The sequence below is a fragment of the Strix aluco genome, chromosome 4 (genome assembly GCF_031877795.1).
Source record: "Strix aluco isolate bStrAlu1 chromosome 4, bStrAlu1.hap1, whole genome shotgun sequence".
In the NCBI taxonomy this organism is placed as follows: domain Eukaryota; kingdom Metazoa; phylum Chordata; class Aves; order Strigiformes; family Strigidae; genus Strix; species Strix aluco.
This window is the reverse complement of record NC_133934.1, coordinates 25,622,461-25,910,818: the sequence shown is the minus strand read 5'-3', so window position 1 is coordinate 25,910,818 and position 288,358 is coordinate 25,622,461. Positions and strand designations below refer to the sequence as shown.

Genomic DNA, 288,358 nt, shown 5'->3' with positions numbered 1-288,358 from the left:
ATTCAGGAATTTCATGGAAATTCCTAGAAAATTTGGCCACTTCATATGAAAGTGTTTTTCCACATCAAGTTATGATAACCAAAATTTTGTTTTGCTTCACTTCACCTAATAAAGGCTATTTCTATTCTTGGGCAGATTTTTAAATAATTCATTAGAATTAAAAAAAAAAACCCAAACTACTCATATAACTGTGTGAAAGTATGAAACTTCGACTGGAAGTGCAGTAATGTATAAATTATTGATGCCCCAGAGCCACAGAATATGAACAGAATTAGAATATCTCCTGGAGAAATGAGCCTGCTACTGAGAAAGTTTCAATTTCGTAGAAATGGCAAATTTGTACATCCTCGTGGATGAGGGTTCAGGCATTCAGAGAAAGATACAGGGGTTAGTTAATACATTTAACTCTGATGGTTGAGTCCTGCTAGTTGTGATGTACAGTTAATTCTTCTTACATGAGAAAAAAAGGAAAGAATGTAAGAGAAGCCTTTTGAGCCTTGGAGGAGGGCTGAAGGAAAAAAAAAAAGCCTACCAACTGCAGTTCCTGAAGTCTGCTGAGGTTAAAGAAGATCCCAGGGAAGTGAATCAAGATTGTCACAGAAAAACAAGAGAATATCTGCAAAAGCAGCTGGTAAGACAGATCTGAAACTGAATCATCAGGAGAATGGCTTTAGCTTGATGCTGTCGAGATGAATAAGCCCCCGAGGCAATTAACTTTGTGAGTTCAGAGGTGTGAATGAGTCAAGTTTTATAGGGAGAGGTAGTGTCTTCTGCTCAAACAGCCCATGATATTGCAAACTGGGGATGGAACCACAAAGGCAAGAGGGAAACGTAGGAGGAATGAGAGCAGAGGAAAGGGGGATGTGATGTCCACTGCAAGAGTAGGGTAACCAGGGCTGGGAAACAACAGCAAGCAGCAAGCACGATCTTTCCTGAGAACCACAGGGAGCTGAGGGATGAGGATGCAGTGGGCTGGCAGTGAACCAACAGCTGAGGAAATGGTGGAAGAAGGAAGGGTTGAATTCGTGGAAAATTAGTTTTTCTCTGGGAAAGAGGTTGTTTTGTTTTTGACAGTCTCATTTGAACAGAAAGAGGAATTTGCCATCTGTGGAGACACCACTTCCAGAAAATCTTAACCTTTTCCTGACCAACTGTGGAGCAGCAGCTGCCTCATACACTAACTGTGTGGTAGCCCCAAACAGTCTCATTTTTCACTGCCATCAGTTTGAAACAGCAAGGTTCTTTATAACTTGGTAATACAGAGTTCTTCAGTTCCTCTAACATGACCTTTAGTGAGTGGCATTATACCACTAGAAGTACAAACCTCCTTTCTTGGCCATAACTCACCTCCATAAATGTTACATGCTTATACCCAGGAACACAGTGCACAGTGTCACAGCTTTTAAAGCAGCGAGGACTGATTGCTAGGATCACTGAGAAGTTCATCTTATTACCTCTCCTCTGCACTTTGAAGTAAGAAATTACATTATTTATGTTCTTTCTGGTTGTCAATATTTGCAGTACTCAAGTAGCCTAAGTGATGAGGAACATGAAGTACCTGGAGAGAGAGGGAAATAGGTATTATTTGTGCCATACCATCAGGTGTGCAGTGCAGCAAACCAGTAGTTAAATTTGAATTACAGTAAATCATGTTAGAGCTGCACAGGAAAATAAAAACCAGCAAGAAGGGCTAATTCTAAAAATAAAGCAGAAGTAGTTTGTTAGGGTGGTCCGGAAAGAAACAGGGCAGTAAAATTTGTAATGTCTTTTTGTAAAACACTACAGGAATGTGTAACAAACGTGAAGAATTCACTGCTTTATTGTGAGGAAAAGAAAATCCTGGCTCAGGAATGAAGTTGTATCAGTGAAGAAAGCCCATACCCCTCAGAGGTACTGGCTCTTGGAAGAATAGCTGAAGAGAACTGATAGAAAGTTTTGAAATGGAAATTTCCCTTTGGAAAATGCTGCTCCACTGGGTGCAAAATGCACTTCATGAAGCAGAATATTGAAAACAACTGGCTTTTTGAATGGGTAAGTTTCAAAGAAATTAAAAATTGACACGTGAGATCCCATTTGGATATTCTCTTCCTGGTTTTTTTTTTTTTTTTTTGATTCTCCTGCATCACTTTTCCTGAATTTTCAGTATTGGTATTATTGTTCCATTTCATTATTTTTTTTAAATTTATGTGCATGTATGTATGTACATGTGTGTATTATGTGATAATCTTTTAACAGTATTGACATTTTTTACTAATTGAAATATTTTGGATTTTTCCTGTAAAATATGTCATCTGTATTTTTCATCTCAAATCTGGTTGAAAACAGACTCTGGCATGCTGGAAATTCCCCTGGTCTAAATGAACTCCATTTCCTGAGAAGCTGTGCTGCCAGCTGATAATTTGGTTGGGGAGCACCTCTCCAACCTCTAAATTTCTGTTTTCTTTTTCTGTAGATAATAGTTATTTTCTCATCCCTGAATTTTCTTTAATTCTTTATTGCTACTTCCCCTCGATAGTTATAGTGATGTGAAAATCCTCAGAACCTGTTAACTAACCCTCCCTCAACTGAAATAGAGTAAGTGGCCACAAGCTCACAGCATCACAGAATAACTGAGGTTGGACCTCTGGTGATCACCTAGTCCACACCCCCACCCCACTCAGAGCAGGTCAGCTGGAGCAGGTTGCTCAGGCCATGTTTGAGTATCTCCAAGGATGGAGACTCCACAGCCTCTCTGGGCAACCTGTGCTAGTACTTGGTGCCCCTCATAGTAGAAATATTTTTCTTGTATCTAATTGGAATTTCCCACATTCCAGTTTGTGTTTCTCATCCTGCCCATGTGCATCTCCAGGGGGAGCCTGGCTCTGTCCTCTCTGAGCCCTCCCATGACACAGCTGCAGTGAGCACTCACCAAATTATTTAGGTGCATCTGTTTTTACTGGGCATCTCAACCAGATAGCAGCACCCAGACTGTACCTTACTGCCTTGGAGCCTGCACAATAGCTACAGTTCAGGGATGTGCTGACAGGTGGGGAGTGGCAGCTTATGAAATACAGTAATACGATTGCAAACACTTGTTGGATCATATCATCAGCTCTGCTGTTATCTCTTACAAGATAATCAAACATAAACCTTTATCCGTGGTCTAAATCCATTGATTTTTACCCAGTATGGATGAAGAATTTCAGGTGGTGCTGTGTGTTTCGCAAACACAATGTATCTGTCCCTACCCAGATAGTACAGTGGTTTACTATCTGGAGTCATTTGGCTTCTGCAAAAACCTACAAACTTAAGCAAAAAATACTTTAAAACAGTCAATTGGTGAAAAGGAGCATGCGTTATCACAGCTGGATAATCTTCTGATTTGTTAGTTTATGAAATACTGGGATTAAAAAAGGAGCACGACAGTTTTGTGCTGACTGGCGAAAGGCTTTGCTAGGCTCTCGGAGGCTGGTGTGGAGCCCTGAAGAAGAGAGATGGTGCGATGGCAGCACAGGTAGGTGCGGGCTGAACAGCAGGAGGGGTGGCTGCAGGAAGCGCTGTCCCCAGAGTGCTAACTCAGCACCCAGGAGCTAATTGTGCAAGAGGAATGGCACTTTTAAGGTGTTTACATTCTCTTATCAGACCAGTCAGTGTAAATAATGCCTTTGTCAGCAGTATGGTGGTGACCAAAAAGCTTTGCAAATGCAGTCTAAGGGTTGCCTGGACCTCCTATAGCAAGGTAAATCATGTTGTTTGAGCCCTTGGAAGTCCTCTGGAAAGGGACAGGAGAGTTACAATTCTGCCGTGGTCAGAAAGTTGCTTCATCCTATTTCAACTAATTTCAACCAGCACATCTCCATTAGCTTCAGAGAACCTCTGTTGATTTAGGTCTGGTTCAAAATACCTGAATGCTCTGTGATAGTAAGTGCTGTAGCTATGCAAAATGCCCTTGTATATAGGCTATATATATTATAACCAGTTTCATAAAGTGAAAAGCTTTCCTTACTGTGTGACCATTAAAATTATATCTATATATCTATATAACACCAATAGGTTTTGTCTTTAGCTTCTAGGAGCAAATGGAGAAATACCAATAGGAAAAAAGAGGTGAGGAGTTGATTTGTGATTTGTAGAGTTTTAACTTGTAAAGTGAGGAGTTTTCATTCCCACCCCATTCTCACATAGCAATCTGGAGATGAAAACAAAAAGATAACATTTGTTTTTCAACCAAAGATGAGTTATCAAACAGAAAGGCACCTATGTCTTTGCTTACAGCCTCAAAAATACTTGGAATTATATGCCACAGTAAAACAATTAGATTCCCCAAATTGGTGATTAGACTTGAGAAACTTAAGCTTGAATGAACATCAAGTCTCAGAATCAGTGGGAGGTCACGAAGTTACAAACGGATTTACATTTACTTTTTTTGTCATCATTTTGCATCTTTTCAAAACGTAATTTAATTAGTAGCTGAAGATACTAAATTGCTCATAGCATGCCCACTGTATAAATCCATGATACAACCCCACTCTGAATACTGTGTGCTGTTCTCAAAAAGGGTACACTAACATTATACAAGGTATAGAGAAGGTCAACAAATATCACTGAAGATATAGAATAGCTTTCATATCAGGAATACTTAAATAGACAAAGATCCCTGAGCCCAAGGAGAGATAACTGAGGGAGGATAAACTAGCAATCAATAAACAGAGCAGAAGGGAGAAGCTGTGTGGGGCATGAACTGCTTACTGTTTCTTGTGGTACAAGAATTAGGGGGCATCAAATGAAATCATCAGGTGGGAAGTTCAAATAAATAAAAGGAGATGATACTTCACGCAACATGTTAGAATTCATTGGCATCGGGTATTGTGGATACTAAGGGCTTCTATGGTTTCAAAGTAATTAAATTTAAGTAGGAAGTTAAGCTTCAAGCACAGAGAGCTCTGAAAGGATGCAGTAAGCCAAAGCAATATTTAAGCTCTTAAATTTATTCAGTAGGGAATATTTTAACATCATTGTCAATAGCATGTTTATTCTGTTTTATCTTTTTTATCATTAACTGTATCACCTCATGTTTTTAAATTTATATTCTGTAGAAATTATATATTATGTATATATATGTATATTTTAAATTTATATTCTGTAAAGTGACGAGTATTTTTGTGGTGCTTTCTAAATGATAAGCAATACTGATTGGTCTCCCCACTAGTGCCTGGTTGGTGTGTACCTGGCTGCTTTTCGGAAGGAAAATACTTAAAGTAAAAATACCTTAAGCAGAGTCAACAGCAGATCCGAAGGAACAGTTGTGTCACTGCTATGCTTGTCATCTCTGTGTGTCCTGCTGACATCTCAGTGTGCAGGGAGACAATTTAAAGTAAGAGATATTACTGTGGCTTGTACAAAGAGATGAACCATTATGCCAAATGCAAATAAGTACCTTTGCAAATTTTGCTCTAATGAAAGCAAGAGGGTGGAGCTACAAACCTTGTCACGCAAATGTAACTTTCAACAGAAAAGTATCAGTTTTGCACAAATTAAACTTCCACCCATGACACAGAACCTTTCTCAAGGCTAGGTGCAGATTATTTCTGCTGAGGTGTCTGTGGCAGTTTGGGTGGAAGACACAAAGCATCTCTTGGATGACACTGACATAAATAAGTAGCCTGAGAAGCTGCACAAGCCCTCCGCTGTGGCAGCTGCCTGCCTGCCACAGCCATCTTCAGGCCCCATCCTTTAAAACACTGTCAACAAGTGGTGGATGAGCTACACCTCCTCAGAATGACTTCTTGAAACAATCACAAAGAAATAAACCACATATAACCATACTTGCACGCTGCCATGCAGGCGAGCCTGAGGAAACAAGCTATGCAAAAGAAAATGCTCTAAATGAGCACTGACAGCTTAAACTCATTTTGGTAGTTGTATTTAGAGGGTCTTATGGCTCTGCTGTTGAAGGTGATTCAAGGTTTTTTTTTAACCCCCAAATTAGGTGACTCTTTTATCATAAAGAGTAGGGAAATACTGTTTTAGTGTTAGAGACCTTCAGTTCCCGTAATTGCCGTGAGCAAGCTGTGGTGCAGGGGTCTGGCTGCCTGTTCTGCGGCAGATAAGATCTCCACTGCTGTGTTTAGAGGGTCCCTGCCACAGCAGCCAAAATAATAGAGTTCAGGAATTAAAACCTGCTTATGCTAGTGTTACCGGAACATACTGATGCTGTACCTGGTTCCTGGAGGGGCCTGTTCATGCTTAAAAAGCCAACAGAAATCCTCCCCCCCGAGCAGACAAATCCCCTCAACCCCCACCATGTTTTAAGTGGCAGCAAATAACTTGTAGTTGTCAATAAATAGCATTGTTGAAAGACGGCACATTGCTTTCTTGAAAGTACATAATTTACTGAAATCTTGGCTTTAGGCAGATGACTTTATAAACTGCTGTCGTTTCTTCAGTACAGTATATGCAGATCAGCTGTGGTTCGTAATCTGTGATGGCGTTATTGTTTACATTACCCACATAAATCTTCCAGCATCTCTGTATTTCATAAGGGAACAAACATTTCTATTACATGAACACAACTATTGTAATAAACTCATGTTATGACAGACTGTAATTACTGCAAGCAGTCTCCCCAAAGCCTACAGCCAGGGTGTTTCACTTAGACCGGAGTATTTCCAGCAGCCTAGAGAGGATTAGCAGATCAGGCTGCACAACAACGTGTATTTTCTGTTGCTCCTGCCTTGCTGTGGGGACTGGAGACCCACAGCCCAATACCCCAGCCCTAAGTTTGCTGCCTTTTGCTCACTACCTGTGGAGAAGGTCAGGGAGGAGTTATCTCACCCCCGGGGCCAGCGGGGCTGTTGCAGAGATTGGGGAGGGATGTGCAACGCCCTTGGGTGGCTGTGGCACACACGCCCGGCTGCACCAGCTCTGCCTGCTGTGGGCAGAAACAAGCTCCTACCGACTATCAAGGACACGAAGCAGTAACAGTTGAAGTTAAACATTTTAAAATTTGCTCCCCAGAACATTACCAAAGTTGGCAGAGTGACCCTCTGAACCACCAGTGTTAAAGCTCAGCACACAGAGACGTCCTGCAGAGATCTGCAAAGATCTGTGCTAGTGCTTAAAAAGTGTAGCAAATTTAACAGGGAAACTGCTTTGATGTCAGGTAAAATCTTAGAGGGGCTATTGTGGCATGCAAATAGCTAGCAGAAAGGATAGCTGCAAAATTAATGCTTGGCCATGAAGTTTTATGGTAGCTAGATTTCAATTTGATAGCAAATTCTCCCCCCACTTTCAAATTAGAAATTGGGTTAACAATACTCCTCCTGCCACCCGTTAGACTTCTGAAAAGCATTTGTCCCTGTGACATTGATTGAAAAACTGCCTGACAGGAAAGCAGTACAATCCCACTGCATTCAGTGAATTAAAAATTGCTTAATTGATAGCTCTCAAAGAACAAGATTTTACAGGCTTTGTTATGCAAAGAAGCAATTTGCAATAATGGTTTCTTTTGCCTTCCATTTCCATGAATTCCTGACTGTTTCCTGGCCCTGTAGTTTTCTTTCTGGAAACTTCTCGGGCTGTAAATCCATGACCATTAAAGCTGGATCCATGTATGACTGGATCTCCCAGAAGTCCATGTTTGATTCAGATCAGGTGTGGTGCATAATCGCATTTCTGTGTAATCATCCAACAAGTTTCTGTTGCCTTTGTGTGCTGGCCTGGCTGGTGAAAAGCTAGAGGGGGTCAGTCAGGCATGGTAATGGGTCAGGCATAAAGCCTGTCAATGTGAACCCATCAGGGATTTTTTTGTACAACCTGAGTTGTCAGAGTGAGCTTATACTAGATCGGTGCTTTGCACATGGGGTTCTGGTATTTTTGATCCCAATCAATACGCTTCAAATCCAGGTTTACATAGCTTTTACCATACCAGCAGTAGCAGCCATAAGTGCTGACACTCTATTTCTCAGCTCCCTGGTTTCAGAATGAGGGCAGACATGTTGACTGGTCCTGCCATGGCAATGTTATACAAGAATAACCCACCCGCCAGCCCAGCCCTGCGCTGCGGGCAGGAACGCAATTGCCGGATGCTGTGAGTATCACAAAGAATGTAGAAAGAAGAAATTTTCCTCTTTGCTCATTTTTATTTTTTTTATTTCATTTTTATTAAGTGGGACTACATTTTTAAAATATCATTTTGTGAGCTCTTTTCCCCCTACCACTCCCAACACAACAAAGAAGGAAAATAAAACAATATCTTCCCCAAGGCTGTTGATTCTCCAACAGAGGAAAAGTGGCCCTATGTCTTATATCTGTTCCATGTAAATTATATTGCACTGGTGTTCAGCCAAGCGATACACAAAAGACATGCCACTGACACAGGCATGAGAATCAGCCAAGCAGGAGAAGGCAGAAGAGGAAAGGAGAGGAGTGAAGGATGGAAGTTAGCTTGTCCTCAGCTTTTGTGCAATGGTTTGAGGAGAAGCTGTTTTCGCCCCCCTGGACTTCATTTCAAGTTCAGCTTCTCTGAGGTGAAGTGGTGCCTGTGACCCCAAATTTGTTCTCAGGGGTGGCTGGAGAGGTTGAGAGAGGACCAGAAACCCCACGGTGTGCTAAGTCAGAAGCTGGCACAGGCGTGGGACGGCCTTGCACAGAGGGGCTGGGAGCACGCAGCCGCCTGCGCTCATCCACACCCGCCATAGGTGAGGCATCACTGTGGCAGGGAGCTGGACTGAGTCTGATCCACCCTCTCTTTCTAATAGCTACATGTCCTTCTTCATTATCCTAATGTGCCACTTAGTACAATGCTATGTGCAATACCAGGTCCTCCTTGCCTCTCGTGCTCCAAGGTGCTTTTTAAGGTCTATCACCAAATAGTGATTAAAAAAATCAGTCCCACCAGACGAGGAAACTTTATCAAGGCAGTGAAGGGTTCTGTTTTTGAGCTAAGTGAAGAAAACATCTCTGATACATTTCTAGGGAGCTAGAGCAGAGGAGCTATCTAAGCCAAAGTGTCAGTGATATTGCAGATATGGATCCTTAAGCAATAATTTACAGGAAATATGTATGTGGTATAATGCATGTTATTAAATATGTAACCAAATGAAGACTATAGCAAATTGTTTTTTCTGAGAGGCGTTAAATAGGAGAATTCAGCCTCTACAAAAATATTTTCTTGCTTTTGAGGTTGTCGTGGTTGTGCTGACTAACAATTACAGAGTCTTACTGTTGGTGTACATGTATAAAAGACATTTTGAATACTGACATATATTTATGTGCCAAGACATTCATTATGAAATTCAAAGATAAATTATACAATTCATTATGCAATTATACAATTATATTTATTCGATATACATATATACACACACACATATATATATAGAAAGAGACATTTTTTAATATTGCCAAAATGAACATTTCAGACAAAAAGAAGTAATTTCTTTTATGAGGATCTAAGTCAGACCTAGCCACAATCAGTGATATTAAAGAATGCTCTGCCTTTTTAAAGCTGGCTTTTTGAGGTTCCAAGAGACATAAAAAGCATAACTGAGATTCTGTTGCTGCTGAAATATAATTAAATCCACAACTGCTACTGGCGTCATGTCTTCTAAACAAAGTGAAAGACAGATCTGTGTTCTGTCATAGCACACCAAAGTGGAACTGTGAAGAGAACCAAATTTCTTCTGTTTCAAAGGAAAAGCTGAGTCACGTTTGTGTTCATTCAAGAAGGGCACTAGATGGGAAAGAGCAGAGGCAAATGCAAGCCAGAGGGGTTCCCTACAGCTGAAAGACTTCTCACAGGCAGAGGGGATACGTGGGTGTTGGGAAGTGAACTTGAGCTGGTGTGCATATAGATGAACTTTTAGATATTTGCTTTGCTGGTCTGACTGATGGCACCATCAGCATGTCATCTCCTAGCAGAGACCGTTCCTCAGGTGAGGGTGCTGCAAGAGACTTGCACTTCAGATGCATAACAATTTCAGATGTTGAAGTCCCTCGTGGGTAAAACAGCTGTGAAGGAGGAGAAGGGGCAGTAGATGCATTGGCGGAGGGTTGGGGTGAGTGGCTGTTGGTGTCAGCCGTACACTCCTCTGCAGGCAGGTGTGCATGAGCTCTGCCTTGCCCAAAGCCGAGCAGAGCTGAGGGAGCTGCTCCTAGGGCAACATGGGCATGAAGGTGGTTGCAATCCCTGATGTGAGGAAGGCGGGGGGTCACCATCACCTCAAGCTCACCATCCTGCTGCACTGTTCCCCACTGGCTCCCCAGGCAGGCATCTGCATTTCTCTGCAAAAGCACATGGGCACGCTAAGCCACGCTGCCAAGCATTATGCCCTCAGCTTTACTGCAGTGTGTAAAGCACATAGAGGTTTTATGTGCTTTATCCATAAAACCCTCTTTGTTAGCACCCTCTCTCCAATCTCTGTGGAGGAAGACTCCCCAGCAGTTGTGCTGTAGAAGGCTTGTAGCAATACATTAAAGTAAAATTTTTGCCTCTCCGAGAGGCTGGTTATTTCAGTATGTTTAAGGGAACAAAAACATTCTCCTGTACAGTCCTCTGATTTAGGAAGACACAAAGATTTCACCTGTAGATACAACAGAGACTTTTATGTTTTCTTGGGACTACCGTTGCATGTATACAAAAAAAAAGAAAGGTTTGGATCTGAATGAAGAATCTTGGTTGAAATGACAGGGACTTGAGCTGACAGTTCAGTAATTAATTATTAAATATCTATGCTTTTAACATTAGAATTTTTAAACTGGATTAAAATTCTGATGCTTTTGTATTGCTGTGAAACTTGATTGGCAAATTGATAAAGCAAGTCATTGAGAAATACAAAGTTTCATAATGGGAACAAAGACTCCATGTCAAAGAAGAATGAATTAGAAAAAAGGCTGTTCACAGCACAATAAGACTTTGATTTATTTTGGTGTGATTTATTACCTGGATATATTTAATGCCTCATATTAAACTCACCTGTTCACTACACTGTAAACAGGGACACAAAACCCTCTTTATTTTGCTTTCTGTAAGCTGTCAATGAAATCTGGATTTCCCACATTCATAAATATTCTTGGATCTGTACTTCAGTTACATGATCTGTGGGGCCTTCTCCCAGACAGGAGTGGAGAGCTTTAACGTGCAGGGACAAGAAAACAGCACAGATGTGGCAGATGTTGCTGGGAAGACAAGATGAATGTCCAATTGCATTTTCCCACAACATCCTCATCTGTCGGCATCAAGCATTAACAAAAAACTCATTGAATTAATTAAAATACATTTCTCTTAATAGCACCCTGATTGATAAAAAAAATAATGTAATGTTTGCAAATTTTCCAGTACTTCTTTTTCCATTCCTTTCAGACTTGTAGTCTACACAAATATGAAACATCTTATGTTTCACAGTAGGAGAACAGATTGTGGAAGTCACCAATTAGCCATGTCACTAATTATCCATACTATACATCTGAGTCTTAAGTTTCTTAGCTAAAATTCAGCATTTCCGTTTCTTAGCTAAATTAAATACTGGCTGCAGTGTCTCTGGGGTAAGAAAGCAAACTAAGGAGAATTTAATTTTCTCCCAAATCGTATGACTGTTACCACCCTCCCTAATTTATCTCCTGTCTTCCAATCCCTTACTGCCTTAAGGAAAGGCTTAAAGTGGTGCGTGTAGCCATTTTCTCTTACACATCCAGCTTTCTGTTCCTCTTTTCTTCCAATCTTCCTTCTCTCTCCAGTTTTCTGATTAACAGGAGGCAAATAGCTCGGGGGGTTTCACTGGTATCTTTGTTGTGTTTGTTACAACCACATTTTCTGGAGATAAGTGATTAGGACAAAATCTCATCTTTATTTTTCTAATGGAGGAAGAGTTTGCATATGAACCCTAGGGACTCAGAAAGTCAGATGGCAAATAAAAAGAACAAAAAATGTAATTTTGCTTTGAAATCTTGTGATTCTTTGGGGCCCGACTCATGACTGTGGTGTGCTGGGATTTGGCAGTGATGTGATCGTTCATTCCTTCCTCCCTGTTGTCTATTCTGCGCTTCTCAGGAGTGTTTCTAGGAAAGAGCTTCTACCCTTCCACTTTTTCTTTATCAGATCAGCTCTCCCGCCTCTTCTGAAATACCCTGCCTTTGGTGGCCACGGTGGCCCCTGCTGTGTGAGAAAACACTCATGACTGCATTCATACTCACAGCACTGCTGGTAGGGGGATGATCACAGCTGTTGCAAGTGGAGCAGAGGCAGAGTACTCTGCCCTCACGATGTGGGCTCCCACATGGTCTGAAGCAAGGGTCCTCTGACAGCAAAGCATCTCACATTCACACTTACACTCTCACATGTAGTTGGCCTGAGCTCAGGTAGTCCACAAATCCCATCTTCACCGGTGGCAAGAGACATCTCTGTCTCTCTCCAGGTCTTCTTGTCCACCTGATAAAGGTCATAGGATGTCTGCAAGGGCAAATGGACTAGGCAGAGGCTTCACAGAGTCATGGGGCCTGTTTGCACTGCACAGAAATAAGTGTGCCATTGAGTGCACTTCAATGTGTTGGGTGCACATAGAGTTCATCCCTATGAGTACCAGCTGGCCTGCCCCAGAACCTGCCCTGAAGGTGCTTCTGCAAGCAAGTAAGATGGATAGGAGGTGTGTCTGGCCTGGAGCCTCATCTTTGTGACACTGCTGCACCACAGTGGAGATGCACTCTGGAGATTAAGGGGTAGATTAACATTTAGGCTGGTATTTGGCTAACCTGATGCTTGCATGTTCCTGAGATCATCAGACCCCCCTGCACAAGGTCTGCTTAGCCTGAGAGGCAGTTGATGTCCCTTGGTATTGATGATGACAAAAGTTAAGGCCATAATGCACCTACATTTTTGCTATGGGCATGCACCCAATCCTCCCTCACCTTCCCAATGGCTCTGTGCTGCTAATACCTGCTTACTGTGGGCATTCACAGCTCCAAGTGTCTGTACATCACCTCAAACGTTCAATCGGAGAGAGCATGCCTTCTGTATTACACCTGTCCTGAAGCATGAGAAGCAGGAATCCCTGCTTCTGCATGCCACAAAACCTAAAAAACCCACCAAAACACCAAAACCTTGCACAGAGATGTCCTGATCCCTCTAGATCTAAAGCCAGTTCTCCTGTAAAAAGTGCCCAATCCAACAGACTGGAGGATATTCTGCAGTGAGTCTCAGCCCTTCCATTTTGTATAAAGTACTTAAATGTTCACTGGATGAGGGCTGGAGTGTTCATCCCAGATCACTGGCTCTAACACCAGGGCACGAGAGCATGTTTTTTCTCTCTGGCCAAAGGAGTATTTAAAAATGCTGTGCAAAGCAGTGCAGTTGACACTGAGAAGCCCAGGTGGCATGTGACTTTATTCAGAGCACTTGTTTAGGAGACAGAAGACCTGAGATTAAATCGCTGCTCCAAGTCAGGCAGAAAAGAAGGCATCATCCAACCTGAATCTTCCGCCTTCAAGGTGCCCCTGGGCGTCATCTCTGCTACCACATCCTCCTCCTCCTCCTTCTGTGTACCATTGCTGACCTGGTTTAGCTTGCCCCTGATTGGAAGAAGGCATCTGCTTGCAGCCTGGACTCAGGCATTGGTGCTTTAGAAGCTTAGTTTAGTACTCATCCCTTTCCTGGCATTTCCTAGGTCATGTTTAACATCTTTGCACCTGTGCTGCATGAGCATCTCATTCTCCTCATGGGGCGAATAAAGAGCTTGTGAAAGGCAGTGGGTGCCTGCATGCCAAAGGATGAGAATGAAACCTACATATTACATATTTATCCCTTAGTGATTTGCCTAAACCACACAGGATGTCTCTGAAAGTGAAGGGAACTGCCAGAAGTTCTCACAGGTCCCATGCTCATGTCTGAACCAGGACTATCTATCTGTCTTCTCTCTGGAGATCCATTTCTGTCTTTGATACTTTCTTGTGTTGATATGAGCAGATCCCCATGCCTGTTTCAATTTGTCTTTGTAAGCCTTTGGGCAGGGTTTGTGTCTTCCTTTTTGTTCCACATTTATGGTACTATAACATAACCTGATTTCAACAGGACCCGATGGGCTCTTCTGGGATACATTGAAGTTCTTGCAGGATAGGGCCTTGGATAATAAGTGTATGTGGCTACTTACTCACTTGAAGACAGCTGATTGCCAGGCCCATTCTGTAATCTCTTGATCATCCCACATATATTTATTTGGCAGAGGCAGAGCTATTGTTAACCTGTCAATATTGCTCTGCACAATATCATAAATAGGAGATTTTTCATGAAATTTTGGCATTACTGCTCCTGAAGACAATCCTTCACAAACGAAAGGGCTACATTTCGGTCCGAAGATTTCTGCTGTGGCAGAGAAATATAATGAGATGAGAGATAAGGTATATAGGGTAGGGCGTCTCACTGTCTCTTATCGAGGGGAGGATTAACGTCCCAGTGCCAAAACCAATGATTTATTAAGTGAGCCATGGCTGCAGGGTCTGCGAATGGTGTGCATCCTGCTTATATTTATCATACGTTTTTAAGTACTGTTTGTGAAAGACATCTCAGGTGAAAGGAACTTTAAGACACCTAACTTCTGGTGGTATGTAGAGCAGAGGAGAGAGAAAACCCCGTGGCTTCTTCCTTAAACATCTGTTGTGAACTCCACCAGTTCAAGAGGGTCTAAGAGCAGCATTTTGGAGGGTGGTCTTGTACTCTGAACACTGACTAAAGTTAGAGTGGAAAGATTGGTTTAGGTAGATTTTCTTTCTCAGGAAGTGACAGATGATGAGTGATGATATGCAAAATCACTTCATCTTTTGCGTGTGATAGCTGGGATTCAAAACACACTGGTTGGCTGGAGACCAAAAGACAGAACAGTTTGCCACAGGAAAGCCCATAGGGTTGATGGTGAAAAATTAAAGCAGATTTTGCAACTAGTAGTGAGACATAGTTAAAAGTTTTCTCACAAGCTCAAAATGGGTATGATGAATGTAATTTTTAAGGTCAGTTACCAAAATGCAACACTGGCTACTAAACTTTCTTTCAAAACTAACCAGCATTTTGGCAGAAAAAAAAAAAGGATTTATCTTCTCTTTACTGAAATGCTAAATACAGAAATATCAGTTGTCCTTTTTCAGTAGTCAGTGTGTCAGTTTGTGATATTTTGGGAATTTAGTCCACTGCCTATACTGGCAGATGATGTAAGTGGAAAGAGGGGTGTTGGCATTTGGCTGTGGATGTGCCGCAGGTACTGACAAACATAAAGTGTGTGGAAGTGTATGAAGACAGTGAACAAATGCCAGTGTCTTGTTGACTCAAAAACAGAATAGGCAGGCAAAAAAGAAGTGAGAATCTCCTGGAATTTTTTGGTATTGGATTCGCCAGCAAAACAGACTAAGATTTGGGCCATGTGTGACAAATGGGACTTTTTGATATACATCTTAACACCAAGCAGTGGCCGTTCTGAAGTGCATGCAATTAATGAACACTTTTTTTAGTTATACAAACAGCAAGAAGTATCCCAGTTATGCTGTTTTCCCTCCTGAAGCCCTTCAGAAGAGGTAGCTAAAATGCATTTGCCACCCTAGGTGGAGAAGCTGTACTGAGCAGGACCAGGGCCCGGCTGCTGCGGCCCTGGGGTGGCAGGGGCAGCAGAAAGGGAGGACCAGGGACACAAAGCCCTGGGGAAAAACTGTCGAGCCAGGTCCAGGGCTGTTCCCCGAGGAGGAGGGCAGGAAGGGTTCAGGCAGTGACTCCTGTGGCGGGGTGGGGTCCCCACCAGCCTGAGCCAGCAGCCTCGGTGCTGGGCTCCACCCGGGCCCTGCCCGCCGTGGCAGCAGAAGGCAGAGCCCAGCCTGGCTTTCCCGGCCTCTGCCGTGGGCAGGGCAGGCAGGAGGACTGCAGCTGCCGTGCCTGCTGCCCTGGTAGCTGCCAGCTGGCGACACCAGGGATCGGCCCCGAATGCTGCCAGTGGCACACAGGAGACAGTGGGGTTCAGTGAACATTTCATTTGGAAGGATGTCAAGAGCAGCATTCCTATCTGCGGATTGGGATGAAACAATTTCCGTTCCTTCAGGAACTGGAGGAGAAGTTAAACATTAAAAACAAACCACCAGATAACTTGCATCGAAACATTTTAACAGAGTTGTTCTGAAGAGTGTCATTACTCACGGCTGATGTTCAGTGGCTCCTGAAACTCTGGAAGAGCTGGGCATCCAGAATTACCTATGGTAGATACAGTAAGGCCTATTATGAATCATGGGCAGAAGAATGAACAGCTGATTAGGACTAGATTAAAGGAAAAAAAAGGAGAAAAATATAATTAATGCCAGTCAACATGACCATATGTGAAATCGATACTGTAAATCTTATTTGCCACTTTTTTTGATGAGATGGCAAGTTAGTTTGATAAGGATGATGGAAATGACCAAATTTGACCCAACATCAAATAAGACAGCAATTAAGAAAGCCAAACAATACAAAATTAACATGGCACATGTTACATTGATTGAAAGCTGACCAGCTGACAGGTCTTGGAATACAAATGGAGAATCATCACAGAATCATTTAGGTTGGAAGGCACCTCTGCAAGGTCATGGAGTCCAGCCCCTTGCTCAAAGCAGTACCAGCTTCAAGGGCAGATCAAGTTGCTCAGGGTCTTGTCCCACTGAGTTTGGCATGTCTCCACAGGTGGAGATTGTACAATCTCTTATTTAGTATGAAAGTTCCTCTTCCTTAAACAGATTTGTTTTAGCAAAGTTCTTCGAGAAATGGTTCTTCTATCAATGATGTTCAGTGCTTTTTCCAAATATATGGGAGAAAGCACAGAACTAATGCAAATGAAGTTTGCAGAGGACATTAATGCTGAAGAACCTAGCAAATGTCAAAGGGGTAGTGTCAGTATTATAACTCAAGTGACCTTGGATTTCTTGTTTTAACATGGTCGAATATAAAGTCACTGGAGAGAGAACAAAAATCTTAGGTCATACAGATGGAATGGACAAATCTGGGCTGGGGAAGAGTGAAGTTTAGAGGGACATGGTAAACAGGGTGAATAACTGTCTGAGCATGAGTTGCTGGTATGGGTCAGCGAAAAACAAACTTCTGTGACCCTTAAAGTTAAAAATATGAGGAAATTGGTTAGAGAAGCTTATAAAGTCTATCTCTATACTAATCAGTAAAGTAGGCCAGGTTCAGTTCTCTGTCTGTGAGGGCAAGTGGGATAGCACAGCTTGTCCCCATACACCTAGACTCCCCCAAACACAGTAGCCTCATCCATACCGCTTGCTTGAGCAACTTGCCCCATGCTATCCCTGAAACCACACTCAGGCACTGTCTGACAGTGGGCTGGTTCACATATTCCCAAAGTGTGCTATGGAACTAACCATGACACAGTGTGAGCAAATGTATGCCCATATTTGCACCCTCGTTTAGTTTTCTCATGCAGACACAGCTGTTAGTTTTGTGTTTAGCACCAGTTTAACAATTACTGGCACTCAATGCCCAGTCCGGGTATTCATAGGACAAGAAGAACTCTATCGTGCTAGTAAGGGTGCAATTGAAGTCCTGTGCTTCATGATGTTCATATTTTACTGGGGATAAGGTAAAGGAGGGACATGGTTGTAGTCTGTGAACAGTGTTTTGAGAGTATTGTAATGTATTCCTCAGTGTAGCAGATAGGTAGGAGGCTCTGATGGCCAGAAGGTGAATCAAAACAAGCTTTGACAAGAAGGAGGCTCTCAGTTTCATAGTTCTAGTCTTACGAATAGCGTTTTCCTAGTAGGCTTTCTGTAGTTTAAGATGGGATTCATGCAAGTCCTATGGCCTGTGCTATGTAGGAGGGCAGGTTAGATGATCACAACAGATTCATAATCTTTGAATCTTTGAATTAATTAATGAGATTTTGAGATATGAATGAAAGTTTGGCACTTGAATTCTGTTGTTCTGCCAAACAGGGGACTGATAGAGCTTCAAGGCTTCACCTTTCATCACTAACTTATATGACTATATACTGACTGGGATGGTTCCCAGCACAGAACAGAAAGATCTAGTTAACACACCTGCCTTTTGTATACTGCTACTTATAATTTTACCATTCTCATCTCATTATTTGTTATAAAGGCACTGTAGAGTCTATTCATTTTAGAAGATTTTTCTTCTTCATAACATACTATTTTTTTGGTCATTGTGATTTTACTTCTCTTTTGGTCCCTATCTTCTGGTTTGCAGTAATTATCATCAGCTTCCTTTTTCCTTCATAGGAGTTAATGTAATATCTGCCCTCACATTCCCTTCCTAAGGGAAGGGATGGTTGCCCTTGGCATTTTGGAACTGTGGTTTATTGAACATCTACTACAGTTTCTCAAGAATTTCCAGTTATCATTCACACATTTTTGTTTAAATTCTTTATCTCATTTGATTTAGCTCATGACTATTTTCTACGTAGTGACATTTGTCCTTTTAAAGCACAAGCTGAATAGATTCCTGGTTTGGATTTCACTGTCTTGACATGCAACTCACAGCATATAATCCCTTGGCCAAAAATACAGTTCTGTGATCAAACTATCTTCAAACAAGTTCTAGTAGAGAGTTACCTTATATCAGATGCAATTAATTTTCAAATTAGGAAATGATTACCTGTACTTTTACATTTGTTTAGTGGCAACAGAAGACATCCAGCATGCTTCATTCAGATTGAAGATCTGGGTGATAATGCGGTTTTCTACTCTGGCACCACAGATAGCTAGCTGATTATGGATCTAGTCATCTAGCTAATTGATTTGATTTGCTAGTCTGCAAAATCAACCACCTGCTCACTCATCTTGAACTTCATAAGTGACAATATTAATTCATAAGCTTTCAAGATAATTTTCTTCTTTAGTGCCAGCAACTCAGACATTCGTTGTAGGGGGTACACTTTTAACAGGTCTGCGAAGAGAGCAGCTTGGCTGCAAAGAGCCTGTGGTGGCTGGGCTGAACACACAAAACGAATGGGCAGATCTTTGCCAAGCTTTTTAACTGTGAGTGATTTCTAAGCTGCACACATATAATGATGTACCTTACATGATAGGCAAGGCCATCTCCCCTCTACCCTGTGCCTATGCAGATCCTAGCCTTAACATACTTAGCATGCAGATCCTAGCACCTTAACATACTCATCATGCTGGACTCTGTAACACTGTCACATTGCTAGTAGTTTGTGTAACTCCAGTCCCTCTCATCTATTATCCAGCTCTTGGTGCTTATGATTGGGCAATTATATTTTTCTTCTTTTTGTGTCCTTTGGCTTCATGACTAATTTTGTTCTCAACATCTTGATTTTGATGAGTGTTCTTTGAGTCTCCCTTTTCACTTACTCCTTTATTAGTTTGCCACCTTCCTAACTCATACAGTGAACTCGTCTCCTAAAAAGTAAGTTTTTCCGCAGGTGTGGAGGCCAGCTGAATGCCCAGCCCCTTCTCCTTCTGTTCCACAGTTTCAAGCCCATGTATTATTTACCTCTTCAAAAATTAGGGAACTGTTTGCTATCTATTCTCTTTTGGGCATAAGACATCAAGGATTTCTGAAATGCAGCTTCCTCTGGTTTATCCATCTTCTGTACAACCTCCTGAATTGAGAGCAGGTCAGTCCCTTTAGGATGGGATAATGAGAATTGCTGGTAATTACTGCTTGCAAGTATGAACAATCATGCCCATGTGCTGAAGAGACCTAACTAATGCCAGCCAATTAAAAGCAATGAGAGGAAGATCATAGTTCCTGGGCTGGAGCAAATGCTGGTAGCCAGTAAACACAAGTCTTTGCCTGGAAGAACTGAGCTGACTAACTCTGCTTTTGCTAATGTTACATGACCTCTTTTGAATGCTTTCAGGTCTTCAAAGAAGTCACAATCCACACTTTGAGAGACATTACTGGACAATGATGAACTTCATGGGACACTTGTCGTTAGTAGGAGAAAACAAATCAAACAGGTGGCTCAGTCCTTATTAAGGAAATGATATTTCTGAAATCCATATGGATCATAAATCATCAAAGGACTCTTTACAACAGACCCACTTGCCTCTTCACACAGAGAAATGGCAATAATGTCCCATATATGCTGACAGAGCTCTCTTCTTTCCTGGAAAGGTATTAAAAGTCATCTGCACTGCATTAATGAAGTGCCAGTCTGATTCCTATTAAAGTAAATGGCAGCTCTTCTGTTACGTTGAAGTATGTGGCAACTTACAATTTCTGGAGCATTAGGATCCCACAGAGGAGCGTAATCTTTATAGGCTAAACTTCTGCATGGAAAGCACATGAAACAGTGCAGAAGGCTTTCCTTAGTCTTGCTGGAGAAAAAGAAACTTGGGATAAACCCTAGGCCAGTGTACACTGCTGCTGGCACTAACAATTTTTGAGGATGGTGTACTTAAAAGAGGAATCCTAGAGTGGAACTGTGCATGGCCATTTTTAGCAAAGCTTTTCAGATGGGTCCCACACCATTGAAATCAATGGGACATTCACAGGACAGGATGGAGCTCTAGTGGTTTGTTGGCTGCAATTCTCCATTGATGTTTTCTGGGGCTGCCTGAGGTCAGTGCCATAACTAAGGATAAAGAGCAGCAAACTTCAACTACCTAAATAGCAAACTTAACTACATTTTACTTCAGAACTTTTTCATCTTGAAAATTAAGAGAAATTGTGCACTTACTGTAAGCAAAGTTTTTTCTCAACAAATTCATTCCTTGAACTGTTGCTAGGTGTGGTTTCAAAACAGTTCTAATTCTACCAATATATCTTAAATAACAATAAAACATGACTCTTCAAGGAATTAGAAATCTGTTTCAACAATGTCCCTTCTGCTGGCATAGCTTTGTTGGTTTGTTATGTTTTGTATTAGTACTGTACATAGATACAAGGCAAATACTCAAAGATGCTGTTTCCTATCAGAAAAGCCCTTTAATACAAATCATATCAAAATTCTCCATCACATACATTAAATCCTTAGTGATTTAATAAAATGTCCATCATCTACTATGTGCAAGTTTATGAGTCATAGCCTGTATGCGTGTGCTTAACAATAAGTTATTGCACTGAATTGGTGAGGCTAGTTACAATTTAGAATTGCAAATCATCTGTGGACTATCAGACTCACAAATTACACATTCTCATTGATTTAGCTGTGTAAATCTAGAAATTTTACACTACTGAAACAGAGAAAAAACTGTAATATATGGCCCATATAGTGAGCCCTTAAAGGGACTTTTAGAAATTAAAAGTGAGTCCTTAAAGGGACTTTTAGAAATTAATAGTTTGCTTTTTTTAAACCAACAGAAACAAGGTGAATAAAATAGCTTAGCACATTTTATAGAAAAATTGTTAGGCAAATAATTCTATATTTAGTACTGCATGTAGGCTTTTAAAACATTAGCAAAATGCAAAGGTTATAACTATATTTTCAGTAGCAAAGGTTATTTTTTATTCAATTAACAACAAATATTTGCTACCAGAAAGTTTCAATTTGGTCTAATTAATTATCTTAGGGATGTGTGTGGATGTAGGTCTGAGAGCAGTTTGGCACATATTATTCTATACGGTGATACCAACTGCTGTGCTCTTTCTGGATCACAGCTTCATAATTTGAGGTCATTAAGGAAAACAACACAAGATGAGATCAGATCAAGGCCTTTCCTAAACTTGGAATACCAAAAATCAAAATAGTACTATTTAAAAGTAAATTTAGATTTGGCTTGCAGTGTGGTAGGCAGCTCCCACATTTCCACAGAGCAGGAAGGGATAAATATTCTCTCCCTGCAGGCGGGAAGGCAAGTTGCCACCCTCCCCTCTATACCTGCCAATGCAACACAGGGAGGAAGGAGGGGAGGATATTTGGATAGATGAGATAAAGCAGAGAGGAGTCAGGGCTAGAACTGCGCTGTTGTGTGGAGGGATAATGGATGATGTCTAGGACAGAAATGACCTAAGGGGATGGCCCCAGGTTATGATTAGGGTTGTTAAAAAGAAACATGAAGAGTGGGCTGAGTCTCTTTATTTTTCTGGCAGCAACTGGAGGAGTTGTAACATGATCTTCATTTATCTTTGGGGTTGCTGATTTTGACCATGTCTGAATAATTCAGCAGGTGTGCCCACCACTCCTGCATGTAATTTTAAATCTTTTTTTCTTATACAATCAATTTATTCCAAAAGAGTTTTTAAAAATCTGGCTCTTGTTACTTGTGATTTCCCCAGGGGTGGTGGGGTGTGTGTGTTGTGTGTCCTGTTTTGGATTCTTTGCATACATTTTATGAATGCAAACTGAAATAAATTTTGTTTTTATTATTCCTTGCACAGTTTAGCTGTAAAAAATAATGGCATACTTAGGACATCTCAGGGAATTTCTTTGTCATTTTGGATGTCACGCTGATTTCTTGAACGATGAAAGGTGCATCACTGAAGGGACATGCCTCACAGGCGTCATCTGTGGCAGTCTCCACAGAGGAGCTCTTCCCCTGTTATCTAGTTTTTCCTGTCTTGACAGGGTTTCACAATGAACACTTAATGTGAACAAAAGCGATGTAATCAGGTAAATTGGGCTGCACCAGGTCTAGGATTACAAGACGTGATGGCGTGGTTACCTGGGCAGCATGTGAGCAGCTCGATCATTCCTGTTTCTTGTGGTGGCCGGGGCTGTAGAGCACATAGAGGTTGAAGAGAAACATATGTGTGCAAATGCGTGCAGCAAAATGGCCAGAGATCTGTAGTGACGTTCCAGTCCAGCACTCCAAAAGCCTCCTGAAAGTTTCTTTATTCTGGACTTTTTTCTGGATTCCACAACATTTCCCCTTCTCCCCTTGAGACCTGCAGCTCTGGCCCTTTATTTCTCCCCAGTGCCTCCCCAGGAGGAGAAAAGCACAGCTTCTCCCTTGACAACTGATCTGGAGCCAGACAGTCAGGAGGATAGATTTTGGGCACCATTTCAGTTCAGCTGTTTTACTCTCACACTTCCGATAGCATGGTATTAATATGACTAAAAATTGCTTTCTACCAGCCCTGTGCTTCCATGAGTGGTTTCCCCAACAACATTTGACTGTGGCCATTAATTTTGTCTTGGTAATGAAAAGTGTGAGTAGGATCCTTTAAAATAGATTCCTTTTTTGCTGTGAAAGTGTTTAAAACAGGTTTACAGTATGTTTTTATACCTTGTCAGCTGTTTGTAATGTTACATTCCTCTGAGGCTGGCTTCATATTTTACCATCTCTGTCTGGAGTTTGTTGTGTTTTTTACTACTCTCTGGGGACAGCAGCATCCTAGCACCACAGAGAGAGGTGCTTTGAACAAAGCCAGAGTGACAGCCTTCAAGCCTCAAGTTAGGTAGCTGAATAACTATTTTGTATGGTCATGGCCTGTGAAGTCCCTTTGATTTAATGGCTATTGTGGGTGCTTAGAGTATCTCCTCTGGAGACATGCCCCTTGTGTGGGACTCTTCAACTTAACTTTTTATTTTTTTAGAGACAAATACTGAGCACATACTGCATCCATCAGAGCAATGTGAATACAACTGAAAGAAGCATTCAATAACAAAACACATTCTGCAGTAAATCTGTTGAGAAATCATATTAGCCAACTTGCTGTGAGTAGATTTGACCTATTTGTTAGGGGTGCTTCAACTTGGCCACTGCTTTTTCTACTTACTGAACTTTTTCAGATTTGCATTCTGTGTGCATTCATAGCCATGCCCTGGGGTGTTTGCACAAATGATGTTTTAGACATGTAAATCTGACTAATAACACACCCACCCATGGCTGGCAACCAAGTGCCTCAGCCTGACACAGAGGGATGATCTAATCCCAGGAGGTATCTCTGGCCTGAAGGAAAGCAGGGAGGGAAGGGCGGCTTGTCCAGTGGGTGAGCCACACTCTGTGGTGCTTAATTTAGGACTTCATCCAGCGAAGCACTGGGAGAAGTGTGGGCCTTTTGATAGCCATGTCTGGTTTGTGAAACACCTCCTGTACCATGCTTGCCTGCAGTGGTAGCACGCAGTAAATACAACTCCTAGATCTCATACTGCTCTTTCTGGATTTCCAGAGACCTCTTCCTTTTACGTAAATTCGTTCAGGTTTATGGATGGGCCAGCTTAGAAGCTGAAAGTTTATCTTTCTCAAAGATGACTTTTTCCTGATGCTCTGTTAATTTGTTGACTGCTGATCAGGAATGACCACGTGAAGGGGGAACTGGTAATTTGTTCCATCAGGCACCTATGCCACTGTAGGAATTGTCCTCAGCATCACCAGTTACAGCCAGCTGTGGCACAGTGGTGTCTGTGGAAGGAAAGCTTTGCCAAGAAGTGACTGAGCACATTGTATGTGCAAATCAGGAATACTTTGTGAAAGCCACAGAGTTAAAAATCTCAGGCCTCTGCTGAGTCACATCCCCTCCTCCACCCTCACTCCCCACCCCCCGCCCTGATCAGCATCTGAACTAATAGAGAAGAAACATAATTTCTGGTTCAGTTTCTTATTTTCAGATATGACAAAACGAATGCAGAAGGGTGGGAGAATTTGAAAGAAAAGATTCACAAGAAAACCAGCCTCTTGTACAAAGTCCTTCCTCATCTCCATCAGTGATGGGTTGTCTTGTGACATGAGGTGAGTGTACAACCTTCCAGTCTCTTAAGAAGGCTCTTATCTAATGCAGTTATGGATCCCTCACTGTTAAAGACAGGTTCAAGTCCTTTTAAAAATCCTGCTAGGCTTTTGCCTTCATTGAACATCATAACTGAAGGTGCACTGCAGTAGGTAAATGAATACCACTGCCTGTTTATTTATTTGTTTATGGATTGATGGTGTGGTATCACATGTGATACCTCCTAGGAAATTGCATAGCTCTGGGAACTTGGCTACAGTGAGCTTTACTTCCCTAGCCATTTCCCTCCTTTTCTTGTTTTTTCCCTTCACGCACACTTCTTTTCGGGTTTATCCTCTGAGAGGCAGGCACTGGTGCTGGGCGGGAAGCTGGCCCCGGTGAGCTGGGAGAGAAAGGCTTGGGTGCAGACTTTCCCTCCCTCCAGGGCTGCTGCCGGGTGCTGATCCCAACCTGCCAGCTGGGGTTTGGCGGGTAGAGGCCTCTGCTACACCCGTTCCTGGTGGGTGCACTCTCCCTTAGGGCAGGTGGTGCCTCTGGCTGTGCTAACAAACCACCACTTCCCTGTCAGCAGGCAACACTGGTGCTTTGCCTGACTCCTTTGCAGTAATGCAGAGAAAAGGGCTCCCTGATTTATCTGCCTCTCTCGTGTCCTTTACAGATGCTGTGACACTAAGCCAGACCTCATTTACATGTAACTCATTGCATTTGTCCCTGTAAATTATAAAGGCACACAACTGTCTATAAAATGGCTTAAGAGGTACCTATAATATATAATTAGCATTGCATAGGCTCCTCATCTATTTGTTGATGGGCTAGTACAAACAAGCACAACCTTCCAAATGATGACACCAGGCACGAGCTCTGAAAAAGAAAATGTTTGTCTGTTGGAGGTGAGGTGGACAGAAGCAAGCCCTTGTTGTCACCATTGCGGTTAACACAGAGCCCTCACACATCTGAGTGCTCCTGGGGGTGCCCTGTTTTCCTTGCAGACATGCTGTGTAGGCAGCCCCTTGGGGTTTTTACACTGGCCCAGGGTTTCTAGCCAGTGGGCAGCCCGGCTGAGTGACTGCGTGATAGAGCGTTGCCTGAGTTGACATAAATCTGGAAATCTGCAGTGTTTCTACAGCGCATGCACAGATTAGCTACCTGGCATATGCACAGCCAGCCTGAAAGTCCTGGGGATTTCAGACAGTGTTGTTCTGCTTGTGTGAATCAATAGTATGGTAAGTCTGAAGTGTCCAGGATTGTGGATTTGCCATGCTCACTCATGTTATTCAACTGAGTCAAGCATGCATGCTAAGTCAAACATGTTCCTGAGCTCTCAAATCTACTGAACATTCACAGATCTTTTGTGCAGAGTATGTGCAGTCAGTCTGGACACTTCCTGAAATGTTGGGTTTGTAACACATGGTCTATACAGCTCATTCACACATATTTCAATCTGGGAAATCCCAGAGAAAGCATTATGGCAGCCTGACTGTTAAATTAATTTAATTTTCTATCCTTAAGGGCATCTTAACTTGCCAGCAGTCATGGTTTTATCCTCTGAAAAGAAATTCTGAAGTTATGCTTGGCTAACCTTAATTATTTGGCAATTTAATATTTGCATTCTCTTGTGACCTGTCTTCAGAGAAACCGATACGAGCCTGCTCTCAGGATTCAGGAGTTCCACCAAGCACACAGAGGTAAATGCTCTTCTGGTTCTGTTCCTCATTCACTTCATGTCTACCACTAGAATTTCTTTTTTTCTTGAATTTACTGGACTATTTACAGGCTGTCTGACAGTCTAACAGTAACCAGAGTTAGGTGGGACGCTGCTAGAAGTGGACACTTGCTCCTGCCCTGAACGGGGAGTCATTTGTGAGGCCAAGTTTGGGTGGTGACCTCAACTGGTGTGGTGCCACCATGAACAACAACATAGGGAAGCTCACTACCTCATCACACACGTGGGCCTGAGGAAACTGGACTGTTTCCAGTATTAAACATAAGATGGGTGAATCCAAGGGTGTGTGTTGTGTCACACAACACAGAGTGTGAATCAGATCATGTAGCAGTGGGAGGAAAAGCCCCTGTGGGTGCCCTTGAGAAGTGGCTCCTGGGGGACCTGGGTGCAGGTGCACTTCCAGGCTGGGGTGCAGCTTGCAAGGAAATTACGTTGCCCAAAGGACAAAGTGGGCAGTCCTGGGTCTTCCTAGGTGTGTTGGGCCAGGCAAAGCGTCATGTGTGTGTGTATGTGGGTACGTAGATATACATAGGCTGCAATGATTTGGCAGGGGCTGTGTGTGTGCAATGTGTGCAGGGGTCAGCCCTTGATGAGTATGGGACTGTGCAGTGAGAAACTCCCAGGTGTATCATGGGACATCCCTGAGGAAAGTGGGGTTTCTCCTTGCCAGAGGAGATGGGGGTTCCTGCTGGAGAGCCCCATGGAGCAGCACCAGTGTGGGAAGAAAGGGGAGGTGGTGGTCAAAGGTGAGGTGGCATCTCCTCCTACCTGTCAAATGAAAATGGGAGGTTGGCCTTTGTTTAAGCTGTGTGTTTATATTTCAGGCTTCCCAGGCAGGCACTGTCCCTTACTGTTTGTACAGTCCTTGGCCCAACAAGTCCTGATCTTTGCCAGGGCACCCAGGCACTTCTGCAGTACTAATGAGCAATAACAGATCCTGCAATATTAACTCTTTCCATGCTCTCTACAACAACTCCCAGCTGCATGGTCAGGCAGGCTCACAGAAGAAGAACAAGATGAGCAGGACAGTAATTCTGTTCAGATATGAAGGAAGGGATGTGAGTGGCCACCACTCAGCCACTGTGTGCGGGAATGGTGACAGAAATGAGTTTCCCAGAGGCAGATGAATGAGATTTGACTAGTAACTAAAGCACAGTATGGAGATGTTTGTAGAACAAGGTGGGCATCCGTGGATTAGTTTCTAAGGTTCCGTGTAATAGTAAAAGTTTTTAAAACACTAGAGAGTTTATATCTGGAAGCGTGAGAGGAGGTGGAAATTTTGCCAAGGAGTGAAAGTGGAAGTAAGGAGGTTTAGGAGCCCAGTCGCCCCAACACAGTCAGGGTAGCATCTCCTCCTCTGAACCATGGTTCTATAAAAACTGGTTGGTTTTGTACCTCTGAGATACCAGGTCAATTAGATTCATGATATACTTGAAGGGAGCATGAACTCTTGGCGGGAGGAACTCCAAGCCCTTACTTGCAATGGCCTTCAAGGGCAAGTAATTACACTTTGCTCAGTTTATGTGTCAATATTTCACAGAATTAATGAGATACCTCTCTACTGAGTGTATAGGTACTCTGCCCTTTAAGATTAGCTCAGGGGAGGACTGATTGCCTCTCCTCCCCAAAGTTCAAATTCCCCAATACTATCAGAGGGTCTTTATTTCTCTTCCAGCTAAGCTGAAGTGATACGAATTCAGTGAATTACAATAAGCGAGACACTCCCTAGTGCTATTTTCAGTCACTTTTCAGATTAGATCAAGTTGCCCTTTCCTTTGAAATGAAAGTAATCCATTTTTATGTGTTTGCTGCACTCTCTGTGTTACTAACATGAGAAAATCAATATCAGGGCAGTCAGTCATTTCAGTGTTGTGCTTATTATGGCTAATGCACTATATTCTCTCACTGAGGGAGTTCGGAGATGTGGATTCTTGAGATGCTAATGATAGAGGGCTCTTGAGATAAAAGGTGAAAAGCAAAGGAGCAGAAAGGGGGGAAAATAAGCCGGTTAAAGTCAGGAGCTGGCATTATTTGACATATTTTCTAGACGTATTTTTTTTTGATCAGGCAGAGCATTTGGGCACTGTTGATTGCATTCATTCTGTTTTGGTTTTCATACACAGACCATCCATCCACCCATCTTAATTTTTATTTTGAATCTATGTGCACACCCTTTGTATCTGTTGTTGGATTGACGATGTGCTCATTAAAAAGCCTAAAAATCCGCTTAGCACTCCATGAAGGATAACTGATAGCTTCAATCCACTGGAACCATCTGGAAGGAAAGCCATTCACCATCCTGGTGTCTCAGAGGAAGCTTTTGGGATGCTTTGTTGTCCAAGTCTTTAGAAATTCATTAGGCAACAAGTCATTGGCTTACTGGCTTTTCATCTAGATACCAAGTGTTCCCTATCTGGGCCCTTTTCCTTTTGATCTCACACCCTGGGCGTGGGAACTTGTTACTCTCTTGTTAGTTGCGATTTCCCCAGGGGTGGTGGTGGGGGTGTGTGTGTGTCTGTGTCAGTGTATTCCTGTAAAGCAATAAAGATGCCACCATGCATTGCAGTGGTCCTTCTTTACATCCTTCCTATTAATCAGCTCTTTTCTTTATTCCTTTCCATACAGCCATTGGGCAATCTGATGGTTTGCTCTTGTTATCTGGTGCTATTTGCATGGAAGGCACAGTTCAGCTTTCATCTGAAGATGCTAGGTCATATTTCTGTCTCATTTTTCTCTTCACATCCTTTAATACTCCTTAGTGATTGACATTCCTTAATCTTTTTTCTTCCTTTTTTTCTTGTCTCCTGGGATATTTAGTTCCTTTTCATGCCGCTAAGAATAGACACCAAAGTGCTTGGATTTCGATACTTAAGGTAAATCACTTAATATAGACACATGAAGAAGTAATGTTTATCAGAGGTACATTTGTTTTCAACCAAGAGAAGAAACTTCTGAAAATAAATTTTTAAATTTTAATATATCATTCCTACTTTCTGGAAAACATGGTTGGGTCTCTTCCTCATGGGCTTGCAACAAGGAAAGAGACTCCCTTTCCTTTCCTTTCCTTTCCTTTCCTTTCCTTTCCTTTCCTTTCCTTTCCTTTCCTTTCCTTTCCTTTCCTTTCCTTTCCTTTCCTTTCCTTTCCTTTCCTTTCCTTTCCTTTCCTTTCCTTTCCTTTCCTTTCCTTTCCTTCCCTTCCCTTCCCTTCCCTTCCCTTCCCTTCCCTTCCCTTCCCTTCCCTTCCCTTCCCTTCCCTTCCCTTCCCTTCCCTTCCCTTCCCTTCCCTTCCCTTCCCTTCCCTTCCCTTCCCTTCCCTTCCCTTCCCTTCCCTTCCCTTCCCTTCCCTTCCCTTCCCTTCCCTTCCCTTCCCTTCCCTTCCCTTCCCTTCCCTTCCCTTCCCTTCCCTTCCCTTCCCTCCCCTTCCCTCCCCTTCCCTTCCCTCCCCTTCCTTCCCCTTCCTTCCCCTTCCCCTTCCCCTTCCCCTTCCCCTTCCCCTTCCCCTTCCCCTTCCCCTTCCCCTTCCCCTTCCCCTTCCCCTTCCCCTTCCCCTCTCCTCTCCTCTCCTCTCCCCTCCCCTCCCCTCCCCTCCTCTCCCTCTTTGAAAAGCATATATAGCTACATAGATGCTGCAGCTCATGGCTTTTAGCTGACTTATCTCAAATGAAGAACCTCCTAGCACCTGGCATCGTGTATCATTGACAGGAGACACATGAGGACACTTTTCCAGTAGTACAGCTGGATACTTGGATGATCTTTCTTATCACTGGTCAGAAATATGTGAGGTCTTTCTGTAAGAACCAGCACCTGGGCATGGAAATCATCACTGACTTCTGTGCTTGGACCAGGGAATGAACTGCAGTCTGTCCCTCACTGGCTCAGCTCTATTCTTCAGTGTTATCACTTCCTGGACAACAGTGGCTTGGACAACCAGGTCCATACTATAAAATGGCAGCCCAACCTAAATGCCCCCAGGCTCTCACCTTTGGGGTTGTGGGTGTTGGGACAGTACCAGGGAGCACCACAGACCACAGCGGGCTGCATGAGCTTCCTGGAAGAGCAGGTGGGAGCCATGGAGGTGATCGCGCCAAGCCAATGGTGCCCCACTTACAGAGTGGGTGTGTGCTTGGCCTTGTGCTGCTGGCTAAAGCAAGGTGAGATGCACTGCTTGCCCGTCCCCAGCAAGCCTCTCAGTACCTTGATCCTGTGCCTGAATGTCTGCTTGTGTCCACACTGTGAGGATATTTACAAGCTGGAACTTGAGCACAGGCCTGGGTTTGTGCTGCACATGTTGAATAAAGGTAGTGCTGGAGCGCAGAGTTGTAGTGGGCATCGAGCTCTCTCCTGCAGAAATCATGCTAAAGAGGTCAGCAAGGTCCCTTATTCTCACATGCTTGTTCCCTACAGCTATAGGAGCCATGAGATGAGATAGGGTCAAGAGGATGTTAAGTCAGGAAAAGGCTAGTGTTACACATGGTACAGGAATTAGTTGTCACCTACCATTAGGTATGAAGTGATGAGACATGATGAGTGTGATTAGTGGCCACCATGACAAAGTGGAAGTAAGGAAAGGGATTATGATAAGACTAGGACGTCTTGCAGTTTGGATAAATACACTTGTTCTTGACTCAGTTAAAAGTCTTTTTCAAAGCTGTAGTTACTGGTGACGTACTTCTCTGGTGGAAGAGCAGAACCTCCTGAAGGGTTTTGGAGGAAAAAACACAGTAATTGGCATGACCTACCCATAGCAGGGGGTTCTTCCAGAAGTAACAAGTGAAATGGAAAGGCAAAGGCTGGCTCTCTTCAACCTGTGACATATTCACAGACCAAAACTAGTGCTGTACAAGGCACTCTGTAAAAAAAAAAAAAAATCAAATTAGTACAGTGGTAACTTTCTTCTGTTTTGTGCAGAAAAAAACAGGGTATGATTCAGTTCCTGTCTTGGATTAAAGCAGATGGCCCAGGCTTGAACTGATATACTACTTTAAAAAAAATCACACAGTCACTCCTATAAGTTTGTTTATTCTTTTGGGAGGCTAGAAACTGGGTGGGAATTCCAGGGAAAGGGTTAAGTGTATCAGGAGATTGTCAGCCATTGGTCTGACTTTAAAACAAGGTGCTGGAGGGCATATCTTAACCTGACATGTTGCATTGTTAATTTACAGTTTGGGTGTGGAGGGACCTGCCTTCCCTTCTTTGTAATCTATGCAGGTGTGCACAGGACTTCAAAGCCAGTTGCAGTGGAGCTTATGTGTGTGAGAAAGCCCGAGCTGAACAAAAATGTGCTGGGAGATGTGAACCCCAACTCCCTTGTGCAACTGCCTGCAAGTCAGTTTGTAAATGTGGATTTCTGCTGGATGTTTTTTATGCAGAGGGCTTTTATCCCTTCTCTGTAGGCCACAAGTGCCCCACTGCAGATTTTAGGTCTTACACTACAGTGACATTTTTAAAATTATTTTTTAAAATGTGTTTGAAATCACATAAGTACACTAATCACTTGCTCTATTTTTTTTTCTCTTCTTCCAGATCACTCATGAAATACTATGGGTTTCTACCAATGTTTTAATTAGCAGTATTTTGAGGCATCTCAGAGATGTTTTAACCCAAAAACCAATCACTATTGATTATTTGTCATGCCAAACTGGGCACCTAGAAGCTATTCTACTGGTTTGGTCTGGTCAGCTAAAGCTCTTTAAACCTAGAATAACTCAAATGCACAGAAACAGCCTGTAGTGGGTGGTGAAGCAGAAGCACTCGTGCTCTTCTGCTCTTCCAGACCCTGTGTGCAGTTGTTATTTGTAGGAAGTAGAGCTCTCGGTAGGTTTGGCAGGGCAGGGGACAATGTTTTGCTGCCACAGGCATTTACACACAGGTACCTAACCATTAACATTTTGCTGTTGAGAAGAGCAGAGATCAGTCTATCCTATTTTTTCTCCTGCAAGATGGAAGGAAGAGACTTCAGCTCTGTATTCAGAATTACTAAGCTTTTTTTCCCCCATCTTTGACATTAGTATAGAGAAGTTACAAGGAAATTCAGTTTGTTTGTAAAATTGGACCTCACAAATTTTGCTTACTTATTTAATAGCTCCACTACTTCATTTTTGCTTATTATTGCGATCACAGTTATGGAAAGAATAATAGTGATTGATTCCTTATGGCTCTGCTTTGTTCAGTGGATTCTTTTATAGCTTTCTCTGTCCATTTTTTGTTTTCACTTATAAATTTTTTTGGACCTCCCCGAATGAAATTCAGCATTGCTATATAGGAGAGGGTACTACAGCTGCAGTTGTGCAGCAGAGAACATTACTCTTTGTCAGCATTTTTTAGGTTTTTGACGTCTGGCTTTGGTCTGATGCAGAATGAGGCTTGCACAAGCGCACAAGGGTAGCAGCCTCTGATGGCCAGGTAGGCTGGTACACTCTCTGTGGACAACCAGTGAGGCATCTGAAAATGGCCTGTGAAATGCTTACTGGCTCCAGCTGTTGCAAATGCCTGACTGCAGACATAGCTGGGAGCTGGCAAGAATTGCCAGTATTTTTAAATAAAATGTTTGTAGCTATAACAGTAAAATTATGAGTTTATAAAACAATTGTTTTATATAACTTTATATCCTCTTCCTGCTATTCCCCATATCTCCTAACCACCAAAGACTAATGGAATACAGAATGGCCTGGGCATTTTTGCTGTGCTTGTTTTGCAGAGGTCATGAAGCTCTTGTAAAAAGCTATGCTCGTGTTTGCAGTCCTCTTTTGGGACAGGAGAGGTCCAGACTGAACTTTTGGCTTTACCACATTCAAATACATGGGCTTTTCCTTGTCCAGGGAAGGAACTAAAGCCCATGATATATGTATCTCAGGTGAATATTCAATGTACCAAGCTATTAAGTCTCTCCCATAGGAGCAGTTCCATTTTGAATTAAATATTCATTAGGCCAGAAAGAGAGAGGAGTTACTCTTTCACCAGCATTCAACCATAAAATGTCCCTGAAGCCTCTGCTGTTAATATTCACCTCATTACTCTTGGATGGGACTAATGAACAGATTCCTTGATCTACCCAGTATGCCTTATTCTTGTAAAAATGGTGTTCTTACTGTCTTTGAATCTTAGGAGAGTTTACAGACATTGTATCATGCTAAATAGATTTAAGAATGTGATTTCTGTGAGTGGGAGCTTAAAGCACTGATCAGCTTCTTGTGGACGCCTTGAAGGTGGTCAGGAGTAGTTTTCAGTGGCAAGCTGACATGGAAAACAGAGCCCATGCAGCTGAAATGACAACCTTAGAGGATACAGATGATATCACTGGACTGGTCTGAGACAAGAAAAGACTGCCTAGAAAGATGGGTAAAATAAAAATAAACTGTGGATTAGGCTCTATAGTTTGGTCTTTTGGGGGACTTCGGTTTATCACAAAACACAGTAAACGGTGCAGATGTCTTAGGTGGGAGAGATCGCAGCTCACGGCGAAGGACGGGTGTGTGCAGCCCATCTGGGAGGGTGCCCAGGCTCCAATTGTGCATGTTCTTATCTGTTACTTTCTGCTGCTGGTGTCAGATGAACACAAGTTGTCTCTTTTTAAAGGAGCAGTCCGAAGCAAATGACTGTGTGACCTTTACAAAGGAAAAATACTTGCAAGTCCCTGATTGTTTTCTTTAAGCTTCAGAAAAATTAATCTAGAACAAAAAATGAAAACATGAGAAGGGGAATTAAGAGGAAGATATAGAAGGAATAAATGCAGAGAGAGAAACCCAGAGAGAAAAGAACAAAAAGGAAATTAATTTTAGTAACTACGGCAGGTCATTTACTCCCAGAATGTTACCCATTTATGCCAGACATGTAAAGCTAATAGCTTTTTTGTTGAAATAGGTTGCATATTCTACTGTCCAATGGTTACTAACTGGCTTCTAAATATGAGGACTAGGCAGAATATCAGGCTATAATTAAGAATAAGAATAAATTTAAGCTTACCAATTACAACACTGCATATCCCTGTGGCAAGTAAAGACATTGATGTTTTTACTTGTGTCTGCAGTTGAGATGAAGAAAAAGTATGTGTCTTTTTCTCTTATTCTGTACTCGGAGATGGTCAGGAGAGAAAGGGTCCTAGCTGAGGCAGCAGAGAGCAAGCAGAAAGCAGAAGAAATAGTAAAGCCTGCTAAGAAAGGTAACAAGGAAACTTGTGGAGTGAGACAAACAAGAAGCCCTTTTTGAATGGGATTCTGGACGGAAGAGAGAGGCAGTATGCTGCGATGTGTACATGGCAGCAGAACTTTTCTGTGTCTGTGAAGAGGGGTATTCATACATGTAACAGGGAACACAGATCTTTTGGATTTAGGAAGGGAATTTTGATATGAAAGTTGAGTGGAGATAAAGATGCAGATGGAAAGCATTGGCAGAGGTAGAGTCAACATGACAGTACAGGGGATGGACTACCGAGGTGGGTGGATTTGTCCTGGGGAATCTGCCTTTTAGCTCATTTCTACTCTATTTCAAGGCATGCCTAGCAGCGTGACAGGCCCCGCTGTTCTCAGCAGCTCCTGAGCACTAAGCACATGCGGCCATGGCTGATTAGGGTATCTCAGAAGACGAGTGTCTTCACTGGGTGCATTATTTTTACCTTCATTCACTAGCAGTCGCACACAGCTCAAAGGAAGTGGAAGTCCATCTCCCTGTGGAGAAGCCCCATCTTTCTTTGCAATTCCCTGGGTTGAACTGCACTTCGGGGTTACCTGTCTGTTTGCTGCCCTCTCTCAGCAGCCCCTCCTGGCTCTGCCTCTCTAGGCCACTGCTGAGAAACCCCTCAGTTAGGAACAACCCAGGCACATCTCGTATTTAAAAATAATTTACAGGTGTTGTTCATGCCCCACGAGATTTTCTGAAAGGTTTTGAAGTCAAAAATCAGAAATGGATGATGTCAATACATGGAGTAATACTGAAGTTATAGACAGCGTTTCCCACTGGGAAGCTTGGGTGATGATATGCTTTTGAAACATTTAACAAGACATTGTCCTCTCTGCTGTGACTAGCCTATCTGTGGAATGCATTTTCACAAGGTGCAGAGCTATGTTAGATGGGAAACTTATTTTAGTACTCACTTTCCTTTGTGTGACCCTTTGAACCATTTGGGAATTGGCCAAGATAGGAAATACAAAATGAAGTGCGTTAGGGGAGCAGCCAAACCTGAGACATCCTCTTCTCCAGGCTTCCCTCGTGGCTGTGGGTAATGTGGGACCCGGGGGGCAGGAGCTGCAGTGCTCAGCTTTGCTTTTTTTCATGGTGGCAGAATGTGGGATATTTTGATTCTGAGTGAGAATGTCTTGATGGAGGAACAAAATTTTCCGTCAGAGACAACTAGGTTTTAGAAAAACAAAAACAAAACCACAAAATGAATAATAGGATTGTTGTCCAAAGCTAATTTTCCATTGAGGAAAATAAAATAAAACAGAAATTTTCTGAGCAATTTTGGGTACTATGAGTCAAAATGAACAGAACATTCAGAACTGTAATTTTCAGGAAATAGGCATAAATTAGGAGCCTAAAATCAGAATTAGGGACCTTAGTGTTTTGTCTGAGGTAGGTCTATAAACATAAAAGCATAAATGGACAATTGCAGAGACTGTCCTGATTCTGAGCTAGGGACATTTGGTTTTCTCCTTATCTCTGCTGGCTTTGCTGGTCTTACTGGACTTCAAGTATCCTGTGAAAATGGCATGGTCAAACTGAAGAACTTTCAGAGTGCACACGGCTGCCTTGACCACTGTTGTCTCACCACAGCCCTGGTCCCCACTATCTGATTGAGCTCAATCTGACTCTGAGTCTTGTTTAATAATAACCCCTGATTTATTGTATTTGACTCCCATGCACCTGATATGTCCACTGGCTTGCATGCTGCAAGGTCCTCCCAGTGTGCTGGTGGTTTTCACCCAGCTGTAGCTGGCGGCAGTCTTACATAGCTGGGAGAATTAATGTGGTGCTTAGTTATTGGCTCTGCCTTCTAATTCCCTTCTGTGAACTGGTCCCTGATTTGGATTCAGGCCACAGCCAAGTACAAATAGAAATGAAAAATAATAGATTTCCCTTAAGAAAATACTTCCTTCTGACATAACTGACAGGCTTCTTAACTCCCTCTGCATCTAACAGTTTATAATTTAAGTGGAAATTGGGCCTTGCCATCTAGTCCCAGCTCTTGGGAGATTTTTTTAAAGGTTTTTTGCTATTATTATTCTCTATCTTTCCTTCCATGCCTTCTCTGGTTATCTTAGAGCTGTGTTGCTAGTAACTGTGAAGTCATGGTTACTACGAAATGTGACTTTTTTGGCTTCCATTTGTACCATGTTGGATAACTGGGTGAAAACTGCCTTTTCTCACAGCAAGGGACTGAACGGGCTCCTTGAGATTCTGCAAGGTGCTGCCTTCACTGAGGCATACGCAGGCATACACTCACCTCCTGAGGACGCTGGGCTGCAGCTTCCTCCAGTCAGGACTGTTCAGTCAAGGAGAAGGTGGACTGAAAAAAACCCTGGACTATGGCAGTCTAAGTATCTCTCTACCAGCTCTGAGTACCTGTCAGAACCAGCCAGCCAAAACCCACTTTTTAAAAGAGTTTTTTCTTATGGAATTCTGCACCCTGAAGACAATATGCAATATCAGCAATAAAAATTCACATCACAACAGCAACTCATAAAACTTATTCAAATGAAACAAAAAATAAAAAGTAATGCTGAATGGTTATTTAAAAATGCAGCAAATTGAAAGGCACACATTTTTTATTATCCCAATGCTTCATTAAGTAAAGAAAAAAATCTGCATGATACTACTGCCTGGTTTTATTCCCCTGCTACCAGGTCAGGACCTGATGTTCTCTTCAAGACTTTGATTAATAATATTTTATGCTTTCTAGGTGAACATGTTGCATACCATGCAATGGTCCAGTCTCCAGGAAGGTGGAAGTCCCAGACATACACATGTGCCATAGAGCAGTGCTGAGTGTTTGCTTGTCTGGGAAATCTCCTGAACGGTGAACTCTGAGTGTCAGGGATTTTTTCTTTGTTTAAATTCCACTTAAAAAAAAAAAAAAAAAAAAAAAAAAATCCTTTTTTTTTTTTTTTTTTAAAATGTGGAAATAAAACTTCAGTCAAAAAAGCATTAAGGAAAAGCAAGAGGAGGAAAAAATGCACTTAGGATATTGGTAACATTCTGTAATGCATCATTACACTAGAAATACATCCCCCTGACAGCAGAGCCATGCTTCTTTACCTGCAAGTGACAAACCTATCAGCTGTGTTACAGAAATAACAGGCAGGGAGAAAGGAAACAGGCTGGAGATATTTTACTATGATGCCTGGTTCCAGTGCTACTACAGTTACTACCGAGAGAGGATGATCAATTGAACCTAGCGCTAGCAGCTCGTACGGGCAGCGGCAAGGCTTTGGCACCCTCCCAGAGTCCCAAAAAGTTATTCAAGGGGAAAAAAAAATACTTTCCCTTTTGCGCCTGAAATCCGGATGTCTGGCAGAGGGGGCAGGGGCGGAAGGGAGTTGCAGCTCTGCATTGTCCTTTGCTGCTTGCATTGCTGACACACCCCGATATCCTTCTGCTGTGCAGATCCCTTTCAACTGCCTGGTCTTAGTACCTTTGGCCATAGGAAAGGCTGAATGCTTTCCCAGAGCGCCCCACCAGTTCCCTCCCTACCGTTGCAACTGAAGAAATCTCATGTTTACAGCACTTTCTAAAACATATAGGCTTGATATTAATCTTGATTTTGAAGGTCTCCCTGGTTTAGACTTTTTCTCTTTACTGGGGCACTCTCCCCTTTGCACATCCATGATGTGTACCGCCACAGCCTCCTGAGTGGTTTTGCTGTTGCAGGTGATGGAGAGTTGTGCACCCACCACCCACTCGTGCTTTCTCCCTCCCTCCCTCCATCCCCAGGAGCTGTGTTCTGCACAATCCTGACCAACCACAGCAGCTTCTTTCCTTCGCAGTCCTCCCCGCAATCCAATGGTCATCAGGATGTTCACTTCTACATAAATTATTTCTGAGCATTCAAGGTCTTCTGGGCAGGGGTTGCAAGCTGGGGAGGCCCTGAATGACATTTTAGTTTTGTGTACACCTCAAGTCAAGGAGAGAATGCCCACACCCATGGGTGAGTTGTGCATGAGTAGACAGCTGGGGTCAGGGCTCTGCAGCTCCAGTGGCAGCATCTCTGCTGATCAACTTGAAACATTTTTGTACACAAGTCATGGAAGCATGTAGCAACACTGATGGAAGTGAACTGATGTAGATTTAGTTTCAAGCCGTATTTTGTTCAGGGTTTCTAAGGAGTGGTAGCAAATATAATTCTTTGCCCTTGGCTGTGGAAGGGCTTATGAATTGCACTAACCACTGCTTACAATCACATTTTTCCCTTGCTGAGCAAGGGTGTGGGGGGAGTTTGCTTAAGAGGCGCCATCAAAGTGAAAACACCATCACTCATTTTCAGTCAAAAGAAAAGCAGCGCTGCCCACAGTCCCTCAAAGGCGGGCTGCGGTTCTGCAGCTGGCTGCTGCTGCTCGAGGTGGGTATCCCACCCACTGGCCGATGCAGGCTTCCTGCTGCTACGCACTCCAGGCAGACACAGAATCCACTCCAGGCAGAATCCCCTGTGCTGAGCATGAGAGGAGCATTTTTTGATCCCATTTCACGCCCTCTCCTGCAGTTTGCTTGTGTCCCATACATTTGGGTTACAGTGACACTACCATCATCCTGCCCAGCCACCTGCTGGGACCTGCTAGGGTCATTTCGGATCTTGGGTCTGTTTAAGATGGAAGTAGTAATGCACAGAGCAGTGATGGGACAAGCATACTATAACACTTGCTCCTGAAAGCATCCAGTCATTTAAATGAGCCTCTTTACTCCACTGCTTTCTAGGTTGCCGGTTTTCCTTTTGGGTCTCTTCTGTTATAGCATTACTCTGCAAAATTTCACATCTCTCTTCACATCCTCACATTTTTTTTGGCCATTTGTAACATCAGTGAGCAGTGTTGCCCTGTGGTTTTAAAGTCTCTGTGTGGTAACAGTAGTCAGTAAATGTCATTTTTTTTCAGTCTGTGATCCGTAGTGCCATGAGGATATTTCTGTATGCAGCAGTTTCAGTGACCAACTCCATTTAATAGTAATTATTTATAGAAGTCCTGCCATGAGACGCAATCTTGTACCCCTACTTTTTCCATTTCCTTTCATATTTTTTAAAAAATATGTTTTCAGGACACTCTTTTACAGCAAACCAAACAGATATGGTATATAAATGAAAGGTGACCTTTATGCACAAGGAAAGAGTTACCGTGAATTGTAGGAAGTAATAGACTACATGGGAAAAGCACCTCCTGCTCTTTTTTTTTTTTTTAAATGTACAGCATTTCCCCCAAACTCCATGACTGTAAAACAGAGCCTTAAGTACCAGCCAGAAGCAGACTCCTGGGTATTTCATATTATTCAGCTTTACACAGTCCCCTGCCTTTGTCCTTAGACAAAAGGCTGCAGTCTATTAAATTTGTCTGCTCAATTTGAAATGAAGGCCATATTAAATAGACTTCATTGTGCATTTCTATAGATAGAAAATACTTTGGGGGTTATCAGAATGCCTGCTGCAGCCATCTACTGCTATTTGGTATAAGTAAATGCCTATTTAACCAGGCTTTGGAATGGAACATGACTGACAAAGTAGCATTACTCTTTCCATATCCCTATTTCCCTTATTCCACCTAGTCTCCGTGTTTTTCTAAAAGCCTTAAAATCCAGACTCCAGCTTTCAAGATATACCTCCTAGGCCTGCTCTTCTCCCTCACCATCTCCAATACGTTCCTGATTTCCTTTGCTCACACAGTCCCTCATTCCAATAACTGGCTCTTCCCTTATGATGGCTCTGCATTACACACATTCATTTACTTCCAGTTGTGCTATTTTTCTTCATCCTGTGATTGTTGCCTCGGTGCCTGGCTAAACCAGCCCAGCTCCACCTGCCAAAACTTTATGCCAAGCGTATCCTCTCCTTTCAGATAAAATGGCAGAAGTACTCCCCCCCGCCCCAGGCCAGCAGGAAGGAGCTTTCATCTATTCCTCCCTGCAAGCGCTGGATACCAGGAATTAGCTGCTTAGTGCCTCTCCCTCCCTGCTGCTGGTAAAATGTGTTTCATCTCCTTTTCCACCCTCCTAAGAGCCAAATAATGTTTGAGGAAACCCTTATCTTTCCCTTTCCCTCACATCTGTGTTGTCATGGGTAGAGCTTGTTGAAGTATTACCTCTGGGAAACTAGTATTTTTGGGTAGGTTAACCTTCTTTTCTGACCTAGTCCTCCCATTTGTTATTCATGATGTGAGCAGAGAGAGAGAGACATAAGAACAGGCTTCACAGTAAGGGATATTCACCATATAGTCACTCATGCTGCTTGTTTATCAGAAGCATGTATCATTTATCCAAGGACTAGGATGTTTTATCCTTGATAAGATGCTGTGCTTTCTACTGAGAATGAAATTTTCAAATGAGAATCACATTCACAAAAAGCCTGCAAGCCCAAAAATGGAATAGTGAAAGTGCTTCTAGTATGAAATTTGAAGGTGTACTTTTACTATCCAGCCAACACACACTTACATTTAAGCAACAGTAAGGACAAAAGCAGTGAGGCATATTTGTGAAAATATCACAGGCAGAAACTCTGACGGCTTCCAGAGGCACTATACCATTACAATGTACTATAACATTTCCAAAATTTTTCCTCCTTGACTCTTACCAAGTGGCAACCTGATCCATGTACACCTGTACTCAGGTCAGGTCTATGAGAACCACACATACCACTGGTCACTGATTTAAGTAAGGTTTCTTCATTCTTAGTGTCTACTTTCCTGATGTACCAACGTGAGGCAACTGAAAGAAAGCAGTAGTTCGTCTTGGTATATCAGATTTTCTAAACCATTTTCAAATAATATTCTCAATGTATATGTATAATAACCACACTTTCCTGTGCTCATTCTTCATGGCTGCATGTTCAAAAACTACCACTTCTAAATGTGAACTGCTCAGTGGCATAAATCTCTAGCAACACAGTAGGGAATCAAGCCCAATGGGACAATTGAAAATGAAGAAGATCAGATTTGTTCCTTTCATCAAAAAATGCTCATTTAAAAAAAAAAAATCCCACAAAACCTGAACCAAACCAAGGACATATTAAACAATTTCTGTAAAGTCATATGATATGATATGAGGGACCTGGGGGTGTTGATTGACAGCCGGCTAAACATGAGCCAGCAGTGTGCCCAGGTGGCCAAGAAGGCCAATAGCATCCTGGCTTGTATCAGAAATAGCGTGGCCAGCAGGGACAGGGAAGGGATCTTGCCCTGGTGCTTGGCACTGGTGAGGCCACACCTCGATTACTGTGTTCGGTTTTGGGCCCCTCACTACAAAAAGGACATTGAATTACTCGAGCGTGTCCAGAGAAGGGCAACGAAGCTGGTGAATGGTCTGGAGCACATGTCGTACGAGGAGCGGCTGAGGGAACTGGGGTTGTTTAGTCTGGAGAAGAGGAGGCTGAGGAGAGACCTCATCGCCCTCTACAACTACCTGAAAGGAGGGTGCAGAGAGCTGGGGATGAGCCTCTTTAACCAAGTAATAAGTGATAGGACAAGAGGGAATGGCCTCAAGTTGTGCCAGGGAAGGTTTAGACTGGATATTAGGAAGCATTTCTTTACAGAATGGGTTGTTAGGTGTTGGAATGGGCTGCCCAGGGAGGTGGTGGAGTCCCCATCCCTGGAGGTGTTCAAGAGGCGGGTTGACATAGCACGTAGGGCTATGGTGTAGTTGGGAACTGTCAGTGCTAGGTTAACGGTTGGACTAGATGATCTTCAGGTTGGAAAAGGACCTTGAAGATCATCTAGTCCAACCATTAACCTAGCACTGCCAGTTCCCATCTACACCATATCTCTCAGCGCTATGTCGACCCTACTCTTAAACACCTCCAGGGATGGGGACTCCACCACCTCCCTGGGCAATCCATTCCACTGCCTAATAACCCGTTCTGTAAAGAAATACTTCCTGACATCTAGATTCTGTGATATAAAACTGTTAAAAAGATGACTTCATTATTATGTGCTAATAACATTGATCTGGGAAAACATTGCTGGAGAAGATACACACTTGGAACTGTGTTGTGGGGATTATTTCTTCTACTTTTTGCTAGCACTGCCCTTAACTCAAATGTCGTTTACCTTCTTCAATGTCGTGATTACTATTCAATTTACTTGATGAAGGTGTATAAAACTCACAGTTATCCTGATTCAGTGGAGGGACTGGTTCCTAGAAGACAAGAAGTATTGGCTTGAGGCCCAGCAGATGATAGAATATTTTTGCATACTTTGTGCAAAAGCACACACACGGTACACTTTAAGTTGTAATTTCTTTGCTCAGGGTTTTTTTCCTCCAGATGAAAAGTAAATTCTCCAGAGATTCTTTATGGAGGCAACATCATAGCTCAGAATGGCTTTTTCCGTCTTGACGTTGTGTGGACACATTAATATGCTTTTTGTCCTCCTGTTCAGCTTTAGAAAATTTGAACTTTATTTTGATTCAACTCCTGAATCATTACTATGTATTTAATTAGTTTTGTCTGCTTGCTTTTAACTTTCTTCTGCATTTAGGGTCAAGGCAATTAGATACCAAACAGCATCTGCTAGAAAGACAGGTTGCAGAAGGTACAAGAATGACTAAAATTCCAGGTCCTGCCATTATTCTGTAATAAATCTTATTATGTTTAAGGTAAGATGACTCCTTCTAGTGTAATACTTCTAGCTAAATACAATTCTTAATGTGAATATTTGTTTATCTGAAAATGTAGGAATTAGTCCCGCACTTACTTACATTAGTTTAACACTAACATCTCCAATGTTTTTCCTGCCTCTGATTTACATTGTCATCTGTGAAATCAAAAGCAGGTCCATCGGGAATGATTCATCCTTACAAGATACTGCCTGTTTCCATTATGGCTGTGAAAGACTGCTTCAGTTTAAGAAGAGGTTGACACTATTACAAGTCACAGAATATCAGCCCCAGATACAGTGTTATGGGAATCACTCGGAGTTGTTCATTTCAGGCTTGTGTAATAAGACAGGAGTTGCTCAGCTCAGCAAACTGAAAACAAAAATAATGACTGAACTCTTCCTACCAGAACATCTAAGAGTTGCTGAGTCTTTTCCCGTAGAGCAAAATGGAAGGAGAGATAAAACACAAGGTCATCCAAAACTATTTTTTCAATCTTTCAATGATTATGTTCTCAAACTTTCCTGTTTCACTCTGTGTAGTTTCAACTCTATGTGGCTGAATGAGATAATGCAGGGCTTTGTGAAACCAAAGAAACAAACTTTAAATGGAGAGAGCTGCTGTAGCAACACTGAGCCAGTTCACAAATCCATGGACATTTTGTAGAATTGTTTGTGTAGTATAGAAGTGTTTAATAAAGTAGTTTGCTAAATATTAAATTGTCACTTTGATTTTTTCAGTACTTTTGGTTCATTGTGATTTTATTTCAGAATTTAATGTTATTTAAAACATTCAAAATGTTTGAGGTAGTCAAACTCAAGCTGAAATATTTTCATTAGCCAGAAGCATTTTGTCATAACAAAGCATCCTGACTTTCAGTGGTTGATTGTATTCTTAATTTGCCAGAACTTAAAATAGCTTTTTCAAACTTACATGATCTTTTAGAAGTCAGAAATTAAAGAAAAAAAGTTCTTTTCTTGATTTTTTTTCTACATAGAGATGTTTATATTAAAAGTTATGTGAACTGATGGGCTCCTGGGAATGGCTTTGGCAGTGAGATGCCCATGATTTTGGGACTTGGGGAATTTTCTGTTCAAGCTGATGCTTGGTCTTGCTGAAGTTCCTGAAGTTTGGGGAGGTGCATGTTTGGACCCAGCTGGTGGAAGGGTACCAATGTCAGTGGAAAGGCAGGGATGCACTCTTGCACCTAGACCAGGTGAAGGCATCCCAGGTGGCAGGGACCAGAACCACAGTTCTGGCAATGGTCCTGCCTCTTGTCCAGCCTGTGCTCCCTCCCCCACTGTCCCGTAGCTCATTTCTGCAGGTGATACATACCCATACAGAACCTTAGAGTAAGGGAGCCATCACCCCTGCACGCTGCTATGTGTAGAGACAGAATTAAACATGATTTTAACATTTTGTTTCCATCCCATAACTACTGGCTACATTTCCCACATCTGTATCACTTGGTAAGGGTGCTTCTCATATGCCTGGCATCTCGGTCCCCACTCAAGATGTCAGCCAGCACTGCAGCCATCAGGACACATACAGTGCATGGCATATTAGTTTTGTAGCTGCAGATACAGAGTGAGACAAAATCAATAGGAAAGGTACAGCGGCTCACCATACCATTAATGCCCTTGGGTTATAGTACAGCTGATCTTTCATATGGTAAATGATCAGGCCACAGAGACATTTCAAAACACATAGTTTATGACACTCTGGGGTACTTATTCTTAGAAGAAGCAACTGTGGATCTGAATGCATTTTGCAGTGCATCTCAGAGCAATGTGCAAATGTAAGGGAGAACTGCAGGCACACACAGGGCTCAATTTCAGCCTGCATGTTGCACGGCAAAGCAGCTCTTTTTTTGGGTGAGTGCCCAGGCACCCAGTGTTTCATTTTTGCACCAGTGAAGAGGCACCACCCAACTAAACAGCAAGGCTGTGTACCTTTGTGGGTCAAGGCCTTTAAGAGTTTCCTGTGGATTTGTTGCAAAATAATATAATCCGAGACTGCTGTAACGTGTTGCTCTTGTCCTGTTCATATGTATCTTCAGTGTATCTCTTGCTCTTCTACCTAAAATCCCCATGGCCAAACAACCTGACAGCTGTTGATTTAATAGGACTAGCACTGAGGCTGGAAGGATTTCTACTAATCTAGATTTCCTCTAGCACTTGTAAAGGTCCAGAAAAGACAAAGTCTCCAAAAGGGCGGGGTCACTCTTTGTACTGCCTCCTTTCCCTGGAGGAGAATGGGATGCAGCTCTCTCACCTTAGGTTTTTTGACTACTTAGGACCACTTTGCAGAGACCTCTGCCTCTTTGTTCCCTTTTCTTTGTCTGGACTTTCTCCTTTTCTCTCACAACTGTGGTACAAACCAGTGGATATAATAATGCAAAATATCCACCCTTTTGAAAAGCACAACAGTGTAACTCCCAGACTGTCATAAGCACTCTCAATGTAGGCCTCCTGCACTCCTTCCTCCTCTCCTGTGAAAGGCTTGTAAGCTTGGCGAGCAAAGGGTGCATGAGGACATAGCTGTCCAGAACTGTTCATGTGACTGAGTGCAGAGCCATGTGCATGCAGTGATTAATGAGGAACATATCTTAGAACGACAAAATGGTGTGGACGCTCCTCTGATAGCTAAAATGCCTCAGAGAAAACTGTTTTAATTTATTGTAGGTTTTACACTGGTAAATTGTGGTTCCATTGCACAGGGTCTTCCCTCTTTAATTCTATTTAACTTTTCTGCTGAAAAATGTGATTGGAGTTTGACTTGATAAAGACAGGAAATTTTTCAACAGAGTAAAATGTCTGGTGTCACTTGGTGCTAGATGACAGGAAAGATGACAATTCTACCAAAGATAATTAAATATGTCTTTTAAGCAGCTGTTATTTTATATTCTGTGCAAAACATTTTTAATACATTGACTTAGAATAAAAAGGAGTTGAAACAAATCCCTATGTGTACCAAAAGCTAAAAAATGGACTAAATACATAGAATTTTTTTGAGAAAAAAGAAGGTATATCCTTACACTTCTGGCAGACCATTAAATCCACAGAATAGGAAGAAATATAGCCTTAAAATTTTGCTTAGAAAGATGAAAACATGCTGCTCTGTAGTACTTTTTTTTTTTTTTTTTTTTCCCAAGAGAGCACAGTAAACTCCTCACATGGTCAGATTCTGAGCTTTACAAATAAAACTCACAATACAAAAATTGCAAGAAGGTTCACAAGTCTAGTATTCCTTTTTGTTTTCTCCATGACTTTTTGGGTGGTCTCAGAAATTATGTTCTTGAGTTTTTCTACCCATAGCAGATGGAACAGGGTGTTGAATCTTTAAGAAACAATTGCTCCCCTTAAAAATGCTTGCTGAGTATTTGAGTTGAAGAAGCAATCTGAGAAACAAAAGATTGATTAAAAGGCAAAACATTCAGTTGCATTGATTAAAAATTGCCAGTAATTTGATTGTCACATCTTTGAGAAATAATCTGAAATCATTCATAGATGATTGGGGGTTCAGTTTCTAAAGTGGAAAGTAAATTAGGACACGGAACGTCTGAAAAAAGGGAATGAATGTATGAATAATGGAAGGAGTATAAAACTGAGGATATTCACAGAAATAAAACACTTCTGCTTTTTGAACCCAATACAAAAATGGATTTTTTTTCAGATTAATTTTTTTTTTCAAATTTATTTAGTAAGATAGTAAGACTAAAATGCTGTCCTGATTTGACTGAAAATATTGGTAAAGCTGTACTGAATTCAGTGAACAGCCTTAAGAAATTTTTTAAAAATTGTTAAAATAACTATTTTCAAAATTATATATTTTGGGCCTTTTTAGAGGAAGTCATTGAAAGTTGCATTTAGTTACATTTATTTTTCAAACTATTAATGGAATGAAATAAAATATCATATTTGACTTCCCCCAAAACATTTTTTACTTTTTAGCCCCTCCCCAGATTTTCCTCTCATGGTATTGCACATCAGCTACTGATTAATCATATAACTCCAGTCACATCTGGGATTCTCCCCCTACTTAAAGAAGAGAAAATAATTTTCTTCTGGGAGTGGGAAGACACAGGAATGTAAGCTCCCCTCCTTAAACCAACAGTGTCATCTCAGATTTATTTGAGTATAAAGGAAAGCAGGATTTATCCTGTGCTATTGTTTATTCATATGAGAGTGGTATAAAAAGAGGCTTTCTTCCATATGCCAGCTGGAAAGGGAGTTTCAGTGTGACCCACAAGCATGTCACCACTGTATTTAGTAGCGCTGTGTATGTGGTGGGACAAGAGAGCTCCCTAGTGTCCCCAAGGGATATGTTGAGCCCCCCATGGCATCCCTCGGACCCCTGCATGCATTCCAGCCAGCGCTCACCCTGCACACATCCTTCCTGTGGTGGGCATGTACCCATGTGTACTCTGCTGCTTGGTGGGGAACAAGAAAGGATGGAGGATCATTAAAGATGCTGCACAACTCCAGAAGCTAATCCTTTTGACATTTATAGGGTTAAACCCAGAGATGAGGCAAAATGGCCAATATCCCCTCAAAGATTTGAAGGTAAGGTGATTTTAGCCCACTGAAGGTCTGGTCACTAACTACTTAATGAATGTTAAACAATAGAAAAAAATGGTTAAACTTTTAGCCATTGCTTTATAGGTTGAGTTCTGTCTGAGATTTAGGACCTCAGCCAAATCAGGCCTTCTTCTGCAGGTGGTGGCAGAGGCATGTGTTATGGATCACAAAGCACTGACATACCTGAGTGGTGGCAGCTGTATGTGCATCACAGGCAGAAGGCATATGCATGCTCAAGGAAATAGAGGGTTCAACTGCACTTGGCGGGGGGCGGGGGGGGGGGGGGGGGGGAAGGTAATTTTTATTCTTTACTCAAAACACTTCCACAAATTACATGGGAAAAAATATGAAACTTTCTACTCAGGGTATAAACCAGTTTCTAGGCATTGCCTTTTCCTGATGTCCTGCCAGTTCTGTACCTGCCTGCAGATGGGACAGGTGTGAGTTCCTGAACATTTTTCACCTTTTCTGATGCTGATGACCCACTGTGTGGAGCTGATTGGGCATGGCCAGTCCAATGCTCAGAGCTCATTCTGTTTTCTTTTTGCTTATGCAGAGTGGTTGGATAATAATTTTGACTGTGTTTAAAAGTCTGTGTTGAATAGCCTGTAAAACAAACTTAACGTATCATCACTAGATAGACTGATAGGTAGATGCACATATGCATATTTTTGCTACAGAAAGTACCTGTGACTACGCAAAGAGAGACAGATTAAGTAAGACACCATCTAGAACAATGCCATACACTTTCTCTGGCACTCACAAGTTTTTATTGAGAAGAGGAATTTATAAAAATGGTAGTTCTGTAGTGTTTGGGAGACTGGCTCAAGCTCGCACAATGCTAATGCAACCTCTGATGCATGTTAAGGCAGGGAAGCTCCTGACAAGGGTGCTCAGGCAAAGAGTAGAGGCCTTGGAAGGAGCAAAGGGGGTTGTTGGAAAGGGGTGGATCACCATGCCTCCAAAGGCAATCCAGCTTTGGTACTCTCTAGGAGTTTATCACAACATCTCCCCGTGCCTACACTAGGGCTGTACACAGCTGCACAACCCCAAGAAAAAGTACGTATGTCATGATATACCATCAGCTGGGAGCACTCAGCAGGGTTTGGGTAAGAAAGCTCTCACGTGCTTTTTAGTTCTTCCTGCCTATTGTTGGTTTTCCATTACTCTGCTTCTGGATGGCCCTGAAAAACCACAAGAACTTCCTTTCTTGTAGTGTTTCCTCACTTTGGCCTCAAAATGAAAAACAGCCGGATCCAAAAGAAATCTAGTAAACAAATAAACAAACAAAACCAAACCTTCAGAAACTCAGTTGATTTTAATTCTGTATCTGGTTTTGGTCAAACTGTGCATTCATTTTTAGTTCTTTTCTTCCCTTGGTAGTTCATACATTCTTCTCAAGAAGAAACATACTTGCTTTCAGTCCCCTACCAGTCTCTGATCTGTACTTCTGTTTCATTGCTGTTTGACAATTACTTTGCTGCTATGCTACTGCTTATGTCGTGAGACTGTATTGTTGGTGATTTATGACTTAAAACTCCAAGGTTTTGGTCAGTACCTAGTAAAAAATTATGACTTGTTTCTTTTCATTTAGGATCTGGAATACTTTTGTCACTTAGGTTGATGCTAGCATGAAGAGTTTTTTTCTAAATCCACTGAAAAGCTTTGTGGGTCTACTACCTCATTAAGCACAGTTTATATTTTAAGGCAGGTAAAAGGTCAGTCCTAAAAACTTCACTTGAATTGAGACGAATACGACCAATCAATAATTAACACTGTGCACCTCTGATAAATCCAAATTTGTGCATACAGAATGCTTCTCTTGGCACGTCAGGTTTGTCAGCTTCATTTTCAATTTGACCTGCCAGCAAGTGATAGCAACAAAATTATAGGAGGCATTCTGCAGTTTTTTGTATCCTGGGTATCATTTGTTTGTGGTACTAATTTTATAAAGTAAGGACACAGCGGGAAGTAACTCAGAGAAAGCAGGAGTTTCAGAGCAGGGCTGCTGGGAAGCAGTATTCTGTATTTTTAATACAGATCATTAAAAAATAAGCTGCTCTGTGCCAAAGGAAAGGTATTTGGGAGCATGAAAGAGGAGGTAAATGATAGTGTGCGTGTAAAGGACAAATGACTGGAGGCTGGGGGAGTCAAAGTGGATTTATACAAAGGAAAGGTACAGCCTGACAAGTTTTTCCCACACCGCTCCCGCTGTTAACGCCAGCCTGACGTGAAAGAACCACCATTTCAGGTCTCCTCTGTGCTGGGCCTCTCCTGAAGGGAGAAGCGAGACACAGCCGAGCCGAGCCTGTGTGCAGGGTGGCTCTGCGGGTGGATGCCGGCCAGGAGAGGTGCAGGCCAGGCCTTCCAAGCCCTGCTCAGGCAGGGCCTCGGGAGGGACTTTAACCCTGGCCCCACCGTGAAGGGAGAGCGCTCTATCCTTCTGGCCATGCCATTCCTAATCTCTCACTGCTTTACGTTTTTAGCTTCTTTGTTTTCCTTGTCAGGTTGCCAGCGGGGCAGACAGTGCAGGCAGTCAAGGAGCAGCTGCCCTCCAGAGCTCCGAGGTTCACGTCACACAGGCAGGACTGCCGGGGGAGAGCGAGCAAGGGGGTGAGATTAGGTGAAACATTAGCCACGTCCTCTTGGCTTCCCTCCAGAGCCTTTCAATTATTTCTTTATGTGCCGTTGGTGCTGTGCTTGTTTGGCATTTAGAAGGTATGCTCTGAGAGGATTTCACAACGAGCTGCAATTTTACAGTTCAAAACAGATGCGAGCTTATCACCCACGGAAATTTATGTCTCCATGAACCCCTTCCTCTCCCCTCCCTCCGGGCTTACAGCAAAGCCACTCCAGGCAGATCAATCATGAGGACTGCGTAATAGGCTAAAAATAATGCAAGTTATAAAAGTCTGGAAGCTGTTGCTCATTTTGGGATTTGAAGATTCAAATGTCAGTCAATACCAATGTCTCTATGAGCTGGACAATAGTAGATAAGGGCCAAATAGTCTTCTAAGATGATTCACGTGATTTGCGATCCACTTACTTACCTCAATGCCTGTTGCCAAACCATGTTTTCTCAGTTTCCTAGGATGCAGGGAACAGGCAAATATTCATGACAGTTCATCAGGAGCAGAATTTCACCCTAGATCCAGAAAATATAGGGTTGGAAGACAGAATGAACTGTGGCTATATCGCTCCTCACAAATGCCTGTCTAACCAGTTCTTAAAGACTCAGATGGAGACTCCACCAGTGCCCCAGGCAACCCGTTACAGTGCTTCCTTGTGCTTCCTTGTCCTTCTCATCGGAAAACTTCTCTTTATCCAGATAGGAACATGGCCTAGGTTCCTTATCTACCTGTCCAGCCACATAAAGGTGGAGCAGCATGTTGCAACACTACTGGTGACTTGCAGAGTGTCCTAAAGACGGTACTTCCTTTGGGTCAGGGTGGGGATGATGAGAGGAATACTTTGATAAAGCCTGGAGTGCAAATTCAGATGGCTGAAATAAAGCCTGGAGTACAAATTCAGATGGCTGAAATACATCTTCTGCCCAGGATGAACAACAGAGAGGTCAGAGAAGTAAGTAAATGCAGGCACGAGCTTTCACAACTTGTGTAAGCATCATAGGACTGTATCTTAATTTTGTGCTGGGATTTATAAGATCATTGTCAAGGGAGGCTAATGCACTGAAGATGACTCTAATGAAGTGCTATTCTCTAAAAGAATGGGAGATTCGAGTGCTCAGGGATCAAATATTTTATGTTTAATCTGGACTGGTTCTCTGACAAATTTTGTTGGCTGAACTGTTATGCTAGTGCTGTGCTAACACTAAAAAAATGGGCAGATGATTTTTTTTTATTTGTAAGGAATAGGTAATATTCTGACTAATTTCCAGGCAATTAGCACTGCTTTTGAGCTGATTTCACTTTTGCATCTCCTGGCAGACATCATGCAAAGAGTAGCTTGAGAAGACATGCCTGCAATTTGACACACGTGTAGTTTGCCAAGAGAGGTCATTGCGGCATCCTCAGTGGGTGCCTTCACAAAGGCGTGAGACAACACACTCAGAAGGGTAGTCCAAGGGGGCCACTGCCTGCCTTGTAAGGTTTGGATCTCACACAGGACTCTAAATCCTAGAAGTGAAGGAAACTCAGCACTCTCCTAATCATGGGAATGACCTTAATATCATGAGGTATTTCAAAAAAGGCTATGTATATTTTGTTGGGTTTTTTTTTTCCTTGTGTGTGTAAGAAAGGCAGGCAGAGTGCTGACAGTTTTTTTAGATGTACAGAGACTGATACCCTCTTCTGTAAGAGCTCTCTCTGGCCTCCCAAGAGTAGGAAGTTTCCAGCTGGCTATCAGACTTTTAATTTCTAATTAATTTATTCTAGATCCTACCAGCCCACATCTGCTCTCTTCTCTTGCTCAACAATTAGTTACAAAACCTGAGAAAAAAATGCTATTAATTCCTGAATTTCCAAGCTCAGTTCTTGCACTTAAGACTTCTTGCCCATCTCTCTCTCCCCCTCCTGCTGTTCCTGGTTCTCCATCCCAGGGTGGAGGAAGGCAATGCTGGTGATGCTTCACTTTGCTGCCACTGCTGACAGACCTGGTGCTGATGGATGGAAGGTGAAGGGGGAACAAAGCACAGGATGATCCACTTTTCATTGACTGATATGCAGAACAAATCATCTCACATGTCCACATTCTGTATAATATGGACCAAAGGGCTTCCCTGCATTTGTTCCTGTTTGAACTATTGCTTTTCTATGAGTAAACCAGCCAAGTTTAATTAACCTTGCCTGGTGATGAAGAATCTACCCTCAGCTCCATGTAAATTATTCCAGCAGTTAATTTCTCCTCTCTGCTGAAACCACATGCCTTATTTCTAAGGCAGATTGTCTAGACATATGTGTGTGAGAGTCCACTTCCAAAGTTTTGCTTCACATACAGGTACTCCTAAATTATACCTGTATGAGCCCTTCCCTTTGCTCTAGCTCTTGGAAACTCTTGCTGTAAGACACATTTTCCAATCCTCACTCATTCAATGAACTCCTTTCTGAAACCTCTTAATCTATTAACAATGTTCTTGAATTGTACATGTGAGGCCAGGACACTTTTAAACCAAGACCATTTACAGACTTTGTCCATAGCATCCAGAGTTCCCACGTTCATGAGCATTCCTCTAGCTTTTTTGTTGAAGCAAACATTTCCTCCTGTTGGGTTATCTGCTTTGCCCCCCTCCCCCCACTCCCTGACTCACTGCTTCTAAGGGCTCCATTAACCTGTGAGGATGCCCTGCAAGATATGTTCTCTCATGAATGACTTTACTTTTGGCTGTGCTGAAGTTCATATCAAAAATTGGTTGCTTGTGTGCAGCTTGCCAAGCATGTCACATTGCTCCTTCTCAGGGACATGATTTCTTCATTATTGACTGCTCCATCATTTCATGTGACTTTGGGTCTGTCCCTGCTCACAGGGCTATCAGATAAAATACGTAAGAGGAATAGAAACAAAGACCCTCCTGTCCCACCTGCATTCCTGAACCACAGGGCTGAACCACATTTCTTATACTTAGTTTAATTTTGTCTGCTTAGTAGAGATAACAGAGATATGGAGGAGGACCTCTAGCTGCTGTCTCCTAGTTAATGAGCAGATGCCAAATTTGCCAGGCCTGCCTAGCCACACCAGTGGCCTGTAGGCTAACATCAGCCCAGGTGATGTCATCCTCTGTCTCATTGTTCCTGGAGGAGATGGGGAGTATCACTAGAGCTGTTTCTGTAGGGAGCCTTTCTAAATTACCACATGAAGTCTCCTCATCCCACCGTAACCCAGATTACAGAGGAGCCTCCACCCCCATCTCCCTAGCCCCTCACTGCAGCAGTGCAGAAACCTTGTTTGGCGTCTGATGATGGATGAGGGTGGAGACAGCTTTTTTCTTCAGGGGATGCTGCCTGCTCCTGTGGGTTGTGCCACCAGTATTAGGTCCCAAAGCTGATAAAAGTGAACTGCTGGTTATTTTAGAAAATATTGGACTCCCCCACAAGCCACAGGATCCTGTCTGTGGTGTTCTACATGAAACTCAATGCTGAGGTGTATTCAGAGTGTACCCACTAGACTGAGCCCTTCAGGAGACGTTGGTGCTGGGATGGCTAGTCTGGGATGCCACACAGCTGTGGGCATGAAGTAGGAACTGAGATCTCAGCATGTGTGAGATGGTGGTGAGTCTGGGCTGCACAGAAGCCCAGGAATTCTGAGGTCTGATAGTGAGGTACCATGTGAGTTTGGGAAATGTCAGGCTTGCTTGGAAGTGTTTCAAACAGCTTGAGCAGCCCCCCACCTTTTTCCCTGCCTCTAGACACCTGTATCCTTTACTGGATCTAGCCATGGTGATTTTGACTGCAGACCCTGTGTATTGTTTCCATCCACACTGGGGTTCTACTTGCTCAGTTCTGCCACCACCCATTCCTCTTCAGCCACTTACCATCACTGCAACATTTTCCCTCAGAGAGGTCCTACTATGTAAGATCTTTGCCAAAGTTTAACTGGTCATAAACATAATGAGCCAGGTTCTGATCTCATTTACTTCTGTGACTTTAATAGAGTTCCTCTGGACTTGTACTGATGCACATGAGAACAGATCCTCTCCATTTAATTTGCCCTGCTGCATATTTGCTAAGTGCTAACTGCATAGTTGGCTCAGTACAGAACGCAGAGGACAAAAAGACTGATGCCTAATAGAGAGCTGTTACCTCCCAGATGCTGCTGCCTCGGCCTTTTGCACAGAGCTCTGTAGTCACAGCAGTGACTCCTCTCACAGTGCTCCTACACCAGCTCTGAAATTACTGAGATCATTTTTCCTTTGAACACTTTGCTAACCTCTAGGTGTCTTGCTGACTTGCATGTAATCAGATTTAAATGTCAACATGATGTTAATATTTAACAATTATCACCAGGAGCTTCTCACACCTATTCCTTAGAAGATACAAAGCAGCCCAATGCCTACCTGTTCCTAAAGCCCAATCAACAGTTTGAAGCAGATTCAGGTGATATGTTGGACCTTTATCAGTTATTATCACCTGTAGTAGCCCCTGGCACAGGGTTGCCCTAAAATATGCTTTCCCTGGGCACCTTCCAGATTTCTTCCATTGCAATCTCCTCACTAGCCACAGAGAGCTTGTATTGTGCAAAACAAGAAACAGAAAAACAAAAACCAAGAGGATAAAAAATAGCCTGAATTATTTAATTTCTGTTTTAATTCCAAAAATACATGAGGCCCCTGACGTTTCCCACACACAACTCCTTTCTCTGCAGCACAAAAAGGATATATTTTAAATGGTACTGTTAATGGAATTATATGTTGCTACTGGATAATGGTCTGCTGTGGAGAGATAATTGTTGAGGCAAAGCTGAGGTATTTTTTGAAGATAAACATTGAGGCAAAGCCAAGATGTTTATTTTCCAAGCACCAGACCCTAAACCAGGCAAAACATATAATATCATTAGTGTTATTACTAATGCATTGGAAGCCTGAACATGCCCCATCACAAACTCTTGTTAACTCAGCAGCAGCAGAACTGAGTCCCAAATGAGAAATGCACCCAGGCCAATCCAAATGCTGATGCCAGAGGGCAGCTCCATTTACCGTATCATGGGCAATACCCACCTGTTGCCCCTCTTGGCTGATGTCTGCCCTTCTGTGGCCCAGGGAGATGACAGAAGTACTTCCTGGAGACCTGACTGCTCACAGGTGAAGCATCAGAAAGAACAGATTTCTTCTTTGTTGGTTTAATGAGAAACTAAACCAAAACATTTGCTGATTCTTCAACTTCGTTTAAGGTAATGAAACCATGGGAGACCAGCCTGTCATCAGACCATTATTTTACACTTTTCAAAACTAATTTTACAGATACCTGTGAATAATTCATGCACATGTTTGTCTCTGAGCATTGGTGAAGTACAGGTCCATACTAGCACATGGGCAGCTTCAAGCAGGAGAAGGGCCTGGTACCATGTGGTAACGAAGGACAGGTTCTGTGCCACACCTGCGCAGTGTGTGCAGCCACTCCTGCATGTCTGGGTTCAGCAGGGCTCCTCTGGGCACATGCTGGTGCAGGTTTTCTTTTGTGCATGTCCTATGGAGGCTGAGAGCCATAGCTGCACTGGTTGTAGGAGGGAATCCCAGAAGGTGTTGGGTGCCTTTTTGTCCTAGCTGTATCCACCCTGAGCCTCGCAGAAGTGTTATCAGGGTCTCAGCCTTGTTGTCCACAGCAGTCACTGGTTTTGGCGTTGTCCTTGATAGATGTAGAAAGCTGAACTGGCTCTTTTCCACCATTGTGCCCAGGGGTGGCTGCAGGTCCCAGGTGTGTGAAGATATCTAAACACCTAGCTCCTATTCACTGCATTGGTTATCAGGCACCTAAATATGCCCACAGGCCTCGGCATAACTCTCTAAACCCATGCAAAGTGGGCAGCAGCATCCTTGATTGTTGTATGATCTGAACACGTTGGTTTCAGATTGGCTGTAAAGTGAATATGTGCACCTACAGAAAATACCACATGCCACTCCATCATACAGAGCAGAAAGACAATACAAACTTCTTACAGTTATTCTGCTTCTCAAGACGACAACCCAGATCCTTTTTTAAAAAGATAACTGAAAACTAGGCCCTAACGTACCTATCTTAAGTGTGTGACCTGATTTTCAAAGATACTGAGCATCCAAGGTTGTGTGTCAGCATCAGCTGAAGGAATAAAAACTTCTGGGGTTTCCATCCCTTTACAGAAATTATACCATTTCCAAACAATCCATCCTTTCCATATACATACTGATGTATTAAAAAAAAAAAAAAAGAAGAAAAAACCAAAGGAAATAAAGCATGTAGTTCTCCTTAATTTGGACTATGATGGATGCCTTCATTACATCTCTGTCATCAGCAGTTTCCTTGCTAAACCCAAATCATAGCATTGCCCTGAGAACTGCTGATTTGGTTCATCCTGCTCCTGTTGGATTAACTGCTGTGTAGACATGAGTAGTTCACTACAGACTGGCTATCACTTCACAGTGACCTGCTGCATCTCATTTTCTGACTGTTTTGTGGGTTTCCACCAGTAAACCAGAGGCACTGAAGGAGATGGTGACCTCCAGGGCTTGCCCTGAGCCACTGTCAGGATGCAGCCAGGTGTCCCCACAGGACTGACACAGAGGGGTTTGCAGGACACAGACCTGCCCTGTTGGGTATAGCCAGTCTTAGTGGGAGCTATGAATTCATCCTAATTGTTTGTAAGGCTCTTTACAATGCCTGCATATAAAAAGTTGACAACCACAGAAATGCCAAGGTGTCATGGTTTAACCCCAGCTGGCAACTAAGCACCACGCAGCTGCTTGCTCACTCTTCCTCCCACCCAGCAGGATGGGGAGGAGAATTGGAAAAAAAGTAAAACTCAAGGGTTGAGATAAGAACAGTTTAATAACTGAAATAAAATATAATAATATTAATAGTAATTGTAATGATAAAGAAGATAACAAAAAAGAGAGAAAAACACAACCCAAGAAAAGACAAGTGACGCACAATGCAATTGCTCACCACCTGCTGACTGATGCCTAGCCAGTCCCTGAGCAGCAATCAGCATCTCCCAATCAACCCCCCAGTTTACATGCTGAGCATAATGTCCTATGGTATGGAATATCCCTTTGGCTAGTTTGCATCAGCTGCCCTGGCCATGCTCCCTCACAGCTTCTTGTGCACCTCCTCACTGGCAGAGCATGGGAAACTGAAAAATCCTTGACTTATGGTAAGCACTACTTAGCAACAACTAGAACATCAGTGTGTTATCAACATTATAACTTTATTCTCATACTAAATCCAAAACACAGCACTGTACCAGCTACTAGGAAGAAAATTAACTCTATCGCAGCTGAAACCAGGACACAAGGGAACATAATGTGATTCATGCTTTTACAACAAGTGCTATGAGGTAAGTTGACCTGATTGCAGAATAGTGTATTTCTAGCTTTTCCTTCAGTGTTGTCAAGAGTTACCATTTTTGGTTTTAGTTCTTCACTAAAGAGGTCATATCTGACAGGTAGATATTAATTATTATTACTTGTATCTTGACAATTGTCAAAGAAAACTGAGTTGAAGGATATGATGTACAAGCAGGAAAAACATTGAGAGTTTACAAGTGTCAGGTTATTTTCGTGATTTTGTCATTAAACTACTTCTACGACTATTCATATATTGAAAGAACAAATTCACAAGAAATACAGCATAAAAATAAAAGTTGTATGGGAATTTCTGGTAGTTACCTGAGTTTCAGACCTTATGACTGCTTGTACCATGTTATCTCACGAATCATCTGCGCCTGTCATGTATTTGACAATACATGTTTTGTCAAGTCAGACAGGCTTCCTTAGAAAGAAAAAGATGATATTATTATTGCCCAAGTAGGATTCTGTGTGTTTAATGCTGAGTTAGTCAAAGCTCTTTCAGGATCTTACAAAATACAATTCACATGATATTTTTCAGAAATTAGCTTTAACTTGTTTATATGAGTAAATGCATTTACAAATAAAGACATAAAGGCAAGTTGGCTTGCTTTTGAGAAGTCTCAGGATTGTTTTAATGCCAACTGCGTCAATGAACTTCAGTAGATTTGAAAAGGAAAACTGTAATTACTGGATTACTTGGTGCTATAATATTCAACATTATGGTAATGAGGGATGAATTAAACATGCTGTTGGACTGAGGAACCCCTGCCTTCTAGACTCAACTTCACAGAGGCTTTAATTGGGTATTTAGCAGAAGGCGGTTGGATACGTATTAGGGCACTTACGTAAGTACTCTGACAACACTTTGTCTAATCCTTTCTGCTTCTATACCCCAAAAAGTAGATGTAAGTCTTGCCCTCTACTCCCTAACTGCATACCTGGAAAAAATAAAAGTAAAACTAGTCATTTTGGTGTGACCAATGCACTATAGTATAAATTGTTTTGATCTGTCAGTGTCATAAAAACCGTGCTTCAAGCAGGACAAATGTGGAGATAAGATTTTCAGTCCTTCCTCGGACAACATTGATTTCTCTCATGGATGAAGGATGGCAAACAGCAGAATAGCATGCTAGCTACAAGTGTCTATCAGGGACAGCACTGCACTTTTCCCTTTCAAAGCTTTATCGATTTAAAGGATATTTGCATACTCATTGGCTGTTCAGAGTATTTGCTGTTCGCATATTCACCCTGATCTTCCACAGTTGGTATGGGCAGTGTATTCTGTTCCACACAGCCTCCACAGTCACGGGAATGATAACCGTGCTTTGCAGTGGTGGTGGACACGCATGCCGTGATGTGCCCTACCAGCCATGCCTCGGGAGTGGGCCTTCTGCAGCAGTCTCTTTTGGTGGGATACCAGCTGGCACGTTTGTTTTTATTATTGTTAGAAAGACAAGGTCAAATACACATGGAGCAGGAAGTTCTGTGGCTTGTGGTGGTCTTTAGTTCCTTGGAAAGTTCATTCTGCAGATTCAGAGCCCTAAAAATCATCTAACTTCTGCCCAAAAGAGTTTTTTCTTACCATAGTGATTTCTGTACGTCAGAAGATTGTGGCTGAAAGTGCCGAAGCTGATCATAATCTTCACTCTGCAATTCTGTGTGGCCTTTTGTAGTGGCCATGAAGAGTCTTAAAGAGCCTCAACTGTGCTTGAAATGCCATGGATGGCCAGGGCAGAGAGTAGGGGACAGATCAGATTCATTCACAGCAACCCGTGTTCTGCTACAATCTTTTGTAATATCTGAAGTTTGGTATCATGACATGCAGGGTGAAGATCACCTCCACAAACCCCAGTCATGGAGGTGTCAGGTGGCATTTTCTCACCAGGGAGAGAGTCCGGCAAACACTCCCTGCAGAAGCTGCTCTGTGCAATTATTGTCGGTCAGGAGTTCAGAGCTACTACCAGATTACAGAGAGACTTAGGCAATAGTGGGCTCAACAGTGGCTACAAACTCTTAAAAAAAATTGTTTTCCTCCATTTATCAGAAACATCTCTTTTACTGCAAGTCAACTTCAGATGTCTGTTCTCATACACACAGAGGCTGCTGATCAGCTAAAGTCAATAGTCATTTTGATGTTGATTTTAGTAAGTGTATGTTTGGGTACCCTTTGCATATGCTATTGTGCTTTTTCTTCAAGGCATGAATAAAATGGTTGCTAGTTTTGGAAAAAGTAAGCCCAGCCCAAACATCAAAAGGACTTGTAGGTGCTCACCTTCCCATGGAAGTTTGCTTGATGAACCCCGTGATCTGTGCTATACTGTGCATGACCATATTCTTTGTCCTTAACTTCTGCTGGTTTGCATATATGTAATAGATCTGAAATAATTATGATTCCCATAATTGTTCCACACATTTCTAATTGCAAAATTCATGCTTCAGTTAAAAAACCTCAGTTCATACTAGAGATGTTTTCATTATTTGTATGTTTTGCTCTGGTGATCATAAAATGAGGAAGATGTTGAACCTTCAAGGAGAGGGAATGGAAAGAAGGACGGATTAGAAGTGGCAAGAGGTGAAGGAAAAGAAAGGACTTTTATGTCTTTGTCTTCAATCAGAAGGTAATTCATTGATATTTACTAGAAGAATTCATAACAGATTTAAAATGAACTTTCACAATCTTGACAATAGCAATATTTACCAAGCGGAGGGGCAGTCCCCATTTCTACCAAACTTAGGTCTACTGACAGTAGTGACTGGGTTTCTCACTTAGCTGTTGTGAAAATTTTGGGCACAAGACTTTTTGCTTTGTGTCTCTTAGGGGTTTGAAAAACCACTGCATTAAACAATTAACAAAAGTGACTAGAAAAGTGACTCTGAGGTGGGGAAAAATCTTAAGTCTCCCCTCCACCTCATGTTTGAGCCCATTCTCCTGAGTTGCTGCTCGAGCTCAGAAGGGAAAAGGAGACTGAAATGAAGGGAATATCTCTCTTAAGAAAATGCAACTTGTTGAATATACTGCTCTGTATTGTTGACACTCTTTTAAGCACTAGCAGGGGGCAATGATTTGGACCCATTTGTCTCTCTTCAAATGAAATTATTGGTAGGATTGTGCCAGCATTAGCTGGTGAATTCTTCTAAGCAACATCAATTGATGGCAATGACAGGATTCCAGAAGGCTTATTTAAAATATAGAGTGTATTGTGTAATTCTTTTTATTTGTCTGTTGCACAATCTATTTGCTGATACTTGTTTCTTTCCCTCCCTCTCTCTCCCCTAGGCTATTAAACAAAGCTGCCCAACCTTACACTCATCCATCAACCTTGAGTTATTAAGAGAATAACTGCAGAACATTTACAAGTGGATGGGATGGAGTGCTGGCTGCTTTTCAAGAACACAGAGTCAGTGCTACAAAAACTTTGCAAGATGGCAATTTTTCTCATGCTGCCTGTTCCTTGCTCTGCTAGGACCTGCTAGAATGAATGGTTTCTTGAATTTGGGGTAACTAATCTAGGTTGATGACCAAACTGTTAATCATATCATATCTAGGACCAGATCATAATTTTATCTGAGTAAAATATCTTTTTTTTCTTTTAAACTATTTATCACAAAGACTTTGGGATATATTGGAGTGAAGAAAGGGATCAGGATAAGTGCAGACATCTGAGGACTTGTGTTATATGTGTTTCTCAAGGATAGGCTTAAAAAAATCAATGCATGAAAATAGAGGTTAAGAGGTTGTAAGTGTCTCACACCAGAAGTGTGACAAAATGAAGGTAAAATGGATCATGCTAAAGGCCTTTTTCTCACTGATTAAAAGACAGGTTGTGATGGAATGGAGTTGCCATGTAATAATCTAAGAATCTGATCAGCAATTTAGGGTATGCACAAAGACATCTAAACTGGTGTGGTACAGTTTACTCCCACAGCTTGAAGAGCTGGGAAACACAGTGCAGAGCCTCCATGCAAGCCAGTACTGAATGAGACGCAATATAGCCCTGAGTGCTGTGCCAGCTGAACATGATTATTGTGCTGCTCAGTCCCACTTGGCATATCTGCATGGTACTTTGCTACGCTGTGTAGACTTGCCAAATCAGCTCAGTGCTAGCTTGGGGCTCTCTGCATCATGTTCTCTGCAATGTAAATGTACCCTTGGAAATTAAGCTAATCTGTTTGACTTCTAGAGGGGTAGGAGAATGCTTCCTGGCTAGCCAGCATTTCTCTAATTAAGTGGGACTGTGGGAAGAACAAAACACGTCAGTCTGTACAGTGACTTTCCAGACAACAATATCCCGGCAGGCACTGAAAAGCTGATCCCTTTGAGCATCCTATATTCTGTTCAGTGGAAAGCTTCAGGCTCTACTTCACTGATTTGGATGCCTGCAAATCCAGAGATCAGCAAACAGTTAAGAAGTTGTTCCTAAGAGGGAGCAGTCAGCTGTCAGGAGCTGCCACTGGGCAAGGAATATGCAGGCAGGGTCTCTGGAGTCCAGAGAAGCGGCCATCACAGTCAGCCTTAGTGGGAGGCACATAGACAAACTCGTATAGATAGCTCTTTTATTGTGGGTCCATTTTCTCTGCCTTGTCTTTGTTCTAAGAAGATCAGGCTCTGCTTTAGCAAGGCTGTTTGATGATGGACACTGCTCTCCTTCTGGAGGCAGAAGAACTGAAGATGAGTTGAGACCACGAGGTCAGCCTGGTCAGGGAACTGAAGCCTGAGAGAGTCATGGGGCTCTGTGGCCGGAAACGTGGAAGCTGGTGGCCTGGCACCAGGAGAGGGGGCATCTGGTGAGATCAGGAATGTAATTTACACAATTATAATGATAAAATTTATGAACTTGCATTTTTAAATTCTTCTTTTATGTGTCAGTTCAGGAGTCGGCCACAAACCTTTGTTTATGGTGCCCAGTAAATTTAGCAGGGCAGAGAGCATTTAATATCAGGAAAAGTAGCATAGTTGCACTACTAAAATATGACTAATTTTCAGCAGTTCCCACACTGTCTGTGCATTGTCCACTCAATAACAACACCGCTTGGTGACTTCACCCTGCAATTAGATGGCTTTTACTACTCTACTTCATGTCATGAAGGTCTTCAGCAATGGCAGCACATGTTGTGGAGCATTTACCAAAGTTGCTGTTTGTGAAAAAATGTCACAAATTGAGCCACAAATACATGAAACATGGAGGGTAAACTCCTGTGATAACCTCTACACAGGAGGGAAGCTGTATGCAAACTGATGGTTCCTCCCCCTCTAGCTGTCCTCTTCTCCTCTTTTTTGTCAGTTCATATCCTCCCTCTGACTTTTCTTGCTATTGCATGTTGCTGTGATGTACATCACACTTGACACCACTCAGCATTAGCACCCTCCTGCCTTGCATTCTGGCTCTCCTTTTCTCCCCCTCTCACTCTCAGTGACTTGTATTTTCATCTGGAGACCCTATCTCAGTAATTAGGCTTCCCCCTGCTTCCCCTGCCTGCTGATGTGGCCTTCAACTCTGACTCAACATTCTTAATGCAATCCCTGGCTATCAACCTGATACTCATCAAGCACATTTCCCTTCTTCTTGTTTAAGTCTCCTTCAGCACTGTCCTTATCAGCTTTATCATTTGGTTCTTCCATTACTCCCAGGCCATGAATTCCCTCAAAGCCTTCTTTGCTCTTGATCTACCTCTTCAATGCTTCTCTTTGAGCTCCTGTGTTGCACTGAGAGTGAGTGCTCGCTATAACCCCGATCATGGTCTGCAATGTTGCCACATGAAGAAGCACATGAACATTCAGAAAGTTCACCCTGATTTTAGTGACAATTTCCAGTCTCCTGCGGGCACATCTGGTTCAGAGAAAAATCAAGTACTAGTTGTCTACTTTCAAATCTTTATTCTACATGTTATTTCAGGTCTGTTCCTAAGCAAAACATTCCTGCCTTTTTCCTCACAATACTTAGCAAGTATACCTATTCTGTTGATTCTTCTGCTCACTCTTTGATTCCTAGGGCAAACAATTTGTACAGGCAGCCCAAGAGAAACCCCCCTTTTAACCCTCCCAGGTTAGCACCAACCCAGGGACCAGCTTCTTAGACCTCACTTCTTTGCACTCTTCCCTTGTTGGCTTCTTGGTCAACCAGCTTCATGCTATCATCTCCCACACTACAACCAGTGCAAGCCCTCTGTTAAAGTTTATAAAACTTCTCTCTTACAAATTACTCTCTGCGCTTCTCCTTTTGTTGCTGTTGCCTCAAAAGCAGTCCCATGTATCCGTGCCTGGAAAAGTAGAGAGGCTTATTCTTTTCAGGACGAGCCATGCCAGGCCGGAAGAGAACAGCATATTTTGTTTTGTCCTTTGAAATTCCTGTTATATCAAAAGGATATTATACTAATGCTATTTTCTGTTTATTGTATTTCTGCTCTCCCTATAGTTTTTCCCATCTTCCCCTTCCCTATGAGGTCCAGAGACATTATCATTGCATCCCATATGGGCCAAATCATGCCGATAGCCAGGAGGTGTGGTGGAGAGTAATCTGGGTCATACAACGTTCACTTGTGTATCTAGGCCACCCAGTCCTGAGTTATTTCAGGTAATGAGTTCAAGATAAATCTCCAAGACATTAAGAAGACGATATCAGTTGCTGCTGTGTTGTTTTCTCTGTGAACATAATTCCTAGGAGCATTGATTTCCAAGCTGATACGAGTGGGTTGTTATTTTTTTCATTGTCTCATAGACTAGAGCAGTCACTTTCCATGCCAAACCAGAAACAGTTGCAAGAATTTCCTACAGAAGGACCATTCATATAAAATAAATGCATCAGGCACCTGTAAGAAACAGAGTAGACCATTCTTGAAAGCAAAAACTCTCAGTTGACATCTTGGCTGGAATTAAAAATCCTGTTGTGTGATGCTGAAAAACTTCAACAGCCTTCTGCTGAAAGTTGTTCAGGAGAAAACAAAGTTCTAATTCTCTTTCTCCCTCCCTTGTTTTTAAGAGGAATTCAACTGTGTTAGGGGGAGCAAAACTGAGAACATGATGAGAGAATGACTCAGTGCTTTTTCTGAGAGTGCAAAACCCATCTTGCTGTCTATCGTTAGCAGGCACAATCCATCCTCAGACAGCTGGTTTCTACAGGTCACCATCAGAGCTGTAAGCTCACAATGACTTACCATCACTATCAAACTAAGTGCATTAGAATCATGAAACACTTGAACATGAAAACATAAATCTTGATTTACCATCATCAGTCCCCTGAAGTGCCTGGCGCTGACAGAGCAGCTCTTTTAAAACTGTAGACCAGCTGCTCAGCTAGTGTAAATCAGCATAGGATGTTGTGAAGTGGAAAAACATTGTTACCGCTTAAAGGTTGTTTTAGAGAGATCAGTGAGTAACTAAATGTTTAACAGGCCCACTGGGAAGTGTATGAAACAAGAGTCTAATTTGCAGAAAAGAAGATTTAAATTATATATGAAAAAAATTCTAGTGGCTAAGCACCAGGCAGGCTATGTTGCAAATCTCCTCCACTGGAGGTTTGTAAAAGCTGATTAGACTAACATTTGTCACACATGGGTGGGTTCTGCTCCGGTGGAGAGGCTGAACTGGATGTGCTCTGGAGATCTCCTCAGTGCTTGCACAGGACAAAGAAAAGGACCTCAGATCTGAAACAGTTATGGGATTAGCAAAACACCTTTGGCTCCTTGAGTCCTGCTCAAGAAAGGCCAGAAGATTTGCAAATCGGTTCAGTCCCATGTGTTAATGTCCGTGTTACTCAGCCAAAGTTTCTCAGCCTGCACTTGATTTCTGAGCACAGCTAGGAGAGGAGACAGGCAGTGCACTTAAATCATTCTAGCAAATTCACTAGCAAATGTTAAATCATTCCAGTAAATTTTAATATTCCTTTTCCTGCTAAAATGAGCTATAACAGCTATTTAACTTTGTAGTTAACTATACTATATAAGTATCCAATTATTACTGTATAACTATATAAAATATAGTTATAAAACTGCATACTGTAGTTACCTATTAAGTAGCTATAACAGCTATGTGTGGGGTTTTTTCAGAAGGCATTTTACAGAGTTAAAGCAATGGAAAAATTCCCATTTGCTTCAGTGGAAAATGTGTCAGAACTAAAAGGAGAATATTAGTGTATTTTGACATCAATTGGTTTCAAGAATAAGGGGTGGGCAAAACAGAGACTTAATGGTATCATATAACTGGAATTCACAGTGTATGCTCTTCCAAAGGATTTTGCTAAGCATGTTACAGCAAAAAAGATATTATTCCATCTTAGTTTGTCCTTTGACATTTGTACTAAGAAGTTATGAGTATTTTAGTAGTGCATGAGGCAGATTTTAGTGGCTCTTTTATGAGACAGCCTCTCTTCCATGGGATTCTCCGCGCTGGCTTGTCCAGTCTCCTGCTTTGTGTGCAGTTTAAGGATCAATATGAGAAGAGGGACAGGACAACTGTACTTTGAGAAGGGCATTGTAGTTCCTCCAGATCCCTGTGTTGTTCAGGCCACTTGAGTGGAACTGTTTTGATGCAGGGAAATGCTTTACCATGTAGCACAGTTTTACGACTGAGACCAAGCTCATGCAATGGTGTTTCTCAAATTATGCCTGCATTGTGCAGACACCTGCAGTCTCAGGGTCACTTTTCAAGGCTAAGTGCCACGTCCTGACACTGGAGGGATGGGGAGACCACACTGTTTGTGTACAAGGAAAAGAGCAGGCCAGATCCCTTGTGAAGCCTAGTGGGAAGCCTCCCATTAATCCATTAGTGATCAAGGCCAGGTACAAGTACCAACACACATGTTACACCAATGTGTCTGCATGCTGTATGACGGCCAGAGGAAGTCCAATGAGTGGAGAATAGCTCCCGTCATAAACGTCCAGAAAACATAATGTAGATTCCTAGGTTTATAGTAAGGCACTTGAGCCTGTGTTTTTGAGAGTTTTAAAATAATCCCATTGATAGTTGACCCTGACATTTTTCTGCTAGATGGTTGTACCACCAACTGTGCATCATAAATTGCCAGGCCAGTTAAAATTCAATTACCTGCTGCTGTTTTGGGGGACTATTCTATTGGATGGCAGAGCCAGCTGGGAGACCTGCTGCACTTACTGGTTTAGGAGGAATGTCACCCAGGCGCAGCTCCACTGCTTGCAGAGCCAGCTCTGGTCTGGCAGTGGGTTCACTGCAGTTGTGTTGCAGAGTCTGGGGATGAAATTAAGCAGCACAGCTAAAATGAGCTCACCAGCTTTAAATGGGACAGTCCCATTTCTCCCTCCTTCCTCCTCCCTCATTCTCCCAGTCTACCCCACCCTCTTCTTTTTCACTCTGGTAATAATAAAGCCTTTACCTTAAGGAATCATGCTAAACTCCAGCTGACTACATGCAGAGTCCCTTGGGTTCCTATGTTGCTTTCCTGGTACCAGGATTGCAGAGCAGACACACTCACATCTGGCATTGCTGGCGTTAAGCCCAAAATGGTAAATCCAGCCAGATCATTGAGTGCTGAAGAGAAAAGCATGCTTCAGAAAAACTTGACTTGCTCTGTAGTGGGATAAGTAGGCTTGTTATCTCTGGCCATGTGCTAGTGTTGTTAGTGCTGTGTTGTCGCTGGGTAACACCACCTGGATGTCCCTGTGTCACCCTCTCCAGTACCTGTATTATAGGGTTCCTGCCATTGTCTGGGGTGTTCCAGCCCTTCTGTTTCATCCTGCAATTTCTTTGAATTGTGCCACTTTTCCTTAATGTATACTGTGCTATTTCAAAGGAGGAAAAATCAGTTTTTACTCTGTCCTTGTAACTTCTAGTTGGAGTCTCACAGGGTAGAATACAGTAGATTGTCATCTCCTGGCCCTCAATAGTAAAAGAGAAGTATTCATGGTACATTTTATACCATGAAGAGTTCATCACTGAGAAAGAACAGGAGAAACACGTGGAGATTCGGGATATTTTTTAAAATGGGACACCAAAAGAGGAAACTGTGAAGTGGGAATATGGGTGTGAGAAAAGACTACAGCAGATTTTCATTTAAATGAAATTTTTCTCAAATTTGATTTTTTAAAAGTCAAAATATTTCCAAAACCGTATCACTTTTGTCAAGAAGAGTGGCAGACAAAGTAACTGAAGAAGTAGGCACACATCATGCTCTGTGATGAGATGATTAGGTAATTTCCTAGACTAAGATCCTGACTCATTCCCTGCTTTGCTGCAATCAAGTGTTCAAGGGTGGAAGGATTTGTAAGTGAGCAGCACAAAAGAAACTTAGATGGGGGATACTGGAAGACCAGTGCTCTACTCCCAAACCACATGTGCCTTCCATAGCGGAAAAGCAAGAGATTTAGTTTGCAAATAGATGTCTTAGTACACTTTTGACAGAAAAGTTATTTAAAAGGCATTATTCTAATCTCTGAAGAACAAAAGCAAAAAACAGATTTCGATACTTAAACAGGGTCACAAACAACTTAGGTGGCACTTTTACTCTGTGCTAGTCTTGTCATGAGATTGCAGTAATGCTCTGTTGGAAAAAGTCTGGAGACAGTAAAAAAAAAAGAAGTGATAGCATGTGGTGTGTATGGCAGAGGGCAAAGGCTAAGCTGATAGAGAGTCTGGGGTCAGAAGTTGGTGGAGTTAGAGTAGGGTGGGTTTTGCTCAGTCTAGACCTGAAGTTATTTCTATTGGTTTGACGGATCTAGCAGCTCCTTGGGGTCCCTCTGAAGCAGTCTGTGGATCTTGTGGGCTACTTTAGCAACTGGGGTGCCAGGACTGCCTCTGGTCACACAACCAGAGCGTGTCTGGGAAGTCCCAGTCCTGCCACGCACATGCAGATCAGCTCTGCTGGGGAAATGTATAGAGAGAAAATGCCCACTGAAAAAAGTGCATGGAGAGCCTGGACAGAAGGGCACCATGGCAAGACAGAAAGGACAGTAGAAGAGAGGCTTTAGCAGGAGAGAGAAGAAATGAAGTACAGAGAGTGTGAGACAGTGGTGTGATGCCCAAAATGTGTTTCAAGTAGAGCGCTGGATGGGAGCATGAAATTCCAAAGAAGCTGTAGGTGTGTAAACCGTCTGTGTCACAGGGCTTGAGGTTTAGAAAGGCACACTGGGCGGGCACCTGCCTCCGAAGCAGCAATCCAGTAAGACTGTGCAGCTGCTCCCGAAGCTTGGGGCTGCCTCTGCTCACAAGGGAGGTCCTGGCGTGCCCTGGGCACCTTCAGCTCTGCTTCACTGCTCGGCCAGAAGCACTGCAACCCACATGGCTCCGTGTTTGGGTGCCGGGAAGGGCGGGATGCAGGAAGCTGGCAGCTCCCACCCGCTCCCTCGGGGCCCGTCCCACCGCCTGTTCCCAGAGCACACCTAACGCCCACGGACCGCGTTCAGCTGCCTGCAGAGCTCAGCAGGGACCAAGCTCTTTGAAAACATGCCTCGGTTATGATGGAGGAGTTAATGGGGATGACACTACCGTGTGGGTTTTTTTTTTTTTTTAGTTAATGGAGCGGTGGTTAGAGTGCCTGCCCAGGGAAACCTCAATGTTAGGTCTTCCTCAGCCTGGAGAAGCTCAAGCATACGTTTCCCAAGAGAGCAGCCTAATAAGTAGGCGAGCTGTGGGAGGGGAAGAAACTTGGAGCTTGTTGTTGAGGCTGGGTCTTGGCAGAATAAATTATACATGACTCAAAGGGCCAGGAAGGGAGCAACCAGGGGCAGCATGACTGTAGCCTGGGGCCTACAGCAGAGCTGGGAAGGGAATAAAACTTGGCGTATCCCCAGCTCCAAGGCTGTTTCTCCATCTGAGCCCATGCAAAAGAGAGTCCAGCACCAGATGTGAAGATTGCCTTTCTTAGAAGGAGACATTAACCTTTCACCATAGGGCTGGGCTCCTTCATGTCCCTCAGCCTTTCTTCAGAATCCTTATTTCTCGGTGGCTGCAATATACATGTTTGAACCCACTCAGGTTAAGGATGGCACTAAAGATAGCTATTTCCTGGGCAAGTGCTTTAGCCAGCAGGATATCATAAAGGACTTGGGTACTGGCATCACCACTGTCCTTTAAAAGAAACTGCAATCCTCGCTTTTTCTTTTTTAAGGAAATGGTTACAGGACTTTTCTTCAAGTGAGACTTGTTGGAGATGGGTTCCAAATAAATTAATATTTCTAACTGCATTTCTCTGTGAGCATCCCAGAGTCTGGAGAGGGGTGCAGAGAAACACAGGATAATGTAGGTCAGAAGAGACTGCTGGGTGTCATTCAATCCTACCTCTTGTTCAAAGTATGGTTGAGTATAGCAGGTTGCTCAGGGCTGTGTCAAGCTGAGCTTTGAATATCTGCAAGAATTGAGACTCCACAACGTCTGTGGGCAACCTCCTCTGAGTGTTTGATTAGCCTCACTGTGAACATTTTTGTCCTTGTATCTAGCCAGAATTTTCTTTGCTGCAACTTCTGATAATTGCCTTGTCCTTTCACTGCACACCTCTGAGGAAAGCCTGGCACCGCCCTACCTTAGGTAGCTGATGGCAGGAATTAGGTGCCCTGTTGTCAGGGTTTTACACTGGCACAGCTCTCTGCTCAGCATTGCTATTCAGAGTGGCCTAACCCTTCCCACACGCTGTGGTTCGGCAGCTAGCACAGCATCCTGCTGTTGGTTTGGGGGAAAACCCTGTAAGTCTGTGCTGGATTTGACACTGTGGTGGGCTAATTATACCATATCCCACTGAATTTTCATTTATGGTCTGTTCTCTTGCAGTTTCCCCAATTCCTGTTTAAGTCTGCAACACTGCCTGAGTAAATCATACGGAGAGTGGCCAGCGACTATTTTTTGTTGAAAGAAGCAGATGCTTTAAAGCAGGTAGTATTGAACAATTATAAATCATCCTCAACAGCATAAATGTTTCCAAATATAAGCAGATACTCAGGAATGAATATAGAGGAAAAGAGAATCTGTTTATTTTGTTGCCACTTTATACAGCTAAACCATTTACTGCTTTGTTTACACAGAGATATGGGTCTTTTGTAGGTAGCAGCTGTACACCAGCTGTGTATGTAGTTCACATAGGCTACAATGTGGAAAAGGAGTTTCTCCTATTGAGTAAAGATGCAAAAGATGTGCTGGACATTGTCCCTCTATGATCCATGCAGAGATTCCTCATCAAATGTGGTGTAAACAGGACCAGTCAGCTCCATTGCCTCTGAATGGGTTACCTGTTTATTTGGTAAATGGACCATCCTTTCAGGAGTGCCTGAGCTGGCTGCATGTAGGGCTGGAGCAGGTCCAGAAAGGTCTTGACTGAGCCTGAGCTAATGACACCCAGTAAACTCATGTTTGCTCTTTGTGGACACAAAAGTCATGTTATGCAGGAGCAGCTTAGGTCTGTCGAGGGCTGACTGGACCAGCCATGTTAGGGTGCCTTAGCCTCCTGCTCCTGGGCTGGGGAGGTCTGCAGATGTTTGGCTGCCTTTGAACCTGTCAGCTCATGCATTTACACACTGTTACGTCTGAGATAAAAATCCCTTTTGATTAAACTAATCTAGTCCTTTACCATTAAACTTCCTGTTTAAAATAATTCATGATTATCCATCCCCATGACCAGAAGAGTGGAAAGTTGACTGCACGGGCTTTTCCTTGTTGTCTCCTAAGATTTATCCTGTAAAAGAAACTGGAACCCAGAAGAAAATCTCAGAGAATGTGCCTCTATTAAATGGGGGGCTGTGGCTTGATGGAAGTAGCAGCAAATCTTTCCCTTAAAAATAGTGAAGCTGCTCATGAGAGTGGGAGCCTAACAAGATAGAGGACTTCATCACTCCTACCAAACACACACCGTGGAGCCCCAAGCAGAAGCTGGCATAACTCACATCTCTGCTACTGTGGAGTTTTCCTGCTGTCCCATGTCTCGGCAGCGCCTTGCCTACTGCAGAGTGCTCAACCAGATCCTCTTCTTCGTTGCAAGGTTAAAAGCCAGTTTCTCTGCCAGGTGAGTCTGCCAATGTTCACTCCCAAATGATTTTTATCACCAGTTTCTGATACTTTGAAGAATAAGATGTAGTTGGTATGATATCAAAAACAAAGTGAAAATTGCAAAGGACCAGAGATTATCAGGAATGTAAAAATGACCAGGCCAAAACCCCCTTGTATACACATGGCTGAGAGTTACAAACTGGTGGTGAAAGCAAGACAATAGTCTTCATGACAGCATATCCATCAATAACGTAAAGTGCTTCTGCCTGTTTGTTTCTTCTTCTCTCTTACATGGGTTAACTTGCTAATGTTTACTTTAATAGTTTTCTGCAGGATTTATCAACAGTGGCTTAAAGACAAGATTATAGGGCATGCAGCATTGGTTTGCTTTTTGTGGTATCCAATAGCTGCTCCATACTTGAGGCATTTGCAAGACCAGGTCTAACTAACAATATATACAAGCATTCAACAGCAATCTTTTCTTCAGACTCTCTGTCTGAGATGATTCAGCACTGAAAGATGCAGTCTCTAATACTGCATTTTTCTTCTTGAGCCAGAACTTTATAACTCCTCAAAGAAACCCAACCCCATATTAATATAACACACAATTACAAATGCTCTTACCTGACATACCATGCTGAATGCATTCGTAATGTTAAATTAGCCTCTGTGGTGCTCTGAGTGTTGCTTGAATATTGTGTGGTTCCCTAGAGACATGATCCCTGCTGTTAGAGACAGTGATGCCCTGGTACAAGATCTGACAACAGAACTTATTCTTTTACTGTCATCCCCCCTGTCCCCGACCACTCAAACTTGTGCTGATGAACCAGAAGCCTGTTGCCAAACATTCTTAGGAATAAGAGTGGCTAAACACACTCCCTTGCTGATCTGAAGATCCTCCTAGGAAAAGTATCTCAGGAAAATTAGAGTAAAATATAGGATAGGCAAATACTTTTTTGGCAATAAAAGCAAAGCTATGTCTGCTTTGTTTCAGAGAATAAATTTTTAATGTGGTATTTGCACAGGTTCTTCTGCTATTCTTTTCTAAATTAAACTGTCACCTGTGCAGCTTCCTGTACCAACACACATTTGTTTTCTAGGAAATATGTTGGGTGCTGAATACAATTCAAATATCAGTTTAAGAAAACAAAGACTCTTAAAAAAGGAACTGGATGTACAAAGATATGTGTTGCAAGGCCACATTCTTTCTAAGGGTAGCATCTAGGCTGCTGATGACACATCGGGTTAGGAAAATAATCAGCCACATCTCCAAAGAATGTTCCCTTCTTCTGCATTTAATTCTTTTGGGCCTACATGTAAATTTCTTTACACTACATGTAAAGAAAAAATTCTTTAAGTCTAGAAGACCAGCTGAGAAATCTTATTTCTTTCACTTCATTTTTTAAGTCACAAAGCCAGGGGACCATGGCTTTGTTTTGTACTTTGCTACAGGACAAGGAGAATTTCTGTGGGCATGATCTTTAAAACAGAGGATTGATTTCAAGTCATTTGTGTTGAAAGTTGTGGTGAAACATCCTCAAATGCTTTCTCTGTGTACTGACCCCTGTAATTTCAAAAATAATATACCCTGAGCCAAAGGGCTGGGGTACCTGTTAAAGCAGTAATGTGTGCTTTTTTACCTAGACTTTAAAAACAGTGGCAAATTCTGAATATATTGTCAAGGGTTAATTTTGTATCTCCCTGGGGCCTCTTTCTAAGCATTTTTGTCCAGATCTGAATGATGATCTGAATACTCTTAATGGCTCTGTAGCACCTCTTTTCCCCCCTCCCTTGCCCCCCGAATATTTAGATTGCTGCCAGGCTCTATTTTGTTTTCACTGAGTACATTACTCCTCAAATTTCCTTAATGCAACATGTGGCATGTACTAATGTACCTAGCCTGTGCCCTTGATTTCAGCTAGGAAATTTGCCCTGCTCTCCTCTCAGAGGCTCTTCCACTGCAGAGTTGCCATGGCTGCTCAGGAGCAGTTGCTGAGCTGCCATAAATTAGAGCCAGGTGTATTAAGGGAATTGAAATAGAACTTGGTTTCCTCCAAACTTCAGTGGTGAAGGAGCTTCATGTGCTGTTGAGCTACCCCTGGAGCAAGACAAAGAACTGCTGAGAGAAAGCCAGGACAGAAAGCTGGGAGTGGAAACCACTAGTGTCGTCCCAAGCTAAGCCATCATCACTAATGAGTCACATGTGTTTAATGATGGTCATTTTAAAAAAATATGCTGGATGTTCAGAGGCAGTAAGGATGAGAAGTTTAAAAAAATCTTGCAGAAGTTCAGGAAAGAGTTACATTACTGCTCATGTGAAAGCTGGAACCACAGCTCCAGTGGATGAATGGTGTTTTTTAAATTGTTTTGTAAGATCCAAAAAGGAACCATTTAGGGAATTTATCTTCTTTTACAACTTGTGAAAAATTTTGCACACTCAAAATACCAGTTTTTCTTTCAATTTCTTCTTTCCAGTAAGTATAATAAGGTAACTGTAGACAGGTAGAGGTTTTTCTTCCCTCTCACAACAAGCAAATGTATACATCTTCCTTTCTTTCTTTTGTAGCTTTTCTTAACCTTCTCAGGTTTGTGAAAATATAAGTGGCAGAAAGGAAAATGAAATTAACAGATCTTACTCTGTCATTACTCAGAACTCCTCCTGTTCCCGTAGTAATGCTTCCAAAGATGTGGAAGCTTTGAGAGGTTGCAGAATAACAAAGCAGGATGAGAAGAGGAAGAAAGAAAAGTGGAAAAATAAACAAGCAAACAAAAAGCCAAAGAAAAAGCTTCTTTTGACACTAGTTTTCCTTCTGTCATAGTCTAATGGACACTGAGGAAAGCACAGCCTCATAACATTTAGAAAATATGAAATAGAAAAATGTCTCATCTGATTATTAAATGTTTTTAAAAAACTATGGGTTTTTAAAGGACACTTTTATTAAAATTTCTATGAGCCCAACTGACAATTTATGGTCCAAATAATAAACATGCATCAGAATAATTCTTTTTCTGCTCATGCCTATCCAAGTGGTTTAGAGTTCTGTTAGAAACTTATATAGTTGTGCTAGAAGGCACCGGTATATCTCTAAGATATTCTCTGGATGCAATTGACAATGATGGGTAGTGCATTGGGCCCCAAAACTACTGTATATATTCTACTTGATTCCAACTGTTATGTACTGATATATGTATTCGTATATTTATATGTATGTTTGTGTATGCATATGTATGAAGGATTTATGAACTCCTCTCTAAATTAGAAATTAATGTCAGAAACTACCTATCTTGGATAGGTGAAGGGAAGCAGGTGTCAATCTCATTCTATTGTTTTTCTGCCTTTCAGCTTCTTGGTTTGTGGTTCTAGAATGCAAATCTAGGAGAACTCCAGAACTTCAGAGATTTGAGAAGGTGAGTGTTTGGTTTTAGTTTGTTTTGGTTTTTTTTTTTCCCCAAAAAAAATTTTGAAACAAAGTGCTGTGTTTACTTATTGAGATCTTTGGGGGGAAACTGAACTTCGAACAACATCTGATATGACTATATGCTGCATTAACAAGGTATAGTGTGAATTAAGTGCAGTATATGAAGTTGTATTTGGAACATCTTATGAATTTACATTTCCAAAAATGTCATATTAACCCATGGATTTACCCAGTGCATATTCCTTCCCATTTCCTTCAGAAAGCTTTGGATAGCTTGAAACACTCACTTTACTATGTAATTTGCATGCAATTGGAAACAAGGAAGGGAGGGAAAAAAAACCCAAAACTTCGATGTGTGGAGAAAAAACAGAAACAAATCCCAGTTGCAATCAAGTGCCTATTTTCATCCTCACTTTTCCTCTTTGCTCTCACCTCGGCTGGCATAGAAACCACCGGCAATGATGCAAAGTTTTGTTTCTGACTTTTGAATCCAGGCTCAAGTCCTCAGTCTTACAAGATAACATCCTCAGTCTCTTATGTATCTGTACCTCCTGAGAACTTTGTGGATTTGAATATAAGGGAGTCAAGAGCCTGAGAGAGCCTGGGATGTTAGCAAGTCAGGAGCCTCTTTCACAATATTTCCAGTCTAACCTGAAATGGATGATACCAGAAATTGCAGAGGAAAGCCTAGTCCTAAAGAATTTCTAGGGAGAATTTGCAAATGGTGGACTTTAATTTGTAGAAGACTGTAAAAGGCCCTTTTTTTGGTGCATGCTCTACACTAGAAGCCATTTAGATATGCCTGCTATCATTTCAAGACGTGCTGCTGCTGTTCTTTTTGACCTCCTTGTACTTCTGCAGTTCAAAACAATTACACTCTTATTGTAGTTGATATTAGAGACTTTTCTGTCCTATTCTTGTTCTTGTCCCTTCTGGCAGTGAACAGAACTTTGCACTGGCCTGAGGAGGAGCTACAACTGCTCTTTACCAAGCAGCCTTGGCCTCACACGACCTGGAATGCCACGGCTCTTTGACGGGATTAGTACCAACACTGCTGCAACTGATTTAATGTTAGCTGAGCAGCTTTTCCTTAAACAGTCCTGGTAGGCCGGAAATCTTCACACCAAAAATTGCCAAACAAAGAGTGGCCTCTGTACTGCCTGAAGTCAAGCCCTAACGAATTTAGTACATGCACCTGTGTGAGTCGCTTCTGACCTTCTTGTGATGAGATAATATCGATCCATTTATTCACCCCTCTCGTGAAGTTGAATTTTATAAATACCTGGGCTAATTACCACTTGTCTACTGGGAGAAGTTTCTGTGAGAAGAAAGAAGAGTAATGAGAAAAAATAAGAATTAATTACAATTATCTATTGAAAGAGAGGTCACATTTGGTTCTGCACACAGTAGGACATACACCTGTTTTTCAAGCAATGAAGAATAATGTCTATAGAGATGAGCACCAGCCTCAGGCAAAGTCCATTTTCCTTTGTATTACAAACACCATTGACTATAACATTGTATCTGAGGTAAAGCTTTTAAGGAAGGCACCAATGACAAAATAGTTAAAATAGCCCACTGGAAGCCTGAGGATGGTGACTGGACCTAAAATGCAGTGGGGAGTCTGCATAAGAAACAGCATCAACCTTCTTGTCAACCCATATTTATCAATGGTTGGGCTGCTGTATTGCATCAGTTGGGATTCCTTCATTGTATCAGGTGCAATATACTGGGGATGATGACAGGGCTGGATGCTATGGTTAAGTCTGGGTGGGTTTTTTTAACTCACTAATAGAAAAGGCATATTTTCTTGCAGGTGTTTGAATTCCCAGCAGCAAAGGAAAGCTGAGAAGATGCATGCTGTTTTGATGACTCAAAGGCTGCAGCACTATGAAAAGTTACCTCTTTGTCAAAGACAGGGAGTTGCATTGCTTCTATGATGACTTATCTAACAGTGGAAGGACTAAGAATATGTGAAGAATGGGTTGAGGCAGGAGAAGCAAGATAGCCCTGTTAAAATACTGCCCTCAAAAGACATCCTCATTGCGTTACATAGTCAGCTTTCTACACGCATTGGGTTTGAATCTTTTCTACTGAAATGTGTCAGATGCAAAACTGTTTCAATGGGAGAAAAATTTATCCTACTCTATGGATGTTTATTGGTCTGCATGAAGAAAAACCTGAGGGCAGAGTTGGTATAAAATGGTGAAAGTCAGTGATGACAAATCTGTTTTCCTGTTCAGTGTTTTTAACAAGTATTTATAAGAACAGATGGTGGGCAGCAGCAGAACATGTTCAGTTTTATCAAGACATTTGGCTAACAAGCACAGACTGAAATGCATTTCTTTCCTTCTCGACTTAATAATTTTAATTAGAGGCAAAAGGTGTGGTAGTCTCATTGTCTGGAGGCGTATGTGCAATATTGTCTTGGTTGGGCAGGACTGGGTGGGAGAGAATATCGCTGCCTCTAATGAAGGGTGGTGCATATCTGTGCAATCTCTATTTTTTTTATTGTCTGGTAATCTAAAAAACGCGAATTCCAAATCTGCTATTGCACAACATACATAGAGATACACTGAGGCTATGCTTTCAGTTAGTCAGAGAACAAAAAACATGACTACAAAATGTGTGCAAGCAATACTGCGCCACTGGAGAAGAAAGGCTTTTTAACAAATACTGGGACATACATTTATTATCTTGAGGGGGAATTTTCAAAGCTACCTATGTAACTTAGCGGTCTCTGGAACTCCTTCACTATTTAAATACTTTTGAAAATCTCACTTATTAACTAGTCATTTTGAACTTCATATACTCTCTCCCTAAGGACATCAAAGTGTTCTGGAAATAGTAATTAAGGATCATATGCTCTAACCAGATCTAATATTGTTCTCTTCATTTACCCTACTTATCTCTGGTCATATTCTAGCTTTTTCTCAGAGCTGCTTGTGCGAGTGATGATGTGCCTTTTGTCCTTTACCAGCTGGCCAAGTCCCAACCCAGAGCTGCTTCTCCTGCTCTTGCACGCCGCAGTGGGAGGTGAGGAGCATACCGGTATTGGGCTGGTCCCAAAAGGAAGCATTGAAATGAGATTCGTACCCTGAGCAGCCCTGGCACGATGTTCTTACTGTGTGTTCCCTCTCTTGTGTACAGGTTATGAAAATATTCAAAATGCCTGCATCTCACAAACATGCATCTGTTAAGAGCTGTGTGCTTCTAAGATTTTCTGTGAGAAATGAAGCTGTCTTCATAGTCCTCGTGAAGTGGCTGTTTGATATATCCACCACAAAGAAAGGTCATAGTATTTATGTAGAGTACTTTCTAACTATAAACCTGCCACTGACTTCAGGTTTTTGTTGCACATGATCATAAAACTTTAAAGCAACAGAAGAATTGATTTTATAAGATCTTATTGAAGATTTTCCTTTACTGACTGAAGTTCACTTCTTGAGAACTGTTCTAAGGACTGTTATCAGCCTTCTGGCTGAAAAAAAAGATGACACAGCTCTATCAGTCATTACTTTACTGCCTCTTAGTCATTACTGTTTAGAAGAAAGTTCGGTTCACTGTGTAAAACTATTGGTATTGCATCTCTTTATGACTAGAAAGTTGCTTTTGCATCCCTTGTGAGTATAAATCTTTGAGATTTACAAGAAGTGGCAGGCTGCACTGCACTGCCTTTCACTGCTGCCCAGTGGGGGCAAAGCCTCAGCTGGGAGCTGCAGGCAGAAAGGTCTGTGCTGCCTGGATCCTGTGTCCCAGGGCAGAAGGTTTCCTGTGCACTGCTTGAGTGGGAGAACTGAGGATTTGTGCCTAAGCACAGCCATCAACCTCACACAAGTTGCATCAACCGCTTAGCAGGATTAATGTTCTAGTCCTTATGGTCTGCCAGGTAAATGATATATGGCCTGTGTATGACAATACGTATGTGCCCAATAAAACATGGTGGTTTGTTACCTAACATATACTTTCAAACTTTAAGTACATAGTTAAGTTTTGGCAGGGAAGACTGATAAAAAGCCTGATTACCAGATATGTCAGGGTAGTGAAAGCAAAATAATCCAATTTCCATTACTTCCTCCTTCCATCATAGACCTTTCCAAATATCAGATACGTGACTGAACCTGTAGGAAGAGGCAGCCAACCAGGGGCAGCAAAGAAATCAAGGCCAGCCTCTGAAAAAGATATATGTACAATATTCCTAATATCAAGCTGTCTGCATTTACCAAACCATCACAATACTGTGTTGCTTACCTGTGCTTGGTTACCTGAGTTGTTAAAGGACCAATGATAACAGAAAACAAGCTAAAGACAGATCAGAAAGTATAATAGCTAAACCCGACAATTTCAGCCTTATTTTACTTTGCTTGTTTGTGGGGATAATATTTAAACAATGTTTGTGTATTAAGATGTATGTAGGCACATATGCTTGTCTCTGTTCAAAGTTTTTAGATGTTAAGTACAATGCCATCAAGATCCTTAGTCAATGCTTTGTGACGCTAGATCAGCAAACCCTGGTGATTTACAGCAGATGAGCATCTCATCCTCTGAGGAATTGTTATGGGTTGGCGGATGCAACTCCAGCATTAAACTAGGTGCAGAAGTGAGACTGAACTCTTCCCTGATGTGCTATCTCATGGACCATGTCAATTCTGGGAGACACAGTACCACTGTCCTTTGAGAAAAGGGATTTTACCTGTGGAGAAGTAATACCAGGCTTACTTCTCCCTTCCTCTGGATCTGTACTCAAACACAATGCTGAGGAGTTTCTGATAAACTGTGCCACTGTTCTGGGAAACCCCTAATTATTAACTAATAAGGACAGCTTTTTTGAAGTATGTGTCTGTTGGTTATATTTGATTGGAAGGGCAGGTCAATGTGTTAAAACAGTTTAAATTTCAATAAAATACTATTATTTCATGCTTTAAATGGTTTATAGTGCCTACAAGGCAATTTTTTGGATGGAATGCTGCTTTACAGACAGCATAGTCTATGTTTCATAGTTCTTCTATTTGTACATGCTTGTAAGACATTGTAATACATAAAATAGTAATTGTAGATATTAGTGTAGATATCTGAAATCTAGATAAGCAAACCCAGGTTCAAGTACAATACATTGCACTTAATTTAGGAAGTGCTGATGACATTTTCTGGCCTGTGTTAAGCAGGAGGACTGAGTAAAAGTTGCTTTTGGTGTAAAGACCCCATGATTCATAATTCCTGACAAGGGCAAATTTTTTGCACAATATGTTTTCTACACACGTTTTGAAGGCCTACTTCTGTAAGCAGATAACTTCAGATTGCTCCTATAGGCAGACCAACATGTATGGAGGTTTGTAGATCTGATCTGAAATGGCACAGCTGGCGGTAGTCCACTGCCTTGAGAAGAGTTACTTTGGTTTACATGTGGTGAGGTGCTGGCTCTGAGCATCCAGTGTGCTTCATGCTATTGGTCTGAGATGAAAATGTAGATTTTGCTGGCTTGCAAGGGTAGGAAGGGTGTATCTCCTATAGGGTGTGTCTGATCAGTTATGTTTCATAGATGTTGTGTACTGTTTTTCAAAAGAGAGATAAATGGTTTACTAGTAACAAACCTGTCTCACTCTATCTAATCACCTGGAGTAAAAGCTGTTGAAAATAAATTTGCTCGTTCCTGTGTGGCAAAGTATCAACATCAAACCTTAACCTTTCCTGAGACTATAGAAGTCTTGTAATCACTTGTTCTTGTTGCCTCTCTTACTGATAGTGGCCAAATATCAGTAAATAAATATCTTCCCAACCATAAGCTGATTTATAGGTAAATGAGTCAGATTTGCAAGGCCTCCTTCCCTGCCCTTCTGCCCTTAAATTGAGTAATATACCACTCTGCAAATAGATCCACTGATTTCACACCACCGTTATGGATGTGTCAGGTCAGCATTGGATGCCTAGCTAATTCACATGCTGCTATACAAAAGGCAGGACATTACCTGTAAGTTTATTTTATCTAAGCTGGAGTTAACACAGATTGGCTGACTTTGTTTTAGGTGACAGAAAAATAATGCAAGAATGAGAATAAAAAACCAAAGCACTAAGTTTTTCCCATTTGTTTGCATAGATTTAAGGATGACCTAGAATGTTTAGCACAATGGATATTCACATTTTGGGGGTCATGTAAATTCTGGACTTTGGCCTTTCTGCTGTTGCCTGGGGCTGATTGGTGACACGGGTGATGGACCTGTCACAGTGCTGTCAGAGAGGCTGCCTAAAATGGGATGTGGAGCATGTCCTTCAAGCTGCTAGCTGCACCCTGGTGGGTTTCACAGGGAGCTTTAGTCCTTCCACTGCTGCTAAGGAAATACAAAAGCTCTCAAGGACCTTTTCTCCAGCCACCTGCCTTCCTCAGTGCTGGACTCTTGGAGTTGCTCTGCATCAGTCCAGAGCTCCACCTGTGCAAGATATCCTTTTGGAGAGCTTCCCAGCTCATCCCTGAGAGCAATGACTTGAAACCGAGCTTGTCTCCTTTCTGCCACATTCATTCCTTCCAGACAGGCTGAAAGGAGGGCAAAGTCAGCAGAGGATGGTGCCGAGTAGGCAGTTTTGGAGGTAAAGAATTCCTGTCTGACTGCATGTTGACAGGTATCAGATAAAGTAATTGTCTGTGACTTGAAAATGAACCCTACATAATGCAGGGAAGGAGGACTTCTGGCATGGGGAATGCTGTGCACTCACCTGACATCATCTTGGAAAGTGTTCAGGAGTGGGATAACAATAGGGCATTATTCCTTTAGGGAAAAGAAACAGGAAAATGGTGAACCCTGCAAGAAGCCATCAGGGTTGAAACCTAACAAGAGTTATCTGAACACAGTGGCTGGGGATAGTGAAATGTTTGACTTCTCCTTTTATTATGGCTGACAGACTTACAGGGAAGAGTAGGGTTGATGCATGGGTGCAGCCAATGAGCTATTCCTCTGAAAAACTGGGCTAGTATGTTCAGACTTTGAGAGACTCTGTCTTGCTCACGCTCTCTTTCCCTCTCACACACCCAGTACTGACTGTCAGAAATTCCTATTTACTGTTCAGCCTCTCTGGCTTCTCTTTTTTTCTTGTACAATTACTGGTTTTACTTCTAGTGAGCTGTAACTATTAGGTCAGAGCACAAGCTATAGGTTGTACATGTGGTAGAGATGCTGAACCAAGAGAACATTTCAGTTCCAGTGGGTTCCACATACTTAATCCACATATGTCCATGCAACACATATTGCATGTGTGACTTCTACAGCACCGCAGAAGTATTTTGCTCTCCTCACATTATGTTTGACATGCAGCTTTGCTTCTAGCATGAGCTCATGATATTGTGACTTGGAAAAAGAATATGCATAGGGCAGGACAATTCACTGGGAGCTCAGAGAGGAGAACGCTACAAAATTGGATTAAATTGGCTCTGAAGGATGAACAGTGGAAAGTTGGCAGTTAATTTTTGGTGACTGGCATAGCACACACCTCCACAGAACCTATGCGTGTATATTACCAGAGGGATTCATAGGCAAAAGCCAAAGTCATATGCAAAGCACAGAGCAGATTTTCCACATACAATTCATATAGTTCCATTAACTGGTTTCATGGTTGATTTGTCAGAGGGAAGTCTATTTACTAAAACAACCTAGGTAAATATGATTGATTGCCCTTGTTGGCTTCTGCAATTTCATTTTTTAATGTTGTCATTTCAGATATGGATTCAGATATGGATTTCAGATAACAGAGGGATAGAAGGAATATAGGAAGGAAGCAACCATTTGACTAAGATTTACATCAGATGTACAGCAAGTAGTAAACTCAAGAATCACATTTGGGACTTAAGAGACTAAAGAAACACTTGTTATATAAAAAAATACATCTGTGATATAAATTCCAGCTTTTATTTAGTATCCTTATTATTATGTGATATATGAATAGCAAGGTGAAGTCATATAAGGAGTGTTTCCTGGTTTTCTACACTCAACTATATAATGTATGTATCCATTCTGCATGTCCAAAATATTAATTAAATTATATTAAATAACCTCTATATTTTGGGAGGCAAAATTTAACTTGAGTAAAGCATAACAGCCGTTAAGTTCATTTGCTGTAATTTTGAAAATGCTTCTATCATAAAACTGTTGCTAGCACCCAAAAAAGAAGTATAAGCTACATTATGGCAAGTCTGTTGCAAAAGCACTAAACAGTCTATATCCCCCTCCCCCTCCGCCCCCAAAAGAAGAAAAAGTGCAGGGCTCCAATAGTAAAATAACAGGGAAAAATTAGCCAAATTTTGATACATATCTTAAAGGCTGAAAATTTCAAGCTTTATTCAGTGAAAAGAAGACAGCCAGGGCTTATTGTCAGCCTATGTTAATTTTCTGCCTGCATAACTACCCCCATTTCAATGGCTCTTTAGTCATGTTCCAACCTGGCAGTCATGTCTAAATGAAGGAAATAAAGGACATGGATGATATGCTCTGCAAGGGAAAACTGGTATCTTGGATAGCATCAGGAATGATTTTGAAGTGATGGGAGTCTGTAGAGCATGTATAAAACACAGTCCATGTGAAAGGCTTGTAGAAAAGTTACTAAATGACTGCTGTGAAACTGGGGGAATGGGATCTCTGATTCTTACTAGAAAAAGTCTAACGTTACATCCATCTTTAGGCAAGGCAACAAGGAGGACATGGGAGGAGGAACTGTAGATAAGTGAGGCTCACCTCAGTCCCTGGAAAGATTATGGAGCATGTCCTCTTGGAAATCATTTCCAATCATGTATGGATGGAAAGGTAAACCAAGGGCAAATCCTTCTTGACAAACCTGACTGCAATCTATGATGAAATGGCTGCATATATGGATGGGAGGAGAGTGCTGGGCGGAGCACATATTGATTTTAGTGAGGATTTTGACATGTGAGAAGCAGGTGAGAAAATCGAACTCCTCTCAGAGGTGGCAAATGATATAACATGTGGCTATAGCCACAAACTGGAGGTTCAGGTTGGACATTACAAAAAATGTTTTGACTAGGAAGAGGTTGTCTGGAGAGGCTGTGGAGTCTCAGTCCTTGGATGTTTCCAGGACTCAACCAAAGTCACAGCTGACCTGATCAACCAGTGCTGGCAGCAGTCCTGCTTCCAGAGAGAGGTTGGAGTCAATGACCTTCACAGGCCTATTTTGACCAATGGTTCTGTGAAAATATGTATTTGCCACTGACCTTCAAGCAGTGCTTCAGCAAAGCGAGCAGTGAGCTACTCCGAGCACTATACCTTTATTCCTTCATGTGACAGTGCAGCCACACATATCATGACTCTTGTTCAGACTTAGGCCTTGCTAATGCAATTGTGTCATTCCTGGCTCGACTTCTGTAGCACTTTGTGTGTGTGTAAGAGCTGCCCAAGATCCCTGCGTTGGACTGCAGTGGGAATCCACATGACAGGTAAGCCAGGAAAGGAGCTTAAGGTTCCCTCTTCCCCCTAACAATTGGTTATCTGCAGTGTCAAAGAGAAAGCAGGCTTCATCAAGTCACCTGCATTATTGAGTCAGTGCCATCTCCCATTGTGCAGGATTGCAGGAAAGGGCAAGGCTGAGTGGAGCATCCGTCCCTGCCTGGCTCCCTCCACTCCCCTCCCTGACCACTGTGCCCGCACCAGCACACAGCGTGCCACACACACTGCTGTGCACAGCCCTCCACAGCCAAGAGGAATCCAGGAGATTAAATGAAACTCAGCACCTAGATGTTCTTTGTAGGTTGTTTTGGGCAACATCTTTCCCCTTGCTGGGGGAAAGCTGTGAAGCGACAATGCAGCAAACAGGAAATGATTCACCAGTTTTCTGCACACATCTCAGGCAATATTTGTGCTACAACAAATACACCATTTAATTTTGCCCTAGAAAGTGCTTATAAAATTAACAACAAAGAAACACCATTTTGTGTTTTTACCTTTGAAGAGATACAAATGTCTATTTTAGATTGCCCAGATATTGCCTGCATTGAGTTGTTTACTGCAACACAGTGTCTTATTCTTCACTGACTAACTTTCCTTACAGAACCTGCCAAGCACAAATTAGGTCAACCTAAGCGGCAGTATGAAATGTAATTAGCCAAAAACTTTCTTAATTAGTGCTGTTATTCAGGGTGGGGAGAGCTTAGCTCACAATGAATTGGGGTAGGGCATGTTGGTAGAGAGAGAGACTCTTCCTAAAGAAAGGTGGAGCTAATGCTGGATACCTGCCCAATATCTTTTGAAATTTTGATTGCAATGTTTTATGACCACAGTGAGGACTGTAATTTGTGCCTGTAGGGTGCTCTGCATTGCACTAATAGATTGCAATAAAGCAACAAACAGCAAACTAATCATTCTTATGGACAACACCTTCTTGCAACTAGAATCAGTGATTCTAGGTCTTCAGGCACTCTGTATCAGAGTCACAGAAATGTTGGTGAGAAACTGTTTCCCTTCTGCCAGAGGCACCACTGTGCGTTGCCACCTCTACACAGCAGCTCCCGTGGGGCTGGCTGATCAGGGACAGGCATCTTTCACACTGTGACTGGGGTCTGGTTCAGGAACCCACTTCGCAGGGGATACAAAAGATAGATCAGTACGGCTCCCAGTGAGCAAGTACCCATAACACCATATTTGATATTATTGGCATCTTTTAACTGTCTGACAAGGGGGAGACTAAAGGAGTGAGATTAACTTAGTTTGATACCTCTGAGGGTAGTCATTTCACAAGAAACTTGTGTTAGCCCTTACTGAAGCAGTATTTGGATGAAGAGAGATTTCCAATTTCTGTCATTAAACAACTTTCACATTCTCTCACCTCTCCCCTCCAGTCAGTATAAAACACTGACCAATTTTGCTTAAATAAAAGAAGAAACACTATCCTGGCTTTTCATTCCTGCTACTCTGTTCAGTTTTTACTACCCTTATAATGCCATCTCCCCTATCTGAAGTGAATAAAATAATTTGCATTTTTCCATATACAAATGCTAGAATGTACTGATGCAGGACAAGTTACTGATTAATAATTCTGATTACTATATAATACATTGATGAGAATCTTCCAGAGTAAAGGGCTAAATATAGTATTAGTGGACATAGACTGTAATAAAAACATACAAAGGCTGATATGGAAAAATATTCAGGGGAACAACCTACAAAGGTCCAAAAAGCAATTATTTTCCTACTGGCTGTGCATGAACCAGCTCATGTCTGAAGGCAGTGTAACTATGTTCATGCAGTATTGCACTCAAGCTAATAAAGCCTGGAGAGAGGCATGATAATAGGGTAATGTGTGCAAATTAACATTCCCACTGGGTGAAATCATTATAGTGCAAAGCAAAACCCCAGATCTGCACATAAGTCCTTCACTAAGTTTCAAAATATGGTCTAAGTGTGGTATAAACTTTGTGCTGATCAACCACACAGAGAATTTTCGTACTGTTACCATCATAAGAATTGCATGTTAGCAGGAAAACTCACATCACTTCAGAACAAAGAACATCCATTTAAGTGCCCTATACTGAAATCTCATCATCTGGACTGTACAGCAAGTCTCAAGGTTTGCCATGGTTCTTATCTAGTTCTAATTTACTGAGAAAAAGTGTTATAATATCCTAGGAGTTGGACTGCATTCATGATCACATTCTTTCAAAAGATGAGAACGTGACTATTTTAATATATGGTGTGCAAAAGCAAAGCAAATCTGATTATAAAATGGTTACGTCAGTGAAGTAGTAAAAATGTTATTCAAGCTCAACACCTAGATAATTTATTTAGACTTATTTTAGTTTTGTATAGGGCCTGCAGCCATGGCCACTAGAAGCTTCCTACAAAATGTAAAGGCGTGTGCACATTTTTAAACTAGCATCATTTGAATTTATCAGTGACTTCTGTGCATCCAGCTAGCAAGAATGAATGTGTGCAACCTAGAATTATATATCTAAATGCATATTTAAACAGGCAGATTAAAAAGGCCTGATCTTAAGATGCAGAAACATACTTCTGAAACAACTGATGTGGAATGGGTCCCTCAAAATCTCTCCTAGATCCATGTTCAGGTGGGGAACAGTTACCTCCTGGACTTTCAGCATTCATTCATAGGTGAAAAAGGAACATCAGAAAAGGAATGGGATCCTGCCATGTGGTCTGGGCTGAAACATCATTATGCCCTGGTAATAGATTCAGTTTTGTTAATGGAAATTGAAAATCTTTCAGTGACTTGAACAATGATTAAAACACAGACATTAGAAAGAAATAGTGAAACTGCATTCTGAGAACTTAAAAAGAAAGATATACTTGAAGACCTAGTTAAGAGATGCTCACCAAAAGCAAATGTTAATACCTAACTTTCACTGACCTTGTTATAACCCACTTTCTAATAGTCTGGAAACCTGTAAAAAATGTTGATTAATTCTGCAACATCTAGTGGGCATTGTTTTTTCAAGTTAGTGAAAAATATCTGAAGGAAACTGCTGGGCAGAAGTAGGCTGTTCTGTGAATACTTACATTAAAAATGCATCCTTCTGATTTTATATTATTTTTCATTTTATTGTTTAGGCATAAATGCATCAAAATAGACCTAAATTAATATTTCTCCTGTAGTTTTATTTCTGACTTTATTAAGTTACGTAGATGTGGCGCTTAGGGACATGGTTTAGTGGTGAACTTGGCAGTGTTAGGTTAACGGTTGTACTTGATGATCTTAAGGGTCTTTTCCAACCTAAATGATTCTATGATTCCACGATTCTATGATCCTGTGTTTGCCTTTACAGAAATGATTAAATGTCTACTAGAACAGACCTGTCATCTAACCTTACTTCAAGCACGAGTGAATATTTTGCAGAGAACCAAACTCATCTCTACTTTGATCATTGACTGTGATGCAGTTTTGTGCTCACAGTATATACATTTTCCTCTCTAGTAAATCTACCTATCATTTATATCAAGTCTCTGATAATGCTGTTACAACAAAATATATCATACACTTAGAAACAAAGAGCTTTAGTGCTTATGTTGACAGCCTTTCTATATGAGTGCAAATATCAATCCTTCCTCAAATTGAGGATTAGCCAGCTACACAATAATGATCAGTTTTGTAATATGTGAAATATGTGTCAAATCTAATAACCAAAGTCTGCCTAAATAAAAGAATGTGTTCAAAAAGATTAGTGGATTATTGCAGGCTCACACAGTCTGATGCCACTTTTCATGCTTCTTGGATGGCTTTTAGCACGTCTCGGCTGCTGCCAATCAACACATGTGCTTTTTAAGCATGGAAAATAATGCAGGAATTTAGGAGAGCAGTACTGATGGTTTGAATGAGATGGCTATTTGGTGAGCTGGTGACATAAAAGGCTTTTCTTTTTCATCAGAAGGATTTTCTACAAAGGCTGGAAGAGATCCTGCACTTCAGTTAATACGTACCCAGTTAATACATACTGTCCTTGTATAGCTATTGACTGTATCAGGCTTAACCAGCAGATGATGATTTACTGTCACAGTTTCTTGCCAGTTGCTGTACATGCTGCTCTTCAGACTTGCATTAACAGCCACTGCCAGAGGGATACAGCTGCTTACCAGGGCCAGCAGCTCACAGCAACACAGATAGTACTGGTCAGGGTGCATGCCCTCAGCAGGAAAACAATGGGTTGGATGTCTTAGGCTACCAAGCACATGGGCCAAATAGTCTCTCACGACTACAAAATTGATTAAATTTACTATTTTATACTGGAGAACAGTGGAATTACAGCACTCTTGCCTTATGATGTGTGGACTGTGCTATTTGCATTGCATCTTCAATAGCCTGATTTTCTATACTTGGAAAAGTAGATCAATAAGGTTCTAAATGATAGTATCTACTTGGTGTGATAGCATCACCCACAGCACACACAGATGCTGAGATAATGATGGTTTTGACAACAGGCTTTAAAGGTTTGTGTTAAAACGGTACAGTCTGCTCTTGATGATTCATCTGCCTAATTTGGGGAATTCTGTGTGGGAATGTTGTGACTATTCAAAAATTATCATCATTAAACTTAAATTCTTCTTTGAAACAGGTTTCTGAGGACTAGTGGTACACACTTTGCAGGAGCTAATGCTTCCTTAGCAGTGAAGAAATTCTCAGCTTTCTGATTGCCAATGCACATCTTTACCTACAACTCTGATTTAATGGGAATTCCCTAAACTTTTCATGAAGCATCCAAAATAGTTCCTCAGCTATAATTTTCCCTCTTTCTCTGGCATTGCAAGTCAAACACCCTAAAATGCTAATGCTTTCAAAGCCTCTTGGGCTGTTTCAAGAATAATTCAGGGATGTTTGGCATAAACTACAATACTCAATACTTCTGTTAATGCTGCAAGCCAGTTTTGCAGTTCAAGGGAAAACTCTGTCAGACCACATCTGGTATCACATATTGTTATACTGGTCATAAACAACATATTGCCTGATTAAGTGCTAAAGACATAGTTCCTTAGCAGAAGTGACTGCACAGCTGTTGCCAAGAAGTTTCAAACTTGTCCGTAACATTGTAGTAAGTTCCCACTATTCATAGGGGTTCTGTGAAACTACACAGGGCAGATATTTAACTTGTAAAAAGTTGTGTACATGAGACAAACCCCTGTCATCTTGTGTGTGGTATCACTCACAGACAAAATGTGTTTGAGAAAGGTGCAATCCCACAGAACCAGATTCAGATCTGTTTTCCTAGTCACCTTTTGCACTCTTTCCCTATTCTATGTACTATTGTAGGTAGCTGACATGCAGGTATGTAGTTATTAATTTCTGTTAAAACTTGAAGGTCTCAAAGTGTTGCAGCGAACCTGCAGGATGCTTGCAGAAGGCCTTTGCGGTTAATCTAAATCTAAAAACACTACTGTTGCAACTTTGGTTTCAGCTACTGTCTTACAAACCACTACTGCATCAGGTGATGGTGGAACTATTTTGCTTGCTTTCTGCTCACGAACAATTTGTCAAACATTAAATTTATGTATATATTGCTTAAAATTTATTTTAAATATTGTTTTCTACATTATAATTTATTAAGATCAGAAGAGAAATATAGCCACTTCTGCCAGTACAAGAATGGACAGGTTGTAGAATAGTCTACTCTGATACTATCAAGTTCCTGCAAGTCATTGAGTGATTGTCAGCTTTCATGCTTTCTATAAGCTGCTTTGAAAATTTGACTTCTGAAAATGTGTTTTTCTTAGGTCGCCACAATATTTTGGAATCTTGACATCAATGTTTAGTTTTTAAATTTTTCCATCTGTCTCTTGTATATGGCTGAGGCTGTGGGCACATTTCTTTCCTTGTGACTACTGCTGAGGGACACTTGAGTCCCCAACAGGTGCTGTTGCACCATCTTTCAGTTGTGCAGTGAATGTACAGAATACATCTCTGATACATCTATGCAGCAAAACCTCCAGAAACACACAGCCAGGTTTACACAGTTTTAAACAATGAGGCATTCACAGTCATTCTGCTTTTCATCTCCTTGTTCCAAAACCCAGTAAGGGGAAACAGTACTGTTAGTTTCTAACACCAGACATCCCAATCACATTGGCCAGCTAATTACTGATTAAATAGGAATACAGGACCCTATTAGACCCATCAAGGTGATCACCTGCTGTCACATCCCAGGTAAATGCTGATCAGTGTAAGTTCGTGCTCTGTTATCACCATCTTCAGTTCTCAGCTTCTTTGTAACCCAGTTGCTTTGAGCACTGAGGAGGACAAGAAGTCATTAACTATGATGAAATGTTGACCTTTCCTGTTTTGAAATGGCTGAGGCAAACACATGATGACAGGCAGTACCTTGCTCCTGGGAATGGGGGGACTCCTCTCTTCCAGTGAGCATCTTCAGGCACTCTTGAAGGGGCCACCATTTCCCCTGGATGGCAACTGTGGTCTCATGGTCCCTGATGAAGGAGCAGCCCTGGGTTTCAGTGACCCATGTGTGCACCAGGCAGCACATGCCCTTCTCACAGTTACAGAGGCAACTTTGCTGCAGCTGGAAGGACAAATAGGGCAAAAGATAGTCAATCACATACTCCTGGCATGGCGTCCCATGAGCTCAGTGCTCGGTTCCTGCTGTATTTCCATGGGTGATGGGAAGCAGGCTCCCTGCCACAGCAAGCAACGGCCAAGCTGGCTGCTCCATGAGGCGGCTGCTTCAGTGTGATGCCTGCAGGTGCAATGAGGTGTGTTTACGCCTAGGGAGCCAGGATCACACAAGAGGTGGGGACCAGGGGCAAATGCATTTTCATTCCCAGATGCAAGCTGATCTGTAATTCCAAATGGAAAACATTCACTCCCCATCTGAAAGCTATGAACTTTGCACTTTTTTTTTTTTTACGGCACTTTTTTTTGGTGTGAAATACCTACAATTTTCTGTAGACATTTTTCTATTAAAAGTTTGATTTGTTGAAATAAAATTTTCCATCAGAAATAATAAATGATGGATACTTCCTTACCAGTCTCTGTTAAAACTGCATAAACCCAAATAAAACATTCCTCATGGCATTAGTAGGCTAATGCAATATATTATAAAGGTCATATTTATAAAAGGATGTTCTATGCTGCATAGTCTCCGTGTTGGAAACTAGCCCAAGCCAACTCCTGCTACAGTAATCTTTCCTTAACCTTTGTGCTCCCTGACTTCTGTAGTATACTGACTGTCAATAAATAGTCATGTTCCCTCAAGTACTGTGCCCAGTGGCACTGTACATGTTGGAAAAGTATCTGCTGTACAAGTCATGCTCTTTGAATTCTGTTGATACTGTAGGAAAAACATGATTTGAGACCTTTAGCAGGCAAAACTCTAGCTGAAGTGACCAATTTATTTATTTTTTTTTCCCTGGACATGATCCACATAATCAAGTCATTAATTGGTAGACTCCAAATGAAGGGAGAGTGAGAACCTGGTCTGCTCAGGAAGGACCTACAAAGCATAAGGTGAGATTAAATCAATATCTTGTGAAAAGTCTTTGACTCTTTCCCTCTTGAACTACGAATCATACTAATTGCAGGAGGGGCAGAGCAAAGAAATACAATAATAGCTGTTACCCTAATTATATGGAGTCTCTATTTTGTGTTAGAATGAAGCTTTAGGTGTGCTTGCTATCTGTTTGATTTTATTAATGAGACTTCATAAATTACAAGCCAGTAAAGAATGCAGATGGGAATGATTTCAGGCTAAATATGAGAATTTTATTGCTGGCTATCAAAGACCTTCTCCTAAAATGCTAATTTTTTAGACATAGTCCTTTGATCACTACAGATAGTGGATGTTAATCAAATAAAACTCTGACATAGTTCTTGTTATTGTAAATGGGAAGTGAAAAGCAGTCTGCCAAATTTTAATTGTTCATTTGGGCTATACTGCTATCACTTTGCAAATCTCAAAGCCCAATATTAGAGAATATCCTTCTTAAGAAGAATGTTACATTTCTGGAGATGTGCCTGAATATCACTGGCTTGAGAGCACAAGTTTTCCTCACTTCTGAGAGCTAAATTAATACTTGCACTGAGTACTGCAGCAAGTTGCAGTGCTGGATGTATTGTGAGCTTGCATAAGGCAAGACTGGACACAGTATTTCTCAGTTAGCTGGAAGGTGGGATGACGTGGCCTGGCAGACTCCTCTGACAAGCCCTTGGCAGGGCTGGGGCATGGTTCCTCCAGCTTTCACAGTGCTGTCTAAGTTGCAGAAGTGAGGCCGCCACAACAACCCACTAAGCCATGGCCACTATGGACCTTGCAAATGCCTCCTCTTGATACTCAAATCGCATAGCCAGCCATTTTATGGTTTGCCTGAAAAAACCCCAAATGGATAGGAGGGAAAGGAAACACCTTTGTTATCTTCTGACTAACAATCCACTGATGGGGGAGCCATAACTTAACACCAAAGTATTAAGAAGCCTTTTTGATTAGATACTAGAAGAAAAAAATATACCCTGAAGAAAAAATATCGCAAGAGAGAAAACACCTCTTTTTTCTCCTTTTCTTAGAGCCAGGTGATGCATTTTTACTTTGCTCAGGTGTTTATTCTACTATAACATAAACTCTACACTAAAGCTGAAACCATTATGAGGTAATGTTAGTAGGATATTTTTTAACATAGACTTTCAGGTATGAATCGAGATACTCTGAGGAGGAAAATGCCCATTCATTTCATAAATCTTAGGATTTTTTTTTAAGCAACCTTCTGTATAAAGTTCTGATAAAAGAATTCTGTGAGCATTTTCATGTGGATTTCTCCTGTCCCTTTTAAACCTCAATTATAAGCTTCAAACTTCCTTTAGATGGTCTAAGAAGGAGTAAAAAAAATTTGCAAATACATAAACATGTACAGTTCTGACTCTACATCCATAAATCAGCACTTCCCCATGTAACAAAGGGAAATTTCTCAAAAGTGGCCTAGAGAGGGGCTGACTGTGGAGTGGAGGAGGTACCACCACCATCTTCAGAGATCAGCAAGAAGTTCCTTTAGAAAGGGGCCAAAAGGCACTTCAACAGCTCTGGAGTCCTCCTCTCTGTAAACAGGTCTGGGTGAAGGTGAAGGGCAGACACATGGTGCTTCACCCCTTAAGGTGCGGAGAGTGGCTTTCCTGCCCTCCTGGCACCCAAGCATGCATGTGCCTGACAAGTTAGGAATTGCTGTCCCTGGGCAAGTCCCTGCTGTGGGCAGGGGTAGGGAGCAGTGGGGTGGGAGCAGCGCCTGTCCAATGCACCCATACCAGAACCCAGGGCTGCCTGGGAAGGAGGCTGCAGCCAGCTCTGCGAGGAGGGGCTCCGAAATGGGAGAGGCAGGGAAATTCCAGAGGGAAAAATTTCTGCCAAGAAGATGTGGGGACACCTCAGGGCATCTGTGGAAAAGACTTGGGCATGGCCCCCCCAGAGGCAATGATTACTATTTATTAGTTCAAGGACAAAGAGCAAAGGCTCTCCTGTGCCTCTCCTCTCACTCCAACGGTAAAGAGCTGCCACAAGCCAAATTAATCTTTAACAAAAAATACTTCCTCCTGTTTTTCCTGGGAACTCCATATCACAATGATGGTGGTGCCTGGGTCTCCCCTGAGCATGTGCAAAGAGGAAGGCATAAGGCTTTCTTCATCAACCCTAGACATAGTGCCAAAATAGACTTCTGACATAGCGCCTGGCTCGCAATGTCCTAAGAGGAAATGTTCCACTGTCCTGGAGACCTCCCCTGTATTTGCAAGCATTCAGATCTTGCCAGATAAGCACGGGGGGGGGGGGGGGGGAACTGGTATTTAAATATTTTATTTCAAAATGAAAGTGTAAAGCCTTTGTAAAGCCTTTAGTTACAAGGCAAAAATTGCAGGGTTATCATCAGAAGTGGGGTCGAAATTTTTTTTTTTTGTGAAGCAGACAGTGTGAAGCTCAGTTTGTCAGAGCTCCCCTGAAGTGCTGCTTCTCTGGACACACCATGGCAGGATTCATCTCAGCCACAGACTTTGTGGGGTACAACCTGGAGAGGAGATTTTAATTTCTTCAAATACACTGGCAAATTTTATAGTCAGAGTAAGGAGTCTGCTTAAAGTAAGGTTGGGAAAACCCTATGTTTGTGTGCAAAATGTTATTCTGTCATACACACATATGCACATACACATCTCCAACCATGGAGCAGTTCATTACACTGAGCCAGGACAGCATGTGGACCATGATTTATCACCATTCTGCCATCATATGAAGCATTTATTTCTTCATTTAACTGCACTGGAAGCAATGGAAGCAAATGTAGTTTCTTGAAAGGCTAACCGTTCGGCATCCATACTGTCCTTGAAATGTCTTTCAGCAGCAGACACAGGGTGACAGGGCTGATGCATATGGCAGAGAGGATACCTTTACTGCATTTGGACATGTGCCCTAGAAAGCACCCATGTACCAGCAGGGAAGTACCAGTGCTGGCCCTTGGGACACTCTAGAAAGAAAGTGGTCTGGGGAGAGGAGAATCCAGGTTTTAGTCAATGCAAATGTGTGCAATGGTGACCTGGTGAGAATACAGCTGAAGATGGGATTACATTGTTTCTCCCTTGGCCAGGTGTCTATGTGGTCAAATGATGATATTATAGTACTTTGAAAACCATGCATAAATATGTATGTTAATAAAGATGTAATCTGCATTAGAATGGGAAAACATGTAATAGGAAATCAGATGGTAGTTTTCAGATAAATCTTATTTTGACTTCATGCACTGCAGCTTTCACTTGCTGCACTGTATTTTATTTAGGTAGTGTTTAAGAGCTCCCGTGGTAGACCAGGCATCTCTCTTGCACAAACACAGATTCATGAGATTCTCTGCCTGGGCTCTGGATCATTTTTTGTCCTGCATATTTTCTACTGCAGTCCCCAGGAAGTATACACACATGCAGCAGACACTATTTGGTCTGTAACAGTGATAGCATTGCTGAGAGGTAGGATGAAAATTCACAAAAATTTAGGCCTGAGATAATGCTAGAATGTGTATGGTCATTATCCACAATGAACTTACAGGTTTGAAGGCAACAATTGTCAGGGTTTATTGCAATTGCACTCCTGGCATGTTAATCAGATTGACTAAATGATGGTAAAAATAGTGCATAGTAGCAGCAGGCATGTAACCTGTGGTAGAAAGTAAATGATGGCATCAAAAGAACCAGAAAGCAGCAGGTCATTCCTCAGTTCACCATGGACATTGTCCTTCCTACACAGTCCCTCAGACTTCACTAAAATGTGCTGTAGCTCAAGCCTATTATGAAGACATAAAATCTTCATTGGAAGCAAATTTCTGCTTCCTCTTTCATTCTAGTGAGAAAAATAGTATTGCAAAAGTCCTTTTCTCCTTTACCATAGTCCATAAATGCTTTTAATTACATCCCTTTCATGGTATGACATTAACTACAGTTACTTAAAAGGCTATACATGGCTCAGGTATCACAGAGAACATTTTCTCCTGGCAAGTGTCACCAATAAAAGTATACATGATACAGCTACAGATTTATGGTCAATAAATATTAATTTTACCTTTGCTAGGCATTATAAACCTCTTGAGATTGTTAAAGAAAGAATTTTAAAAAGTAACTCTTTGCCAAAGGAAATTTCCAATACAGAGAAAAATCTTTTTTCCACTAGGTCTCTTTAAAAAATTACAAACAGTGGAGAATGTGTGATAAAAGCCATTTTTCCGTTACTGTTTATGGATAATGTCCCACACACATGACTAGCACTGAGCAGAAAAAAACTTAAATGAACCTGAACTCCCTTATTTAATACATGCCTTTCCTTTCCTTGTAGATCAAATTTAAACTGGATACAATCAAGTTATTTGTGAGAAATTAATTGTAAGTACCATCTGTATATGGCCATTTGGAGGAAGCAAAATACTAAACTTGCTCTTCTTGCGTATTTGTGACAGCAAGACCACTTTAAGTTTAATTACTGATAAAGAACAGCATCATAGGATTGATTTCTTCTAGTTACAACCACCTCAAAATTAAAATAGCAAAGTATGAAAAATATCAAAATTATCTCTGCCAAGTAATTTCCAGTATGAATATTTTTGAGAAGATTTCCCTTTTGCAATAGCTCTTTTGTGAACGGAAAACAGTCTTTTTGTGTTACAGTGCTTATAAAATGGGCAAAATTTTGATTTAATTGTTCATTTAGAAATGGTCTTGGAAGCAATATTCAACCAGCTGTATTTCTGTGGATTATTCCCTCAGTGCTGTTCACGACATACGGTATTACTAAATGTCACAAATCATCCTGAGACATCACGTATTGTACAGTGCAGATTATTTATTTTGCCAAGTCCAGGTTTTTCTTTCTCAGCTTTAGAGTTTGGAAACAATCCCAAAGGTAATAGGGAAGTTTGTGAACCTTCTCTTAAATATGCCTCTTGGCTGGCTCCCTTTCCTGTTTTCTTGGCCTCTCCAGGGACACATAATCACTGCAACTCATGCAGTCCTTGTGCAGTTGTGTACAGGCCTTCTCAACTTCTTACATTTCAGCCAAAAGAAAAATTGAAAAGGCTGCTTTGAAAACTAGGCTTTTTCTTTAATTCACAAAGTCTAGCTACTTTACACTGCTGGGTAATGAAGCTACAGGTGACTGCCTGCAACTCTCCCCCATCTGCAAAGTGAGATGCTGTACTGGGTCTGGCTGAGCCGGAATTGGTTTTCCCCTATAGCAGCCCTCATGGTGCTGTGTTTTATGTTGGGAGCTGGCAGGGTGTTGATAGCACACTGGTGTTGTGGCTACTGCTGAGTAGTGCTTACACAGCACCAAGGTTCTTTCCGACATTTCCCCCCACCACAGTGGGACGGGGTGGGCAAGATCTTGGGAGGGGACACAACCAGGACAGCTGACCCGAACTGACCAAAGGGATATTCCAGACCATATGACGTCTGCTCGAGTATAAAGCTGGGAAAAAGGAGGAAGGGGGCGGGGTTACCCTTGGTCCTCCGAGGCAACCACTACGCGTATTGGAGCCCTGCTTCCTGAGAAGGCCCGACATCGCCTGTTCATGGGAAGTAGGGAATAAATCTGTTTTCTTGTTGCTTCTGTGCGCGGACCTTTGCTTCGCTTTGCTTACATTAAAGCTGCTTTTGTTTTACCCACAAGGGTTGGGGTTTTTTCCTATCTTATTTTCTTTCCCCCTTTTTGCCCTGTTGAGAAAAAAGGGGGAAGGGGGGAAAGTGATAGAGTGACTTGGTGGGTACCTGGCATTTAGCCAAGGTCAAACCACCACAGATGCTATAAATCAAATGTAGTAGGCTGCTAACCAGGTCAACCTCCCCCCAAAACAAAATTCCAGAAAGCAAATAACCATAACAAGTGGTTGCTGCCCATAATGTTTCTCTATCATTACACAAAGAACTTCTTAACACCCAATTATAAAAAAACTGGTCTGGTTATGCAGGGATTTCACAACTGCAGGTAAGATAACTTCAGGTATCTCAGTTTGTCTGCACTGGGACATTCCTTTTAGCTAGTTGCATTTTCTTATGACTTTAGTGCAAAATGGTTTGGTTTTTGTAAGTCCCTTTTCTTCTAAACCAAAATCAGACCAAAAAACATTGATGAAGGCTACAACAAAATTTAGATTAATTTATTTGTTGATAGTCAAGAGGGAGAATGAATGCTGAGTTCCAGCAATAGCTAATTACATGAATTTGAATCTAACAAAATTAATACTTGTCTGCCAATTTGAAAATTCACCTTCTCTTGAACCTTATAGGACTAAAACTCATTTGTCATTCATCTTATTTTATATATTAACAAGTATTATAAAAGAAGAACCTTCCTTCTTTCTGTTTCTGGAGATGTTTGGATTTCTCCAGCACTTCTGTTGCTCTTACACCTGAAATAAGCACTCCTTGCCTGTATGTCAGACAATGTCCTCCTGCCCATCCTGCCTTTCTCACCCTTCTCCCCCACTAATATCATACAATACCAATGTTGAAAAGAATTAGCTGAGCTTTGAATTAAGCAGAAAGCCTCTTGGAAAAATAATAGATGGTCAGGTAGTGTAAGTGTTATTGCAGAAGATATGCCAAAGGGACTGAATTAAAGACATTTAAGCCTTTGCTAACTTATTAGGCATCTCCTAAGCAAAGTTTTGGAGCTTTGATCTTCCAGACCTAATGGCCTTTTACTATCTCATTATATTAATGTGAGAGCAAACCTCACTGAAGCCAACCAAAGCCCCCACACACTGTCTATCATCAACAGTGTTATAATTATGTATTTATTCCTATCTGTGGCCAGATGTCACAAGTGTGGTTGTCACATCCTCCTAATATCCCAGATTCCTCAGGACAGGAGTCCTGTCAGTGCTGTCACTGCAAATGTGATGTTCACAATTCTGGATATGTAGAAGTATTACAGAATAACACAAATAATATGAAATGAAAGCCTCAGTACGATACTTCCAGAATAGCATCCTTCTGGTGGCATCCTGAGCTGAGAGATGCTGAGATACATGCGGCAGTTACTGAGAGGTAACTGCAAGCAAGGATTTTGTATAGTCCCTGCAGAAGGGCTCTGTATTCATTTGGAGCTTATTTTGTGCTGTTAAGTGACTCCATAAGGGAAGAAATAATTTCCATGGTGCTGTGTTGCCAAAGTGTGTTCAGCTCTGACAACAGAGAAAGTCATGAGGAGGGAAAGTCTCAGGTGTGGGGTGCAAGGGAATATGGAGAGGGGGACTAGGAAGGATGTCCTACACAACCCAGAGAGATGTAGCAGGCCTGGATAAAGCATTAGCTTTGGCTTGGAGGGACATCTTGTCATCCAGTGAGAAGGGCACTAGGCCTGAAGTCAGGAGGCCTGGATTGCATATCCTCTGCATCGTTGTCAAGTACTGCTGCTGTCTTAGTGTGTGTTTCTTTGGGTCATCTCTCTGTGCTTCTGTTTCCCATCCCAAAGCCTGGCAATCTGATCTGGCTCCTAGAGGCCACTTGATGTGCTGATAGCACTTGTGCAGAGCAGTCTTGACCCCCACCCCCACTTCCACAGCAAATAAGGGTAATTGCTGCTCTTCTGGAGGTTGGAATTCACCTGTGGTGAATGCGGACAGAGAATTTGCAATGCCTTGCTTTTGCTGTGTTTAATCAGTTTATATTCAGGAATAGAAGTATTTACCAAATAAAAAAAGACTGAAAGTAAAAGAAAAAAAATTCATTTTCTGGATTTCTCACTCATGGTAGAATTCACTGCAATCAGAAGAAGCAAGCACAAGATTTAATAGGTGTATTTTTATTTTTTTTTCCTTGGGTTAATGACCACCCTTCCAGCACTTCTTCGCATCCTGAAGTCAGCAGTTTTGGGCTGCTGGAGAGGGTAATAATTCATCAGCCTCTGAAGTCCCTCTTTGGGAGGAAGATTGTGTTGATGCCGCTGGTTTCTTCTTCCTCCCTCTAGGATCCACCTGGGGCAATTTTATGTGTGCCAACATACTTATACACCTTATTTCTTCTGCCTTGGTCTACACTGCCATGTTACATCAGAATTTATTATATGTATGATGCCCTCTACACATGCGAGATATTGTTTCTTTGTTCTCTTTGTTATCCCTAAATCCATTTTAGTGCAACTCCAGATCTGTATTTGCATTACTGACCATAGGTAGGTTGCTTATAGCCATGGGGTCTCCAGTGCTAGGCCTGTAGCCTGTCCCTTATCATCCTATACCTGTCCTCCTCTATGCCGCACCCTGTGTATCTGCTTCTCAGGGCCTCTGCTATTGTACCAGATTTGTATTTCTCTTCACCATTGTATCAGAGTTGTAAATATCTTGTTTTACATAGAACAACTGCTTATTACTGCTACCTATTCAAAACTGAGATTATACCATGCAATGGTAAACAGAAATAAAACAAATTAGCTCTAGACACCTAATCAGTTAGAAAAATTACTGTTACAGCCAAACTAAGTAAAACAAAGCTGCAGGCAGGCAAAGAAGAGAGCAAGCCTGACAAGGCTCAGTCTCAAGGCCATGCAAGCTCAATACAAAGCTGACAGCCTGTTTCTAGCAATGTCATGGCCACATGACAGAGCTACATGGTTACCAAAGCCCTAAAGTTTCTACTCACAGGTAGTAAGGCAATCCATCTCACTGCAGGAAGCAGTCCTTCTTATTCAATAGTTTAGGTCAGAAGGGACCTCTGGACATTGTCTGATCCACCCCTCTGCTCAAAGAAGCCTACCTTCAGTGGCCTTCAAAAGACAACATGGGCTCTGCTCTTCAGGGCTGTTCTTAACAGTGGCTTTTCTCACTGAGAAAAATCCAAGGCATGGTGCTGTCATGGTTTAACCCCAGCTGGCAGCCAAGCACCACATAGCTGCTCACTCATTCTCTCCACCTTCCCTGATGGGATGGGGGAGAGAATCAGAAGGGTAAATGTAAGAAAACTCATGGCTTGAGATAAAAACACTTTAATAATAATAATAATAGCAACGAGAACAACAATAATATAAATTGTAAGGAAAAGGGGGGAGGGAATAACAAAGAGAGAAAAATAAAACCCAGGAAAGCGAAGTGATGCAAATCAAAACAATTGCTCACCATCAACTGACCGATGCCCAGCCAGTCCCTGAGGAGCAGCCCCTGGGCAACCTCCCCCCCAGTTTTAATTACTGAGCATGATGCCATAGGGTATGGAATATCCCTTTGGTCGTTGGGGTCAGCTGTCCCACCTGTGTCCCCTCCCAACATTTTGTGCACCCCCAGCCTACTCGCTGGTGGGGTGGGGTGAGAAGCAGAAAAGGCCTTGACTCTGTGTAAGCACTGCTTCCCTGTAACTAAAACATCCCTGAATTATCAACACTGTTTCCAGCACAAATCTAATACATAGCCCCATACTGGCCACTATGAAGAAAATTAACTCTATCCTAGCCAAAACCAGCACAGGTGACATACGGTAAAGGAAGCCAGAGTTAATGGGCTTAATTTTCTACATGAAATAAAATAAACCCTTCAAACATCCCAAAGCTAGCTACACAAATAGCACTCTCAAAAATGGGTTCTACTGAATAGTCATGATTTTAAAATAATTGATTTCAACATTTTAAATCAACTTTCTCTAAGCAGCTTCATTGCACACTACTCTCCCTTAGTCTGATTACTGCCAGAATCAGATATTATTGGTATAATATTATTTTATTGAGCAAGACCGAGAAATAAGAGCCCGGGCAAGATATTGCTGGCATATCTTTCTATTTCAACTTCATCCAGCAAGGTTGACAATCAATTAAGAAGCCATTTCTCCAATGACACTACACCTATTTCTGCTGCACATCAGTTCCTTGATGACGCTGGGGGGCACTGGGATCCCCAGAGGCTGTAGCATGTCTGACTGGGTGAAGTGTGAAGGCCAGCAGACTGGGGAAGACGAGGGGGAGATGAACAAGGAATAGGATGTCATACCAACCCTTTGTTCCGTGGGGCCCTCGGTGAGCTGGGAAAAAAACTGCCAGTGCAAGATCCTGTACATCCAGGATCACAGAAAGCCACTGTATTTTTGTGCTTATCTTAGAAGTATGTGTGTCAATTCTACTTAGATTTAAAAAAATGGCAGGGGTAGTGGAGTTTTATTTAAACACTCTCCTTGGTTGCATTTCATGAGGATTTATATCCTTAAATAAGTCATAGAGGGGTTATTTGAATGAACCAGCCAGTGGCTGATGGCAGAACTGAAAAAGAGCAGAGGTCTCCTGCAAACCCACATATCAAGCTACCACTAGGCCACTGTGACCTTCTAGCTGTCCCAACGTGAGTACTCCGAACTTCAAAAATGAAAGTGAGTTCAATATGGCAAAAGTAAGATAAAGTTCAAAGGCTGTGAGTTGTAGTGGAGCAAATACAGGCTAGAAATTAACTTCCAAGCAGTAACGGCAATTAATCATGGAAGGACTTTAGATGCCGTGAGCTCTCCCATCTCTTATTTCTAAATAAAATTCTCTCCTAAAAATATGTAGCCATTTGGACAAGAAGTCATTCAGGCAAGTGCTGTGACCCATCTTGTTTACAATGTTAAATGAAAACTTTCCTCCTATACAGTCTATAAATTGAGCTATACATTTCCAAACCCTCTAGTGGCAGAGTGACACAGACACTATTTGATCTCAAGTTAGTAATTAATTTGATCTTTTATTGACTTGTGACAGATTTTCTTATAATATATCCCCATAATTGAAATTACCATGTTCTGGATTACTATTTGCAATATTCCAGGAAGTGAAATGACTCCATACCTTGTTCCCTTTTTTTTTTTTTAAAAGTAAAACATCAGCCCTATACACTTCTTGTCTCTAATGACCTTCTTATATTTTCCTGCTTCAGACTTTCTGTAAGATAACCAGTAATGAATAAATATGTCAGCTATCAGCACTATGAATCTCAGCCTAAATCAAGTAAGTGTGTAGACAAAGTCCTGACTGATTTATGGTAATGCAGAAATTTTTCATAACCCCAAATGAAACCTAGTCTTTCTTCTTAATGCAATTCTTTGTTGTCGTATCCTTAAATGACCTGCAAGTAAATAATGATATGTTTGCCTGTATAAACAAGTTCATGGTAGGTAAGATATTAGCAGTAGACATTTATTTCTCAGCTTTGGTCCTTAGTCAGGTTTTTTTAGTTGTCCAGTAGCCTACACTGGGGATGACTGACAAAAATGTTGATAAGAGACCAGGCAGCTGGTCCTAATGTCGCATGTATTGCCTTTAAGATTTTTTGAGATTTTTGTTGAAAATAATGTATTCTGGTATCTTCCTCCAAAGCCTTATCATATTGACACATTTTTTTCTGAAACAAATAGCTACACTGATGCATCTTGTAAATATTTTTTTCTCACTTTGACTGGATCAGAATACAAGTAAGTGAATTACTTGTGACTGTACCACTGGATCATACAGATATGAGTACATGATGAAGTTTAAGCTAGGAAGACCACGAGTTAGCTTGACTGGGTTGAGACCAAGAGAGAAAGGGGTCAATTGGTGGATGTTGGTGGAGGGGAATTGTCAGGGTGTAGAAAGATTCAACTGGGCAATGTTAGCTCAGTGGGTAAGAAAGAGCTATGGGCCTCCTCCCTTCCAGGCTTAGCTCCAGATTTGTAGAGACTATTTTGTTTCATCCCCATCATTTATTCTACACACATTTCTGAAAGCCTTTCGTTTATCATTTGAAGTGGTGATATATCACACATTTGACTTGCAAAGGAATCATCCCTTTCTTTATGCCTGCCTTGCAGGGCTCCTCCAAGAACAAGCTCAGCCATATCTGCTGATGATCTATCTGAGGAAAACCTTTCCCAGTCCCACCCTTCTGGGTATTGATAGGGTAACAAATTAAAAACTCAAAGCCTCTGGCATAGGGGTGGATGTTTCAGATACAACAGAAACTGAAGATACCTTCTCCTATCTTACTTTGATGTTAATCAGATATCAAGACATTGGCAGGTTCTTCAGCACTCTGTCTAAACCAATGATGTAATTTCTACAGATAGGCTCGAAGCCCTTGGCAAACTGGCCCTGTTTGTTTCCGCAGTCCTTATGAGCTCTGTTATTGCTATTCCTGATTGAAAATTCAGAAATTCAGTTGATGTTAGAGCCAAACTCAAGAGCTCCGGAGCTCTCCATTCCTGCGCACCTCATGGCACTCAGGAATATGCATACCTCCTGTGCTTGAGCTGGCATGCCTAAACACCACAGGCAGGAGCTGAGTGATCAGGTACATTTTCTGAACGGTCAGTTTGTCCTCGGCTACAGCCATAACAATCTCTGGAAGAGATTATACAACAAAATGTAAGTGTAGTTGAAATGCCAAGAGTGGCCATATGATTAGTGAGTCATATTTCTCCCTTTTTCCTCTTTTACAAAACACTCATGGATTACACAGCAGTCCCAAAGCCTCTTGAATCCAGTCTCCATGTCAGCTCATGTGTGCACAAGAAGAGCTTCTCACTTCATGCCCCGTCCAATTCCACATAACTTTTATCAGGCATATGATTTTATAAATTAACATTTAACAATCAATTCTTCATCTCTATTACAAAGTACTTTACCATGACCAGAGATATTAAGATGAAGAAAATCATGTCTAATTTATATCTGCTTAGAGATCCAGTGTGCTCTTCAGTGACTCCTTCTATGAAGCTTTATTTCATATGTGCTGTAACTAAATTTTATACTGTGTTTCCTTATAGCTAAAATGGAAGTGGATTTTCCATTTTCTTCACAGTTTTTCTTCACAAGAAATGGTAATTTACTTAAAGGCAGCTTTGCTGTAACTAGTTACAAAATTCAGCTCACTGATGATATAATAGTTTGCAAAAAATCACATACTGTACACCATACATACTCCAGTAAACAATGATAGTGGCTCTGTAGGGATGTGGTAAGCAATTCAGACTTATTGGATGAAAGAAACCCAAACAAGATAGTAGTCTGTAACCTGTACATCATTTAAATTCAATAGTAAACAAATGTATGTCTTGCCTCCTTGTCCACATCTGGGCATGTAGTGCCATTTAAGACGTCCCAGGGTACATGAGACACCCACATGCAGCTGACAGATATGACATATGGAAAATCTGTCATAAGATATGAACATACAAGAAATCTATAGCTGGGGACAAGGTGGATACCCTACAGTATTCTCAGGTAGTACTAGGCAACAGTACTGAGACCTCTATAAGAAAGCACGTTACCAAGCTTTTTTTCTAGTTGACAGGTGTCAGTTCATGGCTTGCATCCCAATGGTCATTATTATACAAAGCAATTTGCATAAAGGTTTGCTAAATGTTAAGTCAGGATCAGAATTTCAAAATAAACATTGCTGTTTAGCTGAAGAAGTTTTTGTTTGTTTGTTTTTTTAATTTTTCTTCTCTTCTTTATTCCTAGTGATATCATTAACTCTTCTTCTGTGCCCATACAAAACCTAGAAGGTAGTGGGAGAGGTGCTAGCGTTCCTCTCTCAGTGCACAGTCACATGAATTCCCAGTGTGCTCATTGCTCAGAAATGGCAGGCATGGAAGAAGCTTACACGCAAGACCAAGATGGAAATAAATGGAAAAGTTAACATAGCTATAAATAGGCAGAGCTATTATTTAAGCTTCCACATATAGGAACTAGCTGCCTTAAGGAGGATCATCAGTGTGAAAATTCTCTAAAGGGAATAGCTGGAGAGGCCCCAAATAATCTTATTTATGTTTGCCAAGAGACAAAACCCAGTAGTTTTCTGTTTAAAGGATATTGGAAAGGACCCCAAAAAAGAACCATCTTTTTGAAGTCTGATAATCACAAGAAATCAAGTCAGTTGAGATTATCAAAGATAATACGGGCAACCTCATCTCTACAGGGAGAGAACATTTTTCACAGTAGTAGCTACCGAATCTAACAGTAAGATCCAGTGAAGCAAAACTGAAATTAGAAAAATTGTTATTGAAAATGCGGTACAAAATTTTAATTGTGAATTTGATTAACAACTGGAGGACCTTGGTGAGGGCTGTGATAGATTGTGCACCAACTGAAGTCTTTATGTCAAGACTGAATGTCTCTCTGAAACCTTTCTGTTATTTCTTCTTGAGATTACTGGATTTCATACAGAAATCACTGGGAGAAATTCTGTGGTCTGTATTTTGCTGAAGGTGTCCCTTTTGACCTTAAAACCTATGAAACAAGTCAGACATTTACCTTCTCTGTAATAAGAGTGCATTCCATGACAGGTCAGAGGGTATGAATGAAGAAATATGATTAACTTAACCCAGCAAGAAACGTATCACTTTACTTACTTACAAAAGTAAATATCAGATGGTCTTGACATCACTGTCAGTCTGTCACTGGATGGCAGAAGATCAAGCATTGTGTTTATACAGCATCTAGCACAAAAGGACGCTAATCTCTAAGAAGGTAGGTATTCTGACAGAAAACTAATAGTCTAAATAAAGGAAAACATGCTCCTTGGGATTAGTGCTGACGTGCAGCTACAGTGGAGATTCCTGAGGCCTTCAGTCTCCGGGTCAGCACAAAAGTTTCTCAAAGCTACGGGGACACTTCTCAAGAACACTGACTAACTGCTAATGTTTAACATCAAATTCTATATATTGGATATATATTTGACTGATACTTTCAGTCTTTGCCATTTTGAAGAACATGGGCGAGTTTAGCCATTGGTTTCTGTAGAAATAGAATCTGACTCTTCAAATACATATAGAAATGGAAACCTGAGCTTAATCCTGTTTTCTTTGCCACTCACTTAAGACCAGGACTGTGACTTTAGGTTCGGTAGAAAGGTTTCCTGGATAAAACAAGTAAGAATCTGGTCCTGTGCTTGAAGTTCAATTTTGAAGCAATAATGACAGAAATAATAGCTGTACCATTTTCTGAGAGATGACAAAGATTAAGAAAACAACCCCCTCCAAAACAAACAATATAATTACAATGGCAGAAAAAGGCATGTGAAGAAAGCAAACTGGATCCACCAAATGAAAACGTGATGACACTATAATACTACCTTCCTTCACCAAGTTCACCCAGACCGACATTCAAATAAATCAGGCAAGGGTGTGCTTGAGAGGGATTAGTTCACTGAAGGTGTCTGACCCCAGCTCAGAAACTGGATGATAAACTGCATGGCTCCAGTCACTCGCCTCAGGATTGAGCAGCAACCTGCATGGATATGCCCTGCTGAAATGCATCTAGACGATCTGGCTCATCAGGCCAAAATGATCTCGGCTTCCCAGCCCACCCTGCATCCCACCTGGTTTGTCCGTAAGCAAGGCTTACAATTCCTCTGAGCTCCGTGTGGCACAGGGTCGAGGTAAGCTGGGGGAATGCTACTAGTCGGCCCTTTGACAGGCACACGCTCCATTTCACACAAGGCAGCAAAGTAAACACAAATGTGGCGTTTTCAGAAAACCTGCTCTCTAAGTCAACATGAAAATCCTCACTGACGTCAGCAGATGCAGGCTTAGGTCCATGCTTAGCTCTTTTAAGACTCATTTACCCATCCTCGTAGGTGGTGAGGAAGGACACCCTGGCACGTATACATCCATTAGGTGCTGACACTGGTATGGAGACAGCAACACAGAGACCAGCGTCAGCCCTCAGGTCTAGCAGGTCTCGGTTCGCCTCCAAACCAAGCATGGAGCTGAAGAACAAACCAGTCAGGGATCTGCAAAGCTTGGTACTGGGGGAAGGTGACCTCCTACAAGATTCTAACAGCCTGGCCATACTGCCTCCAATGGGAGGAGCCTCTTCCTGGGGAATTCTTGAGGGAGAAACCCTTCAGGAGAAGACCAGGACCTGACAACTTAGAAAAATAAGGTGAAGATTCATTGTCTTACTTTATGTCAGGGAAGTCCATTTTTTACCAAAAATTGAAATCCATTTTGATGTATTTCCTAATGAAACATAAACAGTGAGTAGACCCTTTTCCCTGCATATCATTCCCTTACATTTTGTCTGCAGTGGGCCAATCCACCTTCTTTAAATAAAAATATTGAGAGAATAGTTGGATCTGGCGGTGAGTTTCCATGAGTTCTCTCACAGTGCACAGATAAAAAGCCAAGTAGTATCCCTTCACCAGAGCTACCTCGGGCTGTTCAGGATGAAAATAGTTGTTGGGATAAAGATATACTCCAGCTTTACCCTGAATTGGTCTCAGGGCTCTCCTGTCCCTCCTCCCATTACCTTTCTCATGCCCTTGAGAAGCCTCTCTGGCTGCCTCCTCTGCTCCCACATCTGACCTGAATCCTCATCCTCCTCCTTTGACGTTATGCCAGATCCCACACCTAGCACAAATGTCCTCCCTTCTCCTTACACAGCCATGAGGGAGGAGCTGCGGTCTGGCTGCAGACACCCCAGAATGGAAGTCTCTATGCAAAGCAAGCTTAGCTTGAGCTGAATGCTGAAGCGATATCGCATGTGAAATCTGATCTCCACATGCAATGGTCCTGTGTGGTCACCTCTGCAAAGGTAGCCCCGTGTTTCTGAGAAAACCTGCCCAGGTGTTTGTGCAAAGAAGAGCTGGCTGCTATTACCCATGCTGAGGCACATCTTAGGGAGGTGAATGTGGTGGCTCCCCCAGCAAGACTTTCTCATGCAGGTTCAGACTGTGATCAGGTGTGAAATCAGGTCCTGAGAGGAGTACTTAAAGGAGAAAAACATACAATTAAACCTTTCAAGCTTCACACAGATAAGGGCAGTCACATAAGTTACTGGCATAGACTAACTCTGGTGATGGTCCCTGGAAATGCCTACATGTCCAGTTTGTCAGTGGAAAATACTCAAAGCAATTTTGCTTAAAATTGCCCCAAGAGCAAAAATAAGGATGGTGGGGAGGTATATTAGCAAATGGATGGGATATAAGGAAGTTAGCATTACTGTATGACACTGGAACATGTGAAAGCATCCTTTTACACAGTATTACAAAGAAATTTCAACAAGGTATATGATCCACGCCAGCCAGCATCGCCCCAGAAGCTGTCATTACAGCAGCTGGTACTGGCTGCCTGGCAAGGAGTGCTGCGAGACATTCAGTTTCTCTAATAATTAAGAGCTCGCTCCTGCCAGCTGCTGAGCATTCTCATCTTCTGTCCCTTTCAGCTGAAGACAAGGAAAGTCATATCTGCATGACAAGGAGCTTTGGCAGGATGAGAAGCTTTGAGGGCCAAAATGTTCCTTGTAGATCATGTTAAATATTCACATGTTAAAAAAAAAATCCAGAACTAAAAGACTTTGAAAAATCAACAGCTCTGTCTACCAATATGTAAATCTCCCAATTTTCTTGTCTCTCTTCTGATCTGGGTTTTAAAAACATGCTGAATTTTGGAATGACATTCCAGCCCTGCATAATGAAAATGCAGTCTGTGGAACGGAAGAATTGTGGCCGAGCTGTTAAATACAGGACAACCAACCTCTACTGCTGCCACAAATTAAGTTTTTGGCATAAATCAAACAAGACAAAAAATGTTGCCCATGAGTAGAAGGAGGTATCTTGATTAAATGCCTGGAGGAGAAAGCTTATTTCTATGTCATGTATGTTCTTGTCAAGAACATTCTGGAGAACCTCAGACAATCAATGGATTCCTAAATTTGAAATGATCATATCAAACTCAGAATACAGAAATAGTAATAGGATGGTAAGATTGTGTTAAGGCCATCCACTGTACAGAGCATCCTGTGGCATTCAAATCAACACATACATTTTATAAACCCTGAGAATACATTTGATCTGTGGAGAGTTGGGCCATTTAAAGCTTGTTAATAGCCCAGAATTTTTTTTTATGCTGCAATTGAAAAAGCAACTTTTTCACAGTCATTCAAAGTAGAGATTCCTATGAGATAAGCAGGTTTTTGAACACTTGCTACTTCTTCCATTTATTGAATGAGGAATATAATTGACAGAGATATGGTGAACATCAGTCGAAATCCTGGAAGACCTAGATTTCACAGATGATACCTGAATCGTTAACCAGATGTGATGGCGTGTGACTGCAAAGATTGACAATGAGAGGAAACTGAAACAAACAAGCTTACAAAGCAGGAAGCTGATAAAGGCAATGAAGATAAAAAGGATACTGAATAATGCAGCAAACCACATAGACTGCAAAAGTAGAGCCATTCAGGCTGGAAACTTTGTGAGTTGGTCCTATGACATAAAAGGACATGATAGTACTGGGACTGGAGGAGAACCAGTAGTTTCTACTGTTTCAAAGTGGTGTGGAAATTAAGATTAACAGAGAAGTAAACTTCAATTCTCAACACAAATGTAAAGGGAATTTTACTGAACAGATCAGAGACACTGGGGACTGCAAAGGAACTGATGAGAATAGTTCTAAACATGGCTATCCCTCCACGTTTTAGACATTTAATGGGTGGTTGAAAGGATAACAAATGAAAGCACAGTCAAAGTACAAGAGAGATGCATCAAAGCTACTATTAAAGAAAATGGAAATGGATTAGCCACTGTCTGAGGAAATCAGATATTAGAGCTAGCAGGCAAGCTCTGGAGTGGATTCTACAGGGAACAGAGAAAAAAGGAAGACCATAAAGGTTGTGCTAAAGAAGATACATCTGGCTTGCAAAGACATCAAAGAGCACTCCAAGATGAAGATGAGTTAAGGATCATCTCAGAGGCCCTAAGTGTCTCCTAGATAAGTAATATTAGCAGGAGACTTGCTCCAGTATGTCTTTACATAGATAAGTCTCTGTGAATTATACTGGAAAATGGAGCTCTCTTAAATAGAAAGTTTACATGCGTTCTTGCAATGGTGACACTTAACAATACTCTGGCTGCTTAACCATTACCTGGTTGTAACATATGGCAACTGCAATGTTTGCCATTAGGAAAAGAGCGCTTTTATTTTTTGCTCTGCACTACTACTATGCTGATGTTTGCTGATGTTCAAAACAATCACTGGGACAAAGACACATTTCAGTTTCTTACCCTGTCACAGCAGCGACCTCACTCTGCTCTCCTCCCTTCTTTTCTCTCACTAACTGCAGGTCACCCCTGTTTCTCACTTAGTTCCATACCACCCAAAACATTTCTTTTTCTCAGCCACTCATTTTCCCTTCACCTTAGTCACTGGCTTCCCCCACCGCCCTTGCATAAACCTTATTGTGACAAAGAAGTTGGGACCACAAGGTTGAGTTGAAGTTATGTGAAGGAGAGGAACAGACCCGAGAGGGCAACGGACACAAGGAGCTGTATCTTCACACATGCTTTATGAAAAGGATGTGGAAAATAGAAGTCACCATCCTTTATGGAGGGACCAAGCTTCCTTCCTAGCAACCTACAGCAGAAATTGCTCTCAGAGGAGAAGCCAGAGAAATATTTCATATTTCATATTGGCACAAAGCTAGCTAGTAATGTTGGGGTGGACTAACCAAACCATCAAAAGAAACTATATAGAGCACACACATAGCTTTCATGTCAAGAACCTTGCAGAGTGATTGCATCATGCCTAATGCTTATCAGTCCAGGAATAAATTATCCATCTAACTACAAAACAACCTTTTATCATGCAGGCCATCGGAACTAGACAGATTTGAATTATTGACATTTAGAAACTCATTTTTAGAGACAGGCATCAGCCAACAAATGGGGAATATCTAAGCCAAAAAGATGATTGTAATGTACAAAATAAATAAGGTACACACTGAATTATTAATTAATTAATGTTGTCATAAACAAACTTTTGCCACCTACGCTTTCAAAACATGTAAACTCATCTGAGTAAAAGTAACAGTCAACTCAAGCTAAACTGAAGTGAAAATTATTCTGGATATTGAAAGCAGAGAAGTAAAAAAATCTTAATTTTTTTGCTAAACTTCCCACCTCTGGGTTCACCTGAGACTGGAACTACCAAAACACCAACGAAAAAGATGGTATCTCCAGAGTAATGATATTACAAAATACTTCACAAAGCTCTTAACATACAGGGATAAGAACACAAATTCCTCAATGTTGTCGCCAAACACAGGTCCTAGTTATTCTAATACTCATTCATCTTTAATTGCCAGTGACTTCAGTCTTGACTTATTGATAGTTCCTGCCTCAAGAAGCTTTGCCAGTAAATAAGTTGCAACAGAGTAGCAGTGACACAAATATTTGTTCATGCAGAATTTTTTTGCCTTTAAACACATCATTAAAACATGTTTCTATAAGATGTAGTTATCTTACCTCAGAGTTCCATACAGATAGTTAGGCTATCTCCTTCTCTTCTAAGCTCAAGGTCCCAATGATTCCCAACCCAGTCTCAAAGAGAAATATCCTTCAGATCAATTTTTGCAATTACAGTTTTTGGCTGAAAATGCTTCAGGGAACTCTCACTCTATTATAAACACACACAGTAAGGCAGGCATACATTAAAAGCCCTGAAGTGAAGTAAACCCAACCATTCCTTGACCTCACTAAAAGTAAGCTTGACACGTGAAGACTTAGCTGTTCTCCCAGTTTCCTTGGCTGCTTCCTAACAAATTTTCTGAGGAATAACGTCTGGTGGAAAATAGTTCCCTTGTCCCACAAAACTACAAAATTTCAAAGTCTTTCCTATCCTCAGCTGGAAGGAGCCAAAGACCTTTTGAAGGACTTCGCAAAAATCAAGAGATGCCCCACCAGCCAAGAGTCTGAGGCTTTCGGCACTGACTGCCCTTCTCCCTGGGCTAGCAAACCAGACATTTATCCACCTGCCCAAGGTGAGGGGAACCATTAATAAAGAAAGAAACTTTCACAGAAACCACAGAAAAACACATTCCTTATCACTCCCTAACAGAGAAAACACTTGGGAGGGAAAACAGCGAGTGTTGTTCCTTCGGCCTGGAGCTGGCAGGGGATGTATGCAGTCTTGGGCTCTTTCCTCATCCCAGAGGAGGGCTCTAATCACCCCACTGCTGGCTGCTTGCGGGAAAGGGACTAATGGGATGTTATGACCAAATAGCCTTTTTGTTCTTATAAGCACTCCTCTTTCTCTCTGTTTCTTAAAAGAAATATGAAGAAAAAGAAAGGGAAAAGAAAAGAAAAAAGGAAAGGGGAAAAGATTTGTTCAATACGTACACATCCTAGTGAATAATTCTCACAGCAGGCAATATCTGATGAAAAGCATTTGGTTGCAAAATTCATGACCATCTCTAGTTAAAACCTGCTATTCAGAGGTAGGTCTAACTGTCACAGCTCTCTCTGGGCTCCTCTGTATTTGCTTTTCCATATCCCCTGGTAAATTTGCACAAGGTTCAAGGTCTTCTGCTACTGTGTGTGTGCCCTTTGCCAGCCTCGTGGCTGTGACATATTCAGGAGGCTACACGGTGACCTTTACAGTCCGATTTCAGTACCTGCCACAGCCTCCCTCCCCTCCCCTCAGAGGGGACCCTCGTTCTGTACACGGAACCGTTGCTGTTGGAGCGGGATGTGGGCTGTTGCCAAGGGACTGCCTATCTCATGAAGCAATGCAGAGCTGCCGGGGCTGCCTGACCCTCCGGGACAATTTGACGCTTGGCCCACGGCGTGCAGCTCCAGGGCGGATGTGATTTCTTGGCTTTGCCCCCAGCACACCCTTCCTGCCAATTTTTCCACATTTGCATTCTGCTAGTGCGCCCAATAGAAAAGGCACTGCTCCCATAAACACCAGCCACACCTGCTGGTGGGTCACAGCAGCATAATTCACAGTGCAAACCTCCCAAAACTTCAGCCTGACCTACCACACCTTCTACAGCTGGCTTGGGGTGTCCTGCCTGGTGCTCTCTTCTAGGAGGAGAAGAATTGAGCCTCTTATGCTTCAGCCCTTCGGTTCCTTTTGCCCACTCTCCCTGTGGCATCTTGCACAAGCCAGCATTGCTACAAAAAAAACAAAACTCCGGAAGAGTAATTTTAAAGGCTGTGTTGGTCACTGCTTCACTGCTCTAAACATAAAGCAGACAGCACATTGAAAAAAAACAGACATTCTACTTAATCTGCAGATTCTTGATAACAAAAAACTTTGGAGAGCCTACAACTAAAATGTTACAGAAAGATCATCAGCAAATAAGACTTATCTGGATGAACAGGAAGCTCTGAAGATTAAAAAAAAAAAAAAAAAAAAAAACAGAAAATTAGAGTGCTGTGGAATCAGACAACTAGAGTGAGGTGAAATCCACAGTGGGCGCAGGTGGTTGGCAGTGGCTAAATTAAGAAGATATAGCTGTAGAAACACAATATTTTAGGCTTGATTTTCATTAGTAGGTACAAACGAGTATGCATGGAAAGTAATCTAAACTCGTTGTGCATCAGCTGCTATGAGGGAGACAGCTCAGGCACTGGTACAAGTTGTACACAGCCCTAAGACATGGTCTATCCATGAGCCACTTCTGGCTGCACTTTTTTATATGGCAAAGGCAATACAATTGCATGTGCTCTTGCTTTTCTTTTTCTTTTTTGTTTTCCTAATTTTTCTTTCTTTTATTTAACTTCTCAGAGTGTAACTTTAGAAAAGGAAGACATCACTTAGTATAATGTAATTAGACCAAAAGAAGGAAGCTGAATTTACCAGGAGGAAGTTCTGCTTTTGCTCTAATGCTTCCTGCCTGTTCTGGATATTAGGTTCAAAAAGATCAGGGAGAGGGTACCTGTTCCATCATCAGCATATTTTTCCTTAAAATCTCTGGACATCAAATTTATGCATTTATTTTCCTAATCAGCACTGGTATTTACGCATAGCCTCACTGACTGGTATCTAATGACATCAAAAAGTCAATTTGCAGCACATCATATACACAGTTTAACCGCTTCCTGATCTTCTGCCACCTATACCAATTTCAGTAGTGCTGTCCTGCGTCATTAGCCCACCTTTACCCGTACAAGCTTTCTTCCCTCGGTCCTGCTCCCATTTCACAGCACACAGATGCTACAGGTGAGGTATTCAGCTCACCTTCATTTCTTTTACCTACTGCAAAGAGGTTTAAATCAGGTGAAGCAAGGATGCGCTGGGGATAGGAGCTGAGGGAGCAGGTTTTTAGCACCTTTTGTAGAAACAGGTTGCACTGGGGTGCAGCTTGCAGCTGGCCAGCCATGCTGTTCCAGTGACCTGTGGAGGCTTGGGATGTATCTATCTCACACAACAATGATGAGAGCTCAAGCAGACACCCCCATGCTGGCCTATGTATGGATAGCAATGCAGAGCAGGAGCACAGAGCTCTGCTCCAACTGTGAAGTCCTCCAGAAACAGGTGGTTAGCATGTGGGAAGCCAACCTGGGAGGATATCTTAGGCCACAGTTCCTTTTCCAATCCCATGAACAGCCCAAGAAATTTTGTTTGTGTCATCCTCTCCCTGGCCTCTGCTTAGTCCCTTGTACAGACATAGCACAGGATCTCGCCACACTTGTTCTCAGCAGACCAAGCTCAGTTCTAGTGGTCTGCCTTTTCCAGAGGTGTTTTCTGCTCCACCCCACCATGCACTTTGCACAGAAAATTATGGACAGGGTCAATCCTGTCACCTGTTCAGCCTGTGTGTGCTGTGCTCCGAGATGGTGTCCCTCACACAGGCAGAGACACAGGAGAATAATCTAGGAGACCAGACTGTTTAAATCAATTTAAGTCATGTCTCAGTGGTGCCCAGCAGCTCTCACATGTTAATGATTTTCCCAAGGTCCCCCTCTGGCTTTAACAGTGTTTCTGTTCTCCCCTGCTCCCACCAAAGGTGAAGATAGAGAATTTTGCTCAGCACCGCTCAGCAAAGTTGGGCTCCCATCACCCCTCGCCCTGGTCCTGCCCTTCTCACACATCCTTGGCACAGTGCAGTGGCCCCTGCACCAGGCGAGGGGTGTTTGCTGTCCAGGAGTGCCCTGCGCTGCCTCTTTCTGCTTGTTGGTGCTGCATGTATTTCTTTTGTTGCATGGGAAAAAGCATTGACCTCAGGATCCTTGGCTTTGGTTTTTTTTTAGAAACACATTAATTTGGACAAAGGACGTTAATTGCCTTTCGCTAAAATAAGGGACAACTGCAGTTCAGCAATATAGATCTGGGGTCATTGAATTTTAGGGCTCACTCTTGGAAGAACAGCTAACTATTCCAGCTTCCTAAAGGTTAAGATACATGTTTAATCATGCTCCATTTAGAGCATATAGTTTAGACATCTAATATATTGCCATAAGTGAAAAGTACTTTTTAAAGACTTCAGCTGCATGCAGATTGCTGCTTATTCATCTGTCCTAGCACCACCCACCCCACCCCCCCAACCCAGTCATAATTTTCAGTGCTTTCTGCTACTACAGTTCAGCTTCTCGCTCCTGGCTCAGTGCCACTGTGCTCTGCACGTTGACTAGGAGTTTATACCCAGGAAAGGCAGGATTATTTAGGAGTTAAGAGTGGTTGAGTGGGGCTAAGGGCTCTCCAACGTCCATCTCCCTTGTGCCTCTGCTTTTGCAGAGCAGGATGAGCCCAAACAGGAACAGTTAAACTCATTATGTTTCCACTACTGTGCTTATAAAGAGAGGAAAAAATGGGATGTCTTCTCTAAAGCACTTGAAAATCTGCAGATGAAAAGCTCTATAGAAGAGCAGATAAATGGACTAATGCTTTCTAACTAGCTCTTTTCTAACAGAAAGCTGTAAAATTGCCAGGATTTCAATTTGGGATGATAAGTGGAAATTGTGAAATTTTTTCTAGATAAGAATTTTTTAGATTGCCAAATTACAACACCCAGTATTAAATTAAATTTCATAATATTGAAAGATTATAAGAATGCAATGAAACAAACATCTGATACATTTCAACTCAAACAAAAATATCTGCATTTTCAGATATTTTTCTCTGTGTGAGACCAGCAGCAGTGCCATGCATCAGAGGCGTGAAAGAGGTTCTGCCCCTCAAATCTGGCTCAGAAGAAAATTGTGGGATCAAATATTGTCCTCACCTCTGGGAGTCTGACATCCAACACATTCTGAAATCTCAGAATGAGGTATGACAGCAGGTGCAAATTAGGAAAAAAGCAAGAAAAAAGAGGTTTTCCAGGTCTCTTGCATGTTTTCTCTGGGAAAAGTACATTTAGGTTGCTCTGCCAACAGTCAGGCTGGCAGCCACTTGCATTGTGTAACATTGAGTGGGCCTTGTGGGTTACCAGACTGTCACTGAGTGTAGACATAAATTTGTTTTGTGTGTAGAAGATGCGTTGCCCAGAGATTTTCCTAAAGGTTTGTTCTGCAAAGGGTGTCAGAAAGGCTGCTCTCTTTCTGTGTTCAAATGATCTGCAATGTGAAGAAACTACTTCTCCACGTGGTTAGAGGCTCACAGTGGTTGTAAAGGTCATAACAATAAAAAAAATGTGAATTTTAAATTATCTTGTTAGGTATCAGAGTAGCTACTTGTGACAGAAGACTGCTAAAACCAAAATATATGCTGCAGTCTCCAAGTCTTAGTGTGGCAACAGAAGACTGGATAACCAGGATGAACTCATCCTTCTTCTCAGGCAAAGCTGGCCTTCAGTCCTGCACTTACTCCTTTGTGAAACCATGCTCCAGTGGAAACCACTGTCAGTTTTAGCTGAGACAGCACCATTTAGCATCTTTAGAATTAACAACACCTTTGTCTTTTTTAACTAAGGTCCTTCTGGCTGACATGCTTGCTAGTCAGCTGGGGACTGAAATAGATACAGCCATGAGAAGGTGTCCTTGGTGGGTAGGTCAGCAGAAGCATCCCAGGTAACCAGTGTGGTATGCATGGGATAAGAGCAAGTGTGTCTAACCTTCATTTAGTTCTGATTTTGCAGCTTCCTATCTGGACAGGTGAATCAATTTAAGCTCGAAAGGTCATCAGATGTGTTAGCTCTGATTAAAACTATTACCTCTCATTGTAAATTTTGCCTCTCTAGGTAAGACAGGGGTGCAACAATTGGCAACGGACAAGTGCCCTTAGAAGGGCCTGCAAAGAATTCCCTGAGTGTGAGATTAGTCTCACATCTCTTGAGGGTGATAAACCTCTGTTTCTCCAATTTAAAACATGTTTCCATGTTTCCATCAGGCTGAAGTGTGCAAGGATTACAGAATAGGGAATACTAACCCAAACTTGAAGCAAAAGTGTTACATTCTCCTTTCTCAATCCAAATTGTGCCTTTCCATAACTGTATCTACAGCCATATCCATCTCTGTAGCCAGGCCTGAATAGTTCTTTAACAGCAATTAATAGAGTCATACTGCAGAACTTATCAAAATCAGGAATCGTTACTTTAAATCAAATATCTATTGAATTTTTCCTGGTGGTATCTTTCTTACTCTCTTGTTCCAAGTGAAAGGTGAAAAGTCTTTTTTTAAACTTTGCTTTATTACTAAAAATAAAACTAGCACAGATGAACTTTAAAGAATATGTAATTGAGTCTCATGTGATCAGAGGATCCAGTGTTGACAAGGACTCTCTTATTTGATGTAAGTTAAGTGGTGATATTCTCAGCCAGTGCTAGTGGAGAGAATGTTATTGTTTGCAAATAGCATAATTCTGGTTTTAATTTGTAACATCAGTGGATCACCTCTAAGAAACAAACTGAGCTAATTTTAGGTTAGTATTTGAAATACTGCAGTTTCGATCTGTCAGCACACTTAAGATAGTATTTGATGTAAAAGAGTCCACTGAATTTCATGATAAATCCTAGTACAGAAGCTGGAAACCTTAGGTCAAGATCTAAGGTGAAAACTGTATTGAGCTTTAACGTTACTTGCTATTTAAAGACTTATTAAAACATTTTCTGGAGCTGTATTGGCCTGAGATACTGCCTAGGAGTAACCCTGCAGCTGTTTGCTTGTAGCACATACAGGAACGGTATTTCTTCTTGTGGGGCTTGCTGGTGTTTTTTCATTTCATAGTGGTTGTGTTTCGCTGAATGAAAATTGTCCTGGTTTTGGCTGGGGTAGAGTTAATTTTCTTCCTAGTAGCTGGTACAGTGCTGTGGTTTGGATTTAGTGTGAGAATAATGTTGATAACACACTGATGTTTTAGTTGTTGCTAAGTAGTGCTTATCCTAAGTTAAGGATTTTTCAGTTTCCCATGCTCTGCCTGCAAGCAGGTGAACAAGGAGCTGGGAGTAAGCATGGTCAGGACAGCTGACCCGAACTAGCCAAAGGGATATTCCACACCATAGGACATCACGCTCAGTATATAAACTGGTGGGAGTGGGCTGGGAGAGGCGGATCACTGCTGGGGCATCGGTCAGCAAGTGGTGAGCAATCGCATTGTGCACCAGTTGCTTTTTCTTAGTTTTATTTCTTTCTTTGTTATATTCCTTTCCATTACTATTATTATTATTATATTTTTATTATATTTTACTATTGTTTTTATTTTATTTTAATAATTAAATGTTCTTATCCCAACCCACAAGTTTTAGGTTTTTTCAATTCTCCCATCCCACTCAACAGTAGGAGGAGTGAGCGAGCAGCTGTGTGGCACTTAGTTGCTGGCTGGGGTTAAACCACAACAAAATAATTTATGTTTCTGTGGTAAAGGTTACCATTTGGTCCCAGCTGCAGCCCACATTCACTGTGAATAGTAAGGTACTTGTTCCCTGATCTGATTTTCACCGCAGTGGACTAATATTGCTAGAAGCTACATGGCAATGCTACATGGCATGCCCTCCTGTATCATCACCCAGTCCCACCAGCACTGCAGAGAGCGGGTACAGACCTGTGAGTATGGGTGTGACTGGCTGCAGGACTGCCCAGAGCCTCCACTGCATATACGTCTTTATCTGAATATGCCAGCCTGGCCATACCAAGTGCCAGGAGGCAGGTGAAGAGGAGCACAGCTGCTATTTTACCCCAAGGATTGCACCGATGGAGCTAGTGAAGCTTTCTAGTACCATTGCAGAAATGGTCTTTTGCTTCTCTGTCACCATTGCCATAAAAGGAGGAGAAGAGTATTTTTCTACTTCCCAACAAAACTGTGGCTAGAAACAACTGAAGGATCTTGAGTCACATAGCAACAACGATGGGTATCAGATAAGAGCATAAAGCAGATATCATTCTGCTTGTCTTCTGCACTCTCTGTCAATTAATTCATTGGTTTTAGACATTTTCAAAGGTGTTTCATGAGGTAAGACTTCCATGATTTTAATAATTACAGTACATACAAAGTTTTCATCAAAACCTTTTCAAACCAAAAATGATTTTCTAATAAATGGAAACTTTTTTCTTCCCCAAATCATCCAAAGATCATTTCTTGGACAAATCTCATGGTTTCCACTTTCTTTTGGAGTTGTTGACGAAGAAACGCCTTTCAACACCAGTCATCTGTAACAACATTACCATCTAGTGGAGAATTTGACTCACCGCTGACGTGAATTCCTTAATGCAGAAATACACACTGTGACTCTGTTGCAAAAATGCAGAATCAGGTTATCAATTAAATATTCATTTTGAAAATCAATGCCTGAAGTTAGCTGACTGATTTAATTGAAGGGTAAAAGAGTCTCTGAGTCATACTGTAGATCAGTAATATTAAAACTGGGCTAAATGCAGGAAATCAATACAAGAATCTCTAGCTAAGTTTTAATTCCCTAAGACTTTTCGAAGGAAACATTGTTTGATATTCACTCTGGCAAAGAAGCTAAATCTTTTCTGGAAAAGAGTTAACAAAATGCAAATACTCTCTATATACAGATTATGTAAAAAATAGAGCCTGAATTTAATCAACACAAATCAAATGCAAATTCTCTTTTGTTTTCTTCTCTCTCCAGTTGCTGATTTTTTAAACTTTTTAAGTTACATTTACTTTTTTTTGCATAGGTTGAAACTGGACAACAGTTTAAATATATTAGGAGTTACCAACAGATCGGTAATTATGGAAGCCTCATTTCAGATTAGCGTGAATGGAAATCCTGAGGCAGACTCAGCCACCTGCCTTCTTCTGCAAACTTCATTAGGCCCCACCAGCTGTCTTTCACATGTCCATCCCCTCACACGCAGGAGGTTTGATGTCTCTGGCGCCGAGCACTGTGCAGCACTTTCATGTGTGCAGGGCAGATGCCGATGATGAGTCGGCTAGCGGTGCAGGACAGGACTGCTGGTTACAGGGCTTTCGCTTCCTGCACCTCCACCCCGCTTGTTCTACGGTTTCTCTCTGACTCTCAATTTGTTTATTGGGTTTCTCTAGCATGTCCCACCAGTTGCTTCCCCTGTACAGCCTTTGGCACAACGGCCAGTATTTCAGTGGGGCCTCCACAGTGAAGCACAGCGCCAGGAGTGTGCATAGCAACACTTTTAAAGCTGTCTGGTCTCATCTATGTCACCCTTGTCCTTCTGTGCTTTTTCTCCTGATTGCCGTATTTACTTCAGCATTGTAGCTGAAACTGGTTTGCAGTTCTGCACTTGACTAGTTCATCATTCCCCTGTGGCCTAAAAACCTCTGATTTAGGTAAAAGTTAACTGTTAGGAAAACACACCATCCTCTGGGGACACTAACTTCATACAGCACTCAAACACCAAAGTAGGAACTTTGATAGAAAAATCAAGGTCAATGAATTCTTTTAAATCCACCCATGATTAAGGCCACATTTTCACCTGTAGAAGGTGTCAGCATAGAGCAACATGCACATGTGTGAAAAGCCATACCAAGAACTTGGTTCAGCTCCTCTACTCTCCTGGTTTTTCTGTACAACACCTGGTATTGTTTAGAAAAACTAGATCTCGTGGAGTTGATGTCTCTCGTGGAGGAGACGGAAGCATTCTGTACAGCACAGACTCAGCAGCTTGCATAATACTGAACAACAGCATTACAGCACCTCCTTTGCTTAGGGTCACAATCGCTGCTTTGCTTTGGAGATTATAGGCTTAGGTCTTAAACTCCAAGGGTAATAAACACATTAAAAAAATAATCCAGCAACAACAAAGGAACCCCTCCCCCAGAGGTAGTTTGTTATCTGAGGTAGGAATAATAAGGGTACCATCCTGTTCCTGTTGGAATCTATGCTTAAATTCCCCCCTGGGGATAAATTTGGGTCCTTTAATATCAGGCACTAAAAGTAAAATGAAACAACAACAAAAAAAGTGGTTTAAATATCTGCCAAAAGTTTTGTGGGTTTTCTTTTTGAAATAAAATTTCTTCCCTTCCTGATAAGATGCAGCAGGGTAATGTTGGTGTTTCTTCCCTTACATAGACAGAACAAGCTAGATCTGAGAGATGGAAAGTCCTTAAAACTTGTAATTAAGAAGATAGTTGCCATCTGCCTGGTGTAAGCCTATATTATAATCAGCCTGGTTTTTGTGATGGGTCTGGGTATGACAGCTGTTTAATTTTTAAACCTTCTTCAGTAACAGCAATGGCTACATAGCCAGGCTAATTGCTTGAAGCTTTACAATTCTTCTGCAAAAGGCAGTTGGAGAGAGCAGGAAAAAGCTCTCTCTTTCATTACAATCAGAAAATCGTTAGGACAAATGATCAAACGAATTAAGGCAAGGGAATGAGCTTGCCCTTTTTTTGTGGAATATGCAGCACAACTTTTCACAATTCCATCTGACCTCCAGTGCGACTCGTAACTGCTTTTTTGCCTCCAAATTAGTCCAGTTTGGTAGCCAGCAACAACCTTAGTATATACTGAATGTTTGGGGCTTGCTAAATTAACACAGCTGGCAACTCTTGAGTTGCTCCTACCTTTAAAAAGTTCAATTAATGATCCGGTCTCAGCCCAGTGCCTTGCCCACACATGTAAAAGTGGGGTGTGGAAACAGGGGAAGCTGAGTGATCATGATGTACGTACTTTCAGACTGGAAACTTCAGTGAATCTTGCAAACTTCCATAGGTGAATGAGAAATGCAGTTTTAGAAGTTTTTCCCCACAGATGATCTTTTAAAAGATATGAGCTAAGGAAATCAAATGTTTTAATGCAGTGAAAAGTTACACAATTGGGAATGAATAATCTGTGCTGTAGCTACAGTATAAACATCTGGATGATGGAAAATGACCATGACTGAAAAGGCTTTAGGAGCCAGTCATTGCCAGAAAATTTAACATGAGTTCCCAGGGTGTGCTGGGACAAGAAGCTTTAATGTCTTCTACAAACAGAAATGAAGGACTAACCAGGGGCATACAGAAGACCACCAGTGGAGTATCACATATAGTTTCTGTGCCTGTCTTCCAACAATTATGAAAAATGGAAGGTGGTACAGAAGCCCACGATGTAAATGGTCAAGGGCTGGAAAAATGCTTCACAGTGCTTGCACACACGTTGTACCTTAGCCAAGAGGAAGCCTTGAAGCTGACCAGGTAACACTCACAGTATATCTCCATGGAATGGTGTAGGCTGACATGAGTGAGCTCCTGTACTCCAAGCTTGCTGGGCACAGGCTAACTCCAAACTGGGAATCACATAACTGCCATCAGACCGCAAACTAATAAACTTGGCTAGGAAGTAGAGCAATAAGGTGTGGGTTCTGGGTGGAATGAACAACTCTGGTAGGCTCAGTATATCTCAGATCACAGACAGCTTTTTTTAAATCACCCTCTAGAGAAGTGTGGAGATGTGCCTCAAGAAAGTAGTCAAGGATCAGGAACTGAAGGGAGGAACTGGATTTGAAATCATACATTGGGAACAGGGCATGGCCTAACATACATCCTTCAGTTGCTGAGTGAAAAAGCATAAAAGCTTTCAGACTGCCCATGCCCTTGACTTCTTTATTATGGGTGAGAGGGCTGCAGTACCAACAACTGCTGGGCAGAAACCATACTTGGTAAGGAAGGCAATGCAGGAGAAACATAAACTCTTTTAAGAACTCTTTATTCTAATGGTTGATCTGCCTGATCAAAAAAAGATATCTGTTGGCTCTATAGAGTTTTCTGCCTTTCCTTCTTGTTTGACCTTCTCTCCTAGATCAAACTGTCATGGAAAGTGGAAGAGTCATCCTCTCTTGAGGCCTGCTGGATCACCAGAAGGTATGCTTCACCTAAATGCACAGGACTGGAGTCAGTACAGAGCAGGTGACTCTCACGGACCCCGCAAGCTGAAACAACTACCGTAGTCCCCAGCTGTGTACATCTTTCCTCTTGACTGGTTGGCTCACCATGACATAGTGGTTAAGTGACAGACAACAGAGCTTGCAGATGTTTTGCCTTGTGTCTGTGTTACATGCATGTACCATCCTTATGTTGCAAGATAGAGTAGCTGGTCAGAGGGGAACACAGAAGGGGCTTTTAAGGGAAAGTATACTATAACCTTTTGTCTGAGATCACACTGCAGTGACTAAAAATTCCTGAAATCTGTAGGCCACAGCAGTGAGACATTGCATGTTGTTTGCTGGGATCTCTCTGGAGGTCATACAAAGGGTTTGGGTAAATCCCTGCTGTCAGCAGTTTGCTTCTGAAACTCTCATTTCCTCCTTCTTTCACATACACTCATGTTCCTTTAATCATAGAACTTCCTACTTCTTTTTTAAGCAAAAGCTGACAATGGAAGTTTTTATCCTTTGTTGAGGCATGAAGTTTTAAAAAAGGGGAAACAAGTATTTACTGTACTTGGGTCACACACTCAGCTAACAATAATTAGTGCAGATCCACTCAAATGTCCAAATATATATTCCTTAATTTGTCCACAATTTTAAGCCCTTGTTGCCTTAATCTGAACCCATTTAGTAATGTCTTGTAATCATCTGCTCCAGTTAAAATAGGACTTCTTTCTGGAACTGAGATGCTTGGAACAAATTATGAGAGAATCTGAGATGTTCCTTTTTAAAAAAAAAAAAAAAAATTAATAATTGTGAATGCCTAAAGATGTTCTGAGGATAGAACATGCTGCTTATGTATGCTTGATTTAGGCTAACACAGACTTATTTTTCCTACCCCATACAGAGCTTGGCAGCTACCAGAGTATGGATAATGGCACCTTTCACACTAGCCAGCATATCTAAACTAGCATTTGTAACTACTAAACTAGCATTTATAACTAGCATATATAACTACTGACATTAAAGTATATATAACTCCATCACATAATCCCACTAAATCCTGCAGGAGTCGAGTGAGCCACCTGCAGTTTCTGCAGATACGATTTCTGTACAGGTAGGGTAAAACACCTACATACGTTCTGTCTCACCACCCTTTTTATTGTCTTCCTGCAAAGTCAGTGCATTAAAGCAATCTTTCTACTCTGTTGATGTAGTTTAGCAGCTTAATGCCAAACAACGAAGTTAAGGTCACAAATTTGACAGTCAAACAATAAAATACAAATTTTGGGAATAAATACTTTTTTCTTGTTAAAAGTAAGGTAGATGGCAGATATCACCAAGAAAAGTTTCAAACAGGAGCCTTACGATAGTAGACCAGCATCACAGACTGTCTTTATTTCAGCTCCAGCAAGGTTACATATTGTAAGTGTCCATGGCTGGAAGTTGCTACTTAAATTGTTATTTGATTGTTGTTTCTAGGTACTATTGAAATTGAAGTTTGTTCTCAGCACCATGAAGAAATCAGTGTATCTCAGAGATATGCCAGAGACTGTTGGAGGATATTTTTGTATTAAAAAATCTTCCTTTATTTTCCATTCTAGCAGGGAGCAACCTTTGCTGACCAGATGGCTAGGTTATGTGATCAGGTCTTATTTGACTTTCTCCACTGTTTGAAAAGAACAGCACATTTTCTTTACCAGAGAAACCTTGCTTGCACTGACGCCTGCCTCTGTGAGCTCCATCAGGAACTGCAAAAACCTCTGAAGGTTTTCTGAGGCTTATCCAGGTTATTTCACTATGCTCAGATTTGTACTGCCTCTCAGTTCAATGGATATTTGCGCTCATACTTCTTTATGGGATGTTAGACATCCTACTGCAGGTCTTGAAAACATCATGGCTTTATCATGGCTAGTTCTACATATTCTCTTCTTGACAGTCCATCTCTTTCCATTTTTAATGAGCATCTTAGTTTTTCCTTCTCTCAAAATGAGCATAATGTTTATTAACAACTTCCTTGACAAGTTTACTGTACAGAATGCACTCCAAGGCTCTATAATTATTCCTAACTTACAAATTGTTAACTGTATTGCTACTTTGTCAATTGCAAGGTTCACCGCTACTCTGTATCTGCCTGTTACCTCAGTCTCTAACCATTGAAACCACCATTTGATATTCCTTACCAAAAAATCCTAGACACAATTGGTATAGCAGGCCATTAAATATTAAACAGCAACCACATTACAGCTTTTGTTTAGCTTGTTTTGGGATCAGATTTTTTGTGACATGCCCTAAGAGAAAATTGCAAATAATGAGCTGGGGAGACATATGTACCACTAATGCCATCAAGAATCTACGGCTTCATGAGCTCAAAGTCCCAATCAGTGGCCAATTCTTTAAGCTACTCAGCTCATCTTAATTAATACATGGAGTAAACACGCTCTTTGAGTCAACTGTTGCCTTGGCAATTCCAAATCTATGAAATTGCAAGACATTTCCCTGTCTACAGAGCCAACAACATCCTAAGCATCAGGTGTTGGAAACATGGAAAAAGACCCTATATAGAAGTGTTATAAGTATTTGTTCATCCTGTAATAGCTTATGAAAAAAAATCTGAGAAAACAGAACTTGAAACCTTCTTAAATGCTAGTTAAAAGGTCAAAAAAACCTCCAACCCACTTTCAAGAGAACTAGGGCAAATCAAGTTGTAGCAAGACGACTCTTTCCTGAGGACCATGTTGATTAGACTGACTTGCAAATAACTGGTGAGAAAGGGAAACTCGCTGTCTCATTAGTAACAGAAGCACAGACAGATACAAAAGGTAATTATCATACTCTGCTTTTAGCTGGAAAATGAAAAATGTATTTATATCTCCTTTGTAGACAAGCAGTCTACTGTGAAATGTTAACAAAAGGAAAGGTATTACAGAAGAGTGCTAGATAGTGACAGAAAGAAGTAGGCACCCAGTTGAGCCTAGGACCAGTGTGACCGTTGTCAGAACATCTTTGTTGGTCATTTTACTCCTAATCAAAAGCAGAATCCTGCTTCCATCTCTTTCTGTAGCAGCAATTTCTACTTGTGAAATGTAAGACTTTAGAAATGTCAGGAAAATTCCCTAAAGTCTCTTTGGGTTTCTGAAGTGTTGCATGAGAGAAGTCGGGGATAGGAAGCTAGCACAAGCTTCTCCGGAGTCCATTTTAATCATCTGCTCTCTCTGTAAGAGGAGTTTCATCATCTTCTAGCATCTATAGCCCCAAAGCTTTTCTAACACCTTGGAAATATATGATACAATTAATTAGACAGAAGAAAAAAATCTGTTTATACAAAAGAATAAGTAGTGTCTTCTACATAATGAAATATTTACTGATTTGCTTTGGGTTATGCTGAAAAGGTCTACTTTGAGGCACTGAATTCTTGCAGCCTCAGGTGTGTTTAGATGAAAGGAACACTTTCTGGCAGCTGCATGAGCAAATGAGTACCCAGTGATCCAACCTAATTTAGGTTATGGTTATGTAAAACTTAGTGGGTGTAAGCCACACTTGTGCCTTCCGAAGGCAATGCCCGAGTTGCACTCCTGCTGGTTAGCTTGACTGCCAGTGTTCTTCTCCCTCCTACATACCTGTTCTAGTAAACCTCTGCTAAAGAAAAATTACTTCACATCACAGGGCGTGACACAGTATAAATACTTTACAATGATCTAAGGTGCCTCAAGCAATCATGGCATTCATGCAGCTGTAGTCAAAATGTATTATTTTCAGTTTAGGCACTTTTTTGGTGTCATCAACATAGTATGCAAATATGGTGCACTGTTTGAAGTGGAAAAGAATGGGATCACATTATTTTGAAACAGATGGGAGAGTAGTAAGGGCCCTTTTACACAGTGCAACCATTGTGTTGGAGGTCCCTAAGCAAACTCTAAGAGAACTGGCTTGCTTGCTCAATGAAAAGCAGTGGCATGCAGAGACACCTAAACAGGCTCTGACCAGCCCAGCACTGGAATCAGAAGCAACGCAGACATGTAACTCGAGCTGTGCCATGGGGCTGCGTGTTGGGGAGCAGCAAGGGCAGGCGCTGCTCTGAAGGGGAAAGTGAGCCAGGAGCGGAGGGTGACAGGCAGGCAGGTAAGGGGTGCAACTTACTGACTAGGGAGCTGCCCCGCAATACCCTAAAAGGACAAGCAAGGCAGGTCAACAGTCCAGGTCACCAGACAAGGCTGTGGTGGTGAGGCAGGTCTGAGGTCAAGCTAGAAAGCCAAGTCCGTAGGTCAGGGATCAACAAGGGTACATGGCCGGATGCAAGTGTGGCTGCAGCATAGCTCAGGCAGGGACCAAGCACAAGAGCCTCAGCTTAAACACAGCTCCTAAGAGATGGTGGCACCGTGGGAAGCACCTGGCTTCTTCCAGCTTTTTCTTGAATGGCTGCAAGGCCAGCAGGCATTGAGGCCAGAAGCCACTGGAGGCCAGAAGTGCCTCAAAGCATTACCTAAGTTGCATTATCTAATTAAGCAGTCAAACCCCCAGGAGAGAAGGGAATGCACTGAGGACACTGACACTATCCCAGCTGACTTGGTAAGAAGTGGTGGTGTGCTCTGCCATGTTGACATACTAGGCTGTGTTGTTATGGTGGAATTGCAGCAGCTAGTGTGGTGGACTTGAATTTAAAAAAAATTAATTCAGTTCCTTGCTCCACTGAATGGTGGAGGAAGAGCTCAAAAGCTACATTGTCCTCTTTGCTCTGTGTAATTACTGTCCTTCATTCAGAGTCCTACTAGCTGCAGTTTCATGACTTCATCCTAAGTAATGGCAACTCTCATCAAAGATTACTAAATTTGAAAAAAATTCCAGGAATATTGGCTGACTGGTGATGCTATACTACAGTCCTTGCTACTCAGGATTGCTGGCAGTGCACCTACTCCAGCGTATCAACCATGAGCTGGAGGGTGCTAGGTATCTGCAGAGGAGGTACCTGGTAAGGAGACAATGTGTTTTAGTAGGACTGCGAGTTACTGTTGGGAGGGAGGTACAGTGGTCAGGAAAAGACATGGTTCCAGCGACTGCGCTTCCCCTTTTACATTGATTCGGCAGAGCATTGCATGACTACTGAGTACACTTTACAGACCTTCTGGAACAATCTTTCAGATAACCAGCAATACAGTGTGACCACGACTTAGAAGACCTCGATTTCAGTACCAGCAACCACTGAGAAACTGAAAGATTTGATGCAAGTAATTGAACTTCTTTGTGACTCAATTCTCACTCTAAACAAGGGAGGACCTGTAATATGTACCTTTATGAAAGTGCTTTGACCTTCCCACATGATAGGCACTGTATCATCATTCTCAGATTCTATATTAAGTAATGATCTCTGGAAATAGATAACAGGGCAAAATATAACAGTACGTCAGCCAGAAGCACAGGGAGTCAGAAGTACCTACCACAAACTACCACTTGCACTAGCTGGAAAAAACAAACCAGAACTGGGTGACTGCAGCACACCACATCAGGTCCTCCAGCTAAGCAGTGCTGTTCACTGCTATGGTTTTAGAGGAGCTGCCTTTTTCTTGTGGCACATGCCAGCACTAGTTCTTTCCACCTTTCAGGTTAATCTCTCTATAAACTACTGCATTTATGTCACTCACTAGCACACTCACACTGCAGACTTTGCTGCCTTTGTCTGCACCTTTGAAGGCCTAGGTTGCACATACAAGTGAACTTCTTCATTCATTCATTTTTCACTGTCTTTCCTTTTCTTCAAAAACTAAGCATCACTCCCTGGGATTTTTGTCTGTAGAAGTGAGATGGAGAAAACACTGATTATTTCAACTTGGATTTTCCAGGAGTGGTTCATTCAGAATTCCTGCTGAGGGCCAGTGTATGGATTCACAGGGGGTTTTTTAGAACATTCTCTGACTCAGAAATTATTGTTCATATGGAATACAGTATGTGGTGACAATTGCTGGTACTCAGAAAACAGGAGATCTAATTTTACACATCCTTAAGGATGCTCAGTTACAGAGTGTAGTTGGAGAACGATGCAAGTATCTGGGACAAGCTCTGGGCTCTATTACTTCTCTCGCATACTTCTGAAGGGAAAAGTCCCAAGCTTTTCTGAAGCTGGGAACTGGGTAAGTGATATTACCTTCTTCCACAGTCTTCCACTTTGGCCCCTTGAAACAGAGAGGCCTAGTGACAAAAATCAGCACAGGATGGGAAGAGACATACTGAGGCAACATACCATATGTCTGCTTCAGTGTAAGCAGTAGAAAGACTCGAATCAACAATTTCACTCATGTTCAGAGCCTGGACGAGTGGATGGCATGATCCCTCACTTTGCCAGACATTTACATTTTTAACAAAATTATATTAATTTGCATATGTACAAATAGAAAAATCATTTGTACCCACAGAAAATTCAACTCCCTGGTACAATGAAGCAGTCACATCTATATAGCCACAAAAGCAAAAACTTGCTTGTTATGTTTACCACATTTGTGCATTCTGAGAACAGTGACTTTAGGTCTCATTTAAGGCACTTCTGGAATTACACAAATTCTCAGTAAAAGGCTCTGGACTAGAAGTAGTCTTCCACTTACACTGGCAGAGAAGCAAAACATCACAAAAAGGAATGCACCCCTGGAGTCATGTGGAATGTACTCCACCTTAGTCACCGCACGCAGATGCAGGTCCCAAGATCACAGCTGGATACTTAGCATGTTTAGAAGAGTCTGAGAACTAAGAGTTTTCATTAATAACCACTGTAGATGGTACTGTACTTTCAGGGAAAGTCTCAATTTACATGGTTCTGAACTGTCACCCCACCAACTGTTTTTGGTTTTAAATGTCAAAAAATGTACAACTATTCATGTAGGCATAGATTATTATTATTTTTATTGCTCTTGTTAAAAAGTCAGTGTATGAATTATGGCACTATGCTGTAAAAATGCAACATTACTGAGTGCTCTAACAGTATGAGGTCCATTATGACAAAATTTTAAACATGAAGCATGAGCTCCAATATGGATTTCCAAATTGAAAAAAAAAGCCTAAGAGGTAAATGGGTTAATAACAACTGATTTATCTGGAATTTCAATACTAAGTGAATACAGTGGACTTGCAAGAACCAGGCATATTTAAGACACAACAGTCAAACAAAGCTTCTAGACATTGAAGAATAAATTTTTTCTTTTTGACCTACATAGAGGTATTTGTTCTGCACAGTAGATGAGTGTTACAGCTCTCCTATTAAAGTAAAACTGCAGAGTGTCAGGGGTATTTGCATGAGAAAAAGCAAAAGCAAAACAAAACCTTTTCTACATTGCCAGAGAAAAAACTGTGTGCTTTGAAATTTAAAAAACCCCATCAATTTAAGAAAAAAAAAAAAAAAGAATAAAAAAAAAAGAATCACATCTCATGGGTGAATCTCCACATAACAAAACACTGATGCCTATTAACTCTGTGCTTGGGGTCTGAACAAAACTATGGCACTATTCCTAATTCTGAAGCAAACCTAAAAAACTGGATATCCATGGATATTATCGTACTTGTAGCAGTGGTGCTTTAACTGGGCTGAAAACTACTTTCATTGTATTAAGGAAAGTGAGAAATTTTTTTTTTTTTTTTACATGTGTAATCTTACTTGAAAGAGGCATTGTAAAAAGACTGGTGTCCTAATTCAAACTGCCATACCCTTTATAAAACAGTTTAAGCATATCTGGCACAACTTGAAGCTCCTAAAAGGCCTCCACTACTTCAGAAAAAGTCTTGAAGAATAACATTTCCCAGGGGATGGGTGGGCACAGAGTACCAAATAAAGGGACAAAAAAATTACAGCGGACATGAGTTTCCCAGCAAAAGGATGTCCTACATCACACAGCAGATCAGAAATAAATAAGATGAAACTTGAAGAGTCTGAATAGAAATCCTTGGATGATGTTGCAAGAGTCACAGGCTTCACCAAACCAATGTCAGTGTATTTAGTTAAGCATAATGCAGTTACTATATACAGTATATGTTTATCAGATAATGCCAAGTAACAATAACTAAATTAATGGTAGTTAAACAAAAAAATGTACTAAAACAACATACTTATAAAAAAAGATGGCCACCCCCCAATTATGCATAGTTACATATGATGAAGTCCAGCTCTATGGATTCCAATGGATTGACACTTTCAAGCATCAGGAAGCTGTTTTCTGAAGCGTAAACAACATAATTAACAGAACCCAGTCAAGCTGTAGGGGAATTATACCATCAAAAATATCTCAAGTCCAATCACAAAACTCTCTGTAGATATTACCACCACATAGCTGCAATGGGGCAGTCATCCATTCAAAGGTTTTATACTGCCATATTTCTTCAAAGGACCTTCTAAAGGATGTGCTATTTAACATGGTGGTGATTCTACACACAAACAAAATATGTGACGAACACAAAGCACTTAGGTTTAGAAGCACTTACGGAAGAATCCATGACATCTTTACAGTCTGTTGCGTATGACTGCACGCACTATTAAGTTTCTCCTGTTTATTATTATGTGGCATCTTACTGTTCATAGTATTTCTACATAGTAAGAAGAAAGAGCCTTCTCCCCAAGAAACCAGCTTCTCTGATATGGGAAGCCACCATGCCCGTATCTTGCTTCGCTACAGTAAGGCATGTACAATGAAGGTGACAATGTCAAATGCCCATGGATCATGACAAAAAGACCCAGTTCTTCCCTTTGTTTCTCGCTCGGCTTCTCTGCTCTGTTACAACGGTGAATGTCAGTCAGCATCCATGTGGTCTTGTCTAGTAAGTAGAGGCTTCCCATCTGTATCACCAATCTTTTTCCGCATCTCTTCCACTGCTTTCAGCAAAGCCGCTCGCTCCTGCTCAAGAGTGACAATGGACTGTTTCAATTTGTCTTCATTGGTCAATAAAAGCTCTACTGTGGCTTCAAGGTTTTGGATCTTTCCATTAGCCACCTTTCAAAGAAAGAAAGGAGGAGGGGGAGAAAGGAGGGGAAAGAAAAAAAAAAAAGGAAATCCATTAATAACTGAAATCAACTTTAAACTATTTTTTGAGATACATTAATACATATAAAATACTTTCCAAATGATGAAAAATTGCAAAGGTAAATGCAGGTATGAATGTTATTCTGTGTACTTTAGACTACAACTATGCTTTGCTTATAACAAGAAACTTCCCTCTCTCAACTTGATTGCTTTGATTAGTTCACAATTACACTCAGAATATAATGTGAAGTAATGAAATTAGAAAGTTACTAAATCTGCAAATTATATACCAAAGAACTGCAGGTTAAGAGAAGCCTCTGTATGGGTCAGTTGGGAGACATTTTTGGCCAGCCATATTTGTTGAATGCCATAAAGACAACCCAGCTGCATCCTCATTTCACCTTGACATTGAGTCTGACAAATGCCAGATTTGGAGGCAAAGGGGGAGGAGGGGATTTAGTGCAATACGCAAACGGGCAACACATCTTGAAAAATTTCAAAAATTCTCCTTCAAAAGGCCGCACATATGAGCATTCTACTTCATAGTGAAACAAAGTATTAGATCGTTCAAACTCATCATGCGAGAGCTGTAGCTGAGGTACTTTGACAAAAGCAGAGATCTGTTTGGAAGTTTCAGCACTGGATAACATTTGGAGACAAGAGCACTGGATGGTCCTGACTCCAAGGAAAGTATCTGCCTTTCTGATGAGCTCACTGCCTTTCATGCAGTTATGGTAGGTTGAAAAGTTCAGCCTTTGGGGGCAAAATACTAATAAACTATGACCCACATTGTTTGGTGATGCATTTTCCTCTCATCAGCAATGTGTCACCTTTCACTATGGGAAATGAAGACTGATGAAGCCCACCTCCAAGACAAAGGGATAGCTCCAACACTACAGGCAGTTAAGTTCCCCACTATGATACTAGGTGCTGACTTGCCAGCACTCAGGTGGAGGTGATCTTTATTAAATACCATTAAGGGCTGCAGAGACTTTAAGGGCAGGAGAGGGTGGAAGATCCCCTGATACAGGTATCTATAGGACATCACATCTTGAATCACATCCCAGAAATCCCTCTCCCCCATGCTATATTCAACAGTTTCCTTGCCCATGTGCCTGGAGCTTTATGAAAATATCTTGCAGAGGAGTATCTCTTCTTCTGACTTCTCTAAGACTCATCTTAGAACCTGAAACAGGTTCAGATCTCACAGGATCAGAATTTACAGCTTAAGCAAATTTCTGTTAGGAGAGGCAATCTAAGTGTGCACAGTTGGCTAGCTTTAGTCATGATACAGGACCAATGGCTAAGAAACCTGAACTCCTTCCCTCACCCATTATCTGACAAAGTCTATGTCTTTAACAGTAATCAAGAGGCTTGAAATGTCTGCTTCTTATCTTTGAAGTCCCTTTCTCCATCAAACTAAATGTATAGTCAAAAGTTTTATTATGAATGTCCTGTTATAAAGCAGCCAGAAAGCTGACTTCTTGAACAGTTAAGCAAAGAATAACACCTACAGAGACCAGGAGTACTACCTCTGAAAAAGCTGCAGACTGAACAGGCACCAAGCATATATTACAAGTTATTATTTCACATATTGTCTAAACAATCTGGATAACAGTTAAAAAAACCCCTTGTACTAAAGAGTATGTCTTTATAGACAATGTATCCCATATCTGATGTATCTCTCAATTGTGACACTGGTATTAGTTCTCCCATTCGTGGTAGGCTAGTATCCCTGCTGTAATAAAGCACTGTCTGAAAATGTAAAAATGAAGTTGAGAAAGCACTATGTGTATTTTTAGTCATTTTCTACAGCTATGATTTTAATTACAAGAGAAGAGACAGTGTGATGAATCAACTTTTCACTAATTGCAAGCATATGCTCTATCCACCCCCTCTCAGAATTTCTTCCGCATTTAAAGGCTAAACTAAATAAAATTGCAAGTGGCTACACTTTAAAGTCACTAGAGCAAACACCAGTGTGGTGGTTTAGCCCCTGCCGGGGTCTGAGACCACGCGGCCGCTGCCCCTCCCCCACAAAGGGAGTGAAATACAAAGCCCCAAGACTGAGATAAGGAAAGGTTTAATACAGAAGTGCAATAGCAACACAACCAACAACAACAATAACAATAACAGTAATAGTGATAGCAACGAACAGAGCAAAATAGCTACCAAATACAGCAGTTTGAAGCACGATGTACAAAACCACGAGTGCACCGCGCTCCCGCGCCAGGAAAATGTGACCTGCCAGGATGTGACATCCCATGGTATCTGAATAACCCGGCTAGAGCTCCCCGCCACTGCTGGGGAAACTTAACCCTATCCTGGTTAAACCAGGACAACCAGTTTCTCCTGTGCCTTGGTGTAGGACAGTCCCTTCTGAAAAGGTGGATAAATTAGAATGTTAATTCAACACAAAATAGAAATTGTACCTGCAGTTCTTCCAGGAGATCAAAGTTTTGTTTGCGCAAGCTGCTGTTTGCCTTTTCTAATTTATCCAGTCTCTGATTGTCATTTAAAGAGGAATCTATAAGCTCATCCTGAAGCACATGGTATTCAACTTCATAAGCTTGCAACTGCTTGGCAATATCCATTTCAAACACCTGTTGTATATAAAAATATTATTGAGTGCTGTGCAGATCAAAACCATAGCTCATTCAGTGCTTTAAAATCTATGGATCTAGACTTGGATATCAAATCACCGCATACAAAAAAAAGGACTTAATTTTTGTCATTCGCATTTCCTACTCTGAAGTGGCAAGATTGAGGCAGTAGAGTGCAATACATTGGCACTGGATCTACTTAAAAACGTTGCTACTGATTTGCTACCTGATTTCAGCAAAATCACTTACACTAAAATTTTCAAGAAGTGTGGACTTTGTAGGCTATTCCCCGTTTTAGATTTCAAATTTAATGCATCTCAGTTTGGCATAAACCCTCCTAGACATACTCAGATTAGATGTGACTTTAGAAAACTGTGGTCCAAGCCCATGCACCACATGTACAGGTGTAAGGCTAAGTAGAATGAAAGCTTTAAATGAAAACCAGTAAACATTGCTAGATTTATTTATGATTCTATGGTACTCCTAGAGCCTGAAAGAAAATTAAATAATCTATCCTTACACTAATACACTTAATGGAAACATTATGTAATGTCAAAGCAGATTTCTATTATTGTTAACTATTAATCACCGAAATGAGTGCTCAGTCTTATACATGAATATTAAGAAAACCTTTTATTTTAAAAGCAGATAAATAAATTGAGGTGCAGAGTGACCCAAAGGAAAGAACTGCTATTGTATTTTCCTTTTTCTAGGTTTTTGTCAAATATCTGCCTTCAAATTATTCAGGAAATATGACTTGAATGTCCCTGAGCTAGTTATCTCCTCTGAAAGCAGTGAAGAAGGTGCTAAATTAAAAAGACAAGTGTGTCAATCACAGAACACAGTAGGAACAAAAGTTGATTTAAAAATGCATCTAGAAAATACCCCAAGAATAGAAGTTCAAGGATTATTTTTATTTTTAGATCTCCTGTACTTTATTCCTTTTGGAAACAAGTCAAGTATCAAAATCCTTTCTTAAATACCTGCTGAAACAACAAGAATTATTTCCTATTTTATCCACTTTATCTACAAAACTTTAACTGTTGGTTATAGATGAAGAAAACATCAGTTTACGAAATGTTTTCTACACCTGTTATATATGCTATAAAAAATTCTCTCATAGTTGTACAGCAGCAGAAATACACATACTGAGCATCTAAGTACAGACGGCTGAAATACAATTTTAAGTTGAGCTTGGTTACACATATGGAACTTTCATTTTCTGTAGATCTGAACATCTCTGGAGAACACACACTGTTGAATTTTCAATGGAACAAACGGTGCAATTCAGCGGGGCAGAATGCTAGTTCCTCCCATGACCTCTGACACTTCTAGCCTCTATGCTCTTGAGAAGGGAGGGATACACCTGCTGTCATACCCAGAGTATCAAATCTGAAAGGGGGGAGACATGAGGCAAATCAAAAGCTTGACTTGAAAACTAGCTAACTGAAAGCACGTTGGGGCATGTAAACCAAAGGCCACGCTGCACAAGGTGTGAGGAGGATGGGTATTCGGGTATTAGCCCTATTATCCTGGGTATTAGCCCAGGAGCTGTGTATGGACTGCAGGTCTGGTCAAACAGCTGCTCTCTTCAAACACAGCCCCGATCAAAGTGGGGTAACTGCTCTCCCTTCAACTCACCTTTACCTGCCCACTTAAAATTTAGAGCAATCAGAGCTACCTAAACAGAGTATCTCCTGCTCCTTCTGCTCAAAGCCAATAGTTTTCTGCAGGTCACCTAAGCACTGCAAATCTCTGCAGAACTGCGCACTCCAGGCTTTCAGCCTGGCAGAGAACATACAATCCCCTTTGGCCCCTAGAAATCGCATGATTTCCTTCCCCTTGCACAGCCTTTCTAGTTTTCCCCTCCTTCCTCTAGTAGTAAGCACTAGAAGCAATTTTTATGATCCTAATTCAAGCATATGTCCCGTGGAAGCTTTGCTGCCAGGGATCAGGAGGGAGCCCCTCGCAAGCACTCTGCAGTGTGCTGCGCTGCTGCCTGCTTTCTTTACCAAGCCACAGGCTTTGCAGATCTCCTGCAGCTCTTGGTGAGCGGCAGGCTTTTGCAGTTCTGCACAGTACACCCCCATGTTTTGGACCACAAAAGGCCTTTGGAAAACAGGCTAAAACCTGTCTTCTATTTGCCAGCTGCAAATTAGATGACAAGTGTAACAGGGTTTCTAAACAGCAAGCCTTAACTGCAATAATCTGCAATTTTTTCAAATTCCATAGTTACTGTCTGGAGCCTTCTGCTAGCTTAGCAATATCGAATCATTTTCTTCTCTGTCATTTAAAAAAAGTGTATCAAGGATTCCCAGTTTTTGCTGTCTAGAGGCACTGCTCACTGCAAGAGACTGCACTGCCCATGTACTCCTAGCAGAAATACAAAGGCACTGTTGTAACATACTGAACCAGCACCATAAAAGCCAGTATAGACAAAGTCAGCGTAAGCAGGCTTCTAATTTCATTAAGGTCAACACTTGCGAGGCTCTTGCAAGTCAATTTTTGCTTCTGAAATGAGACTTCAAGAGCAAGATTCCTTGGAGAGAGGAAAACTCAGAAGGCTTTTTTTGTGGAATGCACTGCATTTGGTCTGTAATATTGCTGTCAGTAACAAAGTGTTGTACACTTCAAAAAAATCCCACGTAAACACATTTTCATTAAAGGCTTCATAAAATGACCATAACCAACATGTAGATGTATGAATAAAGAGGTACTATACAAGTCATATGCTTCCAAAAGTTTTCGACATCTTCAGAACTACAATAACAGAATTCTCAGCTTGAAGTAACACAATACACTGTTGTGGTTTTTCTGTCAGGAACTTGTTAAAAAGAGCATTCTTTTGCATACTACTCATATGCTCATATTATTTCATACCTGACTAATGGTCTTTTCCATCTGTACCAAACCCAAGTTGGGGAGAGTGCTTTTAATAAAATCAACAATAGTTTCTAGGTTCTCATGCTGCAGAATCAAGGGCTTGTGGCTTCCCAAAAGGCTTAAAGCCACTTTAAATATAGCCTCCGATCCTTGAAGAAAGAGCATATCTGTAAAAATAAAGGAAAAACAAAGTATATCAAGCAAGCACTTCTTTTGACAAGAATATTAAAACAGTGAAATGTCCAAGGACAACTACTTCTCACAGGAGCAATCTGGAGGCTAGATATACTGTGCCAGACACGTGCTTTTGTTACTGTGACTATGGCTTTAGAAGTTTTGTAGGATCAAGATTATTACTGTGAAACAATCAATTATTAATTTTAGTGGGTTTTCATCCATAAAAATCCAATTCAAATTTAAGCTAAGTACACAATAAACCACATAGTCAAGTTTATCAATGTTGCCACTTTTTGTGCATGTAACAGTTTGTGGGCTTTTTTCTTTTGAGATGTTCATGGAAATCTGAATTTGAATAGAATTCTAATCCCATTTAAAATCCTAATCCAACAGACAAAAACTACTCCTGAAGACACAGACAAAGATGTGAAGTTGTTTTTCTCTCATTTAGTGGAGAAAGCTACAAAATCTCAGTTAATACAACTTTGAGTGCATGAGGCTAAACGTGCACTTTCCAGGAGCCTCAAGTTTCACGTGGATGTCCTTATTTTTAGTATGTCTCAACAACTTATTAATGTAGTTATTAGAATATTAACATAAGTATCTGAAATCTTAGTAATACAGCTTAAGTGTTAATATTGCAGGTGGCCCTGCAATGACAGCACCTGGCATACATTCAAGCACACTGAAACCACAGTATATAGTGACCGTTCAGTGCAACTTCCTTTCTTTTCTTTTCCTTTACAAATTGCCTATGTCTTTATAGAGGAAAGAAACAGAAGACTGCAATGAAAGCATCTGACAAGAAACGCATCTTCACAAACCCATCTGTCCACAGCATAAACAGCATTGCCCTGAATTTGACTTTCCTGCTACTGTAATTTGGAATCTGCCCCTGGTTTTATTGAGGAACTTGCTACAGCCAAAAGCATCTAACACGTGAAACATTACTGATGGAGGTGGAAAGGGGAGAGAATATACTGTGGTTTTATTCCATACTTCCTAAATACATTTTTATTTGTAAAGGGCTTCTCTCTTGTTCCTTCCCTTCTTTGTAAGTGATTGTGAATTTATTCACAGCTTCAAATACAAAGAAGCACAATGACACCAAATAAATAGTATGTCTTAATGATCAAAAAAAAAAAAAAAGAAAGAAGAATAAAGAGAGAGGAAAAAACCCCTACACAGTAAGGGAAACAACTACTAACAAAACCACAGGTATCTGATGTAGTGGAGAAGAAAATATGAAAACACTGGCTAACTACCTTTCGTAGATAAAGCAACCTCTCTTTCCAAATTTGTATCAGAATGAAATTCCCCCTTGTGCTCTTTTGCCTGTAATGTTGAAGCAATAGCTCATTTCACTTCTCTCTCTTTCTCTCTGAGAAAGAAAAGTACAAGTAATAACTAACCATAAATCTTACACTTTGCTGTCATTTGTCCTAAAAGCGGTATAAAGTTTTTCAACTCTGATTCAATGTGAAGTCCAAAGGCAGGAATGAAAGGTGGTGACAGAGCAGGTATCTGCCTCAATTCTCTATTGAAACTGAGAACTATGGGAAATTCTTTATAGGAGAAGCTCTATATTAGGACAGAGAATGCTGAAGAACAGCTAGGAGACACAAAGTGAAAAAACCGCTTATTTATGATTCAGCACCTGCCCCATAAAAACATGCAGATTAATTCAAGGTGACCTATAAGTTGTTAATGAATGTCTGTATGAGCTGAGCTGGTAATATATGGCTGAAATCCCTCTCTCATTTAAAACAGCAAGTACTTAACAAAGACCTGTTTGTTATCCACTCCCCACACTTCCCGTTAAGTGGGCTGCCAGCCAACGACAGTACAGTGAAGGTACCCAAATTAATGTCAGCATGACTGGCAGCCTAGAGTATTTAAAAAAAACCAAGTTTTATCTACAATCTTGAAACAAACACTATTCTACCAAGTTTCCTCCATTAATAAATAAATAGGGGTATTAAAGAAGACATCTTTGTTAACACTGTACTTTCATTAGATCCTGCTCAGTAGAAGTGTTGAAAGTTTGGACAGATAATTAAAAAGTTAAAAGGAGTTTTGTTATTTGACTTATAAAACAGTCTTTGGGTTAATCTCATTCTAGCCCACTTTTTTTACATGCTGCTTGTAAGATGCTTGCAAAAAGTACACTCTATGGAAATCTAAAGGAAGTGGTCTGTAACAATTATATTATTAAATAGCAGTGGGGCTTCAGAAATGACATGTTAGAAAACAGCAGTGCAATCTTACAGTCTTAGTAACCTATAGATCAGTTACTTCAACATTAAAAGGTAACATTCTTTCGTCCCAACAGTTCTAATAAGTGAGCAATGGAAATGTACGTATGTTCTGCAAAAGTGTGTGAACACAAAGATCAGAACCGATTGGATCATAACTTGCCACGCTGCTAATGACAGTCACTAGCAAAGTGACAGTTCTAGCCTTTTTTAGGCTTATAGTTGTGTTACTGAGTCTTTAGCATGGGTGAAGATGAGATTTTACTTTCTAATGTAAAAGAATGTCCACCGTTCGACTTACACAGTTCCAGTAAACACCATTTTAAGGAAATTACTAAAATACTTTGAAACATTAAAAACTGAAAGTGTTGGTCATGGTGGACTTTCTCTCTAAAAAACATCAGAGATTTTTAAGAGGTGACAGTTTCAGTCATGCATGCCTTCCTGTTCTTGACCTAAAAATCAGTCATGTGAAGATCATGTATCTATGCCTTCTATTCTAATGTAAAATCTTTGCTTTCTAAAACCCTACAATCCTCAAATGACAGATAAAATACTAATCTGTGTATTAAAGCAGAAATCCAAATATACTGGATACACAAGGCACTTTTACACCCTCACTGCAGTCAATTGCCCAATTCAAAGACTCTTCTTATCATGTACAATACTATGAATGATTAAGAATAATTGAAAGATGAACTGATTATAAACTCAGTATACAACACTCACATACAGCACTTAATTCCTACAGATTGTTACTGTCAGCTAGATACTTGTTGATGTACGTTAGTCTACTTTGAACTGTTCCAGGAAAAAAATATGCTGTTTTCCCTGGTGTTAAGATGCTAGTCTCAGGACATGTAGTTCTACTTAGCTGTACACCATCCTTTTCACTGTGATTTCTTCTAGTGCTACTTTTAGCATGTCCTTAAACAGAAACAGGACAGGATTCTTCTTGGTTCTTTTTGGAATCTATATTCATTATTTGTTATTGTGGTAGATGAGACTATAATTTCTTAAGTCAGGAAAGCATCAATATTAATACCCTAATAAATAATTGCTTCATTATATCTCTTAAATGAGACTGAGTAAGGAAAGTGAAAATAGTTTCTCATTAGATGAGAGGAATCGGTGGGAAAGCTCCAATCCACCCTGTTCATCATGGATGATCCAGTATCACATAAAGAAATTGAAAAACAAATAACTCAAAAGGAAATAAAGCACATTCTCAACTACCAAATAATTAATCTATGAAATATACATCCATAAGACAGCATCAAGGTAAATTCTTAATTGGAATTTAATTAAAAAAAGAGAACTTTACTTCTGTAGATTCTAAAAATAGGTAACAGGTGTGACTTTAGAGCCTAAACCCCATATGGTTCCAAACATTTTTGGAAAGTGAGATTATCAGTTAGGCTAAAATTGTAAGAATAAGAAACACTAGTTTAAAAGCCCTGTGTTTCTGTAAATCCATGATTAAACTGCAAGGGCCATCTATGTGTATGTTTTAAAAACATAACCCTCAACATAATTTTTCATTGACACTGTTGGAGACAATGACAATGGAATAAATGATATATTTCTCATATGATGCTTTTGTTACATTTCTTTTCAGCTTGAAACTAATTGTCGGTGTTTAAGTGCCATTGTCATAACACCATGCCTTCATGGCATCAAATTTTACATCTTAGTGGTTATAGGGTGGGAGAAGGCAACAATGAGGATGAAAAGACAGGACAGTTTGGGACTGTCACATGCTTTCCTCCTCTCTCTTTCCATTTTACTGTAAATACTACATGCTCCATAAGATGATCTCTGTTGTTCTTCTGTTCATCAGTAGTAAAATATTTCTCCTGGGTGTCTGAAACAGGCTGGATAATAATGTTGTTCCTAATAACAGCGTTCCAAATATAAGACTTCAGAAAGAACAGATAGAAGTTTTATGAAGAATTACCAAACACTCTAGCTACAAATCCGAGAGGAAACTGAGAGGCAAACATGGTGAGAAACCAGGGAGCAGCATAGAGGCTGGGGCCGATCTCATGTTCCTCTAGGTGGTTATAGAGATCTCGATGGTAGTCATGAAGAAGTCGAGACAGTTGATACATCTGGATCTGCACGGAATAAGAACAAAGAGACTAGAGGTAAACATGTTTTAACACTCACAGTAGCAAAGTTGATTCTTCACACTCTTATTAGAAACAGTGAGAGATATCTGTCAGTTGATGTTTGGACAGAATGGTGTGAAGAAAAGAACTACTCAGAAGCCACCTAAAAGACCCAGGATGGGTCACCTGTGAGCCTAGGACAGGCTCATGTGCAGGGTCATTTGAACCTCATTCAACACAAACAGAATTCTTCCTATATACGGTTTTCATGATTTCCCCAGTAGTCTTTTTATTTGAAACTAGTGCATTTAAGATGATGTATTCGTTTCCCAGATTATCCTACCCCATTTCGGAGAACGGAATTTAAGTTCAAGTCCAGATTTTGATAGTTATCTATATTGCATTCTTATGATTTAACATTATCATTCTTTCATTAGAAAAACTGAAACCATACCTGTAAAATTGTCATGTCAGGACGATATTGTTTTCTCAGGCCCATGTCAAACATGAGAAACTTTAGCATTTTAAAAGCATCTTCTTCACTCATATGAAGTAGTAAAACTCCCGCTACAAAACTAAGGCCCTGGCAATATCCTACTTCCTGGTCCAGAAGTGAATAGGCCTTCAAAATATTGTAGAGTGACAGCTGCCCAGCTCCCAGCTGTGCTGAGAAGTACGGATGTGTTGGAAATGTGCGCCCTGTCAAAATAGTTGAAGTTAGCAACTTAAACTAAAAAATAAACAAAACACCCCAAAACTTGCCATGTAATCAAATTAAAGTCTTCCAAAAAGGCAGATTCTTTTGAAAAATAGATTCCAAGTCAACCCACAGAAAGATCGTAAGAAAGTTAATACAAAACAATTGACTCTTACACTCTACTACTGTTTTGTTACAGTAGTTGCAAAATTAATTTAGAAATTGTCAGGGGGATGGGGACAGGCTGTTGTTTGTAACAGGTGAGTAACTGGTTCTTAACACTGGCCCTTGATCAGTTTGTTAAAAGGCTTATAAGGGCTGGTTGCCTGTAATAGTGGGAGACTTGATTCAGTGGCTCAACAAGTCACCCAGTCCTCTTTTCTTGATTAAAAAGTGTTAGCTTTTAGACACCCATTAGGATCCAGGCACAGACTTAGAAATCTGAGCTCTCTGGACTGGGGCCCCTTCCCTTTCTCTTGTCTTTTTTCCCAGTAAATGTATCTTTTGTCACCTCCCTCCTTTCCTTGGTCCCTCACGGTCTTATGGCTCCTTCCTCCTTTCCTGCAGCATAAAGCTCAGGCTCTTCCATGAGCTAATCCAGTTCACTAACCTGGCAGAAAAATCCCCCTTTACATGGGGTTAGTTGTTCTGCCCTGTCGCTCAGCTGTGTAGCTCCAGGAGGCACCCCATGAGCACCTGCACAAGTGACAAGTGCTTGGAGAGTGGGAGTCAGTTGTCAGAGCAAAACTTTCTCTTCATAGCAATGGGCTTTGGATCTATTCCCCACATCTCTTTAAATCCCAGCCTAAGGTAAATTGTACTAATTGTAGAGCTATAGAAGCACAGCTGAGCCATTTGCAGTCTTTCAGTTCTAGAACAAGATGATGACTTCCACCCCAGACCGGCTTATCTGTAAACTTTCATACAGAGCTGGGACCCACGTGTCCTTAAACCAAACCAATCCAACTAGGTAACTTACACAATCAGTTTGACCCACAATATTTATGCATTGAGAAAAACTCAATTTGTCTTTTTTTCTGCAGCCCTTACAATATCAAGAATTGTGTAGATGTTTATGTGCTATGATATATGCTATATACATATTATATGAGAGTGCATCTAACAGAGGCAACCAACAGACACAGCACTTTGTGCAGCAGTTTCTGGGCTTTGCTTCTTTGAGCTCTTGCGCATCTGGATACTTTGTCTGGGATCGCCAGGGGACTCTTGGGAACCTGAGGGTACTTGCTGCTGGCAGGTAAGGCTGAGGTTGTAGTAGGGGTAGCTCAGGCAGCTTCTAACCAACCCTTGTCTGCTGCCCTTAATGACAGGGTGCTGTAGCCTTTGTTCTAGGCTATCTCCGATTAGGGAGGGTCATTAACAACCTGAATGATGGGGCAGAGCACACCCTCAGCAAGTTTGCAGATGATACAAAACTCGGAGGAGTGGCAGATACACCAGAGGGTTACATTCAGAGGGACCTCGATAGGTTAGAGAAATGGGCCGACAGGACTTCATGAAGTTCAACAAAGGGAAGGGCAAAAATCCTGCACCTGGGGAGGAACAACCCCAGGCACCAGTATATGCTGGGAGCCACTGAGTTGGAAAGCAGCTTTGCAGAAAAGGACCTCAGGGTCCTGCTGGTCACCAAGTTGAACATGAGCCAGCAACATGCCCTTGTGGCAAAGAAGGCTAATGGTATCCTGGGCTGCATTAGATAAAGTGTTGCAGCAGGTCAAGAGTGCTGATCCTTCCCCTCTACTCAGCATTGGTGAGGTCACACATGGAGTGCTGTGTCCAGTTCTGGGCTCCCCAGTACAAGCGAGATATGGACATACTGAAGAGAGTCTAGCAAAAGACCACTAAGATGGGTGAAGTGACTGGAGCATCTCTCCTGTGAAGAAAGGCTCAGAGACCTGGGAGTGTTCAGCCTGGAGAAGAAAAGGCTCAGGGGGATCTTATCAATATGCACAAATACCCAGTGGGAGGGAATGAAGAAGAGGGAGACAGGCTCTTCTCAGTAGTGCTCACTGACAGGATAAGAGGCAATGGGCACAAATTGAAATACAGAAAATTTCACCTAACATAAGAAAAAAAAAATCATTTTTTATTGTAAGGGTGGCCAGACACTGGCACAGGCTGCCCAGAGAGGTTGTGGAGTCTCTATCTATGGATATATTCAAAACCTGAGCGAACATGTTTCTGGGCAACCTGCTTAGATGACTCTGCTTTGAGAAGGGGGAGTCAGACCAGATGGTCTCAAGAGCTCCCTTCCAACTTCAACCACCCTGTGATTCTGTGAACACAGACATTAAAGGCTTCACCTTTACAGATCTTTCTCAAAAACTTTTCCAAAAGGAAATATTTCGATTTCTAGGAAAAAAACCCTCCCCCTATCAGATCTCCCCTGTGAAATACCTCAACAGAAAAGAAATTTGAATACTTCTTTTGTTCTAGTATTAAGTGGATCTTGTTTTTCAGTTGCCCACTTGTTAAATACCACCCCACCCTTTAGCTCCTGGAATGCTGCTGTGCTGCCAGATAATCAAAAAGACAAAACCTGGGGCAGAGCCCTTCTGCCATATGGTAGTTGCTCTAGCCTGTCACATGGGACACTGGCATTCAGTTCCTGAGCAGGTCTCCCCTGGTCAGGCTGCCACAGTTACAGAAGAAGTATTTCTAGCTTGCAAATGAGAAGGAGCTTGTGTTCCTTTGCAAAGAAATCCTCTGCCTGAATGACATATTATTCCAAATAACAAATTACAGGTCTAAAGGCAGACCTGTACTGCCTCACTCATGCAGTAAGGCTCCTCTCATGTAAGTCATGAAGAAAAGTTACAAGCTAAGCAAGAAGAAAAATGCAAACAAGTTCTAAAAAACAGTAAATGGAGGAGAAATAGAACTGTTGAACTCACAAGCTGACTTATTTCTGAGTGGCCTGGTGATGATTTAACTAAGAACTTTAGCTTTTACTCAGTAAGTACCTACTACTTTATTTTTGAAATGTAACAAATCAAAACATAATTTTCTACTGTGTCCAGCAAACACTCAGTGATGAGTACAGTGGTTTTCTACACTGATAGCATCTGGAAGTCAGTTTACCCTACCTTACTAAGAGAAGAAATCATTTACTGAACATCACTTTGGTGTTTAGGCCCTGAAATCCCCAGTGACAGATGCACACTACTGTCCTTATTCTCAGGAAGCACTATTTACAGCTGAAGATCCATTGATTCAACCAAACGTGAACAATACTGTTACAGCTTTGGTTCACGTTGTGTTAGCAAGATCTCCTTAGCTTAACTTGGGAATGCTTTTTAAAATGTTATAACTACATGTTTCAAGAACATAGGTTTTTCTCTCAAGGGAGATGCATGCTTTCAGAAGGATTCTTAAAGATTTAAGAGAAAACAGTTCTGATAGCCTAAAGCAACACAAGTCAGAACACGCAAATTCTTTCTAGTTGTCTATCCAGTTACACTGTTTGTTACGTGCAGCACTGCTCTATTTCAGTGTGAAACACTAGGAAACTAGGAAGCCTTCAGCTTCATGGTTTCATCTTACTGAAATAATAGGGCCCAATCCTTCCCTCAGCTATTGGGCTAGCTAATAGCTCCCTGACAAAAACAACACTTTGCATGAAAACCACCATGAAGTTATCCATTTGCCAACACATGCAGTCATTTGTTTCTACAAGCAAAGCGCATGGCTAAAATGAGAAATTACTCATGTGCAGAGCCAGGCAGAAACTATGAACAGCTTGCTGAGCCAGCAAGCCCCAGTCTGTTGTGTGAGGCAACCCAACTCAGACTGACTGTGCTCCCTACTGTCCAGGAGTCGTCCTACCCCTCTTCCCTCTGCTGAAGGTGTTGAATTCACTAACACAGCACAAAACTGTTCACCCGTTACTGAGGCACCTCTGTGTGACAGAATCCCAGCATTCATTGCCAGGGGCAACACCGGGTATGCCAATAGGTACTTGCTAGCGAATCATCACTGGTTGGCTGTAAATGTCCCTCTCAAAAACAAGACTGCTTCTGGTGCTGTGAGATCCAGGGGAATTCCTAGAACTGGTGTGACAAAATCTGGAGGAAAACAGTTTACCTACATTGCAACTGCCTACTCCCAGCTGGCATCAAGTCTCCTTGGAGTGTTACTTTAGTTCTAGTGTCAAGTCAAAACCTGGCAAGCCTGTCAAGTAGGGGAAAGTGAAGGTGACATTGACCATCACCCTCCCTATCTCAGCTTATGCCAGTTAATGCAGAACCATGCCTGTTCCACCAGATTCTTGTTTTCTATGCACTGCCTTGATACTTTGACTCACTTTACCAAGTGTTGCAAAAAAGGAGAAAATATTCTCATTGACCATGTAAAGCCTTAGGTCACCACCTAAACTTGACAAATCTGACAGTTCAGTATCCGCTGAAGATAGTCCGCACATTGAGTTATTAAGAAATAGGTGCCCCTGCACAGCTTTGGGTATAGGTGATCACTCATCAGGCAATTGTTCCATGTGGATGAAATGGGGTATAGCCTTTCATTTGCAATGAAAAATACTCAGATACTGTCTGAGTTGTTATAAAGAGCAGAAGTATGATGGGACAACTCTGTACAGAAAAGATGTAAGTGAAAATAATACAAGAGGTATCAATAATTCAGATCAAACCAAGTACAGATTTTCACATTAATTTTTATCATTCTATCACATGACATTTGGTTACTTGCAGTGTGCGTAACTTCCCCAATGGAGTTTTTCATAGCAAATCCATTTAATCAAACTTCGTGATTATGGACTTCTTAAATTGCCCCACAAAACTCCTCAGACCAAAACCACAAACCCCACAACACAAGCCTGTTGTAAGTTCTGTCATGCTCTGGAAGACATTATTAAAAGTTTTTCCTTTATTAGGAAAGAGCATAATGAACACTGAGTTTGTAAGCCAAAACGGCTTTTTCGGTAACAAGTTCAGTGTGGGATTATCCCACACACAAGAGCTGTGATCCTCTTGGAAAAACATCAGCTTCTGGTGTCTCAGACAATAAACTGAAGTAAAATATCCAAGGGAGGGGAAAACAATATCTTAAAAAATATCCACAACTGTATATTCATGAAGATAATCTGTAGATTATCTGTAAAAACTTCCAATTCAGCCATATACCAGTGAGGTGTTATTAACCTGCATCAGATGGCTCACATTCAAACACAAATACTTTTGCAAGGGTAAAGGTTAGACATGTGAACATCTGACTCAACAATCACATATATTTGAATAATTACTGTCATGTTAGAAATGTTTTAATGACCACAACAGACTCCACAGAATACTTAACGCATCTGAGGAGCAGACATGTGCTGCTTGAGGGCAGGACTGGTGAGAAAAGGGAACAGCCTTCATGAGGCAAGATGGAGATGGAGAGGATGCCAGAAAGTACCTCTGTGAGGTCTACAAAACAAATGGCTGACTTGGGGGAGCTTCTGAGATGGAAAAGCCACTGGTACTGATACAGACCTTAACAAAACCATCTGGGAGCAGCAGCAACCACAGAAAATAACAATGTTATTGTTGTAACTGATACACATCTTACAGAGCATACTGACTTCTGGTGTTATTAAATGTTCCTGTATTTCGTTATTGTCTAGTGGCAAGAGTCAATCAGTGAAAGACAAATCTCACAAGGGAAATAAAAGTGATAAAGGAAGAGAACCAGGAAAAGTAAAAGGGTTAAGAATGGCATAATTTTTTTGAGGTATATGAAGACTGCTCTTTTACAATTACCTAAAGCTATCTTTTCTGCTCCTGCCCTAAAACAATAATTTCATTCCATTTAGATTTCCTTTCTCATGTTTCCTTCTAATACTAGAAAATACTTTTTGAGCTCTGAACAATAAATGTGAGGGAAAATGGAAAGCTCTGCTCAAGAAGACCAAAAGCCTGCCTGAAGCCCACCTACCAGTCACTTCAAATTCAAAAGCCTTGGTTCCTAACCTCATGTGCCTCCACAAACCAATTCACTGTCCCTAAATCAGGAGCCAGCTACTGCTTAAAATTAGGCAGTGTGAATAACCTGCCATAAAGAGTCTTTTCTTCAATTATTAAAAAGACCTTATTTCATAATTGTTTTAATAGAAGTAAAAATACCAACTGCTAGCAACTACCCATTAAAAAAAGAAAAAAGAAAAAAGCAAAACTGCATTATTTCAAGTGAAAGTGTTTAACAGAGACAGCAAACACTGGACATCAGGAATGAACAGCACATGATTCAATAGCCTGAATTTAAATATTGACTTCCTTTCTTGACAATTTCTATTTCACAGGCCTGTGGAGTTCACTGTCAATATCTGAAATACAGATGTATTACAGGTACTTCTAGCAACCTCTTGTTACCACATGTTGCAAAGGATCTCTGTGCTTGAAATGCAGATCTTGCATTTTCCTAATGATGTCAAGTAATAGTTATCACTTATAACAGATTAAAAGCAGTTTTTACCAACAACCTATTATTAAATGGTGAGGGGTTTTCTCTGTGTTACCTTCTTTTATTTAATTCTCTTCCAGAGATGATAAACCCCTTATTTTCATTTCAGACCACTACTGTACTTACCTAGGTCAATAAGTATTGCATGTTGCTGGGAAGTTAATTGTTTTAGGAGTTCTTTATAAGGTGTGTCCTTTGGTGGTTGTTTACTCGGAAACTGATGTTTAAGATGGTATTGTTCTGCTAGAAACTTCCAGATCTCCCCACGGTGGTGACGTGGTACTCCTGAGAGAAGAAAGTCATTAAAACAGTAATTTGTACTCATACTGAGGGTTCAACTACAGTTGAGTGAACAGGATTGAGGAACTGAAGGTCCATATCTGCTAGACATGCAAACAGATCTCCATCTGCTAGATCCATATCTGCTGTATTCAGCAGATCATGGAAGTAGATCAAACTACAGTACTTATATTACCTCAACCAAGAAAAGACATCGGCATCTTAAAAGGAGATATTTAAGGTACAGAGTGAGCTGCCTAAGTCTAAGGTTACTGCTTACATCCAGCCCAAGAAGTACTAGAAGAGGCAGCAAAAATTGCAGTACTTGTCTCTGAAAAGTTATCTGCTTATCTCCCACTTTTCCATGTAAAGTAGACAATAAAGCACTGCAATAGCGCTAATTAACATTTTTCACTAATACAACACTGACGCTGTTGTCAGGAGTAAGTTCTAGGAAGGTAGGATGCACACATACCGAAAGTATAAACACATGCAAATGAGATGTGATCTACAGACAGCAGATAATCAGAAAGTAAGCATTGTATTTCTAGTTTTGCTATTGGTTTGCTGAATGACTGGTACATATAAAAATGTTTTAAAGCTTGAATTTCTTTCTCTATAAAAACGGATGACACTACTTAACTATTTAACATAGGTAATGGTAGCCTTCATTTGTATCTATACGCAAAGCTCTGAAAGTAACAGAAAGGTTATTGTTACTCACATACTTTATTTTAGCACAAGACTGGCACTATTAAATCATCTACAGAAGAACTCAATACACTATTCTTTGGGAAAGTATTCTGTCTAATCCATGATGAACCGGAATCAGGTATTAGAGTCTGAAGTAAATTATGGCTTAAAGTTTTTTGGACCGCTTTTTTCTTTTGGTATGTATGTAACATATGGATGGCAACCACAACAGGAGAAATCAAAATTGACTCAAGCATACAACTTTTATGGAAAGATAACAAAGCATATTAGAGCAATTTCACTGCCTTCTCTCATATAAGCACAAATGAATGTCAGTTTATCTCTGCAATACTTATTTTTACTACACTGTCATAATCCAGATTCAATTGCTTGAAAATGAAATGCTAGTAGAAATTTATAATATTTGAATCTGCATCACAAGTGTATTTAGTGAATGTTTCTGCAAATTAATTTAGGGAACTTAAACCCAATTATCAAAAAGTCTCCAACATGAAACAGAGAGAGAAAGTGCTGTTTCAGACACAGAATGAGCCAGGTTCTCCTCTTCAGATACACATCTAAAATTCCATTAGCTTCACTGAGGTTGAATGTGTCACAAAGGGTAGAACTGGCTTAACAGTGCACATTTACAGCTGCAAAATCACAAATTAATTAAAATTCCCTTTATGGAAGCAGTCTGATATTAAGTTTATCTCTGTATGCTGCATCATATGTGTAAAATAAAGCGTTTAGTTTACCACTTCCTAAATGAAAGATGCACCATATTTAAACATCTACTACAGTGTACTTTATAGGTCAACACTATACATTTGTTATTCTAATTTAAGCCCCGTGCTTATTGAAACCTGCATTTCTTACCTCTTTGCCTTGATTACTCAAGTTATTTTTAATGGTTTTGGTCTAAACTAGAACTTGCTGAACTCAATTTAAATTCATTTTTCATTTCTGTGTATGTATGAAACTTGACATCACTTCACTCTGGGAAGTCTGACACAACTGAGCTCTAGAGAGCGGAGCATAGCAGCATCAAGAGCTAGGGATAATTTCCCCATGTACTGGCTATTTGCATGTGCTTCTTATTAGCAATCCACTAAGCAAAGGTTTATTTATTTATTTATTTATTTACTTAGGTTGCATCACTCCAAGTTTTTTAAGTTTTATTTTGAACTTTAACACAGGCCAGCATCAGTGGACTATCAACAGAAACCAAGTTTTTGTCATGCTCAGATACTGACTGGACAGAGCCCTTTACCTACAGGGATGGAAGGAAACCTGTGACAGTAAGCTTTTCTTACTCTGCAGAGATTTGTGCTTGGGGCATTTGATACTGTTAGAAATCTAGACTTACCTAGTCATCTTAAATGGATAGCTTAGTTTAACTTGCTTGGGTAACTGCATACAGGCAGGTGCAATATTTGAAATACTAAACTTCTGCTCGTGGTGAATTCTTGACACTTCCTTTACATGTTGGAGAGCTTTGTATAGAACTATAAAAAGCTCCTTGGAGTAGCTATCTTCACCATTGGCTATAGATAGCACTCGGCATAAGGCCTTTGGGTCTGACCACAGCACAGATAACATTGAGTAACAACCCAATTTCTTAGAACATTTAAAAAACATCCTTAGGTTATATTACTTTTAATGCAGTGGAGGGAGGGGCTGATTGCTCAGCCTTGCAGTGAGGAAGACTGTAAGTGGTGTTTGCAGGTACAATGCATTGTTGAACTCAGAAAAAAAGGCAGTTCTACAGAGAATGTATACTGTTTGTATATACAAATGCTACCCAGGTTAGAACAAAGAATTTCCAGATAATAGTGCAGACAGTTTTTTCAGTTATTTACACAGTAATTTACTGGGCATTGTCCAGGCTTTTCTTCTTTAATTATAACTTTAAATTTATAAAATCAGATTGCAACAATTGTAATACATTGAGGTACTGTACAACTCTCCTATAAGGACAAATGTTATTCAAAAATTAATACCAGGTACTGTAACTCCAGTAATACAATTGCAGCTGCTGTTGAAAGGGACTGTTAGTTACATACACATAACCATGAAGATAACAAACATTGTTACTTGTTTAGCCAGCAACCTGAGGAACAGCTCTAGGGAGAATGTGGTTATAAGATGTGGTTAAGAGGTCACCCTATTCCTTTTCTAATACCATTTGTATTCATTTCAACAACTCAAAATAACAAACTGTGCTTACCTTGCCCAACAGCAGAGTGTATTTTTTCCACATCAAATTTAATCTTTGACCTTCCAGGTGTACTCAACATTTTTTCCCAAATCAAAGTTACATCTTTTAAGCATGGTGTGATTTCTTCATAGTCAAGTTTCAGACGTCTGTTCTGCAAATTGTTTTCTGAAGCTAGGAAGTGATATCATTAATGTACCAGTTAATATTGTTTATTATTTGTAAAATGGATTAATTTAACTTAAAACTTCATCATGCAATCCACATAAAATTAAACCCTATTAATTCTGAAACATTACATGTCTAAATTTTTGTGATTGTGGGGTGTTTTGGGTTTTGCTGGTGTTTTGTTTTGTTGGGTTTTTTTTAAAAAAGATATTATATGCAATATTAACAGTGTTTGGCCTGTTAAATTAAGTTCCTTACAGCTAGTCAGCTCTTAAATCCGAAGAAACATGAGAGATGATGACTAATGAAATAAGCGCATGATTTTCCTAAGCGGATTCTTCAGTTTCCCAGCTCTTAAAAAATGTAATGCAGAAGACCTACACCAAAGAAAAATACAAAACCAGCATAGTCATCTATTTGTTATGCATACAGCTCCATAATAGTAATGACAAAGTAAAAAAATTACTTTAAAGGTGATCATTCACATGTCTGTTTTTATACTACATTAAAAAGAAAGTTCAAGTGACTACATATAAGAGAAAGTTCAAGTATAGAAAATTTCAGAACCATGAACACAAATAGGACAATAAACACTAAGTATACATGAGGGTCTCCAAAAGTCACTGAAGAAATCAGAACAAGGGTCAATGCTTAACTCAAGCCTTAAACAACACATTTTAGATCATCAGAGTTCCTGGAGCACAGATCCACTGTAGTATTGGTAATTTTCTCAGATTACAATTTATATTATGTACCTAGTTCCAGGAAAAGAGTCCTGGGATATGGTCAACAGCGCTCTACTTGCAAAAATGAGCAGAGCACAGATTCAGAAGACATAAAGGACTGAAATGTTCCTATAGTTTTAAACAAAAATTTAAAAATACTTCTCAGCAACACCCATCAAGCAAATTAAAAATAAAATGATTTGGAACCATGTTTATGCAAGTTATCATGAAGTCACCATGATTTTTAATTAAGTTGCCATGATCATTGTTGTAATGATGCATTATTGTAATGTTAACAAGCTACTGTCATTTTGAGGACATTCTGCCATATATCATAAGCTTACTGCTACTTTTGATGATTTCACAGTATGAACTCACAAAATCACATCCCTGTATGTTACAGTCTTAAGACAATCCATGTCAAAAGGATGTTATCTTTCGTTAGTTTAATTCTCCATTGTTTGTATGTTCAACTTGTTCGTATAAATTTACCAAACAGTCAATTCACCCGAAATTTACATGGCCTATAATGACACTAAAATAGCCAACACACTAAGCTCATCTTGTTCTGAGATCTGTATCTGCAATTAAGGTTTTTTAGATTATCAGATTCTGAGAACTGCAAACAGTTAGCTGGCCCTATACTCCCACTGGCTAAAACAAGATTCTAGATTTTAAAAATGGAAAAAGAAAAGAACGGTTTGTATCTGGGAAGAGTTCACCTTACCTTCTTATTCTGTAGTTGCTTTCACATGTGAATAATTTCATTCAGTGAGGTTATTCATGTGAGTTATGATGTTACCTAAGTGTTTGCAAGATCTGGACATCACAGTATTTCATTCTGACATTTTCTAATTTAGTTTTTGACTTTTCACTTCAAAATAGTATATCTCATTTTAAAACATGACTTTGGCTGCATGTGTACTGACACATGCTTTATCCATCCTGATACAGACAGCTGTAGCTTAATTTTACTCCTTAGGGGTTTTTTTATTCCTGGTTTCTTGTTGGTTTTGAGTTTTCCCTGTAGGTTATACTCAGTGTTTAACCACAGGCCTATGTAAATACAAGCACTGATGGTTTTATTATAACTGTGTGTCCACACTGAAAGTGATCCTGTGTATCTAAACTGTTTGTCAACTTCTTCACATTTTCTTCGGGTCAAATACAACATATATATTAGAATATTAAAAAAAATCCCAAACTTAACACACATGTGGCATTGTATGAAGAGAAATTAAAAATGGCATTTAAGTTTCAGCTTATATGAAAACAAACTCAGAGAAATCTTTCCATTTTCTGTCCTTTGTAAACAAGTATTTTCAGGTGCTTGGCAACTTCTTAGTCTTTTCAGACTTTTCTGCTTTATTCAGTCTTCCTTTGCCACATGTAAAAATGTGACAGTGGGAGTGACATGCAAGGACTGAGAAGAGAGTATGCTTTTATCAACAAGCTTATTTAGATACTGACACTACCCAATTCCCAATATCACACTTAAGCATTATCAGTAAAGATGCAATATACTGTACATTTAATTTTAATATTTTGTTCAGTATTAAACAGTAGTACTCTGGGATTTATTACTGCATGTAAAATATTTATTTTTACTTCCCAGAGACAAAAGCTTCAGAATGTGTGGCATTACATTACAAAGCTGTGCTCACTGGAGCACAGTCACCTGTTTTTTCAAGTACTGTCTCACCATCTGAGCTCTTCATGCAGCACCTACCTAGGACAACTTCCTTACTCCATGGTGCATACTGCACAGCCTGGATCTCCAGTCATGCCAACACCTGTCTCATTCATTCACTGTCTAGCTTCAGACATGCTCGTTTTAGTGAATTGTGATGGTTTTGCAATTGTTTCTTTTGGGCGGGCAAAACTGGAGCACCTGATTAAACTTGTTAAAATTTTTATGGATACTAATGTCCTGCAGTTGCCAAAAACTTGACGGCAGGCTGTAGATTCCGATAACTTGAATACAAGATAATTAAAAAAAAAAATCAGGAATATGAATATACAAAACAGAAAATTTATTTCTAAATGCTAGGTCCCATAAAAATTCCAAGTTACAGATTGACTTGATAGAAGTTTACCTATGACAGCACTAATCTAAACTGAAGGGATTGTATAAAATCATTGCTTTCAGTATATTGTATATTTGGTGTCTGTTGCCATATTTTATTTTACCGGATTAGCAAGTAGATTTGCTGGGAACATGCCTGTCACCTGTGGGGTTCTTGGGAAATTCAGGTATCAGGTGTTCTTCAGATACCAGGGTCTAAATAGGAGAGCTATACTATTGGGAGCAAATAGCCTACAGGTGGGCTAAGTGTTCTGGGAGGCCATATCCAATGTCTGAGAGAGATGTTTTCTCCTTCCAGCCAGAAGTCTCAGCCCAAGTTTAAAGAAGGATTTCATGTTTGGTATACTGACCTTTTCACACAGCTGGGCCCTTTCTCTACACAGTTGTTCTTCCTGGAAGACAACCCTTCCTCAAGTTTACACAAAGACAAAGAAGAATAGCCACTTTCATGCCAGGCCCCTCACCCCTTGAGGATCCAGGTGCCTACTCCCTTCCTGAACATTTAAATCAGCCAAATAAACATTTCTGTCCTCATCATTCATATCTTCAAAGGAGCAGCTCTCAAGGCCAATCACTTCTAATTCTGTATGCAGCTGCTACAATAAAATGTATATCCTTAATCAGCTGCATTTTATGTGTAAAAATTGCTACCGCAACGGATTTGTTGCAGCTATGCATTCAGCCACAGAAAAATTTTGGTTAAGAACAACCGTGAATTCCAGTTTCTCACGCTGCTTCTCATCACCCTTCTGATTGATCTAACTCATTACTACTCCATACAAACCTTGCTTGCACAGTGTGTGTACACAGGCAGGCACCCACGGAAGTCCACAACCAGCTCCTTAAGAACTTCAATTCAACTTCAAGGCTGGCTAAACAAAACGTTGCAATGACCAATACTTAGACAATGACCTATGGATGTGAATGTAGAGAGGAATTCAGTTTGTGATAGTGGTTGTGCTGAATTGCTTGTCAGAGCTTCTAGACACCAGACTAAAAAACCCCAGCCATGGTAAAAACTAAGAGTGCCAATTAAGATAAAGAAGGTGAAGTGATAAAAAAAAAGTGTAAATTGTAACCTACACTAATGAGATCTGAGGGAGGTGCTGCTAAACTGATTTACCTGTATGTTTCTAAAATGTTTCATAAAGGCTTGGTCCAATCCACTGCCAAAGCCACAGAGCAAACCAAAAAGTGAACTTGTATTGCAGTAGGGTGTAATCAAAAACTTCACCAACCTTGTAATTTCTGGTTTTCTTTCTCCATTCTGAGGAGCAGTATCTGCTGAATAATGGCTTTCTTCCACAACTCGCGAAGCTCACGGGGTGTCCGTTTCCTTTCTTCTTTCACTGGCCCAAATGGGCCATCTTCACACACTGGTTCCAATGGGGATCTTGGTGGAAGTTCCCCCAATTCAGAGTAATCTTTAAAAGAGAGAAGCTGTTGTGAACTATTTAGATTTCATGAATAGATGAATGATGGGACAAATTTTTAAAGACTGCATATACACATACATACATATCTACATACATATATAGGGGGTAGCAATACCAAGCAAGGTTTCCCAAATGACACTTTCAAACAGATTTACAAGCTGCTTCTGAGTAAGAATCACATGGGCCAAAGCCTGAAACATTTTTTTTTCTATAACCTGATAAAAATATTGTACCGTACATCAAGACCATGGCTTGCTAATTACAGCTTTACAAGGCTAAAAAGGAAAGGGCAAGTTTGAGAAACTGCAAAAATACAACCTACAGTTGAAACCTGGCATGATTCAAACCCGCCTAATTTGAAGAATAATCTCTAAACTGTGTTTAACAAAGAAAACACACACCCTTAGCTGCACAAACACAATACCACCTAAGGCCATGCAATGGGATGATTACCAGTTCTTAAAGTAAACAGGCAGAAAGGGAGACAGGCACCTTAGACATGTTTGCTCTCACTCCTAATTTTTAACCATGTCATAACCTTCTGCACTTTTTCTTTTGGCTTCAGCTGGTCTACCATAAAATGTATATCTTTTTGTCAAGCATGCAAGAAGAGTGAAAACACTACAAAAGAAAGTGAACATTAAATAAATCTCAGGTAAACTGAAAAAATCTTTTATTTTTAGAGAAAGGTTAAACAACATTGTTTTTAATCAAGTTCTCAACATGAGAAGCATAAGTTCTCATACTTTGTTTTCTTAATGTCTGCTGCAGTATCACTTAATTTTATTGTTTTATACAGCTTCTCTGAAGGCTCAGTTGTCTGTGATATAATCTGTATCTAGAAGAAAAATTACTCAATTAACCACCTTTAAAATGAATGGTCAAAACCACCCATCTCTTCCTACCAAATCCCAAATGGAAAGCCATCGCAACAGCACTTCTCCTTCAGCCAAACAGAATGGCTGTGAAACGTCTCCCCGAGGACAAGCTGACCAGTTATACATGCAAACCATTCCCCAGACTCTCCAGCCAAACTCAAGTACATTTGTGCATGCTATTTCAAACAGCTCCCGGAGAAGGGACACTCCTGAAACAATTATTCTCCGTGGTAGCTCTGTGGTCCATTTCTTTATCATTGCCTAGCACAGTGATAAAGATTTTGAATTAAATACACTCACACAATTATCTCATCTCTACAAACTAACAAAATAGGAAGGTGTTCATCCCTTCAGAATCTGCTCAGAAAGCTAATGTATATTAACTCACATGGTTCCTATACAGCTATTCTTTTCTTGATTGCTGAAAGGCACTCACACAACTAAGCTCAGATGACTAAATAAGAATGGAAACGGTCGCAGCTGTTGGTTTCTGCTTTTCTAAGTTTTGCCACTGTCAATCTTTTCCTCTTAAAGAGTCAGAGACAAATAGGGCGGGTCCAAAAGCACCCGTTTCCTTAAACAACATTTATTTGTTTGTTACCACAGTTAAACTCAAGGGCTAAACCACACATATAAAAATAAATACATTTTCAGCTAGCAGCATAAATTAAACCTTTACAAACTTCCACTGTGTGGAATACCCAAACTTTGGCTATCTACAGCATTTCAGAGAACAATGAACTTCACAGGAATGTAAATTAGGCAGAGGACAAATATTTGACATTTTAATGGCAATCACAATTTGTTGCAAAGAGAAGTAGGAAACACTGACAGAGGCATTCAAAAATAGAGATAGTTATGAAAAATATCAATACAGTGAAAAAATTATATTATATCCCTTAAAAGAAACCAGGAAACATTAATTTAATTTTTTTCTTTACAGGTAAATGGAAAGACTTCCCCGGGCAAAGATCTGCAAGTATAAAAGAAGTTTAGGTAAATGTCATCAGGTAGAGAAGGAACACACACTTGATAATCCTCAATTTGTGTTGAAAATTAAAGGAAAATTATTTTGATTTGTTTGTTGGTTTTGATGCACACACTATACTGTCAACAATGTTCTGTACATATAATAGTTTTCACACTGATTTTTCTTAGTGCACGTTAACATTATAAGGGAAATGCTCTTAATGATAGTGCTGGTAGAACTGCTTTAATTTGCCCGAATAAAATAATAAACTTAAAAAAATAAAAATACCATCTTGAAGGAAAGTGCTTAATTTTCTCTGAGGCTGCATTGCATGTACAAAGTAACACTGCCATAAGAGATAGGAATTAATGAAAATGGTCTCCAAACATTAATGCAAAAAGTAAAAGTGATCCAGATGGGTACACCTTATCCACTGTACACTATCTGTAGTCTATTCACTTCTTACTACATTCTTATAGCATCCAATATAGAATGCATGTACATCTTAGGGGAAACAAATCTCACCCTACACATCCTCTCAGTGGTTTATGGATCTCCTTTAGAGTCAGATATGTGTTCTTGTTTTATGCATGTATATATGCATGTATGTGTTAGAAAACATCAAGACTATCTATAGAGACAGTTTATAGTTACCCACTTGCAATAAAAAAAGGCTGCCAAAACACATGCAAGGAAATGGATTAAATGCACTGCATTCCTAAAGCACGAATGAACATACTCAAGACCTAAAATCTTCCTGTTTTTAACATGTACATTCTACTTTCTCCGTGCAAATTTTATGGATTGGTCTTCAAGTACTGACTTAACAAAATATCACCTTTTAAATTATCAGAGATGTTACTCATTTCTCATCCTCCAGTGATCAGACTTACTGTGGCAACACTTGAACCGCTGCAAAGCATTAATTACTCAAGTCCATGGTCCTGCTTCCATTTAGGCTGAAAATTTCTTGTCTATTACTGATTAACCTGATAAGATCAGTATTCACTAAAAGAAACTTAACTCACAATGGTTAAGGCTATAAAAGAAACCAGAAAGATTACAAAATTCTATAGGCTGAACCCTACCTCTAATTCTTCTGTGGAAGAGTCCTAGGCTTGATTCTGCCTTCCAAACAGCAGCTCCTTTTCTATCTTTTCTTTCTTTTTTTCTTTCTTTCTTCTTATCACTTGTAGATATTTAACAGGAAGTCTAAAATCTACTCTGATAAAACGCAACACATTCACAACCTGCCTTCCCTCCCATCTCCATGCTGGCAGGTAACAGGATGTATAGAAACCAAAATGAACCTGTTTAACTGCTCAGGTGGCCTGTCTAAAGTTTGCAGAGTTGCATCAGCTGTTTGGCTAGTAAAGGAGGGGAGGGAGGTGGAATGTGCAGGTAATCCCTCAAGGCAAAGTGAAAAAACAGACATTTAGTAAGTCAGCACTAACCCATGTCCATGAATATACCAACAGACAGACATGCCACCCAGCTTCCACATCCAGGACAGGATTAGAAATAATGTAACAAGAAACTACATATTTTTTTATTATGCACAAGTGATCTGGAGGATAGTACAGAAAACAAAAATAAATAGAAGAGCAATTCAACTGAACATAACTGGGAGCTCACATTCCACCGAAGCAAACTGCCACGTGTTAAAATCCAAGTAATGTGCAGCCTTCAAAACTTTTATAAGATTTTTAAGCTCACTTCACCCCACACTGAAAGACTGCTTCCATGTTGATCTGCCAACCTCATCAGCTTTTGTTAACTCCTATTCCTGTTCTCCTTTTAAAATATGTTGCTCCCTTCCCTGTAGCTTCCATATAAAATTCTACCTCCATACATGCTACTTCTACAGGCCTACTATACTTCTAATCTTTCAGGTTCAGGACTGGGCAACTTAACTCACTAACTATTACTACGTTTTATCAATTCACAGGTTATTTTCCATTTGAAGTTCAGACTTGGACTACCCTTCAGAATTACGCTTCTGCACAATGCACTTCTACAAGTCTGTGGGTCTAAAGTATTCCTCAAGAAAAAGTGTACTTCACTGGGAAAGCCACCAGTTCTCCTGTGCTTGTTAGAACTTGTGCAAGGTGAAGAACTGCAGATGAAACTGCTGATGAAGCAGATAGAAATGTTGCACAAATATACTAGTGCATCCATCCATACCTCAGCAGTACAGCTCTGATGCTCCCACTGCTTATACTACCCAAGAAAAGATAAGGCCAATAGTAACAATGGACTGAGATGGAATTTGTAGAGCAGATCCATTCATCTGTACTCAATTCCTTCGCTTCGTGTGGCAGTGCATCAATCTTAAGATGCAGAGTATCCCTACACTCCAAAAGGATCAACTCTCTCATGTGCAAAGATGACACACAAAACTAATGAAGAAAGTATCATGGTATATTGCTACCAGGGACCACACTAAAGAAATTTTGTAAACGAAAAGCTGGTGAATGACTGCAGTAGTAATTAAAACAGACTGTTTGACTGGTAGTGAAATAAACAGGAAATCTCATTAGCTCCAGAAGAAGCTACAATGAATATAAAGCATTTGCTGGGACCTGTGGGAGGACATTAAAGTATTCCAACAGTGATTTATTAAGACGATGCCTTAAACCTTATTTTTTTAGGAAATTTCATTTGCAATTGACTAGAAAAAAAAATTGATCAATAGTTTCTTATTCAACCAATCTCAGTATTAAACAAGGCTTTTCAAAAACAAGAAGAAAAAAAGGAAACCCACTAAGAGAAACCACACACACAAAGTAAAAAATAATAGAAGTGACAAACCCACCTAAAAGCCTAAATTTTAAAAACATTCTTTGAGGAGCACTTAGTCTAACCAACCTCAAATACCAAAACCAAGATAACAAGATTAATCTTTGACTAGAACTGCAACACTTCACATAGAAAAGAAGTGCTTGTTTTATTTTTATAGGAATCTAATAGGGAGGAGGCTCAAACATAATGCATTACCCACCATCCTCACTACGGAGTTGTTTGCACGTGGCTTTAAATGCAGTGCTTACCAGTCACATCTACTGTCCAGGGTTAAGAAGTCAGGCAAGATAAGGTGAGAATGTGGATGGAAGAATTCCATTAAGCACTTTATTTTATGCATTATACTGTTTTTCTTTGTTGCATTTTAAACATTACAAAATTCAGCTTAGCAATCAAATGAGAATCTTCAGAGTCATGTAAGATTAAATTGCTCAGAAGACTTTCAGAATTTCCTTAGTTCTCTTCAGATCTTCCATTCAGGTAGTGCAACTCCTCCTTTCCCACATGACACAAGATTAAAGAGGAACTGCAAACTTCTACAACCAATGATATAATATTCCTATTATTTTACACCGATGTCTGGATTTTTTGACTTCATAACCAAATGTGGTAACATGACCAGGAGCCTTCTGTTACCAGAAAGCTTCAGATATGGAATCACAAGAAGCATCAAGTTCTTTTAGTCTGACATACAACTGAAGGCAATGGCTAAATGAGGAATTCTTGAAAAATTATGTATTTCAATACAATTGATTAAAATCAGCTCTGAGAGATGCTTTAGATTTTGACTTTTCTTTTAAAGACAAGAGCTTCTTAAAAAGCAATCACTACCTCCAAATTCACCCCATTTACTAATATTATCAACCTCTGAGAAATTAATGCCCTGATATTTCAATGGGCACAGAACCTATCACACATTATATGTGGTACTTAACTGCTTATAGCCAAGCTCTTATGCTGCAAATCAAGATTATGAACATATACTCAGAGAGTGACAGAACTGAGTAATCAATTCTAACCAACTGGCTTTATTACAGCGTTTACAAATCTAGTCATTAGTTAATTAAAAATCATTTTGTTGCTAAAAAAGAACCATTAAAACAGTATTGGAGGACACATTACAAATAATTTACACCACATAAACATTCTAAGTATAGAATGTTAAAGCAACAGTTTACAGTATTTGCAATACTACCACAAAATTATTTTAAAAATATTTTTGCTTAAATAATGGAAGAGATATAACCCTCACCACAAAGCACATAAACAGATAGGTAGGTGCTAACTACAACTGGTTTTAATAATAACAGTTTTTCAAATCCACAAACTTTTCTTCAGCACTTAGGATTTAACAGTTTGCCACCTCTGTCTGCCAGAGACTGAAACCCAATTCGTTTTAATGAACGGATCAAGTTTTTTTTCCTGTACAGAGATACTTGTAATTTCTAAAAGCGCTTTTATTTTGTAAGTCAAGTTGTAAAATACTATGGAGTTGTTCTGGCTAAAGTTCCTTTTTTTCATCTGAATCTATTTTCTGAGTACCGCTAAGCCATACCAAGCATCTCATTCCTCTAAATTGCAAATTCTTTCACTGTTCAACATGTAACTTCCACCCCACTGCTCACCTCGAAACAAATCACCCATTCTCCAAACTAAAACTGATACATCTGTTACAAAAATCTTGCTATCTACTGCCAACACACCTCCTGCAGCAAGAAAGTTCACAACAAGCACTGTCACTTTCCCATCATTTACTTCAGAAAACTATTCACACCCGTTTTAAATCTAGCACTTGATTTTACTCTGCTGGGAGTTTCTGACAATCTGCAAAACAGTTCTCCCACTATGACAAATTCTGAGCAGTCAATATGTGAAAACTGTAGTGAAAATAGTCCACTGCAAAGAGATTTGTAGATGCTGAATAAAGTATGCAAATATCCTGCTGTGCTGCAGTGCAAGGTGAAGTTTCATGATCACTCTGCACTGATCTCAGTGTGTCCTGCTCCTGAGCAGGATAAGAGCACCCACCCTCAGCTTGCAGACACATGTCCTTACCTGCCTCCCTGTGCCTGCTCTAGTGCTTGTGTAACACTCCGAGTGGGACTAAAAAACTAATCACCTTTTTTGCGTGAGCCCATACTTCAGCTGGTTTGAAACGATCACCAAGTTGTTCCCTTCACCTTTTTACCAGCAAAGACAGAGAACTAGGAAGTCCTAAACCATTTGCATAGCCACAGAATATGGCTCTTGTTAGACTCTACAGAAGTATGAAGATCTGGCTGCAAGTAGGTGCGCAGGTAGAAAGGTAAAAATCAAAAGAACTGAAGAAACACTTTTATTACTTAGAATGTTTAAGATGGCGAGTGGGGGATCCAGAGTGAATATTGTGTACTTATATATAGAAAACGGACAAAAAAAAGCTTTGGAAAAAGACATTAAAAGACAAACTTTCTTTCAAAAGAAATATGGTATTGTAAGATCAAAGCGTGATCCATTTTGTAAGTGACCTGTGCTCCTCTTTTTCCATCTCTCCACTTTGCAGGATACAACACTCATTCCACCCCCACAAATAAATAAAAAAGAAAACTATCAGAGGACAAGACACTGAGCACGTCTCAAGGTGGTGGTGAGAGAAACGCTGCCCCCCAGTGCTCCACACCACCTGCAGCAGCACAACCATACCACGGAAAGCAACAAACAGCAGGAGATGGGGTTGGACATTTGAACTGTAGCTTGCTGCAATAGAACTAGCATAATTCAACCCTGCAAACCTCCAGCTACCAGCTGGAAAGCAATAAAAATCTCCACAGATCATTTTATCTGTGCAGAAAATCCTTTCTAGGTCTCCAAACTGGAGATCAGCCTCATCTTTCGGCTCACCAGAGATCGTCTGGCTGTCCTGCCAGGCAGCAAATTGCATAATGCTTCTCCGATGTGTTTCATTGTAAAGTTATGTCCAGAAGCAGGGGAAAACAGCAGGGAAAGGGGAAAGTGGCAGCACCCACAAGCAGGAGGTGGCTGGAGGAGGGCCTGCACATGGGACATTGCTCTTATAACAACCAAAAAGTAATAGTTTCCTGTGCCCAAGGCTTGCTGTTGTCTCAGAGCACTCACCTTGCCTGCGCGTGGCTGGATTGAGTCCAGTTATCAGGCAAGGCAGGAATCTCAACTGGCAAGAAAAAATGGCTTTCCGGTCTATCTATTTGCAATATTCATTTTTTTTTAACTCTACTGATTTAGGACTGTTTTTCATTTTATTCCTGAGCTAGTAAGAAATTAACAACCTCCTTTATGTATAATAAAATCCTCCTTTTAAGTAATGGTGTTGGCAAAACAAACAGCATGCTCTCTGGTTGGTAATACATGATGCAACCAAAGCACAGCCAGCAATCATTTCTCGCCAGCTGAGCTACAGGAAATGAAGTTTTAGCTCAAACTACTTACGACCATCTCCTAAAGAAGCAAAGGATCCAGAAGTGCAAGAGAGTGGGACTCAAAGTGCTGTCAGGTTCACATAGGAATTCAGGACACTAGACATCTCTCAAGTTCAGAACCTCATAAGATTAAGCTCAAAATTTCTGCAAAAGCTTTGTATAAGTTGTCTGTTTTATTTGGGGGGCTTTTTTTTGTTGGTGTTTTGTTTGTTTTTTTTTTTTTTAAACTTTTAGTAAATACATTTTCATATCCTGCTGCGTTAACCAAAGAGAGGCAATGAACATGATGCATCTTGAGATTCAGTTCCCCACTTGCCTATACAAATGGAATCACAATTGTCAGGATCTAGATCTTTCTGTGTGTATAAAGCTTAAAGTTGTCTCTATTTCTTGTGACATCTTACACGTACATATTTACTAATTACAACCCAAAGAAGGTACAGCCACAGAACAATTTCATTTTGTTGACAGTGCCTGTCCACAAGTGGTCAAAGCAATGCATAGTTCAGGAATACTGGTGGATTTTATGTTTAATACAAAGTTTAATAAAGCAGCCTATGCTAATCTTGAAAAACTTTTATCATCTCTGACTCACAGAGATCTGGGTCTCTTGGTTGGCTGACTTACTAACTTTTAAAAAATCCTTAGCCTTTTTTTTCTCACTGCTCTCCTGCAGAGTACCACACACCTGGAGTTGTACTCTTGAATGGAGAAATTGGTCGGTGGAGTCACAAACTATAAAGGGAAACTCATGAATATTCCCTTCCTTCCCTTTCTTCATGCTTACTTTTGCAGAACATGACAAAATGTGTTATCTTTAAAACCTTCTTTGCCCTCTGTCCAATTTGGCTGAAACTGATTTTTTGGTGATACATCTGCTGTTTGCATAAATTGTTTCCAAAGAAAATCAGTCTAAAAAGAGCAAGAAAGACTTTAAGACTTTTTTTTTTTTTTTTTTTTTTAAAAAAAAGGAAGTACAGATAACTTATCAAATCAATAAGCCCCACTGCATATGCTGCTTCTCCTTGAGGGAATATGAAAGAAAGAGGAACAAGATGATAAATAGCTAGGATAGCTATTTACATTTACTTTGGAACTACAGAGGTTACTAAGTTAGCTGTGGTGGTGAGTCCAATGTAAGATCATCTGTACAGCAGCTTTCTTAAAAGCTACAGAGACTAGATCATGAGTGAGTATCCTTTACTACCAACAGTGTTCCAGGAGATGCATGAAAATCCAAATGGAAAAACCCAATACTTGTTATAAACAATAAAAAAACCCAACCTAACCAAGTTTTCTCCCTCTGTTCATAAACTGAATATGTACATTGGAACAAAAACAGAAAAAGAAAACAAGAGTGCAGAAAAAGGCCAGATATTTTCAACTGCTCCTCCTATTAATAGCACTTCCTGTTTTCCATTTTGGCCACACTTGTTTCTCCAACTACTCTGCTTATCCAGCTGTAGGTTGTTAAGATTGTGTCCTGCAGCTATTATGTCTCAGAGGAAATGCTTGGATAGGCAATTTAGGTTTGGGGTTTCAAAACCAGGTAAGACTATTTCCAGTCACAAAAAGATGCATCAAACCTGCAAAAAGCTTCACAGAACAGCTGCATTTGAACAGCTCCTTCATATGCCTTGAAGTACAGGACAGCATTTCACATGTATGTTTACACAACATGCTCTTGAGATCACTTCATTTTGAAGTACACTAAATTTGAGAGGCATCTATGCCCATATACAGCTTACCCCATCATCAGTCAAATTACATTGCAAATAATGCATTAATGACAGAAACACTTTTGTTACATGCTGTGTCCAGTTAATCAAGGTGTCCCTTTAAGATGCAAGGAAAATGTCTCAGTGACATTAAAATAGTTACCTTTTACTATATTTACTATAACGTACTGTTCCCTCATACTTATTTCTTATACAATGGCCTTAGACATCAGTCAGAACGCAGAGCCTGCAGAGCTCTGAATTTCAAACTTTAGTGAGACAGAGACCATTATCTACAGACATGAGCTTCTTTGAGGCATTGTTGTCCTCAGCACGTGCTGTACTATCTGTCTTACCTAAAATGAGATGCATAATGATGCACCCACATGTTGATGCACAGTAATTTTTTTCTAGTCTGTGGTTCTTTAGCTCTACAGAATATCAGAAAATAAATGTGTGAATAGTGGATAACTATGTCTCAATGGGCAAACGTCACAGACTGGAGCAGCATACGTGAGGTCAAATTTAGTATGGTATGAAGCATACATTGCAGAACTCAACTGACATTACAGAAGAAGTGTAATTCCTTCTGCTAGGCCTGGATTTTTCTAGCCTAGAGTTCTATTTTTCAGCATGGAAAGGTGAAACAGAAGCATCACATTTTCTTCAGAGCAATTGATACATTTTTTCCCCAGAACTCATTAAAATAGTACACATAAAAATAATTTCCTCTCTAGTTACTTAATTTCACACAAACAAAACTACATTACATACAAAGCTGAAAAATAAAACTAAACAACTGAGCTTGGCATAACAAAAAAGTAGGTGGGAAATTGCAAAGACAGTACAAACAGAGCACTGGGCAAATATGTCTACTCGGTAGACAAAACTGCTTCACAGATACATCCACTAACAATGTTCATGGGAGCAAATAAACACAGACTTTACCATCGTATCGACTAGGAGAATCACATGCTTTCTGAGGGGTTGCCACTCGCAGGAATATCTGTTGCCTCCACGAATGCCGTCGAGTCCTTACAGGGCTGTCCGCACCAGTGGCCTGCTGGCTGTGTTTGGATTTGCAGTCGCTAAAATAGCAGAACACAGAATGGCTTGTGAGTAGGTTACCTGAATCTGCTAGTAACAACAGCAGTCTTCAGTGAATACAGTAACACAAACCATGAACTAAGGAGCGCAGTGTGCTGTGCACATGCTGGGTCAAGCTCTTAGTGTTAGTTAGGTGAAGCTTGCTTTATGGCAGCAGGCTTATACAAAGCTGCAAACATCACTTAGGTTCACCAAAAGGGGCTAGCAGCTCTGTGCAATCTGCTTTCTCATTTTAATTAATTTTCAGGTTTCTTTACAGAAGTGTATTAAACACAATGCATTAAAGACACACACACCATAATGTATCTTTACCATTCTGCTATTTAAAAGCCATCCACAAAATCTAGCAATTATTCATAGGACACACAAAAGAACTGCTGATGCCTTTTATCAGCACACATCAATAAGCTTTATAAACACCAGCTAAACTTCCAACCTTCTGTGAACTGGGTAATATATTCCTTCACAACACAGACTTGGAACAAAACTTTTAACCTTTGTATTTGCAAGTCACCATCTGAAATAGGCAACAAACTTGGGAACAGTGTCCAGGAACCTTGGATGTTATTCTTTTGATGTAATCCAAAAACTACATGCAAAATTTTAATTCAGAATATTAAATGAAATAGTGAACAGCAATGCTGTTTTCCTATTAAAAATCCCACTAATAACTTTCACCCATTACATCTTTAAACTCTTCATTGCTTTATTCCAGCCATAGGCTAAATGGTTGCATGAGTCTTTGTTGGAGCTCTGGCAGCAACTGGGAGGAGCATTTTACAGGCCATCCTCTCCTTCCAATTTAAGGACACTGACATTGCTTAGGATGAACCACGTACACTCTCTTAACTAAAAACTGCTAATACAGTTCTTTGGCAGGAATAATCACAGGAATACATAGATGGAAGTTGCATGACCATCACACCATCAAAATGGCTAAGTAAGTTCTGCAATCTTAATGGGAGATGAGTCTGGGATAGCTCCATCCTTTTGACAGCAATCACATGCAGAATACATGCAAGTGAACTGTTACACAAATCAGGTTTTGCAAGTGTGAGAAGCATTTGAAATATTTCAGACAAAGGAACCTTTGAAAATACAGTTTTACCTCCAGGCTTTAAGAGAGAACCCTACCTTGTGCTCCTAAAGTCAGAGGTGTTATTTTCATCTACAGGAGCCAGAAATTTTAAGAAATTTGGCACAGAAGAGGAAGAATGAAGCTTTTTCCTTAAGGCAGTACGGTAGGAGATGCTGAGAGTGCAGTTGGGAAAAGTATAGTTTAGAACAAAGAAGTATAAATCCACAGAATAAAAATAATACATACTGCTAAGTTTCAAACAAAAAGCAGCTAAATCATGAAGGCCTGAATATCAAGGAAACCAAAGTCAAAACTGAAACTGCTAATAAAGTGCTACTTTGAAATACATATTTGTTTGGGCAAACTAAAATGTTCCAATATAAATAAACATACTTCCAGTGAAGTTATTATTCTTTGCTATATCCCAAGATTTTTAGTGCATGTTTCAAGTAAATTCCTTTAGTCTAATAAGAACTGATGCCAACTTCATCATTGTACATTTACTTAAATATCAGTTTCAATGATTGACTAAGTTTGGGGGAAAAGGTTAGGAAAACCTGACACTGATAATCATTGTGCTGGCAAACTAAAAAGAAGACATAGGCAAAAAACATTTTGTAAAGCATTAAAAGGGTTTTATTCAGACAAACTTGGCACTTTTAAGTTAAAAGCTGAATCTTCTGACTGATCATTTAGGATTGTGGCTCTATTTATGCAACAGACAGAAGCACTAATCAAATTTGATCAACAATCCTCTGACCAACATAATTCTGTTCTTCCTTTTAAAATAACAAGCCCCCAACATACTCAGAAGGTTAACAGAAGGAAGTGAGAACAACTCAGATAATGAAAAGTTTCTGCATGGAATGAAAACATAGAAAATTACTTGGCTGATGATACTAGCAGACTTCTCAGAAGAGTACACAAAAACACGTGAGTAGAAGAATTTAATCCTGAAAAACTAAGTTTAAGAAAGAACTGCTTCTGATAAACCATAATGATGTATCTGGCTGGCATTTAGCACTGTCTCCTGAAGATGTGAATGGGATGCAGGAGATACTCTGAGATAATCACTAGTATGAAGTGAAGCTGTTCTTTAGTAGCTGGTACTGAGCATGAAGAAAATAAGGCTGTTACATGGTGTGCCCTGCAAACAGGTTTCACTTAAAATCACAATTAAACAGTAATTTCACTTACAGAACACAATCAACTTGGGCAGTTTGACTTTATTGATTTAAACTCATTAACCCATTTGACATCCCTATCAATTTCTATTTTCAGTCTTGTTGCTTAGAAGTTCAATATGGTATACCCTTAAATGACAGGGAAAGGGAAGAAGTTGCTACCATGTGTGCAGAATCATTACCAAATCTACTTGGAAAAATCTACTTTTGAGAATTTAACCTTCAGGATTCATGTAATTCTTATTAAAATGAAGAGTAAACAGGACACTGTAGACTCACATTTCCTCCCCTGAGCTATATTACACTTCTGAGGTGAAACTAAATTAGGAGAGATGCTAATTAGTACTCAGCAAACCCAACTGAAGGAACTGGTGAAACAAGGTTCTCAAATTAGTATTTTCTCAGGATTAGAAGAATCAGCCCCTTGGGGAAACAGGAAACCTTCACCCAAGAGGACAAAACCAAACAATAAACAGCAACAGCAATAAAAATTGCTTGCCAATGGCCAGTGACTGTTGACAGCACTTCTGAGGACATTTGGTCTCATTATCCTTTTAAGCTACAATAAGCAGTTTTATCTCAAGGGGTTAAGAAGGGGTTTCATGGTTAAGACTTTCAGGGAGCTACTTGTTTCGGGTTCTCGAGGAAATAATGGGTTAACGTCCTTTTCTCAATGTTCTCTATATGTATTTTTGTTCTAAGAAAGGAGGCAAAGTATCATTTGATGTTGCTCAAAGTAACCAAGACAAATACATGAGCTGGTTGGGGTTTTTTGTTTGTTTGTTCGTTCTTGGGTTTTGGTTTCGGAGGGAGGAGGGGGCGGTTGGTTTTTTTTGTTGTTGTTTGTGGCTTTTGGTCATTTGTGGGGTTTCTTGCATTGGCTCTCCACAGTCCTACTATTTCTTGCCTGATTTAGTTAACTTAGTCAGTTTGCCTTTAACATTAAGCACAAAATAATATTAATATGTTTATGTGTTACCATGAACAAAGCAGAACAGAACTGAATGATTCAGTAGGGGCAGAGTAAGCTGGATCACAGGTTCTTGGCAACTTATTCCTCACACAAGTTAAGCAGTGCTGTTGTCTGCTGCATAACAACAAGTTGCTCTGGAGCAACTGGCTCTAAATAAAGTCAAGTGTCCATGTGTCTGAAAATTTTATTTATTAAAACAAAAAATTATGTAAGTAGCAGCTCTACATTCAATAGCGGAGCAGTTCAAGAGTTCCCTCTCCCATAAAAATCTACCACCTTTGGTCTATATTAAATTATTTTAATTATTTACACTATAGAGCTTCATATCTATGACATGGTAAAACAAACCCTACCCCAAACTATGTACAGGTGCTAGCTCACCTCTTTTGTGCAAAAAGCCCACTTTGTTCTCCACTTGAATTATGCCTTAGATATTTAAAAAAGTTGGGTGAAGAGGCCGAAGGATTAAGACGAGCTAGAGTAGGAGAATGTGCAAGTTGACCAGAAGAACTTTTAGATTCGCCAACAGATGCATTCAAACCGTATAGTGGGATTCCAACCAGAGCGATGGAGTTGAGGTAGCACAAAGAACAAAACACAGTAAGAGAGAAAAGGAGGGAGGGGGAAAAAAAAAAAAGTGAAATCCCTTCTCTAATCTTTGAAAGGGACCTGGCATATACAAATGAGTCGTTTCCTATGTTTTTCACAGTTAATGCAGTAACTGTAAGAGGCTGAACATTTTAACCCAATCAGCAAAGTCCCAAATACACACTTACAGGCTTCAGCAAGGCATTTCTACCTATGACTAAATTTAAACTCAAAAAAACCTGTTACTGACACACCCCCTTCTTCTCCCTCATATGTGCTTCCCCTTGGTTTCTATGACAAAGTCAGGCATATGATCAAGAGTTCTAATGGATGAGAAGTGAAATGCTACATGAAGAACTGAATTTATTTATACTTTGGGAACAATTTATGAGTTGAGGTAAGCTGTTCAAAAACACTCATAAAATGTACAAGACTTTGGAAAAGTCTATCATTCCAGTGATTTTTGAGAACTTTAAATATACTTTTCTTCTAAGTTTTCCATTTCCCCTGGTTCTGTACATTTGCTATGAAAGGGAAGCAACAGTGATTTCTTTTTGTTTTGACTTATGTGAGGGAGCAGGCACACTCAGGTCTTACAAAAAATTACATGAGCAAACCCAGATAGAAATAACCAAGGAAATGAAAAATATACTTAATTTCTAGCTGCATTACTATAGTAAGATAAGAACTGATTGAACAAGCAGCTGCAAGAATCAAGGCAACTCTCATGAAGATAACAGACCAACACCACAAGTCTTAAACTGTACTACAAAAACATTCCAGTATTTTAAAATTAAAAAGGTTCAAAGAAGGGACAAAAAGGCAATCCAGGTTATGTTTCCTTTCAAATACTAGAATTCTTTTTTTTTTTACCATCATCACCTATTTCAGGCATGTTCGTTTACTGCCCTACCTCCTGCGGGGAAAAATGAGCTGAAATACATACAGATTTCCTACTGACTTGTGTAAACAAGACGTTTTGGCAGCAAAACAAAAGCCTACAGACAGAAATGTTTCCATAGTAATAATTGGAAAAAGCCAGATAGAGGGAGGGAAGAAAATTGCCATAAAGTGGAGACTTTAGAGATGTAGAGGCGGGCTTTTGGAGGAGGACAGCTTGAAGAAAATTAGCATGAAGGTAAGAAGTAGCTTGTTTTTGTGAGTAAAATCCACATAGGCTTATTGAAAAGCTACACAGTAGCCTCACCTCTATCAACAATCAGGGAATTTATGTCAGTTTTGTGTGTTATTTTAAAGTGAGACTTGAATTCACCAACTAGTAATCATCTCAGCATCACAAATGCTACTGGATTTTTCTCTATAAATAGACAATAAGAAGTAGCATTTATTTATACTGCTCACAGATCAAACCAACAAAAATTAATGAATATTGCTTGCAAAAATATAATCAAACCCCTTAGGAGCAATCCTATGTTGTGCTAGAAAACATGCATCTCCTGTTTTCTTTCTTTCCCCTGTGGAGCACACAGGGCTAAAAGTGTTTTTAAACAGAATACCTACAAACCTCCAAAGAGTGACACACTGCTGGGATACATTTCTTATCCATTAAGAGGACATACCTGGTACGCAATTATCATCCCCAAATGTGCCCTCAACAAACAAAATCATAGCCTGCTTTTAATAAGTCTTACTTTCTTTTGTGAGGAGTCTCTGTGCTCACTGAGTGATACCTCATAAGTTTCCTCTGGGGAACAGACGGTGATGTTTCAACAGGTACCAGAGATTCCTGGCTTTCTGTTGGCAAATGACTCAGTGTGTTTGCTCGCCTCCGAAAACTTTGCTGAGGTAACATTACAGACTGCTCAACAGGAGAATCATCTGCGTCACTGGAGAGATCACCCACTGATCCACTGGTCTTGACAACATTTTCTGTAGGAAGTGTAGGAAGTCTGTCTTTCTCTTTTTCACACAGTGGTGGTTCCTAGCAGTGCAAAAAATAAGGTTATCAATACATGGGTTGAGAATCAGTCTCTGAGGTTGCAGTTCCATGTCATTATCCACATACCTCATATTCACATATCTCATCCACAGAGACCTGCTTCAAACTTGCACATTTTTATCATGATAGCTCAAAGTATCTTTGATGTTTTATTAATCACTTAGGTCAACAAATCAGTCTCCATTTTATAGAGAAAAAGTAATTTTCAGAGTAACGGTATTTTACAGTATGTTGAATACAACTCAGGAGAAACAGGGTCAGAACAGATGGGTCAGTTTCAGGTAACAGTGACAGCAGTGAAAAGGGTGGCATTTCAGAGTACTGTATAATTAACACCCCACCTAACAATAGAATACTCCTCTTGTCTATCTGAAGATTCACAAAAAGGACTTTAATCCTATGACTAGATACCTGTTTCAGTCCAAAACCATACATTTTTCTTCATTCCCCACCTCGTGTTTCCTGCAGCTGGCCATTCTTTCAAAAACATAAGCAGAAAGAGCAGACATTTTATCACCTGAAGTCAGGAGTCTGTAGGTGACTAGGCACTAGAGGAGACTCAATAGCTGTATCCAAGTCTGCAGAGTGCTAGGGCTGCCTCCAGGGAAGAAGACTAGCTTCTTCTATGCTGTTTGTTTATACTGTTTTATTCAGACTAAAAGCTTTCTAAGCACGCAAAGGGAGAAACTACTCCACTTCCTGGTTTAGTTTGATAGTTTTTATGAATGCAATCCTGCATTCACAGTATGTACTTTCAGGGCTGAAACCAACCAGATTAGGATCAGCAGCGTGGTAATTATTGTGTTTGTTTTGCTGCACATTGTTGCAAGATTCAGATGATGTTATATAATGTTTTATTTCACATATATAGACCAACACAATAAGATACATACATACAAAATATATGTTTATATACAGTACAAGGCATTTCTAATTCAAATGCAGATCTAATTGCACTGCTGTTTTTTATAGCATGGAAAACAGAATGAAAGGCCTGAAAGCAACCTGAAAATTCTGGAGAACAAAACCACAGATTCACTATGAGTTCTACTTTGTCAAAAAGTACAGAAATCTCCAGTGAAACTCTACAGATAACAGCATCTTACATGTTACCATTGTATTGACATGTGACTGCTATTTCTTAGCTTGAATCTCTGTTACCAGAGTAAACTGGGAAATTACTTCATTCAAGTTGTGCCTCAGAGGACTCACACACATTCTAACATGTTATATACATGAAAAATGATTTGGGTAACCCACTTGAAAATTCTAAAAAACTTAAATATTGCTTCAAGTGGGGGTTGGGGGGGCGGGGGGGGAAGAAAGACTGATCCAAGAGGCTACCTGCAATGAATGCAGCCCTGTCACCCTCAGAGGGACTTGACACAGGAAAAAAAAGACACACCCTATGGACTATCAGCAAGTGGCAGCAGGAGTCTTGCAGATAGGAAAAAAAGGTCATACCTACCCTCCTTACTCTGTCATACTGTTTTTATCATACCGTTTGACTGTTCTGGGGTTTATTTCTTTTCACACACAACCAGTTAACCCAAAAAATAATCAAAACAAAATACAAGATGTTAGAACAGAACAGTTCTATGAGCAGTTGGTAACTGCATTTCACATCTGACTAGTTGTTTCAAGGAATATTATCTGAGATTTCTAAATATGTACATTCACACCAGGCTTTACTTACTTTACTTGTGCTGCTTAAGGTACTGGACATGGAGTTGTCTAAATCCACAGTACCACAACTGTCCAGTGGACCTCTGGCTTTACTGCCCTGTAGAGATAAAGCACACCAGCAGTTAAGATCATGATATATGGGGCCTACTAAAAAGAGACTTGTGTAGCATAGTCAGAATCTGTAATTTTCAAAGACAGTATCAAATTTAATTTCCTGAAATGCCTAAGAATAGCCTTTGCCCCTGTAAGAAACAGGCTTAATTCAGGACAGTCACTGACATTTTAAAGGATCCTGTGGAATTAAGGAATTCTTATGGGCAATTATGTGCTTTCCATGATATGTACATAATCACATGTTGCACACATGTATTATAACTACTGTTAAAGTACCTTCTGTATTCCAAACAGGAAATTTTTACACTAGGTACTTCTTAACAAGATACAAAGAAATGAAAAGGTTATCTATTACAAAGGACTTAAAACCATATAAATTTAATACACAGCAAAATGTAATTTCTGGTATTATCATTTCAATGCCTACAAATCAGAAAGCATAATTATTTTATATCATCTGTTCAACAGTACTTTTCTATAATTTGTTCTACTAATGTTTTTATGTAACTACGAGAAATATCAAGAAACCTACTGATGGATTCTTATGTCCTAACACAGCTATGGAACTTGTATCTTCCTAAGCTTAAATGTTATTATTTTTTTAAGTTCTGAAGTTAAGGCCTACGTTCTCTTTGAACTGTTATTCCAGGTAAACTATAAAATGTTATTGTTATTCACAATAGTGACTATTCTCTCCTGGAAGCTCAGACAAAATGTTTTGTCTCAGATCTGATCAAAATCAAGAATTTCCATCAAAACAGCCATGACAGTGAAAATGTAACCAATATACAGCTGTGCTTGCCTGAAGACAGCTTAGGCCACTCAGGACAAACTGCCAAAAATTAGAACAGTAACTACTATAGTTAGTGTAACAACACTAACATTATGTTTCACATCCGGAACACACCCATAGCAGGATTTTATGGGGGTGAACTCTCGAAATGCTGGCTGGGAAGTAATGAGGGGAGATACTCAACTAAAAATCTTCTCTCTACACATAATTATAACAAGGTGAACATGATTTGCCACCATTTGTTTCATGGGAACAGGTTAGATACAATGTCCAAAATAAGCTTTTAAAGCCTTAGTTCTGTCACTACAAGTTGCACTTCTACGAGCCAATAAACTGTACTAGACCTTGCTTCAATTTAACTGTTTGCTGATGAGAAATGAGGATGCCCAATTTTTGTTCCTTAATATTTGTTATTTGACATTATCACAACTCTTTTTTTTTTTTTTTTTTTTTTTAAAGGGAGAATGCCTGATGTTTTTAATCCTTTGTCAAGCAAAGTCTTTCCAAGTCTCCTATTATTCTCCTCAGACTTTTTCCATGAGGTGCAAATCAAAGAATATTTGAAAGAAGACTCTATAGGTTTAAGTAGTTCTTAAACTTGATATCTGATTTGTCATCTTAACCACAGCAGTATACTTTCAGCAGATATTTTCAGCCATCTGTTCATGATAAACATTTTCCTATCACTTAGGAGATCAAGTTTTTCCCACCAATAGGTATTGCCAGACACTGTTTGCAAAGAATTTTACCTCATGTGATATTGCATAAATGCCTTCATATTCTTAGTCCCTTCTGAAGTTCTTTATACTCCTTGCCTTCTAATAATCTCTAGCATTTGAAAGTTCAGATGGCCCATTATTCATCAGTTCTGTGTTACTAATAAATACTATCTCATTAGGTATGCTTAATCAGTTCCCTACTCATTTCCTTCTACATAAAGAGAATTGAACAATTATAATTAATTTTTAAATTTTCTAAATCTGAAAGAGAAGTAAAACAATGGTTGCTTTTCATAAGTTCTTATGCTCGATGTCGTATTACTTTTTTGAGATGCCTATATATACTATTTCTTATCTAGAAAATAGTTCGCTTCTTCCAGGACTTGGTATGCTCTGTACCAAAGCCCTGCTTTGTTTTGTCTTCTAACATGTACACTCAAATATTTTTGTCATTGTACCTTTAATAACCACTTGGCTACCACCTGGAAGGATAATAAATATTACTTTTCTGTCATCCAAATAAATAAAACAATGAAATTACCTTCAGAGGCAATAAACATGAAGATACTTACACGTGATAAAATACTTTCAAATGATTCTGTCAGAGATCTTTTTGCTTTGTTCTTTAACATATCTAATCTGAATCTTGGAGCACTGCTGGACACCTCATTTACAGCATTCTCAGTAGAGGGTTGTGAAGTCTGCAAGTGTTTAAATACATAAATGTGAAATACTCAACAGCAGAGCAGAATCTCAGTAAACAGTCTGAAGACTTCTGTAACCTGAATCAATACTTTCTCCCAGTGTCCTTGGCTTTTCATGCCTTTTCTCTGCTGATACTTATATTGAAGTTTAACAAACTCTCCTAACATAAGACCTTAAAGCAAATGTGTTGAGTGTAGTAGCATGCTTCAGAAGAATTGCCATTTTGACAGGGATTTATGGCTGTGTTGACAATTTTTCTTTAATGCCAAAGTACAATTGTACAAATTCTAAATGTTTAACTGTAACAGGTTAGAGATTTCTGATGGATTTACTTTCCTTCAACTAAGAAATTAATTAAAATTGATGAAGCTCATAATTAACAAGAACTCTCCAGTGTCTCCATTATATTAAAATGCAGCTTTCTAAGGGCCAGGAAGATGTATAACAATCTAACTCTAGTGTTTCACCAGTAGAAACACTTCTACCTTAAAGCTAACAGTCTATTGAGAGTTTTGCTTTTTAAATAAATATTTAATTCCATTTTAGTGCTTGCGAAGACTAGTGTAGAGAATACAAAAGTAACATTACGATGCAAATATTACCATCCATACCTAACACTGCAGTAGAAACCAGAGCACAGTTTTCAATGTTATTTTTGAGGGTTCATCTTGAGGCTTCCAGGCAGTGTAGCCCCCTCTACCTGGCCCTAATTTCAGAGACCTGAATGCTTGATCTATGTAACTATTAGTACATCGGCAGCTGAATAGCACATCATCACCATCACCAAATAGTCCTGCCTAGATATAATTTTAAAGCATCCTATTTCCAGTATGACAAAGTTACAGGCTTCTGTATTGTCTTTTTACCTTCACTCGTCTTAACCTCAAAGGGCAAGTCAGATGCTGCCTGTTACATTGTTATGAAAAGACACTTATTTTGAAGGTAATTTTTGTTAAATAAGATCCATGTACTAGTATCACATTTCAGGTTTTTCCTCCTCTGATTTAAATACCAAAAAAAAAAAAAAAAAAAGCAATAAAAAACATGAATGTGAATACCTAAGCAGAAAATAAGGGAACAGGGAAATCAGGATGTCATGGGTTAATGATTGTTGAGACAAATAACACTGCCAGGGTACACGTTCAAAGGTATCTGCTATTACACAGCCCTGGAGATAAATTATCAGAGTAAATATAAAATGTTATGCTAAGACAAACGATGGACTTAGGGCAAGTCAACTCTGTTCTTAAAGCATTGGCATCTTTGCAAGTGTCAGATTAACCAATTTTGGTTCCAGGAACTGAGCAAACAGACTGCAGCAGGCCTTAGGAATTTTCAAATCACACTGAAGACGTATTAAGATATTATCTTTGTATATCCCTATTTCTAAGCCGTTCGTGACTGACAACTACTTGGTAATCAGCTGACACTAGACCCAATACAAATATTTCAGGTATGATGATAGAGGACCTCAGGCAATGTTTCTTTCTGTCATGCCTTAACTACGGTGTTTTTTTCTTAAAAACATATTTCTGGTGAGATGCCCAAGACAAGAAATCAGAGAACAAAATATGCAAAGCTTTTTTCCTGCTTTCTCAGGGAGGTCAATGATTAGCCAGTAAGCCATAAAAGCAGAAGAGATTAACAAAGTGAACAAATAGTAAAAGACGACTTGCTGCTATTTCGCCAATTTCTTCAGAGGTCTAATTACTCTCCATATATTCATTTGCTAGTTTATATCACAATGGAATTACTGGCCAGCAGTGGTGGTACAGCCAAGATTTTTAAGAGAGTCAAATAATTGGAACTGAAAGTTTCCAGAGAATGGGTGCTGACCCTCTTAAATACAGACCTCCTTGAGGTGCCTCAAGTTAGTTAGTCACAAGCCAAGGCATCCAAAATCATTAATTCCTTTTGTAAAATCATAACTGTGCTGTATATATAGCCAGTTAAACAGCACAGATGCAACCTGATACAGAATGAAAGGTAGCTCAGCTCTTTGGAAATGGATGACAGTCTGTACTGCTGTTTCTGCAGCAATCCTCCTCAGCTACTCCTCCTTGAGGCCACTTCAAATGTGCACACAAGAAATAACTTCCAGCTGTAGAGTAAATGTAACAGTCTTTATCAAGGATCAAATCCAATGTGTTGTCAGGACACTGAATCACACAGACAGCGGGATGGCAAATATCACAGATTAGCTGAGAGCAATTACAACTTCATTATATATTCTCTCACATACATTGAATTTTTATTGCAGTGAGAAGAAAGAAACAACCAAATTAGTGGTCTACCTTGTTTGCATCTTTGTCTCCTAGGTCTGAAATCAGACTGTACCAGGTACCTCAAAAATCTGAGATATGCCTGTTCTGGCGCATGACAAGAGCCTGTGAATCATAAGCAAAACCAGTGTTCACCACTGCCTACAGTTTGAAGTTCCAAAATGCCACTGATGGAAATTTGCCTTCAGAAAGATATAAAAATAGAATGCAAGATTTCTTCCTGGCTCCTCCTTACACGAACTAAAACTGAATGATTACTTACTTGTTTTGCTTCTCCAACATGAACATGGTCCTTCTGTTTTTCTTCATACATGTTTCTCAAAACAGAGATAACCAACTCATTCTCTTTTTGATCATTCCTTGGTCTTAATTTCTTTAATTGAAAACACCACAAGCACAGTAATTATACATTTATATAACAGTTAGCAAATACTTACTCTTCATTTTGTCACTGTCAATACGTTGTTAGCGTAAGAACAAGTTTAACTTGGTTAATGTTACTACTCCAGTCCACCAGAGGACACCAGTGTCCCAGGCAAAGCAGCAACACAGCCAGAGAAACAACTGACCTCACTTCATACATGACAGAATTCACATGAAAGATAAAGGACAGCTGTAAAGGTATCAAATTGCCACAAGCAAACAAAGACTTGAAAAAATATTTTTGCCAATTTGCTTTTGATGTAAAGAAAGCCAAACCACTGTAGTTCTGAGTTTGTAGCACACATGAAATACTGTCTTGCAGTTATGATGCACAATCCTTCTCTTATAATTCCTTCTCACTGGATGTTTAATTTTCAGGAAATGACATAGGTATTTTAAAAATTAGTGCACAAGGTGAACATATTTGTCTCTGCTGCATTCTATTTCGATCTGAATTATTTTAAGAGATGTTTTTAAAACAATTTATTATAGAATTGAATCCCAGAAACCTAACTTTTGAAAAGCATATGCTCTTTTAAGCCTATTGATATAATGCAGAGGAGACAGTATGAATTAGCTAGTGCCAGGGTAGCACATCAGATTAATAAAAATATCCTTAGAAAGATAGTTATCTTAAAATGCAAATCATGGTTACAACATATGGAGCTGTAAGAATGTGACAACTAAAATTTCAGGCAGTTCAACTCAAAAAATCAGCTGAAAAAGATAGGCAGGAGAGACTTAATTTACTGTTGGCTTTACCAAGTTAATTGTTTGCAGACTCTCACCAGAAGCAATTAACAGTTTCCTGTGGCTACTAGAAGCTTTAGACCATTAGAATGAGTGCAGAATACTAAAAGGCAACAGTGCCAGCTAGCTACTGTATATTAAGAAATTACTTAGCTCATGGAAACGCTCCCACAGAGTAACTTCCAAATTTGGTATGGATGATAAACTGCCACATGGAAACACACAAAGAGACTGAAATGACTCAAGAGAGGAAGGAAATGTTATTTTTTAAAAAGTCTGAAATTTCCTAATCTTCAATAGTGGGCCAAGCCCAATGGCGTTTCCTACAATGTTCATCATCCATCTTAAATCCAGCTATGCTTTCCTCTGTGCTAAAATGGATTTCATTCAGAAGATAGAAAGTTAATTTTTTTTAGTTAGTTTAACAAATATTAAGATCTAGGATAAATTTTAGGCAGGAAATTTTCTGATCTAGGAATGTTACAGTAATTTGTTTTGGTCAAAGTAACAGTTGAATGTTCTCACAGTACAAGTTACTGCCTTCACTCACAAAAAAATGTGTTCAGTTTTATCAGTGAGAAGTCAACATTTTCACGGAAAACAAGTAGTATTAGGGAAAAAAATGAGTAAAATAAGCCATTTTCATCAAAAGATAAGTTTTTAACAGCTCTAGAAAAATAATTATATTGAAATTAAAGCACAAGGTGATTAATAGTCTTATAAATAAAGATAAGGAATAATTCACAAAAAAATGAAAATAAATCTGGTGCTTCACACCGACGTTAGCAAAAAATATCAATTACTTCAAAATCTTGTAGGAAACAAAGTGCTTACCTTAACCTCTTCAAAAACAGAGGCTTGCTCCTGATTATTTAGTGTTGTTAGATGTTTTTGTAGTTCTAGTTTAGTCTTAGAAGGGTGTAACCCTACAAAGAGGAACAAAAAAGAACAAATCATGGGGTCAAATTTGTCAGATTTAATCAATCCCATAAATATGCACAATTTAAGCCAAAGAGCGTCAGTTATTTGAGCTGACCCATTGCACTGATTTCATAACAGAGCATTAGAAAGAATTCCAAGTTAATTTAAAGCTACTACTGAATTCATGTCTTTAAAATGAGGGACATGAACTCTGCAACGAGGAGATTTACTGAGCACAGACCAGGATTATACTCTTAGCTGAAGATTCCATTATCACACAAGATAAAATAGAACCACAATCTACTGCATTTTAGCAGACTGCTTTTTTGGTGGTTTATGCAGTACTGCTTGCATTTTGCTTGTGGTATAAATCTAATTTCCACTGATTTTCTCCAATTTCTATGCCTTGGCCTCTTCTGAAAAAGAGTAAATTTATTGCATGTTAGTGAAATTCTTGCTTTGCCTTTTGCTGAAAACACTTACTGACAGTCTAAAGCAGACTACCCTCTCATTCAGATTATTTTTTTTTTCTCTCATCCTGGATTAAATTCCTTTCCTCTATTTTCTGTGGAAAAACAGCAAATCATCAGCAGTATTTTGTACTTCAATTTCCGATTATGGCATTTCTCCTTCAGAAGTAGATGATACGATTAACCAGATGACATGATCAAAGGCATTAAGAATCATTTGCCTTTAAGAAAATCTGTGTTTATACAGCTAACAGAGCCAAGCTAGCTGCAATTCAGTAATATTTAGATTCTTAATTAGTTTTCAAAAATTCAACTAAAATACAAGAAAGGAGCTTAACTGCTGTTAGAAAATTCTTACTACCTTACAGATAACTTGACATTGCAGTCCTCTAAATAAAAAGACTGCTTTTCAACCCTCCATCCCAAGTCCCAAGCTCTTTTTAACCATTCATTCTCTTAGAGTTTCACATATAAGATTGCCCCCAATAAAATTCTTAGAAAAAAATATTCGACCAGAAAGTTCTTCAAACCTCACCTTCTATCTTTTCACAAAGTTTATGCAAGCTTTGCATAGGACATCCTTCACAGAGCTGGAGCTGTGCCTTGGAAGTTTGTTGCACAGCAGCTACAGTGAAAGCCTGTTTCAATGTCATCATGATTTCATCAACCTGGAAAGAATAGAGTGTAAAAGAACAGAATTTCATTTCTCCACTGAGCTTCTGTTTTCCTTAACACAAACAGTCTTTTAGAATGATACTGCCACTTGTTTGGGAACGTGCTTATGATTAAAAAGAAAAGTTGTTTCTGTGGCGTTTCTGCATACAAACAAGCAAGACAAAACTCATTGTGAAGTCATATCTCTTCCAGGCCACCCAATTTTATTATTGTGGTCTAATAAAAGATACTACCTCTATCTAGAAACCTTTTCTTCTCTGTGATAAAAAAGCTTACTGCAGTTGTGACGCACTGGCCTGACCTAGAGCACAGTAGTGTAGTCCTGATTTTCTGAACAGGTACATTATGAAAAAACCCTCTTTCAAAAAGAGGCAAATAGTCCAACTTAGTTTGTGCAATGAAAGGAAGTTTTATTGTATTTTAAAGGGGATTTTGACTTCTGCCTTCGAAAAAAATTAAAAGTTCCATTTGCAGTCTGCTATATTAGTTACATTTTTAAAATAAATTTCTGAGTGGAGCAAGATTCAAAGACATTCAACAAAACACAGAGCATGGAGCAACAGAAGACTTTTAGGGCCTAATATTCTATTAGGCTCTTCTCTTTCACTTACCAGTGCTTCATCTGTACACTGAAACACATAGCAAACAAAGTGGAAGCCTCCATTTTCTGAAGACTCTCTGCAGATGAACCCGAAGTGATCCACATGTCTAATTCCCTAGCATAAAAACAACAGTAATGAAGCAGTCATATTTACTTTCATTGTTCTGCACCTGTATTTTTTCCAGTAACAAAAGCATGAAACGCCCAACAGCATTACAAATCGGTCACATATCTGTTACAGCTACACTGAAGTCATCTGGCCATTAAAAATCTATTCTGTTATAGAACATATTACTTCATGAATCTTAAATTTCACTTTAGACAGAGGTTGTTTGTTCATTTTGTTGTTGGTTTGTTCTTTTAAATGGCTATATAAAAACATTATATAATATATAATGTTTTTATATAATATATAATAATATATATATATCTATCTCCACTGGAAAAAAATTACAGGGATGAATAAATACTATTCAAGATGTATTTTACTCAATATTGGAAATAGCAGGGGACAAAAGTCTGCTCTGTTTTTCTTCCCTTACTGCTTAAGTGGTCAACAACTGCTTTAAATTTGTAAGAGCAAATCAAAGCAATAGTGAAAAATAGATGAAAAAAAAAAAAAGTTAATCCAAAGAAAAGCTTGGCTAGGTAAAAAATGAGAATAGTTAAATATGTAACTTTAAGATCACTCCTCATTCATTTATCCTAAAAGGCATGCAAATTCAGGCACAATCTACTTGCAACAGTAGATAAAGAGTAGACCCTAGTAAGATGCAAAGAAAGTTTTTTAATTGCTGGGAATTTTTTTTCTTTTATGAAAAGACTTTCAGATGAGTAGAGTTAGGTGATCCCAGAGCACGTCTCCTCAGTGCACCATTCTTGGTTAAAAAACAAAACAAAACAAACCTTATGATGATGAATTACATGCACAGTGGTAGAGCCTGTTTACAGAAATTCAATTACACTCAGCACCATCTTACTACCTTCTAGCTGTCATGGCACAACAATATGAAAATCAGGTAAAGAGAGGCAATAAACTGTTGTATCAAAAATCATAATGATAAACCACAGTAAATCAGAAATTTCAGTGAAATTTAAACAATCTGAAGATGATGAGCAGGACTTTTTTGTCGTTTTTTTTGCTTTTCCTCGTTAACACAGCAAGAATCACTGAATATTCTCTGTGATTTCATCATGAAGAAAATAACAACAAAAAAGCATTTAGAAAGCATAAAAAGTGAATACTTCTATAAAACAGAATGGCCAGGTATCACAAAAAAGAACACACTATAGCATCAGGTACCTTTAAGCAATCCAAACAATGTTGTCTTATTGTTTGAGATACTAACAATAAACCTTCAGAGCATGCCAGCTGAATGAAGGAAAATGATTTAACGTATATGGAGATATCTGGTTTGTGTGAGTGTGACAATTACATATAGATAACAAAGGGTTTATTACACAAACATCAGGCACTAATACGCCATAAGAACAAAAAGATGAGGACATTCAAATGATGTAAAGCCTACAGCTTCTTCAACTCTAGCTCCATTGGATGTCCAGGCTAAGCATTTCAGTAGGCAGCTATATGGTAAAGCAAGAAAAGGCTGATGAAACCCACAGACTCCCTCACTCCATCATCCACATCAGACACGTGTACAGAACACGCTGAGACCCCTCTCTAACCTCCCAGTTCACGTTTCTTTTTCTGAAAGCCCATTTCTTCTCCTGAACACCCAACTACTATGGTGGAGGAAGCCCAGCTGGGATCATGGCCCTGCCCACAAAACCGCAATGTACCAGGAGCTGGCAAATGCTCTTAGCTGTTTCAGATTAGCTAATTCAGATACTGTCCCAGGACCACATACTTCTTTCTGCCATTCAATACCTCACTGACAGATTGGGCATTCTGGAAATTAAGTACTGATTCTGTTCTCCCTTATAATTTAGCTCCAGTGCCTTCAATAAAAGATTATTAAAAGTTCTTGTATGATCAAGGTGAGTCCGTAAGATCGTTCTGTCAAGTCTTGTGAAATATGCATACTTGGGGGAAAAGCCCTCTGTACCCCAATACCAACATTTGCCCAACTGACATAACATCTGCCCGGCAGCACATTCTTCAAACAGGAGAGAAGAATTCAATGAGAATCTCACTCTTACTGCCCCGAGGAGCACAATTGTCCGCTGACCTTCAGGGCAAGTCACAAAGTTTACCTATCTAGCTCCTGCCTAAGGAGACGCCCTAAGGGAACATGAGGATAAAGATTTTTCTGTGATCAAGGAGTTCTCTTCAAAGCTTTTGATCTGACAGCATGCAAACTACTTAGTTAACTCTGAAATTTTCAGAATAGGTACCTCTATGTTTAGTGATGAAAGCTATCCTCATGAAATTAAAAACCAAAGTCATTTATGAAAAAACCTACAACAAACCAACCCAATCCAAAAAAGCTAGAAGCAAATAACAGCAAATCATATTCCTTACATTTAAAAATGGATATATTACCCACTGCAAAAAGAAAAAAGGTTTTGCCCCAGCATCATTAAGACGAGAACCCGTGATGCACTGAATAGACCTGCACTGTACAAGTAAGCCAAGTGTAAAATAGTTCCTAGGGCAAGAAAGAGTGGCAAAGTTCACATCCTGGTATACTAGGTCTTATTCCCATCCAAGCCCTGCAGTACAAACAAGCACTGCATTGGTTTAATTCAAGGTGAATTTTTAGTTAAATTAGTGGGAACACCCATTCCTCAATAAATGTAAGTTTATTTATATAATCATAGTTCAGGTTAATTTCTCAGAGGTTTAAACTAAAATGATCTCTAACAGGTTTTAAAGGAATTAAATGCTCTCTAAGGACTCTATCCTAGTTTAATGAATTAAATTCAATTTCTCCATTCACTTAAACTGAATCAAATCTGATATACAGACTAACTAAATACAAATAATGCCCTGCTGGACAGAAAATGGCTAGTGAAAGACAAATCCCTGCATCATGACACTGGTTAGTTAAAACAAAGTATCTGGTCTATGAAATGTCTTTATGAACAGTCATTTCAGTCTGCAGGTTGATATTTGAGCAATTCTCAAAGGAGGGTCCTCTGCTCCTGTACACAGGACCCACCAGCAGTTAGTGCAGCTGACCGTACGGGAGTGCTGCAATTGCCCAAGCTGTCCCATGTCCTTGATGTGATGGTGGCTATTCTGCACTCACACCGCTGAGCCACTGCAGTAGCTGAGTGTGAATCACATGCCTGTGTAACCTACACAATGCCATTACTGCATCTTTACATGTGTAAGTTGCATCCCTTTCAAAACATCACCGCTTGAAATAAGTCATTAGATAAATTGCTCCCTCACATAATCAGTCAGAGTCACGAAAATGAGGCAGGACAGGGAAGCAAACTCTGTGGCATAAGGAACAGGGACTAATAGTGAATGAGGAGGCTCTGAAACATGCTTGTCCTCAGTGCATCACCCACATTACCTCTGCATGGTAGAGGGTTGTCTTCTTTTACACACATGCAACTTACACTCTTGAAAAAAATGTATTTTTGAAGTATTTTTCAGATAACTCCTACATATTGTTTTTCTCCTTTCATTATCACTTCTTGAAAAATATGGCTCAGAGAATCCCAGATTTGCACAACTGTGAATCACGTCTGCTGGAATCTCAAACCAGAGCTGACCAGGGTGTTCCTTCGAGCTCATATTATTCATCCACCACACACAGAAGTGAGTCTTTATCTCAGAAATTACAATGCAAAGCATGAGAAAAGAAAAATTACTGATTAACTAGCAACTTGTCAATAGCAATTACTGAAACTGCTGGGTGAGAATCCATTTGAAATACTAGGAGAGAGGAATACATGAGCATTCACAAGTGGAGAATATTTAAACAAAAAAAGAGAGAAAGAATACACTGCAATCTTACCTGAGAACAAAAGGATATTTCTTTAAAGCTTTTTTCAATTGCTACTTTTTTTGTGTCAGGACTGATAAGGTAAACTTCAGACTGGCCAATCTAAAAAGAGCAAAATAAACAGCAAGATGATAACAAGTAATATTACACTTCCTTTTGTCTCACTATAAAAATGTTTCCTGGACATAAATATCGATTTTTTTTTCTACCTGTATATTTAGACCAATTAGTGTATTATTACCAGAGAAAGAGAGAATACCGAAACAACATTGATTTGGCATTCAGAGCTCTGCACATTACTGAACTGAAATTTAGTTTCACATTTGAGACAAGAGACTGAGAATAGTGTTTAATTAGATGAGAGTAATATTATACTACAAGTAGCTTACTTTGCACTGAGAAAATATACTCACACTCCCTCTTCTCATTTTCTGCAGTCTTAGCACATACCACATTCCCAAAAACTACTTAATCAAATTGTCGTAAAATTTAAATCCAATTGTGTGGCTCCACCTGTATTCCACCTAATTATTTTCAGGAGTTTATTTAAGACACACACAGCATTTAATTTAAAGGTTTTAGCTCAAACTATACAGATGAGTTTACTGGAGTGTATTTTCTAAATTAATTTAATCTGTAGACGATTTATACAGCAGTGACCCAAAAGCTGATGTTAACTTTTAATGGGCAAAGGACATTTCTAAGGTGAAACTATTGTTTTCAATTTTTCAGCTTCTGGCAACATCTTTGTAACATTTTAACAGATAAAATTTAAATTCCTTGTAAGTTTCTAGTCCTTAGCAGACTTTCTGATGTGCAAGTCTCATATCAGATTTTAGGGAAGATGGGTGGAATCTGGATCCATTCATGAGAGCATGACTTACACAAACCCAATGAAGCTTCAACCACTACCAAATCCCAAAAGATGCACATAAAAACATCAGCAGCACCAATATACCTGTAATTTCTTAAGGAAGAGGGAAGGGGGGAATCCTGTGTGTGAATGGAAGTGAGATGTTCCATCTCTGTGTACCTAAAAATGGTCCTATGCATTCACCTTCTACCTCTTCTTTCACTTCAACCAGTTACAATGATTTTCCCCAACTCCCTGTTGGTTTCCTTGTCTTGTACCCGGGGCTGACCTCACACATGTTCATGGTGTTATTTCTTCCAGCATCTGCTCAGCAGCCTCCTCCTGCTGGCTGCTGCCTTCCCCTCCCTGCAGCAAGAGGCTCCTTCTTAGGTCAGCCCCACATACTCCTTTCACACTTGATCCCAGGGTAGCAGGAATCATTTGAAGCCAACTGAATGAGGGGGGAAGAAAACATACACCCCCTCCTCCCCTCCCTGCCCCCCCAAAATACAGCCAGGAGAAAAGCCTAAAAATAATAACACCCCCCCCCAAATCCTAAGAAATTGGCTAGGAGAGCAGTTCTTCAAAAAGAGATATCAAAATCAGGACTGTCTGAACCAGGTGAGGAGATACCTCATACACCAACCAACCTCTGCTGCAGTCCTGAGGAAAATCCAAGTAAGAGCTTTAACTGAGAAAATACAAACCAATTTTTCCCTCTGGATATAAAGTTACTTTTAAGCATTTTACTTGTAGCCACACAGAAATTGATGAGCAAAGGTGAAGACCTGTGCACGCTGCATACATACTGTTACTCAGAACTTGCGGAACACAGGGGACAGCTAACGAACAAACAACTCTGCCACGAGCTGCTAGCTTGTGGATACCAGAGGCACAAACCACAGCTAGTTCAATTCCTTATATTCAGATAAATTTAGATTGGCTGAATGGCAAAAGAATACAACTAGGCATACTAAACAATATTTTCCCAGGCAAAAAGCAACCAAAGATAGAAAGCCAGCTCAGCAGAGACCCACGATTTGGAAATGACCCTGTCAGCACCGATGTTATATTCAGGCTGAAGCTGCATGTGTCTTTGAGAACTGTTGCGCCTATTTAATATTAAAATGCCCTCACTGAAATAAGAGAATCTGGACCTAAGCAGTCCATCTATAATTCTCCCTATATCTAAAATTCATGCCATGAATTAATAACGAAGTCAGTGTTTGTTTAAAAATTAGGCATTATTATAGAGGGCATCTATATTTTGTGTGAAATATGTGCTCAGGGGAAGAAGGTAAACATGGAATAGTTTTTTGTGGAGCACAAAATTTCTCTCCACATTCTTTTACTTTTCTCTCTGATGCCAGCCCGCCATGACTAAACAGAAGTTACCTTTACCTGATTTAAAAACACTCCTCTTTGTGTGCCACTTTTTACAAACATAACACTTTGGCAATTCTTCTTAAAGCAGCACTTCTGTTTCCCCTTCTCCAAAAAAACTTCTATAACTGCATCCACTCCACTGTTACTGTCCCTAAAAACTCTGAGCCCCAACAACAGCAGACAGATGCAAGATGACCTTATGATAGCCAGCCATCGCAGTATCAGCTCCAGGCTTGCATTATGTTCATAAGATATATAAAATATGTTATATAGAAGATATATAAAATATGTTACATAACTTATCTATCATGAGGGCTGTAAAAGGAACAAATAACACATTCCTTACATGTTTCTCAGATCTTGAAAAATACTTTTGCTGCTCACCTATCAAGGCAAAGGCATTGCTAGCCACACAAGAGCAGGACAGGAGTGGAGGCAGGCATGGAGTAGCCTAGGAAGTTACTACACTGCTCCATCATTACACAGACATGTTAGCAGCAGGAACACGTTCATGAATTGCACTGCTTATCATGGGACATAAAATCTATAGCCCCCAGTCATAGTTTGGTCCTTCTGCTCTAGTTACAGGTAGCTCATTCACCCGGAAACTTATTTTTGCTGTTACTAGTTAAGTGTAATTGTACATACCATTTTGCAATTGTATAACTACCTACTAACTTGCTGTGGTTTTCTAAAAGCTGTCTTTAGAAGCCCAATGTTTCAGGTAGTGCTGTTTTAAACTATTTGATACAAACTTATTTTGACTATGTAAAACAATTTACATTGACTGGTAAGGCAAGTTTAAGTTAAACTCTGGTAACTGCAATTATCAAAGTTATGAAAGAAGTAATTGCCATCTGTCAGAACATCTGCTTTGGTGTTTGCCACTCCAAACTTGAAGATGTGAAAACACCACCAAGAGTTGCAAATCTTGCTTTACCGTAAACAACATTGTCCGGTTTTCTGCAATGTCTGTTGGCTGCACAACACTGTGTCCATAGATAAGTTGACTTTTTAGGTTCAGTGAAATTGCATCTTCTTCAAAAGACCTGACAAAGCTGTTACTCCTATGGCTTCCCTCTTGAAAATCCTTCTTAAAAGCAAAGGAACGAAGCCCGGGCTGAGAAAAGGATTTCCTAATTGGCCTTTTCTCCTCCTCTTCACTGACCAAGGGCTGGAAGACAGCCCGAAATTTGTTGCTGAAAGAGAAGCCTCCAAAGTTATTGGCAGTTTCATGTTGTTGGGACGATGAGTTGAAATCTGATTTTTTTGTATAACTTGCACGATTAAATTTCTCGATGCATTCATCTATGAGTGCTGGAGGTGCATTTTTATGTGCTACTGTCACCCGTCCACAGAACAGCACCTCAAACTTTTTAGCAAAAGGGTCTTCAACATCTGAGAGATTATTTTGAAACTCTTCTTGACGAGCAATCTTCCCAGCTTGTCGAATAGAGCTTATGATCTCAGGCACCTACAGGAGGGGAAAAAATATACATAACATTAGATTTGGTGCTTTATGACAAACAAATTGCAACACTAAGAGGTGCTCCCTGATATTATTTTTCTGGAATGGCCAATTTGGTTTTGCTTTCTGGAAGACCAGTTGAAGTGATCTTGTATCTGTCCAACAGACACATTATAGAAGTTAAACACTGACTAGATTAATTGCTCACTTGTCTCCCTGCCAGGAGTTCACCATCATCAACACTTTGTCAAAAGAGCCTCATGCCTTGTAATGCTCTCTTTTCAGTAAAACTTTTGCACCTGAGGTATAACACAACAAATTCAAACTCAAAGTGAAAGATAAAAATACTTCAGAAAGTGTAAGAGAAGGTACAGATTAGTTAATAGGGAAAGTTATTTAATCTCTGTTATTTTTCACTCCCCTCTCTTACTCACGCATTCATATAATGTAATTAATGAGTCTCTTGTAAATTTGTTTTCACCTTCATAATACCATATTACATTGCTATGGTAGTTTGATGTTTGGAGGTTTTCTTAACTGTAAATAGCTGTGGTTTTTAAAGAAACATATTAATTATTTTAGATCTATCCTAGATGACACTTTCAAATATTACTTTCACATACAGTATCACTTGCAGGGGATCTTATAAGAAAGCAGTCTGCTACAGCCCACAGATGTTGTAATTATAAACAAAACCTAAACTGCCATCTGATATATTTTAAGTAACAGTAAACAGTCACAGTTTCTGATATGGTTATAAGGTAGGAACATCTGCTGAACTGCTGCAAGGCCGATGATTGGTTACATCCCACTGCTCTGATTGGCCTAGGAGATTATGGCAGCAGCAGAGGCTGCAGAAGAACCTTAATGACAAATGCAGGGCCACCGTCTATAATTACAACAGATAATTCTGCCAACTTCTTAATTTCCCCAAATTACTTTGAGAAAAATCCATGCTAAGTGTGTCGGTTTCCTGACAAAACAAATTTCTTCTGTCAAGCATCAACTGGAGCTTGCTCACTTATAAGTATTTGGTTGCGGATAATGTAGTAAGAAGCGTGGGAGCAGCAGACTAAAACAGCAACCCAGAAGAACCATCTCCCCTGTAAGACAAAGCATCCCTAAACCTAAAGAATGCTTCAGAGACATGACTTATCTTTTTCAGACATTTCTATGTTTGAAATGATAAAGCATAATGCAATAATGTACATAAACCACCGCAGGAAACAGCAAAGGACTTAGAGGGGAAAAAAAAGGTTGAACAGTGAAAACTGAATATTTATATTCAGGGTGCTCATAAAGACCTCAGTAGCATTCTTTTTATAGACAAGGAAGCACTGATATATAGAGATAGATGGATGGATGGATATATACACACACACACACATGTGCAGAGCTAGTGGATTTAAGAAGATAAGTAACAGATTACAAAATAAATAAATGGGACAACTCAGGAAGCATTACTTCATCCTTGACCACAAGGCATGACTCATCAACTAATCACTTAGCGAAGACAATGGGGGAGAGAAAAAAAGCAGGGTCATGACTGTCATGACTGCAGGAGTCTCTTCTCAGCTGTCACGAATCAGTCAGAAAGCCTTGGGTTTGGGCAGCTTTGTGCCTAACTTTTTAATCATATACAAGAAGAACATAAGGGTATAATGAATCTTTATTACCTCAAACGATGCGTTTGCTCAACAGTGAGCTCAAGGTTCACCTCAGTTTTACTGACCTAATACTCCTTCAGAGAACCAATTTTTAGTCACATAACAGAAGGATTACAGCGAAACATAAAATCTCTACCCAACCACTTTAGCATTTTCTAATAAACACATTTTACTCTTGTGGGAGTGTCTAGATTCAACAACCATAGGCAATTTTTTTTCGAGTTGCCCAAAATAAATGCAGAGACCTGCGATCCCACCTCTGCTTTTGCTGAGGCTGCACAGGCGACAACGAAGGAATGAGGTATTTTCTGGGAAATGTTCACTTTGTTAAAGGCAGAGACATGAGCTCTCACCCAGGCAGAGTGCCTCTATCTCAAGCAGGATTAAGCTCCCCCAGCACCACCCATGCTGATGACTATAAGGAGAGTTTCCAGAGGGGCAGGTGCTGCAAGGGTTACAGCTGAGCTAAAGCCTGGGCAAGGCATTAAGGATCCATCACAGAGGTACCATTATTGAATTTGATTTCTTTAATGTTTTTAGTTATCAAACACCTTGGACACTAACAAAATTGCTATCTAGCAGTGGCTGGACTTTACATACAGACAATAGTTAAAGACACCACATCACACAGAATAACTTTGCAGTAGTTAACAATCTTCATGTTTGAGGAGACCTAGCAGACCAGTTGATGAAAACCAAGAGGATTATTTATTTATTTGCACACTTGCTAAGGCTTGAATTATGTCATTTATAAGTAACAGCTGGCATCCATGCTACACTTACTGAAAAACAGACTCCTCTGTGCCTGCTTATTAACCTAAAAAAATTCACAGCCTGTTAATATCATTTTATTACTTCTGATTAGGCAATCGATGCAGCATTGCTCTAGCAGAAGCAGCAAATCACCACCTCACTTTCCTGTAACCCTTACATATGTTAAAGATTAATCTCTTTTCATTAGTAAAGACAAGATGCCGTGAGGAATGAGAAAAAAAACAAAATACAAAATATAGTTTCCCTGGAACTATTCTTGGCCTGATCAAGATTTGTGCTCTTTTCATCTACCTGTACTGCTCCAGGCCTTTTATGCAAGTATCTGGAAATGAAGAATCCGCATGCTCCTGTTCCTCTAACTGTGGCGCTCTCAGCAAACAGACCTGGATGCTGAGTACATGAAGATCAAGTAAACATTAGTTTAAAAACAAAAAAATATCTGTGAAATGTAAATAAATATATTTATTTCAAATTCTTAAAATAAACAATGTAGGCTTTATCCTTGCAAATGTTTATTAACCACAGATGTAATTTTTCCAGATTAAGCAGCATGACACTGGGCAAACAGTAACCACATCTCTTTGCAAATCTCCAGCAATTAATTAAGATGTAAACTGAATCAGGTTTTATGGCTCTTCAGTTTGTATCAAAAAGCAGCAGGGATCAAGTTACTGCTGAATTAAGTTAATGTTGCTTGGAGTTTTTTAAAGATTGTGGGGTCCTTTGTGAACATAAGAAAACCTCTTTTTTATTGTAAGGGTGGCCCCATGCTGGCACAGGTTGTCCAGAGAGGTTGCAGAGTCTTCATCCTTGTAGATACGCAAACTCTGACTGGACACAGCCTTGAGCAACCTGGTCTAGGTGACCCTGCTTTGAGCTGAACTAGATGACCTTCAGAGGTCCCATCTTACCTCAGCTTGGTGAGTTAGATACCAACATCTATACAGACCTACAGGTAATTGTGTCTACTAATCTGAATTTGCTAAGACACTGGGGGAGGACTGTTATACATATGTGTGATTTCTTCCTGCCACACAAATTCTCTTTTCTAGCATACTTCTATTCTTAACTGTTGTCTGACTTGTTTCTCAGTATAAATATATAATTAGTGGATAAAGATTATTTTTGTAATCAGAAAAACAACTGCTGATGACCTAAAATTATTTCCCTAAAACCACAAAACTAAGTATAGAACAACAGTGTAAGCAACGATGAAACTTTACCAAACACAGAACATAACCTTTTCATCACTCACTCTGGGTCAAACAGGACTGGTGAACAGAAGACAAAACTGAAATGTATTAGGAAAAGTTTTTGCATTTAGAGTGTCTGAATTAGATACAGAAAAATAAGATGTATTTATAACCATTAAAACTAACCCTGGTCTGTTTTGGGTTTTTTTGGTGGTTTTTTTTGTTTTGTTTTGTTTTTTAAGTATACCATGTTATTTCTGCCATGATGAGAATGTTTATTTTGTAGAGACAAAGCAGGGAACCAAAATGCTGAGTATTCTTGTAAGCTGACTCTTGGGTAATCAAGCAAAACACAAACCAACACCTAGAATTTCCTAATGTTTGTTGGTCTGTTACTAGATAAACAGCTACAGCTTCTACACCATGCACCAAATCATGAGAGAAGGCAATAATTTTTAAACATGCACAGGTTTCCTAGATCTGAAGAACAAGGAACAGCTCTTCCCCTTAGCAAAAAGGGAAACTGCAGATGCATTTTTTCCCCATGGAACCCAGAAGTCACCCTGTAGATTTACATACAAACATGCAGTGAGATGTCAATGTCTTTAGCCTATCAGTGGATTTGAGAAAGAGTGAGAAACTATTTTAATGAAAAAGGCCCAGCAACAGCTGAGCACAGCAGCTGCCTTTTGGTAAACAAGATCTGACTAAAAAAAGATGCCCTGTTTCTTTAATACACAGTAGGTAGAAAAGCAAAGCGTGCCACAGAAAAAAGAACTGTTAACACATCAACTGGCCAGGACTAGGGAAAAAAAAAAGTGGGATCCCGGTTAATGCCTAGTCTATACTGACACTATTCAAGTTAGAATTAGGTATGCTGCATTTAAATCTTCTAAGGAGGACATTGGCTCTATTGTGTAAACCTGATACTTTGTATAAACAATGCAGGCCTTGCCAACAACTATGCCCTTGAAGAGAAGCTAAAAGATTGGTAAGAGGGGAACATCCTGCCCCAAAAGGAGCCAAAGGCTGGATGATTACCTGAGAAGCATTAAGTCAACAAAAATCTGTGGCAACTAGGGGAAAGGTAAAGGCAGCAGGGGGAGATTGCAACCACTGACTCAATTCAAGATCAAAAAGACTTGCCCCCCCTTGCCTGTAAGGAGCATACATGCTAATTTACATAGCAAGTGAGGCTAATTTAAATATAACTAATTAACAAGGGACAAACTGATAAGAAACTAACCAATGGTCATTACAGTGAATGTGTATTTGTGTAGTTTGAAGTGTATAAATACACTGAAGTTCTTTTGTGCAGTGTGCTAGCTTTGTGGAATTACCACCTAACACCCACCTCTGCACAGACAAGAAGTAAAAGAAACCTTGACCCTGTGTGTATTGGCTTGTATACCAGGTTAAAGAACCCTTCTTTTGAGATAACAGGATGATTTATGAGTTTAGATGCTACCTACAGTATAAACCTACCAGTTTATACCTACCAGTCCCTTCATAAGCCTTCAGGTCAGTGAAGGACTCAAGTACAGGCTTAACAATTTCAAGAGAGTAGGTGGTTTTGTTTAATATAAGACAGACCTGTGTTGTTAGGAACTGGTCTTATACAATAGACTCCATAAATTCTTGGAGACTGAAGACCATTAGGGTCAGATCTCGAGTTGAACCTCAGAAGGTCTCACACCACCCTGGCTGGAATAGAGCCTTAAAAATCTTTCACAAAGCTCTTGAAACAAATAGATGCTTTGATTAAGTGAGTTTCGCCTGCCTACTCAAGTACGAGAGGATATCTGAATTATTTTTAAGTGTTTTTACTTGCCTTTTTTCCTGACCATACCAGGCTCAATATAATATGCCAAGTAGTATAAAATACTGTTTGCTGTTAATACCTTTCATTCTCTATTTTACTAGAGTGCTGCTACAGGAAAAAGAGAGTCCACAGCTAAATATCTTGGGAGAAGCCATTTATCAGGACACATAGCAATATTTTTGTCACCAATAAGGTACTTAGTAAAAGTGCTTTGTAAAAGTAAAAAGAACAGAAGAAATGAAAATAATTTTTGAGACATACACAACATATTCAAAAAGATGATACAGCAAAGTATTTATTTGCATTTTTAAAAGACTGCATAAAATCCTTAATTTCAGTAGTTTGATATGTACTAAAAAGCAGCTGGTCTGTTTTCAGCACATTCTAGCAGAAGAGCTGTGCAGTAACAAAACAGATCAATGCTTCCTGTCTTTATCACTCCTTAAACCCACAGTGGTGGTCAACCGACTGTTTTAAACAGTTTTCTCCACTCAATGGATTTAAAGTTTGGCATTTTTGATCTAAAGCATTTGAATTTATACATTTCACTGTTTTGGGGTTTTTTTTACATCAAGATACTGCACAATTTCTCCTTTCAGAATCACAGAATAATTTAATTTGGATGTGATCTCTGACAGTGCAGCCCCCCACATAAAGCAAAGTAAACTTTCAAGCTAGATCCAACTTCAAACTCAGAAAGGACACTGGGGGTCACATCCTGCTGAGTTCCAAGTAACCCCAATGACAGGGACTGCACAACCTCCTCTTCCCCACAAGAAACCTACTGCTGCCAGAAAAAGAAGGGCAAGACACAATCAGCTGAGACTTCTTTTGTGAGAAGTCTTGCCCACTAGTTTGACCAAAGAACAAACTAAAAACTTCTAACACAAAACCGCAGTCTTTAGTCTCTCACTGAAGTAAAAAAAAAAAAGTTTTAAAAGTGACAGAATTTCCTTAATCCTCAACATTAGTAGAAATTCAAGGTAGAAAAGAGCAACAAAATTTTCAAGTTAATTTCCATTTCAGTGAAAAACCTTTTATATTCAGGTCTTACCTCAAGTGTCTTCCCAGAGCTTTTTCTTCTATTATCTGGCTTGGAGACTGCTCTACAGCCTCCTACACCTCACTGACTTTTTCCAGTCATTAACTTCAATTCTCATTTTCCAAATTTTCACCCCTTGATTCCTAATCAACAGTTCTATGGAGTACTTTATTAGCTTTCTTCCTTTGCTATTTGTTGACTTTTATTTCTCTCACAAAGCCACTTTCAAACCAAGACCTAATTCAGAAAGAGAGGCAGAAAGTTTATAGTGCCTCCAGTCCCTGGATGACAACTGTCTTTTGCAAGCTCCTGTCAGTTTTTCTGTGCATAACAAATGCACCATGGGTAGAGCCAAGGTGAGATTCTTACCAACAGCTCCCTAAGTACTTAAGATCAGTGAGTGCAGGGAGAGACAGTTCACCTTTGCTCCATGACTTCACACCTCAAGGCATACAATCCAAAACTTTGCTGTTGTATCCTCACTGCTCATAAAACAACTATGAACTATGCCACTGTCAGCAGCTTCACCATCCATGCATGTTGGTCTAGCTCATTTCTCTCTATAGTACCTAAAATGGACTAGGTGTCTCATTTAACCAGAGAACTTGTGGATATCTTTTGAGAAAGGAGAAGAAATCAGAACACAACCAGTGGGCTGGGAGGGGTAGCCATGTAGAAGCCAGCAGGGGTAACCACACTGCAGGTGTGCTGCTCAGGAAGCACTGTCAAACCAGATTTGCAAAGGCAAGACAAAGATGTCATTTCAACCTTGACAAGGGAAAGATCAATGGCTGAATAATATCACCACGGACCTACGAAAATAAAAACGATCGTACGTGTGTCTGCTTGTGGGCGCTTGTTTGCTTAGTTAGGTTTGAACGGGCATTATACAGAGAATGGGATAAGTGAGGGTGATGGGGCTAAGACTCAAATTTTGCAGGGATGTGTGTAAGAAGCTGATGAACAAGAGAGCACTAAAATTCAAAAGATATTCTGTGTGGGGTGGGAGAGAGTCATCTATTTAAATCCAGTTCTTTCTGATTTGGAGCATGGTGGACAAGTGACACTAGTGTCCTCTGAGATGACTCTGACACCGTAAGCAGCAAGAGTGGAGCTCCACGTAGCCAACATGTACTCTCACAGTTTATCATAAAAGGCCATAAAGGTGACTAGACTTCCTACATACGTCAAGTGCTGCCTCCAGAAGATTGATAAGTAATGCAGATTGATGCCATGAGTACTGTATGCCACTTTCACAGTATCACATTCCTCTTAATATTACAGACAAATCTCAGCTCAAGAACCTTCCTCATGACTCCTCAGACAGATGGAAAAGGTTACACTTTTTGCAAAGTCATGTCAGTTGGAGTGCATTCCATGCAATTTAAAGAGGCACAGAAAGGTTTTCTTTCCTTTCTGAAAAAAAACAATATTTGCAGAATCTGTTTATAGATTATTGTAAACAAGCTCAGAAATAGAACATAATTGTACTTGGTGTTCTAGAGAAGTTGGACTGCTCTATTTTGTGGTGGAGCTTCCCCCCTGAGAGAGTTGCATCATGTTGCTGATACACTTTGGGGTTTTCTTTCACATGTTCAAGACATACCTTACTTGAAGCCCAAAATACAACAAAACCTGGCTACTCTTCATAAATAAACTGCCATGTCCCAGATTGCTGCTTGCTTTTGGACCCCTCCCCAAGAAAATCCATGATCCAAAAGCAAACTGAAGCTGACAAAAGGCCTCCGTGGGCTTTTAGTGCACCTCCAAATGCAATGGCACCTGACTGGCTCTGAAGCGGGTATTCCTACAAAATCTACTTTTGGGAAACCTATTAGTACACTATGCCCTGTACCTGGACGGCTTATCACATGGTGTTCACTAATTCATTCTTCCCCAGTCCCCTTCTGTCCTTACAATACAAAGCTTTTCATCTTGAACTGCTTCATCAGCTCCTCCATTGAGTACCATAAACTTTCAAGCAACAAATGTGAAATAAAGCAAGTCAACAGATATTTCAAATAGCACATAAACATCTTCATAGTATTATCTTCTCCATCTTTTGTTTCAAAGTTTTCTTTTCACACAATTTCACAAATGAAAACAGCACTTGAAGACATACCAGTAGTTGCTGGTCATACCTTCAGGATTCCTGACTCACATTTTACAAGGTGACTGTTGAACAAGGAGGCAATACCTATATATAAGTAATAGCTATAAACATCTGTGTTCATTCATTATCAAAAGAGATGAATTTCTTTTGGGGGGGGGAAGGGAGGAAGTGGAATTGCAAATATCAAGTAGCTCCCATCACAGCGCTGAGACAGGTCTGGGGCTGAGTAGGAGGCTATCGGGTGGGAAACAGAAGGAAGCCTATTCTTAGTTATAAATGGGAAAAGCAATGGCATCTGAAAGCTTTCAGGACAATGGGTTTTTTCTTGTGGGGTTTTTTGGGGGGGTGGGGGGGGTGGTACAACTGGCAAAATAGGGGTTAGCAAAACAGACAGAAATGAATGTTACAACTGAAATTATTTCTGATATAACCTCCTTAGACAGCTGATCCAAACACGTGTCAAAATCCCCCTCCCCTCAAAATTTATTTTTAAGTTTTCATGGGGTGTATGGGGAATCATCCTATGAAGGCTTTTGATTAACATGATGTATAAGTTAGCTGTACCAGCAATAGAGCAAAACACCATCTCTCTTACTCCAACAACACAGCGAGACTTCCTGTGGAAAGGGACAGCCCCACAGTCCTCCCTAGAACTGCTGGGGTGGGGGCAGAGGGACAGATGATGTTTTCCATGTGGAAAAAAAAAAAAAGAAAAAAAGAAAAATCTTACTCAAACATTAAACTTATAAAGGCCCTAAGGGAACTGGAGTGCAGAAGCTGATCATCTTTTTCCAGCATACTGCCTGACTGGTATAAAATGCCAGTGAACTGATTTGCTTGTGGATAAGCACATATTTGCTTTGTCGTGGAGTAGTAGATTTCAGCTGCCTCAGGTCAACTCACAGAACAGGAAAGCAATGGTTAAACATCCCAAGAAAACTACCCTGACTTCCACTTAAGAAAAGCAGTTATTTAGGTTCACCAGTTTTAGTCCTTTTCAGATGTAAAAGAAAATGTTTCTCATCTCTAGGGGCTTTTTGAGGTTTTTAGGTGGTTTTTCTCTAAGATATGCCTTCTAGTGATGGCTCCTCATCAGAAGGTCTAATGGGATTATTCAAACTTGTCAATTAACTACGTACTTCCATGAAATCCACACCTATAGTTGATACTAGTTTGTATTCTTTTTTTTCCCCCTAAAATACAGTGTAAGCTACCCAGAATAACAATGTATTTATTTCTGAAAATTAATTTTCTTTGAACATAATGTGTTTGCCAGCCTTGGATTCCTACATGAATGGTCCTCTTAGGAATATCTACACATTTTATGGTACTGACATAGGTTAATTTAAAGTTTTATAAAGTTAAAGTTTAATGCTACTGATTTCTACCAGGCATTCCTAATGTACAGTGCATTCAATGTAACGGCAGAGGAGGAAAAACAATACACCTAAAGAGCCCTCAACTTTCAGCAAGACCCTAATTACATGAGAAGCATATAGGGAAATTGTTAACAACCTACAGAATTAGAATGTATTTTGAAATGAACAACTCAGAGAGCTTACTGACCTCCTATGATTCACTAAGGACAATTTACACTAAAACATTTATCATGCAATTTGAATTAAAACTATTCAACATCTTGTGCAGAAATTTAGCTACAATAGGATAGGTCATGTTTTAACTCTCTTGAAATAGTTCCTAAACCGTTATCAAGGACTGTGCAAAACACATTGCTTTCCTTTGGATATTTTGCATTTACTGGAAGCTATCAATGCCATTTTGTTGGGCAGAAAAGTGAAGAGCAAACTGTTCACTCAAGATCCTCTCCATTAAGATACAGCTAGATCACATTAGGGGAGTTGCCAATTCTTCCTCCAAAGAGTCAAGGATCATTGTCCTAAAAAGTCAGTCCTTCCAATTCCTGCTGATGATAGACAAATTAGACCTTGCTTCCCTCCTGTTAAAAGATAAAGCAGTCTTAAAACTTTACAGTAGGTGAAAAGTTCAACTTTTCTGTTTCTATTCTTCCTCTCAGATCCAGATTTGACAAAAATCTTGCAAGAAAAAAAGAGCTTGAAAAAAAGATGCTTGTTCCATAAATCTTTATATCAGGTGCCTCTGAAAGTCACTGTAAGAGACCCAGTATGTCTGCACTAAGTACATAAGCGTGCTAGAAAAGTGAGAGAAAAAGGAAAAACAGATGGGATACTACATTTCTGAAAAAGTTATTTAACAATGTATTCAGATGAAGATGATCAGTGTGGAAAATGTCATTCACTTAGAGACTGTCTGCAAGAGTGCTTCACTGCAAAGGCCATCATGAATGGTAGGAGTGCATCAGCTGCAGAGCAGGGTTATAGACTAACTATCCTGTCTGGCAGTCCTGCAGTACCACCCCATGCAGCACTACTTCACTGGTTCATGCTTTTGGTCATCTTAACCAGATCTCATTTCTTCATTTAAATGTTGGCATCATGTTCATTGGCTGTTCTCTCCTCACTTTAACTGTTAAAGGGCAGCCAAGCACGCACCTTGTGTTGACAGTCAATAGTGCAATTGCATGTCCCAACACAAAACCCAAGATGTCGCTGCCCTTTTTTAGATATAGCTGCACATTCAGGACTAAATGGAGAAGAGCTGTCAAAACATAGATAAAAGGTGCCATCAAGACAAATGGAGCTATGGGATCACTCCTGAAAGACATCCCAGAGACAAGCCAAGGTGCCACCCCAGAAGTACCTAAGAACAAGAAGCCAGAAGACAAGTTTTAGCAGTGCCTCCAGATTATGAAAATGCCATGATGGTTCTCCCTGCTGACAAAAATTCTCATGTTTAGGTCCTGTACCAAATTCACTAAAGACCTACAGTGGCAGATCTTCAGATCTGCAGCCTGTGCCAACAACTTTATTTTGGTCATCTCAGCTCAGCACTATTACCTGGTCTATGCAAGCACTGCTAATTGATCTCAGAAGCAGTGCTTATCTAGGAAAACCCTAGTAACTAAAGAGTAACAGTTGAAATTCATCCTTCTCTTACTTGTCCATTAACCATACCACAGTATTACCAACATGCCTCTAAAGCTGCAGTCAATCATTTCCCTGCATAATCTGGTTTCTTTAATTAAACGCCATAATAACAGCAACCAATACCCAAGTCCTACATGATGCCTGACACGAGTTTGGAAGTACTAATGATGCAACTGATGAACGACAAGAGACAAAATGCAGGGAACTTCATTAATTTGAGTCTCCGTCTCAAAATTCTTATTATTTCTATGTAAGAATACAATGCAGGAAAAAAGAAAAAAAAAATGAAAATCACAGCATGAAAAAGACAGCATCAGACTGATTGAAAATGGAAGATAGTCTCAGATTCTCAAGATACTTGCTAAAATAGTAATGATGCTCCTCCATCACTATAGCCAGAGCAAGCTAGCTGTACCAGTGGGAAAGGAAAAACTACCAAGCAGAGCTAGCCTCAGTGCCTTTCCAAAGTTCTGCAAAGCAGTGCAATATGTGGAGAACTGTAATCAATAAAAAAAAGAGATATCAGTAAGAGTGTATACAAAGACTTTCAATAATACATTTTGGCCCATGATCATAACCATTTCTGGAGCTCCTACCATTTATTTGTATTACCACTTAACAAGTATCAAATTTGTATTTTATTCAGCTGCAAATTATAAGAATACACACACAAAAATTCACAATCTGGTCTCTTTTTGGGGTTATAAAATTGCCATTTTAAGCCTACCTAGTCTCTTCCAACTATTAATTTTCTGTTATTCCTTTTCACTCTTCCACTGTCCCCAAGTTAAGGCTGGGTTTCTTCAGAAAATGGTAAATCAGAGGGAGAACTACTGAACACTGAACTGCAGCTAAGCTGGACAGTTCATGCTGTCACACCCCTTTCAGAGTGACTGAATTCTGACCTTCACAGTATTTCCGAAGTACTCACTGAGGAAACCCAAAAGGGAGTGGTGAGTATTCAACATTTCTAAAACACAGATGTCACAGACTTACAGGATCTCCACGAGAAGTTGTAAGGGGATACAAGGATGATGTTCTATGGGACACACTAACAGATAAGCTGAAGGAAAGCAGTAAGAAGAGAAGGAAAAAAAGATTTCAAGGAAAGACTCCTTTTAATGCCAGCTTCTTCCCCCCCAATTATGTCAGCACTAGGGACTGCTCGTATTTCAGCCACGCCTAATATACAAGTGAACTGGGCCTTTTTATGTTGTTTTTTAAACATACGTGAAAGCATTATCGAATCTTTAGAAATACCAGAGAAAAAATACCACTTTAATTATAACAACCTACAATAAATAATTTTGTGTATGATTCTGCACTTTATAAACAAAACATAGCATCAGCTTTATGAACTGTGTTCACATATAAAAGAACATTTTTCTTAAGTCTACAAAAGTCAGCCTCCAATAACTGTATGTCAAATGGAAATGTCAAGCACTTCCACAGAATGCTAAATCCTACAGGTTATATTCCAGCGGGACTTATCCAAAATCTGAAATTCCAGCACATATTTTTGATTCAAGTTCTGAGTAACTACCACCAGTTTTAAAGACAGGCCTCTTGTACATAATCGTCTAAAACTCCAAAGCACTTCTACAAATCTCCTTTTCCATGGCTTGCATTTGAGGAGATTGGAAACTATAAAAAGGTCCAAAGAAACAAAACCAGCATGAAACATTTAGTGTTAACCATCCAAATTTCCATGACAACAGCTTCAGTGAGCTCACCTCATTGGCACTATAGCAGCAGACCAATGGTCCAGTAAACTAGAGAGGCAACTGTTAAGATCTAATAAAAGTAAGATATTTGGTTACAGAGTTCCTTGAAATAAACACACAAAACCCCGAAAATGTTTGATTGAAAAAGAAAGGGGCTGTTTAGTTTAGCTCAGCTTTGCCATTTTCAGTAGCTGTGAGTGTGCCTGTGTAACTATGCACAAGCAGTCTCTTCTCCCCAAACATGCAATTTCACAGAATATCTCTACCTGAAAATCCTGTTTGGTTACTGCATATCAAAGGTTCCCCCTGGAAAAAAACATATGTTTTTGATTACAGTGATGATGTACAAAGAGAAGCACTCACACGTCCAAAGCCAGAAACTTCTAAGCTGGGAAGAAGCTTCCAGGTATTTCAGCCAAGATGAATTTTTGTTTTGGTTTTTAAATATGACCATCAATGTCTGCTTACATGCACACTGCCCTAAGAATGTAAGGGAATACATATTTTTTACTCTCTCTTCACAGTGCTTCAGTTAGTGACAAATGAAAAGTCCAGCTCACAGAAACTCAGACACCCTCTTCAGGCCTGAAATTCTCACAAAGCAGTAGCCAAAAGGTCAACATCCCAATAAAACAAAAATTCTCTCATGGACCCCCATTCCTTGCATCCAGGCCAGCTACTGGAAAGCTCTTCATATGCTGTTTGTCCAGCTTCTCTAACTGGATTCTCAAGTATTATATAGGTGTGACTACTTCACTATTTTAATTTGGACCAGAAACACGTTTGAGAGTGGATTCCCCCAATCTACTTCTTGTGCAACAGACTGCATTGTGGAACTGTCTCAAAGCGTCTGAACTGATCTCCATTTAAATAGAACTAAACCTTCATTTTGTGATGGATTTCCTGCAGACAGGCATTTGGTTCACAGCACCAAATTAGGGCTAGTTCAAAGTAAAACCCCCTTCCCTGAATAAGGTACACAACCTTAGGGATATGATGTAGTTGGGAACTGTCAGTGCTAGGTTAACGGTTGGACTAGATGATCTTCAAGGTCTCTTCCAACCTAGATGATTCTGTGAACCTGTCCTCAGCACCAGCAATTTCCCTTGAACTGTATGCTACTTACTAAGGTAGATGCAACCTACAGGTGATTTCATTCAGGATAACTGCAGCTTTCACACACCTGGCCAGCTGATCCAGGAATACTGGCCTGGCCTTTTGGGAACTCACAGACACAAGAGAAAAAAGGTAGCAGAAACCCAGTTGTTATGCTCTAGTCCATCTCAACAGCGTAAAGGTGCTTGAACCTCCCTCTTGATTCTCAGTAAGCAAACTGTGTTTTTCAGAAAGATTTTACTTTAAAGCTCTCCTATTAAAATTTTATGCTTATGCACCACTCTCAGGATTTGTTATTGCAACTTGGTTAAAAAGTAAGAATAACCAAAACCAATCCAGTACAACTCAGTACAAATAAGTCAGTGATCAAACCAATGCACAGTGGTTGATGTCATTCCTTGTCTCAGCTTCTGTTCTTGGAGTTCCAGCTGCTCTTCACAGCTCTACTGCCTCACCTCCCCATACAAATTAGTAAACAAGCTTCTATTTGGGCATGTCTCTTGACATATTTTGCATATCTTTACTGATATGTCAAATACTAACAAAACTGAGGCTGAGATTTTTTTTCCCCTCAGTCACTGCCAGCCATGAATATTTCAGCTTGAACAGTTCAGCTGTAAAGGCTTCTAATTAAAAATAAAAAATATAGCCAAGCTGTATTTCTATTAACAGTGTTTCTACCGAAGATTTACTTGCTAAGTCATTAGTCAACCTCTGTACACCATACACAACCTCAGCTCCTTCAACTTCAAGAAGTCATTTAAACCATTTTATTTTAAAGTTTTAAGTATTATTAGTTGGCACAATAAAAACGTCCCAACATCCCCTTAAAGCAGAGTTTTATCAGAAATGCTGCAGCTTCTATATTCAGGATGATGGGAAACTATAAACTGGAATTGTCTTGCAGCTCTGTGAGCTGATGTCTGAATAGAGGTGCCTGAATTTTCCCTTGAAGATATTTCTACTTGGGGAACCCAGCGCCAAACTGCTGCTTTTGTGTTCTCAGCAACACCTCTAGTGCACATAAAAGACTGTTTCATTATAGTAGCCTTCCAAAAAAGCAGGCTATGATGTGAAAGAGTATTTTAGATCATCAAATGTAAAGCAAATAAAGTTAAACTGTGGTGTCCCATATATATATATACACATATACATGATAAAAACCCAAACAAACCCTTTGTTGTATGGTCCACCTCTGATGGGATCTGGAGTTTTCCCCGATCCTGCAGGATTTACTAATATTTTTGTTATTGGTTTGGCCCAAAACATGTTAACCACATGAAGACAGCTAATAGCACCAATTTCCAGAGAGTTTTTCAGCAAAGGAACACAAACAGTTTTTGACTGGAGCCTACAAGTTCTGTTTTGAATAGCAGAGGGCAGGACCTGTACAAAGCAGCAAGCTCAGCTACCTTGTTGGACTTGGCGTGTTGCTAAATCTGAAGGTCGACATGAACCTGAAAGTAGATACTCATAAGAAATTAATTCAGAAAGGCATAAATGATTCAAAAGAAAAACCTTGGTAAGCTGCAATCTACATGGCCAGGAATTTCACTATGTAAAGCCCTACTCCTTACTAAGCACCTGTAATGTACCTTACAAATGCAGAGGACACTTCCCTCCTACATCTGCCCAGCCACATAAAAGCCATGTGAGCCAGACTGTGTTCTGGTCCTCTCCCATCGAATCAGGGACATCTAAGCAGAGCGGGTGCAATTCAGGCCTGGCATGCAGGAAAAGAAATGGAAGGACAAAGAATAAAAGCGAACAGCTCCAAAGGGAACATAACTGCTGAGTAACAGAGGGGTTTTACCACAGAACTGACTTCATTTCAAATGCTGAGCACATATTCCTCAGTCATCGCCCAGACCCCCGCAGGGGAAGGTGGGGAGTGACTGGCATACAGAAAACAGCGTGTTTCAATTGCTCGGCATTTTGTGATAATCTGCATTTATCTGAAAGCTGTCAATTGGTAACAACATTTTTCCCCCAGCATAAACTGGCTTGGAGAAACACATTGAGCAGCAAAGTGGTGTTCTCTGACAGGTGCACTGTGCAAACGCGGGCACCAAAACCCAGCTCCGGCAAAAATCCGAACTTTCTCTTTGCTGCATTGCTGGCATCCGGCCTGGGAGACAAGCAAGGGTCTGTCCCTCCAGCCCTACTGACAGAGTCAATGGCTTCAAGGAGATTCTTCTACAAGCAACACTGTGGCATTTGAGCCTTCCCTCCCCAGTGATTCCCCACTCTTCCCCAAGACTAGTTCTCTGTTAACTCTCTAATTCTTGATACAGTATCCAAGTATTCAAATTCATTTACAAAAAAGGGTTATCAGGAATAAATGCACTAGCACAGACAAGGGTTGTACCCCATAGGATACCACCACCGTTTATTTACCTCCCCAAATAATTTACCATCTTAGAAGTAAGATGGGCTTAAGATAGGCTTAATAAATTTCTAAGTTTATTGGGCTTTAGACAGTGTTAAAACACCTGGTTGTGAGGGCTCCTTAAGAGACCAAACCTTGATTTGTTTGGATAAAATGCCAGTCATTCCCTGAGGGATTAAAGATGCCTAAAGGTGCTCAACTTTGCTGGAAGCTGTGGAGAATAAAAGAAATAGGCACTCAGTACAGCTGGAACAAAACATCCTCACAAATGAGTTTGATATGCCCTAAAACAGACAAGCAAAAAAGCAAAGATCACCCTTTCAGAATACTCCTAAAAAGGAGAAAAAAGGAGGGTGGGATTTCTTGAGCTTCCTGATTTTCAGTCTCTCATTCCTTCTCATTCTCTTCCAGAAGGCAAATTAATTTAATTTGCAGCTTCTGACCTAAACTAAGAAGTAGATTGTTACTCCCATGCATTCTCCCCTGGAGGTCTACTAGGCACTCTATTATTTAGAAAATAGTAGAAATAACAGCAAAACATCAGCAAGATCAATTCCAACACAGCATATTAAACTATATTAGGATTCCAAGAAAAGTAAGTGGCATTTCCAATATTACTATAATTCAGTAATGCTTCATGGCACAAGGCAAGTAACCAAGCCTTGCTACACTGAATAGCGTAGAAACTTTCTTTTTTGATGCCTCGAGAGCTTCCCAAACTGAAGAAAGCTCACAGGCAATTATGACTCAGCAGTCCTTGGAAAAAAACCCCAACAATCTACTTCTTGCTTTGCTATTGGGAATTTCAGAGCATCTATTGTGAATAAACCTTAAAATCTGATCTTCAGAGCAGAAGAAATCCAAACTATCAACTTTGCAGTCCAAGGTCCAAGATTAGCGAAGCCAGCTGTGGACGACCACACCATAAACCCACCCTTTCTGTCAGTGCTGCTGGGAGGTTCCCTGGGCTGCAGTGACAAACCCTGCTGCTCTCAGTTCCCCTCAGGAGGGACATAGGCACATCCCTTCCCAGCTGCTGTCCTGCAGGTTGGAGGTGGCTGAGCAGGGTTGATTGATCCAGACCAGCAAAATGGTTATAGAAGAAACCTTGATATAAATAACTTAAATAACGTAACCTTGCTTTGCATTTTACCTTAGTTATTTTCTTTACCGGTTCCTTGTTGGTTTACAATCCTTTAGACAAAATAAGCTGAAGCTAAACACAGCTTTCACATTATACACAGTACTCTTCTTTTGTAACTAGAAATACACACTATGTATAAGTTACTTAACTAGCTGAGAATCTGAGAACACATTTACTCAAATTCTTTATTTATACCATTTATTACACTAAGAACTGTTTCTGTTTCTTCAGCAATCAGTTCTTTAATTCTGGCTTCTGTCAAGCTGCTTCTGAATAGAAACTTGCATTATAAAATTAAATTAATTGTAGACAACAAACACTTAACTGGGGTGTTTTTTTCACTTAAACTAAAGCTGTATTAAACATGATGGAAATGGAAATAAAATTACTCTTAACTATCACTGTACTATTATCTCCTACTAATGAATTAATGGTGTGCAACTGCACTGTAAATCAGTAAAAATCTGCATTTCTACCTATTTTTTTATACGCAAACTGAAAGCTACAATGTTTTTCAACTCCAAAATGATTTCGTTACTTTTAGTAACAGTTATTGCAGTGAACTATACTGAACATAGATTAAAATATTTCTGTGTATCTACATAAGTGACTGTATTGCCTACCCACAATAACGCAAAGTTAGTTTACACTTTCAACAAGCCATGTTTTAAGGTGCTTAGTCAAAGGTTTCCCTAAAGCCAGTTGTCTGACTTTGTATAAAACCGTGCAGGAAAAACAGGTATAACTGTTCTTATTTATTTAAATAATTTTAGGAGACTAAAACAAGTCAGTACTTAAGAATTCATTATCCACCGAGTCATCATTCAAGTGGTTTAGCCAGCATCCATATGGTCAATGTGGGCAACACCAACCCACGTAAGACTCAAGCAGGGCTTTATCCTCCAGCCCAGAACAGGCCCCACGACCCAGCCTGGCAGCACTGCAAAACTCATACCCAAGGAGCCTGCATGTAGGTAGAAGACCAGTTGGGTAAAACAGCACATAAAAACCTGTAATGAAGACATATTAAAAGGTAACATTTATACAAACACTAGGGACCAATTTTACAGCACACAGGAGTAAATTACTTCACTTCTAAGTATCTGCGGACCTGGGGATTTGCATGGTGACACTAAGCACTCATGTTACTGAATGGGGGTGCTGCTCATTTTTAAGCAATAGGTGCAGGGGGACAGCTTTTTTTTGAGGGGGGAAACTTCCTCCCCTCCACGTCCTGCAGTCACTCCCTGTTCTGGAACAGGCCACCATCTTATAAAAACTGGAAAGGCTTGCATTTGTGTTGAAAGCCTACAGCAGCAGTTCCTACATTTTTACTGATCAGATTTTGGCAGGCAGAAAAGCTTTCTCTGTTAACAAGCCTCATTTTATATTTCTAAATACACTGCTTTGCTTTCACTCCCAAATTAGCGCTGATGATTAACAGCCATTAAAAGAATAAAACCAAACACTTGCGAGGAACCAGCATTGCAATAATTAGTTCTGAAAGCCCAGAAAGCACTCCCGACAGCAGTGTTAGAAGTGTGTTTCTGCAAGAACTGCTGTTACTCTGTCTAAAAATGCAGCCAGCTCTGTGCGCTACAAGTTCTGCCTTGAACCTCCTCTAGGACTAACTTCTCTCTGACTAGCTGCTTTGTCCAGCTGACAAGTGAACAAGGGGGGGGGGGGGGGGGAAATAGGCCACCCCTTGGTGACATCCCTAAAGTATTTACTCAACAGCATCACTCGTTTTTGACAGCAGCCACCTGTATAGGAGACTGGCATATTTGTAAGAGTCAGCATGGAAATCAGCTGGTATCATTCCCTCAGATAATGTGGCAAATCAGGCCTTATGTCATCCATGAGACAGAGACACAGTGATAACAGGAGAGGGAACTATTTTAACAAGAGGTCTACCTGGTAGCTCTTTAAACAGAGAAAAAAAGCCAAGTGGAAAGAGGAAAGGATACATTTCTATTTTTCAGGGCATAGCTAAAATTAAGCAGGCTCCTTTTAAGACAGAACAGAGAAAATCCTTCTATCTGATAATGTGAACGAAGGCACCACAGCCACACATCAAGAACTTCCTAACTTCCCAGCGTAGGTATTTCCCATGTTACATGTTCAGGGAGAGGGATGCATAACAGTGATTAAGTAACTGACCATTTACACCTGGCAAAACAGAAGGGAGAACCAGGTTTTATGTGGTCTGCCTAGTATGCTAGGCTGCCTCTTAAACTTCAAGATAGTATTTTTTTTCCCCAGATAATTCCTCCAAGGAACCCCCAATTCTTGCCTGTCATACAGCTGTTTCACCCACTTGTTCTCTTCTACACTTTCTACTGTGCCTCACGACAGAGTATCATATACAGCTCATTTTAAATTCAGAATGACTGTTAGTTTGGAAACAAAATTTTTTTTTGAAACATCAGCTCAAAACTATAATCTAGATTTCTTTATCCATCTCTGCTGCTTTGCATCCACATGGAGTTTCACAGTTACAGTGGAAAATCCTACTGAAGCCCTAGACACACGGATGTAAAAGCCAGCATGACACATGCATTGTCAAACTTAAGTAAGTCTCCCACTAAAAGCTAACTTACTGTTCTTCATAAATTCAGAGTATGACAAAAACCAGGAAAAAAGTCTAAAACAAACAGCGGGAGTAATTACATATTCCCCAGAGCACACAAGCTGCTTTAAACTTGAGCAGCCAGTACGACCACACCTTCCATGCAGTTTTAATTCCAGCTCTCCCCTTGTAGGTGGACCCGCAGCAAGGTAGAACCCCTCGACCCCTCGATTATAAATGGTATAAATAAAGCCATGAGTTACATCAGTTTGCCTTTACTGTTCACTTTGAGTGCTTCTCCTTTTCCCTGGCTGAACAATACAGCAGGGCTCTGATCCCTTCCCAGAGACGGTTGACTTGCCTTGAAATTAAATGCGAACATCTGCAAACTCTTAGGCTGGACTTTATTTCCCGAGAGCGGGGGACGGCGGGCGCGGCGCCGCCTACCTTAGCCACCCAGCTGAACAATGGTGACATCCTACGAGCTCCGGCACGGCGGCCGGCGGCGATCCCCGGCTCCGGCCGCTCCTCTGCGCCTCTCCCCGCCGCCTCCCGGCTGCCGCCTGCCGCTCCCGCCGCCTCATGCGCCGGGACGGGAGCCAGCCCGCCCGGCCTCCCAAAGCTTCCCCGCCGCCGCCTCCGGGCGCCGGGCACCAGCCGGCGGGACCGCGAGCTACCCGCGCCGGGAGGCTCCCGCGGCGGCGCCGGCTGCTGCTCGGTGCTGCGGGGCGGGAAGGGAAAGGAAGGGCCGGGCCGGGGGCCGGGGCCGGGCCGCGTCCCGCCCCCGCTGCGCTCCGCCTCCGCCGGGGCGCCCCGCGCCGGGCTGCGGCCGCCCGGCCCCGGGAAGGCGGGAAGGGAGCGGGCTGGCCCTGCGGCAGCGCGCCCCAAAGCCCGGAGAAACGCCTGCTACCGCATCGCGGTGCCCCTTCACGTAACTCAGCGCAAAAGACGGGATTCGCAACTATTATAAAAAAAATCCCACGCGGTCCACGTAACTTTCCGGGATATGCCGGCATCGAAGTCGTGCCTAACATTAAAGGATCAAGCGAAAAACCGTCTGTTTGAAACCACTGTGAAACGTTACACTTCCAGTCAGGCTCACCATTCATGTTAGCGTTTGACATCGCACGCTAGTAGCTCTACTTTCAGAAATAACTGTTGAAGGAGAGAAAAAAACAGTATGGCACAAGTCGGTAGTATGCCTGTTTCTGGCAGGTCAAGGGACGTTACCAGCCACCCAGACAGGAAAGGTGTTCATTCCTGTTGTCACTCTGCCTAGACCGCCTGTGAACACACAGCCCTGCTCAGTGGCCATAGGGCTGCCTGAAAACAACCCATTTTCCTCAGTCTGGAGGAAGGGCACAGAACGAGGGGAAAAAAAAGGCCTGGATTTCACAGGAAATAATCCATTGGGCCCAAAACAAAAAGCCCTTTATTTTCCATCACCCCACAGAAACAAAGTGAAGAACTAGATTTCTGAAATTGTAACAGGAAAGCATAGGGGTCTATTCTGCACTTCTTCCCCATAAAATTCAACTGCTCCAAGTTAGATGTCAAAAGGCCAAATTCAGCTCTTCTCTTTGCCCAAAGACACTCTCACCGAGACAGTCACCCCGCCTGGGAGAGTGTCCTGCATGTGCCCGCACTTGTGTGCTCAGGGGCAATGGAATAATCTCCGGGTTGAGAGCTGACACTGTCCCACTCATCTAAGTTATTAAATGACCACATGAGCAATTGAGTGACACCGCACACACGGGCTGGGGAGAAGCAGAGCCAATCGCACAGCTCACCAAGGCAGAAAAGGGGCAGTTTCAGCCCCTGCCCCAGACTGCATGATCCTGCAGCTCTGGGTTTGGTTCACTCCAAGCAAACGAGGCAGCCGCTGAGAGAGCTGTATCACCTCCTAATGCTGCACTGGCAAGCACCATAGCACTAGCTGTGTGTGTATAAGGGGCCGCCCCGGTGGGCTGAGGGGGCAACACAAAAGCAGGTCTTCTCAGGTCGCACCTGTGGCACCCGCAGTACCTAAGCACGACACTTCCACCCACTTCCTCCTGAGGAACAGAGAATCACAAAACAACAAACCAGAATGCTGATGCAGAACAGTAACACCTACCCAGAAAAGGTGGCACGAAACAAAGGACTGCACCAGTGAGGCGTGATGTCTCTGTCATGGCCAACGCATCGCTGATAGTCTGAGAATGGAGGTATCCAGCTGTGGTGGATGCACAGCTGGTGCATGGCAGTGCATACCCAGCCCTGGCCTGGCCCGGCAGTGCCGTGGCCCAGCTGAGCTGGTGCTGGGACTGTGGAAATCTGCTGTCACTGGATGCTGTTAGCACTCTCTAGCTAAATATTAGTCTACCCATCTGTAAAATTAAGTCTTGACCAGTTTCATTGGCTTGCTCAAAAACACACTGCTAATCAGGGGAAGAAATTTAATGTGGGAATTTGAAATCCTTTTTTCTGAGCAACATTTGCCAGAGCGCCTCAAAATACTAACCAAGGAGCTAATAAACCAGCATGCAACTTACTTACAGTAACCTTCTCATGGTTGGAGAGCCCAAAGCCTGACTGGACCTGGTTTCTGGAATTAAAACCATAACAAATACATTTCATATTTACATAAAAAGAGAATAGAGAAAAGAGAACTATTTTCCAATAGTTCTATAGGTTAAAATGTAAGCCAAAATGTCTTGCTAACAATTTTTTTTCCTCTTCATCTTGCTTTTCATCTTCCTAAATATTTTTTAGTGAGAATAAAGTAGGTCAATGTCAATGTAGCTTCTGGAAAGTAGAGTGTGATTCACAAGGATGGTCAATGGCTTGTTTTGTCATTATGATAGTGGCCATAGACAGTTTGATTGCACCAATATTCTTAGCCATAAGCCCAATAAATGACTCAATATGACTGACACTCACTCTGGTGGTGGTCTCTAAAGGTTTATTGGCATGATGGAGAAATTTTCACTGCTGCTACTGTTCATGATGCACATGAGCACATACATTAATAAATTACATCTGTTCTCAGGTCTTTAAACTAGGCACCATACCGGAACACTAGAAGTATTACCATCTGAAGTACAGAACTGGGTCTGCTTTTATTTCATAGAGCAACCAAGGGCAAGAGCAAGCCAGAATGTTCCTCATTATGTGCTGCTTATATTTGTACAGTATAGCCACTATTTGGTGGTAGCATTAGAGTGCATTTCTCTAACACTGAGTGTGAACAATATTATTTCTAAATAATTAAATCTTCCCCTTTCTCTGAGGGGATCCTGCCTGCTTGGAAGTTTTTCCAGCTCCCCCTTCCTGACTGGCAGTTTTAAACTAACATCCCCTCTGAGTCCACATTAAACGCTGATATCAGTCAGGAGGTCTGGCTTCTTGCCCTGACTACAACTCTCTCAAAGAGCCATCCCATGTGTCACTTTACACTACTTGCTTCTAAACCTGTCGCATGCAGTTGTTATAGTGATGTTTATATGGTTTTAAATGCACTCTGAAACCTTCTACATGCTTCTGTAGGACTGGGAGGAAGAGTGGTCTAGTGGTGAAGACACTGAATTAGGAGACAGAGTAACAGTGAATGAATTCCAGCTTCTGCTGGTAACCTGACCTTCAGGCATGCTGCATCACCCCTCTCTCTGCTTTAGTTCATCTGTTAAATGGAGATGATATCTGCCAGCCTTGAAGGAAGGAGGAGTGGGCAGTCTTTGGCATTTGGGTAACAGCTGGCAGCTAGGCTTAAGTGTTCAGATATAAAAACATTTGGTAATGCATGAAATTCTTAAGCGTAAATGAAAAGGTCACTGTGTTGCTCACCTTCCAAAAAAGATAGATTTAGTAATGTAGTAGGAACAATAACTGCATTCATTTTCAGGATGTTCAACTTTCTAAAAACAGAACCTCTGTATTTTTCTATTTTAAGTTTGGCTTGTGCAAATAACTGTCTCTCCAAAAATACTTATATAACCATTTTGGGTAAATGGAAAAATTCAGGGCCAGGGAATAACATCTGTATTGCATAAACAGTAAGTAGCACTTGACACCATCTTATCTAAGTGTAAGATCTTTTAAGAAACAAAACAAAATCCTCATTCCTATGAACTGTTCCATGTTATCATGGAAAATACTAGCAAAATATTTGTGGCTGTTTTTAAAATAGTAGCAATTAATATACTTCAAAGCCACAACTGAAAGCTTACATCATCAGAAAGATGATCTTTCAGTTTTACAGATGTCCTTCATAAATTTACACATACACAAATACCCCCATTATTTCCCCTCCAACAAAGCTCTCTCCACTAAAATAAACCATTTAGAGATAAGGAAAGAGATGTGAGATATAAAGAAATATTAAGAAGAAAGGAGGCTGCAGTCAACCTTTTAACTCAAAAGAGGAATATTTTCTTTCTCCTCTGATTTCAGCTTTCTTTAGGTTTAATGGCTGTAAATATTTTTGAGAGTCTTCACAGTGTGTCAGCGCTGAATCACGTCTCACAAGAAGTTGCATTAAGGGTATAGCCACAACTGTATTACCTGAGAACTGGCCTCTCCTGTTACTTTTATGTTAACTCTGGCAGTGGTTTTACAGCAGACCCCATTCCTTTTTGAAGCTTTTTGCTCTGAATTGTACTTAAACATGTTTAGGCAGCTGTTCTTCTCATGAATTATCCCCTCTACCCACATTCACTATTAGAAGTTTCACTTCTCTGTTCTTTCCCTGTACAAAGGTCTTTGTAAATTCAGCTGAAAAAATGCAAGAAAAAAACATGCCTGCCAGTAATTACCAGTATCAATTATTTGGCCTTTGTTTAAAAACACAATTTTTATCCTTTATTACTCAGCTTTCACCATTCATTAGGATTTCTTTACTTAGCTTTCACCATTCATTAGGATTTCCTTGAGCCTTGTCTCATCCCTTCCCATTCTGAGCAGTAGTCTAGATGGTTTCTACTTCATTAGAGGAAAAAGATAGAAAGAAGGTAACTACTGTGAGAGTACTGTTTGTCATGTGAATTCAAAATGAAATAATGTTTTGGTTCTTAGATACAGCTGTATTAAAAGATACCAAAACAAAGGTGTCTAAGGAAATCCCAGACTTTTATGGCATCTCCATATGATGCAAGATGCAACAAATCATTCACCTGGATCCACTGAAGAAAAAGAGTAATGAATCCTTTGGATTTCATCCTATCCAAAGATTCAATCAAGCCTGACTAGCCAGCTTCTGAGAAGATATTGTGGTCAAGGAAAGAGTAAGCTTTGTTACTTCTTTTGGCTAAATTATAAGCAAACTCCTTCTTTCTCCATACTAAATAAAATAAAAGACTAATCACAAAATCAAAGAAGATCTGCATCAACCCCCTAATGAGAGACAACAGCAAGACTTGACAGCTAACAACTGACTGGCAGCGGCTGTTCCCTTAATGCAAAGTGCATAGGAGCCCACTGCCCTGAGCTGCACATCCATGCTAAAGATGAAATCCAGCCCTCATCAAAGAAAATGATATGACTTTCTTGGTGGTTTCTAGACACTCAGTGGAAACAGAAATGACAATGTTTTGGGTAATCTTCTTAGTACTGTTAGTGAGTTAAGAGTGTAGACTGACGTGTTTTGGCTATCTGCTAACCAGTAGCAAATATGGAAAATGCAAGACATTGGGCCAGTGCCCAGAGATAACATGCAATTCACTCCCCATGTGGCAGACAGAAGAGAACAATTCCTCACCAGAGTGCTGGGCACTGACTCAGCAGTGCAACCCTTTCCAACCTCTCCTGTAGGTTTTAGCTTATATGTGATTGACTTTTCAGCCACAAAATCTGTAACTGCTAAAATGCTTTGATTCACAGAATCACAGAATCGTCTAGGTTGGAAAAGATCTTGAAGATCATCTAGTCCAACCATAATTCAAGTGACTACTAGCATTTCCTCAGGAATGAAAAGCAGCATTGGCAATGGGTTATCTGTCCTCTTCCCTACCAGCAGCATCCATCCTCTCTCCAACAGTGTCAGAGCGTAAGAGGCTTACCATGTGCTGAGGCTCATTTGGGATCCTGCATCTCAGCGAGAGGGATCTGTGAAGGGAAAAGTGATCCTACACCATGTAGGTGTAGTGCTAGGACCTGAATAATAGGCCCTGAAACAAAGTTGACCTCTAGATGAACCTCACAACCAAATGTTAGCCATTATTAGTATCTTCTAATTAGTAAAATCTGTATTACTATTAGCATTTATTAATTAGTATCTGATCATTAACAAAATATGTATGCTCACTAGTGAAAGATGCAGCTTAGACAAAATGTAATCAGTAGTAAGGATGAAATGTTGTGAGAATGTGCATCCAACTTCCCTTGTTTAGCATTGTTCAAGGCTGAGAACCCAAGTGTTTAGCCTTGTTAGAAACTCCCTTGGTTCTCCCCCCAGAGCCCTGGCCAGGCTTTGGGTTGAATCCAACAGGAGGATGAAACCAGATGTTACTGCTCAAAGAAAAGTGCAAGTCATTCTGACTTGCTGATTTTTGGTATATAAGGCTGGAGCCTCTTGCCATGACTTTGGATACCTCACCTATGGACGGACTTCCCACTTTCAGGGAAAGGCTCTCCAAATCCTTGATGCAACCAGGGCTCCCCAGCGACTGCGGATCTGGATGATGGTAACCTATGCAAGTGGTGATGGATCTTTCTTAATCACTACTCTCCCCGTCGTGTAGTAATGATTAGGTGCATTACCTTGCTTGTTCTTATTTTCTATAATTAACTGTATGTAGTAATAATTAAATGTACTATTCTGTATTGTTCTTATTGCTTATTTTCTGTATTACTTAGTTATATCCTTTAATTATTAACAGTAAAATAAGTCTACTCTTTTCACTCTGGTGTCTGAGTTTAATTGGCATCCTTGATCAGCAGAACAGTAGGAGAGAAGCACAAGAGCCCAAGGGCCATGTTGTTCAGCAGGCAGTGGAATGAAGTCCTCCTTGTGCAAGTGCTGTCCTGCAGGCAAGGTTAGATCAACTACAGCAACGTCATGAGAGTATTAGATGATAAAATGCCTCATGAGGTTGAAGAACCTTTCATAGATGCTACCATTATCTTAAGATTCTTCCCTGTGGGTCTGTTTTGGACAAAGAAGTGTTCAGACATTCTTTCTTCCTTGGAAAAGGTTTATCTACAGAAAATGTATTCTCTTTCTTATGCCCTATCATAAGGCCGTTCTGGGTGATAGATAGCAGATGCTGGGCTGACCAGTGAGGTATCTTGAATGGAACAGAAAGGTTTTAGTGAAGTCCTTAATCAAACAAGGGACTAGAGAAAATACTACTCATGGGGTGCAGAACACATCATCCTGTAAGGGACCTCTGCCTGAGGGTGAGTGTTACAGAGAATCTAACACCAGAGAAAAGTAGCTTTACCTTCAGCACCTTAAGTGGGCTACAGGAGGAGCAGCTGGTAAGAGGACACTTTTAGATGTATAGTATATAACCAACAAACATGATGCAAGCCAAAGGTACCCAAAAAATCCAGTTACAGAGGGAAAGCAACATACAGAGAAAGAAAGGAGAGGTAACCAAGGGCAGCTATACATAATCAGTGTAGCAATAAACACAACCTAGCTTTAGGGTCCTAGTGCCCATTCATAACCATTAAGGCCATCTGATGTAAAATGCTCATCTCGACTGAAATCAGCCTGCTACTTCAAACACTTCCAGAAACATTGATGAGTAAACTTTGGACTGGCAAGCTTTATGCTAGATTGAGTATTTTTTGATTTCCCACAGACAGAAAGAAAAAAAAAAAGCTTAAAGCTGTCAGGAACTTTGCCATGGGTTCTGACTGATTCCGCTCAAGCATGATCATATGTCTGTGTTTGCCCAAGATCAAATGTGCACTGCTGAGTGATCCAATTGTGATCAACCGATCAAATCTCGATAAATGAGCAAAATTCCACAGCCTGAATCTGCAGATAAGTCCAGGCAGACTTGTGAAGAGATCACTTTGATCTGAATGTTTGAATGCAAAAAACCTACAAGGACAATGTGGCAAATGAGCAACAGGGCAAACTCAGTGCATAGCAGGGAATTGCCACACAGAGACATCAGAGGTTCCACACATTTATTCTGCTTTGCGACAGAGGGTTTTCTGGCAGCTGTGAAACGAGAGCAGTAAGAGTGGAGCACAGGCAGAGCAAACTGGCAAACTGCAGAAGCAGATTACAGAGCTCAAAACAAATGGAGATTCTCCCAGTGCTCAGTGACAAAGACACGGGTCAAGCCCTTGAGATCATCAACTGGGTCTTGACTGTGGCTGAAACAGTTCAAAACTTCCCATTTTTCTCCCTGCAAGGGCAATATTTTTTGGCCTTCTTAGTGTCACCAAGTCGAGGGACAACTAGCTGAGCTCTCCAGGTTGCTGAGGCAGCTCTGGGGGAAAAAACAGCAGCCACCACAAAGATGATACACGCCTGCACACACACCCTGACACAACTACATAAACCATAAAATATTAATAATGCAAGCCTGCTTATTTTAAAAATATCCCTGACAACGGGTCACGAAGGATGCGAGAATCAAATCGGGATTAACGTCCTCTGGCATTACATATATCACCATGGAAATACTTTGCAGCCTTTTCCTCCAGCCTCTCACTGGTTTCTTATGGCAAGCACTGAAAGGTCTCAGCAGAAAAAAACCTCTCAAAGTTTAAGAAGTTATTTCTGAAATGCAATTAATTGAAGGTTATACTTAGTGTTCCTTGATCTTTAAACTTACATGGTTAACCCAAGTTACTCAGATGGGAAGAAAGACACTTCATTTGAAAATATATCTTATTTCCTTTGTGGAAAAGCACTACCTCACAACAGGAAAAAAAAAAAATTAAATACTAAGCACTTCTACTTCCAGTAACAGATAAGTTACATAGCAAAAAAAAGTCTAGAAATCGTTGAGGAAAACCAGACTATGAACAGAAAATGATAACTCTCACTTGACTGGTTAAAATCAAAATATAATTATAAATTTTAATCAGTTCCCCATGTGCTATGGGAGATACATATACTATGAATGCCTATTTCCATTACACGGGACTTCACGTTAGTTAAGATGTCCATATTCACTTTATCCTATTAGAACACTCTAGTCATGAATAATGCAAGCAATTTTGTATGCATAATTTTACAGAGTTATAGCCCAGCTCTTTGTTCACATAATTAACGATAAACACAAAAACAGTCCCACCACCCTAAGCATATTATTTTGTGTACTTTAGTTGCAACAGTAGGAAAGTATATTGAGTTCCACAGTATGGAGAGCCATGAAAACTAGCCAGCCTTCTCAGTTCTTCACAATTTACTTAATAACTTAACAAATCTATTTCTAACAGTGTTGATTTCTCACCACTGAATTCAGCTGCAATCCCCATAGACAGCACACAGATTCTACTGGGCTTTTACTGTAGTCTGGATACCCTAAAGCAACATCCATTTCAGTAAACTGAAAAAATCAACAGTTAGAATAAAATTTCAAGTGTTAACCATCCTAACCCCAAACCCTAATATTCTTGGTTTTGCTGGAAAGAGCTTAACAATAAAAAATATCATTTCAGGTTTATCTCTGAGCAGGTGTCGGGTCCAGAACTTACCTACAATCAATGGAGTTATATTGTAATTTACATATGATGAGCATCTGGATGTAAAAGCTATTCATTTGAGAAGGATCCAATCCTGCCCCCACTAAAATCATAGACCAAAGTTGCTACTATATCCTTATGCATCTTAAGGATAGATAACAAAAAGAGGAAAAAAATACCATATTGTCCTGTTCTTTTCCAGAATCAAGCTGAAGAAATTTTAATTTCTGTAACGTTGCCCTCATGTCAAAAACCTCCCTGCTCTGGTGCTCTTGAACAAAACCCCGGTGGGAAAACTGCAGCAGCCAGCTGAGAACTACAGCAGCCCCTTGCAGCCAATTAAGAAGTGCACTCAGCAACCCTCCCAGCCCTTGCTCTGCACCGCTTCCCATCACCAGCCTTCCATTTGATTACAAGCTGCAGCAAAGTCCTTCCTTAGATATTTCCTGTGTAATGTTGAATTGAGAACACCACTGGAACCTACTAATATAATAATTTGCATGTACAGTGATTTTGTATGGCTCATAAATCTGCCTTTTTATTAAACTCACTGCAATTTTTATTTTGCCATGTTGTGCTGTTGATTACATTTCTTCTCAGCTGTCTTGCAAGTGCAAGATTTTATCAGCGATGTTCCCTTGAACACACTTTTAACTTACTGTTTCTTATCTTTCCCCTTCCTACCCTCTTCTCAGGGCTTATTAACCCATCGAGTGTATCTTTGGCAATGATGTGGACTCTTTGCTCTTGCGATTTTATATACTTTTGGATATGTCATACCATCTTTCAATTACAACAGAAGCCACAAAATGCCAATAAACCATCTTTAAAACCATGATTCAAACACTGTTTCTACCAAACTTTCCCCACAATTCAGTTAGCTTTCTATTCAGAAGTTTGCAGCTCCTGGTTTCATTAAAAACAACATTCCACATTTAGCTAATTTTAAGCCAATTCTGTTCTGACTCCTAAAAACATGCTGGAAAACACTTGTGTTTTCCACAATTGTGTAACACACAATACAGAGACTTTTAAAATATAGCAACAGGATTTGTCCTTATGGCTCTTTTGTGGTTTTGATAAAGCTGCATCGCTTCAAAGGGCTCAGGATATATTACTGTAAGACACCACTGCACATTTCTGCCACATGTGCTGACTGCGCTTCCGCTCCTCTGCCAGAACAATGGAAGCCTTCACGTGCTGAGTCAGCTAACCCACAACCATGGATCCACGCAGGCTGAATGCATTCCCTCACTACAGGTTTCTTTAACCATGTCTTATGACTGAGAACGCTAGATAGCTGCGTCACGTCATGTAAGACTCCCGGAGTAGGTAAAATTTGGAAAATGCGTACATATTTTCAGGAATAAAACCCAAAGTATTATTTGCCATGTGGTACACTACTAGAAAAAATAAAGTTACAATAAAATAATCATGGGCCAATTCTGCCATTTCCTCCCTCCTGGGTATTCTCAGTACCAACAGGGAATTCTGGCATTCCAGGAGAAACCTGCACACAGATGGAACGATGGACTGGACAGCTGAACTCTTCATTCAAGCGATCTGATAAATACAGATACCAATGTAACTTCTGAGTCTGAACTCACATATTTGAATGCATTCACAAGCACAAAGGCCCAAATGAGTAAGTGAATCTCAGAATCTAGCTGTGCAGAATCTTTTACCCCAGGACGTAATAAATTCTCAAGTCTCCTATTGGTTTCAATCATGATTTATGAGCAGAATGTAGGCTAGCTTTAATTCATTTTCCCCGTTTGTTTCTAACATGCAAAAAGCTGTAATACACAGACAAACACTAAGAGCTTAAAAAAAAAAAAAAAAGAATCAAGTATTACTTCTCTCATTGTAGATCCATAATGTCATTCCCATACATGTGCTATGACTTCACTCACAACCCAGCTGGGAATGAACTCCAGTTAGGACTACCTCCTGGAAATCTAATTCAGCTGATGTCTCAAGTTGGCATCAAAACTTCCAGAACAGACTGACATGCCTGTGCATATGTGTGTGTGTAGAAGTCAGGTCACCGAGGGCTATCCAGGTAAGGAAATTTGTCATATATGTAGTTTTTATATGGCTTGTTGGAAGTGCACAGTCTCAACTTGTGTGAAGGGATTTATCCCAAGACCTTAACAGTTTGCATTCTGTAACTTTAACAAGAAATGTACCTATAAATCAGAAACCTATGTTTTGTTTGCTTGAGGTTCCTGTCAACTTTTATGACTCTTCCAATCCTAGCTTGCATATGAATAGTCTATTAAAACACAAAAACTTAAATAGAGAGGAAAAAAAAAACCCCAGACTTCATTTTAAAGAAAAACTTGAAGCATGCCTTCTGCAGTACACAACCTACCTGCAGAATGCCCACTGAAAACCTCCTCCCAGTAAAAAAAAAAGTCTGCACACAAGCAATGCATGCACTCTGAGTTTTGTTGCCCCCTGGATGGATTATGGGGATAATAACATACATATAAAGAATATTCTGAAGTCCTGCAAGTTTCTAGAAGAGAAACTTTGGTATTTATTCAGATACATGCGTATTATATCAAGCTCAGAACATGACTGAGAGCTAATGTTTTCAGATCTATCAGATACTATGCTGAGAGGAGCCGAGACATCCCAGAACATCAGCTGAGCCAAACACTAACCCATTAAGCACGTGTCTTGTTTTGTGAATTTTAATACCTAAGAATAAACTCCAGGAACACTAGTATTTCAGTTCTATGGACAGCACCTTTATTTACTGTTGGTTCTTGTGCTAGCTCACTGCATAGTAAAATATCAACTCATTACAATACTTTTACAGGCATTTATTGCCAAAAAAACCCCCACAAGGAAAACCCAAACAGAACTTCAAATGGACAATCTGAAAAAAAAAAAAAAGTGAAATGGGAATGACAGTACTGAAATTCTTATCAAAAGCCCATCAGGGTCTTTTAATTGATTTCAACCAGTCTTAGGGTAAGCCTTCAGTATATCTAAGATAAGGCGAGGAATTCCCCTGCTGGTGGAAAGCAACAGCAGGAGAGGTGAAAACTGTCACAGCTATCGCAGTATCTTACATTTGCTCTGGACAGCCACTAAGTGGCACTTAAACACCTCATCTTAAACCATGGTGAATCTGTAAACTGTTGTGAGGGGAGTGCGGGGGAAAAAAAGGAGTTACTGCACTCTGGGGACTGATCCCTTTTAAGAACAATAAAGTTCACTTTCTGCAATTAGAGAAACTTTCTAAGGGCCTGACTATATACGAAAATGTTACTGTCAGAAATGCTGTACAGTGCTCCGCAGAAGCAGAAATACTGCACAGAGCTCCGCAGAAGCAACTGCTTCCTCTCCTAAATACCGATCCTGCTTTGGGAATCAGAGTGCCTCGTTCCAGCAGATCATTACCCACTATTGTGCCATTTTGAAATATGCACTTAAACCAGGAAAATGAAATTTTTTCTTCGGTGCTGGACTGCAGGTCAAACTAAAGCGGCCCTAATGTCTTGACACAACTTCTAGAAACGCCTGAGTTCAGTTTCAAATAGAGATCTCTGCAGGGACCAATGCTATTCGTACTTGCAGATGCATATTAGAATGGGGTTTTAGTAGCCAGCAGAGAATCAAAAGTGAAGAATGGGGCTTTGCTCTTCTTAAGACTTTAGCACATTACTGCTTCCTAGATATATGTCATACTGTCATTTGCATTTTTAATCAAAGAAAGGAACCCAATTTTCCTAATAGTGGTGTTGAATCAACTATGTTAATCATCCTGAATATGTTAATGCATTACAGTTATTTTCTGGTTTATCTGGTTTTAAAAGTGCTTCTGTTCCATTAAAATCTTTCTAAATTAATTCATTACAGAAATTGGAAACCATTTTTTCCAAAATCTGAAGATACAAACAAGCAGAATAATATATTAGGTGTTTTAGGTGCTAACTGAGCAAGTATCTACAACCACATTCAATGTCATTATTGCAAATATTTCTGTTGTCTTCAATGGAACTAGCCCAAACTTAAAGCGCATGCAGGTTTTCAGCATCAAAGACTCAGAAGCAAGATTTATGTACAATTTGCTTTTTAGACTCTCAAACACCTCAGTTAGCCACAGATTTAGATGTAAAATATGCCGCCAGATATTATCTCCTTTACTTTTCACCTTCGTGATGAATGTGGCCTCCAGAAATCTCAAATTGAGTCATGAATTTATCTTCTATTCTCTCTTCCTGTGAAAGTTCTTCATGTTGTAATTAGAAGCACAGCATATAAGCAACGAAGCAACTCCACAAGCCACAGTACATCATGATTACTCAGAATATAATTTTTAAGCACATTCTGCATGTATGAAACTAGTTTTGTGGGGTTCTTTTAAAGGCTGAAATAAGAAGCTTGTAAATGAAAAGCGTTCAATCAGTTATGTAGAAAGATCAAACTTAACCCAATGCAAGAGGAATCACCAGCAGTGAAGCTGTTTTTATGACCAGCAATAGATCTCAATTACTGTCACTCCGGGAAAAGTGGGGGGAGGGTGGGAAAGAAAGAAGTCCACATCAACCAGCAGTTTCATACAAAGGACAAACCAAGTATAAACTGGCATTATCCACTCAATCCTTGTATCAGATCCTCAATGATCAACCTTTAGGGCAGACACACATATCCATTTAAGCCTGTATTTGTGCAGTCACACAAATCATTCTTTAGGAAAATATTTCCCACAGACCTTCCCACAACTTGATGTCCACAGAGAGGGTAAAAAAACAGAAATATAGAACAACTGTGTCCACACCAGGCAAGGGAAAGCACTGATTTTACAACAGTGATTTGTTACCATTATTCACTTTGACATATAACAGGATGGGAGATTGTGTTGCTAAAGTAAATAAAGCAGTTATATATGCCTCCTCTGCTTTGGTTTTCTGCTCCACTACAGCCGAAGAGCCCACATCTGATGACCTTGAGGGCACAGCATAAATGTCAGCCGAATGCAGGCAAAACTCTAAATGAAAAGCTGATTGCATGGAAAAATAAGGAGCTATTTCGGGACCGTGATTTGCTCAGTATCAAAATTTATGATTTGGCATATTCATATTTTAATATGGATGACTTGAATTTGTCCATTAGGGCCATTTTAGAATCTGAAAAAATGAAAATACATTTGCCTGAACATGAGTGTCCATGTTTAAGTAGTTCCAAGTGAGCTAAAACCCAAGCTTTTCAGAGAAACTGGTGGAGCAGATAAAATAGAAAGGTTTTGTTTTTACTAGTCTTGAGGAAAGATCACTGATGTAGGACCCAGTCCTACCATCTGATTCATGCCAGAACCACTCTTGAATCTGTCTGGAGAGATTGTACGAACCTACACATCACATACGGCCTTTGTTTATTCATATATTTGACAAAAGCTATCTTTCCACATGTTTAAAAACAGACTGTGCAGGCTTTGAACGTTCTCTTTCACTAACTAAATTAGACTGTCCTCAATATGTTACTGTACTGTGTGCCATGAAAACTAATACTGTATTAGGTAAGACTGATTTTTTAATAAAAACTTCTTTTTCTAAGCAGTTTCTTTTTCCCGCTAAAATATAATTTCTGTCTTTAAATTGCATACAGCTATCCCTGCACCATGTACCCACAGAATTAATTTCAAAACATCACAGTTGTGCATACTTTATATTCCTTGAGATCATTAATTAAATGAGAAACAAAAAACATCTACTGAATCTAGATTAGACTTTCTGGCTTGTGTTTGGAGGTTAATAAGGCAACATTTTTCCAAATGTTCTCATCTTAAATTAACTTCAGCAAGCCACAGCAGTGGGTAACTGCAGGAAATACACTGGAGTTCCTTTATCATTAATTATTCCTCTTTGTGGTATTGTACATTCAGCTTAATATTCAATGTTGTAACAAATCAGACAGTGTTTTCTGAACTCTTAATTCTGTACATGCAGCCTGGGTTTCTAGACTCATTCTCTTTCTCACTCAGAACTTTTCCACAGACACAACTCACACTTTTCTTTTTTTTTTTTAAAAATTTGAGGGGAGTTTTCTGCTGGCTGTGAGTTGGTTTGAAGCTGTAGGTCTGACTAGGCTGCAAGGCGATGAGGAGACCCATTCACTTACTTTGTGCATATTGCATCCAACACCTTTGTAGAAGGCAGACTTGACCACACTACAGTAAGGTGAGCTGAATAACTTTGCCGTTACCTATTTTGTTATTGTTACTGCTTGTGAAGTTGGGGAATTTAACACATTTAGTGCTGGGTAATGTGTGGATAAACAGCCTCTCAACTCAAGACCTACATTGTACTTTGAGAACTCTGTGGATTCAGCGATTCTCAAATTTTCATATCCATCTTCCACACTCACTTACCTTCAAGCTTTTCAATTGAATTTGAAGACTACAGAATCACCACACTTGCAAAACTTAGGAAGTCAGTTGCAGAGGGTTAAATTATTTCTCTGTGAGGGTACCGCTCAGCAAAGCAGAAAAAAATTATTCCAGCTGAGAAAAATAAATAAATAAAGCACACGATAAGCACCAGAAAGTTAGTGCCAGAATGAGGTTGAAGTCACAAAAATGAAGAAATTGTAACATGACAGTATTTCACAACACATTCAACCCCTCAGGGGCAGGTTCACTAGTAATTTTAAAACAATTAGGTGTAAATCATGGAAATGTGCTGAAAGCCTTCCATTCCTACCACCAAAACAGCAGCAGACACAAGACTAAGAAGATGTTTGCCAGCACACAGATTGTTCCCATGCTGTTTATGTCTCCTTAGAGCAAGGATACTCCATCTTTGGAGTCACTGGGCAGGCATGCAGTGATTTCTTCTCACACAATGCTAGCAGGACAGACTTCAAAGTCTGTGACACTTTGTCTAGGTGGCGCTGTGTACAGAGGCCAAGTAAGCCTGCAAGTCTCCTCGTGCACCTCCATCCTCATAGCCTTACTTTTACGATCTATGTCACCATACAAAGAAACAACATCAGGTTTCATGCTGCACAGCCCAATCCCTTTGAAGTTCCTCTGGTGCTGCACTCTACTTCCACCATCTGCTTGTGAAAGTACCAGGAAAAATTTGTCCAAAATTACTGTACATTCTCACTTTATTCTCCAAATTTATGTCAACTTGGAATTTGACAAACACCTAAGGTGATCTAGTGAGGTGCACTGAGTTGGTTTGGAGCAGAATGCAATTCCATTTACCTTAGACCCTAAAGCAGCTCAACACGAAGCTGGACAAGCATCAATGCCAGCACAAGGGAAAACACTGAGAATGTACATCAAGGGGTAGATCAGAAGAGAAAAGAATAACAGAACTGCCTCTTTTGTCAGAGGATAACTATTAGATCTCCTCACTGTATTGTCAGATATTACATTTGAATGGCAGACTAAGACTGACTGAATCTAGGGAGATTAAAACGTGGTTGTTCTTTTGCAAAAAGAACATTCCCACTTTTCCCCCTACTCTCATATTACACTGTGGTATCACTCAGTTAGGCAGTTCAGAGCAATTTAAATATTCCAAAAGGAAAATTGATACAGTTTCAATTAAATTAACATCCTAACCTGATCACAGAACAGTTTCATAAGCACCTTTGTGAAAGTCAGGTAGAAGCAAGGCCACACTATCTAGAGCAGGAAGAAGGCTGGACCTCAGATCCCCAAATGTAGATTTCGTAACAAAAAAACCTAAAGGTGCATATGAATAGGAGGCAGAAAACAGTCAAATTAAGTTCTCAGTTGCACTGAAATAAGTTGTTACCTGATTTTTGTGTTCTATGCTTTTTGCAAAAGAACAACCATGTTTTAATCTCCCTAGACTTATCAAGCAGTAAAATACAGTAGAAAAAGATCACCTCTATCTTTAAAATTATCTTGCCCAAGTTCTTTTAAGAAAGGGAAATGGTACTATTAAAAATGAGATACTTAGTGAGGCCATATCTTGAAGTCTAATGTAAAAACAAGTTGTGTAAGAATCCTCAGTCATGAAGCCACAACAGCTTTGGAGTTCACTGGGCCTCTGCCATTCCTTTTATAGATGAATAATGTGAAGTTCACTCACATCATCAGCTCTGTGCAGCCTCACAGAGAGCTAAGTGTTGATAATCTGAAACCAGCTTCTCCAGCACATAATCAGATCACAAACAACATGTAAGGGAGTACTGCATTCCAGGTAATACAGCATGATCTACTTAAGTGCATAAGCTATTGTAATTCATAGAAGTAGGTGAAGGTTGTTTAAAAAGTAGCAACTGTTAAAGCAATTGGTGGAGCAAAAAAGAATGAAGACCTCTGACAAAAGGAGAGATCACTGCTGTAACCAAACAGCTCAACAACAGGGCAAGTTCTACATTTTAAAAAGTGCCCCAGTGTAAGGAGATGGGGCTTATCTGTGCCTGCTATGGGGTAGATTTGGCAAAAGCAAAGTCAAAGAGCAGGTTCAGGTCTCGGGCAGGTGCCCCAGTCCGCTGCAACCATATGGGCACTGTAATACTCATGGCAATATTCCTGCAACCACAAGAAGTCCAGTTCCTGGGCCAATGTGCCTGATTTATGACACTACAGAATGAAGATTCAGAAGAAGCAAGCAGACTTGTGCATGTCTTGTGCAGCTGTGATCCTGCTTAAATCACGAGCAGTATTTCTCTATAAAATAGAAAAGAACAGTTCTATCCAGTGTTTTGCCATTATAGCAGTAACAGCTCTGGTAAACACAAGCATATATTACAGGCTGTTATGACAACTTGGGTTCATACTCTTGGAACAAAAGAACTAAACTTAACCCTTTCAAAATCTGAACTGAACTTTTTACATTTCTTCATATTCTAGTTCTGCATTGGTCATTGATAATGTCACAGAAATATTTCTCCTTACAGGACATCAGCTTCACTAAAAAAAGATGACAATGCTGTCTGCTGACTTTTAGTCTGCATACAGGAATTTATTCTACCTTGTAACCAGGAAGAACAGGTGGATGAAGCACTCTACAGACTGCTAGAAATAGCCTCACATTTGCAGACCCTGGTCCTGATGGGGGACTTCAATCACCCAAGTATCTGCTGGAGGAACAACACAGCAGGGCATAATCAATCCAGTAAGTTCCCAGAGAGCGTCGATGACAGCTTGCCAACCCAAGTGACAGAGGATGTGCTGAGGAGAGGTCCTCTGCTGGACCTCATACTTACCAACATGTAAGAGCTTGTTTGGGATATGAAGGCCAAAGGCAGCCTCAGCTGCAGTGACCATGAGATGATGGAGTTCAGGGTCCTGAGAAGCAGGGCAAAAAGCAAGATCATAACCCTGGACTTCAGAAGAACAGATTTTGGACTCTTCAGGGATCTACTTGAAAAAGTACCATGAATTAAAGGCCCTGGAGGGAAAAGGGTCCAAGAAATCTGGTTGTTAAAGACCACCTCCTTCAAGCTCAAGACCAGTCCATCCAAATGACCAAGAAGTCAGGTAAAAATGCCTGCATGAATAAACAAGGAGCTCATGGCAAAACTCAAACATAAAATGGGAGAATACAGAGGGTAGAAGCAAGGACAGGTATCCTGAGAGGAATATGTAGACACAGAGACATGGTTAGGAAAGCCAAAGCCCACCTGGAGTTGAATCTGGCAAGGGATGTCAAAGCCAACAAGAAGGGCTTCTATAGCTACATCAGTGACAAAAGGAAGGCTAGGGAAAATGTGAGCCTGCTGCTGAATGGAGCACAGGAGATGGAAAGGCTGAGGTACTGAATGTCCTCTTTAACTCAGACTTCTGTGAAACCATTAAGTTTAAAACTGTTACTCTTTATTTACAATAAATATAAAAGTATAACAAAGGACAGTACAACCTTAACTTGCCTTAAATCTAAACTAGCCCAGGGCATTATCAGATAAACTAGTGATCAGTATTCCATTTGCCAGCCAAAACATCCATCAAATAAGATTAAACATACTTAAGTAAAACAAATCATTTGATACACCAAAGAAAGATCAACATAATGGCATGTGGAATTACTTTTCCAAACTGAAAATAAGAACATAAATTACTCTTCCTTTGTAATGTTTTGGCTACTTTGTATCTGCTGGAGAAAGATATCCTGTGACAGTATGCTATTAGCTTCTCATATCTATAATTTTAATTCCTCAGAGTGAACGACGTGCTAAAGCAAGGTGTCTTACAGAAGAAGAGCAGTGTTGTGTTTGTGGAGAATGAGCTCATGAAGGAAACAGCACACCTCACCTACAGTTCCAAACACTTCCAAACTAACGCATCTCAAGTGTAGGACAAAAAAATGCCAATAATTTTTAATGTATATAGCTTTCAACAACAACGATGACAATAGCATCAATTTCCGTAGAATGTAAGCAAATGTCAGACCAGGGGCCATGGGGAAGATACATAGGCTGGAAGCATATATGTTTCATTTAAGTCACCACACTTCTACAGTACCCAAGCACTCCAGCCAAGCTGTTCAACAAGGCTGCATTCTTATGATGAAGGTACTATCCTGCAAGCACAGATTTACTGGAGAGTCATTTTTTCCTCAGCTTCCACCACCATTACTCAACAGTATGCATAATCCCCATCTATGACCTAGCCGTAGCCTTCATAAGCTCCCTGCAGGCAATATAATTGAATCAACTTTCACTCCTGAGCACCTACAAAGAATATGTATTAATGCTTCAGCCCCAACCTCAGGCAGAAATTACTCAATGTTAAGGCCTCATCAGAACTTCCACAGAATGAAGGTGAAGGGATAAGGAACTCCACTATCTATAACTAGTGGAAACTTACTGAGGTTATATGTGAAGAATGAAGGCTCCAGATCCCATATCCAACATATCTGCTTAGAAAGGGAACTCTAATCCATAAAAGAAGCTCTCCCTAGGCAGTGTAAACCTGTCCTTTCAGTACTGAGTGGAATGATCTCTATATGCATGTGCTTGTTTTCAAGTAATGTGCCAAGGAGCAGTTCACCAGGAAAGCTTCTCTCATCCTTCCCTACCTACTGCTATACCAGTGGGGAAAGTGAGCCGTACTGCTATGATGATGCAATGGAAATAATTATACAAGATCCTACAGAGTGAAGACAAAGACCACAATAGGGCACTACCTTTTCTTTCACTTCTAAAGAGAAGCAGAACAAAGAATACCTTGCAAAGGATCCTGACATTATTTATTATTAATTACTTGTCTACTGATTTCTTCTCTAAAGTGGATATGTTGGTAATGGAGCAACAATGAACCTAACAGCCCTGTATTAATATCCAGGAAAAGTATTGCATGTATTCCCACACCCCCATCAAATCTAGAATTTAGCTAAATATTACCCAGGAAAAAAAAATCTCCTATTAATAAAATGCTTTCATATTAAACAGTAAAATAATCCCTCACTAATCAAGTATATGTCCTCACTCAATTTGTATATATAAAGGAGTAGACTGTAGTACACTAGCTGTAGTTGTATCTGCAGTGCTGATGCTAAAAGCCTGATCATTCCTGGTTTTCTGTACTTTCTACCACCTCCAGTGCTATTCCTCTGTGTGCATGGAGTTCAAGTTTTTTGTCCTTCCCTTTAAAGGCCTTCACTGTTTAGTCTTCTACTCACCTGCTTTCATCTTAACATACTAATCTTCCTAGTCTACTTCTCCCACAGACATCCTTCTGCCCTGTTTTATTCTACATACCCTAAAGTGGGGATATACTCAGAACTTATTTGCAAAGCCACAAATCTACTTCAAATCCTCAGTCCAATCTGACCTAATCTGAGAATTCTTTGTCAAATACAGCCCTACTACAGATTTATCTATGCAGATGCAAAGAACCATGGCTTAGTTTACAATATTATTGTAATTAGTAACCGGTTGGGGTTTTTTTCAAATAAAAATAGCTGAAGTGCAATTATCACAAAAGTTTGGATGTCCAAGATTGCTGGATAAAGAGTTGTTATGAACACATAAACTCTGTGACTAAACCTATCTGGACTACCGTGTCTCTTTTACAGAGCTGAAGCAAATAGAAAAAAAAAAAAGAGTCCTCAGGAGCAAGAGTACCAGCACAGGAGTCTGCTGAGTCACACAGGCTGCACAGGTCCAGTTTCTAAAATTTGTTTCTTCTGAAGCTGAACATAAGTTGCAGCAACATAGTGCCAAATTCTTCATCCCAACTCACTCGCTTTTAACAAGCAGCTCCCTGTATTTGTAACTAAGGTATACAGTACACTCCTAGGCTCTCAAATTAGGTATCTGCAAAACAGGTAACATAGCTGACAAATACATAAACACCAATTAGCTAAAAGGCATTATATGACAATATTCAGGGCAGAGTAACAACACCCTATGAAGCATAAGGGACTCACTTAGTAGATAGGTAGATTAAGGTAGATTAATCAAATTACACTGAATTTAAGTAAAACAGGCAGAGCTTCACTTTAGAAGACAAGAACACTTGGCATTTCCATTATCCTTTCATTAAAACATCCGTGCACAAATGCTGATTAGATGTCTACCTCCTAATGAGGAACCTAGCCTGCAAAAAAGTCAAGAGAAACAACCCTTGCAATCAAGGCAAGTTAAGAGACCAGGCGGATGGTAGTTTTTCAAAGAACAGATAGCTGTGTGAACCTTATTTTGAGCCTTATTTTGTTCTCTATCATTTCAAACATGTCTAGGAATTTGATCAAATGTGAGAAAAAAAATTTTTTTCAATCTTTTGTTGCAAAAGAAAATGCAAATGAAAATGTACCGGAGGTGATCAGTGCTCCGTACTCACCATAATCCTGTAAAATCACAAGCAAAAATAAGTGCATAAGCAAACTGCAAAATGCATTTACCAACTTCTATTCAATGCCAGTTCCGAAACATCTATTCCTTATTTCTGTTCCCTTACATACATAAATTTGGTATTCTACATTTTAACTTGACAGGATTTCTCACTTGAATGTTTATGATTTACAACATATTTGCCTTCTAATTTACTGGAACTGCCTCTTTAGATGGGGGGATTTAACTAAAGCTGTTTCCATATGTTTTGAGCTCTAAGCTTGAGACCACGGATTTGGAACTGTACAATGTTTTGCTATTGGGAAGGTGGGCATAAATCCCATGTGTGGTGTATATTCACATAATACCTCCAAGGTGCTTCAGCACAACATCTCCTACGAGTCAAGCAAGCAGCATGTAGTAAGATGCTGTTTTCCAACATCATAACTAGAGTCTACATTCAAGAGGTGAAGGCTATGTCACTGTTTTGTTCTCAGTAGATCACAATAGTTTTGTGCCAAATCCTACTCATCTTATTCACGAGAGTTATTGTCTCACTCTCAAACAAAAGAAGAGATCGACTATTTTTAATGCTTCCACCTTTTCAGCAAGGGCACAACTTGCTCCTAGCAAAGGCAGACTGAGCCAAATCTCACCCACGGTGTGAGACACGCACACCCAACTCCTGTCTCATGCCATGCAGCAGCAAGCCTGCATGTCACAGAGTTGCAGCACTGCGCTGTGGCCTCTCTCCCATTCCCTGACACCACCTGTCAGGCTCTGTGGATTACAGAGCTAGGAAGAGGTTTCTACAGTGTCCTGTGGTTGGATGTACGCTACATATGGAGGCTCCACTGTACACCCTCCTCCTTCTGAGAAAGAAGGTATCTCTATTTCCCAGTCACATAGGTCTCAACTCAGGAAAACAGAAATTTGAGAGGTCTGACCGTAGGATTAAAGTTCACAGCGGCTCAGGGGTGAAATCCTAGCCCCAGTGACATCAACAGAAAAACTCTCACTCACTTGAGGGCCAACATTTCAGCCCGTATCCCAAACTAAAGTGTTTTTTAAGCCAATGAAATTCAAACTCTGAAAGGAGATTTACACACCTTTCACTTCACATACTGAACAGTTCAAATTCAACTGAACCATTAATATCAAGTAAAGTGATGCTTGTCAGTAAGTTTTAGCAAGACCCAGTCTCTAATTGTAAATACAACCTTAAGATCTTACACGGTAGTGAAAAGTTTCAAACAGCACAAAAGCAACTCTGGAGTTGCTTGCTTTGTTTTTTTTTTCTTTTTACTTACTTTTGTCTGATCATCAGCTTTAAACACATAGCAGATACTTCGCTGATTTGCTGCTTCATCCTTTATCAGACAAGCAAAGTAACTTGGATCATGGCTGTTGTGAATCAGTTTGTGGACATGCTGTGGCTTGTATTCAAACAAACTTGAACAAATCAAAGGATCCCACTGCTGGATTTTCCCTGTGTCTGGTTCACATCTCAAACTCGCTGGTGAAACATAAAGTCGGATTTGGCTGACGCTAGGTTCTTCTTTGGAAGACTTTGTACCGAGCATTCGGATCTCTGCCACAATCCAAGGCAGCATTGACATGGTGGTTAGTGAATGCACTGGCAGAGAACCAACGAGCTGGAGACTGAAACTTGCTGAGAAATCACTAGGTGTTTGATACTTTTTAACTTTGAATGTTATTGGCTCCATTTTACAGTCCTTTAGGGAACCTGGACTAATTCACCAGTATTTCAGTTCCATGGAATGACAATATCTGGACAGTTCCTTTGATTAAGGAACAGAAGAGTTCTGAAAGGAAAAGAAATAGTTATGTAGGTGCTGGAACCCTATTAAAAAAGAACTGTCAGTAACACAAATATTCAATAGCTTAACATCAGAAGAGACATGCTGATCATCCTATCTAGCATGTTTCCCTTGTATTTGGGCCTTACTATTCCAGGTCCGACAAACATAACAGTATTAAATACATTGCTTGGAAAAAAGTCAGTCCTTATTTCAGAGTAGCTTTACAACCCTTGCTAAACCATCTAATAAGTAATAAACTCAAAAATTCACATGCTTTCTAGCCTGTGCCTGTTTCATAGGCAGACACACATGGATCACACCGGCCTATTTCAATCCTATTATCACAGAGAGAACTCAGCTGAGCTATTCTGACCTTCATGACAGTTGAAGTCAGTGCTTGCTGAGACACCTTCACACTTGAAGAAAAAAAAAAAAAAAAAGAAAAAGAAAAAAAAGAGGTTATCTTTCTTGTTGATAGATGGATGATTTTGAATTTGGCTACTAACATGGAGTTGTTTCCTTGGGTATAGTTTGCCAAGTGATCATGGGCTGTTACCAAACAGACTTTTCATTAAATAACACCCCAGAAATTGTTGGTCATCTGAAAAAGCTAACAGCAGTCAACTGATTGATCACTGATAAACCTGTCAGATAGCAGAGATGAGCAACAATCCTTACAGCATCCCACTAAAAAACAGATGATGATTCTCAATTCATGATTGCATTTTAAGGCCTGTCAGTCAGCCAGGAATACTTAATGTTTGCCACATTGATATTGTATCATTTTCATTTCTTAAAATATCAAATGGAACCAAGTTACAAACAACTCTGTTATAACCCTGTTATACTCAAGCATCTACTATCACTACTGTTATTACATATTAGTAGTTTTAGTAACAAAATCCAATAATTGCATTTATCTATCCATTTCATTTTGCAAAATACAGTCTATGGAAACACACAGATTGGGACTTGCTATACTACCATGTTTTAACTCCTCATTAATAGAACCCAGTTTCAGCTGTTACATTATTTTGTGTGAGACTGATGAGAAGCTGACAGGCCTGTAATTGCCCATGTTTAAACACCATGACACTAGTTTACCCTCAGTCTTCTGAATTTCTCATGAAAAGACCATTAAAAACAACATGAGCAGTCCCAAGAACTCCTTACAAAACATTTTTAATTGTATTTGAACAAGTATTTAATAAATGGCATCTGTTTACTGTGGCAACAGTATTTCTTGTCTTTGTTCATCTACAAACACGATCAAAAATAGCAGTATTTTTCTCATGAGTTTTCAATAAACTTTGTCCTTTATTTGCCCTTGTAAAAATATTTTCAAACTGAGTTTCTAACAGTGCTTCACCTTGTTGAAAATGAAAGAAAACTTCAGGATTAAAAAACAACTTTAAAAAAAATTTCAAGATGGAAATTTTGAACTAAACAAGTGTTTAAAATGCAACCAATTTGCAAATGTCTGAGTGAGGAAAAATGTTCCTACAGTAACTGGCAAACTGTAAAACCAAGAGAACTGCAGAAACCACGTGTTTGGGTACATTTACTTTATTGCATCTTTTGACAAATGAACTCTGCGGCAATGTTACCAGTTCCAGGGATGCCAAATTTAGCAAGAGAATCCAATAATGCAGGTTTTAAAGACACCATTTGAAGAAATCATCATAAGTAGTATTCTAGATAAGTAGAACAATTTTTAAAAAAGCCTTTTTATAAACCTCTGTGTGTCTGTACATGGGAGGTGTGGGGAAAAGGGCTGTGAAAATCCAGAATTTATATGTCTCATTTCAATTATACTACAACTCTTTTTCAACTTTTTATTTGTTTCACAAGCAAGCAAGAAAACAACCATCCTTAAGAGGAATATAAATGCATTGCATCATATGGGATAGCAGCTTCAGGAAGCATTTTTATACCGTATCAACACTGCTAAACACAATTATCATTATAGTTTTGCATCTGTGAGGAATTAAAATGGTCTCTTCTTCTTTGACAAGCTATTACAAACTTTTTCTCCTTAATTGCAACAATGAAAAATAGTTCAGCAACTGTGGGGAAGATTGGATTCTTTCGTAACTAGAATGGTGTGTAGTCCGAAACACACAAAAACTGACTTTTCAGCTTTTAGTGTTACCATTTACTGGCATGCATAATCATCTCAGGATAAACCAGCCTAAGAAAACTCCATTCTTAGTTGAAAACAAAAGAACTGAACTACCTCATGGATGATGACCCATTAGCCACATACTTTTTGTAACCATACTTCTCCATTGTGTTTTCTCAGAAATCTTTCCAAAAAAATGTAATTAAATAAAATGCATGTAAAAATACAACAAAGTCATCCTCATTTAAATCAAGGAAGAGAAGTTTCATTTGGATTACCACAATCTACCATGTTCTTTTACCCCAGACCTACAAGGCACTGCAGCCTCAAACAGAAATAAGTACCGCAATATAATACATTATTTCACATGCTAACTCTAAGGACTGAACAGTATGAAAAAAAAACGGGTTGATACTCTGTCATACTTAAACAAACATTGTGTTGCTGGAATGTATTTAATATAAATGCAAAGCTTCTTGGCATTCATCCCTTTAACAAAATAAACACCTTGAAAAGTCAACAGCATAAATACTCCAATGTCTGCATTTGTTATTTCTAAAGAAAAACAGTTAATACTAAATCAAAACAAGTCAACTAGAACTCAGAACGCTAGCGTTTTTTTACTAAGAGGGGCTAGAAGTGCAGTTTCTCAGAGCAGAAATTTAGCAGAATCAGGTCTCCTTACCTAACCTATATCATTTTGTATGTTACCGTTCTGCATGTTTCATCTTCCTTTTCCATTCTTTCTTTGTTTCCCCCTGTCATCCTTATCCTAACTTACAATAAAAATCCCACCAGAAATTACACTGATTTCATACTGACAGTGTTAGTGTCCCTTAAGTTTACACCAAGGACTAGGTTTTACTTCAAGACCATGAAGTATTTATGCACATGCTTAATTTAGACCTAAAAATAGTTCTGTTCATCTCAACAGGTCTATTCCCAGCCATAAAATTAAGTGTACATTATGGCCAAAGAGTGTCTGTGCTCTGAGCCCATCCACATCTGCCCTGACTCCACCACTCAGAATTCTGGCACCTTCACCCATCTCTGATTGCCACCACTCAGTTCACCCTTTCCAAAACTCAACTGTGCAGGAGCTGTACCTATTTACCATCAATATTAGTACAGTAGGCTTGAACAAGCTTCCTCTTCTTCCCAAATGTCAGACTGATTAACTCACAAACAAACAAATGCTTATTTCACCTTTAGTCCAAGAGAGAAAAGGTATAAAAATAAAGCCATCCACTTGTTTCCTTCCACCTAAACTTTGATCTTCCCTTGACAGCTCTAAGTGCCATTGAGCTCTGTTACTCTGGGCTGACAGGCTTTGCTTCGCACACAGGCTGAATGTCTCCAGTTGTTCTTCCAGTGCTCACAGACATAACCGGGACAGCTTCTCTTTCTCCTCTCCATCTGCATCTTCTGAAGGATCTCCATTGCCCTTGCACTCAGAGCTGAAAAGAGCTTGAGTGGCACTCCTCAGCTAACAGCTTTGCTGCTGTCTGAGAAACGTTAATGTTCTCCAAACTGTATCTTAATGTTGCCACTGTTTAACCTGCTTTAATTTAGCTGTACTTGCTCCACCAGCATAAAAACAGCCAAACTGTAGCACATATGATATTTGCACAAACCACACTAAAATCTAACCCCACCTTCTATACTAGAAGACACCAGACTCATGTGAAAGATACACATGGGAACATACATGTGCTCTGTCCTCAACTTCTCCTTCACTGTGACCAACCCAGCCAGTTCTCACAAGCAGGGAGCAGGCTTAGAAAGCATGCAACACTATGCTGATAGTCCTGTTCTAGCAAAATCTGATACTGTGTTTTAAAATATACATATATATATATATATCATGCTCTTGTTCTCCTAAATTAAGTTGTATTCTCATCTTTTTATATCACCAGAAACTAAAACGGATGCCTTCAGAGAGGAGTCAGGGTGATGGCAGGACAGCATGAAAAGGAGACCTACAAAAATTAGTACTTCTGCAATTCTGGATCCCAGGTTCTCCCTGCATGAAGGGACATGTCTAAGCAGCTGTACATCATGCAGGACAACATTCCTCAAAACTCACCTTCTCTCAAGAGAGCAAAGACTTTATCATGAGGACAATGTACAGGCTCCGTGTGCCATTCAGTTAGATGGGGCCAGGCTGGCTTTGAGGTTAGGAAGGAGAATCCTGTGGTGTACAGAGAACAGATTGAGTTATTAGCCTGGGAGGGTGGGGCATGGGAAATCAGGTTTTGGCAGCTGTGAGAAAACTAGGCAGATTTGGGATGGACTCAAACTGATATAGAAAGAAAAGGCAAAGAAGAGAGAGAGATTGTTCTAAACCAAAAGAACACACATAAATAAATAAATAAATAAAGCAGAAACTACAACAGTGGTGAAGGGTTATCCTTCTTCTTTTGTTTCTTCTGGACTGGACTAAATTCAATACAGACATGTGGCCAAAAGTTTCAGACTCCTGTTCAGAACATAGGTAACTACTGATCTAAGCAATCCTCCCCTGTGCTCCAATTCTTCCCTGGTTTGGTAGCAGTTGGAATGCTGGGACCCACAGCAGAACTGGCAAGTTTAGAAGATGCATCAAGCAAGGAAGCAGTCAGAGCTTCCACACATCAGTGATTAAATGAGGAGTTTGACTTGTGAGTTGTTGAACAGAAAGGCTCCAGCCTTCTCAACCTTTGCAGTTCATCTGAGAGACAACTGTGCAGTTACTCCACATCAGGCTGCTGACATAACAGCAGGTTTTTTTCTGCAAGTTTGTTTTCTTTCTCCCCTCCAAGAAGCTAAACAAAATTTCAAACCACATAGCAAGGTCTTGTGAAAAACGGCTGGTCTTAAAGAGCACAAATTTGTTCAGCTCTTCTCTGCGTGGCATTAGTGCTGAACCCTGCCGACAAATGGAACCAGATGCATTGGTACTGACTGCACTTCACCGCTGATTATTTTAGCAGAAATATCATACTACTTAAGGATTAAGAGGAGCCCTGGCCTGCAGCCAGAGCTCTGGAACGCAAGCCAGAACTAAATACCACTCCTCTCCCTCTTCCTCTGATCTCTGACTGAGATTTACATTGTCCTCACTCATGTCAACAGATTTCTTTATCCACCTAGCAGGATGTATAGAAAAACACAAATGAGAACATGTGTTAGGTATGTCATGATATGGTCACTGCTGAGAAGAGGTCTTTTCATGTTTCCATCAATATGCATGAAATGACTCTCTTCTCTGGTATCACAACACAGCATCATTAGATCATTCTACATGGCAGCTAGTTGTAAGCTTTATCTTTTTTCTTGAGGCTTCAAACATTTTTGGCCTGTTTTCTCTAGTTAAGATTGTTTAGATATCATACCACAGGTTGCTCTCACTTTTCAAGTAGTTTTAATTTAACTCAAACTTGGCACTTGGAATCATGACGCACCCTTCTGTTGCAAGGATGTTCTTTTTATCTCATAGCTACTTATTATCTGCTGTTTCCTTCTGGAGCAATGGCTTGCTGTGGGTAACAGCATGTGCAAGTCCAGAAGTCAATTTGCCTCAGAAATTATTTTTCATTTCCATTCTTTTTCTATATCATGCATTAAATTCTGACTTTTAAAAGATTCTTTTTAATGCCATCAGCAGCTTCAGACGTGGGTCCTAAATAATGTTTCACCATGTAGTGTGAGCAAATCACTTGGTTTTGTAGTAATAATCACACCTAAAACATTTAACAATACAGCCAGAATTTATATCACTCCTCAAATAGGTTAAAAAAATTTAAATAGACTATTAATAATAAAAAAATCCAGCAAAATGGTAATATGTTCTTGATTATAATAATACAAATTTATAACCAACTATTGAACGAAGGAAATAGCTCACTGCTCCTGCCCTTGACACCTGTTGCTAGTTCCCTCATAGAGTCCACAGAAATTAATATGCTGATGATTGAGGTGTTCTCAGTCAGCCTCATACGGACCCGAACAAAACATTGGGCTGTTCTATCACCGCAATGCACTAAAAAAATCTTTGAAAAAGAAAGCTTGCTTGGTAAATTACACTCTGAATGCCATTCCTTTTTATTCAATTGCCTATCCACAGCCAAAATACTTGCATCCAGCTTTTCAGTTAACCAAATTGTGAAGTGAAAAGTGTCAAGTCATCCACATATCATTGAATATGTTTCACATTCCTTCCAGCCTGTCATCCTTCTCACCTGCAAGCATTTCTACTTTTGCATATTACCTGTGACTTTCAGCATTTCTATAAAACAAGCTGTGACGAATTTCTATTTTGGCTCAAGTGTTAAAAGTATAATCATATTCATCAGTTCAGAGATATTTGCTATTCAGGAGACGTACATTTTTATTAATTTTGACCCACGATGTTCCATTCAATCTCTGGGCTTAACGGCCGGCACAAATCCCACCATCTGCACTGCTAAAGGTTTCTACAGCAGATCTGCCATATTAGCCTCTCCCAAATACAACACAGCATACAAAGGTCTTGATCTTTTCAAACTGCACTATAAATAACCACATTTGTTTCATACCTCTCATGAACGCGGTTTCAAGAGATCATTCCCTTGTTAATTTAGTACACGAATTTAAAGAGCCATAAAAATACTGCGCCAGTGTGTGGGGATTTTAAGGTTAAGCTGAACCGTGCTGCTGTCGGAAAGGTTAGTTTTACCCCTATGGGAAGGGTCGCTGCGTTGCTCTAAGAAGGAGCAGGCTCTGGGAGGAGTTAGAGCGGGCGACTTTGCATTGATGGGTGAGGAAGGTGCGGGCAAGACTGAGAAAAAGAACTAAAAGCAGACCGTGGCACACGAGGTAAACGGCAGATTAAATTCAAGCAGGTCTTTCGGTGATTCTGACGAGAAGCCAGCCCTCCCAGGACCCTGCGCGATGAGAAGCGCAGCACCGGCGACCCGCCGTCCCCGCTCCGCTCCCGCCCGGCCGCGCCGTCCCGTCCCGCCCCCCGCAGCAATACTGTCCCCAGGGCGAGTCCCGCGACTTCACCAGGGGCTCCGATCCGACCGTCCAACAGCGCGACGCTGCCGCGAGAGGCGGGAGGGCGGCAGCGGGCACGGAGCGGGGCCCCGGGCGGACCCGCCGCCCGCCTCACAGCCGGCTCCTCCCGGCCGGCCGGAGGCTTCTGCCGCCCCGGAGCCTGGGTACGGCGACAGACCAGCCCCGCCGGCCGCAGCCGCCCCCGCGGCGGGACGCCTCCTTTCTCGCCTCAACTCTTTCACTTCCTCAAAGCTCACGGCCGCTCTTCCTCCTCCCCACCCCCCTCTAAACACGCAGCTCGGTCCCACCAGCGCCGCTCCCCCGGGCCGGCCCGCAGCGGGGGCACGGCGGTCCCCCCGCCGCCCCGGCCGTGGCCCGCGGCCGCCCCCCGTCAGGCCTGGAGCCGGAGCCGGTGTGACCGGCCGCCGCTTACCGCCGCCTCGCCGCCGCAGGATGCGCTCACTGCAAGGAAGTGCCTTCGGCAGGCAGCGGCCGCGGGCTGCCAGGCGCCGCCTGCCCACCTCCCGCTGAGGGGACCGGGCAGAGCCGCTAACGGGCGCCGGGCCGGGGGAGGGGAGGGGAGGGGAGGCCACACCAGCGCCTCAGGGCACCGGCAGCGCGGGCGCCCCGGCTGGGCCGGCCGGGCGAGGGGGGCTGCTCGCCGCCTCCTGTTGCTGTCTCCCCCGGTAAGGACGAGCCGCCCCGCCCCGTCTCTACCTGCCGGCGGTCGGGCGGGGGAGGCCGGGCCGCACACCCAGCGGCTGCCACTCGCCGCCTCCCTCCGCCGGCCCAGCCAGCGCGGGCAGAAATAGCAACAGGCGGCGGGTCCCCGGCCCGGCGGGGGCGGAGAGGGACAGGCGCCCGCCAGAGGCGGTCGGCGACAGGCGGGCGCCCATGTCGCGACAGCGGGCAGCTGACGCCCCCTCCCCCGGCCCGTTTCGTCCCTCTCGAGGAGCATTTCGGCGGCGCTGCCTCGTGTGTCTGTCACAACCTCTCGTCTCCCGCAGAAAACATGTCATTGTCGCCTTGCCCTGATGAGCCCGGCTGGGCCGCGGGGTTAGCTGAAGCCGCGGGCGTAGAAGGTGAGGGGCGGGAACCACTCTCAAAGGGAAGTTTGCTCACAAAAATGGAACTAGCCCGGCACCTGGAAGCTGAAGTGGTCAAGTGCCCCCTCGGGTCTAGGCCCAGCCCTGCCTTCTGCGGGCTCACCTTCTCTGAATCCCCATTGCGCCTTCCACCCGCTCCTTCCATGCACGAGAAGCCACACATGCATTTATATATATACATATAAATATATATGAAGTCACGGTAAGAGGTGGCACTAAGTGGTCAATGGATCTGGAGACTTATACTCCTCTGCAAGTGCTCTTTTCAGATGATCAAGGCACCCTACATTCCTGTTCTGCAAACCACTTTTGCGCTCAATTAATTTCCAGTCTTCTTGGCAGTAAGACCAACGATTTACTTACTTTTAGGCCTGTGCACATTCATATAATCAGAGCTTTCTCAAGAAAATTTGCTCTGCTGCTGCACGTGTGCTGCGCTGTGAGGGAAACAGCCAAGTAAGCTGTCAAATACAAGCACGATGTTGCCCAAGGTTATGAAAAACAAGTCACATTTTGGTATGTAAGCACACCACCTACTTGCAAATTGTATAGTGGTTGCATCTACGTGGCTTTTGCTTGCTAGGTGTACTTTCATAGGATTGTTGATACGTGAATTGAAGTACGAAAGCAGCAGTTCCCTCAGAGCATATGTTCCCAATCTGTACTCCGTTTATGGTTTGCTGCTTCTCCTTCACACATGGGAATAGGTATGAGTGCCTCTTGTTTTTCAGTGGCATCCTTTACATTCCTTGGGAATATGCTTTCCACCTCTCTGCAAACCATGCCTGTCTTATATAAGTTTTTAAACCATCACAGCTAAGGTCAACACTCTTACTCCAGTTACCACCTGCCAACCTTAGTATCTGAGACAAGTGTGTCCTTTTGCTCATTTAAGCCTGCTGCCTGAGTATTGCATGCCTCTGGTAATCACGTTCTAGAAGATGGTGAACTGCAATCCCCATCCAGACAGCTTCAGCACTTCAGATGAGGCTCACGCATTCTTAAATTACCAACCAATGATTTTAGGAAGACTTCTTTTACTGCTTCACTGTTGCCTTTCAGAAGGTGATAATGAAACACAGGATCCTACAAGACTATTACTTGATGCTTGGAAAATCCCGAAGAACAACAAAAGTCAATACTAGAGTATCACAAATACAAATCCTTTCTTGCTTCTCCTCTTCGAGAACTGGGAAAGAAATCAGACCGTGCTTGAACTCATTCACAGGGCCCTCTATTATTTTTCCTGTTATCTCTGGCTCATATGTTTTAATTCTTTGCCTAGTAGAGTTTTTTTGTCAAATTACTCATGTTCTGATAAAATATTTTATAAGCAAAGTGAAATGCCTTGGATAAGAACTGCACTTACTTGGTTTAATAGTTCCATTTGCTCTAATTTTGAAAAAAGTCCCCTTTTTTCATTCAAGTAGACATAAAATATTTCCTTACAGTTAATAGGAGACAAAACAAACCTCTTTATATTTGACAAACACCTTGAAAAACTATTCAGGAACAGTCAGTCATCAGTCTAATCCAGCTGATTTCTACAATGCTTATTGGTAAAGTGTGGTAAAAATGTAGTATCTGAGTGCCTCAAAAAGAAGGAAATTTTAGTACAACATTTGCAACATTTTGTGATAACTTTATTTGGGAATATTTTGGGTTTTTATTAAAACTAACTTAAAAATCCAAGTAATAAAAATACAAGATCTTTCAAATGGTTTTAGAAGGTATTAGTCTGATGTCTGTCACCAGCTCAACAACAGATGAAAATGTCATAAGAACAACATATTACTAATGAGATAGAGTGTAGAATCACACAGGTCATGGTAAGCACCTGGAGCAAACTCCACCGAGTTCAGCAGTGTACATATAAATGACCATACATTTCAGTGCTGGTAATACAGACTTAAAACAGTGCTATGACAGAAATCAAACTGTTTGCAGAGAGCGTTTAGAAACAATACACAAGAAAGAATTTAAAGCTGTATCAGATGAAACAAAGAGCATTTAGATATGAACACACTTTGGTGTAACTGGTGATAACAAGGGAGAAAAACAATGCTCATGGGACAAGAGTGCTTCTGAATAGCCATGTGGTAAAGTTGCAACTGTTTTTTATGGTCTGTCCTTGCAGTAGAAGGGTATTTTAATGTTATGTAGCTCATGAGCTACATAAGGTGATAGGGAAATGTAGAAAATGGGATTATGTGTAAAGTCACCTACTCTTTCTGGTTTTACAACCTATCAGGTCTGCAAGATGTGGTCTCTCATTCTCATGATTCAACATCCACACTTTCCTGAAGATAGGTATTTAGGTGCTTTATTTGAAGAACAAAAAGGTCACTCCCTCTTTTATGTCTGTTTATCCAGGAGGCAGGAAGACCAGTTTGTTTTCTACTCAGCCTGAGAGCAGTTCAGCCTGCCTCCCATCAAAGGTACGTAATCATCAGCCTCCAGGCTACATTGGACAGCATTCCTTCTCTCTGCTTCCTGATGAAACTGTTACTTATATAGGGGGGGAAAAAGTTTCATTTGTGAAAACGAGAACCAGAACAGGGATCATATGTTCCAGTCCCTAAAAAGTAAACACTTCCTGGTGTTCCAGGGACTGGAATCCCAGTTCAGGTGAAAGCCCTGAGCACCAGACTTCCTAATAATTTTCAACTTTCTGAAACAGTAAATCTCTGTTCTTTTTTCCTTCTCAGGCTAGTTTGTCTTTACAGTAGCCTATTAACTAAAACATACTACCATCACATTAACTTCTTCAGACTCAGGAAGAAAATCAGCCTGGGCTTTCCACATCGTGCAAGCATCATCTATAACACCAGTTATCTCCTTGTCCAGTCACGCTTTTAAAAAATGCAAAGAAAACCCCACCACTGCCTTTTGTACAGAACCTGAATATACAGGCTTGTATGAGGCACACTATGAGAGCATGTAGGCAATGAAGCCTCTCTTGTGGGCTATGGAGGAGAAGCATCTACTCACTTGATCCCAGTTGGGGTAGGATTATAGACCAGTACAACTTTTGGCCGAATGTGCCTGGCCATGGGCAGAATCTGGGGCTGCTGTGAGTGTGGATTCACCCTCTGAAGTACTACGCGACAAACAGGAAGTTTTAAGTTTCCACCCAAGATGCTGTCAGAGTTTGAGTTGCTACACAGTTGGGCAGCAGTTGAACAGTTTTGGATTATGAATTTGAATGTGGGCACCTACATTGTTCTTCAGTTGCATTATAAGCCTCTGTGCTTTTCCCTCTGGATTATGCATAATGATGAATTTCTACTGCTATTATACAAAACAGTCTAAGTTTTTATTTGTGATTTGTTTCATGTAAATCTGTACCTTATTTAGTACTTTATTAAGGGCATGATACTAACTGGTTTGCAGTCCTCTGACTTAAGTGAGCTCTGGCTGAAGTACTACATTCTTATCCAATGACATTGTATCTCCAGATGCTATTTATATATCGTCCCAGACATTTCATAAACAAAATTTGAATGATAACTGTTATTATAGCACATTTGCCTACTTCATATGCTGTAGGAATGCATGCCAGAGACATTAGTTACTGATTATCTTTGTATATATATTTGTGAAAGAGGCTTTCTGTTACCACTGATCATGAGTAAAGAATAAGGAAAGAGTTGAGCTACCATTACAAATCCTGCCTGCTGCTGTCTCTGTGTTTTTGCGCATTTCAGATGTCATGATTAATCCTCCCTCCTCTTCATTCCCACAAATACATTTGAAAATGACTTACCAGTGATTGTGTGAGTATTTTAAGCTTTTCCTTTTGTTTGGAAGCTGCTGTTGCTATGCCATCATTTATATTATATTTTATTTAGGTGGGTGTTAGGATACGATTGGACAGTTTAATAGGCTTATCCCATTATGCACAGTGTTCTGATGGTGCATGACCTCATTTCAGTTACCTGGCAATTGCTATACGAAAGAGAAATGTTGGCTTCCACTTGGAAGTTGAGCAGAAATACTGTCCTTGATGAATTTGTGTGCTTATATAGTGTGAAGAAATATCATGAAGGAAGGCAATTCAGCTCTGTTTAACTACCTTTGATTACTTTTGTATTTATGGGCAGAAAACAGTTTTTTTGGTGATTTTTTTTTTTTAGATTTATGTATGGCATCCAGGTGCCTGCAGTCACAGAATCCTAAAAGTCCCCAATCTTGTAAAGACTTATGCTTAACAAATATTAATTTAATATAATTTTAATGTTGCTATTCAGAGTGACTGTTATACAAGGATATAAGATTTGCTCACTGTTGGTGTGTCAAAATAAAACCACAGCCACTGGAACTTTGAAAAGCAATAATGAGCAGGAAACTTCATTTTCAGAAACTTCGTAGGTGAATTAGTTACAGATTAAGCACATACTTGTACAATATGAAAATAATTGCTTGTATATTAAATATTCTTCTATAGTGAATTCCAGTTATCCTTATATGATTTGTTCTTATGTAGCAAAAGTCTCAAGTAAATCCTTCTGCAACTCAAGAATAATACCTGTGTTTTTCAGAATATGCTGTGGACTAAGTTCACAGCCTCCAGGAAGATGAAATGTACTTACTTTCTTCCAGCCCCACTTTCATAAAATTTACTGAAAAAAATAAAATTCAGGGGTGGATTTAAGTTGTGACCAGTAAACAAACTAATAACCTTGAAGTAAAGTCCATCAGTCTACTCTTAAAGCATTACTATGTTTTGGGGTTTTTTTGGCAGAGTTTTTAGTACTATGCTAATTTCTTCTCAGTCTATAGGCATTTCCCCCTAGCCTCATGTTTACAACTTTCATTGGAATTAATGTGTATTCATCTGTTATAAAAACCAGGCTAATTTTAAAGGGTTTTGGTAACTTAGGGATGTGTCTTTCTCTATGAGCAGCCAGGGATTCCCTTACACTTGAGTTCAGTCTGGGCTGCAAGCATTCTTTATGCTAGTCATGGCAATTCCCACTTCTGGATAAAATATTAGTGCCTTTGCTCCCAGTTCAAAGCTGGTTGTTCACAAATTACATTTGTCTGGTTTTTTAATGTTTGTCCTGGGATTAATCATCTCTAAATTGGCTTCATTATCTTACACAACACTTTGATGGAGGAATTAGACCAGCTATGAAGAAGCTGTAGCTTAATACCCATTCCAGCTTGCAATACTAACTTCTCTCTTTGGTGTACTCTTACTGCCTTTGTTTCAGTTCTTTATTTTGGTTCTACATCCTCTTTCTCTGATGCAAGACAAAGTTAGTAAAGACTCTAGCAACAACAAGTTTCATCTTGTAATTCTGTAGTTTGTTGTAATTGTTCAGTCAGCTTAATAAACCACTGTGTTAGGTTTTTTTTATCCCATTTCCTCCCCCCCCCGCCCCCTCCCCCCGCCAAGTCGTGAACTTCTGTTTGGAACAGAGCGGGGAATGGAGCAAATAAATTCCTTGTTCCTGGGATGACAGAATGATACAGATTGCGCCATCATCTTGACCATATCTGTACTGTTTCTGAGGATGCTCTAAAGCCATCTTAAGGATGTCTCAGTATACATCAGTTCATTGATGGCCCTGCTGTCAGACACTTGCAGAGTTCTTCAAGTGCATCCACTCAGTGTACAGCACACAATAGCACATGGGAGTGATTTCCTTTCAGGTCTGGTCTCCTACTTGAGTACAGGAGTACACAATCTCTACACGCTATCTCAGTTTAATCTTACCCCTTACGTCCTTCTTGTCATGTCTCCCTGCTGCCTCTTTAGAAATGAAGGAAAGCAGGACCTCATGTGCTGAGGGGCAGGGAAAGAAGAAAAAATGAACCTTTGCAATAGAACTGTTAGGGAGCAGAGCTTAATTTCTCTTCTCAGCTCTTGCCACATTGAAACTTATCACAGAAACCTCAGAGATCCAGGTGCATGCGTTTTTCTGTGATATGTCAGCACCGTTTCATACTCTGGTCTCACAAACTTGTACCACACACCTATCATTCCAGGTCTCAGGCAGCTGGGGACCCAGCATCACAGGTACTGAGGAAGCAGAGGAAATGCAACAAGGGAACACCTACTATTGAGAAGTACTTCAGATTTGGACTATGTCAAAAGCTAAAGTTGTCATTTTAATTCCTCAATAATAACTCCTTGTTTTCATGCCCCCCTCTTATGGATGGTCTTGAAATCCCTTCCCATCTCAGTTCTAGATGACAAGGCATGAGTTGGACTTGGAACTCTCAAAATACTTCCAGGGACAAAAATAAGATGACAAAGTCCAAAATTTTAAAAGGCTGGTAATGTTGCCTTCAGATTTCATAAAAAAAGTTTCTTTAATCAGAAAAAAACCAGATTAATAGACGTTTCTGCCACAAGGTCAGGTAGAAAGGGACTGGTGACCAATCTGTCTCAATGTCTTAGAAATTTCTACTTTCCTTTTGAGAATCAGTTCAGATTTACAACATGCCAAATGCACTGGTTTAGCACACTTAACATGCATGAAAAAGAAGTCTAAAATACTATATATTTATTTTAAACCTTTACTTTGTCCTTAGCTTTTATTTTTAGAAGGAAAGGACCGCAGGATTTGATACATGAAGAAATTTCATGCAATGTGACAGAGCTGATTGCACTGAAGTCAATACTGAGATTCCCTTCACAGTTATTACTACATTCAGTAGTCCCTAGGGTCCTATTTAGGAATATGGACTGCATTATTCAATGCACCAGATAAACATGTATCAATAAAAACCTGTCTCATCTTTGGTTTAGTATAGAGAAATGGACACAGAAAAGTGGAGGGTGTGAACCAGCACTTTCTGCACAAACTAATAGTCTATCATTTTAGCTTTCTACTCTAAAGGACTAGGATTTGATTAATAGCACACTCTGTTTCCTCAGTACCCTTCTTATTACTTTATTTTAAAGTTAATTTTCTGTGCCACACAGATGGACCTCAACATGAATGATTCAGATGATGCCTTTGACCCTGCACAGCCAAGAAAAACTGATGTGACAGCCACAGAATGCAGGGACTACTCCTTTCCTTGTGTCTTCCTGTGATAACTTTGAAGTCTGTAAGGTAAAAGCAGATATCCAGTGTTCTTTGGTTACCATCTTAGCTAACAAGTTAAGTTCATATTTACTGGGCTTGAAATGGCAAGTTTGACCTTTTATGAATAATTTGCTAAATTTGATCTGTGCTCAGTCTGGCAACTAGTCATTCTCCATGGGATACCAGAAGTAATTCTGACAAAGAGGTTTCTTTACCCAAGAAGTACTGGGGCTGTTTGAGCTACTGAAAATGCAAAAAACCCCTTGTATTAAAGCAAACTGGTAACCTCCAAATAACCCTCTCAGGCTCTGCAAGTGCACACAACAGCTGAGATAGAACAGAAACTTCTGCTTTAAATTAGACATGAAGAATTATGCATTGAGTCATGGCAGCATACAGTATATGACAGGTTCTGAGGCTGGGGTGTGCATTGAACTAATTATGTTTAGTTCAATGAGGCAACAGAAAGGTGCGGTATGTAGATATATTATCTTAGTATGTTCATGGTATTAAAAGGCAGTTTAGTACACTTAGTACCTGGAGTATGATGTATAGTCCCACAGCAAACAGCTGTACAGCAAATTCACTGTGACTTTCTTGTTTACTTGGGCCAAAATCCCCAAGATAGATCACTATTTCTGAAACATTTGCCCCAAGTTTGTCAAATTGTCATGACAGGCTTTCAGTACTTGTTAACAGAAGAACTTGCTTTGCAAATCTAAACCTAGACAAAGTTGCATAGTATTACCAGATTACACACACACAAAAGAAATAAAAGCCCCACAAAACAGGCTGCATTTCAGAAATCAAGATACTACTTATAATATTTAATTAAAACAAGTTTTGATTGAAATACATTTGCAGTCAACTTTTAGTTCATAAACTTTTAGTTCAACTGATTGGGGTTTTTTTGGTCCTTTAAGGGTATTTTCCTTTAAGGGTATTTTCCTTTAAGGGTATTTTCCTTTAAGGGTATTTTCCTTCAGAAACAAGATACTAGATCCAAGAGTATCCAGCAAAACTCTTAATAAAAGCAGAATCTTTTCAGTCTGAGTTCTCAGATGTTTGGTCCTAAAAATCCTTACTTAAATAATGCACTTTTAATGCTGCAAAAACCAATTAAGGTAGTAATTTTGCTATTTTACTCAGTCTTTCGTTGAAGATTATTTTTTTCTGGTTGAAAGAAGTGTTTTTCAAGAGCGTTGACCAATTCATCTAGTTCCTTCTTCAGTTGCTCAATGTCACTGAGAAACAAAATCCACAAAAATACAGAAAACAGTGTCACAGTGGAGAAGCTAAAAAGCACATTTTCCGTCTGAGACATTTTTAAGTCTGTTGCATTGTTTTGGACATTTTCTATTACTGCTAAAAGTATATACCCTTGATTTCTTATGGTAATACACTGATGTTCACTTCCAACTGATGTGCATGAAGGCACTTAAGACTATGGAGAAACATAAACCCACAATATAATCTAAAATAGAACAGCTAGTTTGAGTTCAGCAGATCTTCTATTACTAAATGTATGTGATTAGAAACGTAATTTTTATACTTGTAATACTATTTTCAGGTTAATTTTCATCTGCGAGAAAGCATTATTTTCATTACATAAGTAATAATTGCTTATCTTTAAGACTATATGATTTCCAAGACTATCAGTCCTTATGTAATTACTAAACATAAGAGGGTTTAAAATATATTAGAACACCTTATATAGTTATATAAGTTTAAAGCAACTATGTATGCGAAAAGAGAGTGAATATATTGACTTCCATTTAAGGCAGAAAGTTTTTCTTGATACTGTTTTTACTGAATGTGAAATCAAGTTCAAAGGAATTTCAGTGACAAGAATATATCAATGAATTTTGCAGAATTGAAGCTTTATGCAAATACACTCTCTAAAATAATTACTGTAGTAATGTTATTTGGTCATGGAGAGCCCCTTTCCCATCAAAACAATACCAAAAAGCCACACAGCCCCTATTACAAAGTTTTTACTGCTGTAAGTAACAATACCTGTTTCCAGGAGGTGCACAAAGTTCAGAATAGTATTTGATCTTTGGTTCCGTCCCACTGGTTCTCATTGTGGCCACTCCTCCATTAGCAAAAGTGAATGTTATCATCTGGCTACTTTTACTAGTGGGAAGTATCTAGAAATAGAATAATTTTTTAGAAGCTTGAAAGTGACTCTATATAATGAATTCAAGACAAAACCCATGACTTGATGTCATATAACTAAAGGATCAGTTAAAATTAAGTTTTGTTCAGTTTTCTTCAACACTGTGGTCTTGAGACTACAACAGGCAAATTACAGCCTTACCCTCAACCTTGAATCTGGTAGCAGTACATTACTGCTAGGTAGCTCATTTCAAGTCCAGTCAACATTTTTACTGCAAACAGAAATTGCTCTGTGATGGCATTTCCCAGGAAGAAGAGAAACACGGATTGTGGAAAACTAAAGAACCCAAAGCCACATCTCAGTAGACAGTTTAAATTACACTTCCAAGAAAATAATGCAAGATTGCTGTAGCAAGACAGCAAGATCCTCCTACCTCCCTTTACAGACTGTCATCCTGGAGAGAAAAAACTACCACAAAATCAAACAAAAAACCCCAACCCACCCCCTCCTCACCCAACCTTCATTTCCTCCCACCAAGGCAAAACAATCATCCCCAAGCTAATTTATTTTAAGACTCAGGATGTAACACAATGTTTAGAGTGTTTCTCCATAGATTTGTTTATATATGTGTATATACATACTTTTATAATTTATATATAATTTAAAAAATATACTTACAGCTTTTTGATCTGGCTGGCTGCTGTCATACCCAGTAGTTAGATCCCTTATTCCAGAAACTTTAAATCTACCACAAGATTTTGGGTATGTGTTTCTTCCATCAAAATTTCTAAGGTTGTCAAAAAGCTGTTGAATAACTTTAGGATCATGGCAGATGAAATATGAAGCTTTGGTAATATGGAAGCCATATCTGTGAAGACACAACATTAATGAACCAAAGAAGCAAAGTTCTCAAGAGTCGCACACCATACACTTTATACAACCTTCCATAGAGCAAGAATCTATACTCATGGTCACCCAACTGTAGCATCAGTTCACCCCCTAACAATTTTAAAAAGGGCCTCAACACCTTAATTGTCATATTTTACATACTTTAAAAGAAACTTCTGTGCAGACATCTTTTCCTTTCAATGATTGAAAATGAGAAAGTTTACTGTTAAACCAGAAAAAAAGAAGATGTCATTATTGCCTTGAAGAGATCTAATCACCATAGGAAAAGAACAAACTACATCTAAATATCTTCCTTGACTGGATTCCAGCTGACCTTTTCTGAGTAAAACAAATTCCAGACTGTTTTTTCCAATGACACTTTAGAAGCTGCTCTCCCATGAAAGTATTTTTCCTAAACCAAACTGTTCTGAACATCGTCTCTTTACCTTATCTGTTTACTGATTATCTGTATGATGCAGAATCTGCATCAAAGACAAATGACCTACTAACACTGACTTTTCAAAACAGCATGTTACCGAAAAGCATACAAGCCTGGAGTGGTTGTTTAAGTGAGCTTTTACTAAAGATCAACACTTGATGAGTATCCTTGGTGTCAGGGAAAATCTGAAGGAAAATCTTTCATTAGTACTAGGATGTTTGTGTTAGAAACCTGAAAGGTTCCTTAAATAGTGTCATGTTTATACCAAAATGGACATCTTGACGGTCAATAGTTGTTAAATTGGTCTTGAGAATCCAGCAAGGGAATTTACAAAATCTGTCCTATATTTGAAAGAAATTATGAACCTGCTAGGACCGTGTCCTTTTCCTGATCTACATTTACTTCTTCAAGAACAGATCCTCCTTCTATATCTCCAAAATACAGAGCAGAGTTTCTTCTGCTTCAACAGTGACTCTCAAGACAAATCTGATGAAGAATAAAGTAGTAAGGAGTAGAAAACTGCAACTCTATACTAGCCACCAGCAAACAAAACACACACATACACAGGACAACCCCCAAATACAAAACAAGACACACAGTTCCAGTTATCAAGCATCAACTTAACAAGGTAGATTTATATCCTTTCCTGTATCTGTATCTGTAGCTTTTCCATAAACAGTGACTATGTGCAGTGACATTTTACTTTGAGGTGCATCTACAGACTGCTTTTATGCTAAATAAGCTCTGACTTTGAGAGTTCTCTTCAGTGGCTATGTACACAGCCACGCTGTGGCACAGCTAAGTTCCACTCTGTTCAATATTCTGTTTCTGAGGGCAACCTGAAGCAGGTGTTTACTGAATGAGTATTAAAAAACCAACAAAACGCAAGCCAGAGAAGATTAATTCCTTGAATACACACTCCCAGCTACGAGTAGTTAAGGGAATTCTCATGTCAGATGCTATATTTGCAGCTCTGGGCATGAATTCCTCTTCCATGCATTTATATTACTGTTTATTTCTTCAATGTACAATAGCTGACAAATTTCACAATTTATTTATGCAGTGTGTTAGCAAGTCTTTGCCACTTGATTCCTTCTTAAACAGCAGATGAAACAAGAATGGCTAGTGCTGCATGCAAATGAGAGATTGAAAAACAAGAAGCACCAAGGCTGGAGTTTTCCATGAGCCTCTTTGCAGGTTCCACCACTCCTTTGTTAGCGTCTATGGGACATGAAGCGGTGGAGAGTATCTGCCAGCCTGTGCTGCTCCCTCCTTTAAAACAAACAACTCAACCCAACCTGCCTCCCCGCCCCCAACAAAAAACCCACTTCCTGCCCCATGAAATCCAATAGCCATCTTTGCTATTAATTTCTGTAGGTCTTTGAAGACATTAAACAAGAACAAAAGAAAAGTAGTGCCTCATTAAAAGCTCTCAGAGGGATATCCAGCTGTATATAGCCAACAGTTATGGTCAAACAGTCACAGTACTTCTGCACAATCAGCTCAAATCTCAGTATTCAGGAGCCAAAACCAACCAATATATACTATCAAAAAAGACAGAATAATATAAAAAAAAGTCTAACTTTAGAGGTAACTAGAATTAATTTAATCACAAGTAGCCCTGCAAGTGGGACAGAAGCAAGCTGGCTTCTGCGAGTAGCATAAATATGCCAGAGCTACTTAGACCTGTTCTGCCATCAACGTTCTCGTGTGTCTGGCACATTTAAGCAGTAAGAAGCACTACAGCCTCTACAACACAGCAGTGATGCTGGCCAAGACCCAGGCCAATCTTCTGTAAAAGGACCGAAGAGCAGAAGTTCCTAAAAGGGGGAAACCTTTCAGAAAAGCAAACAAAAATACATCAAAAATCTCATTAACTACTAGGGAATTAGTAAGGTAATATTATTTTTTTTAAACACCTTAAAATGGCACAACATTAAGTTATAAATATATTCATGCCCATGAGACAGGAGTGCTTTCTAGAAGATTACTATTAACACAGAATTGTGTTAATAGTACAACAACCCAATTTTTATTTCTTCATATACTTTAGGTTGCTACTGAGTCCCTGTTAACCCCAGTATGTGGAATGGAGAAAATCTGAAAATGAAACAACTATAATCAAACTCACTCATCATAGACAGCTTTCAGCTGTTGAGACAAAGTCAAATTCCTGGTTGCCAAAAAGCTAGCCATCTCTGCAGTTATAACAGCAGCGCTGACACCATCTTTGTCCAGAACAGCAGGACAGCACATATACCCTAAAAAAAGAAAATTATATAGATTTGATATATTTTAATGAGGAAATAAGATGGGGGGGGGGGGGGGGGGGGGGGGAGCTGGGAGTTAATCAAACCAACATCTTTTAAAGGAGAAATGCACATCACTATAGTACAGACATTTTACAGCTAAACCAAAACTGGAAAAATTTTATCTTCTAGTCAGTGTTAATTTTGGTAAGCAAGGTATTTAATGGAATTTCAACATAAAGACAGATTTGTATCTTATCAGTGCCAGATGTTTCCGAGTACTTTTGGAGCTCTCATGAAAGAGAAATGCCACACTGCAGGAACAATGCCAGTATAGCACTTTGTCTCAAATGTTATTACATGGTAGCATACAATAATTATCCATGAAATTAGTCGCATTTTCTCTGGTTTTCAGGTATTGAGACACTCAAGAAATAGCATTATAGCTTTACAATTTCCTTCTCATGAATTCATAGCTTTTATGCATGGCTTTCCAGTTTACAAGTATAATTTGGGGGAGTTTTTACTTTATTTTATTCACATTCAAACTTAGCTTAAAACTGTCAGCTAAACATACTCAACTTGAAACACTGAAAAACATGTTTGTTTTTTTTAAATACCTTGTGCAGAATTTGCAGTCCAAGTCTACATAGTCATGCTACTGAAGATACATATATTAGCTCACATCATCATACTTCATGCTAAGCAGAAATCCAAAGGATTAAAACTAGTTATATCAATCATCCAAATGGATGATATCGATTACTCACTGGAAATCATTGTGTTGAGAGCGCCTTCACATTGCCATTTTTTGCAATAGTCCTACTTTCACTATTTTACAGGATACTAGAACATAATATTCCATTTCTTACCTATAGCCTCCTCAAATGCAAAGAGAACAGCTTTTCCCTGGTCCATGAGCTGTTTGGCACGGTTGCCCATCCACTTGAAACCTGTCAGTGTTTCCTACAGCAGTGAGGAGAAAAAAAAGCATTAAAAATAAAAGCAATGTTTTACAAAGATTGACACTATGTAGGTAAGCAAATAAAGGAACATGGAATAATCTGTAACAGCTTACCTCAAAGTGAAAACCTTCCTTTAGTGCAATCGCTCTCAGGATTTTGGAAGAAACAGTACTGGATAACATGTAGACATCTTTAAGGGCACGAGTATCCCTATTGTGCTTTTTCCAGCAAGTGAAAATCCACCAGCCTAAAAGAGCTCCCAGCTCATTTCCAGAAAACACTTTCCATTCACCACTGGATGGGAAAAAAATAAGTAAATAAGTAATAGGAGGTACACGAATTCAAAGGATAATACTGGGGAAAAAAAATTATCTACCTGTTCTTCCATACATGAACACTAGGAAATAAACCCACTGCATCTGAGTTCCAAGTAACAGTAACAAGATATCACGTATTCATTAAGAACAAACAGAAACATTGCTCCCCCAAAGAATTCTGAAGTGGTTACCTTCCTCCTCCATCATATGTACCAGCTTTTGATTTTATCCAAAGATGAAACAATGAACAGTGATATTTCCAGCATATTTTAAGTGAAACAAAAATATTCAGCAGACAAATTATAAAACCAAAGATTAAGATGAGCACAGAGACAAGCAAAAACGATTCTCAAGTGATCAGTATTTTTAGTTCACTCAGTGACAAACACCTTTTATTTAATCACAAATACACCAACTGGTCATTGAGGAAGACTGGACAAAATCTCAAACAGGTAAAAAAAAAAAATTAACAATGACATGTTGCTAGAACAAGAAAAATTGAAGGAAAAAGGGAAAGACAGATGTCAAAATTGCCCCAAAATTCCCATTCACAAAAGGGGACAAAGATACTGCCAAAGTGACAAAAAACAAGTCCTACAGAAACAGTACCTGTTGTGAAAGAGAAGCAGACTCAGTCTCCTGCATTTATTGATGCCAACAGGCACCAAGCAATGCACAGCGACAACTTAATGTAAGAGTGCTGAGAGAGTGTGCTCTAGCAGGAGTTTCTGTCAAAGAAGAAGTACAGATACTGTAGAAGGCTATATTAATATTCGATTAGTGTATGAACAGCTACAGCAGAAGTCTGAGAGGAGGATGCAGGACTGAAAGTTAGAAGACAACTAAGGCTGGCTAAACAATTAGCAAAAAGGTAGCAGAATGAGAGCACCATGCTGTCAGTGGTGATAAATACAATAAACTAACACCCCTTCTTCAAGACTCTGATAGCTATAAGTTTTTCGACTAAAAACGTGAGTGATTTTGCGTTCATGTTTTAATCCATCATAACTAGCATAAACTGAAGCTTTTAATGCTTTTTCCTCAATGCTGAATTGCTAACTGAGGCTGGCATAGGCCTAAACCATTAAAACAAGGATATTCCAGCTAACACTGCCCAAGATACAGCAAGGAGTGCCAATTAGCCCATTCTTCTTTTAAAGGCAGTGAAGTCTCCTTAATTCATGCTGTGAGGCTATTGAGTTAAAAAAAAGCCCCAAAACCCTAAATAAAACACTCCCACCTTTGAAGCTGCTACAAGACCGAAAAAGATTATCTGGTGAGCAAAATGGATATTTGCACTGTCTCCTTTTACTGAGTTTTGGGAATTTGCATAATTTGCGGTTCAAATATTTGCATCATCCACAGTCACTGAGGACATCTAGCAGGTAGCCATCTCATCTCTTAGGTACCAAGGACTGTTGACATGATTTTATATCCCTCTTCTCACTCTCATTTACACTGTCTCTGCTCCTGGCCCAGCAGCAGATTTTTGTTCTGCTCCTCTCTGAACTGAAAACGTTGAAGTTTACTCTTATTAAAGATTTATAGTTCCTAACTGCTCAGATTAGTTCCTGCTTTATCAGGGTAGATAGACACCACTATTTGTAGATATGATACCAAGTGCAGTACTTCAGCTTATTTTCCTTCATCAAATATAACCACAATCCAGAAATGCAAACAATTGTAGAAGTATGGGATATCAGGGGGCACGAAACAAGGGGATGGCAATAGTGGGTCAGAACTATAGGTTACATGTTCCACACATATGGAACATACATGTCCCTCTGGGAAGGCCTTATAGCAGCATTCCAGTACCTAAAGAGGCCATACAAGAAAACTGAAGAAGGACTTTTTACAAGGGCATGTAGTGACAGGACAAGGGGTAATGGCTGAAACTGAAAAAGGGTAGATTTAGATTAGATAGAAGGAAGAAATTCTTCACTGTGAGGGTGGTGAGACACTGGAACAGGTTGCCCAGAGAAGTTGTGGCTGCCCCCTCCCTGGAAGTGTTCAAGGCCAGGCTGGACAGGGCTTTGAGCAACCTGGTCTAGTGGAAGGTGTCCCTGCCCATGGCAGGGGGCTTGGAACTAGATGATCTTTAAGGTCCCTTCCAACCCAAACCATTCTAGGATTCTATGATACGAAAAATTTAAGAGAAGCCCCTGTTTGAGCAAATTTACCTTTTGCGATCTGATTCTTTGACAGCATATACATAGATAAATAGTGCATGTACAGCTGGTCCTTAAAGGAGAGAGCACAAATGACTATACTGAGAAGTACCAAACACTGACAAAGCTTAAGGTGAACTGCAGGTACGTAACATTATACACAGAAGTGGGGAACTGAGCGAGAGGCCCAGATCATCTAATGATTAGTAGAATGTCTGGTCTAACAGTATTTGAGAAAGAAGGAACTCATATTAAAGGGATGTTCCTTATTCCTGAGATTAGCAGGGAACTATAAAGGTTCTCCTGAATATTTAAGTTATTATTTAATATAGTATGAAAGAATGTTTATAGTCCTATGTGAAAAATTTCTAACTGAAAACCTACCTTTGAAAAGGTATAGCACAATCACAACAATTCACATGCTTCTGTGCATACCTCAAGTACAGCAAGTGCCAAGTATTTATTCAATCTTCTGTACAGTGTCTAATATTAACCATTATTTCATTTACTGCCCCCACTGTGGTCTGCTTCATACAGTCCTCTCACATTTCTATGTGTTTTCAGTCCAAAAACAAATACTGTGTCTATTCTGTCTTCCTCTGTGACACAGGTAGCAAGAATCCCCCAAATGAGCCCAGCCTTTAAGTAAAAAACGTAAATGGGTTGCATTTCTTAATTACCATACCTCTCTTGTTTCTCTGCCACTGCAAGTCGATCAGCATCAGGATCATTTGCCAGAATGATTTTTGCCCCATCTTTTTCAGCCAAAGCAAAAGATAATGTCTGGAAAAGTGGTAAGCAAGATGAGATGAGTGTTAATACTCCCAAATAATATTTTCACTTTCTTTATAGGTTTCTAATAATTTTCCCAATTTATTTAATCTTAAAAAACCAAAATAATGATATGTCTCTACAAAAAATAAACTTTAAGCCTGGCACCAGTAGAGCAGTCAGGATATTTAACTTCAACTACATCATTCCACTTCTGCAGCCCGAGTCAAACACTACTTGGATTCAACAGGATCCTTCAACAACAAAGTGTGGCAGAAATACTTACAGCAGAAATTCTAACCCTGTCAGGACTTCCCCGCCTCCTCCTGGTATCATATCAGAACAATTTAGTCCTTGCATTTCAGATTGAAATTGTAGAAACTTTCCAAAACCAACTGTGAAGATTTTTCTATTGTTATTTTATATTTTAAAAGGAACTGTATCACTTTGTTCTACATGCAGATGCTGCCCATTCTGTTAGAGCACAGAACGAAGTAGTTCAAAGTTATAGCTAATCATTATCTGTCTGGTTCAAAAAGAGTTACAAATTTCAATGAAAGGATACCAGCTAACTCTTCACTAAATGTAAGGCTATGAAAACAGACACAAAATAGACCTTCAACCAGTATTTATAGCCATGACTACTGGCAGAAAGGAAACACTGTTTGAAAGACATTGCAACTATTAAAAAAGTATCTAATTACCAGAACACCTTTGCCTTCCTCAGGATTTGGATACTTCACTGTGGGAAAATCTGGATCAGGATCCTTCTGTTCCGGAACAGCAAAAGGAGGGCTAAGGTCAAATGCCTTGAAGGCCAACTGCACAAATTTATGACCTACGCCATGCACAGAAGTATGAACAAATTTCAGGTTTGTTTCCTTGTTTATATTCCTGAAATAAAACAGATTAACAGTAAACTTGGATATGGAAGAATATTCTGCACAAAATTGACTACAGTTGGAAACAGACATGACTCAGTATTCTAGATCTTAAAATTATAAATTAAAGGTAGTCAGATTTTAAAGGCAATGGCTTGAAAATTGGCTTAGCCTAATTTTTCAGCAATATGAGTGACTCTTGATATCTAATGTCCTGGTATATGTGTAGAAAACAAATACAACCGACTAATAAGACGCTTCATCCCCAACTCTGGCATTTAAACCGGCTCCAAAGACTGTGGACACAGTGAACCGAAAGCAGCACGCCTCATTTGAGCACATTCATGTTTATGAAGTATATTATTGAAAGTGTAGAACATACCTAAAGGCATGCAAACTCCTAAGGAGACATTTAACTCCTATTCTGAAAAAGCAGCATAATTTCTCACATATCCCCAACTTTCTAGTAATTCTGACTTTGTTTTTAGCAAGAGTAAGAACATGGTTTCTAGTGGTTAAAGTTTTGATGTAAACAAGCAGATCTAACAGGTTGATACTCATCTAATTCATAAACCAATTCTACTTGTTAATCACAAAAAGAAACATCCACTTGATTTTTTTGAGTAAAGCTTTTACTGAGCAAGTGACAGGACTAGGTGCAAGGCACCCAAGGCCACCAGGAGCACGTGCAAAACTAGAATGACAGAGCAAGACCTCCTTCTACCACATCTGGCTTCACCTTCTCTCTTAGAAGGCCATTTTGAGGCTGTTGGACCGTCAGTGTCAGCTCACTCCCAGCTGCACAAGGTAGCCCCACTCTTGCTGTGTCATTTGGTTGATGTGTCGTCATGTGACTACAAGGAGATGATATAATCAGAAACTAATTGCTGCGTTAGACTTCTGGCAGACCAGCTTTATGAACTGGCTTACTATGTTACCACACAGTTGCCAGTGCTACCACAAAAGATGACAAGAAGGCACAAAGAGAACTGGATGATGACAGGATCACGGCTGCCCTGATTTCCATCAATTTAAACTGCCCTGCTGACATACTAGATGGAAAATCCCATATTCTTAACGGACTTAATACCAGTTACCTGTGAAAGCACTGTTTCTGTATGTCTTTGAAATACTCCTTATTGACCGTGGCATATGGATCATGAAGTAGCAGGCTGCTGTCAATCAGTTTGTCATCCCAAGCCTGAGGCCATGGCTCTTGGTTCTCCTCAATAGCCTGAGAAATTCCTTTGTCATGAGGGGAAATGATCTGAGCACCATTTTCCCAGTAAACCTAAATAATAAATAGGGTGAGTATTTGGTCATTAATATTGCAGGATAGCTTTGGGTTTTTTCTGTTGGCTAACGTGCACTACATTTGGTAGAGTAAGACAGTACATTAGGCTTAAGTATACCCAGAATATTCCCCTCTTCATATTCTCAGTGTTTTCTCTTACATCCCATTTTTGTTCTATAAAAAAAGCTGTTTAATTTTACCAGAAGATATCAAAATCCATAATGAAACACAAAACAAGTCCCAGCTCATTTACTGAGAAGTTTCAATTATCAGCCTGTCTGCCAGCCTTGGGATTGATAACTTGACTGTGCTGTTTCATACATTTTCTTCCAGATTTTTAGGTATAATCATTATATAGAGAAGAATTCTTAAAAGGAAAAAAGCATGCAAAAGTGAAACACATTTACTATAAACAATTAAGGAGAAAGGCACAAAAACTTTGCAGCTGACTACAGCAACAAGCACAAATTCAACTAACTTTCAAGATGTTCATTATTTGTAGTTGTCTTCTTTTTGTTGACTGTTTACACATCCAGGAAGAGGTGTATTTATGTTTTACTTTTTGAGAGTTGTTTGCACACTTCCTTCTACTGACGGTTCACAGACTACAAGTTTAAGGAAAGATACCTAACAGTTTCTGATCCATGTGTATATGTAGCCCAAATAACAGAAGTTTAAGAAAAAGTAAAGTTGATTTAAAAAGTAATTGATAAAACATCCAAACAAGCTATCAAAATCAATACATGAAATATTAAAAAAAGCAATTTTAAGCAGACATGAAGTTCCAGAGGGAGAAACAGCAAGAAATCATCTCTCCTAATGCCTTGTTTTTCTATTAAGAAGAGAAAAAAAGATCTCCCAACTTCCATTTCTGTGGTTAGGAAACAGTCTGTATATGACTATTCCAGCTATGGGATGATTGGCAGACAGGCAGCTCAGCCATGTTTTTTTCAGTGGAAAGAAGATTTCTGTCATAGAAAAAGTCACACTAATAACTGTGTCACTTAGCAAAAGAAAAATATACTACAAGAAATTAATGGAGTTTATTCAAAATATTTTGTACAAACAACTCATCATTTCACATATTTCTAACTCTCTGGGTTTGTAAAACTAAAGAGATCTTTTTAAATCATGAGTTGGACAAACAGTTAATGCTTTCAGTTAATATTTTAAAGTGTTCCAAAGTATGCAATGGTATTACTTATCTTCCCGCTTTTAAAGCTAAGATTATAATTATGTTATTAGCATAACATGCTACTAGCTTTAAACACATACACGTAGAAGAGATCAAACTATCAATTAATTTGGTCTATACCATGATAGGAACTACACACAATAGTATTAGTGTCTCTATGTGGAAAAAAATGAAAAAAGCCAGAAAATAGATCGTATAGGAATACCTTGTAACCATTATCTTGTTTTGGATTATGTGAAGCCGTAACCATAATTCCAGCACAAAGCTTCAGATGAGTTACTGTGTATGGCTGTAACAAGAGAAAGTTATCTGAAGTGGAATGTGCAAAATAGTATATATTATTTATTCATATGCATGTGCAATACTTCCATACTGCTGAAGGAAAAGAAAGCCAGGATGTGATTCCTACAGACTGACTCTCTTAGGCAGAAGCTAAGTAGTACTTGCTCCACTAGACCCCACGTGGCACAACTTCAGTCCTTGCTTCTTCTTGCTCGTTTCAGACACTGTGTGGATCTCTAGAGTAGATTCCTTTTTACAGAAGGAAACTGAATGCACGTGTTGCCTACTGTAGAATGGCTTGAGATACCTGAGGTCTTTAAGGGTGCAAAGTCTGTTGGGGTAATGGCAGAAGTCTACACAGGGTAGAGAATTACAACTGGAGAAGTCTCATCCATGCTATCTTTTGAGAGCAGCCTGGGGAGCAACCACTCCATCATGGTTCAGAAGAGAATTGCTTTGGAGAGAGCTCTTATAAATTAGTCCAAAATAGATAGAGTGAATTAAAAATAAAGCATTGTTTGTGACCACAGGTCCAGCTGAAGTTTACTCCTGGCTCTTCATTTAATAGCGAATGCAACCAACTGCAGTTCTTGCAACACTGCTTTATGCTGTGCTATGAAGAATTTGACCCTAAATCTACCAAAATTTGTATCAGTACAAGAATGCTACATACAAAGTCTTCATCCCACTATGTTCTATTTGCAGCACTCACTGGAGCAACTGGTATCGGGAGAAACTGGTGCTTTTGGTGCAAAGGTAGGAGTTTTCTTTATTGCTCTAGAGGACTGACACCTAGTGATCCGATGGTGAAAATGCGGCCACATTCAACCACCCTCTCCATATAACATCGCTGCATTCCAACAACCTGCTATTTAAAAAGGCTATTTTGGATTCAATACCCCAAAAAGAAAAAATAATTTAAAAACCTGACAAAACCAAACAACCAAAAATCACAAAACTAAATGTGTGTGTATGTTTCAGACTTCAGACTCCACAGCAATCTAGAAAATGAGATGTCTTCTACAAGAAATCTACCTGAAAGCAGGAATGAATAGAAACACGTCCCACTGTCACTGATATTCCACTAAGCTTCTTCCTTCTCTTGTTGTGGTGTTGTGAACTAAATATGACTAAATAAGCATAAGACTCACTGCAGGTAGAGCTTAAAAAAGAAGTGGTTTGTCTAGTTTTTCTTAATGTAAGTAATGCAAGGTATCTGACAGAATTTGTGTGTATGTGAAAAGATATAATAGAGAAACCTACCACAAAAGGAGTTGGTGTTATATCAGAGAACAGATAAACTGGAACTCCTTGACTGATGAAGGTATTAGCAGCAAGTCTTGCAAACCTAAACAGGAAGAAAAGATGCCTAGGAAATATATTCATTTTCACAACAGCTACTTTCGTAAAATTCACAGCTTGCCCCACCTCCAATTTAAAGAAGAAACAAACAAAAACCCACATAAAGAAACCCCAAATTATTATACAGACCCAATTTAAATGTGTTCTCTTACTATTCCCAACAGACAAAGCACAAGTCTAAGAACTGCTTTGGCATTAATAGAATATAAAAATACTATAAACTGTTGAAGCAGATATAAAACCATAATGGATCACACAATACATCTACAAGATACTTAAAACTAAGTAAGTACCTTTTGCTACTACCTCCACTGGAAAGATGGGCACGAGCATCAAAACCAATCACAACTCCTCTCTTTTTCAGGTCACTGAAATTCTTCTCAAGGTATCTGCAAAATCCCTGAAGACAAGAACAAATCCACCTCATTATCCCAATCAATATTTAATTTATCATTGCATTAAGATGACTACTAAGATGTTGTCATCTTAGAAAGGTGAGTGCATGTAACATCCCACTGAACTGGATTGGAATTCAGTTTGTCTAGGACCAACAAACACCAAGAAATACCAGAAACCTTCAAATCAATAATAGTGAAGCTGGACAGCATTTAAGTACTTTTCCAAACATCAGAACCAACTCCAGAAAGAACCAGTTAACATGATTAAGTCTGAACTGCAGATTTTGAGAAATGATTTAGCTGTGTTCGGTCTCAGATGAGGGAGAGAACTGGCCAATATTTCAGTTTTTTAATTGAATCTCACTCTTAACAATGACACCTGTTTAGGACATGATACACCACCAGGCTGCAGTAATTTAAGGTTTTGGGGTTTTTTTAACCTTTGGGGTTTTTTGTAGTTGTTACATCAGTACTAACTGATTCACTTGAGCTTAACTGTAGCTGTGTATAAAAATTCAATTGCAAATCAGATACGGAAAATAACTTATTTTAATGGTTTAATAGCTTCTCTCTGCTTGTTTTCAGAGATCAGCACTCAGCTAATAATTATCATTTAAATTACTTCTGAAAACTGGAAGAATAGTAAAAAACTGGTACTTCCATAGGATACCTGTTTGCTTGTCATAAATGAGGCTCTTCTGTTCATATATACAACCGATTAAGTGAGATAAAGTGCTAAACACAGTACCTGGGTTGTCTGGATAATAGTCAAGTCATTCATGTGGGAAATCCCTGCTCCCATGGCAGCTCTGAGCCCTGCTGTGCCAAACTCCATCCGCGAGCCAAAGTTTTTCTGCAGTTCTCTGACATTTCCTTCAGCAACCAGTTGCTTCACTATTGCAGAAGTTTTTGGATTCTGTAGACACAAAATTCAGGTATTCTAGAAAAGGTTTTGTTTGTTTGTTTGTTTTTGTACTGGGTTTGTGTGGCAGGGTTTTTGGTAGCAGGGGAGGGGGCAACAGCAGTGGTCCCTGTGAGAAGCTTCTCGAAGCTCCCCTGGCTCCACATGGGACCTGCCTCTGGCCAAGACCGAGCCAATCAGCGATAGTGGCTGTGCCTCTGTGATAACATATTTAAGAAGGGGAACGTGGGAGGGTGTAGGAGGGATTTTGAGGAGGCATTACGAGAAGGACACCTATGTGAACATCAAGGTCAGTGGAAGGAAGGAGGAGGGAGGCGGGGAGGAGCGCCAGAGCATGGAGCCCCCTTGTATCCCGTGGTGAGACGGCAGGGCCACCCCCCTGCCACCCATGGAGGTCACCGGAGGAGCAGAGCCCCCGCGGTTGTAGTTGGGCACTGGGAGGACTGAAACACGTGGAGGTGACCCACGCCGGAGCATCTCGAGGAGAATGCATCCCGTGGGGAGGAGTCACGGCAGAGAGAGTTTGTGGAGGACTGTCTCGTGAGAGGGATGACACGTGGAGCAGGGGGAAGAATGCAGAAGAGTGCTTCCTCCCCTTGGAGGGAGAAGCCGTGGACTGACAGCACCCCCCATCCCCTGCCCCTGCACTGCTGGGGAGGGACGTAGAGATACCGGGAACAAAACTGAGCCCGGGAAGAAGGGAGGGGTGGGGGGAGCTGGTTTAAGATATAGTAACGCTTCTCACTGTCCCATTCTGTGTGGTTTTTGTTAGTGTTGAATTAAAGTGATCTTGTTTTTTTCTCACCCTATCTTGGATTTTGCCTGTGACCTTTAACGGGTGAGGGACCCCTCCCTGTCCTTATCATTCCTGAGCTTTTTTGTTTCATTTTTTTCCTTCCCGGCGCTGGCGGAGAAGGGGTGAATGAACAACTGCATGGTGCTCAGCTGCCCTCTGGGCCTAAACCACAATAGTTTTTAATACCCTTAAGCTTCTTAACAGAACTGACTTTCTTTCCCACTCTCTGTACTGGGTTATTTCAGTACCAAAACATCGTATGCCACTTCAGGAACACCAGAACTCCTGCTACACCTTCCTACTTTTAAGTCAGGACAATCTCAAGTATTTCTTATTTTAGATTTATCTCCTTAAATGAACATGCTGCCTTGACAGCAGTGTATATATCACATTTTGGGAAGTAAAAAGATTTCCAAGATGTCTATTTTAATATTGTCTGGTTTTAAAAACAAAACAAAACCAACCAAACAAAAAAGCATCTTTACAGTTCAGAGAATTTTTGTCATCACAACATAAGAACTACTCTAAACACACAAGAAAGTAAGTTAAGCTGATAATTAAGAAATATTTGTTACTTCCATAGCACTGTAAGTAGAGTTTAAAAAAAAAAAAAAAAAATCATATCCTTGTCCCAAGACTGGCTAACACCAGAGGCAGCAGCAAAACTAAGCAGACTGATCAGAAGATAAAGATGTCAATTTGCAATATACTTGCAGGCAGTGCTTGTAAAAATAAGCACAACCCTCAGGATGAAAGCTTATCAACTACAGCTGACTTCTTAAATAAAATGACTGTGCAGAGTGGCAATGGAAAGGCTGCATCAGACTGCTTGAGAACAGTGAGGAGTTTACAAGTTTCCCTGCTTTTCTTGGTATATTGCTTGTATCGACTCTTCATTGTTATCAACTCTCTTTGTTTCCAAACTTAGGAATTAGTGAAGTCCTGTATGCCCCAACATCTCAGTCTTAATAACAGAGGATTTGTGAAATTTAGTATTTGGTTTCTTGAAAACTGATGAGCCAGCAGGACAGATGGCACACTCCAGCCACTAGGCAACAGGGTTATGTGGAGAGGCGGCATACTCCACAGGTTACTCACCGCATGATTACACACACTTTACACTGGAGTACAAAGATTATAATTTCCAAATAGACACAAGCTTTGAATTCTAGTCAACCAATTGACCTCATAAAAGTAATGAACTTTACTATTTCTTGGATAATCTACATATGCTTACAGCAAGAAAAGGCATATCATGCTAGGCAAAAAAATATATTTCCTGCAGCTCCAGAAAATGCTGCAGAACATGCGCAGCACTAGGCATGTGAGTGAGCTTGCATACAAAGGTGTAAGCATTCTGCACACCAAACTGAGACCAGGGTCTGGATGCCCTAATCACTGACCTGTGCATCTGCTGCTGCAGGACAAACACCATAGTTTAAATAAATACACATAAAGCTAAAGAGCCTTTGGTACTAATGATGAAACTATATAATGCGAATAAACTAAATAAGGAAAAAAAAAAAATCAGGTTTCCTGGGTGCAATAAGCAATTAGGTACCCCAGAATTACTGATTTCCAGTTTAAGAATGACTGATTTACCAGTCCAAGAATGTTGTAACTGACACTTCCTCGTAGGAGGCTCAAAGTAATTCTGTATTATTGTAATTATACTCTATAATTGTAAGAATAACTATAATTCTATGTTATTATCAAATAATATAGGTCAGGATAATTACTCTGAGTTTAGGCTGTTTAAAAGTTGACCTGAACTTTTTGCTGCAGTATCAGGCCTATGTCTTGTAGGTAAAATCTGAACGACACCTTTTGCATCAGGCTTTGTACACTGCCTAGTCACCTTTTGCTCCCCTTCATGAGCTTTGTGCACAGGAGTTGTCTCTTACCATTGAAACGGGCATCTCTTTAGGTAGATGCTACACACATTTGTGTAGATGTTGGACAGACTAGAAGTGGTAATACCAATACAGAAGGGCAGCTGGACACCAGGAACATCCTGTAGCTCTCAGAATCAAGGAGATTTTTGGTTTTTATTGTTAGAGGAACTTCCCAGGTTTGGTATCTACTGTGAAACTACAGGAATCCTCCAGTGTTTCAGGTCTGGTTAAATGATCATACTTATTCAGTGACTGCCTCAGTCTCAGAGTTTCAGTCCACATAATTTGCTAGAGAAAACTTGATTCCATGAATTTAGCTGTTTGGTTGCTTTCCCCCTCTCCCCACCCCGCCAAAGTAATGGTAAAAGCCAGGTCCAAGTCTGTTTAATATAGCAGAAGGATTTTTCCAGAATTACTTTATAACTGTTTATGGCTGTATTCTCTTAAGTATCTGCACTGTTCCTATTTTGTTTCAATTTTAGGAATGTTATGATGCTGCTTGTATACAGCTAAGGAAAAAACCTAAACTTTTTTCAAGCAGAAGTCAAAACCAAATCTTCACAGTACCTCTACTAAAGAAAGGACACAGTTGTATCTGAAGGATAAAGTGCTGGTTTTTTCTTCCTTCTTGATTGTCTCAGGTTACACTTTTTCTACTCTCAAATAAAACTGGATCTGAGTACGAGAATACTGATTTCTGTGAATACAGTGGCAGGTGATTTAATATGGAGTGCAATTTGCTTAAACATCACCTGGTAGCCCTTGAGTTACTTTATGCTACAGGAAGGCCCCGGAGAGGTTTCATCAGTGCAGGGGTCTCCACAAGGTTTTAGAGTAGAGGGACAGCTACTGACAATACAGGTTTTATTTTTAACAAAACCAGAAGCTACCTTCTATCCATAATTTTATGACTGATAATAGAAAGAATGAAAAATATGATACTATTGTAATGAATACAATGACAAAAACAGCCTGGTAACAAGCTCAGTAATTGTCATCTAGATAGAAACTTCCTGTTAAGTCAGCAGGACCGTCTTCAGCCATAAGGGCTTGCTCTTGCAAACTATTATTTGTGAGAAATGAGCAGCTTATCATCATTAAATATTAACACATCTCTACATGTCAAAAGGAACCTTTTTTTTTTTTAGTCTCAGTAAATGGACAAGGGTTATATTGGATTCTTCTGTTACTCAATACAAACATGTAAAAGCTCTCTCAGAAATGAAAATACCTCATTGTTTTTGAGCAATCGGCAATGGGTATTGCACACCAGTCAATTATTACTGAGTCAAAGATGCAATTGTTAACAAAGAGCTAACCTTTCAAAAGTAAAGCTACTATAAGGGATGTCACATTGGATTTCCAGAGGGTTTCACAAAATGATTGGAATAACCAGTTGAAAATTAAATGATTACACAGAAGATAGGAATATAACTAACGTTAGTCAAGGAAGTTATGGAAATTACAGGCCCCTTAAAACCAGACTGTTTTCTCAAAATCAATTAAACTGTAAAAAAAAAAAGCCACAAAAGCTTATTGTCATTTGATATGACACACTAGCATTTCTGAAAGAAGGGCTGGTTTGGCACTGCATTATCACTAATAAAAACAGAGCTAGCTAACTGATCAGTCGAATGATCTTTAATGAAGAATCACAACAAACTTGAGGTACTTCTAATGATGTCCTTCAGAAGCTGGAAAGACTTCTAAAAAATGAATTATTGTGTTTTCACTGATGATCTTGAAATAAGCAGAAGACCAAACAAACACGCAGGTTGCACAAAACCCAGAGAGCACTGCTGAGCCCAGGGCAGTCATTAAAGTGACCAAAAGGGGGGCAGTGGCCATGGCCAGGGTGTTCCAATACAGCCAAATGAACAAATTTCATGTATAGGGACAAAAAATATGCTAACCGCATATACTGAATGCAGGCCTGCATCTCAGTGGGAACTACAGCAGCAAGTACAGAAGCATTTCCAGAACACCACTATGGCAATATATTTCTTAAGACATGTGGAATATAGAAATGTACAGAAGATTTTATTTCTGCATAGAGTGCTGCCAAGACCAAAACTGAAGACACAAAGATAAGTCTTAAGATGTTTAAGTGCCTTAACAGGGGATAACAGGAAATTGCACATGCTAACGTGTTCCTAAGCAATATCAGAAAAAGGAAGAAAAACCATGAAACCAGATGATATTGAAGATTCGGGAGTTATTTTATTGACAGTGAGGATCACTAAGCACTGGGTGACACTACCAGAAAAAGAGAGGAGGGATTCTGCATTTCCCAGTAGTTTTGAAGCAAGCCCACATGTCTTTTAGAAACAAAATTTAGTATCTGGAGGTTTTTAACATTGAGAGACCGACAAAACAGCAATGTAGTCTTGCCTTTAATAATTTAAGTCTATCAACTGCCCCTACAACAGAAGCGGTTAGGAACAAGACAGACCCTTTTGAAAAAGAAAGTCAATACAGCTGAGAGTCAGAAAGAGTGACGACACTTAGAGACCGAGTAGCCGGTTTCTAAACGGAAGCGGGGGCTGCTGCGCCGGGCGCCCGAGCGGCGCTGCCGCCGGCACCGGAAAGCGGCGGGAACCGCGGCCCCGCCCGCGCCGCGGAGCGGGAGGGGAGGGGAGCGCCCCCCTCTGCCGGAGGGCTGCGGGAGCAGGGCGGGAAGCGCCGACAAGCGCCTTCACCGCCCCGAGCACGGACACAATTTAAAAGCCGAGGCTCGCCCCACGCCTCTTGACACCTCACCAGCCTGCGCCCCATCGCCCCCCGCGTCCTGCCTGGCCGGGAGGCCCCTCCCGCCCTGGCCCCCGCAGCCCCCGCGGGGAGGGGAGGACCCCGCCGCCCCTCACCTTGTCCCAGAGCAACCACTGCTCAGCCGCGCGGCGCAGCGCGGCATCCCCGGCGGAGCTCCGCGCTGCCATGCCGCCGCCGCCGCCGCCCCGCTCCTTCCCTCTTCCGGAGCGCGCCCGCTCCGCTCCGTTCCGCTCCGCTCCGCCTGCCGGGGCCGCGCCGGGCCGCCCCACCTCCGCCCCGCCCGCCGGCCCGGGCCCGGGCCGGGATCCGAGCCAGGGCCGCCCCACCTCCGGGCCTGGGTCCGCGCCAGGGCCGCCCCCCCCTCCGCCCCTCCCGGTCGGGGAGCCGGGGCTGGGGGTCCTCGCCTGGCGGGGGGTTCCCGTAACTGTATCTGCATTTCACCGCGGGCCGAATGTCAGCCTTTCCCGAGCCCTGCGCGCCAGGGACGCGGCGAGGGGCTGTCCCGGCAGCCCCCCCGGGGCCAGGGCGAGTAGCCGGCGGGCCAGCGGGGATCCGCGCCGAGGGGCCCGTGCTGCGGAGAGGCGGCGGAGGAGCGCGGTTCCCAATAGTAGCGGCAGAAATGCGATAAAAACAGCACAGCTCGTTTGCGCTCACCAAACCGCTGCCTCCCTCTCTGTATGGCTGACTGGAGAAAACCAACGCTGTTTTAAAAGCGTGGCTTTTCACGGGCGTTGGGCTAAGGCTACTTAGATTTCTTTTCAAAGACAATATAATTGAGGGATGATCTCAGAAGAACCGTAATTTGGGATACAGATTATAAGCAAAATGCGGACATAGAGTCATCTACTTTGATGCATTAGCTGTGTAGGTGGTATCTTCATTTACTGTCTGTAATGTGATAGTACGGAAAGGACCAAACCAAGGACCCAAAAAAAGTGTTTAGCCATGTCTGGTTTTTGACATCCTAACAACAGTGTAGCCAATACTTCCCATAATAAAAATATGAACAAAATGCATTCACCTGGAGGTAAAGAGGGAAACAGCCCGGAGAAATTCAGTTTCCAGCTTTCCTCCTCTGTTGGTCTGTCTTGTACACTCCAGAACAAGCTGAATTCTGGCATGCAAGGGGGGATATTTCAGTGAATTGACCTATAACTGGTTTTTTTAGTGTTTAGTCTCAAAATTCAGAACTTAATGTGACTTCTGTTTCTCTTTTAATTACCGAGTCAACCATAGGAAGTTCGTTATGGAAGTCACAGTCACAGTGCTCTACTTCTGCTAATTCTGCGCAGCGTGGCCTCACATCACAGCCCCCTCAGAGAGATTACCGAGATGAATCCTGGATGATTCCTATTCCATGCTGAGAAGTTGGCTGACTCCATTCCCACTATTGGGGGCTAAAAATCCCATTCTTAAAAAGAGCTTGTTCAGTATTGTGAAGGTGTTATTATGTTGAAGAATGCTTTTTGTTTATTTGTGAATAAATTTTCTATATATTACAACCTTTCTAGTTGGAGCTGCTCATTATTATCAGCTGAAACATATTATGTCTACGTGTTATCATTTATACATTAAACCACATATTAATGGCATGTGTGACTGATTAGAATAATGAGTACTAATTGGGAAAATTTTCACAGAAGTAATGACTTGTACAGATATTTGGAAACCTTTCAAAGTTCATTAATATGTTACCAGAATGCATATGAACAAGAGAAATGCTACACATCACTTCCAAAGATGTTAATGAATATCCTTCTGCACTACTGATCAGTAAAAATAACTATTGTCACCCTTCTGGAAAAACTCTGAGATGAAAGATCAGTGGAACCAAAGAATAAGAAAATCAGACAAAAAGATATGTTGTCTGGCCACTTTTGGAATCATCTGTCTTCTCTAGCACTCTGGTAATGATCCTTCAGCAGCAGCTTCTCTGGCCTCTGCATCTCTCTGGCTGGACACAGATCTGCCCTCAGCTGCAAAATTGAGAAAAAAAAAGATAACTGAATTTCACTCAGGTAAATAAATTGTGTTCCTCCTGCCAGAATTAAAGAACAGTTAATACTGCGTTGATTGAATAATTATTACAGCTTATAGCATAATGTCTTTGAGAGAAGCTTGAGTTGCCAAGCTGTTGCTCTGTCTAAACAGTTCCTACAACTTAGCTTGGGCTTTGGCTGGAATCCCCTGAAGATGCCATGATAAGTCCCTATGGCCAGTTTGATTTCTTACAACTTTTTGGGCAGAAGTGTAGCCCAGAGAACACTGAACTCTCTTTCCTGCATTACAAGACATCTGGCATCAGCTTCCCAAAGTACTAAAGGAAACAGCCGTCTTTCACAGAATCATTCAGGTTGGAAAAGACCCTTGGGATCATCGAGTTCAACCATCAGCCCTACTCTGCAAAGTTCTCCCCTACACCATATCCCCCAACATCACATCCAAACAACCCTTAAACACACCCAGGGATGGTGACTCCACCACCTCCCTGGGCAGCCTATTCCACTGTCTGACCACTCTTTCTGTGAAAAATTTTTTCCTAATGTCCAGTCTAAATCTCCCCTGTTGGAGTTTAAAGCCATTCCCCCTTGTTCTGTCACTAATCACCTGTGAGAAGAGACCAGCACCAACCTCTCTACAATGTCCTTTCAGGTAGTTGTAGAGAGTGATGAGGTCTCCCCTCAGCCTTCTCCTCCTCAAACTGAACAGTCCCAGCTCCTTCAATCACTCCTCATAGGATTTGTTCTCCAGCCCCTTCACCAGCTTTGTTGCCCTCCTCTGCACTCGCTCCAGCACCTCGATATCTCTCTCGTATTGAGGTGCCCAAAACTGGACACAATACTCCAGGTGTGGCCTCACCAGTGCAGAGTACAGGGGGACTATCACCTCCCTACTTCTGCTGGTCACACTGTTTCTAATACAAGCCAGGATGCCGTTGGCTTTCTTGGCCACCTGGGCACACTGCTGGCTCATGTTCAGCTGCTTGTCAGTTAGAACCCCCAGATCCTTCTCTTCCAGTCAGCTCTCCAGCCACACCTCCCCAAGCCTGTAGCGATGCATGGGGTTGTTGTGGCCCAAGTGCAGGACCTGGCTCTTGGCCTTGTTGAAGCTCATCCCATTGACGTTGGCCCACCGATCCAATCTATCCAAGTCTCTCTGTAGACCCTCCCTGTCTTCATGCAGATCGACACTCCCACTGAACTTGGTATCATCTGCAAACTTACTGATCATACACTCTATGTCCTTATCAAGATCATCAATAAAGATGTTGCACAGAAATGGTCCCAACACCAAGCCCTGAGGAACACCACTTGTGACCGGCCACCAGCTGGATTTACCTCCATTGACCACCACTCTCTGGGACCCTCCATCCAGCCAGTGCTTGGTCCAGCAGACCGTTCGCTCATCCAGGCCATGGACTGATTGCTCTGGAGCATCAGGGGCAAGGCGCTTGCTGATCAGGAGCTTTTCCCTATCTTTTGTCAGTCTCCGTCTGAAGCTGAGCTAGACCAAGTGCCACAAAGAGAGCTATAAGGAGTGGTTTGAATTTCCCTGCTCAACTCTGCAGTACAGGCCAAGGTAGGAGGAAAATCCCTGGGTATGGTATGCACAGGGAGTATGTACGGCAGGCGTACTGAGGCTGCTGAGCAACGCCAGGTCACTGTGGTGGTGGCATACACAGGAGGAGGAGCAGACAATCTGGAGCCAGGAGAGTAACATGCCAATCTTACCAAGTTCTGAATATGAACTCCTGTGAAGGATATAACTGTCCAGGCACTTTCCAACAGTGTTTCAATGGGAACAATCTGAGCATCCCTTTTGTCCCATGTTTAAAGGATGAGGCAAATGAGGAAGGGGCTGCCCTTGTGAAAATGTCACTGAACTTCTGCCATGCTTCTTAAAGGTAGGAGAGAAGCAACCACAGAAAAAAACCCAGCATTTGTGTAAGTGAAGAATGATATAGCCACTAAGATGTTGACTTTGCAAAGCACCCTGACAAAGTATCACCATTGACTGAACTGAAGGAGTGCTGGCAGACAGGAACAGGTCCATGGAGCATCTCTTCTTTCTCCTGAGTGCCTTAGGTTGACTATAAATCAAAGATTTTCTTCAGGATGGAGGAAAATGGTCATCAGGATCCATCACAGCGTAGGCTCAGCTGTGTCACTGAGAACCTGTTTGAAAGTCCTTACCTAATACCTCCTGTGACTGCTCTGAAGAGAGTGGCCAGAACCATGTAACTTGTGAAGTGTCACAGTCCTAAGAACTTCATGATTTAATGGGACTAGAAGAGGCTGAAAAAAGGAAGAACAGCCAACTGCTGCCTGCAGTTGCTCCTGTGATTAAAATAATTTTCATGCAAACAACACAACGTAAATGGTTTCAAAATACCAGATATTCTAACAATTAGATCTTTCCTAGACACTCTCCCAGAAACTGAATTTCCAAGAAAGAATTAGAAAACCAACAGTATTTCATGAGAAGCCATAGATACTGGGTTGGAGAAAAGTTATATTTGTTTGACCACAGATCAAAAACCAGATAAAACGGAGTCATACCGGATGGAGTCTGTTTCCTTTCTTTTCTCCAGCTGTTACTAAACCCAACTGAAGCTAACAAAATAAAAAACAAAAGTTAAAAACCAGCCAATGAAACAAGTAAATTTGCTGACTTTTTACTCTCTTTCTGGGAACTTCAAATACTTGAAACTTTGTGGAACCATTACTAAATTCAAATTAATGCTAGAATTTCAGAATGGGGTACTTAAAGCATCCCTCTTCACCTATACTTCCTGAAGCAAAAAGCTTCAGATGAATAATTAATATTGTCATTTGGGCTCAGTATGGGTGCTGCAGCACAGGCTTTCATCCCACTATGAACTAAATAGCATGTGCTTGTTAACTGTGTTATTTCTTTAGCCATAGCACCATAGCAGTAAACTGCTTTATTTAACTTGCAGATAGGAAGAAAAATTAGCAAAATTATCACAATGGTGCTCATCAGTATTTTCTGGTAAGTTTTGAATTTTATGCTATGAGGGTTTTTTAAAGGGCTTAGTCCAACTTTGAGAGAACCAGTCGGTGTGTGTGGTAGTTAAATAACATAATTTCTTCTCAAAGCATGCCAGTCCATGAACATGCCTGCTCTCTGAAATAAAAAAACCCACAAACAACAACAAAATGACTGTAAAGCTTCAAAATCACTCATGGCTGCAAGTCAGCCACAACACAGGACATCTTTGGACCATGTCATGCTGTTCAAATTGTATTTCATGGAGCTAATGCTGTGTTGGGTAGAAAAGTAGACTGTAGAGACAGTCTTATTGGTCAGTCAGAAAGACCAGGAATCAGTCTGCAACCCTCTGGAGAACTTTTAGGCCCACGGGCCTTCTGCTGGCACAGCAGATGTTACTACTACAGATTGCTCTCTAAGCACAATATAACTACAACAAAAGAGAAATCCTGAAAGAAATTTAATGAAGTTTGAATTTCAACTCAGTCTAAGGTCACAGACAAGATCATTCCCAAGTCAAAACAGCATGTGATTTCTGTAATTGTCAATAAACATGGCATTTTGATAAATTATATATTTGATGCTACTTTTCTGGCTGATGAAAGAGGTTTATCTAACATATCTGTTACATATTTTTTGGTTGTCATTTGGCTGTAAGCTGCAAGGAAGGCTATTTGTTGCACCTTGTAAGGTATTTCTTTGTCACAGTTTTCACACTGAAGAGTGTCACCACTGGAAGGAAATCCAAGGAAGAAAATGTAGGGAAGAAAGTAGAAGGAAGAAAGGAGAAACAAGTATGGAATACTGGCAGATAGTTGTTTTGTCCTCTTCTGGTGGGTGCTTAACAAGGTGTGAGCAAGGCTTTGCACTTGCTGTCATGTGCAGCCACCCGCCATAGGAATAGGGGCACTGCAAACATAAGAGATGTGACAAGCAGTTAATGGTTTGATGTAGGCATATTTTCTCTCTTTTTGTCAGTGCCCACATACCAATTTGTCAGATTCAATGTGTTTCAGTTAACACCTGAAATACAGATAGCAGCGACAAGTTAGAAGCCAGCAATGTCTTGCATTTTCAATGCCTCACATAAGTTTAGCACTAACTGTTAGCACAAGTAATTATTTGTGGTTCTTCAGGTAACAGATGTGTTTGCTGTGTTACAGAATAAAAGGCACATTTATTAAGGCTGGTGTAAGCTGATGAGATCTGCCAAAGAGCTAACAAAAGTCTGAAGTCATAGACTACTTGGCCTTACATATGTTATCTTAGAAATTTCACAGGCATCATAAAAAGATGTTTCCTAGGGAAACTTTCAATATAGCATACAATTTTGCACATGCTGAAACAACATGAGAGATTACCAGTTAACTGTTATCAATAAGGATTTTTTAAAAATCCAGTTATCTACAGCTATGGTTTGTGCAGGGGGGTTTTATCAATGTGTATAAATACCTGAAGGGAGGAAGCAAAGGGGATGGAGCCAGGCTCTTTTCAGAGGTGCCCAGTGACAGGACAAGAGGAAACAGGCACGAACTGAAACACAGGAGGTTCCAGGTGAACATTAGGAAATACCTTTTTACTGTGAGGGTGACTGAGCACTGGTACAGGTTGCTCGGGGAGGTTGTGGAGTCTCCATCCTTGGACATATGCAAAAGCTGTCTGGACACGATTCTGGGCAACTGGCTCTTAGTGGCCCTGCTTGAGCAGGGGGGTTGGGCCAAATGAGATCCAGAGGTCTCCTCCAACCTCAACCGTTCTGTGATTCTGTGATACATGGGATGTTGTACGTTCTAGCAAGGAACCTAAATTTTTCATTGCTGACTTTTGCATTACTGTGATACAGCTGTACAGAAAATGTGTGAAAAGCTAACAGAAAGTGAATGTCACAGTCAGTGGTATTTTCTTGTTATATATGCAGATATTACATTTAAACTTTTCTACCCAGTTCCCCCACTTTCTCTGTGCTTTTAGTGCATAACCATTCTCCATTTACTGCCAATTGGGACACAGCAATTGATATTTATGGTACCTACAGAAAGAAAGAAAAGGACTATAAATTATAGTGTATTACAGCTAACGAGTTAAAGTTAGCTGTAGGTTCTCACAGCTTAAAGCGCACACATGTCCTACCTTTGTACAGTCTGAAAATTCCAAGGTATTTTATTAGTTTCCACTTTCATCACTAGCTTGAAATACCAGTGGGAGGCAGGAGAGAAAGCTTTGATTCTATAGCACAGATTGACTGGAAAATTGCAGCGCACATTGCACATTTCAAAAAGCACATATAGCCCTCAGAAGGGGATGTTGTCTTAAGTAAAGCACTGTTCTTGTAACCTGATGAGAGGCAGGGGGGGAAACAGGGGAAGAGAAGGAAGGATGTAGTGGATATTGAATTCCTGGCTTGAATTTTAGTATTTATTCTCCACTTCTGTTGTCTACCAGCTAACCCAAGGATTGTCAGGCTATTTTATATTTCCTCTTGGAAATTTCTTCTCCATTGTTTATTGTAAGCCTCTTGTTCACAACTGAAAGTCTTGTCTAATTTCCACTGTTTAGCATAAACTCCTGACCTCTGGCAGGCAGGCAGATCTCAGATCCTGTGGCAGCTGAACCACTAAAACGTGCTTTTTCTGTTTTGTTCTAGACAGCATCCAGTTCAAGGACAAATTAACTTACGTTTGTTCAACAGATAGGACAAAGTTAGAGCTAATGCCAGTTCTTTTCAAGTATATTTTGGATTGTTGCCCTTCTCTTAGATGTTGCTTCACTTTTAAAGCTCAAAAATGCAAGTTTAAGTGAAAAATAAAAATAGTCTGACTAATAAACACATGATCTTGAACTCACCCTTTATGCAAATGATTCAAATTATTCTGTGACAAAAGTGAAGTATTTAATGCTTTGGTTTCACAGAATTAAAAAGTAATATGCACAGATTATTTTGGCCCAATTCCTTTATGAGTGGGGTACACTATTTTTATCTATGTTCTTCAGGTCTGTTGTAATTGTAATTAAATTTTCTTCCCTTATTAGGTAAATTTCTGAATACCTAGGTAGACTTACTAAGCCTACAACTTGATTTGGACAACACAGTTCTGTCTGTTACAGAAATGGGATTGAGAGTGATTCTGACAGTTCTCTCGCCCTAAATTATGGAAAGGTTTCCTTAACCAGTATTAGTTATCCAGAGTAGAAGTAAAGAAATCTAAAGTGGTTGCAGCATAAATATACTGGATAGATATTTGCCTTAACACCAATAAGTTATGAGGATTATGACAAGTTTCCCAAAAATGTTAAGCTTCTAAATCCAACTTTAGACTTTTAAGTAAGCTGTTTCTCAAAAGTGCTGAACCTGCAGCAGTTCCCATTGAATGCTCAGGCTTGTAAATGCATGACTGAGAGGCATGATGGCAATATCAAAGGGGAAAGGCGGTTGCTTTAAAAAAACTGGCATAGTATGCTTTTGTAATATACAGCTACACTCCACAGTTTACACCACCAAAGTTGAAATATTTGTTTTACAGCCAGCAAAACTGAGCTCACATGCAAAAGATTTATCTGATGTCCCATTGATTGAGGAAACAGTATCTAAAATATGGAAAGTTAGTAGCTTCACATTTGTGCTAGAAAGCTGCTCTAAGAAGAAGGTAATACTAAATGCCCTACCTTGCTTTTCCTAAATAAATAAAAAAAGCTGCAATTAAGAAGCTGATTTAAAAGAGTTAGACTCTTACTAATGTAGAGTATTTATTCTTGGTAGAAGAGATAAAGCATATCCTACTGAAACCATACAAGCACTCAATGAAAGATGATACTGAGAAATTTGTATAGCAGGTCTTAAGATGGCTTCAAACAACTTGGAGATTGAACTGCAGCTGCATTTTTGAACTTCAAAAAGTTTTAGTTAAAATGTAACAGAATAGTTAAAAAAACTAACTAGGTTCTTCAAAAGCTTTTATTATTTCTAGTCATGTCATGATTTAATAGGAAAAGGATGCCCTCTCTTGGTCATAGCAGAAATAATTACAGAGATACTGCTGTAATAGTTGAGATAGAACTGCATTCTCCATGTCCTGTCTTGTAAAAAATCCCCATGTTTCTGCCAGGTAGCAATTGTTTCATAATTTAGTGTAGTTTTCCTGTAATTTGAGGGCAGGAGTTTCCTCTACTTGTCTTTAAAATTGTGCAATAGAAAACAAATGTCAGTGAATAAAAAATATCTTGACTGTTCCTTATGCTGTTACAATATTCCTGTTTCCATGACGTTCTATTATCAAGGAATGAAAAGAAATACTGAGAACATAACAGGACCTCCATGCATTTGGAAAACTACCATCTTTCCTATATCCCATTTTGCTTAAAACTTTAAGCTGAAGTTGTATTCAACTAAATTTTACTGTCTGAAGTCCTATTGTTAACATATAGAAAACTTAAGTAAATTAACACAGTAATAATCTTTAGTAAAGACTCTGAAACTTCGCTATGGGTCTAGGGGTTTTGTTTTGCTTTCTACCTTTCGTGACCAAATTGTTGAAAGGAATTAATGTTGCCACCTCTGAGAACAATTTGGTTCTGTAGTCATTCCTGTATTAATCAATTTTTCTGGTGTCATGTACTTGCTCGGTAAATGCAAATATCTCACTAGGTATTTGGCTCGATGCCTTCACTGCTTTAGAAATTGTTTGGAGATTTGCTTTCTGATTAGCATAATTATGCTCATTTTTATTCCTGGTTTACTTGCCAAATACTCAGACTCAAAGCTACTTCCTGCTTGTTCATATTTTGTGGGTGATAGGCTAGTCATAGGATGCATGTTTTTCACGGCAAGATTGAAATGATACATGATCAAAAGAAGTAGTATTATAATGTCTTGCAATTCTACCCCATGTCCCAGAATGGGAATGCATTGAAAAAGTTTAAGTGTGTTTGATTTAAACTATAGTTTCTTTCTTATATAACAACAAAAGCTTCATAACATCACAAACAGTAATTAACTCTTTGCAAATAACGCTATAAGCAATTCATAATAATTGCCTCCTCTAGCATAATTATCTGATACCAGTAAGAGATATGTCTGCCTTGTCTAGGGATGTATGATCACCATACAATTAGATCTATATTAGGAATTGATAGTTCATAGTGTAATGCTTCGGATCATATGGTAACCAAACCTTAAAAAAAAGACTAACAAAATAATAAAAAAAGAAGTTTACAAAAGCTTTACTCTTGAGGAAGGAAAGCACTTCATAGGCAAAAAATGTACTTGCAGATAGAGATGGGTAACAGGAAAAGAAGAAGCCCAAGTCAAATTCCTAAGAAGTTTGTTTGAAACTTCTTAGGAAAATATGACATGGTACAAAACCAGCACTGCAGAAACCCTTCAGTACAGGCTCTGCAAAGGGAGCAATATTATTGATTCTGAAGGACTATCTTTCCATTCCTAGTTGTGTTAAAATCAGATTTGTCCTTAGAATATCTGTTTGGGACTGAAGCAGCATTAACTTTCCATTTAGCATATGAATCACTCTGAAAAAAGGGAAAAGGTTTATTAAAGTGAGAAGGCTGTTAGTAAGGAAGTAAGGAAGAGACAGAACCACAGTATTAAGTAACAGAAAAACAAGTTAAGTAATATATAGTTTACACTTCTGGACCCAAATTTAAAGCTTTCATTTGTCCACAAACAAGCGCCAGATAACCCAGGACAGCTCTATTTGAGGAGGCATTTATTGCCACTTCTGTAGTCAGCAAAGAGGCCAGGATGGCTTGGTGGCTCTACAGTATGTTTGCTCTGTTGACATGGAAGAGCCCAAATCTGATGACATGTAGACAGGCCACAACTGCCATTCAAACCCTCTTTGGTGAATGAACTATAGGTATTGTGCACCAATGACAAAGAGAGAGAACAAAGTTTCTGTAGGTGCCAGCTGATGACTATATTGGATTATGAAGCTTTAACACTGCATTCTGAAACCTGTTCTTTATTACAGCACTCTACTGTTACTTTATTGTACATACTGCTGGTGTATTTTAATACAATATTAATGTAGAGAAAATTGTACAATTTCCTCTATAGATGGAAATATTTGCTGGAACAAAGTCTTCCTGACAAAAACGCCATTAAAGAATTCTCAAGCAATTCAGTGTCAGTAAGATGAGATGATGCTTTTCTATTTAAAGACTTGCTTTAAAGCAATAATCTGTTTTATAAATTAAAAGGTTAGTAAGTATGAAGTAAACTGGAAGAATAAATCCCATATATAGCAAATACACATGGGCTCATCATCAGTGTGGGCAAGCACGAAGCATGCCATGCAGGCACAGACAACCATTCACATCTTTCTTTTCATGAAGCAGCAGTATGTGAGCTCAGTCACACACCAGATAAACTGTTAGCAAGAAGACTTACTGAACACACTATTCTAAATTCTTAGCTGAAATGATTAACTACAGCATTCAGCTCATGCTCTAAAACCAATGCAGATAAATACACAGACACAAGTCACTCAGTTCCCCATGCTACAAACTTTGAATCATGCAATAGCTGCAGTTTTCTTAGTACATCCCAAAACGTGTGGCACATACATTTTGGATATTTACTTTTTAAACACACAGCCTCTGATTTTCTTCCCTTCCCTATATTGTGTGAGGAACTTCTACTACTGTTAGCATACATTGCAAACATTGTTAACAAACATTGCAGCAAATTTAAACTCTAGACAGTACAACACAGTACTGAAGAGGTAAAAAATAATCACATAACCCACTGCTGAGTATAAAGGTGTAGTACTTTTTCATAAAGTGCTGTAGGACAGGACAGACAAGGAAATAAAGCAGCATAGTAAGTTTGCAGCACAGCTAACGTTTTGTAGTTGCCTAGATAGATAGATAGATAAAGAGTCATCACTACATACAAGTTTCATCTACAGTACTCCAGGCTGTAATTAGAGTTTTGACTTTCAGGACTTCTGAGCAATTTTAAATCTTAGTACAATATTGCAGGTTATCATATTTCTCATTTCATAAAACTTGTATCATCATAGCTATTATAAGTCTTTCATAATCAGTCTTAATATCAGTAACTTCACTGAAAAAATATAAATAGGACAAGCAGCATTTTTCTGTGGGAGCAAGTCTTTAGGAAAAAATTGCAGAAGTTACCACAACTTTTTAAAGGGTAAACCCCTTTCTGCTCAGTATTTCAGAAAACATGTTCACCTAATTCTGATCATTTGTTTATGGGTGTGCTACACTATAATTGAGTGACTTAAGAGAGTTCCTTGAATTACTACCTATTTTATGAAAAAATAGCAATTTTTAATCTTATAGCTGTGGAGAATAAGATAGCAACCACTGACAATTAAACCAATTTAAAACCAATGCAGTTACTCAGATTTGGTTTCTATGCCACTGAAAAAAAAATTTGCTCTCTCCATTCTCAAAAGCAAAAGGATCTTATATAAAAAGTAATGGAATAATGTGAAGAGTATCCGTAGTCCCACTTTTGTGTACTAAAAAGAAGGACCAACGTAACATTTTTGGATCACATTTTTCTGACAAAGAGGTGGAGATTTTTCTTGATTGGTCCCTTTTCTATGTAAGGCAACAATTTACGTTCAAGACAATACTCAATCTTAGCATTAGCTGACAGCCACCACACTTCTGAAGATACCTGAAATATCTTCATTTTGTTGTCTACTCATTACAATAAAATTTTAACTGGAGCTCTGGACAAGCTAATTTAATGTGGCACCTCTGATTCTTTTGGTTTAGAAGCTTATTCTGGTGTGAACCTGATGGCAATATTGAAGATAGCAAAGCATGTGTATTTGAAGTGCTGTGAGAATGACAATGACAATTAGCTAAGTTTGCAGGGTGGCGGTAGATAAGAGACGCATTCAAACATAAAATGGTTTCTTTCTTCCCTGACTCAGAAGTGACTCATTAGAGATTAAATTTTGCCTTATGTTGCCTATACTTCCAGGACCTAAATTTTACCAGCTAATTTCTAATGATGAAGTGACTTATTTTTAGCTGACAGAAGATCCCCAGAGAAACAGTGAGCCATGATTTCCATTTCACATTTACTGCAAGACTTAGGAGCTATGTAGGATCCTTCTGGGTTGCCGTGATGGCTTAGAGGTTCCCAGCAGGTCAGCCAGCACTGAGGCACCAAATACAATGTCAACAATGCTGTTAAACACATGAAGAAACTTTACTTGTCAAAGAAAAGAAGATGCGCTGACCATAGCACAAACAAGCAAACAAAAAAGCGCCTCTCTATCATTATTTGGGATATTCACAGGTATAGCCATTTGACCAGACAGACTAATATAAACCTACAAGAGTCAGAAAATAGAAAAAAGGGTTGGAAGAAAGAGAGTGGGACTGAGCGAGACAAAATTCCAGGTGTCAATAGGGCAGTTCTCCACAGAATTATTTACTATAGATAGATTTATCATCCACTGGTAGTATTACAGCCCTCTGAACACAGAAACAGTCAGCAATATCTGTATTATTACTTATCTGTACAACAGGGGGGGAGGAAACCACAACAATGCAAAAGGAGCAAAAATAATCCCTTTCCCCACCATATTCACCACCCTAAGTTAACCTGAAAACACTATTATCCCCTACCTGAAAAGGCTTGTAAGCTGCATGACAGGCAAGAATCACATGCCAACATTTCCTCAGCTGACAAAACCACAAGCTCTTGGCATGGCTGTATTGGAGCTGGTAACCTTCTCGGCTGCTAAAATAGATCTGTGTTCCTATTTTAAGGTGCAGAGCTCCTTGCTCTGCAATGCTCAGCTGAACTGATCTTGATATGTACCCTTATTTATGTGCTGTCTACCTTAGCAAGCAGCGGTGGACTTTGTGACTAGAAAGTGCATCAGTCAGATGTCCTGTGCAAGAGTCAGAGCTTTGTTGGGCTCTTTCAAAAGTTACAACCTAAACTGGTTAGTGATTTTATGAAGAGACAAACATGCAGTCACAATCTCACCTCCTTTGCTGAAGCAGAATGTCCTGCTTCAGAAAACCTCTGATTTCACTCAATAGTTCCCAAGTTTTGTTCTCATTCATTCTCATGGGTTTCCTCAAACACTGTAACGTTGTTTCCATGTCAGCTTGAGCAATGAGGACCACTGACAGTGTGCCAATTAATCATCTCTTGCTCCCCTTCCTATTACTCTGATGACATCGTTACTTTTTTCCAGCTCTGATACTATCAGTGGCCTCACAAGAAACAGCAAAATTTATCTGTATAATTTGTCTCCTAACAGCAAAATGCAATTCAAACTATTGCTTACTCTTCTGCTAGATTTCAGCTGCTTTTCAACTATAAATTGCATGAAAGGTGGAGTAA

At 40.3% G+C, this 288,358-nt stretch overlaps 2 protein-coding genes and 2 long non-coding RNA genes across 14 annotated transcripts; 1 reads left to right on the top strand and 3 right to left on the bottom strand.

Annotated features, from left to right (window-relative positions):
- Positions 1-130,787: 130,787 nt before the first annotated feature.
- TBC1D1 (TBC1 domain family member 1) lies at positions 130,788-244,905 on the bottom strand. Of its 10 annotated transcripts, none has more exons than XM_074822316.1 (23): positions 244,843-244,900; positions 241,196-241,300; positions 236,475-236,990; positions 191,654-192,187; positions 188,487-188,576; positions 184,565-184,669; positions 183,814-183,946; positions 182,722-182,813; positions 180,977-181,087; positions 178,300-178,428; positions 176,112-176,198; positions 174,108-174,397; positions 172,249-172,377; positions 169,767-169,883; positions 168,474-168,613; positions 157,526-157,711; positions 153,321-153,482; positions 150,245-150,403; positions 143,399-143,643; positions 142,791-142,950; positions 138,399-138,568; positions 135,348-135,518; positions 130,788-132,885 (listed from the first exon to the last, which is right to left on the bottom strand). In XM_074822316.1, exons 3-23 carry the CDS (start codon positions 236,889-236,891, stop codon positions 132,685-132,687), a joined length of 3,828 nt encoding a protein of 1,275 aa, XP_074678417.1. In that variant the 5' UTR covers positions 236,892-236,990; positions 241,196-241,300; positions 244,843-244,900; the 3' UTR covers positions 130,788-132,684. The 10 variants fall into 10 exon arrangements, with proteins under 10 accessions (XP_074678417.1, XP_074678416.1, XP_074678423.1 ...); XM_074822315.1 differs by lacking the exon at positions 244,843-244,900 and adding an exon at positions 244,559-244,799; XM_074822322.1 differs by lacking the exon at positions 244,843-244,900 and adding an exon at positions 244,559-244,799 and having other exon boundaries at positions 174,147-174,397.
- A 1,820-nt stretch (positions 244,906-246,725) lies between these two features.
- Positions 246,726-268,326, top strand: LOC141922691 (uncharacterized). 2 transcript variants are annotated; one of them, XR_012623054.1, is made up of 8 exons: positions 246,726-247,669; positions 247,940-249,007; positions 252,169-252,301; positions 262,918-263,062; positions 266,548-266,598; positions 267,369-267,489; positions 267,569-267,698; positions 268,188-268,326. It is a non-coding gene; the product is annotated as an uncharacterized LOC141922691 (long non-coding RNA). The 2 variants fall into 2 exon arrangements; XR_012623053.1 differs by having other exon boundaries at positions 246,743-249,007.
- Positions 253,081-274,225, bottom strand: PGM2 (phosphoglucomutase 2). Its single transcript, XM_074822314.1, has 14 exons — positions 274,080-274,225; positions 268,351-268,518; positions 267,498-267,604; positions 267,106-267,190; positions 265,766-265,849; positions 264,169-264,362; positions 262,895-263,084; positions 262,105-262,202; positions 259,048-259,228; positions 258,842-258,935; positions 257,852-257,981; positions 255,072-255,261; positions 254,291-254,424; positions 253,081-253,518 (listed from the first exon to the last, which is right to left on the bottom strand). The coding sequence occupies exons 1-14, from the start codon at positions 274,149-274,151 to the stop codon at positions 253,416-253,418; spliced, it is 1,830 nt and encodes a 609-aa protein (XP_074678415.1). The 5' UTR covers positions 274,152-274,225; the 3' UTR covers positions 253,081-253,415.
- A 1,418-nt stretch (positions 274,226-275,643) lies between these two features.
- On the bottom strand, positions 275,644-287,735 carry LOC141922692 (uncharacterized). Its single transcript, XR_012623055.1, has 2 exons — positions 287,629-287,735; positions 275,644-275,960 (listed from the first exon to the last, which is right to left on the bottom strand). It is a non-coding gene; the product is annotated as an uncharacterized LOC141922692 (long non-coding RNA).
- Positions 287,736-288,358: the final 623 nt, after the last annotated feature.

What these genes read in the sequence shown, in the direction of transcription:
- TBC1D1 (XM_074822321.1), bottom strand. Translation starts at nt 236,891, where the DNA reads ATGGAGCCAATAACATTCAAAGTTAAAAAGTATCAAACACCTAGTGAT. An exon ending in CCTTAAGCAGCACAAGTAAA is followed by an intron (nt 174,398 to 176,111) that starts GTAAGTAAAGCC and finishes TTGCACTGCTAG; the next exon opens with GAACCACCACTGTGTGAAAA. An exon ending in TCTGACTTTAGGAGCACAAG is followed by an intron (nt 168,614 to 169,766) that starts GTAGGGTTCTCT and finishes CTGCTATTTTAG; the next exon opens with CGACTGCAAATCCAAACACA.
- PGM2 (XM_074822314.1), bottom strand. Translation starts at nt 274,151, where the DNA reads ATGGCAGCGCGGAGCTCCGCCGGGGATGCCGCGCTGCGCCGCGCGGCT. An exon ending in AGTGGAGGTAGTAGCAAAAG is followed by an intron (nt 267,191 to 267,497) that starts GTACTTACTTAG and finishes CTTCCTGTTTAG; the next exon opens with GTTTGCAAGACTTGCTGCTA. An exon ending in CTGAAAGCTGTCTATGATGA is followed by an intron (nt 255,262 to 257,851) that starts GTGAGTTTGATT and finishes GTGTCTTCACAG; the next exon opens with ATATGGCTTCCATATTACCA.